The sequence below is a fragment of the Ochotona curzoniae genome, unplaced genomic scaffold (genome assembly GCF_017591425.1).
Source record: "Ochotona curzoniae isolate NIBS_2020 unplaced genomic scaffold, NIBS_Ocur_1.0 scaffold_4701, whole genome shotgun sequence".
Lineage (NCBI taxonomy): Eukaryota > Metazoa > Chordata > Mammalia > Lagomorpha > Ochotonidae > Ochotona > Ochotona curzoniae.
The window spans coordinates 33909016-34197373 of NW_024467122.1; the positions used below are offsets into that span (position 1 = coordinate 33909016).

The following is a 288358-nucleotide window of genomic DNA, read 5'->3' on the forward strand; positions in this document are numbered from 1 at the left end:
CACTTGCACTCTGCTATCTCAGACACACTCACCTCCGACGTTGGGAGTGTTATCCTCACGCCTCAAGTCAGCAGCTACTTTCCCTGGCTCTGCTAAAGAAACCTGGCCCTCAGGTTTCCTTAGCTGATAAGAGGGATTAAAAAAAAATGATACTTTTTTTAGAGTAATAGATGGGGTTGGATTTTTATGGATAAGTGGATTTTGGACTTCATTGGTTTAAAAAGCCTACAAGAAAAAGTTAAGACATGCTTATCTTCGTAACATTCAAATAAAAATAGGGTCATAGTGTGCTGTATTTTTCTTTTTAGATTTGTTTATTTTTGTTAAAGATTTATTTATTTTTATTGGAAAGTCAGATATGCATAGAGAGAGGAGGAGAGACAGAGAGGAAGATCTTCCATCCGATGATTCACTCCCCAAGTGACCACAACGGCCGGTGCTGTGCCGATCCGGAGCCAGGAGCCAGGAACGTCTTCCGGGTCTCCCACAGAGGTACAGAATCCCAAGGCTTTGGGCCGTCCTCTACTGCTTTCCCAGGCCACAAGCAGGGAGCTGGAAAGGAAGTGGAGCTGCTGGGATTAGAACCAGCACCCATATGGGATCCTGGTGCGTTCACAGCGAGGACTTTAGCTGCTAGGCCATGCCGCCGGGCCCAGATTTGTTTATTTTTATTGGAAAGGCAGACATACAGAGAGAAGAAGACAAAGAGAGAAAGATCTTTTGTCCTCTGGTTCACTTCCCAAGTGGTTGCAATGGCTAGAACAGCTGGAGCTGATCCAAAGTCAGGGTCCAGGAGACTCTTCCGGCTCTCCTACTTGGGTGCAAGGTCCCAAGGCGTTGGGTCATCCTTGATTGCTTTCCCAGGCTACAGACAGGGAGCTGGATGGGAAGTGGACTAGCCAAGACACAAACTGGTGCTCATATGGGATCCCAGTGGATGCAAGGCAGGGACATTAGCTACCAGGTTACCGCGCCGGACCCACACTGTTTTATGTTATATATTTATACCGAGAAAAAACCCAACAGACTGATATTAAAATGTTACCAATGATCTCAAGATGGTATGTGATTATTGTTTAATCTAGTTTTTAAAAAAAATTATGAAAGTGAGTGTAAACAAATTCAAACAGGAAAGAGGGATATGAAATAAGAAGAGGGGCAGGTGTTTGGTCTAGCGATTACATCTGTATCAGAATGCCAAGCCTGAATCTTGGCTCCACTCCTGATTCCAGCTTCCTGGTCATGTTTACACTGACTTCAGTAGTTAGCACCCTGCCATACACAAGGGACACCTGAGCTATGTTCCTGGGCCTTCTGGGGAGTGAACTAGCAAATGAAAACTGTCTCCTTGTATTTTTTCCTGTTCATTGTTTCATTGTCTCTAAACTCAACAAAAATTAGTAAAACTAAATAAAATCCCAAAGTCTCTTTCCTTATTACTTTTACCAGTTTCACCTTTTTGAAGGAATTACTCAATAGCTTGTCTGTTCTTGTACTACACTTTGCCTTTTATGTTTATCTCTTCTATACATAGTATAAAGCTTTTTTTAAAAAAAAGTATTTATTATTTTTAATTGAAAAGTCAGATTTTACAGAGAAGCAGAGGCAGAGAGAAATACTTTCTGCCCCCTGGTTCACTCCCCAAGTGGCCAAAACAGCCAGAGCTGAGTCGATCAGAAACCAGGAGCCATGAGCTTCCTCCAGGTCTTCTACATGGGTACAAGGTCCCCAGGTTTTTTTTTTTTTTTAAAGATTTATTTTTATTATTTTTTTCATTGGAAAGGCGGATATACAGAGAGGAGAGACAGAGAGGAAGATCTTCCGTCCGATGATTCACTCCCCAAGTGAGCGCAACGGGCCGATGCTATGCCGATCCGAAGCCAGGAGCCTTTTCTGGGTCTCCCACGCGGGTGCAGGTTCCCAAAGCTTTGGGCTGTCCTTGACTGCTTTCCCAGGCCACAGGCAGGGAGCTGGAAGGGAAGCGGGGCTGCCGGGATTAGAACCGGCGCCCATATGGGATCCCAGGCGTGCAAGGCGAGGACCTTTAACCACTTGCGCCACCGCGCCGGGCCCGGTCCCAAGGCTTTGGGACTGCTTTCCCACGCCACAAGCAGGGAACTGGATGGGAAGTGGAGCTGCCAGGATTAGAACCAGAGCCCACATGGGATGGGAATTCGAACAGCTGAGATACAAACCAGCTAGTATATGGGATCCCAGTGTGTGCAAGGGAAGGATTTAGCCATTAGGCTATCACAAAGCCCATTATAAAATTTTAACATGAGATTATGAATGCGTTTATGATTCTGTAACTATTCTTGTTTGTCACTTGTTCTAAGTTAATCTTTTCTACACTGTCACAAATTAGATGGATGTCTCATACCGTAATTGTTCACTTTGTTGTTGATGAGGCATGTAGGCTGTTCTCAACACTTAACACATGCTAAAATGCTCCAGGAAGCTTCCTGGTATAGTTAATAAATTTTTAAACATTTAAAAAATTTATTTATTTATTTTTATTGGAAGGGCAAATTTACAGAGTGAAGCAGATAAAGAACTATCTTACAACTGCTAGTTCATTCCCGAAGTAGCTGAGCTGATCCAAAGCCAGGAGCCAGGAGCTTTTTCCAGGTCTGCCACACAGGTGCAGGGTCCCAAGGCTTTCAGCCATGCTTGACTGCATTCCCAGGCCAGAAGCAGGGAGCTGGATGAGAAGTGGAGCAGCTGGGACATGAACTGGTACATATATGAGAATCCAATGCATGTAAGATTAGGATTTAGCCATCGAGCTAAAACTCAGAAAGCAGAAGTTAACAAAGCTTCAGCAGCCAGGTTTTCTAGGTAGAATCTTGGGACAAGTACTTAATTTCTGCAGGTCTCAGATATCTCATTTGTAAAATGGAGACAAAAACATTATCCTCCTTGTCAGGATCTAGGTGGACTGAATGAGTCAGCAATTGCAAAGCATCTGAAGTAGTACCTGGTTTGTAGGAAGCATATTTTCAAATAATTAAAAAAGAAAATAAACCCACACATTTATTTACTGTCTGAAAGGTACAGAGGAAGAAAGGGGGAGGATCTTTCATCTGCTGATTTGCTCTCCAGATGCCTCCAGTGTCCAGGACCAGGCTGAAGCCAGAAGTCCTGAACTGAACTTGAGTTTCCCATGTGGGTGGCAGAGGCCCAAGCCACCACCTGCTGCCTCGCGGGGGTACACTACAAGGAAGCTGGGATTGGATGCAAAGCAGAACTTGAGCCCAGACAAGCAAGTGTCCTGAGAGGCATCTACTGTGCCAGATGTCAGTCCCCAAGTTCACTTATTAACAATCCTGGAATAAGGCTACCTCTTCATAACTTATTGCATAACAAAGTAAACATGGAAACACACTTTCTAAAACTATTCTGAGTTTCAAACAGCTCAAGTACGTGACTTTAGCTATCTCTGTTTCCACAGACGATGATGCTGTTACAAAGAGAGATTTCCAAGCAGGCTGTCTCAAAATAGTATATGTTAGAATTGTGTTTATCCTGCTGGACCCACTATATTACAGCATTCTTTTTGTTGTGGAATTTTCACTCACATACAAAAAGTGTATGTACTACTACAGGAAATATAATAAACCCATTTATATGATTCAATAGAATCAATACCTGGCCAATTTTTCCTCATCCCTTTCCTTCTCCCTCCTAATTGGAACACTTGTAGAAAACATAGAGACAACACCAGTGCAATGGTTATAACAATTAAAAATATTAGATATCCAGAGGAAGAATTCTGACAATTATATAGTAATTATGTAACTTTTCCTCCAATATGTTTCTGTAGTTATAAGAAAATATAATTTTTTATAAAAGCTTGGTCCTTAAAAGTATTCTACTGAATGAATTTGTGCAAATTGGATCCTATTTTTCCTTTAAGCTTATAAATATGTATTTTGCATCTAAGCATACTAATATAAAGAACATTTTTATTAACTGACAAAACTAATTTTCCCCCAAGAAAAAGAGAATAGGTTTTTAAAGCACTGCCAATTTGGGTCCACTACGATGGCCCTGCTTGCGGCCTGGGCAAGTAGCAGAGAACAACCCAAAGCCTTGGGACCCTTGGACCCTACATTTACATGGCAGACCTAGGAAAAACTCCTGGTTCCTGGCTTCGAATCAAATCATCTAAACTCCAGCTGCTGCAGTCACTTGGTGAGAGAACCAGTGGATGGAAGAGCTTTCTTTTTCTCTTCTCTGTACATGTGCCTTTCCAATAAAAATAAATGCATTTAAAAAAAATAAAAAATGATCTATCTCTCTGGCTGTCTCTCTCTGTAACCCTTTCAAGTAAATAAAAATAAATCTTTTTTATTTAAAGAATGTTTAGACATAACATATAGTCAATAAAATTTAGCAGTTTTAAGAACATGCTGTACCTATAAAACAGTGTCACATAATGCAATGTAATTAATTTAAAAAAAGGTGAAAAACACACACACACAAAACAACATGACTTTAAAGACTACAGTGAAAAGATAAGCTTATTGGGTGCACAATTTTTGAAATCCATAAATAAAGGGCTCTTCAAAAACTCATGGAGGGCCCGGCACAATAGCTTAGTGGTTAAAGAACTCGCCTTGAACACGCTGGGGTCCCATATGGGCGCTGGTTCTAATCCCAGCAGCCCCACTTACCATCCAGCTCCCTGCCTGTGGCTTAGGAAGGCAGTCGAAGACAGGCCAAAGTTTTGGGACCCTGCACCAATGTGGGAGACCCAGAAGAGGCTCCTGGCTCCTGGCTTCGGATTGGCTCAGTTCTGGCCATAGCAGTCATTTGGAGAGAGAAGCAGTAGATGGAAGATCTTTCTGTCTCCCCTCCTCTCTGTACCTGCCTTTCCAATAAAAATAAATAATTTTTTTTTAAACCCATGGAAATGTGTACTATGGGATAACTATCCATAGATTACATTTTTTTTTTTCTCCAAAACCTCATCCTGAGACAATCAGGCAAAGTGGTTAAGCTGCTGCTCACACTGGAGCGCAGTTTATGTCCCGGTTCCTCTGATGTCGGTCCAACCTCCTGTTAATGCTGCTAGGGTGCCAGCACATGATGGCTCAAATGTGCAGATCCTTGTCACTCAGGACACTGCGATGGAGTTCTGGACTGTACTCCTGCAGCCTGGTCCAGTACTGAGTATTGTAAACATTTGGGAATGAAACCAGTAGACAGAAGATCTCTCACATTCATTCTCTCTTTCCTTGTCACTTTGCCTTAAACAAAAGGAAACAAATTAACAAAACAAAAGCCTACCAAACCATTACAGTGCATCAAAGAAATTTAAATGCATATTTTAATCAAAGAAGCTGATCTGAAAAGCCCATATCGAGTAGGATTCCAACTGCCTGACTTTCGGAAAAGCAAATCTAGGGAGAGAGCTAGGATCAGCAGCTGGCAGGGTTTGGCAGGTAATTAGGTGGAGCACAGAGATTCTTAAGGCAGTAAATTGCTCAGTAGGACATTATACAGGTGGATATGTCATTGTGCATTCATCTGAATCTATAAAATGTACAAGAGGACCTTAAATATGGCCTTTGGTATGTCAGCGTTAATTGTAGCAATGTGCAGAGCAGAGTGATGACTTACTGGGCCATGATTGCTTGACAGAGAAATTCTCAATGTTCCATGAGTTTCAGACCTTGGTTTCAAGGGGAACTGTTAGAACCTAAACACTTCCTGGTTTCCTGTCATTTGGCCCACTGCCTCCACAGGAATCATTTCTGGCTTCAGGATTTCACTTCTTGCTTTTAATACTCTCCTACTAGGACCTCATCTTTCTTTCTTTTAAGATTTATTTATTTACTTACCTGAAAGGCAGCGAGAGGTAAAGAGAGAGAGCAAAAATAACAATGTAATCATAAATTACTTAAGAGGCACAGTAAAAGTCATAGGATCTTTTGATAAAATGTCTTCAAGGCACACTAAAACCATTTATCTTGGAGGTAGGACATTAGTGGTACAAGCAGCAATGATGCAGGGAAACGATACCTTCAACATTTGGTCCCAGTGTATGTCTCTTACACTTTTTATTTTATTTAAAAGGCATGACAGCAAGAGCGAGACAGACAGAAAGAGCTCTTATCCACTGGTTCAGTCTCCAAATACCAGCATGGCTTTAACCAAGGCCAAGCAGACGTGGGGAGCCAGGAGCCTTAATCCAGGTGTACCACACTGGTGGGGTGGCAGGGACTCGAGCACCTGCTCTCTCCCACAGTGCACAGCAGCAGGAAGCCAGAAGCACAAGTGCAAGCAGGACTTGAAGCCAGGAACTCAGACATGGGGCTTTGGGAGTCCAAGCAAGATTTTAACTGCTGTACCAACCGTGTCCCTTCTTTATTCTTACGGCCAATGTCCAGACCTTTCTTTTCCCCACTGGTTAGAACAATGCAGCACCCTCCCGGCTAACATCCTTGGCGGGATAGCTCCTTCTAGCCCATTCTGTCACTCTAACCACAAATGTTTTCTAAAACTCCAGTCTGGAGCTGGTAACTGAGCTCAGCCTAATATCTGATCCAATACACATCCAAGTCTGCACCCCATCCCCCTTCTCCTATTTCACAGCCCATTCTTTGCTGGGGGCACCGGGGCCCTTTCCTCCACTTGGAAACACAGATTCTGCTTGTACTCTTCCCTCTCCTCGGCCTCTACCCATTTCCGAGGTTCAGCAGATTGTGCCATTCCCACCTGGAAGATGTTCCTGGCAGCTCCAAGTACACTCACTGTTGTACTGGGGCTGGGACATCTACATTTTCTACCATCCTCTCTTCATTAGATTTGTTAACAGCAAACCTAGGCGGCCATTCCCCGTGACAGTAGCCCGTGTACCAATAGCTCTCCGAGGGGCAAATCTGTAACTTCTAAAATACAGGTTTTGTCCCTAATTGCTGAAAGGAACATATTTCAAATATTATCATGACTATTTAGGGGCAGGGGTTTACTTATCTCACAAACCAAGGGAATTTGGTTTAAAAACATAAAAAAAAAAAGTGTTCACCTTGCACGATCCGTTATGGGTGCCATGGGTGCGGGTTCATATCCCGGAGACCCCAGTTTCCATCCAGCTTGTGGCTTGGGAAAGCAGTGGAGGATGGTCCAAAGCTCTGGGATCCTGCACCCGCGTGGGCGACTCATAAGAGGCTCCTGGTGTCTGGCTTCAGACTGGCTCAGCTCTGGCTGTTGTGGCTACTTGTGGAATGAATCAGTGGACAGAAGATCTACCTCTCTGTCTCTCCTTCTCTGTGTATACCCGACTTTTCAAAGAATATAAATAAACCTTTTTTAAAAAAAATATATACACTTACAACACATCTTTATCTCCTGTACGTCCTGTAAGCAGGTGTATTTTTACTTTCCACGCAAGTGAAATAAGAAGTCGGAATATTTATGTATTTGTGGCCACAGGCAAGAGAGCAGAAAGTCCACCCTCGCTGGTACTGCCGACTGGGACGCCCTGGAGCCTGAATTTAGCGAGGCTGCTCGGGACAAGCTGAACAACAGTGATAATACAGTACCTATATTCCAGGCTGGTTGTGAAAGCTTTGCTCTCTGAGCCCGCGGGACCGTTCGCCTCCCAAGGACCGATGGGAGGTGCTTTTCCTCACGCGACGCACTTCCGTGCGCGAGGAGCCGCGAGCCGAGCGACGCCGGCCAGCTCGCGCGCGGGGGAAGAGGCTCGGCCGGGGACGGCCCTGGCCCCGACTCGGCGGGTCGCGCCGGGCGCTCGCCGCCGTGCAGAAACGAAGCCGAGCGTGCGCGCTCGGGCGCGCGCGGGGTGGGTAGGCCGGGGCGCGTCCAGACTCCCCGGCCGAGCCCGAAGGGTGCTCGCTAAGGTGTGAGTGCGAGAGGAGAAAAAAGAAAACAACAAACCCACATCCCTCACGCCCTAGGGAGCCCGAGCCCGGCGGCGACGCGTCCGGCGTCCCGCGCCCGGAGTTGGCGCCCCAACGCCGCGGGTCGGCCATCTCCGCAGCGCCCCAGGTGGCCGCCCGCAGGGTCGCCGGCGGGAGAGCAGTTTTCGCTCCGCCTCCGCCAGGCCCGGCTGCCCTCGCAGTCTCCCCACCCGGCTCCTCGCTCGACCCTCCCCTCGGCCCCCTCCCGAATCGCGATGGACGCGGCCTCCTCCCGCCGCCGCCGCCGGCAGCACCGCGCGGCCCTCCCTCTGAACTGCAGGGCCTGAGGAGCCGCGTGCCGGGGACGGGACCCGCGCTCGCTGGCTGGCTGGCTGCCGCCGCTCAGGGCGAACCTCTCGCTTCCCTGTCACCAGGTCCCCCGTGGAGGAAGGGGAGGGACGAGACTCGGCTTTTCCTGTGCCGCCTGCCCGGTTCGACCTGCGCGGCCTGCGGCTTCCTGGGAACTCGAGGGCCGCGGCTCGGCCTGGCTCTGCCCGCGGCCTGCTTGGAGCTGGACCGCAGCGGTTTGGGACTACAAGCTCGGGTGAGAGCCTGCGGGGAAGAGGTGGCGGGGATGCCTCCGGCCGTCGGAAAGGCCAGGCCTGGGGCCCGGGATCCGGGACGCCCGGCGGCGGGCGGGGAACGAGACCCCGGCGCCGGGTGAGGTCGGCCGGGCTGCCGGTGACTCTCTTTAGTCCCTTTGTTTCTCTCGCTGGGCCTCTCAGGCGGCGGAGCCTGGCTTGCCCGCGCTGGGGCTCATGGAGGGCTCCTGTTGCCCTTGAGAAGGGTTCGCGGCCCGGCGGGGGCCGGGGACGGCCCTCTGGCCCTCTCGGTTCCGGGCGGCGCTCTCGGGAGACCGTCCGCCCTGCCTGGCTTGGCGGCCTCCTCCGGTTCTGGAGGTTTCTGCTGCTACTCCAGTAGACTTGTGCCACCTCCTGAACAGGTGGCTAACTTAAGTGGGGTTCGGTGTGGGAGAGCCAGAGCTCAGGTTGAGTCCGTCCCAGTGGTCGCCACCGTTGGGTGTCCCGCCGCCGCTTGATTTCTACACCTGCAGCGGGGTTCCGAGGGACCCAGAACTGTCCTCTGGTCTGGGCGCGGGTGATGGGATCACTTGCCTTTTGAGGCTACCTCTTGGTTTTGTGTATATATGTGGGTTTTTTTTTTTTTTTTAAGCCTTCTGCCCCATTCCCCTCGGGTAAAGAGCGTTAGATTGACCTGTATTGTGATCTATAACCTGTTAGTCCATTGCACTTGTACTTCTGGCGTTTCTTTTTAAGTTGTAAGGACAGCTGCCAAGACTGCCAAAATTTGTAAACTAATTCTTGATTCATAAATAGAACTTCTATGTAGTTAGGATTCAGGGTAAGTACATTGAGAAGCGGGGTTTGTGGGATTGGAGGTAATTTAAAGAAGGAACTGAGTTTTGGAAGGGGTCAAAATACTGAACGTCACGTTAAGTGAGGATTGCTTTTGAGCGTAGAAGGGAAAAAGAAAAAACTTGAGTAGGTGTTCTTTTCCTTTTGGCACGGACGTTAGTGATAGGAGTGTGGGGCTGAAGCTTGTTGATATTTGACAAAGAGCTCTGGTTTCCAGTTAAGCAGCAACTTAATCAGCTTATGCTGTTGTGCAAAACTGGTTTTTTTCTCTAGTGTGATATCGAACTGTTAACCCCAGGGAGTAATTTGAAAAACTGCACTGAACACTATATGTTGCAGATGTACTTATGATTTCTTTGCTTTTAATTTCAGGGAGGACGTCATGAAAATTTGGTTCTAGCAGAAGTAAATGAAAACATTTCAAACACAAGCTCATCAGTCCTGGAAGTTTAAAGGACTTTTTTTTTTTTCTTTCCTTTTTACATTTAAGTAAAGAGGCTTTAAAAAACCATGGCAGATGTGGATCCAGACACGTTGCTGGAATGGCTACAGATGGGACAGGGAGATGAAAGGGACATGCAACTCATTGCGCTGGAACAGCTCTGCATGCTGCTATTGATGTCTGACAACGTGGATCGATGTTTTGAAACGTAAGTACATTCCTCATCATCTTCCTTTGGATTTCGCTGGATTGACATCTGTTTTCAAGCATTTGCTGACTTCAGTGGGTGTAGCAATTGCTCTCGTGAATTTTTGAACTGTGCTTTAAAAACACTTCTTTAAAGTTTTATATTTATGCTTCTCTGAGAAACTAAAATGGGCGCCCCTCATAGTGATAATTTTGTTTACACAAATACACGTTGGTTGAGGGACGGTAATTAATAGGAATGCTAATTTTAACCCATGGCTTGGTTGATTCATTTTTAAAATATGTTGTAAACTGGAGACAATACAAATACTTATTTTCCTTAAAGCTAGCTATTTTGTGCTGTGAATTTGACTTAGAGAATTAAAGAGAGATGATGATGGACTTGCTTTGAACTGCCCACTTCTTTATTGGTGTTAAATCAAACAACATTGTACTTTTGTTAAAGCAAATGATTGGCTTATAAATTTCAGTTTGGGAATTTATAAATTGGATGTTAACCACATAGCATACTTTTTAGAATAAAAGAAACCTCTTAAGTGTAATGAATTTAAATAATTTTATTTAGAACTTATATAATGGAATTTATACAAAAATGAAAGAATTAATTACTACTTAGACAGTTATAGCTGATTTTCCTCTTATATAAGGTAGACTCATCTTTGCAGATTAAATCATTCTGAGTGCTGAACACATTTAGTTTTTGCTGCTTCGTTTATATTTATTTACAGTTTTGAATTCCAGTAATAAATGATGGAAGACACTAGTGTTTTTGTATTTTAATATTATTTTAAGGTAATTAGTGTCGCTGTCCCACAGCGACGAACTTGGTGCACGGAGCCGATAATAACACGCGTGGACCCTGACTGATGGTCAAAGCCGAAGTTTATTAGGGGCATCAGACTTTATACACTGAGTGTCCCTTCTGTTTCCCTCTCTTGATTGGAATTCCTGTTGTTTTGTATATCCCGCCAGGTGTTCTCATTTACATGCTGTTTATACCAAAGGTAGCCATTTGGTTGTTGTCATGCAGATACTGTCCGGTGAACTGCAATCCTGTGCTGCTGACCTTCCAGGGTCATGATGTCCTCCTACAAATCCCCCTTCTGTGTTTTATAAAATTAAGCCTGAAACTTGTAGCTGGGGGAACATGCTCTTGGAAGAGCAGAAGAATGGGGAGAAACAATGTTATATATATTAACAGCTATAATTTCTCCAGAGCTAACATGTTTTTGAATTCAACCTAAATCAGAGTTGCACAGGAACAGTGAACATCCATCATATGTAACAGCTGAGTATAAACTTAACATCATAGTTTCTATACAGTTAGTATTAACAGTTGATGAAAGTTTTGGGGAGGATCTCAACTTACAATTTAAGCCTTGCCATTTATATAATTGAAGTGTGATTTTACAGATTTCTATGCATTTAGGATAATCAAAACAGTCTTATAGTTCTACCAAATCATAGAAAAGTGTTAGGCAGGTGAGCAGGGAAATGTCCAACAACCTAGTGAATGAGGAAGAATTTAACTCTATATCCTAACCTAGTAAAGTCCATGAAAAGCAAATAGGGAGCCTGACCAGTAAGTACAGGCTGAGCGATTATAAGTTAATGGCCTTTGTTCTGACTGTTCCAAATACTCTATATCCATGTCTCTCTGTAGCCTGATCAGTTAGGTACAAGTTGGGGATTATCAGTTAGCTGACCTTTATTAGCCTCTAGTATCTAAAACAATTTTGGGGCTCACAAGCAACCCTGATGGTCGGTGTAAGAGAGGGCTGGGAACCATGGCTGGGGCTAGGTAAGAATTAGGGAAAGCTCCTCCTCTGAGTCCAGTCGTCTCTCCTGGCTGAAGTTCCAATGTCACCAGACCCTATCACAAGGAAACTGGGCTGCTTCAATCCCGTGTGGGAAATTCAATAGGAAAGGATTGACCTCAGAGTTCTCGGCCTCCAAGGGCACTCACCTTCCTTGTAATCCCCTTGGCAGTCGGGATATGGTCCTCCTTGATGAGGCAGGCATCCACTGCTTCTGTAGTGAAAGCACATGGGAGACCTCTGGGGGTCTCTGGGACTAGGATAGAGAGCTCCTCTTACCCTCCTGCTCTGCCTTGAGATCCCTTCCTGCTCTGTACACACAACCTCCTTTAAGAGGGTGTCAGAGTCGTCCTTGGGTCCCACCACAAATTAATATGGCTTTTCTAATGTCTAAGGCACTTAAGAATTTATTATCTATGAATAATAATTTATACTTAAAGTCTTCCTCAAACATCCTAAGAAGGTGGAGAATTTCTCTGCACTCCTGACCTGTAGTGGAACAAGAGGAATATTAAACAAATTTAGTTTTCAGTTCTTAGAGGCAGTTCCACTGGGGGTTCCATCTTCTCCAGGGGCAGCGCTGCGTTGAAGGGAGTAGCTGCACTTCCAAGGTCAGATGAGCCATAGGGAAACCACAGTTTTGAGGATCTATCAGGAAATTCTGGTATTGGGAGGGGTCTGTCCTCCTTCTCCAATATTTCCTTGATGGTGATGGATCTTTCAGGATGAGGTCGTGAAGCTGTCTTACTGCAGGAGCTTCCTCCAGTGAATGGAGTCCAAGACTTGTATACATTACGAGTAGGCATCCACACAGGCTGCAGCTCAGTTCCTGGGAAAATAAGCATATCCTCTTCCCACAGTTAGCAAGGAGTCAGGACCTCTACACTTGTGAGTGGCTAGGTCCCTCCATCAAACCGAAGACATCTGCGTTGGGCCTGCAAACTGCCTCCAGTAACACAGAGCTGCTGCTCACTAGAAGGCAAAATCTGAAGAAAATTTAAGGTGAATAAGACCAAATTAGTGCACGCACGGGGTAGCATATTCCCCCCTCTGATTTTAAAACATATATTGTTGGACAAAGTAAATTAGATTTAGTAACAGTTTAAAATCATGTAGATACTTTTACAATTCTGTCAGAAAGCTCTGGGGAGTGGCTGCAGGTTGCCATAGTCCTAAGGCAACCTGCTCTTGTTGATAAACAAGCAGCAACACATGATAACAATTTTAAACAACTTTTACAAAAGACAAAATGTTAAGACACACATGTATGCGCACACAGACACACACTTTTGGAGACTTAAAATATTATTCTCAACCAAGCTTAGTAATAGTAAACGAAATGATATTAAATCAATAGTCTTGAACCAAGAAACTCAGTGAAAAACATTGATCGCCGCTATGAAATCCCTCTATCAATCTAAAAATGCAAATTTCAGTCTTCCCAGTAATATAGGCATCCTAAGAATACATAGTTAACAACCAGATACAACTTTAGAGCTAAATCATTAAAAGCATGTAAACTAAAATTTAAACCTTCACAATTCCATGGAAGCATACACCATTTTGACACAGTAAAATTTTACTCCATGTTGCATTTGGCAATAATCTTAATATAATTCAATAGTCTGGTCAACTGTCTCCACAAAATGGGAGATAGATCCGTTGGCATTCTTGAGGCCTCGTAAGAATACCAAGGGAAGCCCTAGGATTTGAAACCTTTGAATACTTAAATGCTTTTTTAAAGGTAGCTGAAAATATCTGAAAGATTTGTTGTTGAAGTTAGCATGACACATTATACATTACAATTGGTTATTGATGTGAGAACGTCACTCAAATATCTTTAAAACAAATACAAAACCTTGACACATTAAAGGCAGTGAGAGATTTGATTACTAGCCAAAAATACGAGAATAAACACTTTGTAGACGATATCACATTAATTTAACTTATAGCTTGAAATAATCTAACAGTGTGTTACAGTTCAATTCTATACCAAAATTACGATAAAATTTCACTCCTTTTTTTAAAATGTCTCCCCAAAAAACCTTCAAGATTTACAAAAGCCCAGTCTTTTCTTTGAATTCCAAGTTCCCAAAAGTTGCAATGGATATGCAGATGAAATCAGTTAGCTAAACATTTATCACAACAAAAGACCTTGAAATTGGTCAATGTTGTGAAATCTAGCAGTTAAACTGAAGGCCTGTATCCCAGTTTTCTTGTATTCCAGTGTCCTCAGCATTATAAAATATTCCAAAAGACATTCAGTTACAACCTGGGTACATTAACACAGAAACAGCAAACTTTCACCTTATAACGATATGATGCCGTCGCCTTAAAGCAAGAACATCACTTTGTTAATTTTAAACAGTAAGAACTTAATGAGACAGAGAACATAACTTAATGTAAAAACTTGTACTTAAAAATTGGCATACATGATTAAGCAATGCTGTGTAGAAAAAGTGCTATATGAATAACATGCATTCACCACAATTGATTGAAATTTCAGCCTCCAGGATTTACTTGCTGGCTATTTTAAGTTTGAAGCTTCTCTGCAGGCACAAATTGAATAGGATGTTCTTGTTTTGTAAACTCCTGAACGTTTGGGACTTGGGAATGGCTTCTCCAGGAGTCTTCTGGCCACAGGCGTTTGCCACCATGATCAACTTTAGATTTACGTTCCTTTTTGCAGTGCTGGCCTCTTTGGCACTTAGGATATATTCCTGGAGAGTGACTGTTAGAAGTATCAGTGTGGTATCTTTGAGTTGTAGGAAGCATCCGGCAATTTTTTCTCAGGTGTCCTGGCCTTGCCACAGTTAAAACATGTAGCATTCATTTGCTTTTGAATGGCAAAAGTTTCAAGTGCTGCTAGGCGGGCACAGTGTTTAAATGTGCCTATGTTGCGACAGGCTTTGAGGTAACCCAAAAGATCTTCCTTTTCTTTTACAGGATGAATAACAGCCTGGCAATCCTCGTTTGCATTCTCAAAAGCCAGTTGCTTTAATAACAATTTCCTAGTGCCTTCTCCTCTAACTTGTTTTTCTATAGAGTCTGTCAAACACCTTATAAAATCAGCATAAGATTCTCTGGCTCCTTGAAAGACTTTTGTATAACTGCCTGCAAATTCAGACCCAGTTTCAATTTTCTCCCATGCCCACAATGCTACGTCTCGTATATGAATGAACGCAGCTTGAGGTAGCAGTATCTGTTGCTCTGTAGTAACCCACTAAGTCAATTGCCCCCCTCCAGGGAGTTGGCGACCTGATGCTCCTAATGATCGCAATTTTTCCTTAGCCATATCGCTTCTCCACATTTTCCATTGTAAATATTGAAAAGGAGAAAGTCCTATTTTTGCTATTCAAAATCATAAGGAATCCAGTTTGCTCCCTGGCTCCAGCCATTTAAATATTCCCACACATACGAAGAAGTAGGTCCGTAGGACAAGCAAGCCTTTTTAAAAGCTGTGATGGCATTAACATCTGGGCTTTCATAGATAGGTTGATGGTTTTCTTGACTAAGTATGATTGGAAAAAGCAATCGGAATTCATGAGGTCTCCGGGGAACATCAGACATTTGGAAATGTCTTTGATCAGATTTAAGAGCGAGATGGCATGGGCTGGTATTTAACTGCTCCTTTATCCCTTCCTCGTTTACCTCACTAGAGAAATCCTGTGGTTTAACACTACAAATTTTCTTCTTTTTCTTAGTTCTCATTTCATTTTCAGTCACATTATGGTAACATCTTTCATTAGGAGAATCTCTCCTGAGTTTTCTTTTCCTAATTTCCACATCTGCAGCATAAGGCCTTTCTCTTTTAGCTGCATTACAGTGGCATCTAGGAGGGTCTCTCACACGTTCTTTTTCATCTTCTTCATCTGTAGTATAAACCATTTCTTTCCTAGCCACGTTAAGGTGGCGTCTCCCGTTAGGGAAATCTCTCACAGGCTGCTCTTTGCCATCCTCCTCATCTGTACTATGAGACATTTCTTTTTTAGAAATATTACGGTAGCTTTTCCTGTCAGGTGGACCTCTTAAGAGTTCCCTTTTTCTTTCTTTCTTGTCCGTATTATGAAACACTTCTTTTTTAGCTACATTTTGGGGGGTGTCTCCTCTTCTTAAAGGAGTTTCTTGCACATTCTCCTTCTAAAATTATGATAACAGCTCTAATTAAAGCTGATATAATCCAAAAACTAACTTGATTATCTTATATCCTTCCGGCTTTTTCAGCATTTTTCTGAGTAAAATTCTTAAGTCCAGTTTCTAGTGTCCATTCATCTGGAGACCAACAATTATATTCACCAATAAGCTCTAAATAAGAACACAATTGCTGCCTAGTTACCTTTGCTCCACTTTTCACTAAAAAATTCTGCATAGGAGAGATAAACAACCAGTGCTCTACACTGGTTCTGGCCCATTGTCCCACTCACCACTTCCTGTGGGGGTCTCCGCTGCACTTTCTCTTCTTTCAAGTCCCTGTTCAGGCGCCACTTGTCGCTGTCCTGCAGCGATGGACTTGGTGCACGGAGCCGATAATAACACGCGTGGACCCTGACTGATGGTCAAAGCCGAAGTTTATTAGGGGCATCAGACTTTATACACTGAGTGTCCGTTCTGTTTCCCTCTCTTGATTGGAATTCCTGTTGTTTTGTATATCCCACCAGGTGTTCTCATTTACATGCTGTTTATACCAAAGGCAGCCATTTGGTTGTTGTCATGCAGATACTGTCCAGTGAACTGCAATCCTGTGCTGCTGACCTTCCAGGGTCATAATGTCCTCCTACAAATTAGAAGAAAATTTTTGAGATTATATATAGGCCTGAGGTAGGAATAAAGGCCGTATTAGTCACTAAATTGACAAAATGTTGTAATTGCCTTTTGGGGGCTGTTTAATACTTTTAATGTTAATCCTATGCAAACAGAACTTTTTTTTGCTGTTTTTATTGGAAAGTCAGATATACAGAGGACGAGAGAGAGAGAGGAAGATCTTCATCTATTGGTTCACTGCCCAAGTTTTTTGATTAAAGTGTAATATCTACATGTGTTGTTGTTGGGTTTTTTTTAATTATTTTTTCATTGGAAAGGCGGATATACAGAGAGGAGAGACAGAGAGGAAGATCTTCCGTCCCATGATTCACTCCCCAAGTGAGTGCAACGGGCCGATACTATGCCGATCTGAAGCCAGGAGCCTCTTCTAGGTCTCCCACGCGGGTGAGGGTTCCCAAAGCTTTGGGCCGTCCTCGACTGCTTTCCCAGGCCACAGGCAGGGAGCTGGAAGGGAAGCGGGGCTGCCGGGATTAGAGCTGGCGCCCATATGGGATCCCGGGCGTGCAAGGCGAGGACCTTTAACCACTTGCGCCACCGCGCCGGTCCCTACATGTGTTGTTATTAGTAATTGCAATATATAAATGGATGAATGGTGGGATTAAATTTGTCCTTTAAAAACATTTGTTATTTTTTAAGACAGAGTTTGCAGAAAGAGGGTGAGAGAGAGAATCTGCCATCTCCTGGTCCACTCACTCTCCAAATGGCTGTGCCCATAGCCAGGAGCTCCTTCCCAGTCTCTGATATGGGTGGCAGGGGCTTAAGTACTTGGACCATTCTTCGACCACTTTCCAAAATCCTGTTGGAAGAATAGCATCCTGGACTTGAACCATTTGAAATACTGGCATTTGCAGGCAGCAGCTTCACTTGCTAAGCCAAAGTGCTGTTCCCTCCTCCCCCCAATTTGTGTTTTGAAGACATATAGTTACCTGCTCATGGGAGAAAAGATGGTGGCAGGCCTGGGGGTCAAAAAATAGGACCTTACTCGTTGAGTTGAGGCTATAATCTGGAGAAAAGAGGAAGTGGTTGTATTTTTTTTAAAGATTTATTTATTTTTATTGCAAAGTCAAATATGCAGAGAGGAGGACAGACAGAGAGGACTATCTCAGCTGGAGCTGAGCAGATCCAAAGCCAGAAGCCCGGAACCTCTTCCGGCTCTCCCATGTGGATGCAGGGTCCCAAAGCTTTGGGCCATCCCTGACTGCTTTCCCAGGCCACAAGCAGGGAGCTGGATGGGAAGTGGAGCTGTCTGGATTAGACCTGAGACCCATATGGGATCCTGGCACGTTCAAGGCGAGGACTTTAGCCGCTAGGCCACTGTGCTGGGCCCAACAGCTATAGCCTTAACATACTGGTTGCAGCACTCACTTTTACAAAATCCTTTGTGCTCTCAGTGGGTCAAAATTAAATGCCTTTATAAGATTCTTTGTGTATTCTCAAACATATACAGGACTACCAGCTTACTATGCTTAGGTCCTCATCTTTTGTTTTTTCATTGTTAAGCGAAGTAATACTGAGTGAGTGGAAGTTCATATTGGTTGGTTTTCCGCTTATGCTTACAATGCCTGTAGAATGTTATTTCTGAAGTGGTAAAGCTTGGGAGGATTCAGAAGAAGAGTATGAACTCTTTTTTTTTTCTAGCAGCAGAAACAGTCATAGTGCCAAGTATGCTTGCGGAGTGTTCAAGTTCACTGAAAATGTACATATAACCAGAATGGGTGGATTCAAAGTTTTTTGGTAGCAACAGTATTGAATTCATTTTTCCATCAACTTTTTGTTAGTGATTTTTATTTGTATATTTGAGAAGTAGCGACCAGCTCCCACCTATTGACTCATTATTCAGTGTGTGTAGTGATTGCCTCCAGGATCCCAATCCAGGTCTCCCACAAGGATGACAGAAACAAAATGGCTTGAGCTACCACTGCTGCCTGCTGGGATCTGCCTTAGCATGAAGCCGGTGTCAGGAATCCAAGGCAAAGGAAGAGTTAGTTATCGTGCAGTTTCTGTATATTGATGGCCACGGTTTATTTCCTGTTCAGCACAAAATAGAGATATGCTGAAATTAGAAAGTTCTGTCATTCTTTCTTTTTTTTTTTTATGTTATTGTATTTGTCATCCCTCCCCCCCGCACCCTGCAAATTCCCACCCTGTCATCGTTCTTGGTCTGGGACTCTAGGGGGTCCATGAGGGGTGAACTTCACGGGGGTTTGTGATTTTTACTCAAAAGTCAGCTACCTTAAAACAAAACAAAAACCAAAAAACTACTATTTTATGGAGATAAGTTTTTAACTTGGCTTTTTCTGGGATTAGACAGCATTGTACTTTACATACGACGCATATATACACAAATTGGTACGTTGTGACTGCCCTTACAACATCGGGTTCCTTAGAATCACGCACTTTCTTGTTGTCCATCTTTGTATCCTACCTGCAACACCTCTCACATTAGTGGCTAGAAAGACAGTGAACAGATCATGAATTACAATCAAGTTTATGTATTTTAATTGGAGAAAAGCAATTTTATGTATTTAAGTTTTTGCAAAGAAAGGCCATAATTTGCATCTAGTGTATTAGGAGTTATCTTTAGTAATACAGATAATTTTTATTAATACAGAGAAAATCAAGGCTAGGAACAGAGGCAAAAGTGGAATAAAAAAGGAATGATCTTTATTATCTTCAAGAAACCAAATTTATTCTTGTTTTTCAGCTAAGTGGTTAAGTACTTGGGTCATCCTTCTGCCTTCCCAGCCACATTATCAGGGAGCTAGATTAAAAGCAAAGCAGCCAGAACATGAATTTGCATCTCAATCTGTGATGCAAGTGTCTCGAGCAATGTCTTAACCACTGCACAAAATGCCCATTTCTGTTGCTGTTCTCTTGTTTTTCCTATGTTTTCTTAAAGACATAGTGACAGAGACACCTTCTGTCTATTACTTCTCAAGTGTCTACACTAGCTAGGCTAGATCATTGCAAAGACAGAAGATAGGAACTCCACTGGGTCTTCCACATGCCTGGCAGGAACCCAGGTACTTGGGCTGTTATTCTGTTGCTGTTTAGGCTTATTAGCTGGAAGGTGGGATTCAAAGTGCAGAGTAGCTGGGACTTGAGCCAGGCATTCTGTGATGGGCTGTAGACATCCTAAGCAGTGGCATGACTGGCTTAGCTGGTATGTTCTTGATCAGAGAAAAGATTCTAATGTCATTGTCGATAGTATTTGGAAACCAGAGTTATAATCAAGACTGTATAAACATTAGTATACAGAGTTTTATGTTTTCATTTCTTCTTCTAAATTCTTGAAAGACACATCTGGTAAGATGCAGAAATTTAAAACTGAACTGAAATGTCCCACTTGGTCTGCCAGGTGTCTGGGTGCTCATCTGTTGATGAAAAGATTTTTAAGGTTTTATGGCCCAAGGTATAGCTTATTTTTGTTCAGCTGCCCACACATACTTGAGAAGAATATGTATTCAGTTGGATACAATTTTCTACAAATGTCAAATTTGATTAAGCTTGGTAGTATATTAAAGCTCATGTCCTTGTTGATTTACTGATTTTCTGTGAGTTAGTGTTAATGTTTCTAAGTCTAATCGTGGTTGTTTTTTTTCTTTTCTCACAGTTTTTGCCTATGTGTTTTGAAGCTCTGCCAGTTGTGCTTGGGATTTAATCTTTCTGTTGCATTTATTCTTATATTCTTAAATAGTATCTCCTTATCCTTGATCATGAAGACTACTTTGTCCCATTAAGCAGTCACTCCAATTTTCTGTTGATTGTTGTTTATGTGATTTATCTTTTCCCAACCTTTTAGTTTTTAACCAATCTGACCTATTTCCTTTTTGTTTTTGAAAAGTTTATTTAAAAGTTGCGGGAATGACTGACATATTCAGGAACAGGGTGGTTAGGAAAGGGAAAGGTGGGGAGATGGTTCTTTTTCATCTTGTGTCTGTGGAGGCAGGTGGAGGTAGGGGTGAGAGAGCATCCCTCCCAGTTGCCTGGTTTCTCTCAAGCCTGGAGCATGTTCCAGATTTAAAAGTCCTTTCCTCTCTCATCCAGGGGTCTGTCTCAGGAGCCATAGGTCTAGCTGGTACAAGTGGCTGTGTTCCACCTTATCATCATCACTGCTTCAAGGAGTTGCTGGCGTTTTTTGTCTTTTGAAGCAGCATCCGAGGGCCTCTCCCAGGAGCAGATTAGCTCCTATGTGTGCTCCTGTTCATGATCCTCTCCCCTGCACAGAAGTCAGTATAGGAGGCAACACAATATGCACCGTGTGCTCTGATCCCAGGATCTGCCCACCCCCCATCCTGTTGTGTCTGGGAATAACTCGACATGAAACTCTGGGTCTGGGGTTCTTGGCAATGCTAGAGGCTATCACATTACTCCCACCAGGACTCTGGCCTGCCCGCTCCCAGGCCAGCATGTCAGTACTTTGTGGATGCAGCCTGCCCAGGACTCCAGTGTCAGGCCCTTGGTCTGCCCCTCCCAAACTGGTGTGGTAGCACACTGCAAGTGCAGCCTTCCTAGCCCTTGGCTTCCTAACCCTTGGTCTGTTGCCCCTAGATTAGTGTCATGGCAAGCCATGGCCTGTGAATATATTCTAAGACCTGTGGTTTACCCATGATTATTTTAGAGTGTCTACAGACTTGAGAATGTGCGATAGAAGTTGGCCTAAAGTGTACGCCATACTGCCTAAAGCAGTAGTCTGGTGTTTAAAACATTAAGATGACATTGGGTCCCATCCCCCATTCCCAGGCACTCACACGGATGGGCTGCTGGAAGCAGCTCTCTCCCTTTCCACTCCATTTTTCCCAGATGCAGGAAGAAAAAGAGATTGGAGGCGGTTGTCTCATCCATTTTTGCCCATTCCTCCACGCTCCCCACCCTAATCAGTGGTCCATATGAGCATGCATCCTTCTTAACTATGTAAACATCATGAAAAATAAAATAAATTTATTGAAAAGATTGGCTTCATGTGACATACTAAGATCTTCTAGTACTGTATTATAAATACTCTTTAAGGAGTTCTGCCAATAGCAGCTTCCAGAGAAGATGAAGAGATTGGTAAAACATGTGCTGCAGTCCTAATACATAGAAATCAAAGGCTGTGCTTACTGCCTGTTGAAGAGGTGTTTGAGGTCTTCCATGGGTTCACTGCAGTATGCAGGCTTATCTTTCATGCACACCTGGTCCCCCATGCACACATGATATCCCACCCAGCTGGGGCCCTTACAGGACAAGCCCAACAGCCATTCTGGTCTGTGTGCCTCTGGTCACCTTGGGTCTGTCTGCCTGTGAATCCCAGGCTGCAAGGCATGGCTCAGACCCCAAGACCTTTCCCAGCTAGGAGTTGTCAAGTGCTTTGCCCTGCATGACCCAGGCTCTGTCCTAGGAAGGAAAGGACGAAGGAAAAGGGAAGGGAGTCCCCCAGGAAACCTGACCTAGACTGACGTCAGACTTGACTCTGGGTGCACCAGACAGTGCAAGGTCAGATTCAGTCTGTTAGCTGCACAGCCAGTTCACATACCAGTGGATGCAGCAGCCTGGTCAGTTCTGCCCCAGCCACTTATCTCAATGCAAACCCAAAGGTGCTATGGCCCAACCTTCCCAGGATACCTCAGACCCAGTCTTCGTGCACACCAGTGAGTGCAGCAGCCTGTTTGGCACAACCTCTAATAACCCCCACCAGGCCTCCCCCCCCCCCCCAGCCCACATCCCATCTCTAGCTCTCATGTGCATCTGTGGGTGGTGCGGCTTAGCCCAGCCCACCCTGCCCCCAGACTCAACCTTTGTGTGTAGCAGCTTGGCCCTGTCTGGCCCACTCTCAGCACCAACCCTCATGTGAACTGGTGGTGACTTCCCAACTGAATCACTGGACTCAGACCCTGACCTTAGGGAAAAAGCGCAGGATGTGTTGTCCAAACTTGGAGTGCAGGTATCAGGACTGGGCCTCAGTTGCTGATGTGTATACAGTGGACAGTATGCCCAGGCTGGCACACACAAAAACTGGAACTGGGAGTGACTTGGGAGTTGTCCTGACTAGGCCGCTGGACTTGCTGGTATGTGTGAGGACCAGGTCTGTGGTGGACTGGCTGGGCTGGGCTAAAGCACCTCTTGGTTTATGTGAAATATGGGGCTGAGACAGAATTGACCAGGCTGTATCCCCTGGTATGTGCACTGGCTGGTGCAGGTAACAGACTGTACCTGACCCTACAGTGTCTGGCACACCTAAAAGTCTGTGAGCCAGAGGGTATGTGGAGAAAAGCCCTGGGAGTTGATGGCTCCCAGGCTGGCCCCAAGCTTCCAGCATCTTTAATGCATGTGCTGTATTTGACCCCTGTGTGTATATTGCAGTTGCCGATCAGTGGCACACCCTTCTGCACAGATACCCTCTTGACCTGACTCATATGCTGATACTTTATAGTACAGCGAGTCCCTCTTCCCTTTGGATGCCCTGCTCACCACCAGCGCTGGACATACGTGAATGTCTAAGGGTCGTTTTTATAGTCTACACAATGTTTTGAGAGATACCTGTGATAATTATAGGTGGAGATAATCCTAGAGAGTATGCTTAGGTTGGAGATAACATTTTGGGAGTTTTCCTGATCTTTGGAAGGGATTTGTATCCATGCTGTGTGAACTAAGAGAATGAATGAACTCAGTTGGAGATAATATACGAAGAATGGGAGAGGAATTAACAGCAGAAAACCAGTAGCAAATTTAAGAAAAAGTGTGAAATCATTGCTGACACTGAAAGAAATATAGCATTGTCGCACATTGTACTCTATTTAATGTTGGTGTGGATAGGTTTTCCTGACCATGTAAATATTTTTTCTTTTAAGCAGAAAATGAGTTTTTTATTTTTATTTGAAGGGTAGAGAGACAGACAATAAGAAATCTCTCAACTGCTTTTTCAGTCCCTAGATGCCTGCAGGAACCAGGGCTGGGCCATGAGCTGAGAACTCAGCTCAGCCTTCATGGGGAGGCAGCGAACCAAGCACTTGTGTCTTCCCCTGCTGCCTCCTAGGGTACAGGTTAGCAGGGAGCTGGATTTGGAAGTGAACCAAAGCTCAAGCACTATGATATGCAGCATCACTGCTGTGACAAGCTCTCCTTTTTGAATTTTCCTTAGAGAGGGAGAGAGACAACTCTTTTGCACTGATTTACTGCCAAATCCTTGGCAATGTCCAGAGCTAGGCTGGATCCCCAGGTTGGCACACAGTGTATGTTTCTCATGTGGGAGACTGGAACCCTTTGCAGCTGCCTCTGGAATCTGCAGTGGCAGGAACCCAGAAACAGATGCTGCATCTAGTAATCAAACTCAGTCATTCCAGTGATGGACATGGACTTTTAACTACTGGGTTAAATGTCTATCGTCATAACATGAATTTTTTTTTTTAGTTTTAAAAAAATGGATATAGCCATTACCTCACTGCTAGTTTAAAGGATTGTTGAAGACATAGTTAGGTTTTCTTTCAAACCTAAAAGCAAACATCACTGGTTTTACATGACAGGTTGCTCATTCCTAACCAGAACATTTGAAATCTGAAATATCCCCAAATTCCAAATTTTTGAGTACTGATGTGACAGGCATGGAAAATTCCAACCTGACCATCACATGATGAACTTTTCAGTGTGATTACACGCACGTAGTACAATTTTTTTTGGCCGTGGGAGGGGTGGGAATTTATAGAGAGAAGGAGAGACAAAATGAGCTTCCGTCTGCTGGTTCACTCCTCAGGTGGCCATAATGGCCTGAGCTGAGCTGGTCCAAAGCAGGAAGGAACCAGGAACTTCTTCCGGGTCTGCCACACGGGTGCAGGGTCCCAAGGCTTTTGGCCATGCTTGACTGCATTCCCAGGCCAGAAGCAGGGAGCTGGATGGGAAGTGGAGCAGCCAGGACATGAACCAGCATCCATGTAGGAACCCAGTGCCTGCAAAGGTGAGGATTTAGCCACTAGTCTATCATACTAGGTCCACATAGTGCTTTACTTAGTGTTTTTAGCAGGAAAAGACTCTCCAAGTCCTATAAAGGGTACTCAAATGGCACATTTGGCCTGAGGCATCAAAGGCAGGTTTCTGCAATGCTCCACAGAGGCAACCCAGGGCTGTGTTTTGCTTAAAAGGTTACTGTACAGACTGTCTCTGTGGCTTAGAGTGTAAAACCGTTGCTTGAGGTACTGGCATCCCATATTGGTGCTGGTTTTGACACCAGACTCCTCCACTTCCCATCCAGATGCCTGCTGATGAACTTGGGAAAGTAGCATAAAATGGTCCAAGTCCTTGGACCCTGTTCCCACGTGAGAGACCTGGAAGAAGTTCCTGGCTTCCAGGCCTTGCACAATGGCTTAGTGGCTAAATCTTCACCTTGCACACCAGATTCCCATATGGGCATCAGTTCTTTACCCAGTTGCTCTACTTTCCATTCAGTTCCCTGCTTGTGGCCTGGGAAAGCAGTAGAGGATGGCCAAAAGCCTTGGGACCCTGCACCAGTATGGGGGACCCAGAAAAAGTCCTGGCTCCTGGCTTTGAATTGGCTCAGCTCTGGCTTGTTGCAGCCACTTAGGGACTGAACCAGCAGACAGAAGATCTTTTCAGTGTCTGTAAATCTACCTTTCCGATAAAAAAATAAAACTTTAAAAGAAATTCCTGGCTCCTGTTGCAGATATTTGGGGAATGAATCAGTGAACTTAAATCCTTGTCTCCTTGTCTGTGTAATTGTGCCTTTCAAATAAAAATAAATCCTAAAAAAAAGAGAGAGAAACAGTGAAAAAAACCTCACAGCATCGTGATTAGAGATTAAAAGCTTGTCTTATTTAACAATTTACGTGGCTGTCCTGGTAATGGTGTCAGTTACCCTGAACACTTTTTTTTTCACTGTGTTAATGTTAATTTTTAACTGTTAATCTTTCTGTATGAAGAAGTGTAATAAAATGATTCCTCGTTGGCGGCATATATATAAATTCATTTTCAGAAATGCTGGTGATGCCACCAACCAATTTGTCTAGCAGTTAGCAGAGGCGATGACACTTGAGCTTCCTGGTAATTCAATGTCATAAACTTTGTTTCATGCAGAACATTATTAAGGATACAATATAGGGGGCTGGCATTGTGTCATAAATCGCTGCTTGATACAGTGGAATCCTGTTTTCAGGAATGCTCACTCTAGTCCAGGCTGTTCCTCTTCCAGACCGGTAGCTCACTGCTAGTACGCCTGTGAAGGCAGCAGAGGATGGCTCACACACTTGGTCCCTGCTACTAAATCCGAGGCCTCGGTCCTGACTTCTGTTTTCATTCAGCCAGGCCCAGCACTGACACTAGGCAGCTGTTTGGGGAATGCGCAAGAAGATGGAATATCAACCTTTCTGTCTCTGATGCTCTCTGCCTTTCAAATAAGCGCACACATACATTTTTTAAAAGATGAACATATTGTGTAATATTAACTTGAGGCTATATTTGTAAGACACATTATGGAACATAAATTTTGTGCTTAGACTCTGGTCCCATTCTCAGTACATCTCATTAAGATGTACAAAGAGTGTGCAAATATTCTATCATCTGAAACATAAATCACTTCTGTTGCTAAGAATTTGAAATCAGGGATATTCAATTTGTGTGTGAATATTCTTTTATTGTGGTCCCAGTGTTGAAAAGAATAACTCAGTGGCCAGAAAGAAAAATGTTTGTCCCCTAGCCAGAAGTACAACAGATGTTTTGCACTTTTCTGAAGTTCATGAAATAGTGTTTCATTTTGTGTAGCATAAACTCCAATATATGTACACAGTTCTTACATTTCTCATGTAATAAGATTAATAACAATTAACATTTGAGGCCAAGATCAGAATTTTCTGGGTTTTTGTTTATTTTAGACTGGTTCTTTTAGGAGATTTTTTGCATTTTGGAGAGATCATCGGATCATAATTTCCCATATTAGCTAATTGTGTGTTGTTCCAATAAATGTAGAAAGTTCATACTAATTTTTGTTTTAAAGATTTATTTATTTTGGAAGGCAGAGTTACAGGGAAAGAGATCTTGCATCCTCCCCACATATCCTCAGTCGCCATTGCTGGCCAGGCTGCAGACAGTAGGCAAAGCTTTATCTTGGGCTCCCAAGTGGGGGTGTCAGGTTAGAATGCTTGTGCCGTCTTCTGCTTTTCATAGACTGCTTAGCAGGGAGCTGGACTCAAACCGAGGTCTCTTTCTCATGATGGAATCTGGATATCTAAGTCATGTTTAATTTAATTTCTGTGTTATAATGCCATCTCTGATATTTTAGGAGTGGATCAACTATGTGAAATATTACTGATATCTCACAGTCCTGTTTTTTAAAAAAATTATTTCTTAAGCAGCATGTTGCTGACTTGAGAGACAGGTAGACCTCCCACCCACTAGTACGTTTGCTGAGTGCTTGTACTTGCTGGGGCTAAGCCAGGCTAGAGACAGGTGCTCACAGGTCAGTCCAAGTCTTCAGTTTGGGTGGCACAGGGACCCAAGTACTTGAGCCTTTCATTATCTTTTGGCTGCCAGGGTGCTCATTAGCAGGAAGATGGAATTGGAAGTGGAGGCAGGATTTGAACCTTTGGCATTCCAGTATCATATTTGGGTGTTCCATATGGTATGTTAATTGCTAATCCAAGTATCAGCTCCACATACTATTTTTGGTGAAACAGTCTTAAGCAAATTAATCTTTTAACAGGTGTCACACTATTCAGTATGATACCAAATACTGAGTTGTCTATATATATTTCATTAAATCTTCATAACCATATAAAGTACACTATTGTTTAGGTATTATATTTGCTTTATAAATGAAAAACAGGCTCAGAAAGGTCATATAGCTGCTGTTTAATGTTTTATCCTGATCTTTCAAATCAAGTGCTTGCGAAACACAAACTGAACAATGTATGTCCCTGGCCCTCATGAACTTTTATATAAATAAGGAAACAAATCGATATATTCAACAGTATGTGCCCTGTTGTTTTGAGAACAGGAAAATACTACTTAACCTAGGGAGGTTGGGGAACCTTTTAGTTTGAGCTGAGAGTTGAATAAGAGTTGTGATTTTCTTTTTTAACATGGTTTCAAGTTAATGCTACTGCTTTAAGCTGTTCCAACTTGTTATTTTCAGCAGTGGTGAAATTTGTTAAGTATCGTTCTTAGAGCAAAAATAGTGTAGAAATATTATATAATGCTTAAATTCAGTATTGTATAATTTTTCATTTGTTAGAAATGTTTAGTTAATTTAATAATGTTTTGATGTTAAGCATTTACTAGTCCTAGATGTAATATAATTTCTTTCATTACAGATGTCCTCCTCGCACTTTCTTACCAGCCCTCTGCAAAATCTTCCTTGATGAAAGTGCTCCAGACAACGTGTTAGAGGTGACGGCCCGTGCCATAACATACTACCTGGATGTGTCTGCAGAATGCACCCGACGGATTGTCGGGGTAGATGGAGCTGTAAAAGCACTTTGTAATCGTTTGGTTGTAGTTGAGCTTAACAACAGAACTAGCAGAGACTTAGCTGAACAGTGTGTAAAGGTAAGTATTGTTCATTGGCCATTTTGTACATTAGAGAATAAAAAATCTGTTTTATTAAAACAAGATGTTTTCAACATTCATAATACTTTAGTGAGTGTAGTTTAGAACAATGTTAATCACAGCTGTTGTGGAACCAAAGGAAGTCCTGTCGAGCCTCAGAAAGATTTTCTTTCTCTATTCTTTTTCTTTTTAGTACTTATTTTTATTGGAAAAATGTAGTTACAGAAAGAAAAGTAGGAACAGAGAAATCTTCCATCTGCTGGTTCATTCTCCCGAGTTTGCCACAATGACCCGAGCTGGCCAATCTGAAGTTGGGAGCCAGGTGTTTCTTCTGGGCCTCCCACATGGGTGCAGATGCCCGAGGACTTGAGCCATCCTCTGCTGGCTTCTCAGCAGCACCTGCAACAGAGTGTCCTGTAAGGGTGCTGGTTTAAAAGGCTACTCTGTCTCCAACTCAACAGCTGCCTGTCATCTAAGAGGGAGACCCAGCTGGGGCTCTGGGTACCTGGCTTCAGACTGGTCTAGGCCTGGCCACTGGGACCACTGGGGAGTGAGCCAGCAAACAGAAGGTGTTCTCTGTGTAACTGCCTTTCAAATAAATAATTTAAAAAAAAAAAAAACCACGTTGGTAAAAGGTTCACCCTTGAATCACTCTTATTGCTGCTAAAATCAGTTTTATTTCTGTACAAATAAATATAAAAAGAGGTTGTGGAAAATAGACTAAAAGGTACGATTATTATGTAGAAAAATAATTTCAAGTCAAAAAAATCAGGAATTGTTTCTTTAATGCACAACTTTCTATGAGGTGTTTTAAAGATACACTTATTTAAAAGGTGGAGTGCCAGAGAGAGAGCATTTGCTGATTCATTCTCCAGATGACTGGGCCAGATTGAAGCCACATACATTGTAGGGGCCCATGTGATTGGGGTGTCTTGTGCTGGCTGCCTTCCCAGGCACATGAACAGGAAGCTGGACCAGAAGTGGAGCAAGTGGCAACTTACCTGCTGACTCCAATGTTGGTCCTCATGACAATTTTTTTTACACTTGATCTTAACCAAAAGGCCGAGAAGTGATGTGACAATTTTTTTAAAAGATTTATTCATTTTTTTTTATTGGAAAGTCAGATATACAGAGAGGAAGGGAGACAGAGAGGAAGATCTTCTGTCCAGTGATTCACTCCCCAAGTGAGCGCATCGGCTGGAGCTGAGCCAATCCGAAGCCAGGAGCTTCTTCCAGGTCTCCCACACGGGTGCAGGGTCGTCTTTGACTGCTTTCCCAGGCCACAAGCAGGAAGCTGAATGGGAAGCGGGGCTGCCAGGATTAGAACCAGCACCCATATGGGATCCCGGGCATACAAGGTGAGGACTTTAGCCACTAAGCTATCACACCGGCCAGACAAATTTTTTTTTTTTAAGATTTATTTTTGTTGGGAGTCAGATTTACAGAGAAGAGAAGATATTCCATCTGCTGGTTCTCTCTGCAAGTGTCTGCAATGGCTGGAGCGGAGCCAATCCAAAGCCAAAAACCCTGAGCTGCTTCACATGTGGCTGCGGAGTCCCAAGACTTTGGGCCATCCCCTACTCCTTCCCAGGCACTAGCAGGGAGCTGGAAGGGAAGTTGAGCAGTTGGTATATGAACCGGAGCCCATATGGGATCCTGGCGCAGGCAAAGCAAGGCCTTTAGCCGCTAGCCTGCTTTGCCATGCCCTCATGAAATTTTTTGAGTGCTCTTGTGTAACTGTCCCTAAAACTGAAAAGGAGCAGGTCATGAATGATATCCTCTTGCCAAACTTTGTGATCCTTGTAGCAGCATTTAACAGTAGTGTTTGCTCTTTTTGAATATTTCGTTCTTAAGCTTTATTTTCTACATTCTGTCACACTTTGCTGCATTTTCTGTTCTCTTTTTTTCTTTACATAGCCTTCATTCTTAAATGGTAGTATTTCCTAAGGTTCTGTTTTTACTTTCTTAAAATTATATACATTTCTTAAAATTATGTACATTTTGCTTCTAGATCATCTCATTTATCACTTCAATTCTATTAACAAGCATATTCTCCTCATCTTTATTTCTAACCCTCATCTCTCTGTTTATTTTTATTGGAAAGGCAGATTTACTAAGAGGAAAGACAGAAAGATTTTCCATTTACTGGTTTCACTCGCCAAGTGGCCACAATGGCCGGATCTGATCCAGAACCAAGTCAGGAGCTTCTTCAAAGTCTCCCATATGGATGCAGAGTTCCAAGGACTTGGGCCTTTGTCTAAAGCTTTCCCAGGTCAAAAGCAGGGAGATGGATGTGAAGTGGAGCAGCCAGAAGATGAACTGGCACACATTTGGGATGCTGGCACTTGGAGGTGGAGGATTAGCCAGTTGAGTTATTGCTCTGACCGCCATCTCTCTCTTGAGTTCTAACCTCCATAATCAGGCGCCTGCTGGGTATTTAACAGGATACATGAACGTTTTACCAATCTTAACTGATAATTGTCTTCAGCTCTTACCTAGACACCTAACACAGAAACTTATGCCTTATCCTTTATTTTTCTTTCTTCTGTTACACTCATGTAATTGATAATCAAATCCTTTTCTAGTTTCTTTTTTTCTTTTTAAAGATTTATTTTTATTGGAAAGTCAGATATACAGAGAGGAGGAGAGACAGTGAGAAAGATCTTCCATCTGATAATTCAGTCCCCAAGTGAGCGCAACGGCCGATGCTATGCCGATCCGAAGCCAGGATCCAGGAACTTCTTCCGAGTCTCTTACACGGGTGCAGGGTCCCAAGGCTTTGGGCCGTCCTCGACTGCTTTCCCAGGCCACAAGCAGAGAGGTGGATGGGAAGTGGAGCTGCCGGGATTAGAACCGGCGCCCATATGGGATCCTGGTGTGTTCAAAGTGAGGACTTCAGCCGCTAGGCCACCCCGCTGGGGCCCCTTTTCTAATTTCTTTAAAAAAATTTTTAGAAGAGATTTATTCATTTGAGGCAGGCATTGTGGCAGAATGAATTAAGCCAACACTTAGGATGCCTGACTTCCCAATTGAAGTGTTCGAGTCGCAGCTGCTGTGCTTTGGATCCAGCTTTCTGCAATTTGGAAAGGCACCAGAAGGTGGTTCAGGTGCTTCCTGGCTTTGACATGGTCCTGACCTAACAGTTGTGGCTATCTGGGGAGATTTCAGGCAGATGGAAGATACTCTTCCTCTCCTCTTCTCTATGTCCTTCTGCCATCCCATTAAATCTTTTAAAAATTATAATAGGGAAAGACCGAGGTCTTCCATTGCTGTTTCACTCCCAAATGCCCACAGCAGCTGAGGCTAAGCCAGGGTAAAATAAGAAGCTCAAAACTTGTTCCCGTTCTCCCATGTGCATGGCAAGACCCCAAGTACCTGGGCTGTCATGTGCTGCTTCCCAGAGCTTGAAGGTGGAGCTGAGCGCCAGCCGCTGGGAGAGGGAAGCAGGCGCCCTGTGTGTAGTTACTGTTTGCTCCTCTGGAGAGTTCACTTCCTTCACTTATCAGGCTTGATGTTTTTTCTTTTTTCTGCAAATGCTTCATTGTACCCTATTAGTTGGTTAATTAGAAACTAGAATTTTCATTACACTATTTCCCTTGAACATCTTCTACACAGGGTGGTATGAATTGCTGATATGTCTGTAAGATTGATGATTACATTTAACTTTCTAGCTGTACTTGAGCACTGTAGATATCTACATAAGTGTAAAAATTTTGCTTTTAAAATTTTGATATTTACAAACTTAAAGTGAGGATTATGGATAGTAGTAATAGGAAGCATGTATTCAACATTTTCCCTGGTGTCTAGGAACTTAGAAGATTTTGCCGAATTATTTCTAGCTTCTTAGATTGCTTTGTAGATTTCTTCATTGAAATCTGCCTGTCCAGTGTGGTAATGATTGAGCACTGCGAACTAAATGGCATGTGTTATAGGTATAAGATATATTCTAAATTTCAGCTCTGGGCCCGGCGTGGTGGCCTAGCCACTGAAGTCCTCGCCTTGAACGCACCGGGATCTCATATGGGTGCTGGTTCTAATCCCAGCAGTTCCACTTCCCTTCCAGCTCCCTGCTTGTGGCCTGGGAAAGCAGTCGAGGACGGTCCAAAGCCTTGGTACCCTGCACCTACATGGGAGACCTGGAGGAGATTCCTGGCTCCTGGCTTCAGACTGGTGCAGCACCGGCCGTAGGAGTCACATGGGGAGTGAATCATTGGACAGAAGATCTTCCTCTGTCTCTTCTCCTCTCTGTGTATATGACTTTGCAATAAAAATAAATAGATCTTTAAAAAATAAATAAATTTCAGCTATGAAGAAAGATAATTTGTAAAAAAATCTAAACTATAATTGTATTTTTTATTGATTGTATGTTGAAATGATGCTTTCATTATATTGGGTTAAATATTAAAATTCACTATACCTTTTTTTAAAGTAGCAGAATTGCAGTGTGCATTATAGTTTTTGTGATTCCATAAAGCTGATATGAGGCTTGTATATGTTTGTTAATTTTGTTTTCCTCTTACAGGTTTTAGAACTGATTTGTACTCGCGAGTCCGGAGCAGTCTTCGAGGCTGGTGGCTTGAACTGTGTGCTCACCTTCATTCGTGATAGTGGTCACCTGGTTCATAAGGACACCTTGCACTCTGCCATGGCTGTGGTCTCAAGACTCTGTGGCAAGATGGAACCTCAAGATTCTTCTTTAGAAATTTGTGTTGAATCTCTATCTAGTTTATTGAAACATGAAGATCATCAGGTACATACATTTCTGTTGTGTATGCTAAATTTCCTGATTTCACTGACACCCAGTAATTTGATTTTTTCACTTAGAGTTACTCCACCTCATCCCTTGCACTCATTAGGATCTCTATTTAGTCATCTCTTTTATGGGGGGCAGGGGTGTCAAAATGTTTGTTCTTTTTTAATTATTTAAGTAATAAGTTTCTCTTAGATTTTAAGTGTCATAGAAATATGATGATTTTACAGCTGCTTTGCTTCCCATGTGATTTTGTTGACCCCATAATTTTGTTGGCTTATTGACTTGAAATTAAATGGATTACATTAAAGTGACGCAGTGTGAACTTACCTATAAATCTCTGTGGAATAAATAGCTTAGAAAGTAAAACTGGGCTTTACTAACTTTTTAACTGTTCATATATTATTTTCAGGTGCTATTCTTAGATTATCTTGGCAAAGTTGTACCTAGTAATAGTTAATATTTCCAAATTTTCATTGCCCACTTAGGTTGATATTATGTATTTTTAAAAATTTATTTATTTATTTTTATTTGGAAGACAGATTTTACAGAGAGGAAAGACAGAAAGATCCTCCATGTACTGATTCACTCTCCAGGGGGCAACAACCGCCAGAGCTGAGCCTATTTAAAGCTGGGAGTCAGGAGCCTCTTCTGGGTCTCCTATGTGGGTGCAGGGTTCCAAGCATTTGCCCATTTTCTCCTGCCTTGCAACACCATAAACAGAGTTGAATAAGAAGTGGAGCAGCCAGGACACAAACTGGCGCCCATGTGGGATGGTGGTGCTGCTGCATGGAGGGGATTCGCCTGTTGAACCACCACACCAGCCCTGCATGATACTCTGTTATTTAAGCTGACACCAGGAGGTCTAGGTTCCATTATCTCCATTTGAAAATATTGTTTAAGCATTTTTATTTTAATAAAGAAATAGAGCTCTTCTATCTGCTGATTGGCCCAGCTAAAACCAAGAGCATGATACTTGGTAGTGCTCCTCATGTGGGTGACATGGGCCTACTACTTGAGCCATCACCTTCTGTCTCCCAGATTGTGCATTATCTGGAAACTGGAATCAGCAGTAAAGTGAGGACTAAAACCAAGGCACCTGCACATAGATCTGGATGTCCATTTGTTGTATTGACTATGTCAGTCAGACATGCAATCCTGTTGTCCCTGTCTCACAGAGGAAGGATCCAAGGAGTAGTATACTTGCATAATCTTATAGTTAGCAGCTGTGGAGCCATGATCAAATTAATTGTGACGTGGTAACAACTGCCTTTCTTGTGATGTCAGTGTTGAGGTCGTTAGTACTAGGTCTTTGGGATGAATCTTAACTCTGTGTATGTTCCTTTTGCATTTAGGTTTCAGATGGAGCTCTGCGGTGCTTTGCATCACTGGCTGACCGGTTTACTCGTCGTGGTGTTGACCCAGCTCCATTGGCCAAGCATGGATTAACAGAGGAGCTGTTATCTCGGATGGCTGCTGCTGGTGGCACCGTATCAGGGCCATCGTCAGCATGCAAGCCTGGCCGAAGCAGCGCAGGAGCGCCTTCCGCAACTGCAGATTCCAAACTCAGTAACCAGGTGTCGACCATTGTCAGTCTGCTCTCTACACTCTGCAGAGGCTCTCCGGTGGTCACACACGTAAGAATGGTTTTGAATATTTGCTTTTTTATTTTTCAGAAAAAAAGTGTTTTTTTGTAATGTAAATCTTTTACATTTTTTTCCCTTCTTCATTTTTAGAATCTCCTGAGGTCAGAGCTTCCAGATTCAATTGAAAGTGCATTGCAAGGAGATGAAAGATGTGTGTTGGACACCATGCGTTTGGTTGATCTTCTCTTGGTGCTATTATTTGAAGGACGTAAGGCTTTGCCAAAGTCTAGTGCTGGATCTACAGGCAGAATTCCAGGACTTCGGAGATTGGATAGTTCTGGCGAACGCTCACATCGGCAGCTTATAGACTGTATTCGAAGTAAAGATACCGATGCACTTATAGATGCAATTGACACGGGAGGTCAGCAAAACTTTTTAATTTTAAAACTGTGAGATAAAGAATTATAGGCAATTTCTTATTTTTGTTTTTTAATAGTATTCTTTACAGTCATGCCAAATAATAGATTAGCCAATCTCTTCAGTGTCCTCCCCCTTCCCAAGTGTAATTTTATGTCAGCCTGTTGCATAGAAAAACCTGAATAAATGCCTATTGAATGAGAAAAACTTCTATGAAGGTTGACATTTACCTGTTTTATAACGTGAGGGACATCCTGCCAGTTCTAAGGTGAACTTACAGATTGAAATGGTAATTATTTTCTTAAGATTAATATAAACTGAAATATAATTTTTAAAGTCATTTAAAATTTTTCTCTTTACATTTATGTGAGAAATAGAAAGAGATGGAGACAGAGATTATACTCTGGTTCCCTCCCTGAATGCCTGTAACTGCCAGGGTACTGACTAGGCACAACTCCAGGGTCTCTCACCCAGATCCATGAGCCGTCATCTCCTGTCCCCCAGCATTCACATTAGCCACTGGGTCTCTAGCCAGTTGTTCTAGCATGGGGTATAGGTGTCCTGAGCAGTGACTTAACCACTCACTAAAGTGCTCTCAAATATATACAATAGTTTGAGGGTTTTTTGTTGTTGTTGTTTTTTGCTTTGTTTTGTTTTTATTTCTTTTTATTCGGAAGTCAGATCTATAGAGAGACAGAGAGAAAGATCTTCTGTCCACTGGCTTACTCCTCAAGTGGCTGTATCTGAAGCCAAGAGCCAGGAGCTTCTTCCGGATCTCCCACATGGGTGCAGGATCCCAAGGCCTTGGGCGTTTCTCTCCTGCTTTCCCAGGCCACAAGCAGGGAGCTGGAAGGGAAGTGGAGCAGCCAGAATAAAAATCAGCGTCCATGTGGGATCCCGATACATGCAAGGCGAGGACTTTAGGCACTAGACTACTATGCCAGGCCCTATACAGTAGTTTTTTTAGATCGCTGCATCAAGCAATATTCAAATAGGAATTAGTGGAAGATGTTTTTGGATCATTTGATCTTCTTTTGATTAGAGGTCTCATTTTTAAAATTTTGTTTTTTAATATTTTCTTTACTAGAGAGAGAGAAAGGGTGGAAGAAGAGATTTTTATCTGCTGGTTCATGCCCTAAATGCCTGCAATAGCCAGAGCTGGCCTAGGCTGAAGCCAGGAGACAGGAACATGGGTGGGGCATAAGCACCTGATTCAGCATCATCATCTTATTTATTTGACAATCAGAGCTGCAGAGTAGAAATACCTTCCATCCACTGGTTCATTCCCCAAGTGGCTGCGGTGACCAAGGAGCTTCATTGTGTCACCTATAATGGCAGGAATCCAAACACTTGGGCCATTCTTCTCTGGTTCCTGTTTTGTTAACAGCTGGATCAGAAGTGGAGCAGCTGGAAAGAAGCCAGTATTGCAGGCATCACAGGTGGCGGCTTTGCCTGTTACACTAGACTGGCCCCTCTGTTCATCCTGTTATGATTCCCAGAGTTCACTGACAAGAAGCTAGATCAGAAGTAGGGTAGCTGGAACAAGAACTGGCACTGTGCTATGGAATTCAGGCAGCTGAAGTAGCAATGTAAACAGTTGTACTAACATATTTACTCCAAGCTCTGTTTTAAAAGAATTAAGAGATTTCACTTAGTTTTCACATCCGCCATTACCCACTGCTCATCTCTCAGGCACATTAAGATGGCCTGCTGCCATCTTAAGTGGCAATTGGCCTTCTGTGCCATGATATCAGGCCCATTTCTTATTTCCATTTCATCCTAAAAACCTTGTGAATCCTTAGTGAGTTAAAAGTGTTTTAGAGTACTTCACCAACTGTATATTTAAAGAATTTTTTTAAAGACTTATCTTTATTTGAAAGAGTTGCGGAAATGGGGGACAGAGAATGAGGTCTCCATCCAATAATTCTCTCCCCACATGGCCACAGCGGACAGAGCCGGGAGCCGGGAGCTTCCTCCAGGTCTCCACATGGGTGCATGGTTCCAAGCATTTGAGCCGTTTTCTGCTGCTTTCCCAGGCCATAAGCAGGGAGCTGGATTAGAAGTGGAGCAACTAAGATACAAATCTGTGCCTATATGTGATACCAGCTCCACAGCTGGAGCCTTAGCCTAGTTTGCCATGGCACTGGTCCTGAAAGACTCTTGATTCTGTGTAGTGGATTGTTAATTTTAATCTCCAAATGGTTCGAAGCTTAGCAGTGTTCATTATTATTTTATTGGCTTTTAATATGAGTTGGTTTGTTTCTCATTTATACTTTCAGCCTTTGAAGTAAATTTTATGGATGATGTGGGTCAGACTTTGCTAAACTGGGCCTCTGCTTTTGGAACTCAGGAAATGGTAAGCTAATAAAAAAAAGTTAATATTTTATATCAAAGGTAGACAATGAAGCAACTTTATGATTCTTTATCATTTTACAGGTAGAATTTCTTTGTGAGAGAGGTGCTGATGTAAATAGGGGTCAAAGGTCATCATCATTACATTATGCTGCATGTTTTGGAAGACCTCAAGTAGCAAAGGTAAAATACAGGTTTTAAAATTATGAATTTGCAGCATGTACGTGCTTAAAAGTTATGATATAAAAGCATTCTGGTAAGTCATGGCTCCATTCCATCTCCATCTACTCCATTCCTTTTTCTAAAATATGTAAATGCCTTTGAAGTACATATTTATTTGAAAGGCAGATAGAGACCAAACAAGATTGTCTGTCTGCTAGCTCATTCTCCAGATGTTTTCAGCAGCCAGGACTCAGCCATGCCAAATTCAGGAGCTCTGGAGTTCTTTCTGGCTCTGCTATGTGGCTGGCAGGGATCTAAGTACTTGGGGTATCAACTGTTCCTCCTAAGGTGCCCAATTGTAGGAACTGATGTTTGGGGTCTAAAGTCTAAACAGATGGGGTTGTCTTTTTTTTTTTTTTTTAAGATTTATTTTTTGGAAAAGGCAAAGTTACAAAGAAAGAGAAACAGAGAGAAATGGCTTTCATCCTTTTGTTCACTGTCCAAATTGCTGCAGTAAGTGAGGCTAGGCCAGGCAGACGCCAGGAACTTTTTCTGGACCTCCCACGTGGGTGGCAGGAGCCCAAGGACTTGCTGCCTGCCATCTTCCTCTGGTTTCCCAGGCTCATTAACAAGGAGCCGGATTGGAAGTGTCACAGCTGGAACTCAAGCCCTTGCCCATATGGAATGCCAACACTGCTGGCAGTGGCTTAATGTGCTACAACTTAGGGAGGAGCAGGCAAGGCTCTTTAGTTTTTTGTTTTGTTATCTTTTCAACCTTTTCTAAATATAGATCCAAATAAAGCACTTAGAATAGGGCCCGGTGCAGTAGCCTAGCAACTAACTTCCTCACCAAGATCCCATATGGGTGTCGGGTCTAATCCCAGTGACCTCACTTTCCATCTAGCTCCCTGCTTGTGGCCTGGGAAAGCAGTTGAGGATGACCCAAAGCTTTGGGACCCTGTACCCGCTCTGGGCTCTTGGCTTCAGATCAGTTTGGCTCCGGATGTTGTGGTCACTTGGGGAGTGAATAATCGGATGGAAGATCTTCTCTGTCTCTTCTTTCTGTATATCTCACTTTCCAATAACAATAACAATAATAATAATAATAAAGCACATAGATGGGCATTATTTCCTCCTTATGCAGTGTGCACTGATTCCATCTTAATTTTTTTTTTACAAGTTATTTGAAAACCTCCCTTACAATATAGAGAACTTTTTTTTTACAAGTTTATTCAGCTAGTCCCCTGCTAAGAAATTTCTAATTTCTTAGAAATGAATGATTGTGTATGCAGGTAGTCTCCATAAAGTCTGTAGAAAGCTCATCATGAAGCTGTTGTTGGATTTCACATTTTTTGTACCAAAATGAGCTTATCTTTGAATTCCATTTCTTCATGAACTTTTGGAAGTAGCTTTGTATTTCTGTTACTTCTGTTCATTAAAAGAACAAATAATTCTCTTAGCAAACAGAGGCATCTGGGGAGTCCTTTGGACGCAGCTTGTAACTTTGTAACAGAGAAAGATGGAAGCTTTGATTCCATTAGCTTGGATTGATTAGGTTTAGAGAACCTGATGCTTCTGAGGTGATTAATACTGAATAAACAAAGCAGGTTTTAGAAGTTCTAATTTAGGTATTCCTAAAGTCATCTAGCTAAAAAAAGCTTTAATCAAGTTAACTATGATTACATCCATGTGAGGTTATGAAAGGTTTAGGACAATGTATGAACAGATGAAAGACATTTATTGATGACACTTTGATCAGAGAACCATAAAGTTAACATTATATATTAAAGGTTGATTGCCAGGTAACAACTTGATGCCTCTGCTTTTCTTTTTTTTATTATTGGTTGTATCTGTACTGCTGCTTAGAATATGTGAGAGTTTATTTATGAACTTGTTATTTTTTTAATAAGATGTGTTTATTGGTTTATTTGAGGCCATAGTTAAAGATAGAGGCAGGGAGACATTAAGAGAGTTTCACTCCCCAGATCGCCGCATAGGAGAGAATGCCAGTCTGAAGCCAAGAGCCTCATCCAGGTCTCTCACATGGGCTCTGGGCCCCAAGCACCTGGACCATGTTCTGATGATTTCCCAGGCACAATAGCAAAGAGTGTTTGAAGCGGAACAGCTGGGACTTGCACCAGTTTAATATGATATACTACAGCATCAGCCCCTGATGCCACTATTAAAGAAATTGGGAGGAAGAATTTGATGACGTGGGTGACAGATTAGTATGGTAACATAATTTAATTTGGGGGGGGGCGATAAATTTAATCTAATTTGTGTAGCTGTGAATAGGCTGGTTTTAGAGTGATAAGTGCAAAGACAGCCCTGTATTGGTATCTGTATGATTTAATTACTCTGGGAAATAATTAGATTTCAGAGCTGCCTTTCAATGAAATAAGGTGTTGTTAGTCCCCATTAAGTGCTTTTCTTCTCTAGACTTTGCTGCGGCATGGTGCAAACCCAGATCTGAGAGATGAAGATGGGAAAACTCCTTTAGATAAAGCTCGAGAAAGGGGCCATAGTGAAGTAGTAGCTATTCTTCAGTCTCCAGGTGAGTGATAAATTCTTTCTTTTTAAGCTGTCTAGTATTTTCAGTTTCACTTCCATGGAAGTAGCTTTTTATACACGTACTGCCTTTACATTAATGTAAGTTAGCTATTTCTAAGATGTTTGATAGCCTTCTCTTAATAAAACCTTAACTTTCTCTTCGGTGTGCTTTGTGACTGCATGATTAAGAAAGGAACAAAATCTGAAGTTTAAAGGATGTGGGAATAGCAGGTAAAGGTAATTGAGCATGTTTAGATGCAGCATTCTAACAAAAGGGCCCCTGTGAAATAATTTTTGGTGTCACAGAATTTCAGAAGTTATCTTTGTCATTCAGCTCACCGAAAGTGCTGGTGACGTTAAGTGTTCTGACAGACACTGTTGATAGATATGATACCATAATTTCAGTGTGTTCGTGATGTAATGGTTTGAAGATGGGTTTATCTTATTATTTACTTGAAAAAAAGCATTTCCAAATAGGTATCTCTTAATATATGTCTGCAGGTGATTGGATGTGCCCAGTTAATAAAGGAGATGATAAGAAAAAAAAAGATACAAATAAAGATGAAGAAGAATGTAATGAGCCCAAAGGAGATCCAGAAATGGCGCCCATGTATTTGAAGAGGTTATTGCCAGTGTTCGCACAGACATTTCAACAAACTATGCTGCCTTCAATAAGGTGATCATTCACACCATTTGTATCTGTTAGTTAACTGATACCAAGTGTATGGTGTTATTTTTTTTCTACAGGAATTTGAGGTTCCTGGGTTTTTTTTTGTAAAGATTTGCATTTATGTATTTAAGAGAGAAAGGAGAGATAGATAGCCAGAGAAAGTTCCCCAGAAAGTTCCCATCTACTGTTTCATTCCCTGACCGCCTGAGAAGACAGCGCCTGGGTGGGGCCCAAAGCTGGACCACGGAGGTACCGTTTTTGGTAGGTGGAAAGAATCAAATTACTGGAGCTGTGTCCTTGCTGCAAACTACAGCCCTTCCCCAGAGTCTGCATTGGCAGGAAACGAGCCAGGAACTGCAGCCAAGTACTCCATTGAGGGATGCAGGCAACATCTGAGGTTTATTTTAGCATTGAAAAAATTACAGTAGGAGTAAAAATTAGATTGGAAATAGGAATTGGGCCTTTTTCCCTCCCTGGTGATCTGGTTTTTAAGGGGTTTGGAATACCAGGAGTACTAATTTCTTAACATGTTTCTTTGATATCTCTAAATATTATGGATATTTAGAAAAAGTTTGTGAAGTGTAGCCAACACTTTCTGACCTTTGTGGAGGCCTGCTAACAGGGGCCATGTGACATGTCCACTTGAAATAAATGAGTGCAGCCTCTTGGCTTAGTGTGCCCTCACAGGTCAGCAAGTTACAGTGCAGAGTGCTAAGCCGTAGATTAGACACAGAGTCGGAGTTCTCTGGGATGATAGGTGAGTTAACGCTAGTTGGACTTGGCAAATCTCAGATGCTTGCAGTGGCAGGGTTTTCAGAGTGGTTTAACTGTACCTAGGAGTTTCCTAGTCTGAACATGCGTTGTGCATGTGTGTGGAGATAAATGTCAGTCAGCCGATCCTGGTGTGTCTCCTTGTGGAGTATCCAGAGTGTATCACTTCTGTCTTTGCCCGTAGTAAGGCCCAAGCTGATTGACTATAGTTTGATTATATCAGTAACTTCTTTACTATTTGTGCTATTTTTCTCCCTTGCAACTCTACAGTTTGTGCTGCATATTGGGTTGAATTTTATGTAGGTGTAATACATACATATTATTCTCATTTGAGAGGCAGAGAAAACTTTCGTCTGATGGCTCATTGCTGACATACCCAAAGTGCTGCCTCCAAGGGTTTGTACTAAGTTGAAGCTGGGGCTAGGAACCATAGATGAGAATCGAACCCAGGTACTCCAAAGTGGGACATGAGTATCTTAACTGCTGGGCTGAAAACCTGCCCCTGCAGTATATGTCTTAAATGGCAATCATCATCACTATTCAGTTTGAGCCCTCTGTTACATCTAATTAGTCTAAATTGAAATTCTTTAACCTTCAGGTTTCCAAGGTTTCTGTAATTCCCACCCAGCTCTCTGACCTTATTTAGCACCATTTAACCGCCAGCACTTAAACTGTGCTCGTGCTTCTGTTTTTGAAACATTCCCAAGTATGTCTAAGGCTATTGCCTTTGTTTTCCATCTGCCTGCTATTTTCTGTCAAATGTTCTGAATGGGTGATTGTTTCATGAACTCTGTTGAAATGTTATACACTGAAGTTTGTGTCCAAAGTTTATATTTACCCCTAGGGCCGCGTTACCATCAGTCATATTTTGCTGTCTTCACAGACTTTATTTTATTGGTTGGTTTATAGTTTTATTTTCTTTCCTCTGTGATAAATGCCTTGAGATCCTGCCTTGTGTACTGTTGTTAATGCTGTAAAGACAAGAAGGTATAGAGTAGAACTGGATGCTTGAGGTGCTTAGTAGATACATTTTTTTTCCCTTGGCAAGTACTTTGATTAATGGAGAACATTGGGAAGCTCAGTGAGTAGTGTTTAGAAGATGGCAGGAGTTTTTTGTGAGATGAAGAGTGGACTTGACGCCATGGGATAAGATTTCTAAAGACCTAAGGCTGATGCTGTGCTGCAGTGGTGCTGGCGTTCCATGAGCACTTGTTCGAGATCTGGCTGGTCTGCTTCTGACTCAGCTTCTGAAATTATGTAACACTCATGCCAATTAAGTGTAAAATAGAGTAGTAAATTTATAGAAATGATCAGTTTTGCTGCTATTAATATACTAAGAAAGATTACGTTAAAATGAGCTTTAGGACCCAGTGTGATAACCTATTGGCTAAATTCTTTGCCTTGCACGTGGCGAGATCCTATGTAGGCATTGATTCTAATCCCCGTAACCCTGTTCCCATCCAGCTCCCTGCTTGTGGCCTGGGAAAGCTGTCGAGGACCAACCAAAGCTTTGGGACCCTGCACCCATGTGGGAGACCCGGAAGAGACTACAGGCTCCTGGCTTCATATTGGCTCATCTCGAGCAGTTGCAGCCAGTTGGAGAGTGAACCATTAGACAGATCTTCCTCTTTGTATATCTGACTTTACAGTAAAAATAAATCTTTTTTAAAAATTAAGCTTTAGTCATATTACTAATACTGCTTTTCAAGCATTTCGAGACTATTGCATGTACCTGGGCAAAAACTTTGAAACATGTGTCATTGTGACTTTGGGTTGTTATCGGGTGGCCCTTCCCCATCCTTTGGTACTGGGATGGTTGGACCTGTCCTGCTACCTTCCTCAACCCTCCAGAAATAGGAAAAAGAAATAGACAGCTTGGAAACAGCGATCACACCCGCTTCTCCCTAACCCCAGATCCTCCCCATCCTGGTTGACTATGTAAACAATTATCTAAAATTTAAAAAAAAAAAGATTTATTTTTATTGAAAAAGCAGATAAACAGAGAGAAGGAGACACAGAGAGAAAGATCCTCCTTCTGCTGGTTCAGTCCCCAAGAAGCCACAATGGCCAGAGCTGAGCCAGTCCAAAGCCAGGAGCCAAGTGCCTCCTCCAGGTCTCCCACACAGTGCAGGGTTCAAGGCTTTGGGCTGTCCTCGACTGTTTTCTCAGGCCACAGGCAGGAAGCTGGGTGGGAAGTGGAGCAGCTGGAACATGAACTGGCACCCATATGGAATCCCAGCAGCGTGCATAGTGAGGACTTTGGCCATTAGACTACTGCACTGGGCCCTATTGCTTCAATTGTTACGTGTTTTTAAAAAATTAAGTGTACTTTTTTGGCAGTTTGTACAACAATATTGGATGCTTTAGTTTTTATTGCTCTATGGTTGGATTTTATTATTATTTTTTAATCTCAACCTAACCTAAAATTTTGCTTTTTATTCTTTAAGGAAAGCAAGTCTTGCTCTAATTCGAAAAATGATTCATTTTTGTTCTGAAGCACTATTAAAAGAAGTCTGTGATTCTGATGTTGGTCATAATCTGCCTACAATACTAGTGGAAATCACTGCAGCTGTCCTAGATCAGGAGGTTTGTATCTTTTTTGAAACTCTTGTGACTTCATTTCCCTGTAGTAATCAGTATACTAGAAAGCTTTTTTTCTAATTTCAGTGTAAATAGTTTTATGTAGATTATTGTTATTTGGCTACTCTAGACAAATAAACCTATATTTATTGTATTTCTTTTATTTCCCTGCTACCATACATTTTATTTTTCTTTCCAGGATGATGATGATGGCCATTTGCTGGCTTTGCAGATCATAAGGGATTTGGTAGATAAAGGTGGCGATATTTTTTTGGATCAGCTAGCGAGGCTTGGCGTGATTAGCAAAGTGTCAACTTTGGCAGGTCCTTCCTCTGATGATGAGAATGAAGAGGAGTCAAAGCCAGAGAAAGTAAGTGGTTTTAACTATAGTAGTAACAGGAATAGGATTTACTTTGAAAAATCTAATTTCAAATTATAATATTTTTGAAAAATAATGGTATTATGAAGTAGTTTTTTATTGGTCAGTTTTTAAATATACAAAAAAATTGTGTATATGGTTGAGGAATATCACACAATCATCTATTCCTAATTTTCCTAATTCAGTAGACAATATTTACCTCATTTGCTGTATTTTCTTTTTATTTATTTATTTATTTTTAAGATTATTTTTATTGGAAAGGCAGATTTACAGAGTGAAGGAGAGACAAAAAAGATCTTCCATCTGCTGGTTCACTCCCCAAGTAGCCGCAATGACCGGAGCTGAGCCAATCCGAAGCTAGGAGCCAGGACCTTCCTTCAGGTCCCCCACGCAGGTGCAGGGTCCCAAGGCTTTGGGCAGTCCTTGACTGCTTTCCCAGGCCACAAGCAGGGAGCTGGATGGGAATTTGATCAGCCAGGGTACGAATCAACACCCATATGGAATCCCAGCATGTTCAGGCAAGGTCTTTAGCCACTAGGATGCTGCACCTTGGCCACTTGATTATTTTTGTAGATTCTCATGTTTATGTGTATTATCACTGAAGGTGTACTGGACAGAGTGCCTCTTTTTTACACTGAAGTACTTCATAAAAACACTAGGACATATTTCTAGATAATAGTACAATCATCAAGTTAGAAAATTTAGTTTTTTTCTGACAGTTTTTTTTTACTTGGAAGGCAGGTTAAAGAGAGAATCTTCCACTGGTTAACTCCCAAATGGTCACAGTAGCTGGAGCTGAGCTGATCCAAAGCCAGGAGCCTGAAGCTTCTGATTTCCGACATGGGTGCAGGGTCCCCAGGCCCTGGATCATCCTCGACTGCTTTTCCAGGCCACAAGCAGGAAGCTGAATGGGAAGTAAGACAGGCAGGACACAAATTGGCGCCCATATGGCATGCCAACTTTGCAGGTGGAAGAATAGCTTGCCTAGGCCACTGCACCAGCTTCGCAAATTCAGTGTTTTTATAAGACGACTATCTACCCCAATACCGTATTTGAATTTTGTTTTGTCCTTAATGTTCTTCCTACCAGTTTTTGTAACACTCGATTATGCCCACCGTTGTAGTGAATTTACTAGGGTTCTATTTTATTACTAATTATATATAGAACCCATTGGTCTTCATCACTAATACGTTTAATTTCATTTGGTATATGAATTTCTTAGCATTTTCTGACAGTACTGATAAGATTTAATTATGTGAGGGCCCGGCAGCGTGGCCTAGCTGCTAAAGTCCTTGCCTTGAACGCACTGGGATCCCATATGGATGCCGGTTCTAATCCCGGCAGCTCCACTTCCCATCCACCTCCCTGCTTGTGGCCTGGGGAAGCAGTCAAGGACAGCCCAAAGATTGGGAGCCTGCACCAGTGTGGGATACCCAGAAGAAGTTCCTGGATCCTGGCTTCGGATCGGCATAGCATCGGCCGTTGCGCTCACTTGGGAAGTGAATCATCGGACGGAAGATCTTCCTCTCTGTCTCTCCTCTCTGTATGTCTGACTTTCCAATAAATAAATAAATTTTAAAAAAAAATGATTTAATTATGTGTGACTAGCTTGTTAAGATAGTTAACTCCAAATCACTGAATATCATCTTCAAGATGGTTAAAAATGTATATTTCATTTCTGATCATATTTTTTAAAATACTTGGGAATATTCCAAGTAGAAATGTTTCCCATGTCTTGTTGAATACATCTCTGTGTTTAGGAAGATGAACCCCAGGAAGATGCTAAAGAATTGCAGCAAGGGAAACCATATCACTGGCGAGACTGGTCTGTCATTAGGGGAAGGGACTGCTTATATATCTGGAGTGATGCGGCCGCCTTGGAGTTATCTAACGGCAGTAACGGATGGTTCCGATTTATCCTGGATGGAAAGCTTGCCACTATGTATTCAAGTGGTAGTCCAGAAGGTGGATCTGACAGTTCAGGTAATAATCTGCTTTAAATAAGATATATTACTTGTATCTACAAGTTTTTCCCTGCTCATATTTTTGTTAGTTTTGTTATGGAAACATGTGTGAGATAAAGAATAGCATTATTATCATATTTTTTTAAGGAAAAATTGAAATGCTTTATTTGGAAGACAGACAGGAGAGTGTTGTTTGATGACCATGTGGCCAGTTTCTTTAGTAACAGTAAGAAAAACTTACTATTCTGTGAAAAAAACTTGTAAATGCTTCATTATAAGAGACCAAGAACAGTATTATAATTACATTTCTATTAAAGAAAAAAAAGTTTAGTGCTTTATTTGAAATGCAGGCAGCGGGGGAGAGATGGAATGTTGCTATCTGCTGATACACTTCTCACATGCCTACAGTGGCTGGACCTGGGCTGGATGCTGACTGCTGTGAGCTCAGTCCAGGTGTGAGTGGCAGAGAAAGAACTCTGCAGGGTGGCTCACATTTACCAACAGGTATTTTAGCTACCAAACCAAGCACAGCAGCACTGTTCGCTCTCTCTCCGCAGTGTCAGATAAAGCTATTTTGCCTATAGGATTACTTCTATGCCTGCACTTAAGCAAATCAAATCAGTGATGGGATTCCAAAGAACAAAATGTTACTAATTTTTATCTGTAAAATTGATACTCCAGTTCAGTAGTTTGTTTTCTTTTAAAACATAGAATGAGATTTTAAAAGCAAGCATTTTGTCTTTATAGAAAGCAGAAGTGAATTTCTAGAGAAGTTACAAAGAGCCCGAGGTCAAGTTAAGCCATCTACTTCAAGTCAACCTATACTCTCAGCACCAGGACCCACTAAACTCACTGTAGGAAATTGGTCATTGACATGTTTGAAAGAAGGAGAAATTGCTATTCATAACTCAGATGGTCAACAGGCTACAATATTGAAAGAAGATTTGCCTGGTTTTGTATTTGAATCTAATAGAGGAACCAAACATTCATTTACTGCAGAAACATCACTGGGTAAGTAGAGATACCTTTGTTTAGTAGATGAGAATGAATAAGTTTGTTAAATTGCAAGAAAGTGTGTACCATAAAATCCTTTTTTTGTTTATCAAGGTTCAGAATTTGTGACTGGCTGGACTGGCAAAAGAGGCAGAAAATTGAAATCTAAGTTAGAAAAAACAAAACAAAAGGTATATTTTTTAATCTTTTGTATAGACTTTGTGAAATCTTATGATAGGTAATGAGTACTGAAAAAATTAAGATGTATGCCTAAGCCATTCTAATAATTATGTACTTGTGGCTTTCCTATTATATCTCTTTTCAGTATTTTCCAGTGTTGACTTACATATAATCTTTACATATATATTATATACTAACATAAAAACAAGCATAATCGACAGTTAAATTATTTGACATAGTAATGGAAAATAACTCATTTAAGTTATTATGGATAATAATTTTAGTGACACAGTGAGATTGATAGTAATTATTATATTTCATAATCCAGAACTAATATTCTGTGATACAACAGTTTACCTGCACAGCCTTAGAATGTTTTGGTGCTGGTTTAATGCTCACCAGATGACCACTGCTTCAGAAAGATTTGGGAGCAGAGGTGTTACTGATTCCAGTTTCACAAGCGTGATACCTAGGATGAGCATTTAACACGGCAGTCTTAGGGTGAGCGTTTCACTGAGCGGTTGGTTAAGTTGCTGTTTGGTGGACTTGCCGGGGGTGCCTGGGTTCAGGTGGTGACTGCTCTGACTGCTGCTCCCTGCTAGTTCCGTACGCTTGGAGACACTGGTGGACAAGGATTGAGTTGCAGGCTGCTGTCCTTGAATTGGCTCAGCCCTGGTTGTTTGGGGGAATTTGGGGACTGAAATGACAGATAGAAGGCCCATGTCCACTTTTCAAGTAAAAGGAAAATATATAAATTTGGGGGGAAATTGTTTATTTTCATCTGCTTGAAAGGCAAAGCAACAGAGAGACAGATGAGAGAAGTGAGAGATCTTCCATTCACTCCTGTGCTCCCTGAGCTAAGGCCAGGGTGCAGTCCTGATCTGTGTAGGTATTAGGGGCTCACGTATTTGAGAGTCATTTGCTGCTTTCTGGTTTCATTAACAGAGTGTGGAATCAAAAGTAGAATAGCTTATAATTAAACCAGCACTATCCTAAACACAGCTTAACTGCTGTGTTGTAATGTCTGCGTCTATAAGTAATTTATTTTAAAAATAATTTGGGGCCTGGCCCGGTAACCTAGTGGCTAAAGTCCTTGCCTTGCATATACTGGGATCCTATATGGTTGCCTGTTCTAATCCCGGTGGCCTGGGAAAACAGTCGAGGACAACCCAAAGTCTTGGGACCCTGCACCTGCCTGGGAGACCTGGATGAAGCTCCATGCTCCTGGCTTTGGATCGGCTCAACTCTGGACATTGTGGCTGCTTGAAGAGTGAATAATCAGACAGATCTTCCTCTCTTTCTCTCTTCCTCTCTGTATATCTGACATTCCTATAAAAGTAAATTAATTAGAATAATAATTTGAATGCTGATACTGTAACATAGCAAGTAAAGCTGCTGCCTGTGATACCAGCGTCCCATGTGGGTGCTGGTTCATATCCTGGATGTTCTGCTTGCAATCCAGTTTCCTGCTGCTGGCCTGGGAAAAACAGCAGGAGGTGGCTTAGGGGGGAACTTGTTTTGAATACTCAGTCTCTGTCTTCAGTCTGTCTCAGCCTTAGCTATTGCTGGTATTTGGATAGAGAACCAGTGGGTGGGAATTTTAACTGTTTTGACCTCAGTTCCTTATTGATACTGTTTATAAAAGGGATTCAAAGTTGCTCATTGATTAGAACTTTTAATTCTCAAAGGCAGATCAAAATAGAATGAAAACATGTTATTTAATAGTTCTGTGCTGGATTAGTTTGTGATTGAAATGTATTCAGGAGCTGGTATGCTGTGCGCCGTTTAGGCTGTCTCTTGCAGCACTAGTATCACATTTCAGAGTTCCAGTTAGAGTCTTAGCTGCTCTAGTTCAGATCAAGCTGCCTGCCAATAGGCCATGGCTGACAGTGGGTGATGGCTCAAGTGCTTGTGTCCATGTTGTCTTGTCAGAAAGCCAGGTGGAATTCCTGGCACAGCCCAGGTTGTTGCAGCAGCAGTTGGAAGTCATACTTCTGTCTCTTCCTCTGTCTCTCTGCATTTCAAATCTTAAGTTTGCATTGTTTAATCATGTTTTTGCAAATAGCATCATATGTAAATATAATCATACCCAAACCTAGAACATTCATGGATTGTTCTGTCCAGAAAATATTTTAAATGAGGTAATCGCTGCCCTGTTGACATAGTCATTTATTCTCATGGTGAAACTTTACATTGAGAGAATTTTATAGTGTGTTTACATAATTTGAATGGAAAGAATCTATAAAAGTATTAAGAAGGTATGTCACTTTAAAGTATAGACCAGCACCATGACATGGCAGTTTCGTCCAGATTGCTCATTTGGGTAGCAGAATCTGAACACTTGGGCCATCAAATGCTGCTTTTCTCAGGTCGTTAGAAGGGTCCTGGATTGGAAATGACGGGGTTGGGTCTTAAACCAGTGCCTGTACGGAATGCTGGTATCCCAGGCAATACCTTTCTAAACCACTGCAACACAAAGTGATCCCCAGGATGTTAATTTATTTATAATTTACTCATTTTCTTTATTTGAAAGAGTTAGAGACCTTCCATCCACTTGTTACTCTCCAGATAGCCAAAGTGGCCAGAGCTGGCACAGTCTGGAGCCAGGGGATTTTCCTGGGTCTCTCACATGGATGTGGTAGCCCAAGCACTTAAGCTATCTTGCAAGGGACTTTTTTTTTTTTTTTGTATCTTAGGAGGTTTATTCCAGCGGGAAAGGAATGGGGTGGAGGTGGTGGAGAGAAAAGGGGGAAGGGGAAGGAGGGAAGGAGGCTGGAAGGAGAGGAGAGGAGAGAATACAGGAGAGGAGAGAAGAAAGAGAGAGCGAGAGCTCCAGGGTCTGCAAGGTATGGGGGGCGTGGTTTGGGGGCAGGCCCCAGGCGATTGGTGCCTAGCGGGGAACTTTATCAGAAGTGGAGCAACCAGTATTCAAACTGATATCCATATGGGATGTAGCCACGCCACAATACCAATATTTATTCTTAAAACAGACTATCTGTGTAAAAGGAAAAGTTTAGTAAAATTATTAATTGCAGTGAAAATTCACATTTACTCTGTTCATTTTGTTAGGTACGAACTATGGCTCGAGATTTGTATGATGACCACTTTAAAGCTGTGGAAAGCATGCCTCGAGGAGTAGTGGTAACACTCAGGAACATAGCCACGCAGTTAGAGTCCTCTTGGGAGCTTCATACAAACAGACAAGTATGTCAGCCTCTTGATTAAGATTGCCAGTAAATTTTTAATTAGTTTGTTTCTGCTCTATTCTTTATATACTGGGAATTAAGTAGTGAATCAGCAGATTTTGACCCCAAGCCAAATAATGACCAGCCAGCCTTTTTGGTATAGCTTTATTAGTTAAGATTGATTTTATATGTTGAAAATTGAGAAGTCAAAAGAATATCATGAAACATGAGGTGGTTTTTTTTTTTGCAAATATTTAAATTGAATTTTAGTGTTCATAAATAGAATTTTCTTCCATGTAGCCATGTTAACTTTCATATTTTCTGTGACACTTTGATGCTACAGTAGTAGGGTTGGACAATTATGGCAGGCTACCTTGCTGAACAAACCCTGAAATCTTCCTGGTAAGCCCTTTATTGAAAATTTTGATAACCTCTGCTAGAGGTAATTTGCTTCAGTTAGCTAAATTTAATCTTTTGAAATATCTAATTTATTTTCATGAGAACTGATTTTATAATAAACTGTTTAAAGAATTTTATGGTTTTTTGATTGTCTTTTTAAAACATTTTTTTCTTTTAGTGTATTGAGGGTGAGAACACTTGGAGAGACTTAATGAAGACAGCCTTAGAAAACCTAATTGTACTGTTGAAGGATGAAAACACAATTTCACCTTATGAAATGTGCAGTAGTGGCTTGGTGCAAGCACTTCTTACTGTTTTAAACAATGTAAGTTTTTCCAATGACTAAATGCATAATTTTGAAAATTACTGTGGCTGTCCTTTTGGTAAAGCAATTGTTAGTTTGCTAGTTTTTAAGTATTTCTTTGCAAGACAATGTCATGACTTTGAATGTTCTGTCAGTTGAATCAGTAGGTGAATCTGTTTAATTTCATGTGTATGTTGGTAATACTGCTAGTCATACAGTAAAAAAATTTCAATTATTAAATGATTAGCAATCATTCAGATTGCTTCAATAATTTTATAATACCATATTAATAAATTTGTAGTAACATATTACTATTCTAGTCACCATGAAGTCATAATACATTTTAGCAAGAACCATAAACATTTTCTAAGTTTTTGGTTTTTGATTATTTTTTTTTTTTTTTTAGAGCATGGATTTGGATATGAAGCAAGATTGTAGCCAGCTAGTAGAAAGAATAAATGTTTTCAAAACAGCCTTTAGTGAAAATGAAGACGATGAAAGGTAAAAAAAAAAGTTAATTTAATCTAATATTGATGATGTTTGCAGAATTGGTCTAACTTCGTTTTTTTAAAGGAAAAAAAAACTTTGCATTCTTAACTTGTTAATATAGAAAGATGGATTTCATTAATTTCATGCATATAGTTCCAGGAATATATTTCTTTTTTTTCAATAAGATTTATTTCATTTTTATTGGAAAGGCAGATATACAGAGAGGAGGAGAGGCAGAGAGGAAGATCTTCCATCTGATGATTCACTCCCTAAGTGAGAGCAGCAGCCAGGCTATGCTAATCCGAAGCCAGGATCCAGGAGCTTCCTCCAGGTCTCCCATGTGGGTGCAGGGTCCCAAGGGTTTGGAGGTCCTCAACTGCTTTCCCAGGCCACAAGCAGGGAGTTGGATGGGAAGTGGAGCTGCTGGGATTAGAACCGGTACCCATATGAGATCCCAGGGCATTCAAGGCGAGGACTGCTAGGCCATGGCGCCATGCCCCTAGGAATATATTTCACCATCACTCATTCCTCCTTTGCCTCCTTCCTTTTTTTTTTTTTTTGCTTTAATCATCCTTGATGACACACTTTCTTCTTTTCCTTGTTAATTTTTGGCTTTTTGTTTTTGCTAAGCAAAAATACTGTGGTTTAGTGGGACTAGGGACAACAGCTATAAACAAATAACTGAATAGAAAAATGACCATTGAATAGAAAAATGACCATTTCACCCATATACAGTAAGTTATGAAATAATTACAGATAATTAAACTTGTATAACATTTATAACTGTTGTTTTGGTATAGTATAAAATGAAGTTTTACAAGCTATATTTGTAACGATTATAACGATACTGGTAACAAATATTTATTTATTTATTTTTACAGATTTATTTATTTATTTTGGAAAGTCAGATATACATGGAGGAGAGACAGAGAGGAAGGTCCTCTGTGCGATGATTCACTCCCCATGTGACCGCAACAGCCGGTTCTATGTCGATCCAAAGCCAGGAGCCAGGAACCTCCTCCAGGTCTCCCACACGGGTGCAGGGTCCCAAGGCTTTGGGCTGTCCTTGACTGCTTTCCCAGGCCACAAACAGGGAGCTAGATGGGAAGTGGGGCCGCCGGGATTAGAATTGGCACCCATATGGAATCCTGGCGCAATCAGGGCTAAGACTTTAGCCACTAGGCCATGCTGCCGGCCCATAAATACTTCTTTTTTAAACGTTGGCGCCCACATTTGAGGGAGAACATGTAGTATTTTTCTTTCGGGGTCGCCTTATTCTCAGTATGATGTCTTCCAGTTGAAAACTCCATTTTGCTGCAAATGGTAGCATTTTGGTCTCTTAGTAATATCACATTGTGTACATATACTGCTTTTTCTTTACCTTTTCATTTGATGATGGATTAGTTGATTCAAAACTGTGATTGTTGTGAGCAGTGCTTCAATAAAGGTATCTCTTTGATTCATCATGTTCAAGTCTTTGGGGCATATACCCGGTAGTGGAATTGCTAGATCATACCTGAAATCAATTTCTAGTTTTTAAAGATACCTCCCCAGTTTTCTATGGTGGCTGTGCCAATTTACATTCCTATTAACAGTATGTAAGTGTTCCACTTTATCCACACCCCTCCAGTGTTTTTGTTACTCTCTGTGGTTTGAAATTTAGCCATTCTGATAGTCATGAGATGGTTTTGATTTGCATCTCTCTGATGGCTAGTGATGCTGAATGCTTTTCATATATCTGTTGGTCATTTGTATTTCTTTTGGAACTTTCTGTTGAAGTCCTTGGTCCATTTCTCAACTAAAGGATTGTTTTGTTAAGGTTAAGATGCTGTTACATTTGGACTATTTCTCTTTGGTCAGATAGGTGTTTTACAAATATTTTTCCCATTCTGATATCTTTTCACGCTGATATTTTGTTTACTATACAAAGAGGGATGGAAAGATAAAATGAGAGAGCTCTTCATCCAGTGCTTCACTTCCCAAATGACAACAGTTCATACTACACCAGTCTGAAGCCAGAAGCTTCTTCCAGATGGGTGCAGGGGTCCATGCGCGTAGGCCATCCTCTGTCACTTTCCCAGGCCATCAGCAGGGAGCTGGTTCATAAGTGCGGTACTTGGGATTTAAACTGACACCCATGTGTAGTGCCAGTGCTGCAGGCAGAGGCTTAGTTCAGTAAGTCACAGCACTGGTTCTAGTCTCAGGTCTAAAATTAGGTTGTTGACTCATCTTGCGTTGATTTTTGTACATAGTAAGAGATATGGATCTAATTTCATTCCTCTGCATGCATGTATTCAGTTTTGCCCCCACCATTTGTTGAAGAGATCATCCTTACTTTACTATATGTTCTGAGTACTTTTGGTAAAAATCAGTTGGCTGTGTTTATGTGGATTAATTTCTGAGCTCACTGTTCTGTTCCACTGACATGTGCATGAGTTAAGCCAATACAAAATTGGTTTTCTTTTCTTTTTTTTTTAAACTGTCACTTTTCAAATAATTATATCTTCAAATGGAGGATATCTTTCTCTCCTTCTAACTCTTGATTTTCAGATAAATAAATTTAAAAATATATTCTGAGTGTATAATGGATGATATGTAGAGATAGAATTGTGTGTCCTTGTTAAAATTTATAAAAAGAAACACCTTGTAGGTCAGTGAATTAAATTGCTGCTTGGAACATGGTGTCCTGTGTTGGGGCCCCTGGGATCACATCTTGGCTCATCTGCTTCTGATCTAGTCTCCTGCTGTGGAGCCCGGGAAGGCAATGGATGATGACTCAAGTGCTAGTCCCTGACACCCAGGGATGACAGTTCCTGACTCTGGGCTTCGGCTGGCCAGACTTTCACAACTATTTGGGTAGTGAACTAGGAAATAGAAGAGCTCTCTCTCTATCTGTGCCTTTCAAAAAGATTTTATTTTTTTATGAATGTTTTTAAAACCAAATCTTGTCTTCAGAAGTAGGGCTTTGCATGAGGTTGGTTACTACTATTTTTACCTGATTTATTGCATTTGTAGAAAAGCCCCTAATAATTATTTTTTTCACAGTCGGCCAGCAGTTGCATTAATTCGAAAGTTAATAGCTGTACTAGAATCTATCGAACGTCTACCTCTCCATTTGTATGATGCACCAGGATCTACGTATAACCTCCAGGTAACCATGTAAAATGTAGTAGCTTGTGTTGTTGAATGAGTCTATGAACAGTGTTACATATTTTTAAATTTTTAATAGTGAATTAAAATAAGAGTGATTCTGTTTAAAAATGTTAGCTAAAATGTCATTTGAGCAAATCACTGTGAAATAAATCACATTTACTCAATAAGTCATATTTGGTCGATTATAAATACAAAGAGATATTTTATCCGTGTGAGGGAAAAAAGGGCAATTGATTCTTTATGTTTTGGAATGATGAGTCCTCTGTCAGTCTGTTTGGGCTGCTGTTACAAAATACCTTAAACTAGGTAATGTTTAAACAGTAGAAATTTTTTTCTCACAGTTCTGACTGCTTGGTAGTCCTTGCTCAGAAAACCAGCTAATCTGGCATTTGATGAGGGCTTTTTAGTGGTGACCTCACAGGGAGAAAGGAGCAAGGCAGCTTCACCAGGCCTCTTCTGTAAGGGTCAGTCCTTTCCTTACGGCTCGTCCCTTGTGGCCTGATCACCCCCCAGCACCTCTGCACCAGGGAGGCAGCATGGACACTACAGCAAGTTCCTTTCTTGTCTCTGCTAAGTCAACATTTGGGGGGTGAGGGAAGTAAAAGTGTTTTAGCAATGATGGTTTTTCATGTATTTCTGTATGACATGGGTTGGAGACAGATCTTCTAAAATCTTTGCTGTTATCTCTTAGTCATGTGGTTTTATAATGTGTTTCTCCCTCCTTTTATTCAGTCTGTGTGTATATTCTGTTTCAATTATTCTTTTGTTAAAAGCTAGGCTGTAGTTGCGAACAAGCAAAACAAATTTTTTACTGTTAATATCCCAGCTCGCATCTTCTGTGGATAGCGTTAGAAGGTCCTGCTTTGAATCTTGCCTTTATCCATTCTTCCCTGCATTCCGGGAAACAGAAAACTTGGTTGTGAATATACCGTTCTAAGAGACTAAAGCTGAAATCAGTGTTCACTCAAACAAAACTTGTCATACTCCTAAGAGTCATGTTGTGGAAGCCAGTGAACTTCCAAACTAGAGTGCTTTATCAGAAAGTTACATACAAGTTGTTCCCACCTGAAGTGATATATATATATATATATATACATATACATATTAAAAGTTGGAAGGCTACTTTGTATTTTATTTCACATAGAATGATAGAGCAATGAAATAAGTCTCAAACTGGAAATTCACCTGCTTATTCAGTGCTAGGACACCAACATTTTTTATTACACACTTTTCACTTCAGGAGACTGCAACATCCAGAGAGAGGAAAACCAGGAAAATATCCTCTGGTAATTTTGTAGTTCACTATGTTCCCAAAATACACATGTAAGAAATAGTTAAGATTGGTATAGAAATAAAGCAGTCTGAAATTAGTAGTCCTATACTTTTTATTTACTCAGATATATTGGATTAAGGGATATCTTTTAAAAGTTTTTTTACCTTAGCATAATAATGTATTCTAGCTTTAAAGAAATAAGCTAATCAGCTTTTCAAAACAGTTACCTGTAAAAAATTATGAGTTAGAGCCACAGATTTGATGGTTCTGTTAAAAATATTTCAGAATAATTGTTAAAACTGTCCATTTCAGCTTGTTTAGACATTCTAGGAAATGAAATACTGTTTTTTCTTAATCACCAGTATTATTTATTCAATGGATTTTAAAAAATATTTACTAAAAAAAAACGTTTTCATTGATCCTTCCATTATAATTATGCTTTATAAAAATTCAGTCATTGTGGTTTTGTAATGTGTCACTTTTATAATTCTGAGAAAACAGTATTTTCTAAAGCATTTTGATTGTTTCTGTGTAGATACTGACAAGAAGATTACGATTTCGGTTGGAACGTGCACCTGGTGAAACTGCATTGATAGATCGGACTGGCAGAATGTTAAAGATGGAACCCTTAGCTACAGTAGAATCTCTGGAACAGTATCTCTTGAAGATGGTGAGCCTCTGGCACAGGCATGATGTGGATTAGCCTGTGTGAGAAGTGTGTTCCAGAGTTAAGCAGTGGAATTTCATCCACTAGTTTCGTTTCCAGGAGTCTTTTAAGAAAATACTTGAGTTTCAGGTGTTTGGCATAGTGGTTAAAGCAGTGGCTGTCGTGTTCATGGCCTGCAGTGGATAGCCCGTATTTGATGCTCAATTCTGGCTCCTGACTTTGGCCTCAGCACTACCAGCCATCCTGGGCATTGGGGAATGAACCAACCAATGCAATCTCAGTTTCTGTGTGTTCCCTTCACCCCCACCACTACTTCTTGAATAAAAGTTTTTCAGTAAACTTTAAAAAAACATGTCATCTTACCATACCATAAATGCTTCCTACATAAAGAATGTTTATAAAAGTTCTTTGCAATATTAAAACAGGGAACAAAACGTTAAAGACAGCCAACAAAAGAATGTTAAGTAGATAAATCTTAAAATCTGTTAAAATTGTCTTTATATAAAATCATTTTCATTAACTTGAATATTATATAACTGTTGGTAGTAATGGAAAAATCAAGACTTATTTACTGATATAGTGAACTGAAGAAATACATTATTTGTAGTGCTTATTTAGATTTCGTGTATTTTATACTTTAAAAAATATAGTTTATTTAAATGACAGATATAGAGATCTTATATGTGCGTGTTTATTCCCCAGATTCCTGCAGTAGCCAGGACTGGGACTTGGCCAGAGCCTGAAACTAGGAATTCAAACTGGGTCCCCCACATGGGTAGCAGAGACCCAAATCCTTGAAACATTAGTGTCTTTTGCCTCTCAAAATACACATTAGTAGTAAACTGAAATTGGGAACTGAACAGGGATCTGAACCGAGGCAGTGTGATACGGGCTGCAGATACCCAGGCGACATCTTAATCACAACACCAAATGGCTGGTCGCAAATGTTTTTTAATGTACATTTGTTACAATGAGAAGAAAATACGTCATCTGGAAAATGTGGGTAATTTAAAAATAGCATTATTAAGGTACATGTTTCCCCTTTTTTGGTTTAGGTGGCAAAACAGTGGTACGATTTTGACCGATCTTCATTTGTATTTGTTCGAAAATTAAGAGAGGGCCAAAATTTTGTATTTCGACACCAGCATGATTTTGATGAGAATGGAATCATTTATTGGATTGGGACAAATGCAAAGTAAGTGATTCTGTTTATGCTAGAGTGACACTATTTACCTGGAGAAAAAAAATAATAGGTGGTAGAATAAAGCTATTAATTACTTGTTGAAAATGCTAAAGATTTAGTAATTTCATCTTATGGATTAAATTTAAGATACCCAAATTCCTGCTTATAACAAAAAAAAAGCCTCAACCTACTAATTGTATAATTTTATTTGATTTAATGTGATTTTATAATTTTGAGAAGTTGTGGACAAATGTAATTATATTCACATTGTTATTTGTTAATTTTTCTTTGTTTTCATGTAGAACTGCATATGAGTGGGTAAATCCAGCTGCTTATGGACTTGTAGTAGTAACATCATCAGAAGGAAGAAATCTACCATATGGTCGCTTAGAAGACATATTAAGTCGTGATAATTCAGCTTTAAATTGTCATAGCAATGATGACAAGAATGCCTGGTTCGCCATAGATCTGGGTCTCTGGGTGGTACCATCAGCTTATACGCTTCGTCATGCTCGTGGTTATGGAAGGTCTGCACTAAGAAATTGGGTTTTCCAGGTATCCAAAGATGGACAGAACTGGACTTCTTTGTATACCCATGTTGATGACTGCAGTCTCAATGAACCTGGGTTAGTTGAGGAGTCTTTGCAAATTGGAAAACTCAGTAAAATGTTTTTAGGACTGTGTACTCTGGAGCTCTCTTTGTAGAATATTCAAACAAGTTTTTCTTTCCTAAAAACATCACCTGTTACATACTTTAGGTATTACAGCTATGACTTCATACCCAAACATTGTCAGAAGTTTTAGATTAAATATCAGTAATAGAAATAACATATATTTTAAGTTTATTATGTATTTGTATGTGTATATAACATATACTAAAGGAAACAAAATATGGAATTAGCTTTTTATAAACCATATAACATCATACAAGTAAATGTTTAGCAATACCGTGTCTATTGCTGATTGTAGAATTATGTTTGTTTTTATACGTTCTTAAATTTTAATTGTTGATCACATTAATTTTTAAGGACAGGAGACCAGTTGTGTTTCTGAAAAACATAGTTCCACTAAGTTTTAACATTGTATTATGACGTATTTCAAGCGTGGAATCTGAATTAGTTAAGTTTTGATTTGCTTTTGATTTATAATGAGAAGAGCTTCTTAACATTAGGATTAGTTCATAATGTATCCATGCTTTAACCTTGAAATTTTAGTGCATCATTTAATGAAAACTCAAGAAGTAAACTTTTCATCTTAAAAATACATTTCTTACACTGTTAGCTTTATTTTATCTTTGAATTATGTCAACCAGAAATCATTTAACTTATGTGTCAAGTTAATAACATACGTTAAATTTCACTTCTGACCTGTTATCTTTTTCTTATTCATTGATTTCTTTATTCTTTAGTGAACTGTTTCTTGAATTTGAAAAGTTGATGTTTTTCTAAAGTTCTCTTTAGTGTAAACATTCTCACCACCTTAAGTATCTGTTTTAAAAGACTACATAATTCTCTAACATGTGTGTAGGTCAACTGCAACCTGGCCTCTTGATCCACCAAAGGATGAGAAGCAAGGGTGGCGGCATGTCAGAATTAAGCAGATGGGGAAGAACGCTAGTGGACAAACACACTACCTCTCACTGTCTGGATTTGAACTTTATGGCACTGTAAATGGTGTATGTGAAGATCAGCTAGGTAAGGAGATGCTGTGAAGTTTTTTTAACTTACTAAAACAATTATATTTATAAAAAGTGATTTGGTTTACATTCTTCCAATTTATCCCCTATAGGGAAAGCAGCTAAAGAAGCAGAAGCTAATCTTAGAAGACAGAGACGTCTAGTACGCTCCCAAGTTCTAAAATACATGGTTCCAGGAGCTCGTGTTATTAGAGGCCTAGATTGGAAATGGCGAGATCAAGATGGTAGCCCACAGGGAGAGGGCACCGTCACAGGCGAGCTGCACAATGGTGAGTAGGGCTCAGCACTTGTTTGGAAATCTAGTATTATAAAGTGGTAACTCTTCTCTTTTTATCTTAGGATAATTTGTAAGTTACATAAATGTATCAGCAGTATAAATACTTGTAGCACATTAAAAATGAAAAAACATTTAAATTGGATTTTCACCAAAAATTTATTGCTGATAATTTGAATGGACTTTATCAAGCTAGTATAATTGAATAACTTCGTAACCTTCCTCCACTTTTTTGCCCCCTTTTCTAATTTATTCTAATGCTTTTTGTGGTCCTTAATTTCTCATACTTTTGGTTAGTCTAAAAGAAATGAAACAATATTTTTCTGCTAAGTTACGTAGAAAGGAAAGTGTTAGCATTTTCCTTATGACTTTTCAATCAAACATAAAACAAGAAACACAGCCTCTTTATTTTTTACCAGATTATAATTATTTCCTAGTGTTTCTTTGTCTTCAAGGTTTTGCGGGAAGTTGGGGTGGGGTGGATTGTACTTAAGCCTTCATGCTTTATAAGGGTTGTTGCATAAATCAAATTTATTTTTAACCTTTGATGTAGATTTTAAATACTTATCCATACAATAAATTTCTATTCCCAAAGCAACTCAAGTAGATTTTGCTTGAAAACTACAAGACTACTTTATTAACAGATAATTTCCCTAAGAAGCAGTGGGAAATCAGTTTTGGCTTGCATTAAATAACTAATGCATTTGTATTTTTACTTAGAACAGGTATTTTAACAGCTGTAAAAAAATGACATTGCTTAGGAAAATAAGTACCATTAAATCTCTTAACATTTAATAATTTATATGATACAGACATTTGTTTAAATGAACTTTTTTTCTTGGTTTTAAATTCTATTTTTCAAATAACCACATTATCAAATGCATTTCTGTAGCCCTAAAACGTAATGCAAATAAATCATTGTAATCAAATTAAGTTTACAGGGAGCCAAAATTCTTACATACCAGTGACAGTTGAGATGACAATGCTGCCATTTAACAAGTTTTAATTACCTGTTATTCTATGTCCTATAACTTGTTTTGATCTTGTTGAGGTATGTGGTTTGATAAGAGAAAGCTAGTTATGGACACGTGAAAGCAGCTGGGTTTCCTCTGGATGGGATCAAATAAAGCAACTCAGAAGAAAATGGAAATCTTGCTTTCAGGAAATAACATTTAAGGAAGTTCTATTTTTCTGCTGATTATCAGATGTGGAGATTAAATTTTGGCTTAAAGCCTTTCTTTCTGAGAGGGTTTTTAGCTTTTAAATACTATGTGATAACAAGTGTTAGGATCCCATATGTTTGTAGGTAACAAATTTACAATAAATTTTGGTAAGTGCTCTGAAATAAACTATTATTATATTCCCAGACCAGCTAATGGAATACAAAATTTATTTTTATTTGAGATATGTTTTTGAAACTTTTCTTTTCTCACAGTTTTCTGTGTAGCAGAAGAGATAGTTAAATGTTGGTTCTTCAAAGGTTATTTCATCATACATAGTAAGTTGAAGCAATTGAAATCTCATCTAAGCTACTTACATAGATTTGGGGCAGTCAGTTTTTCTTTCAAAGCATTGATATGCAGTTAATCCCTACAGGTAATTCACTATTACTTATATCCTCTACACTTCATCAAAAAGTGAATGATTTGGTGGAGGGATGGGCAGCAGGGTGTGTGGGTAGGTATATATGCTGTATCTTATCCCATATGCATAGGGGTAAAGTATTATAAAGTTTAATAAAGCTTCTTATACTTTTTTTTAATGTGATTTTTGGTGTGTTTTCCTGTAGAGTAGTTAGCTTAAAGCATTAAAATAAGACTGCTAGGTTTCTGTTAATTTTCTTTCTGATAGGCAAGTTTTTGTAAGTTAAATTACCTTTTATAGGAAGATTAAGCATCATCTTCCAAATATAAGTAAATATAGACTGAATATTGTGCACATTAGTTCTTCATGTATTATTAGCTTTTGCAGATAGGGTCTAGTGAGATAATTCATTGTGTTTTTTAAATTTTATTTTTAGAATTTTTTGTGCTTATTCAACTTTATGCAATGCAATCATAAGAGAACAAAGTAACTACTGAACTTTGAGAACACAACCGAAATGCTAACTTAGTGTTTTATTGGAGCTGGCGATCTAAAATTTTTGTTGTAATAAATGTATATTTTGTCTGTCATTTATGGAGTTTAGCTTAAACTTAGAAATTAATGGTAAGCCAGAACTTTTTTCTAGAAAGAAAATATGACGATATAATCATACTCGGTAATTTTAATGTTTTGCTTATTCCATTTATTTGCTGATGTTTCAATATTTTACCAATTGTATCAGTCTTTAAATTTCAAGTTTTTCCATTTAAAAGTATATGTAAACCCAACCCAGACATTGTTTTTAAATAAAACTAGATTGAATAGAAATATAGTGAGTGAAGGGAAGACTTTCAGTTATTTCCCATGAACTTTATGTACAGTGCTTGTTTTTTTTTCCTTAACATAATCTTACTGTGAGGCTTTCAGCTAGCTAGCCTAATTTTGTATAGTCTAGTAATGTTTCAGTTGATTGGTGTTCAGAACTTAACATTTAACTTGGCAGAACTTAAGTGACTAAAGAAATTCAGAGAAGTACAGCTCTGATGAAAAGCTGATCCCATATTGTGGAGCTACTGTCTGACCGCTCCTCTCTGCTTTCTGCTGGGTCTCACAAACTCCTGTCCCTTTCCAGGCTGGATTGATGTCACCTGGGATGCTGGTGGCTCAAACTCTTACCGTATGGGCGCAGAAGGAAAATTTGACCTCAAGCTTGCACCAGGGTACGACCCTGATACAGTGGCATCACCCAAACCTGTTTCATCCACTGTTTCAGGCACAACGCAGTCATGGAGCAGCTTGGTGAAAAACAACTGTCCAGACAAGACCTCTGCTGCTGCAGGCTCCTCAAGTAGAAAAGGAAGCAGCAGTTCTGTGTGTAGCGTGGCCAGTAGCAGCGACATCAGCTTGGGTTCGACCAAAACGGAACGGAGATCAGAAATTGTATTGGAACACAGTATAGTTTCAGGAGCTGATGTCCATGAACCAATTGTTGTTCTTTCATCTGCTGAAAACGTCCCTCAAACAGAAGTAGGGTCATCTTCCAGTGCAAGCACCAGCACCTTAACAGCGGAAACGGGAAGTGAAAATGCTGAAAGGAAGTTAGGCCCTGATAGTTCTGTTCGTACTCCTGGGGAATCTAGTGCAATATCCATGGGAATTGTTAGTGTTAGCTCTCCTGATGTTAGTTCAGTATCTGAATTAACTAATAAAGAAGCAGCTTCACAGCGACCCCTTAGCTCTTCTGCAAGTAACAGACTGTCAGTGAGTTCCTTGTTGGCTGCTGGGGCCCCTATGAGCTCTAGTGCAAGTGTACCTAACCTGTCCTCAAGAGAAACATCTAGCTTGGAGAGTTTTGTAAGGAGAGTGGCAAACATAGCACGGACTAATGCCACGAACAACATGAATCTAAGCCGAAGCAGCAGTGATAACAACACTAATACTTTGGGGAGGAATGTGATGAGCACAGCAAGTAAGTGAGCTTTTCCTTATGGAACCCAATGTTTGTTTCCACTTTTAGGAATGCAAAGTAGGGTCTCTTGTTCAGAACATTCTGACTGCAGTATATTTAACTAGATCATTAAACATGTTAAATACAACTACATCAAATCTAGCATTTCAGAATACAGATCAACTGTGGTAGTCTCATTCTGAAAGGACAAAATAACATTTTTTGGTTTTCCACTCTTCTGTAATAAATGGTTAAAGTTGCATGAAGAAATACAAGATTTATTAATATTCTACAGTCCATTAAACCAAAGCATCACACTGGTCTAGGTTTTACTTAGGCCCTAATTTTATTTCATTTTCTGAAAGTTATTTAATTCTAATTTAAGCTACTTATAAATCAAGGTAATTTTCTTGAAAAATACATTGGGAATAATTTCATTACTTGAGATTATAAAAAGCTAGACTTAATATTTTATAAAAAGTAATTGCTCTAAAAATAAGACTTTTTAGTTGGATTTCAGTTGGGTTCCCAAAGTTGTTCAATTCAACATTTCCAATGTTAGTGCTTATATGACCTCTTTAAAAACAGTTAAAATTTGCTCTTTCTGAGGTTCCTTTAGTGCTGCCGTTTGGACTGATTTGCTTTGTTTCTTTCCTTAGCTTCTCCTCTTATGGGTGCTCAAAGTTTTCCTAATTTGACCACACCTGGTACTACATCAACAGTGACTATGTCCACATCCAGTGTCACCAGCAGCAGCAATGTAGCCACAGCAACAACTGTTTTATCAGTGGGTCAGTCGTTAAGTAATACCTTAACCACCAGCCTTACGTCAACCTCCAGTGAGAGTGACACTGGTCAGGAAGCAGAGTATTCCTTATATGGTAAGTTGCAGTTGAGAATTAAATATGTGTAGAATTTTTTATAGTGAGATTTGTATTATGTTTTCTCTTGGGGTATTTTAAAATTTGGGCTTAAAAAGTTTAAAAATCCCTTTTACAAATATATCTTCAAATAAGATGAAAAAACTGTGTAATGTGAGAGGTTATTAAAATTACGTTTATATAGAGCCGGCATTGTGGCACAGTCTGTTAGGCTGCTATCTGCAGCACTGGCATCCCAAATGGGGGCTGGTCTGTTTCCTGGCTGCTCCACTCCAATCTAACTCACTACTGAGGCATCTGGGAGAAGCAGAAGATGACCCAGTCCTTGGGCCCCTGTTCCCACGTGGGAGACCTGATTGACATTCCTGGCTTTCTGGCTTTGGCTTGACCCAGCCCTAGCCATGTGGTCATTTGAGGGTAGAGGGTCTTGAGCTTAATGTCATTCCCTTTCTCTACTCCCCTCCTTTCTTCCCCAACTCCTCCCTTCCTGTCTTTATGATTCTGCCTTTCAAATTGATAAGTAAATATTTTCTTTAAAAAAATTATAAAGCAATAATCTAGAAATTTATTTACATCCTTCTTTATGTCTTTTATTGGTAGTGAAATTTTAATGGTAAACCATATTACAGAAAAGGTAGAAGAGAATTAAAACCAATTAGTCATGCCTTCCCAAATATCATTTGGTATGTGAAAATTAAAAATAAGATGAGAAAACTGACTCAAGTTAACACATCAGAGAAAGAATTTTTGTATATAAAGTTAGATTTTGTTCCTTAAAGGAGAAAAAAGTAGAATTGATTTAGTGGTTTTTTGGTTTTTTGTTTTGTTTTCTTTGATCACAATGAAAGTTACCGTCTAATTTCAAGGTTCCAAGGTTTTTTTTACCTGTTAGGAGTAATGCGTTTTATCAGATTTAAGCTGCCAAATTATAAGGCATAACTCTTTTTTGTCACTGAGTAAAAAATGTTGCCAAGTATCGATTCTAAGATTTTAGAATGTGAAAGTATTGGGGCCAGCATTGTTGTATACCTAGTTTTATCTCTGCCTGCACCACTGACAATCCATGTAAGAACCAATTTGCATCCCAGCTGTTCCACTTGCAGCCGCTTACAGGTCCTTGTTGATATCTCTGGGAAAGCAGTGGAAGATGGGCCAAGTACATAGGCCCTTCCCTCCCGTGGGGATAGGTGAAACTCTTGGAGGAGCTCCTGGCTCTGCAGCCATCTTGGGAGTGGACCAGTGCATGGAAAGTCTCTCCCTGACACACACACACTCACTGTTTCTTTCTGTTTCCCTCCATGTAGATGAAAAGTCTCTCTCTCTCTCTCTTAATCTCCTCCTTTCTGTTTCCCTCCATCTCTGTCTCTTCCTTTCTCATGTTTTAAAGATTTATTTATTTTTTTGGAAAGGCGGATATTATGCAAAGAGGAAGATAGAGCAAGATGTTCTGTCCGATGGTTTACTCCCCAAGGGACCACAACGGCTGGAGTTAAGCCAATCCGAAGCCAGGAGCTCTTCCGGGTCTCCCTCGTGGGTGCAGGGTCCCGAGGCTTTGGGCTGTCCTCGACTGCTTTTACAGGCCACAATCAGGGTGCCGGATGGGAAGCAGGGCCGCTGGAATTAGAACCGACACATATATGGCATCTCAGCATGTGGAAGGCGAAGACTTTAACCACAACACTATCGTGCTGGACCCAAAATGAATAAGTCTTTCAAAAAAAATATTTGGCTCAGACGTCTGTAGTCTGGATTTGCAGGAATATAGAGAATATCCAGCGTTTTTACATTGTGTACTGATACTGTGTTAGAAAGGTTTTCCCGCCGTCTATGAACATTAAAAGTAATTTTTAAATATCCATCTGCTTATTTTCAATTCATTTGAATGAATAGATTGTCAGCATTTTCACTTGTGAGAAGTACAATATGACCTAATCTTCATTGGAATAACAGAGAGAGAGTCTAAGGATGAAAGAGAAGGGATTTCAGCTCACTGAGCTAGTACGTACTGGGCAATATGGATCATGTGAAAGGTGCTACTACACACTTTATTCCGTATATAGGTATTATTTTGAAGTAGTCATTATTAAACAGTCTGCCTGGTCTAAATCCAGATCTTACTGAATTTCTGTTTTCCTTCATAAAATCTTTTTTTCAGCTTACAGTTGTATTTTTATGTTTGCCTATAAAACGCTCGACTTCCTTATAGGTTCTGTGGGGTTTCAGACCATTACCATTTATATCTGATGCCTGATAGTTCTTGGAACATAGTGTGTGCTCAGTAGATGTTGGTAAAATGAATAACTTCAAAATATTTTATTTCTGCCGTATTGTTGCTTCCTGTGATATATTCAGAGAATGAAGATTGATTTGTAGTTTTTAACATAGCCTGCAGTAATTGACCTTTTGTATGGGATGTTGTGGATTCAGGCTTGTTTACAGCCATCCATTATGCTAAAGTATTTTCTGCCATGCTATGACTGTTACCCATTTTGACTTACTCTGTGTGCTGCTACAAAGGTACCATCACTGATTGTGATCTTTTCAGATTGTGCCTTTTCAATATTACTTTATGTTGTAAATCCTCAAACACAGAGTTACTTGGCTTTGTTAGTTGTATGACAGTAGATGGTTGATTATGTTTTCTAGATTTCCTTGACAGCTGCCGTGCCAGTACCCTACTAGCTGAGCTCGATGATGATGAAGACTTGCCAGAGCCGGATGAGGAAGATGATGAGAATGAAGATGACAATCAGGAAGACCAGGAATACGAGGAGGTTATGGTAGAGAGAGGGCCCAGTTCTCTTCTTTAAGATAAGATGTTAGGAATTGAAAGGGGTGGGAGGGTTGCTGGTGCCATGGCGTGGCAGACTAAGCTTCCTTCCATGGCACCAACATCCCATATGGGTGTCAGTTCAAGTCCCAGTGGCTCCACTTCTGATCTAGCTCCCTGCTAATAGCCTGGAAAGTCAATAAAGGATGGCCCAATGCTTGGAATGTTTGGGTCTCTGTACCCATATGTGGCACCCAAAGGAAATTCCTGGTTCCTGCCTTTGGACTGAGCATTTGAGAATGAACAAGTGGATGAAGAAACCTACTCTCTGTCCTTCTGACTCTGCATTTTAAATTAAAAATAAACAAATTTTAAAAAAGAGAAATGAAGGGAGGGCCAGCGTTTTGGTAAAATCTCAGCCTGCTATGTGGGTGGCTTCTAGAAAGCCAATTACTTGAACAGTCTTTGCCTTCCAAGGACCAAATTAACAGGAAGCTAGAATCAAAAGGGAGCCAAGAGTGCAATAGTGTCTTAATTACTAACCCAAATATTCACCCTTACTAATCTTCCCTTTTTTTTGGACTACCCTCAGTAAGCTGCACATCTTAGTAACCATTAACATCAGCTTATGAAGCATGTGCTATAATTTTTTTAATGGATGTGGTCAATTTTTTAAAATTTTTTTAATATACAGAGAGGAGGAGAGATAGAGTGGAAGATTTTCTGTCTAATGGTTTACTCCCCAGGTGACCACATCCAAAGCCAGGAGCTCCTAGCCTCCTCTGGGTCTCCCACACGGGTGCAGGGTCCCAAGGCTTTGGGCCATCGTCGATTACTTTTCCAGGCCTCAAGAAGTGAGCTGGATGGGAAGCAGGGCTGCCAGGATTAGAATGGGCATCCAAATGGGATCCCAGTGTGTTCAAGGCGAGGACTCCAGTAGCTAGGCCATCGCACCAGATCTCACCAATAAAATCTTTTATGCTTGTTTGTTTCTTGATACAATTTAGTTGGCCGTGGGCTCTCCCCACCACTACTAATCTTAAAGAATATAATCTTAATGATTGTTCAGTGAAAGGAGTTTTTAGTACTGGTTAGTAAGAAGTAGTTGTATATTTTGTTGTAAGTCCTTACACAGAGTAATAAGAGAAAAAGAAAAATAATTGACCTTATTATCAGAGTTAAAATTGAAAAATGGGGACCCAAACCTAAGCATTGTGATCCAGAGCTTTCAGTGTTTAACCACTATGGTTGTGTTTAAGTTGTGCCTGAAAATATCTGTTAGTATAACTTTCTATGTATTCTAAATTTTTTTTATAGATTGTTAAAAATAATGTATAACTGATAAATTTATCAGTTCATTAATGATAAGTTGAATTTTAATGGGTGAAGAAACCCAAAATCTCCCTTACTACTGGTTGCTTATAAAATTTATTAACATGCTTCTTTTGCAAGAAGCAAGTGAAAGAAGTGATGAATTTAAAATACTCAGTTTGTGTAGCTTATGAAGATAATTTGTTTTACTATTTATTTGAAAGAGATACAGGGAAAGAAAGAGAGGCAGAGAGGCAGGTTTTACATCTGATGGTTTACTCTGCAGACGTCCACAACAACCTGGGCTAGGCCAGAAACCAGGAGCTCCACTCAGATACCTATATAGATGTCAGGGACCCAGGTCCTAGGGCCATCTTGCACTGCTTTATCAGGCATATTAGCAGGAATGAATCGGGAATAGAGTAGCTGGAGCTTAAACAGGCACCCACGTGGGATACTGGCACTACATGTAGCAGCTTACCCCACTGTGCCAATTGCTGGGCCCCAAGATAAAAACTTTTTAAAGATTAACTTTTGTTAACACGAATCTGTGAATGTTTAGGGCACGAATGTTTAGATTCACGAATCTGTGAATGAATATCAGTATGTATGAATCAAATAATTAGATGCATAACTTTTGACTGGTTTTTTTTTTTTGAAATTTCAGATTCTGAGACGTCCATCCTTACAACGTCGAGCTGGCTCGCGCTCTGACGTCACGCACCATGCTGTCGCCTCGCAGTTACCACAGGTCCCTGCTGGAGCTGGGAGCCGGCCTATTGGGGAGCAGGTCATAGATCTTCTAAGTTCATTTTCTTTGTGGTATATCTTTGTTCTTGTCCTAGGAAAACATGAAGCAAAACATCAAAATGCCTACAAGGTTGTATGTGTAGTGAGAAGAGTGGAGGAGAGGGAATACAGAGTTACAGATAGACACTTCGCTGTGTCGGGTTCTCTGTCCTAACGAGAATCCTTGATTCTAATGGTATAATGTGAGGAAACTCTTTTGCCTTTGGGTAATAATAAGCATATACTTATTTACATCATGGTTGCTCCACTTCTGATCCAGCTCCCTCTAATAGCCTGAGAAAAGCAGCAAAATGTGGTCCAACTGCTTGGGTCCCTATCACCCAGAGAGAGACTCAGAAAAAGTTCTTGCTCCTGTCTTTGGATTGGCCCAGCCCATGCTGTTGTAGCAGTCTAGGATGTAAGCCAGCAGGTGGAAGATTCTCTGTCTTCATTTGTGTCTATAAGATATTTTAAAAATAAGTAAATAAATCTTTACGAATTATTTATTTGAGGGGCCTAGCACAGTAGCCTAATGGCTAAATCTTCGCCTTGCACTTCTGGGCTCCCATATTGGCACCAGTTCACATCCCAGCTGCTCCATTTTCCATCCTACTCCCTGCATATGGCCTGGGAGAGCAATAAAGGAAGGCCCAAAGCCTTGGTATGCTGTACCCATGTGGGAGACCCGGAAGAAGCTCCTGGCTCCTAGTTTTGGATTGGCTCAGCTTTGGCTGTAGCAGCCACTTGGAAAGTGAACCAGTGGATGGAAATGTTTAAATCTCTTCTTTCTGTAAATCTGCCTTTCCAATAAAAAATATATATATATTTTTTAATTATTTATTTGAAAAGCAGAGTTACAAGGAGAGGGAAAGAGGGATTGATCTTCGAACTGGTAGTTCAATCCCCATTGACTGCGGCATTTAGGGCTGGGCCAGACCAAATCCAGAAGCTTAGAACTCCATCTGGGCCTCCCACATGGGTCGCCATCTTGCTCTTCTTTCCCAGACACATTACCAGGGACTTGGGTTGGAAGTGGAGCATTTAGACGTTGAATATATGACAGCTTAGTTGGCTATGCTGCAAGTCTGGCCCCAGTATCACTTTTGTAGTAATGAGATTATCATTATTTTCGTAGGAAGAAGAAGAATATGAGACTAAAGGAGGACGCCGGAGAACATGGGATGATGATTATGTGCTGAAGCGCCAATTTTCTGCTTTGGTTCCTGCTTTCGATCCTAGACCTGGTCGTACTAATGTCCAACAGACAACTGATCTAGAAATTCCACCTCCAGGTATAGTGTATTTTAATTTTATGATTTAATTTTAATACATACCAAATAATGCTAGTATTTACAATCTGAAAAGTAAAATTCCTGGGGCCGATGTTGTGACACAGCAAGTTAAAGCTCCTCCCTTCAACATCGGTATACCTTATGAGCACTGATTCAAGTCCCAGCTAATCTTTCTCATCCAGCTCTCTGCTACTGTACCTGAAGACCAGCAAAAGATTGCACAAGTGCTTGAGCTCCACTGCCACTTATCAGGGAGACCTGGAAGAAGCTCCTAGCCCAACCTTGGCTTTTGAGCCATTTGGGTAGTGACCCAGTAAATGAAAGTTCTCTTTATCTTTCCATCTTATGTAACTGCCTCTCAAACAAGTAAATAAATGTTAAAGAAAAAAGGAAAAGTCCTATTTGTGTTGCTGATGTATCTGGCCTATCAGTAAAATACCTAGGACAACTTTTCTTTCTTTTTTTTTATTGTTGATAACATTGTATTATGTGATACAGTTTTATAGGCACTGGGATTCCCCCCACCCCTCCCACAACCCTCCCCCCATGGTAGATTCCTCCACCTTGCTGCATAACCACAGTTCAAGTTCAGTTGAGATTCCTTCATTGCAAGCATATACCCAGCATAGAGTCCAGCATCTTATTGTAGGACAACCTTTCAACCACAAGTTCACAAAAATATTTTCTGTGGAGCAAATATTGAATCATTTAAAAAGCACGATTTTAAAGCCATGCCCTATTTAAATGTTGGAAACAGTTATACCTGTTTTGTACTAAAACAAAATTACTAAGGATTTGTTGTCACTTTTTTTAAAGATATGGTTATTTTTATTGGAAAGGCAGATCAGATTTATGGAGAGAAGGAGGTGCAGAGAAATATCTTCTGTCTGCTGGTTCACTCCCAAAATTGTCGCAGCAGCCAAAGCTGAGTCAATCAACAACTGGGAGCCAGGAGCTTCATCTGGGTCTTCAAAGTCGGTGCAGGGTCCCAAGGCTTTGGACCATCCTCTGCTACTTTCCCAGACCAGAAGCAGAGAGCTGGATGGAAAGAGCTTACACACGAACCAGCACCCATATGGGATCCCAGCACTTGAGGCATCATACCGGGCCCTGTTGCTGTCCACTTTGAAAGTTGACCAGTGGTTTTAGTTGTGGCCTCTGGAGTCATTTGACTGAGTGGCAATTTTATCTATTAAAAGTCAGATCAGATATGGTAGGCATCCTAATGATTTACCAAACATTGTCCGGATCCAAATCTCTGGAACTTGTGATGGAAAAAAACAGTTTTCAGATACAATTAAAGATCTTGACATGAAAAGATTATCCTGGATTATCTAAACAGGCTTAGTATAATTGCAGCAATCTCTATAAGGCGGTAGAGGAAAAATGATGAGAGGGATTCTGGAGTCAAGGAATGTGAGCAGCTTTTAAAAGTGAGCAAAGATAAGAAAACTGTCTTTTTCTTAGGGCTTCCAGAAGGAATGGGACCCTGAAAATCCATGTTAGACTTTTAACCTGTAGAATTATACAGATGTGTTATATTGTGATATTACACCTTTCGTTTTATGATAATATTTTACAACAGTAATAGGAAAACAAATACATTAGACAAATGAGTTATCTCTATTCAACAAAGCTGTCTTTTAACTTAAAAGGATTAAGTAAAATATATAAAGTGCCCAATACGTGCCTCAGTAAATCTCAGCTATTATAATCATATTATCATTAAAGAAGACTTAAATTGTGTGATACATTTTTTTGATGTATGCGTATATATTTTAAGATGTCTTTATTTAAGACAGTTACAGTGAGAAAGATGCCAAGAGGAAGAAAATGATCTTTCCTCTGCTGGTTCTCTCCCCAAATGACTACAACTACCAGGGCCAGGTCACTGCTGCAGCTAGTTTCCTGGAACTCCATGCAGTTCTCCTGTGTGGTGACAGGCCCAGACATTGGACCTTGTTACTTACATCTCTGTTTTTAAAGATTTATTTATTTGAAAGACAGGCTTACAGAGGGACTGGAAAAGAGAAGAATCTTCCACACACTGTTCACTTCCCACATAGCCAGATGGCTGAACAAAGCCAGGGCCTCAAATTCCATCTGCGTCTCCTACATGCCTACAGGACCCCAAGGACTTAGGCCATCCACACTCAGATTGTATGTCACATCCAGTGTGGCTTAACGCACTTTTCCATCATGCCAGTCCCCCTCTGGGGAGGATGGATATGTCCTGAATCAGCATGATGCAAGGTCTTTTCAGAAAGGAAAACCTAAGGAGTACAAATACGTACAAACTTTCTGTAATGTTCTTTGCCAATAATGTATTCATATCTTCTAATGTTTTAACTAGTAATAATTTATAATAAAGAAATGCTAGCTCTACACTTCATTTTGTAGGGTAAGATGAGTGCAAAACGTTTGTGTTGTCAGAAAATAATATCTTCAATTGTGATAGGAAGAATGGATTCATGAGCTAATAATAAAGAACTATCAGATGCATTATAAAACATTACAAACCTAATTATTTTGGTGTGCATGTGTTAAACTTACAACTCACTTATCCAGTGTAAATAGTTAACAGTTATTGGCCCAGGGTGGTTTCCCATGTATTTCCAAATAAAAGTAAGAGATCCGTACGTACACGTGTTACATGCCTTCTCTTGTGACAGCTTGTCTTTAAGCATGATTGTTCCATTTCTAAACAATGGGTTTGTTAATATAGTACATTGAGTGATGCTACCACTTCTTAGGTGTACACATCACATGTACACCTAACTGGTTCTGACCCAATTTCCTGGAAATGCACCTGAGAAGGCAGCATAAAAGGGTCCAAATAAATTTCCCTTCCCATTTAGCTCCTGATTCCTTTCTTTAGTCTGACCCAGACCTGGCTGTTTTCAGCCAGTTGAGGAATAAAACAGTAGGTGGGAGATCTCTGCCTTTCTCTCTTTCTCTTTGCCTTTCAAACAAATAAACATTGAAATAGTAAAGTTGTTAAATTGGTGACTAAGTTTGGTTCACGTATGGCAAAAGGGTTTGAATTTCACGTCTCCTAGTGCAGTTTTCTTCTGAACTGCTTTTTGCAGTATAATTGTTTTTTATATGTCTTCTAAATTTTCAGGAACACCTCATTCAGAGCTCTTGGAAGAAGTTGAATGTACTCCATCACCTCGATTAGCTCTCACTTTGAAAGTAACCGGTCTTGGAACAACTCGTGAAGTTGAGCTGCCACTCACCAATTTTAGATCAACCATCTTTTACTATGTACAAAAATTGCTTCAGTTGTCCTGTAATGGCAATGTGAAATCAGATAAGCTTAGGCGTATTTGGGAGCCAACATACACGTAAGAGATTTTAACTTAATGTTTTAAAGATTTATTTTTATTATTTTTTCATTGGAAAGGCGGATATACAGAGAGGAGAGACAGAGAGGAAGATCTTCCGTCCGATGATTCACTCCCCAAGTGAGCGCAACGGGCCGATGCTATGCCGATCCGAAGCCAGGAGCCTCTTGCGGGTCTCCCACGCGGGTGCAGGTTCCCAAAGCTTTGGGCCGTCCTCGACTGCTTTCCCAGGCCACAGGCAGGGAGCTGGAAGGGAAGCGGGGCTGCCGGGATTAGAACCGGCGCCCATATGGGATCCCGGGCGTGCAAGGCGAGGACCTTTAACCACTTGCGCCACCGCGCCGGGCCCAACTTAATGTTTTAGTAGGTACTGTCATGATATATGAACAAATAAGCATTATATTTCTATTTTAAATTATAGTAAAACTAAAAAGATTTTATTGTTCTGCTACCAATAGAAAAAAAGTACATTCTGACTTCTGTTGTAGAATAATTAAGTTTTGCGGCTGGAAGGACCTATAGAAACAATGTAGACTAAGCTCTTGCATTGTGCTATAGTGGATAAAGCCTCCGCCTACAGTGCCGGCACCCCATGTGGGTACTGCTTCATGTCCTGGCTGCTTCACCTCTGATCCAGCTCCTTGCTAATGGCCTGTGAAAAGCAGCAAAGAATGGCCAGGGTGTTTGGGCCCCTGCTCACTGTGCGGGAGACCATGTGTGAAATTCCTAGTTCCTGGCTTGGCCCTGAACTAGGTGTTGTGGCCAGCTGGTTAGTAAACCAATGTATGGAACGCCCCCTGCCTCTAATGTTAACTTTCAAAGTAAGCCTTTAAAAAAGAATCTGTATATGCTAGATGTTTATAAAGTAGTTGTTGAAAAGAGTATCATTTGAAATAAATTTTTTATTCTTTATTATAGACTTTATTATTTAAGCTTTTCTCTTTGTTCATTTATGCATTCATCAAATAATTATTAATGACTTTAGGGAAAATTTACCTTTTTGTAGCTTACTTGACTACTCAGTACCATGAATGAAAGTAGTTGTGAGGAATCAATTCATTAATAGATGTTGTGATTTCAATGCTCTCTAGACTGTAGTGTTTAATAAGTATTATCTGCCAGTTATTATATGGTAATAATAATAATAGATTTTTACCCTTACTACAACTTCACCTGTGATACCATGTTCTCCTTACATGTTAGTAATCCAATGGAAGTTCTTTTGAGAACAAACAAGGTGATGACAATATTTTCTCTCATTTTTTTTTGAAGTTTAAGAAGTTATCTACTTTATATGGTTTTTGTTACTTTCCCATGTTTATCAAATTGATATTTTTTTTCCTCAAAAATTCTCCTTGAATTCAGGACTTAATCACATTTTTTTAAAAGTATTAAACCTTTATGGAAATAACTGCAAATAACTTGATGTAAGAATTAACTTGAATAATGTATGTTCATGTTTAGAATCATGTACAGAGAGATGAAGGATTCTGACAAAGAAAAGGAAAATGGAAAAATGGTAAGTTAGCTGTAGAAAATAGGTCTTATTCTTGGCTACTTGGTAAAAATGAAATAAAACTAACATTGTTCAGTGTTAGTCATTTTGAGGGAAAAATGACTAACATGAAGTTGTTAAAATTAAGTGCATGATCTTAAAGCTGCCTCATACAATGCATGTGAAATATAGACATTATAACTGGGAAAGGCCAACATTTGGTTTTCCCTATTATAGGGTTGCTGGTCTATAGAGCATGTGGAACAGTACCTTGGCACTGATGAATTACCAAAGAATGACTTGATAACCTACTTGCAGAAGAATGCAGACGCCACTTTCCTACGCCACTGGAAATTAACTGGCACTAATAAAAGTATTAGGAAAAACAGAAATTGTTCTCAGCTCATAGCTGCATATAAGGTATATATTGGCATCAAAATACAGTTTTGATTGGGAATGGCTTATGCTTTGTTTTGCAGCTTTGTAAGAGATTTACTGGGACATAATTAAACAAACAAACAAAAAACTAGGTTGAATTAACACTGTTAATATGCCAGGCTAAAATTTTCAAGTACAACTTGCAAAATTGGACTTCAGAAATAGAGTTTTAATTATGGCTTCTATAAGTTTTATTTTGTCTGGGGATTTTAATGGTCTAGAGCACAATGATTGTTGTCTTGTTTAATACTGGGCTTTCAGATACTCCAAAGATGGCAATTCTTTGAAAAAGTTCAGCATTCCAAAAAAGCAATGGTAGTACTTTTCAAAGTAACAATAATATGGTGCTTTTCTTAAAAATGTGACTAATGACCAGTTATGCTCATTGTTTGTGCAGGATTTTTGTGAGCATGGAACAAAGTCTGGCTCAAACCAGGGGGCCATTTCTGCTCTTCAAAGTAGTGATATTCTTAATTTGACAAAGGAACAACCTCAGGCCAAAGCAGGCAATGGACAGAACTCTTGTGGAGTTGAAGATGTACTTCAACTTCTGCGTATTCTGTACATAGTTGCAAGTGACCCTTATTCAAGAATATCTCAAGAAGGTTCGTAAAAAGCCTTGTTTCATTTGTCGCTTTTGTTTTTGTTTTCCTATAAATCAGCTTGTATTTTTATTCTTTTTATAGATGGTGATGAGGAGCCTCAGTTTACTTTCCCACCAGATGAATTCACCAGCAAGAAAATCACAACAAAAATCTTACAGCAGATTGAGGTAACAAAATCACATGTGTGACCTCTTTATTTGGTAACTGTCGGACTTCTCACTCACAGTGCTGCCCTTCCAGCCCTGCCTGCCTCTCACCATCTCTCCTTTCTTTATAACTTGGGTGATTCAGGCCTTGCAATCATTTGCATTTGTTTTAATTACTGTGAAGAATTGACTTCTTTTGTGTAATTTTTTACAGTTGCCTTTTTGTGCTTGAGACTTTGTCATTTGTTAATTTGCAGGAACCATTAGCATTGGCAAGTGGAGCTCTGCCAGACTGGTGTGAACAGTTAACAAGCAAATGTCCTTTTCTTATTCCATTTGAAACTAGACAACTTTATTTCACATGTACAGCATTTGGTGCCTCAAGGTAAGATGTATATCTTTTAATGTTTTATAGTAACTAGTAATTTTTTTTATAATTGTCCAGTACAATTATACTGGATGTATAAATACACTGCCAAAGCTTTTCAAGAGAATATGTTGTGTTCTGAAATGTGATGCCTTTTCAAAATTTACTGTTTTCTGTTGGACTGCTGTAGATAGAATGGGGTGTTTTCATCAGGTGACATCTACTATCTAGTTCTTTGGTAGCTTACATAAATGATTAATTGTTGAAATTCCCAGCAATGCCAGGCTGAATGCTTGCAAATTCTTTGGTGGTTGAATGTATCTTATCTCTAATTAATCATTTTTCTCTTCCTGTCATTTAGCTTACTGCATATTTTATTTAATTTTGTTTTCTTTGTGTTTTTCCGCTAGACAAAAGTTTCAGGAGCATAAGATTTTCTGACTATTTTGTCCACTGCTCTAGCTAACATGTCTGAAACAGTATACAGTGTGTCATAATTAACACTATGGGGGGAAGAGCGGATAGGGAGGGGTTGGGGGAATCCCAGAGCCTGTGAAACTGTGTCACATAATTCGGTGTAATTAATAATAAAAAAGAAAAAGTAATAATCACTATGTATTTTGTGTAATGATTGTGTACCCACAGTGCTTTTTCAAAGTAGGTGGTAAAATGGCTATTTTTGTCCTTGATAAATTAGAGCTTCACCTCTATTTAATTGGGAAAAGAAAGAAAAATATGGAGTATTTTCTCACTTTGTACAAGGTAGATTATAATAAAATTTATTTATTTTTAATGAAAGGAAAAATAATTTATATAAACAAGCAAAAAAAGATCATCACGGTATGTGGTACAGCTAGTACTCAGTGTATCTGTGTTCTGTGTTAGAGTACTTTGTTTGCATTTCCAGCTCTGGCCAGAAACCTCCTCCAGGTCTCCCATGCAGGTGCAACGCCCCAAGGCTATAGGCCATCTTCGACTGCTTTCCCAGGCCACAAGCAGGGAGCTGGATGGGAAGCAGGGCTGCCGGGATTAGAACCGGTGCCCATATGGGATCCTGGTGCATTCAAAGTGAGGACTTTAGCCACTACGCTATCACACCGGGCCCACATTCAGTTGTTGATATGTGCTTCAGCTACCTGAGATGTTTTTCTGTTTCAGAGCGATAGTATGGTTACAAAACCGACGTGAAGCCACTGTGGAACGAACTAGAACCACAAGCAGTGTAAGGCGAGATGATCCTGGAGAGTTCAGAGTTGGTCGCCTCAAGCATGAAAGAGTAAAAGTCCCACGTGGTGAATCGTTGATGGAATGGGCTGAGAATGTCATGCAGATCCATGCAGATCGGAAATCTGTTCTTGAGGTAACTTAATATAAAATGTGTTTGAGGGAGCACAAATGACACTGAGGCCATCAGCCAATGTATCTTCTGCGTAAAACTGAGTTAAATGAGAAGAGGCATTTCTCTCTTCTCTATGCAAAGACTGTCCTTTGACAAGACATGTTTCATAAGAGGCTGTCAGCCTGTCTCACATGTCCAGTCCTTTCTAAGCAATGAAGAGGTTTTGCACTGCTGTTCAAAGTCTGTTGGATACTGCTATCCACTTCAGAGAGAAAGATCTGTCTTCGAATTGCTGGTTTACTCCCCAGATACAGCAGCCAAGGCTGAGGAAGGCCAAAGCCAGGATCCCAGAATGCATCTGTGACTCCTAGAAATGCCATGATCCTAGGTATCTGAGCCGTTATCCACTGTCCCTCAGGCACATTATTAGGCAGCTAGATTGGAAACAGATTAGTTTATTTCAGAAGGATTTATTTACTTTGAAAGAGTTACAGAAAGAGATATTCCATTCTTTAATTCACTCCCCAAGAGTGGCCACAATGGCCAGAGCTTAGCCATTCCAAAACCAGAAGCCAAGAACTTGTTTTTTTCCCTTTGGTACAAGGGCCCAAGGACTTGGGACACCTTTTGCTGCTTTCTCAGGACATTGGCTGGGAGCTAGAATAGCAGGACTTAACCCATGTCCATCCCAATAGGTGCATTTTTATTATTGGTTTGCATAAACAGTGTTTATATTATTGATCTATACTAAGAGATGTCAAACAAATAGCATTATGGAACTCAGTGTATTTACTGTAGGCGTAGGCCTATGGACATCGTTGATTATGTTCCGTATACACAGTGTTCCTTCTGGGGGAAACAACAGAAATACTTCTTCCAAAACTGATAATTTCCAGCTGTTTTTTGTCTTTGGAGTCACAAATAGATCAAAGTGAGCATGGTACATCTCTAGAAAATTTCGAAGGCTGTGGCTTTCCCTTTATATGCAAACTGCCTTATCTTCTCCTGTCTCATAACTTTGGTAATCCAGTTTCCTTTATATTTTTTAAAGATACTTCAGGGGCTGGCATCAAAGTACAGTAAGTAAAGCAGCCTCTTACCATGCTCATATCACAAACGGGCCCCAGTTTGTGTCCCATCCATTCCGTTTAACTTCTAGTGCCCTGCTAATGGCCTAGGAAAATTTAGCAGAACACAGTCCGAGAGCTTGGACTTCTATCACCCAAATAGGAGATCTGAAAGAAGCTCTTAGTTCCTGACTTTGGACTGGCTTCACCACTGCCATTGTGGCCAGTTTGGGAGCAAACTTGTAGAAGAAAGATAGCCCTCTCTCTTTTCTCTGTGTCTTCCTCTCTATATCTTTGCCTTTTCAAATAAATAAATCTTGAAAAACGTGCACACACTTCATATCATTTTTAGAACAGGTAGAGTTGTGAGAAAACCCTTTAATGTGATTGCACGTAATCAGAAATATGTGGAAAAGTTTAGGCTTTATTGTCATAAACAAGAAGATCTGCATATGATTTTTTTCTCAAGCAAATAAATCATTTTTATTCCTTTCAAGTAAAAAGGAGATACGTTGTGTGGTTGTGAAAAGTAAGGAATATATGAATAATGCTCAACAACACAGTGCTTGAGTTTGTACTACAATGTACTCTTCCATTTAGAAAAGCTAGATTAAAACTTCTTTTTGCTTGTATTATAAGCCTACTAAGAAAGTGTATTACTGGATCAGATAGGACATTTTTCAAGAGTTGGATCACTTTTCCTCATAATTGATTTGTTTATATTTTAGGTTGAGTTTTTAGGGGAGGAAGGAACTGGCTTGGGTCCCACTTTAGAGTTTTATGCTCTGGTGGCAGCAGAATTTCAGAGGACTGACCTGGGAGCTTGGCTATGTGATGATAACTTCCCAGATGATGAATCTCGTCATGTAAGATTTTTCATTTTGTGACTTGACTTGTGACTGTGCTTGTGGAACATGTTAATAATGACTGACACTTTCAGAACATAGTCCATGTTTTCAATAATCTTGATATTATTAAAATATTTCTTAAGGATAAATAAACACTGGTAATAAAACACATACATACTTTTAGATAAATTCAGGATGATATTAAACGTTTGGATTTTCTTTTTCTTAAATGACAGTGATTGGCTTCATTGCTATACCATTTATTTAATTTTCATTTGTGTTTTCCAAATCTAAAACCCCAGGTCGATCTTGGAGGTGGATTGAAGCCTCCTGGATATTATGTACAGAGGTCCTGTGGACTCTTCACCGCACCGTTTCCTCAAGACAGCGATGAGCTTGAAAGGATCACAAAACTATTCCATTTCCTTGGAATTTTCTTGGCCAAATGCATTCAAGACAATAGACTTGTTGACTTACCTATTTCTAAGCCTTTCTTCAAACTTATGTGTATGGGAGACATTAAAAGTAATATGAGTAAGCTGATTTATGAGTCACGAGGTGATAGAGACTTACACTGTACTGAAAGTCAGTCTGAAGCCTCTACAGAAGAAGGTCATGATTCACTCTCAGTAGGAAGCTTTGAAGAGGATTCAAAGTCAGAATTTATTCTGGATCCCCCTAAACCAAAACCTCCAGCTTGGTTTAATGGAATTTTAACTTGGGAAGACTTTGAACTTGTAAACCCACATCGAGCCAGATTTTTAAAAGAAATTAAAGACCTTGCTATAAAGAGGCGCCAAATTTTAAGCAACAAAGGTCTTTCTGAAGATGAGAAGAACACGAAATTACAGGAACTAGTACTCAAGAATCCGTCAGGTTCTGGGCCTCCACTTAGCATAGAGGACTTAGGGTAAGTTTCATATGTGTGTTCTTCAGCCTAATGAATGAACAAGTTCTAAAGCTTTTGTTTCTTTGTCCTCACCAATTTGTACTATATAATATTATCACTCAACCTTTGGTTTATTATAAAGAAAACACTCATATTGTCAGACCGTAATTTCTTACTCATCAGACCTCTGGAAGATTACTTGTTTTATCATATAATATGGTAAGTTTACATGCCTTATTTAATAAGCCCCAAACCAATCATATTTTAAATAATTTATCAGCTAATATATAAAGCCTGCTTGGCAAAGCTCAGAGTTTGGTTGGTGTGTAAACCTTATCCATAATGGCTATATCAGCTAATATTTATGCTGAAGATTATTTGATAAAAAGGGTTTATTAGGGCCAGGCACAGTAGCCTAGTGGCTAAAGTCCTCACCTTGCACGTGCCAGGATCCCATACAGGCACCACTTCATGTCCCGGTGGCCCCGCTTCCCATCCAGCTCCCTGCTTGTGGCCTGGGAAAGCAGTCAAGGACAGCCTAAAGCCTTGGGATTCTGCACCCATATGGGAGATGTGGAAGAAGCTCCTAGCTCCTGGCTTTAGGTTGGCTCAGCTCCAGCCATTGTGGCCATTTGGGAAATAATCAGTGGATGGAAGATCTGTCTTGTCTCTCCTCCTCTCTGTACATCTGCCTTTCCAATAAAAATAAAAATCTTTTTTAAAAAAAAGTAGGGTTTTTTGTATTCATGTAATTATCATTCCTCTAATACATTTCCCTGTTTTGGAGCTGACTGCAAGGCTTTTTTTCTTTTCTTTCTTAAAGATTTATTAGAAAAGCGGAACACAAGACATCGAGCAGTCTTGATCATTTATCCCCTAATTTTCCGTTTCTGCACTGATTTACTCCCCAAATGACCAACACAGCTGGGGCTGGACCAGGCCAAAGCCACAAGCCAGGAACTCCGACCTGGTCTCCCACGATTGGCAGAGGCCGAAGCACTGGGGACGTTATCGGCTAGCTGCCTTCCCAGACAGGCACATCAGCAGGAAGCTCCCGCTGAAAGTGGAATACCTAGGGTTTGAACTGACACTTCCTTGTGGTATGGTTGAGTCACAAGTGGCAGCTTAGGGTGCTACACTGCCATGTCAATTCCCCTTTTTTGTGTTTGCTAATAATATTAGGAAGTTGTAGTTCATAAACGGTTATACAGTTATGTGCTGCTTAATTAATGCTTTATGTTGGACATATACAAGAGTGATTTCATAAGATAATAAAAGAGCTAAGATACTCCTTTTGTTACTCTATTTAGATATACAAATATTTACCATTGTGTTATCTGTATAGCAGTTTTTATTGCCCTGCAGGTTTGTAGTCTAGGTATCAGTGTGTTGTACCAGCTAGCCTAGGTATGTAGCACACTGTGGCATCTAGATTTGGCCCTAATGCATTTCTCAGAATTTTTTTTTTGCTGTAAAGATTTGTTTTTATTTGAAAGGCAGATTTGCAGAGAGGAGAGACAAGAGAGAAAGATCTTCCATCTGCTGGTTCACTCCCCATGTGGCTCCAATGGTTGGAGCTGAGCCAGTCTGGAGGTCTGGAGGTTTTCCAGGTCTCCCACACGGGTCAGGGTCCCAAGGCTTTGGGCCGTCCTCACTGCCTTCTCAGGCCATAGGCAGGGAGCTGGATGGGAAGTGGAGCAGCTGGGACACAAACTAGCATACATACGGCATCCTGGCATATGCAAGATGAGGATTTAGCCTTTAGGCTACCACACCAGGCCCTTGTTTATGTTTCAAGAAAGGTAGTGCATGGCTAAGTTCTCGCCTTGTGTGTGCCAGGATCCCATAAAAGTACGGAAGGTCTTTCTCTCTCCTTGTCTCTGAAAATCTGCCTTTCTGATAAAAACAAATAAATCTTTAAAAAAAAAAATAAAAAGACAGTGTGAAAGAGAGGTAGCTATCTGCTAGTTTACTTCCCAAATAGCCACAATGGCCAGAACAAAACCAGAAGCCAGTAATGCCCTCCTGGTCTCCCATTTGCGAGGCAGGGCCTAGTTACTGACAGCCATTTCCCCTTTCTGAGTACATCACTGGGGAGCTGGATTAGCAGTAAAGCAGGCAGTGCTCATGCTGTCACTCTTGCTACTGGATGCCTCATTGTTCCGCGTGGCTGCTTGCAACACTGACACCCCCCCCCCCATAGTCATGTTAAATATGTTAAATAGCATACGTCTACTATAGTCAAGGACTGGCTTTTTTTAATAGACTTTGGGGGGGGGGTGTATGGATTGAATAACTACTCAAGCAATAGTTTGTTCCTGATGGAAGTCTTAGATCACTGCCATAATTCATGCCATAAATCTTCAACTTGTTAATTTTGTGCCATAAAGATAAAATAAAATAAGGAGAGATGGTGGTTCCTTGAAATTTCTACAAAACTAGGCAGGTTTGATTATGTTTGACCTAGTAATATTGTGTATAGGTTTTGTATTTAAAAAGCTCTCATATGGACCCAGTGCCATAGCCTAGTGGCTAAATCCTCACTTGGGTCCTTTGGGATCCCATATGGACACTGGTTTGTATCCCAGCTGCTCTACTTCCCATCCAGCTCTGTGCATGTGGCCTAGGAAAGTGGTAGAGGATGGCCCAATGTCTTGGGACCCTGCACTTGCGTGGGAGACTTGGAATAAGCTCCTGGTTCCTGGCTTCAGATCAGCACAGCTCCAGCTAAGCTGGGGAGTGAACCAGCAGATAGAAGATGTTTCTCTCTGTATCTCCTTCTGTCTGTATATCTGCTTTTCCAATAAATAAATAAGTCTTTAACCAAAGAAAAAAAGAAAGAAAAGCTCTCATGTACATCTAATCTGCTATTTTGAGTTTGATGAAACAGGGAGGGCATTAGTGGTTCCAGTCACATTGTTGTAAAAATTAAACACTAGCAGTCATTCAGTGTTAGTTAACCTATGAACTTTTGTCTTCTCAGTTTAAATTTCCAGTTTTGCCCTTCTTCAAGAATATATGGCTTTACAGCTGTAGATCTCAAGCCAAGTGGTGAAGATGAGGTAGGTAAAGGTTTTGCTTTTAATACAGTTTGAAATCCTGAAACATCCTTTCTTAGCAAGCTCAGTTACACTGAGTATTACTGTGCTGGTCCTAGATAGTGATATTTATGCTGCCAAATTTTCCTTTGCAGATGATTACAATGGATAATGCAGAAGAATATGTGGATTTGATGTTTGATTTTTGCATGCATACGGGTATTCAAAAACAGATGGAAGCCTTTAGAGGTAATATTTAACGTATGCCTCTCCTTTCCCTTTGAAACAGTTGAAATTAAGGACAAGCAAAGTTGGAGATCTCTAGGATTTACCCAATATTTTTCTGTCCTCCAGCTAGTTAGGTCCTGTGGAATATTCCAAAGGGTAAAACATTCTCAGGCTAGACTGTCCCCTCAGCTTGTTCCTCTGGAGTAATGAGGATCTGTTACTTTTGGCCCTGATGCCTTTATTTTTCAGTAGATGTTAGGTTGTGTATATTTGTGTTATGCAGTTAAGGGTGAATTACTTCATGAAGGAAGCTAACTTCTTCAGGTGAAGATGGGACCACATAAAGCACAGTAGACAAATCACTTTTGAGAAAATGAAAACGCAGCTTTGGCCACCCATCAGAGTAACTGAATATCCTCTTTTCACACTTGTGATATAAAACAGAAATTGTGATATGAAACATAAATCCCAACAGTTTTTATTTCAAGCTGTTTAACCTTATACTTATTTATCCAAACATTTGTAAAGTGTTTTTAAAAAAATGTTCTATTTAGTACCTAATAAGTATTATGATTTGATAACTGGCATTTTTTAAATTATAACTGAAAAACTGAATTGTATGTTTTGCTGTGTGTATGATGTAGATGGGTTTAATAAAGTTTTTCCAATGGAGAAATTAAGTTCCTTCAGCCATGAAGAAGTCCAGATGATTCTTTGTGGAAACCAGTCACCCTCCTGGGCAGCAGAGGATATCATCAATTATACTGAACCGAAGCTGGGCTATACACGTGACAGGTATGTTTTCATATTTTCTGTGATAAGCAAAGTTGTTTATATTCCCAAACAAACACCAGATTCACTTAAGCAATTTTAACTCTTGATGAATTACTTACAAAGTAAATGAAAAACCAGTGGAGTCTCAACATTATCAGATGCACATTTATCAATCAGATTGAACATACACACAAAGACAGTTGGGTTGTTGTTGGTGTTAAGGTTCCTTTACTCATTTGCCTGTTAATTGTTCATTGTTTTTAAATTAGGTAGGTAGTAAATCCTCAAGCTTTATTATATTGTGCTTATATTAAAACAAGCTTTTTATTGAACCATAACAAGAGGCAGAACATATTTTTGTACTTTCTTCATTATTAGTATTATTTTATGATACAATTTCACAGGCTTTGGGATATCCTTTGCCCCCTCTGGAAGTCCCCTCCCCGTACCGTTTTCTCCTATTATATTATAATAGTGTAGTTCTTCATAAATAATCATAAGTCTATCATTACGGGCATGGACAATGGTAGAGTCCAGCATCCTGTTGTTAAGATATATGTAACAGTCTTATTGGGAGTCCATCTTTGATCTGGAAGTAGAGAGGTGTACTGCATTGTATCCTCACATCTGGATATAATGGTCTCCATTACACAGTTACTATACATCCCCTTAAATGAAAAGCCACAAAACAAAACAACAGGAAGAAAAATAAAAATTTACAGTGCCATGAAGTTAAATAACATGCTATTGAATAACTAATATGTCGTTGAAGAAATGAAAAAAGAATTAAGAACTTTATTGAACATGCTACTGTATGATCTCCGAGTCAATGAAAAATTTAATATGAGAAAAATTGTTTTGAAGAAATGAAAATAAAAACAGAAACATCAGAATCCATGAGATATACTTTCCACTGATCTTTCTTGGTGAGATGTATCTCCTGTAGGCAACAGATAGATGGGTTTTGTTTTTTGATCCAGTCTACTAACTAGGACATTTGATTGATACGTTTAAGCCATTTACACTCAAGGTTAATATGAATAAGTGGTAACTTGGTTCTGTGATTTTAGCAATGGATTGTTCATTATTTGATTTTAATCTTCTGTTATTTTCCTGGGATGTTCTTCACATTTGCCTTTGTTTGGTGGATACTATTCCTTTTCTCTGTCAAGAGAACATCTTTAAGTATCCTTTGTAGGGCAGGTTTGCAAGAGGCATATTCTTTGAGCTTTTCTTTACTAAGGAAGAATTTTACTTCATTTTCAAAGATAAAGGAAAATTTTGCTGGGTATGTTATTCTGGGCTGACAAGTTTTTGCTTTTATGATCTGGGATATATCATTCCATTCTGTTTTGGCCTGTGGAGTCTTCTATGTATGTTCAGCTGCGAGCCTGATTGCCATTCCTCTATATGTCAGTTGATTTTTCTTCACGTACACGTTTAGGTATCTTTTCCTTATGTTCAGTTGAAGAGAGCTTGATTATCATGTGTCGTAGTGAAGATCGTTTTTGGTCATCTTTGTTGAGAGTGCTCCTCCTGTATTCTGTCTCCCAATTCTCCAGAGTAGGGAATTTTCCCTTTATTTCATTGAATACAGCTTTAAACACAGCTTCTCTTTCTGAGTCTTCTGGAACTGCCATAACTCTCATATTTAGCTTTTTATTAGTGTCCGTTTATTCTTGAATGCTTTTCTTAGTTTGATTCAGTTCCTCTTACGGCTTCTTGATTGTTTCCCCATTGTGACAGGAAATATCTTCCAATTCTGAGATTCTTTCTTCTGCTTCATTCATTTTATTATTGATACTTTCCAATGAATTTTTAATTTGTGATATGCACAAATTAAATATGGAGAGCTCATAGAATTTTCCACAAAATGAAAATACCCTCTATATTTGGTATTCAGAATAAAGAACAACTTAAGAAATCCCATTCCCTTCCTATTGTTCTCTGGCAATTGAATCACCATCCATTAAACACTTTTGCTTGGTTTTTAATGTTAATAAGTAAATTCATGTGGTCTGTATTCTTCATGGGCTAATTTCTTTATCTTAATATTTGATTACTATACATGCATTTGTGGCAGGTAGCACTGGTTCTTTTCAGTAACAGGTAGTATTTTATCATACATTTGTATTATAAGGCAATTAGTCATACTGGAAAGAAAATGGGTTATTTAATGGCTTCCTTTAGTAACTTTGGATTTATTTGGAGCATTCAAGCATAGCAAAGCTTTTCTGATTTGCTTTGTTACATAATATATGATCCCAAAACTTCTGTCACTGTTTGAGTACTTGCCATTTTTAAGTGCATAACATTTTTGAGGGGCTATCTTTCAGAGATTCTTCTCTCTTTAAAGATTTATTTGTGGGTCTGGCATGGTTAATCCTCACTCCTGCAAGCCCCAGGATCCCATATGAATACCGGTTCATGTCCTGACTGCTTCACTTGTGATCTAACTTATGTCCTGGGAAATCAGTGGAGGATGGCCAAAAACTTTGGATCCCTGCTCCCACATGTGAGAACCAGAAGAGGCTCCTGGTTCCTGACTGCAGATGGGCTCAGCTCCAGCCATTACGACCACTTGAGGAATAAGCCAGTGGAAGGAGGATCTTTCTGTCTCTACTTCTTTCTATAAATCTTTGAAATAAAATGGAATAACTCTTTAAAAATTTATTTGAAAGCTGGGGTTTCATTCATTCACTCTCCAAATAGCTGCAGAGGCCGGGGCTTAGCCAAGCCAGGCCAAGAACCTAGGTGTTCATCCAGGTGTCCACATGGATGACAGAGGCTCATGTAATTGGGCAGTCCTCTGCAGCCTTCCCAGGCACATTATCAGGGAGCTGGATCAGAGCTTCAGCAGTCAGTTCTCAAACCAGAGGTCATATGGGATACCTCTGTCACAGGCAGTGACCCAGGATACTGCACCACAACTGGCCTTGAGAAATATTTTAAGGTAACTTACATTAGCCAATAGGCTTTTCTGAAGATGTTTTCAAAGGGGAGATAGTACTGGCTTACAAATCAGTGTTAGTGTTTTTAAATCTGTTGTCAGATCAACACAAAAACATCCTGTTGTTCTTCCAGCCCTGGTTTCCTCCGGTTTGTGAGAGTTTTGTGTGGCATGTCTTCAGATGAGAGGAAAGCATTCCTGCAGTTTACCACTGGTTGTTCAACTCTGCCTCCTGGTGGGCTAGCTAACCTGCACCCCAGGCTCACAGTTGTACGCAAGGTAAAATTCTCTAGCTAATTGGAGATTTGAATGGAATGTAGTTATTTGATGACTGATGGAAATAAACTCGGTCCTCTGTTATTTTTACCTTCTTTCTGTAGGTTGATGCTACTGATGCAAGCTACCCATCAGTAAATACATGTGTGCATTATCTTAAGTTGCCTGAATATTCTTCTGAGGAGATCATGAGAGAACGTTTACTAGCTGCTACAATGGAAAAAGGCTTTCATCTCAATTGAGCTTTGAAGTGCAATGGGAGACATCCAAAACTTTTAAAATGATAGTGAAGCCTCTTGTGTATGTGTGCAGAGAAGTATATGATCCTCTACGCTAATGATACTTGCCTTTTTTTCCACCATTAAGGCTTTAAGGTCATGTGGAATAAGTTTGTTAGCTGCTAATGACAAAACAAATTTTTTAACTACCCAGCCAGCAAGCATCTAGCACAGAACACTGTGTTGCTTTACAAGGGCTTATGTGACTGGAATGAGGTGGTCCCACTTGACTGTTCCAAAGAGCAGCTCCTCAGATCTTCAGTGTTCACTGGTAAATTTCTAACAGTGTCTTTCTGTACAGTTTGTCATTTCATACTCCATACACTACAGTTGACATCACTGATCCCTGTTTTGCTGGCTTTTAAGCTACTTGGTCAGAAATTCTGCTTCCTTAAAACCAAGAGTTAATGAGCATCTCAAGCTTTTTCTTTTCCTTTAAATGATGCCTGCACTATCAGAGTATTCTAGTGTTCTCTCTTTGTTTGGCATATAATCATGCACAACATTTTTATGTCTATGAGGTGGGAATATATTTTTATTTCCTAAATGCCATACTATAAAGATCAAATTCTTAAGTGTGTTTGTGCAGCTCAAAAATAAAAGTATATTAGGCGGGGGGGAGGGGACACTGGTTTAGGTGCAAGGCACACTTAAAAGCAGGTTTTACTTTGGGTTGTATTTTCTTTGTATATTATAAACATTTATTTAACTTGTTGCAGTTTGAAGTAAGAAAAAAAAATTTCCAAAATGTATGCTCAACAATAATCATTAAAATGTTTGCAGCGTACAAAACTGTGTCATGTGAATATTTGACTGCAGTCATCAGACATGAGCTTAACCAGATAATTTTCATTTTGAATCATTCAGATTTCATTTTCTGAAATCACTACATGAAGAAGTATATTTTTCTATGGTAAATAAATATAACTGAAATGGAAAGTCTCACACTTGACTGTGATCCAGCTGTTGTGTTCAGTCTCAAAAGTATTCCTCATTAGAAGTGACTAGTTATTTGTAATCTTTTTAAAATAACAGATCTGCTATTTATTTATCATTGTTTTCTCTGCAGGAATAATCCAAGAATGAGTTTTAGTCTAAGATCCAAGGTTGAGTTTTAAATGCCATATTAATGTGTAAAGGAACTACCATGATACTACTGTGTTGAATTTATTCAGTATTTACCCATTCCATATTAGAAGAGGTATCTCCCATTATGATTGATGACATGAAGGCAGTCATTTCAATTCATGGAGGAATGTTTGCAGGTCCCCTTTGGATATCAGAATCCATGGATGACCAAGTCCTGTGTGCAAAATGGCTTCTGGTCTATATGTACATCTTTCAGATACTTACAATGAAGAAAAAAAAAATCAAGCTGTATTGAGGCAACAGTGACAAGGAAAAAGGTCTCTACATTTTGAGTATGAGGGCCATTTTTTTTACTTCAAATAGTTGTTATCGACAGTTCTTTGATATAGAGGGCTAATTGCCTTGTTTGTAATGGCTACATGAAAGTGGTTGTGATTATGAAATCAGAGGCAGCATTTAAATATTTCACCTTATTGTCACTTTCTCAGTTCTCTGAGAATAAAGGCATTTATAGCACTATTTAAATTCATGACTCATGTTTCAATCCAAAAAAGTAGTGGTGGTTCTGATAAAGTCAAAATGTACAACTGCAAGTGAATACTAGTGTTAGAATTAAAATGCAGTTGAAGTCACACATTTGTGTCACTGCAGGTTAAGATGCTGCTTGTATTACCTGCATCCATGTTGCACTGTGAGTCCCAGCTGCTCTGCTTTTCCTCCAGCTCCCTCCAAGGTACCTGGGAAAGCAGTAGAGGAAAGTCCAAATGCTTGGGCCCCTGGCAGACTGGGATGAGTTCATGGTTCCTGGATTTAACCTGACCCAATCCTGGCCATGTGGCATTTGGGGAGTGATCCAATGGATGGAAGATTCTCTCTCTTTTCTTTCTGTGTGTTTCTCTCTCCATCTCTTTCTTTCCTTGCCCCTCCCTGCTTCTTTCAAATAAACTTTTTAAAATTCAGTTTATGTGTTTAGTGTTATCATTATTTAAGCCTCTGAAATCTGACAGGAGTCAGATTTTAAATAATAAACTTTCTCGAAGTATTTTGACATGAAATTATGAAATTTACATTTCAGCATCTGTGAATAAAGTTCTGGTAGAGTGCAGCCATGCTAATTCATTTACATACTATTTAGGATCTGGTACTTCACAGAAAAAGCTCACTAAACTCTGAGTCAAGAACAAGGGAAGGCTGACCAACCATAAGGAAACATTATCCTAAGAGAAAAGAATGGTGAGATTTTGAGTGAGGTGATGACAACAGCTCGTAAGTACAAATAGTCACATGGCAGTTAACTACATAAGTCAAGTGTCAGGGGTCTCCACATACACTTGTTTATTTTTTCCTGTGATACCTAATATTTTTTAAACTTCTCTCAAGGTACGAAAATCTGTGCCAAGATGTAATTCAACTACTATTTTGGTGTGACCCCAAAATTAATTTTGTTCACTCCCTTGCTACTTCTGGTGTACCAGTTTTAACATTACCTGAATATGTTACTGATTAAGTGCTGTCAACTAGGACAGTGTTTCCCAACCAGTGCGTCTCTGAAATGAAAGACCTCCAAAGTAGCTGGATCTAGACGGGGCGTTCCCCAGACCTTGATTGCTTAGCACAGAAGTGAGCTTGCACACAAACTGGACTCAATGTCTTCCAACGTGTGAAATATCAGCTGAGGCTGGCTTTTGTAGTCCACTGTTGACCAGAAACATGAAGGTGGCTCTACTCCCAACACAAATTTAAAAAGCAGCATAGCGTTTCAGCATAAGCCCCTAGGCTGTCCATTTACATTCTCTTTTGAAGGAGAGTGTTGTAGATGGAAGAACTCTTGGGGTACTCCACAGATGGCAGATGTCTGAATGTACCCAAACTTGTATTTCCCTTTCCTTCTTTGAAGCTGTCCTCTGACCCCCAGACACATAATATGTGCTTTTGTGCCCGAGGTTGCATATCCTCTAGTTAGCAGCAGAAGCACACTAAAAGCTTTTGGGAGAAATGGGGCACCACTCTTTGGTAATGACATGGTACATGTCAGGAAGGAGCTAAAGGAGGAAGGGAAGGGCTCATTTTAGGCCAACCTGAACAAAGATCATTCCTAAATTTTGGACTAAATTTCATCAACAAATATTTACTAATGCCTTTAACATGTTGCCAAAAGGGCAGTTTTAAGAGAGCTTAATGTTTATTGTTTGTCAGTGACATCCTCACTAATCCCTTGGTAGCATTAGAATTGCCAAGTGCCCTTAAAAATGGGTATTAAAAAAAATGGGTATCAAAGGTTTTTAGAATTGTCAGGTTTAACTCTGGAGCATTCACTAGGTACATATTAGTGTTTGGGAAAAATTTTACTAAGACTTTTTAAAGGAAAATCATTGAAAAATAACTCAAATTCCTTGTGTGTTTCAATCACTCTTTAAAATTTTTATTGGTTGGTCTACAACTGCCACACTTTCTTGCTACCTGCTTGCTATTCCTGAATATATTTGACAAAAGGTAGCAGGGACCAAATAGGATTCCTTAGATACTCAATAAAATGTAAAGAAGTAGGGAAAAATAAAGTGTCTTGCTTGAGAGAAATTTTGTTAACATTTTAAAATACCATTTTGTTTTTAATTTAGGAACTATGGAAAACTCGTATTTTATAGTGTCTTTGGAAGAATACCCATTTTGCAATGTGATGTGGAAGATTGTTTTGGGCCATAGATCTTGAGGTGTGGTTCATGGCTTCTTTAAACCCAGCAGAGCCTCCTGTTCAGCTTTCTGATAGCTTGTCAATAATCAGTAGAGGGGTAAGAATTCTTGCACGATTAGTTTCCACAATGCAGCCATTTAACACCATCTCATCCAGAATCATGTGTACTTTATCCAAATTAAACATTATCTAGGGTCATATTAAGGAAAATTAGTTTTCAGTTAGAAAAATGTTATACAGTAAATAACTTTGCTTTAGCATGGAATTTTCTGTTTAAATAATCAGGTCTTCTGTATAGAAGTCCTGAAGTTAAAAATTAGCATCGATATTGGAAATTATTTCCTTCATATATACATACGACTTTAGCTTCAACTGATAAGCAGGCACAGAAATAAAACAGGTACATTTTTCAGAAAAGGGGAAGGGTTCTTCTAAGAGCTAGAGAACAAAGTGATGTTTAGCAAGAGAATGACCTTACTGCAAGAATAATACTGTCTGAGACTGAGCATTTGACCTAGTGGTTCACACGCCCGTGTTCCCCATCCGAGTGCCTGAGTTTAACGGCTGGCTCCAGCTGTCGACTCCAGCCACCTCGTACTACAGGCCTTGGCAGGCAGCAGTGCAGTCTTTGTGACTGAATCCCTGCCCACTCACACAGGTGGCCCAGGTTAAGTTCATGACTGGCTTCAGTCCTAGGGTGGGGCTGTTAGGAGCATGTGGGGAGCAAAGTAACAGATGGGAAGCTCACACGCTCTGCGCCTTGTTCTCTTTCCCCATCCCCAGCAGCCTCTCAACACACTAAAAACACTGAGAAATGAAGGAAGAAAAGCAAGGTATGCTGAGTCAATACTTCAGTAAATAAAAACTTTAAAAGAGTGCTTCTTAGAAGTGGATAGTTATAAAAAATCATTTGCAAGTTAGGGAATGCCATTCAAGCTCACTGTTATTCTCACTTAAAAAATCTGCAGAGGTACTGGGAAGGGGGCAGAAAAAACTTGTTGGGTCATGATGGCTAGCAAACCAGAGAGCAAAAATTCTTGCCTCAGCGGTTTGTTCATTTTACCACCTAATTTGAGAAAGGACAAGGGGGACTGGAATGAAATGCCAAAGCTAGATTTTTATAAAGTTTATGTTTTAATATCCAGAGAGCCCACCTCAGTGTAAAGAACATGCATCCTGGTCTGTTTGAGAGTATTTTCAGAAGCGAAGACGTCATGCCAACAGCTGTTTAGAGAGAGTGGGACTCTGCTCCTGGGGAAGCTCCAGTTGGGACCATCTCCAGCATTCATTTCTACAGCTGTTCAAAATTAGTGGCTTCATAATAATGGTTACCATCTTTTTTTTTTTCTTCTGCCCAACAATTCCAGGTGTTTAAGGTCTATTTTATTTGCCTAGTGCATCTGTAGATACAGGGACAACCTATGAGTGAATTCTTAATTCTGTTGTGCTCTGCATTAACATTAAGCTCCATGTAAATGGCCTGCTACAAAAGAAACTTTTTGCAGGGGCCGATGGGAACTGTCCTCAAGTGACCCAGAAACAAGAAAACTTCAATCTGACGTACCTATTAATAATGCCTCTCAATTATACAGATGATTGCTTTGTCCCATGGCCAAACTGGATTTAGGCCCTTGACTCAAACCTGTTTCTCAGACCCAGAAGCTGGAGGACCTAGAAGCTGAGACTAGGTGGGAAGCCAGCCAAGTGAACAGGCAGAATGAAGAAGCACAGGTGAGTCAGTGAAAATAGTTTGCAAAACTCCTCTTGCGGTATTCACCATGGCCGTGAAAGCCTTACTGCCTTTAAAGATGTCGACTTCTCAGGGCCAGCATGCTGGTACCACTGACTAATCCTACATCTGCAAGTGTGGGCATCCCATATAGATGCTGCTTCGCGTCCTAGCTGCTCCACTTCCCATGCAACTCCCCACTTATGGCCTGGGAAAGCAGCAGAGGGTGGCCCAAATGAAGCCTTGGAAACTTGCATTTGCATGGGAGACCTGGAAGAAGCTCCTGGCTGCTGGCTTTAGATTGGCTCAGTTCTGGCTGTTGTGGCCATTTGGGGAGTAAACTAACAGATGGAAGAGCTTTATGTTTCTCCTCTCCTGTGTAAGTCTGCCTTTCCAATAAAAATAAATCTTTAAAAGAAAGAAAAGGGGCCTGGTGCGGTAGCTTAGTGGCTAAAGTCCTCGCCTTGAATGTCCCGGGATCCCATATGGGCGTCGGTTCTAATCCCAGCAGCTCTGCTATTCATCCAGCTCTCTGCTTGTGGCCTGGGAAAGCAGTCGAGGAAAGCCCAAAGTTTTGGGAACCTGCACCCACGTGGGAGACCTGGAGGAAGTTCCTTGCTCCTGGCTTCGGATAGGTGTAGCATTGGCCATTTGCAGTCACTTGGGGAGTGAATCCTCAGACGGAGGATCTTCCTCTCTGTCTCTCCTCCTCTCTGTACATCTGACTTTCCAATAAAAATAAATAAATAAATCTTTAAAAGAAGAAAATGAAAGAAAAAAAAATGTTGACTTCTCCAAGAAATTGAAATTGAAGAAATTCAAGAAATTGAATTGTAGTCTGTGAATCGGTTCAGGAGATCAAAGTGCAATGAGGACTGCTCTATCTCTGACAAGCAGACAATCTGCGATTCAGATTAAATTCTTTGAGCAGCTGCATGATCTGTTTTGAAATTCAGATTAGAATTTCCTGCTGAATCATATCAACCACAGACATCCCCACGCTGCAAGGGCGAGTTCCTCCAGCAAGTCTGAGTGCCCCAGCACCCTGGCAACACGAGTGGCCAGTGAGGTCACTCTGCCGTGGGGCATGTGACTCCCTGCATCTGTGTGTCTGGATCAAACCCTGGTAATCACGCAGCCCCGTGGCGCTATTTGGGGAAACCACAGGACAAAGCCAGCATGAGGCAAAGGCCTAAAAGAAGATTTCCATGAAAAGAATTTTAGGACTCCTTCAAAATAAGAATATAGCTGTTCACATCTTGATTTAGTTTATAGGGAATTTGGCTATGCTGATGAAACCAAGAGTAACGGCATCTGGGCCATGTGCCAGGTGAATAGGGACCAAAAACAAACCCCGGTGAGCCAAGCCCAGGCCAGAAAAACAGACTTCCATCCTGATGTTTGGAACAGGAGGAGACAAAGTCCCATGATGTGGGTCTGCTAATGTGAGCTCAGAAATGACTACTGTATGGGGCTCACCTTCAGTCCACACTAAACTTGACTGACTTGGAAGGTTCTGCAGTGCAAGTTGTGTGCCCTCCTAACTCTCAAGGTAGCCTGCTAGCTGCCACGAACTGCAAACAACTTCCAAAGCACAGAGGCCTACTCTTCAATCCTGGAAACCCACAAGCCTTTCTGAATGTTTGCATCATGTGCAGTGGAGCAGAACATCATAAAGCCTCTGTAAGGGTAGTGCCCCTTGAAATCATGTTTTAAAAACATTTTTTAAAGTGACTGAAATGTTTATGAGTTGTATATTGAAAATGGCAACTCATTTTGCAGCACAGTATTTTAGCACCACTCTGGTGGACTACTTAAAATCAGGAAAATCTAAAATCTTTTTTTTTTTTAAGATTCATTTATTTTTATTGGAAAGTTGGACAAACAGGAGGGGAGACATAGAGGAAGATCTTCCATCCAATGATTCATTCCCCAGGTGGCTGCAATAGCCAAAGCTGAGCTAGTCTGAAGCCAGGAGCCAGAAGTTTCTTCTGGGTCTCCCACACAGGTGCATGGTCCTAAGGCTTTGGGCCATTCTTGACTGCTTTCCCAGGCCACAGGCAGAGAGCAGGATGGGAAACGGGGGCTGCCTAGATTAGAACCAGCAGCCACATGGGATCCTGGCACATGCAAGGTGAGGACTTTAACTGCTAGGTTACCACATTGGGCCCAAACCTGAAACCTTTTCTTTTTCCAATATTTACTGATTTTTATTGTAAAGGCAGTCATACAGAGAAAAGGACAGACAGAGAGGAAGATCTTCCATCCACTGATTCACTCCCCAAGTGCTCACAATGGCTGGAGCTGAGCCGATTCAAAGCCAGGAGCCAGGAGCCTCTTGTGGGTCTCCAGCATGGGTGCAGGTTCCTAAGGTTTTGTGCCATTCTTAACTGCTTTTCCAGGCCACAAGCAGGGAACTAGATGAGAAGCGGGACGTTCAGGATTAGAGCCAGCACTCATATGGGATCCCGGTGTGTTCAAGGCGAGAACTTTAGCCACTAGCCTGCTGGATCCCCAAACTTGAAATCTTAAGAAGCAATTTCAGAGCATGTCCCGCCTGGAAGGGAAAACTTAACTGCAGACTGTGGTCAAACCCCTTGGATTCTCACCTTGATATTCCCTTTAAAAAAATTTTTTTTTTAAAGATTACTTAAGTAAGCAAAGTTGTTTAAGTACGGTGGGGGAAATCTCTTATTTTGTGTTATCCTATTATAATTTGCACTTAATTTGATGTCCCATGATATTAAGGCAGTCGCCAGGGGCCAATGTGTATCTTACTTCCCCCCCCTCAGAAAACTGCATGCCTCTGCATGTTCCTGGAGCATCCCACTGCAGGAGTCAGGAGTCTCTGCTCATATGTAGGCTTAGTATGGTATTTCCTTCATGAGGCACCTGCAAAGGCATGTAGCTTTATGGGTTTTAGGCATTTGTTTGTTTTTTAGGTTTTTTTGCTGTTGTTTTGTTTTGTTTTTAGGTTCCCCTTAAAGGAAAAGTCATATTCTGAGAATAGGACACTCAGACATAAATTTTGTTAAATAAATTTCTGTAGGCTTTATCCAATTAAATATGAAAATCAGGACTGTGTCAAATGAGCCTACATTTCTCTCATGGTTTTCCTTTGCTGCTTTTCATAAGTGGATGTGACTATTCCTGATTGAAAACAGAATAAAGGGCCCGGCATGATGGCTTAATCAGTTAATCTTCCCCTTGCAAGTGCCAAAATCCGATTTGGGCACCATATGGGTGTCCTGGCTGCTCCTCTTCCCTTCCAGCTTCCTGTTTGTGGCCCAGAAAAGCAGTGGAGGATGAATCAAAGCCTTGGGACCCTGCTCCTGCGTGGGAGACCCAGGAGAAGCTTGTGGCTTCAGATCGGCTCAGCTCTGACCATTGTGGCCATTTGGGGAGTGAATCAGCTGATGCAACACTGACATCCCTTTCCCAGGGTAGAGTAAGAGACAGACAGCTGTCTCCTGGGCACCGTTCATATCACAGCACTGGCCAGAGCTTCCTGCTGCTGGAGGAGGCCCAGATCCCCGCCTTCCAGTGCCTGCCCCTCCTCAAAGATGGCTGACTGCACACATTCCCTCAAGTCAAGAGCCCCCTTGCAAAAGTTGAGCTTTCAATTTCAGTAGCTTTCACAGGAAAAAAGAAATGACATTTCCAGGTATGGACTCCATCCCTGGAGGTGGACACTCTGAATGTGGATCTGTCCAGAGCGTAAACAGCATGGCTGCTGGGGCTCCTGTACCCAGCTTCTTCGGGTTAAGGTCATCACTTGATCCCAAGAAAAAAAAAACTTTTCATGGTATTTGAAGTCTTAAATAATTCTACTGGTGCATCTGACGCAGCAGATTCTGCCCAAGGGACTGAGGCCTTGTGAGACCTTGAGCCACAGTTCAGCCTGCTGGGGGCAGGCATGGCCTGTGAAAGCTGTACCAGGGCTTGCTCATGGCATAAGACTGATTCAGGTCAGTGGTGGGCTTGGTCCCCAAGACAAGGCCTGTCCCGCCTGATGCTACAGCTGCACCCAAGGATTTCTACTTACTGGAAGGGCTTCAACAAGCCGGGACATCTGGCCTGATTTCTTGTGCTTAGGTCATTTCTGTTTTAAATCCCATCTGTCTCACTCTGTGATGTTCCCCTTAATGGAAGTAGAACAAGCCAGGACAAGAAATAAAAGGTGCACTTCTCAGGGTCAAATTGCCAGGGTTCTGCAAACACCCCTTCTCATCTTTGGAAGGTCTCGGGGAGAGGGGGTCTGACAAGCTTCTACCCAGAAAGACTGAAAGACTCTGGTTTCATGAGGTTTTGACTTTTCTCCCAAGTATTCCCACAGCAAGTCATCAATCAGGTCTGTTCCATGTGGGGAACAAGGAAGGCTTTCTTAAGAATGAGCACACCCAGGCCTGGCGCAGTAGCCTAGTGGCTAAAGTCCATGCCTTGCATGTGCCAGGATCCCATATGGGTACCAGTTCTAATCCCAGAAGCCCCACTTCCCATCCAGCTCCCTGCTTGTGGCCTGGAAAGCAGTCGAAGACAGCCCAACCAGAAGAAGCTCCTGGCTCCTGGCTTCGGATCGGCTCAGCTTTGGCTGTTGCAGTCAGTTGGGGAGTGCATCATTGGACAGAAGGTCTTCCTCTCTGTCTGTGCTTCTCTCTGTATATCTGACTCCCCCTCCCCGAAATATGAGAAATATGAGCACACCCGAGGACATTTCATACCAAGTGGAGGACTAGCTCCGGGGGGTGATTGTAATTACAGCAGGTACTCTTTTGTACCCTCTCAAGGCCCAGGAAGCTTTCCTGACAAAGCCGACTAACAGCAATGCCAACGATTCCAATGGATTCCTGACTCCATTCTACCAGGACAGTGATGCAGAATGTGTGCCCCACCCAGAGAGCGTGGGCTGCCACAAGGCCCCTTTGTCTTTCTGCACGGAAGGAGTCTGCTGAGGCCCTGAGAACTGTTCATGAAGCAGAGGTGAGTCACAGGTTTTACTTCTGATTTTTTTTTTTTAGACAGCTGAGGGTGGTAACCTGCTAAGAATGTCAAGAGAAGTGCCCAGTGCCCTGGCTGGAGATCTGCTCCATTTTTAGTCCAGTGCAGGAGCAAGAGAAGTTATCCTTGGAGCAAAGACATAGATTCAGGATCTGGAGTGGTTTCATTCCTTTCTTTACATGCTGTAAAATTGTGCCTGAGGACAGGAAGTCAGAAGGGAAGGAAAGCAGAAATGAAACCAGGTAAGAAGACAAGAATAATTATAAATTCTGGGTCTGGGGATGACAAGAGCACCCAAGAATACTGGAGTTTATTTCAAATAGCTGTGTCCTACAAGAGAGGCACACACACAAGTTCACCTGTCTCTATTTCAAAAAGAATCATAATTAGAGACACAGGGAGAGGGACAGAGACACATTGTCATGGGACTCATGTTGAACTGCATCAGGCAGGCCTGGGCGAGGGCGAAGCAATGAGCTGTTAAATCGCCCACAAGGCTGGCAGGGACGCCAGTCCTAGAGCTCTTACCTTCTGCCTCTCACAGTGGGCAAGTGGCTGGAGCCAGCACCTGAACTTGGGCTGCAGATCTCTAAACTGCTAGGCCAAACCCCTGTCCCTCTACTTGGGATAAACAGCTAATCAATCTGACACATCAATAGCACTAGTCCAAGGGAGAACACAAATACTGTGATTCACTTTACCTGGACTTCTGGACTTAAAAGACTTGGTTCCTGCTATGGATAGAAGTTCACCCACTTAAATATTAAGATACAGGGGGTATTAGGGCTCTTCCGATCTAACCATATCACTGTGAGATGAAGGGTTTATATGCCTGGTTACATTCACATAGGAGTCAGCCAAAAGTGGTTGGGGGGATCCTACACAGTAACCTAGCAGCTAAAGTCCTCACCTTGCACATGTCGGGATCCCATGTGGGCACTGGTTCTAATCCCAGTGGCTCCACTTCTCAAAGCAGTCGAGGGTGGCCCAAAACCTTGGGACCGTGCACCCATGTGGGGGACCTTGAAAATAGAGGCTCCGGTCTCCTGGCAGCGCAGCTCGCCATTGAGGCCACTTGGGGAGTGAAACAATGGACAAAAGATATTCCTTCCTCTCTGTCTTCTCTCTGTATATCTGACTTTCCGATAAAAAAAAAAAATGGTTGTGGATCTGTGTACCTTGGGCAAAGTGTGTGTCAGTCTTTGCCATCCTCCTGACTTCTTAAAATCAAAGGCCTTTTTCTTTTTTAAAAAAACTTTCCTGCACAAGTCATAGGAGGTTTATTTTCAAGTGTTTTCAGGGCTTAGTTAAAATAGAATGTGACAAGCTGAATAAAAATACAGCTTCACATAAAGCCCAGGCTCAGTGCGGGCTTCTAGGGTCACAGGGGCCACTGGCTGACGTCACTCACCACTAGAGGGCACTCAGATTTTCAGTTTAAAGAGGCTTCTGATAGTCTGCAAATCCACATTGCCTACTGACAGTAACTAGTAAATGGCCACTTCCCACACCGGGCCCAAAGTGAAGCATTCTTAACTATTACTATGACATTGTCTTGTCAGGAAATAGAGAAGGATCTTAATGAGAACTGACTGTACTTAAACAGAGAGAGAAGGGGCTTTACCAAATACCTATGCCTTTGCTTATCTGGTAGTGTTGATGATGAGTATTGTAGACTCTGTCGTCCTACCCCCCAGCATGACACTTACCCGAGGAGGCCTGGGGTGTGCTTTGCCAAATACTGTGAGGAACAGCACTGAAAAAGGATACATCTAATTCACTCTGGAAAAGACAAACAGAATGCGGGTGAGAAGCAGATGCTAGGTCAGGGTGCTCTTAGCAGAGCTACCTGCTACTCTGGCCTCCAAGGCTAGAAGCTATGGGGACAGGCTGCCACCGTGCTGGCAGCAGCCTGAAAGCTGGAAGGCCGAGTCTGGGACTCTGACAGGCCAGCCCAGTCCATCTAGCTCAACCTTCACAAATGGCAGAGAACTGGACATGTGTGTCAGAAACTGTATAGTGCTCCAAACCCTTGAAATTCACTTATTTCATTCTCAGAAATTCAGACTAAGAAAATAATGAAGCAATGGCCCAAAAATGTGTGAGAGGTTTGCTCAAGTGATGCTCTTTATAATAGCAAATTGCTGAAAATAACCTTAGCATCCATTGAGAGGACATTTGTTAAGTAAATTATAGCCTATAGCCTATGTACAAATGAAGCCATGCACAAGGAAGTGCTAACATATTACTGAATCAATCACCAAGTTCTAAGGGATGGCATAAGGCACATTCCATATCCAAGTGTCTGCATTTGAGTCCAGGATTCCTAGTCCCAGCCCTACACCTGCCTGTAGCAGTGACAACCCCAAAATCACAGCCCCCACCTCCTGCAGAGCTGCCTCCCTGGATGCCACTGGGCTGGCTTCATGTTCTCAAGACATGATGCAAGGATGCTTCTCTGGCCAGACAGCATGAGGCTGAGCTCCAAATTTAAGATCTGGAAACTCTGGGATTTAAAATACCTCTGTAAAGAATGCTTAAAATTCACAACTCCAAAAATAAGTCTTAGATGGCAAGGCACGTTCTCTAGGAGTGGGGCAGATTCTAATTTCTTTCCCATGCCACTCTTCCTTCTTCCTCCTCTTGCTATGGTTTGTTCCTAAACCAAGGCATCTTTTAGTATACAGGCCAAGTCCTACATAATCACCTGGCTTAAACTCAACTCTAATCTTCACTTCTGTGGTTTGTGTGGTCACTGACTTGCTCCCTAAAATATAGTTGCAACTCAGCAATGTACTGTTTATTCTTAGTCTCTGAATACAATGATAATAATTGTTTAGAATGATGGTGCTCATACCCACATTTTATTCTCCCAGATTTAAAACATGGTTATTTGGGGGGGGAACTATACTCTTCTTATGATGTGTGTTGCCTTATCATGGCCAGCTCTGAGCACAAACCCTGAACTGTAACCAGTCTCTCTAAACAAAACCATGGTCACCACAGGACAAGCAACGAGTTACAATCACGCTGTCCAGGGTGGGAGTCACCAGCCACATATGGTGGTTGACACTTTCATTACACTTAACCAAAACTCAATTTCAATTCCTTAGTTATGCTAACCACATTTGAGTTGCTCAAGAGCCACCTGTGGTTCGTGCCAACCACACAGGATAGCACAGGTACAGGACGCTCTTGTCACTTCAGGAAGTTTGATGGACAGTGCTGGCGATCAACAGAGAACTATGGTTTAACATTGGTCTCAATACCCTCTCCCCTAAGGCTGCTCTCCAGAATGGCCTCACCTCTGACCTCTTCCGGCTTTGGAGAGCAGTGACTCCTTGCTGACTAACGTGCAGTGTCACATCACAGGCTCACCCCTTGTCTTCCCCACTCCAACTGACAGGATGCTTCCTCATCAGGCGCTGAGGTGGTAGATTTACACAAGCATCAAAATCACCCAGAAGGCGTGCGGATGCCTGCATTCCTGGGCCTCAAACCAGAGTTTCTGCTTCAGTGGTCTAGGATAGAGCCCAAAGGTTGTATTTCTAGTGCCGCAGGAGCACTGTGAGCCAGAAGGAAAGGTCAAGAAAATATGGCATCCTTGGAATTTCCCTATTACATGTGAAAACTATTTAAGGCACATGTTCTTAACATAGACCCAAGGGGCCTTCCTTTCTGGAAAACTGGGTGGTGTGTTTCAGGAATTAATTAGACTTACCACTCGGCTGAAATATTCATTTAAGACTTCCACAAAATTATGGATGAATTCATAAATAGCCATCTCGTTCTGAAACAAAGGAGGAGGGGTGCAGTGAACGGCCGGCCTGGTGTAAATCAGACTCAGAGCTGCCTGGCTATCCCAGGTGATGGACTACGTGAGCACATGTTTAAACCTCAGAGTTTTCAGTCCTGACTATCACCAAGTGGCATAAGCACATTTTCAGGGGTAACATATCCTTTTTCCATCTGGGAAAACCATTTCAAATGCCTGGTTCACAGATTTAAAAAACAAAACAAAACAAAGGACAACCAACAGATAGGGCAGATGTGTTAAGACAGCCACATCCCACATCTAGGGGCTCAGGTTTCATTCCTGGCTCCCATTCCCAATTCCAGCCCCTGCCACTGCAAATCTTACGGGCAGCAGTGGTCTCTAAGTAACATGGTTCCCACATGACAGACACAGATGAAGTTCCCGGTTCCCAGAGCCAGCTCCAACTCAGCCCCTGCCATTGCCGTCTGCTGGGGAGTGAGCCTGCCTGTCTCTCACATAAGTAAGTAAATAACTTGGGGGCAAAAAAGGGAAAATAATTAGGGAGACAGGCAGGAAGACAATGTCAATTTAAGGAAGAATAAAAATCAGACTATACTGCCAGTTTCTTGGATTTGCCACCAGTTGTTCTATTATCTTACCTCAGTGTCATTAACTCCAACCACAATGAAGAGAGCAGCATACTGCCGATAAATCAGCTTAAAATCCTTGTATTCAATAAAAGAGCACTAGACAAAACAAAATTAGATATTAATTCTGAGGTGGACAGAAATTTCTACAAGAGGGCATGTACATGTTCTAAGTTGATCTGAATATCTGCCAACTGGCTCCCTCCCAGAAACACAACCCTTTGAAAAGCTATGCAGTCTCCGTTGGCCTCCTCACGACATCGGGAGCCACTTGAAAGCATTTCTGGAGGGAGATGGAGGAGAAGTCTTAGGAAGGAGTCTGAGTGCTCCCGAGGCTTCCGGCTGGCACTCCTCATTCCATTGCATGACTCCGTGTGGAAGTGGCAGACCCAGCTAATGAATCAGTGCATTTGAAACCATCTCCATTGTGAAATGCTAACATTGCCTTTTATTCCCAACTATATTTTGGGGGAAAGCAATCAGATATTCTCAGTTTGATATTATCTAATAGTCACCAAGAAGACAAATACATATGAAATATATTTAAAAAAATAAATATATATCAGTTGCTTTTTCCTAGACACATGAAAAGGATCCGTGTAGATTCTTACATAAATTATTATTATTATTTTTAAAAAGATTTATTTTATTTATTGGAAAGTCAGATATACAGCGAGGAGGAGAGGCAGAGAGGAAGATCTTCTGTCTGATGATTCACTCCCCAAGTGAGTGCAACGGCCGATGCTATGCCAATCCGAAGCCAGGATCCAGGAACTTCTTCCGGGTCTCCCACATGGCTGCAGGGTCCCAAGGCTTTGGGCCGTCCTCAACTGCTTTCCCGGGCCACAAGCAGGGAGCTAGATGGGAAGTGGAGCTGCCGGGATTAGAACTGGTGCCCAAATGGGATCCCGGCATGTTCAAGGCAAGGACTTTAGCTGCTAGGCCACGCCGCCGGGCCCTTATATAAATTATTTAAGATACCCTATGTGTGACAGATGCTAGATAAAATGTGTTTCTGTAAACATTTCTTTGTATGAACTAATAACTACCATATCAGCACGGAATGTCTGAAACAACTGCCTTCTCACTCAGTTCGCGTAAAGCCGCTGTATAAAGGCTCAGGAGGCAGAAAGAGCAGCGTTACCCTCCATTCGGACTTCTGAGTGTGCTTTGCCAAATGCATCCAAGCATGAGCTGGAGCTTGTGCACCAGGGTGTGCTGCTCTTAGGTGCCTCAGAAGGAAGCTGTAAGTTTTGACTATGAAATCCTTCCATTGGAAAGCTATCTGCTTGATGGTTATAAAATGGAGAGCTCTGAGATTTTTACTTAGAAACCAGATCAAGTGAAAGAGTACAAGACCATTTTCCAGCTTTTGGCTTACTACAGACTCAGTGTGAATCCTTTCTTTCTTTCTTCCTTTTTTTTTTTTAATAAAAGATTTATTTATTTATTTGAAAGGCAGAGTTACAGACATACATATATAGAGAGATTTTTCATCTGCTGGTTCACTCCTCAAAAAGTCACAAAGGCCAGAACTGGGCCAGGCTGAAGCCAGGAACCATGAACTCCATCCCAGTCTCCCATGTGGATGGCAGGAACCCAAGCAGTTGGACCATCTTGTGCAGCTTTCCTAGGCGTGTTGGTAGGGAGCTGGATGAGAAGCACAACAGTGCAGCTCCTTAGCCAGTGTGACTTCTGCTCAGCTGGATGTTTTCAAGGAAATGCAAGTTACTTGAGGAACTGAGGAGGAACTTTTTTCAAAGGCATTGCAGGAGTTTCTCACATTAAAAAGTATCAAAGCACCTCTGTGGACCCGATATAAACTCTGCTGATCTTATCCTAGGGTACCTGGTCAATCCCAAAGCCCAGCAAGTTCCCTTTAAATTCTAAAATAGCTTAGAAGGATTCAAAATACAGAGAAGTCTATTCGTTCCACAGCCTGTATCTCAAAGGCACACTATGAGCAGAAACTGTGCAGCGGCTGCATTCTGCAGGAAGAGTCGGTCGGGAACGCTGCTGGAAGTGTGCTCTCCTGGATTCGGCGTGTGTGGCTGCCACCCCACAGCTTTCACGCTTTCTGTTTCTGTCTGATGGCAACACAAACTGTGTGCCAGGACAGGCCAAAGCAGTGACTGAAGGAGGAACTTAAGAGATGTTCCAACGGGAAAGTCACTGTAGGAGCCAAGAGGGACACCTTGCGGGCCCGTCACTTCTGAGTGCTGCTCAACCTGATTTGCGGTTCCCACACGCAGCCTTTCCCTACATGCAGCGAAGTGAACAAAGCGGAGGGGAAGTTCAGTGAATTTTCTGACGTCACCTCTTTTGTTGAGAAACTGCCATGGTCTTGAAGGTTAGGACCTGGATTCAAACAATTCTCTCTGAAAATACAGAACCATTTTAAACAATTCTCATGAAAATATACTCTGCTTTATGACTTTCTATTTATGATTAGTTTAATGATTTCATACCCTCCATTTTGGCAGGATGGATGGATTTGTAATTTCACATGAATTTTTAATTCCTACTTCCCTAGCTACATAGATAATTCATAAGTAAAAATCAAGCTTTTTAAATGTTTTTTATCATTTCTTTAATTGAGCTGAACATAATGGCTCAATGGTTAAATCCTCACCTAGTAGGTGCCAGGCTTTCATAAAGATGCTTGTTTGTGTCCTAGATGCTCCGCTTCCCACCCAGCTCTCTACTGCTTTTCCCTAGTGAGAAAGCAGTAAAAAATGGCCCAAAGCCTTGGGACCCTACACCCACATGTGGGAGACCCAGAAGAAGCTCCTGGCTCCTGGCTTTGAATGGGCTCAGTTCCGGCCATTGTGGCCACTTGGAGAATGAATCAATGGATAGAGGATCTTCCTCTCTCTCTCTCTCTGTATATCTGACTTTCCAATAAAAATTTTAAAAAAAAGTTTTCACCTCACTAGTTGACCTCCCATTTTTTGGCTTACAGAAAGCTATCTGCTGCAGAGGTCTAGATTCACATGGATGGAAAACAAAACAAAACAAAACAAAACAAAACAAAAAAAGACAAAAAAGATGAAGAAGATAGCTTGGACAACAGGATTAAATTTAGCTGCTGCCCCCCGTGGTGTGGAGACAAAACTGCTAAGCTAACTAGGAACCTGGGACCCTTGCTGGTATTCAGAGAGCTTTGTTCCCAATGGCCTTCATGTCATTCCTTTCTTTTTGTAATTGTTGAGGGAAAAGACTAAAAAGGAAATGATGGCCCTGGAGATTCAGTAATGGCAGATCTGCCAGTGCTGAGTAGAGAGCAGACTGAGGAGCCGCTGCAAACGTACCTGGTCGCTGGACCGTGACAGACAGCTTTTTATGACTTCAGTTTCCAGAAGTGTGCGTTTATGAATCTCCACATGTTCATAGTACTTGGAAAGCCGAGTCTGTCCTTGTTTATTAACCATGAGGAAAAACTTGATCATTTTTGTTTCCTGACCAGTATTTTTCCAAAAATTGTTCAAGTTATATGGCAGGAGGATGGCTGTAATATGTAACCTGGACAACAGAGAACAATAAAAAGGCAAGATCAAATCTCTCAGAAAAATCACAATGAATCTGCTCCACAAAGGAACCAGAAGCAAATAAACTATCACTTCAAAACATGGATCTTCACTCCTGGGAAACAATTGAGATTTTGGTCCATAAGAATCAAACATAAATTTGCATTAGTTACCCTCCCAGACAACGTCGAGCATCTGCAGTGCTAGCACCCACATCCGTTTGGCCGGGTACCACCACAATGTCCAGCACCAGAAGCATGTGGGGATGAAGCCATGACTTCTGATCAGATTTGCACACTTTGCACAAAGGTGCTGCGTAGGTCTAGTGGTCCACTTTGCATGACCACACCTAAACTATTTTGGAGAAGCCAACTTAGAAAGCAAAGACTAAGACTTGGACCCTGCGCGATGGCGCAGTGGTTAAGATCCTCGCCTTGCACACCCGGGATCCCATATGGGCACCGGTTCTAATCCCAGCAGCCCCCACTTCCCATCCAGCTCCCTGTTTGTGGCCTGGGAAAGCAGTCGAGGACTGCCCTCAGCTTTGGGACCCTGCACTCATGTGGGAGACCCGGAAGAGGCTCCTGGCTTCAGATTGGCTCAGCTCCAGCCATTGCAGCCGCCTGGGGAGTGAGCCATCGGACGGAAGATCTTCCTCTCTATCTCTCCTCTCTGCATATCCGCCTTTCCAATAAAAACAAAAACAAAAAAAAAAAAAAAAAAAGAAAAAGAAAGCAAAGGCTCACTTTTGGCTCTCACTCTTGAAGATTTGCTACCCACATCATGTGGCCCAAGGGGTTCCGTGTCTGATGATGGGGACAGACGGTGAGCCCTGAGGCAGAGAGAGACAGGAAGTGTGCCGAATCTCAGGAAGCAGAGAGAGCATGTCTGCAGCCAGACCTGCCTCCAGCTTAGGCCTCTAACCTTTACTCCAAGGGCCTTCCCCCAGGCCCACTTCTGTATACCTTAGTGGGAGAGAATTTCCATCCTTAATCCATTAATGAGTAACGTGGCTCCATTAAACACTAACACAAGACTTTGAGGATTAAGGATTTCACACATAGGTTTTTTGGGGGGTACATAATGCTATTATCTAAAGTACAACAACACAAAAAAATAAGTCAGAGCATGGAGTTGAGTCTTAACTGGCAAAGGTGTACTTCCATGTTGCACAGAAGGGGGACAAGGGCATCCCAGGAAAGCATCATTCAACAAGGCTTTGAAGAAGGATCTGGAACAAGAGACTTGGGGGCCAAAGAAAACTAGATTGTAAAAGCTAAGATTCTGGAAAGCTCAGTGTAGTTACAGTAAGAATGGTCATAGAACCCAATTATTATTATTATCTTAAGGAACTGTATTACTCTAGCCATCACCACCACCTCACAAGGTCTGGGGGTCAGGTGTCACAGCCACATATTGAACCCTGGTATTGCAGTGCGGGATGTGGGAATCCTGTCTGGCACTGTAACAAGCCAAGTGCCTGTCTCAATTCTCTTGATTCTCTGAGGCAGGTTCTTGTGTTATCATTATTTTTTAAAATTATTTATTTCTATTGCAAAGTCAGATATATAGAGAGAGGAGGATAGACAGAGAGAAATATCTTCCATCCAATGATCCCAAGTGACCACAACAGCCAGTGCTGCGCTGATCTGAAGCCAGGAGCCAGGAGCCAGGAGCTCTTCCGGGTCTTCCACATGGCTGCAGGATTCCAAGTCTTTGTGCTGTCCTCAACTGCTTTCCCAGGCCACAAGCAGGGAGCTGGATAGGAGGTAGAGCTGCTGGGATTCAAACCGGCACCCATATGGGATCCCCGCACGCGAGGACTTTAGCCGCTAGGCCACAGCGCTTGGCCTAGTTATCATTATTTTGAGGTCAGGCAAAATGAAGCTTAGGTATGTTAATAAAACACCAAAAATTACTGCATTATTTTGTGTGAGAAGTAAGCTGCAGCAGAGAGGCCAAGGGTAAACAGGGACCCACAACAGCCCTGGACTCATCTTTGTTCAGTGGCTCACCATTGTGGCTTAATGTTTTAAATATTCATTTTGATTTACTTGAAGGACTGAGAGGGAGAGAAAGAGTTTCTATTTCCCTGTCCACTGGTCAGAGTGAAGTTGGGGGGTGTCAAACTCCATCTGGGTTTCCTACACGGGCAGCCGGGGCTTCCGGACTCTAGCCGTCATCTGCTGCCTTCCAGGATGTACATTAGAAGGAAGCTTGGTCAGAGGTGGAGTAGAGCAGCCAGGAATCAAACAAGGTACTTCAATATTGCATACAGGCATCTAAGCAGTGGCTTAACCCCGTGCCACAACACACCCCATGTGGTTTAATTTCTAAATCAATTGTATTGAATCTTGTGCTTGTTCCTCTCACGCTCAATACAGATTTTGAAATAATCCATGCCAAGGAGCACAGCACTGACCAATGGCCATTCCTTCTTTCAGTTTGTATCATTCAATACATAAAAGCTGTAATAATAGCCCCTGTCAGCATTTCACATGATCACAATGCATTTGTCAAAACTACAAAATTCATATTAGTACTTGAGTCCTTGTCATCCACATGGAAGACCCAGACTAAATGACAGGATCCTGGTTTATGTTTGGCTCAGCCCTGGCTGTGAGGAGTATTTGGGCATTTCCCCTCTCTGGTGGCCTCTCTCCATCTCTTTCAAATACAGAGTAAAATAAAAAAAAGTAGATAATAGAGTTTGGCATGATAACCTAATGGCTAAAGTCCTTGCCTTGCATGTGCCAGGATCCCATGTGGGTGCCAGTTCATGTCCCAGCAGACTCGCTTCCCGTTCAGCTCCCTGCTTGTGGCCTGGGAAAGGAGTGGAGGACGGCCCAAAGCCTTGGGACCCTACACCCACAAGGGAGACCCAGAAGAAGCTCAGCACTGGCTGTTGTGGCTTCTTGAGGAGCAAATCAATGGATGCAAGATCTTTCTCTCTGTTTCTTTTCCTCTGTATATCTCACTTTCTAATAAAAATAAATCTTTTTTTTAAAAGTAGATAATAATCAGAATTCCAGGATCTTCCTAGTCATTTCATCACCACCAGTCATGTATGAGGCATACTATCCTGGTATTTAGTATAAATGAATATAATGGTGTAGGATGAATGCGGGATACAGATCCATCTGAATTCTTCGTTAAAAATCTGATTTTAATGTTAGAAAGCACATCAAAAAGTTAGTGGAAAACATGAAACTAAAAGACACATTCATTTTGATGTTCTAAATTTGGAGCCACATGCACAGTCATTTCATAATCCACATTTCCCACAGCATTTTGGAAGACTTTCTGTACACCTGCTGTTGGGTCACAAATATTAACTGTCCCTTGCAGCAGCTGTGGCTACAGGATTTTTTTCCCAATCTGCTGCCTGGGAGAGTAGAAAAGTGGGGAGATGGCAGCAGGGCTCCCGGTCACCCGAGGTACATGCTTGTAGCTACGCTAGCTCTAGCTGGTTGGAATGTGTGGGCATGAAGGGTCAGTTTGTAAACAACTTGGACTGTCAACACACCCAGCAGTGGCTGAATTATGTAGTTGGCTCCATTGCCCACTCTTTGAACATAAAGTGTTAGCTACCTGTTCAGATAGGGCATCTTTCTGAAGTGTGTGTGTGTGTGTGTGTGTGTGTGTGTGTGTGTGTGTGTGTGTTGGGTGGTGGCACTCTCCTGTATTCCTGGGGTCAAGGGCTAAGAAAGTATGCTAGAGAAACAGGGCAGACAGCAGGGCAAGGTGGCCCCTTGGTGAATGGAGTGGTTCCAAGACTAAGTGAACTCCATACTCTGCTGAGGCAGGAGAGGCTTGAGCTGATTGTGGGAGTAAGCACCTGAGTCAGGCTGCAAGGCACCAGGTGCTTTTTCTTCGGGATTTTGCCTCCTTGAGGGGACTTGTGGCCTCCAAGTTCCAGACTTGAGTAACACAGTCTTTGCCAGGGATCCGTTGCATGAGTCAAAGCTGCCGGATGCTTCTGAACCTGAGGTGGAAGAGGGAGATGAGGTCCACATGGAGTGGGCCCATCCAGGTCTATAGGAAGGGTTCACCTGATCTGTCAGCTACCCTATCCCTTTCTTACTGCCAGTATGCAGAACGTGACAGGACGGTGCTTGGAGTAGGTTTTCAACAATGATTTTTGCCCTCCCCGCTCACTTTTTCTTTCCTAAAACTCTATCAGACAGATGCTTTCTGCACCCTAAACACTGAGTTACCCACAGCCAGGCCCCATGAATTCACTCACAGTGAGGAACGGGATGTTATCTAGACCAGTTTGGCCAGGGCTACGACAGCTGTGCCACGGGGGAGGCCTTGGTCGCTCCCTTCCTTTTCCAGGAAGATAAGCTCACTGCTGTGGGAGCAATTGCAACACACTTTGTGGGGTTTACTCATTGGGTATTAAGTGCTGCCTTTATTCCACAGGCAAATTATTGCCAGTAAATTCTGAAAGGTGACCAGGAAGTGAAGATCACCATCCTCCCTTTCAGCGAAGTTAATTTAAAACCATCTTATGATAGCTAGAAATTATAATCCTATACCCTGGATTTCAATTGCCAAGTAAAAGAAAAAGATTTTTTTCTCTCAGAGATACCCAGGTCAAACTCCTTTGCCTTGAAACACTCTGGCAGCAGTAAGTGGTAAAAGGAGACGTAAAAAGATCCTGTTGAGAGATGACATCAAGGGATCAAACTGGTTTCCACCTTACCACGCGGCATTCCTTCCCACTGACTTCAAGAGTAAGGATGACAAACAAGAACAGGGCCAGCCCGGTAGGACACTGGGATACCAGCTATGAAAAGAATAGCTGAAGGCATCTAAAGACTCCAGAGACATCTAGAGACATCTTTCTGCATGCTCCTCACTAATTACACCTTTACAGCTGCAGGATTACATGGAGGTAGTCAAGTGGAAAAGCACAATCCTGTGTGCTCTCTACTAGAAAACGTGCCCACCGTGGTCACCGAAAACTCAGGGAGCAGGGACTGAGGCAAGACCATCAGAAGGACTAGGCTTACACAAGCACTGGGAATGAGCCAGAGAGTGGGTATTCTAACTTCCTGTGTTTATAAATTGTTTGCATTCAACAACACATGAGCCTGGAGGAGAGGTTTGCATGGCCAGGAAGTTCACAGACATGCACCTAGGAGTTTGTGTGAGTGTCCCTGAAGGACAGCAAGGCAGGAAACTTCACTGGGAGGTACTGGGAGGCTCTAGTAAGGAATCTAGAAAATTCCAAGGGGGGGATCAAAGGTTAAGGGTTAATTAAAGTGAGAATTGAATGAGAGTTTTCTTGCTTTAAAAGCCAAGAGTGGCTAAACCCCAACAACCCTCACCCACTCTAATTGTAGATTGCACCAGTAGGAATAATCAGCCCAGCTTGGTTTTTCCCTGATCTGGTCCACATGAGGCACACAGATGTTGTAGCCCTGCCTAGTCTGGTCTACCCCCATCCCAGCTCATGCTCTCCAGTGGGAGTAGCTGTCCAGCAAGGGAACCACTCCTTATTCCCTTGCTGGTTCTGCTCCCACTGGTTTATGTGAGGGCCGAATATGTGCTGGGCAGAATGAGGCTAGTCTGCAACACCCATTGGTTCCAATGGAAGACAGGGATGGAAACAGAACCAACCCAGTAACTGCAACAACCAGCTGATCAGGGTGATGGACTGTGCCGGGTCCTGTGCTTGCTAGTACATACAAGAATCTGGTCTGGGAACAACTCGGACAAAGTTTCTTTGGGGATCCCCCCAATCGAGCTTCCAGACTCAGAACCCTAACCATCAAAAGACAGAGAACAAAACAAGTCAATCAACCATCTCAGCTATATGTTGGCAATGAAAATACAGGGCAAACGGAGACTCTATGATGGACTATGTCAATCAATGGATTCTTCAAAGACCTCATCGTGCTTGGAGTGGTGAGAGTGGCAGCAATTCAGAACTGTTGAACTATCAAAACCATTTGAGCAAGACCCTTGGAGCAAGCCCCACATCCGGGACCTGGGGTGGGTGGGAGACTGGGTGGGGCTTTTCCCTTAAAATCCCCTTTTACATCAGACATATTAAGGAAACAATACGGAACTAATTGTCTTGCCCATCTTCCGGTAGTGCTTGAACCTTTTTACCCTAATTATGTCAAGATTGTAAAAAAAAAAAAAAAGCCAAGAGTGAGGTGCAGTTGGTGGAGTCACAGCAGCGTGAACATCTCTGTGTCCCAGGACTCTGCTGGAAAGCAATTTAACACCCAGACAAAGCAGAGGACGACAGTATGCATCGGATTAGGCAGGTTGCACCTTCCTGATGGTCTGTTTCTGGAAGTGAGAACTGAGGGTCTTTGCAAACCGTACAACCCACAGAAGGCAAAGAGGTTGCAAGTTAGCTGCCAGCACTAAGGGCCCCAGGTACCTGAAAGGCCCAAGGGGCTGCTCCCAGGTTCCTCACAATGGGATGCCATCAACGAGGGCCAGCATCAGCGGGGCATGAGGATGCAGGAAGTGGCCACACACACCTTGCATGTCCCAGCCCTGATGCAGACTCCCTTTGTGTTGCACAATGGAAAACTGAACCCCAGAGACATACAGCTCTGAATTTCCGCCTCCTGACTTAAGACAGTACTGTTTTCAAGCTGGTTTTGTTGTGTTGTTTGTTTCAGATTTATTTATTTTTTAAAGTGAAAGGTAGAGTTACAAAGAGAAACGGAGAGAAAGAGAAATCAATTTTCTCTGTCTTTTGGTTCACTCCCCGAAATAGCCATGATGACAGCCAACAGCCAGATGCTTCATTTGTCTTTCATGAGCCCTTGGTCCACCTACTCTGTCTTATCAGGTGCAGTATTAGCAGGGAGTTAGATTGGAAGGGGAACAGCCAAGATTTGAATTGTTGCCCACAAAAAATGCTAGCATGGTAGGCAGTAGCTTAACACACTGAGTCACAGCACCAGGCCCTCAAACTGTTTTTAGAATTTTTTAAAAAAGATGTATTTTATTTTCATTGTAAAGTCAGATATACAGAGAGGAAGAGAGAAAGACAGGAAGATTTTCCATCCAATGATTCGCTCCCCAAGTGATCACAATGATCAGAGCTGCACCAATCCGAGCTAGGATCCTGGAGCTTCATCCGGATATCCCATGCAGGTGCAGAGTCCCAAGGCTTTGGGCCATCCTTGACTGCTTTCCCAGGCCACAAGCAAGGAGCTGGATGTGAATCGGGGCTGCTGGAATTAGAACTGGTGCCCATATGAGATCCCGGTGTATTCAAGGTAAGGACATTAGCTACTAAGTCACACCGCTGGGCCCTGTTTTTAGAATTTATTTTTATATATTTAAGAGGCACAACAATGGAGAGTCAAAGACACACACAGATTTTTCATCTACTGGCCCACTCTCCAAGTGCTGGCAATAGCCAGGACTGGGCCAGGATGTAACGGAGCCAGAAGTTCCCCGTGAGTCTCCCGCACAGGTGGAAGAGCTCAGGCACGTTAGCCACCTTCTGCCGCTTCCCAGGTTACATGGGCAGGAAGCCAACTGCAGCAGAGGAGCTGGCACCGGCGCTTCAGCATGGGATGTGGCCTGACATGCAGCGGCTTTGACTCTGTCCTAGCAGCTGCCCTCCACTGCCTTTGAGTTACCACATTGCCTTTTTGCCTCTTACGGTACATTTGTGTCCTTAGATGCTCATTGAAGCTTAATAAAAATCAGCTTCAGGTAGCTTTGGCAATAATTTAGTCAATGTTTTCTTTTTTTAAAAAAAGATTTATTTATTTTTTATTGGAAAGGCAGATGTACAGAGAGGAGGAGAGACAGAGAGAAAGATCTTCCATCCGATGATTCACTCCCCAAGTGAGCGCAAGACCCAATGCTACACCGAGCCAGGAGCCAGGAACCTCTTTCCGGATCTCCCACGCGGGTTCAGGGTTCCAATGCTTTGGTCCGTCCTCAACTGCTTTCCCAGGCCACAAGCAGGGAGCTGGGGAGTTGGGTGGGAAGCAGGGCTGCCGGGATTAGAACTGGCGCCCATATGGGATCCTGGCGTTCAAGGCGAAGACCTTAATTGCTACACTATCACGCCGCTCCCCTAGCCAATATTTTCTAATGCCACTGCATCATCAATCTGCAAAAGCCCAAGCAAACCACTACATGAAAAAGAACACTGTATAGCTTCTAGAACTGAGAGCTGTATTTGATGATGGCCAACATACTTCCTAGTACTAAATCCTTTCTGTACACCTGCAGAATCATAATATTGTAACACACACCTATTCCAGCCAGAAAACACGTAGTTCCCATATAATACAATAGTCAGGACCAGGAATCAGATCTTGGATCTTTGGGTCTCTCACTCATAGCCCCATGACCCTAGGCAAAATACTCAATCTTTTTGAGCTCATTCATCTGTGTAGTGGAAATAACACTAGTAATGACCTACTAGGTTTTGAAAGATTGAGTTAGTATAGAAACATCTTTAAAATGGTGTACTTGGGGCCTGGTGCAGTCGCCTACTGGCTAAAGTATTAGCCTTGCACGCCTGGGATCCCATATGGATGCTGGTTCTAATCCCTCCTGCTCCACTTCCCTTCCAGCTCCCTGTTTGTGGCCTGGGAAAGCAGTTGAGCACGGCCCAAAGCCTTGGAGCTCTGCACCAGGGCGGGAGACCGGGAAGAAGCTCCTGGCTCCCGGCTTTAGATCAGTTGAGCTCTGGCTGTTGTGGCTACTTGGGGAGTGAACCAGTGGATGGAAGATTTTCTCTGTCTCTCCTTCACTTTATAAATCTGACTTTCCAATAAAACAATAAATACAATCTTTTAAAAAAATGTGTGCTTGGTAGTTTACACATAGTGAAGGTTAGCCAACGTCAGCACGGTAATTGCTCACCTTTTGCTTAGTCAAACCTTGCCTGCTTATTCCAAACCCCTCTTCTCAACTCCTAAACCCTGAGAATCCTGTCCCTAATCTACATAACCACTATGATTATATGCTAGCAGAACAGTATGCAAAACTTCAGTATGATTTTTACATTGTGATCCAGGATACAAGAGCGGATGTACCCGAAAAGGCAGTTCATAAAACATTAGTCACCCATACTATGGGTGTTGTTCTATGACTGGGTGTTCTATTTTACCTCATAAAAATGCAGTCATAAAGGATTTGTGTTACACAGACATATGAATTTGTCCAGATGTGGTAAATGTAATCAGCGATCCATGCTTTTATTACGTGTACATTTTATGCCAAAATCAAGTCAATAGGCCAGCATTGTCGTTCAGCAGGTTAAGTCATAGCCTGTGACAGCAGCATCCTATATCAATGTCAGTTTGAACCCCGGCTGCAACAATTCTAATTGAGCTTCCTACTAATGTCCAGTGGATGACAGCCCAAGTACTTGGGCCTTTGTCATTCATGGAGGAGACCAGGATGGATATCCTTCCCCAGTTGGCTTCAGCCTGGCTGAGACCTGGTTGTTGCAGCCAACTGGGGAAGGACCCAGCAGATGGAGAAAGCATCCCTGTCCATCTCTTCTTCTCTTTCCCCTGTTGCTCTGCTTTTGAAATCAACACATTTTACAATAAGACAGTACACTATAACAAGTGGCCTGTCTAATGATGTATACGTTGAGGTATTTAGGGGGAGGTGTATCAATTATCTGTGGATAATTTATGTTGAAGTGCACGAAATGACCAACATAAATGGATGCATTCAGAGACAGATGGGTGTGCTACGCGGGAAAGTGCCCCTCAGAGTTCACGTGTTGGGAAGTCAATCCCCAGCGCCACCAGGTCGAGCTGACAGCTTTAGGGGATGAGTAGGTCACGAGGCTTCTCGCTTTGCAAGCGTTCTCTTGCCTCTGCCTTGTGTCATGGATGCTCACTGCATGCGCACACCGCGTGTGGGACCCTCCACGCCTTCCTTCCCAATCTCCAAGGCCTCGAGAATGAAGTCTCTGTTCTTTGTAAATCACCCAGGTCTAAAGCGTTCTTTTAAAGTAGCATGAAGCAGATTAAGGCAGATGGTTAGACACACAATAACACAAGGGCAGTAAAATGTCCCCAGCCTCTCCATGAGAGAAATATGGGCACTCACTGGGAGTGTCTCCCAGATTTATATAAGAAAATCAGTGTGCAAAAATGTAGGGTGGGGTGAAGGAATGTAAGTTGTGGACTACTTTTTGCAATATACTTTTTTAAGAGTTACAGAATTACAGAAAATTTACTAAGATAGGAGAAAGAGTTTTCATCAATCCTACACCCATTTCTCCTGTTGCTGTTCCCACTATCATTCCCCTGCTGTTATCTTGTACTAGTCATGCACATGTGGTGCAATTTCTAAATAAATATTGGTTGCACTGTTATTAATCACGTAAAAAAGTTATTTATTTATTTATTTGAAAGGCAGAGTAAACAGGGAGAGAGAATGAGATTGTTCATCTCCTAGTTCATGCTCCAAACACCCACCATAGCCAGAGCTGAGCCGGAGCCGGGAGCCAGGAGCCAGATTCTCCACCTCTGTCGCCCACATGGATGGCAGGGATCCAATCACTGGAGCAACCATCGCCTGCTGCCTCCCACGGTGCACAGTACCAGGAAGCTGGATTGAAAATATAGCCAAGGGGGCCCAGTGCGGTAGCCTAGTGGAATGTCCTCATCTTATAAGCATCAGGATCCCATATGGGCGCCAGTTCTAATCCCAGCAGCCCCACTTCCCATCCAGCTCCCTGCTTGTGGCCTGGGAAAGTAGTTGAGGAAGGCCCAAAGCTTGGAACCCTGCACCGGCATGGGAGACCTGAAAGAGACTCCACGCTCCTGGATTTGGATTGGCACAGCTTTGGCCATTGCGGTCACTTGGGGAGTGAATCATCGGATGGAAGACCTTCTCTCTGTCTCTCCTCCTCTCTGTATATCTGACTTTTTATTTATTTAAAAATAAATCTTTAAAAATAAATTACCATTAAAAAAAGAAAAAGAAGAAAGTATAGTCAATGGGCTAACAACATGGCAAAGGAGGTTAGGCCTCCACCTGCAGCACTGGCATCTGGGTACTGGTCATGTCCTGGCTATTCCGCTTTTCTATTTTTCTTAAAGACTTATTTTATTTTTATTTTATTCCTGGCATGGATCACACCAGCCATGGCTTCACTTGTGCAGTGAGCCAAGAGAAGTAAGATTCTCTTTCTCTTCCTCTTCCGCCAGGAACTTCCTCCAGGTCTCCCACACGGGTGCAGGGCCCTAAGTCCTTGGGCCATCCTTGACTGTGTTTCCAGGCCACTTGCAGGGAGCTGGATGGGAAGCGGGGCGGACAGGATTAGAACCAGTACCCAAATGGGATCCCAGCTTGTACAAGGTAAGAACTTGAGCTGCTATGCCACCGTACCAGGCCCCATGCTGACATTCTTTATAAGCACTGGTTTGCGTCCCAACTACTCCATTTTCAATCCATCTTCCTGCCACTGTGCCTGGGAAAGCTGTAGAAAATGGTCCACATCCTTGGGAGACTTAAATGTAGCTCCTGGATTTGGTCTGTCCTGTCCTGGTCATTGCAATTATTTGGGGAATGAATCAGCATATAGCCTATCTCTATGTTTCTCCTCCTCCGTCTCTCACTCTGCCTCCCAAATACATCCATACATACATCTTATGGGGCCCAGTATAATGGCTCAATAGCTAAATCCTTGAATACACTAGGATCCTATATGGTGCTAATTTGTGTCCCAGCTGCTCCACTTCCCAACCAGCTCCCTGCTTGTGGCCTGGGAAAGCAGTAGAGGATGGTCCAAGGCCTTGGGTCTCTGCACCACAAGGGAGACCTAAAAGAAAAACCTGGCTTCTGCTTTGGATTGGCTCAGCTCAACTCTGGCCATTGCGGCCACTTGGGGAATAAAACAGCAGATGGAAGATCTTTGTCTCTACTTCTCTGCATGAATCTGATCTTCCTGTCCAATAAATATAAGTAAATCTTTAAAAAAAATCTTATGAGGATATATATTTATTTGAAAGGTGAATGGCAGACAGAGAATAAACGATGCCAAGCTGCTGACTTACTCCCTACATGCCTACAACAGCGGGGTTGGACCAGGCCAAAGCCAGGAGCCAGAGCCTCAGTTCAGGTCTCCAGTGTTGGTGGCAAGAATGTAACTAGTGAAGCTATGACCATTGCCTCCCAGGGCCTGTGCAGCTGGAGTCAGGAGCTGGAGGCGCAAGCTGAGCCCACATACTTCACTATGTGGTGCCAGCATCCAAAGCAGCACCTTCACTGCTAAATCAGATGTCTGTCCTGGAGAAAGATTTTTAATTACAGAACTAAAGGACTGAGATCCAAAAGCTTGAAAAGTACTCTACTTCCCCAGCCAGTGCTGAGTGAGCAATAAACATTTGTTGAATGACTGACTGAATGAGAGCCTTCTTAGCCACCATTTCTCCTTAAACAATACTTAAGGATTCAAATAAAGCACATATATAAAGTATCCTGGTGCTCTAATTCCTGCCCTCCATCCCCTTCATCTTCCTAAAGACAAAACCAACATCTGTAAATGTAGCCTATATTCCTTTAGACCCTCTCTATACATGCAAACCTGCGTGCGTGTGTAGCAGCTCTGTTTTTCAAACGGAGATGTGACATGTGGCATGTCTCTTCGGGAACCTTTAAACTGTTCCACTCACCAAGGTCTGGGTGCATCCTTAAAAAGCTAACTAAGGAGACGTATTTTAGAATTCACCACAGGCCCTCCCATCTAATCAGGCTAGCTCGGGCTTTCCTGAGTTTTTTATTCTCTTAGTTTTTGATCCAGTGTCTTGGTACCGATTTTCTTCTCTAACTTTGGTTCTTCAAGACGCGGCTTGGATATCTTCTACCAGTTCTGGCTTGGGCACTCTCCCACCGCTTGACCTGTGGTATTTGCCCTCTGGCTGTAATTGCTGGGGCCCCTGGAACCCAGCCCTTGCACTGCCAACTGGCAGGAATACCCACCCCAGGAGCAGAGGCAAAGATTAAACAAGGTAAAGAACATAATTCTTGTAAAACAGTGAGCATACTGATTTGGCTTTTTTCCTGCATGTATGTGCCTTAAATGAGAAAAGCAATGGTAATAAGGTTATAAGGAAACAGATAGGTGATTTTTCTTATAGATATGTGATTTTAAATATTTATTCTTTTATTGGAAAGGCATAGTTGCATACAGTAGGAGAGACAGAAAGATCTTCCATCCATGTGTTCACTCCCTAAGAGGCCTAAAGGCCAGAGCTGAGCTAATCTGAAGCCAGGAGCCAGGAGCTTCTTCTGTGTCACCCTTCTGGTACAGGCCCCAAGGCTTTGAGCCATCCTCTACTGCTTTCCCAGACCACAAGTAGGGAGGTGGGAAGAGAAGTGGAGCAGCTGGGACATGAACCAGCGCCCACAGAGGATCCTGGAGCTTGCAAGGTGAAGATTTAGCCATTGGACCATTGTATTGGGCCCAGGTATATGAGTTTTGTGTGTGTGTCTTAAATTGTTGCAGATTTTCTGAAGTATACTCAACATATGAAAGATGGAATGGATACCAAGTGGTAAGGTGGGGTTAGAGTTGCTGTGGGGTGCCCCCTACAAGGCAGGGCCTAGTGCAGCTAGAGGAAGAGGGGGGACTCCGACTGGTGGGGTGGGGCTGTCCAAGTTCCTGCCTAGGATGCCAGACATGGAAATTCAGGATTTAATGCTTGTCCTGCTGATTTTCAGACTTGCTTTGGCCCAATTCCTCCTTTTTGCTTTTCTGTTTCTCTTTCAGAATGAAAATTTATATAACCTATGCTTAAGCCTGTATTGCAGAAGCATAAAATGTGTGTGTGTGTTTGTGTGTATGTGTGTGTGTGTGCATACATGTGATTTAATTGATTTTATCTATTCCAAAGATCAGAGAGACACACAGAGGGAGATCTTCTATCTTTTCATGAATTCCTCAAATGTGTGTAACATCCAGGGATGAACCAGGTCTAATTTAGCCACCTGGAACTCAACCTGGGTCTCCTGATGAGTAGCAGGGACCCAAGCACTTAAGCTTTTATTTGCTACCCCCAGGACTGTGCTAGCAGGAAGCTGGATCTGAAGCAGAGCAGCTACAACTCCACAGGCACTCAGATACTGGGTGTTGGTGTTGCAAGCAGAGCTTAATTTGCTGTGTCATAACACTTGTTCCAAACTTAGTTGTCTTACAAAAAAAAAAAAAAAAGATTTGTTTGAAAGAGTTATGGAGAGGGAGAGAGAGGGAGAGAGAGAGAGAGAGAAAGAGAAAAAGAGAGAGAGAAAAGGGTCTTCTATTTGCTGGTTCACTTTTCAAATGGCCTTAATAACTGGAGCTGGGCCAGGTCTAAGCCAGAAGCCAGGAGCTTCTTCTAGGTGTCAGACATGGAGCTTGAGGCCAAAGCATTTGGACTGCCTTCTGCTGTTTTCCCAGGAGCATTAGTAGGCAGTTGGATTGGAAGCAGAGGAGACAAGACTTAAATGGGCACCCATATGGGATGCTGCCATTACAAGTGGCAGTTTAACCTGTTATACCTCAATGCATATTTTAGTTTTGATTGTTCAGGTCCACTCCTGGAAGAGGTGGCCTTCAGCCAGTAATGAGTCTTTGGACTTCTGAATTAGTGTTGGACTGAGTTATAACTTTGTGTTGTGACTTTTGGGAATGGAATGAATATATTGGCATTGTGAAACAAACATGAATGTTTTGGGACCGGGAGTGGAATGTAATGGTTTTGAAAACATCTGATCTCAAGTCTTATGTTAATGGATTAAGGATGGAATTTAATTGAATAATGGTGTCTAAAAAATTTTTATAGCAACATTATAACAGTGAAACAAGAAACAAAGTCACACACTGAAAACAGTGACTTGTTCAGTATGAAATGTACACAAACTTGATGTCTTTTAATGACTAAAATGTATATGCAGACTCCACAGAAGAATGGGAATATATAAAATATTAAGTCACCAAACTGAACAGAAAATTCTATATTCATATAAATTACACTTAAGTGAAAGTAACATCTCAAAAGATAAAGACCGGGCCCGGCGGCATGGACTGACTAGTGGCTAAAGTTCTCGTCTTGAACGCGCCAGGATCCCATATGGGTGCCGGTTCTAATCCCGGCAGCTCCACTTCCCATCCAGCTCCCTGCTTGTGGCCTGGGAAAGCAGTGGAGGACAGCCCAAAGCCTTGGGACCCTACATTCATGTGGGAGATCTGGAAAGAAGTTCCTGGTACCCAGTTTTGGATCAACGCAGCACTGGCCGTTATAGTCACTTGGGGAATGAATCATTGGATGGAAGATCTTCCTCTCTGTCTCTCCTCCTCTCTGTATATCTGACTTTGTAATAAAAATAGATAAAATCTTTAAAAAAAAAAAAAAGATAAGGTCCAAAACCAGAGTAGACAAATGATTCTTGCAAACAACTTGTTGAGTGAAAGAAAGCAGTCACAAAGAACAGTACACTCTAATTCCATTTATGTAAAATACCCAGAAGGGACAAAACTAAAGAGATAGAAAGTAGATCCATGATGGTCAGGGGATGAAGGCCGAGTCATGTGGATGTAATGAGTCACGGTGACTGTTGCACAAGTATCCTAGGAGCTACTGAATTACCCACTTTAAGTGGATGAATTGCATAGTATGCAAATTTTATCTTAGTAAAGGCTGTTGAAAAAAAAAGAATGAAAAAAAAAAAAGAGAGGAGGAAAGAGAGAAACGGAAAGACAAGCAGTCTGAAAGACTTCACAGTGGCCCAAGCTGGAGTATTTTAAGCAACATAGTATGATTACAGTTCAAAGTATAAAGTAAACACACATGAGTACATACTGATATAAATGCATGAATGAACAGATAAGCAAATGGGACATAAGCATCCCAAATATTCATACTGAATAATATGCTAAGGTGAGTCAGTGCCCCAAATTGTGGTGAGACAAAAATAATTTAAAACACTTCTACTGTGCTTAGCAGGGGCCATGTGTTGTTTTGAGCACTTTTACTCATATCCACTGAATCCTTCGAATAGCTCTGTGAGCTGGAGACTTTTTATCTCCACTTTCCAGATGTGAAAACTTAGTTACTTGCCAAAGGTAGCCACAGGGAAAGGCCCAGTTGCAGTTGCTCTGGCTTCAGAATCTTATTTTCGCCAATGCTCATCACCGCCTTGATGTGCCTGCAGGTCAGTGACAGCTCTGAACAGCACGGCTGCACAGACAAGGTCCCTGCCCACTCATTGGTGTGAGTCTAGCTTTGGCCAGCAGTGCTCTGTACTAAACCTTGCACTGGCTAATAGGTACGTTTTGACAGTCTGTACTTTGACCCTGGAGCCTGTCACCAAAGGTACAATTCTAACAAATGACTCACTTTTAGTTTTTCTCCACATGGAGCCTAAAAATGGACAGGACGTAACTAATTCAGATAACCTAAAAATCTAGGACAGGAGAGCTATCTACACACATCGTGAGTTTCACATGTGTGATTCGATCTAATGCTCCCCAAATCCTTAAGTCTGGTCTGCTCTTCTATGGAACATAGCTTAACTACCTTTCTCCTTCCAATAAATAAAACATACCAAGCTAATGGTTCTGGGGCAAGTTTCTAGGCCCAGATGTGTTCGGATCAGATGTCATAGGAGGCACAAGGAGCCTCTCAGGTGGCCTGCCTGCCTGCCTTTTGCCCAGAAGCACTTTGTGCTATTTCGAATTTAACAATGAAGAGCCATAACATGTTACAGCTCCTGCTACAAAAGTAAATAGGGGATTAGAGCTGTCAGACAAGAGTGGGCCCAACTATTGCCCAGAGGATATTCCTGCCTGTATCTCTCAACTGTCGAATAGTAAAAATGCCACAATTAGTCTAATAGCTGTCAAGTGAAAAATTTCAATCAGAGGGCTATGACATAAAACATCAGATTAAAGAGCAGGCAATTTAAAGCTTAAAAACTCAGGAGTAAGCAGAAGCAAAGTAGTAATGACACACCACTTCCATGTAGAACAGCTCTGCAAAGCAGAGAGGGGGCGGGCTTCTTGGCTCAGAGGTTAAGTTGGGACATCCGTATACCAGGTTTGAGCCCCAGCTGCTCCACTTCCCATCCAGCTTCCTGCTCATGCACACCTTGGGGAGCAGCAGATGATCATCCTAGTATTTGGGTCCCTGCCAACCATGTGAAAGACGAGGATGGAGTTCTTCCTTCCTGACCCTGGCCTGGTCCAGCCCTAGTTACTGTGTGAGAATTTAGGGAATGAACCAGAGGACAGAAGCTGTCTCTATTTTTCAACTAAAATGAAAATTAATAAAATACATAAGGCAGTGAGAGCAAAAAAAGAGTGTGAACTAAATTCCTACAGGTAATATCTTTTAAAAAAAGGTTTATTTATTATTTTTATCAAAAAAGCAGATTTTACAGAGAGAAGGAGAGGCAGAAAGATTTTCCATCTGCTGGCTCACTCCCCAAGTAGTTGCAACAGCCAGAGCTGAGCCAATCTGAAACCAGAAGCTGGGAGCTTCTTCTGGGTCTCCCACATGGGTGCAGGGTACCAAGGCTTTGGGCCATCCTCGATTGCTTTCCCAGGCCACAAGCAGGGAGATGAATGGGAAGTGGATCTGCCAGGATACAAACTGGCATCCATATGGGATCCTGGTGCATGCAAGGCGAGGACTTAAGTCACTAGGCTACCACACCAGGCTCTACAGGTAACAGGTATACCAAAAACCAGGTGCAAAAACAACCTCTGGCGCTCTAGATCACTAATGGGTGGAGCCAAACAAAGGTAGCAACAAGAAGGACGGTAGGAGGTGCCTGTGCAGGTGCGCGTGGCTGGGCAGGTGCTAAGAGAGGTGGAGGGAAGAAAAGTGAAGCCTGGATCAAAAGCATGCATGAGCCCAGAAATCAGCTAGTCATCATCCAAATGTTAGGGCTCTAGTGGAAGAGTGTGAGTCTAAAAACCACAGTGAAGCTGGGAGGAAGCCAGGCGGGACCCTTTTGACAGTAAGTGCAAGGCAAGGTCCCATGCAGGACCTGACAGCTCTCAGAAACACCCAGGGACAGTTCCTTTTTGGAAAGAAGGAGAGGCCCTGAGCTGGGGGAGCAGGGCACAGTACGCATGTTATTAAATCTGAAAATAGCTAGATAGGGTTGATGCCAGATATCACATGCCACCAGGTAGGATGGAACAGGAATTGTACCCCCAATGGAGAAGTATTTTTGCTAAAAATAATGAAGATTTGAATCATATGTAGCTTCTAGGCACAACTCCTAGTTTACAGAAGATATGAAGGAGAAAGGAAGATGCTAAGTGATACCATAGGAATTTCATGAGTCAAATGTGGGAAAACACAAAGGGGAAATAAGCTGGTCTGTTCAACAAACAAATGACATGACCATGGGAAGGGAAGCGAAGGAAAAGGAACTGAAGACATGACAACCAAATGAAATATGTGGATTTTGGTTGGGTCATGATTTGATGTCTCACTAATTATCTTAAAAAAAAAATGTTTTGGAGATAACTGGGAAACAGAGAATATGAGATTGGGGTTATATTGTATTAAGGGATTAAAATTAATTATGTAGGGTTTTTTTTTTAATCTTTCTGAGGTACTTACAGTGAAACAATGCGATACCTAGGACTTGCTTTAAAACATTATTCACCAGAACCAGTGTATGGTAGATCTCATTTCTTTGTCTCTTTTTGTAATTCAACGTTCCAAATAAGTCAATTACTCTTTAAAGAAATAAATATTACCAGAACAGATGAAACAAGAACAAAATCTGGAAAATTTGTTGATAATGACACTGTCAACTTTTTTCCTATGTTTGCATCACAATTTAAAATGGTGAAAAATTTAAAAAGTTAAATATAAAGATCTATACACAGGGGCCAGTGTTGTGGCATGGCTGGTGAAACCGCTATTTGCGACACTAGTGTCCCATATGGGTGTCAGTTTGTGTCCTGGCTATTTCACTTGTGATTCAGTTCCCTGATGGGCCTGGGAAAGGCATCAGAAGATTAGTGTTTGGGCCCCTGCCACTCATGTAGGAGACTCAAAAGAAGCTATTGGCCATCTGGGGAGTGAACCAGCAGATGAAGTTGACTCTCCTTCAAATAAATCTTCAAAGAAGGTCTACACACACAATTTAAAATACTGCTATACTAAAACTCATAAAAACACAGAAAGCTGAGAGCAAGAGGAGTTATAAGTTAAATGCCTATAACGAACGTTTCAGTTTTTTTGGGGGGGTGGTGGTGAGAGGATGATTGTTATATATTTTAGATATGCCTAAAGAAAGACAAAGCTAAAGGTTACTATCATGTAAGAATATGTTATAAAATTATGTTTTTGCCAATTTTAAACCCTCTCCAAGGAGCATGCTGTCGCGCATGGGATTCCCAGCCCAGGTGTCTGGGCCTGGTATCAGTCTTTTGAACATTCTTCCCTGCTGCTCCAACGGCAGACGAACCACATTTTCATGCTTGTTCAATTATTTCCTTGGAAAGTTTTGGCAATTTCCCTTCAGTCACATTTTCCAGTCATTTGGCTCTCATGTTTACAGACCTGGTTGTTAATTCTCAGCCAAAGTCCAGGAGGGACTTGGCTCTAGGTGATTTGTGTGTCTGTGTTTCAATTTTGAAGACTCTGTGAGTAGGATATTATACAATACTGTCACAGCCTACTTTTTTTCTGACTCAGATTCCCCAAGAGACAATACTAGAATGAACTTGGACTAGAATTTTTATAGCATGCTGATTTTCCTCAAAGATTTGCTGCCTCTTTTCCTATAATTCATGAAGGAGCCTTTTCCTAACCATATAGTCTCACAACAGTTCAAGTGTCCTGCATATGTTTTTACAACTGTCTTAGCCCTAGGTAATTAGTGTAATGAGCAGTGAATATCTGATCCTATGTGGCAGGTTAAACCATGGGACAGGTCAAAGCTGCCTCTTTTTCTGTTCCAGTTTGCTACCTTGTTTTTTTTTTTGTTTTGTTTTGTTTTTATTAAATACTTTAGCTCTTCTCCAAGACCTTTCTCTGGATTTCACCACCTGTTTGTTCTCCGTGTTGATAAATGTAAATATGTCATTTTCCTGAGTGACTGAATTGTCTTGAAACCACATAAGAATATCTGCAAGCATGCAAATGACTTGGGAGCCTGAGACAACAATATTGAGCCCACTGTTGGAACAGTTTGGAGCAGAATTGTTAAAGGAGACCTTATTTCTTATTTCCAAATTCTCTCTCTCACACACACACACACACACACACACACACACACGCACACTCACACACAGCCACTTCCTATTCGAAGGACTTGCTGAAGTGACCAAGAAATTGTTTCAGATTTCTCCTCATGTACAAAGGTAAGAATATTTGTTATGGAGATGACACGGTGGTACAGCTGGTTAAAGGTGCTGCCTGCAATGTTGGCATCTCAAATGGCTGCTCCACTTTTGATCCAGTTCCCAATAATGCACTTGGGAAAGGAGCAAATGTGCCAAATCCTTGGGCCCCTGCGTTAGCGTTTTCGGGATGGAGTTCTTGGCTCCTGGTTTCAGTTTCGGTGTGGCCCAAATGGGCTCTTGTGACCATTTGGAGAAGGAGCCAGGGGACGGTAGATCTGTTTATCTTTCCTTCTGATGCATGCTCTCTCTCTCTGCCTTTGTCTAACTCTGTCTTTCAAATAAAATGAACAAAATGGAAAAAAAAAAACTTGCCATGGATATTGCAAAAAAAAAAAAAAAACTAAACTAATAGTGGTAAACTGGTTTGATCTCTTCAGTAGCTGGATACCAGGTAAATGACCAGCAAATTATGAACTTGTTGCTCTAGTGGGTAATTATAGGGAGCAACACAGTTCTCCAAGGCACAGACAAAATTCTTTGTACATCAGATTGTGAAATAACTGGTTAAGAAAAAAAAAAAAGACTATCTACTCTGACTCCTTTAAAATCCTGGAATAAGCATGTGTCAAAAATTAGCTAAAGAGAAAGAAAAATACCCTAAAAATCTCAATTGATCAGAGATATGAACATGCATTCTTAGGCACCATCTGCTGTGGACTGAAACTGGGAGACTATGAGAATGGAGAAGGAATGAAGAGGAGTGAGGAAATGACAGAACAAACAGGTTTCAAAGAGGAGACTGCAGAGAGGAAATGACTCAGCTACGGATTAGAGAGGGAATTCCAGTTAGGTGAGCTGGAGGTGATAATGTGGCGGGGGAAGAGTTTATTACCGACAGAGGCCAAGACTTCAGAAGCTCACTACAGAGCATCATCAGGAGTCACTGACACAAAAGACAACACCAGTAAAATACAGAGCATTTTCTCAACAGGAGAAAAATCTTGGTACTCTTTACTTTTCATTCTTAGGGAAATTCACCATTCAATTGTACGAGACAGTTGGTTTCAGGAAGCAAACACTACTAAAAATGAGTGAAAGGAAAACATTCACAAGACTTCAGCTAAAATTTACTCATCAGTTGTCGGGGATCCACCTTGCCCCACACACTGGAAGTAGGGGCATGGGTCCTTACCTCCAGGAGATTATGGTCTTGCAGAAAATGACCCTGCTCTGGGAAGAACTTGGCCAAAAATAGGAGGTTAAAAAAATTTTTTTTTAAAGATTTATTCATTACTTGCAAGGCAGAGTGACACACAGAGAGACACAGAGCCGGAGAGAGGAGGATAATGTCCATCTACTAGTTGTTCCCCAAGTGGCTACAACAGCTGGGGCTACTTCAGGACCAAACCAGGCAGCCTAAAAACCCATCCAGGTCTCCATGCTGGTGGCAGGGGCCCATGTACTTGGGCCATCCTCTGCTACTTTCCCAGGAACATTAGTAGGGAGCTGGAACAGAAGTGCAGAAGCCAGGCTCCAACCAGCACTTCAATATGAGATGTCAAGAGTCCCAGGTAGCAGCATGCCAGTCCCATAGATTACATGATCACATTATTGACATTTATGCAACCACTCCTAGGGGTAGGTGTTTTGCGTACTATTACTTGGGACACCTGTATCTAGTGTTTCAATTCAAGTCCTAGCCCCACTCTTGATTCTTGCTTCCGCTTAAATCCACATACTGGAGGCATCAGGTGATGGATCAAATCATTCCCTCCCTGTGGTCCAGACACCTAGATTGTGTTCTGGTCTTCTGCCTCCCCCGACCCAGTCCTGGCTCTTGCAGGAATTAGGGGGATGAACCTGTGGATGGAAGCTCTTTCTCTGTCTGGCAAAAGTATATTTAAAATTCCCATATTACATGGGAATTCTTGAAAAAGGGAATACATTCCAAGTTTTAAAATGAAACATTTTAACACAGGTATAGACAAGAGATGGAGGAAGTCAGGATGGTATCAATGCTTTACTTGAAAGTAGAGGAGGGATAGAGTGTTTGACATGGCAGTTGGGACTCTGCTTGGGATGCATGCATCCCATACTAGAAAGCCTACTTAAAAGTCCTGGCTCGACTTTCAAGTCCAGCTTCCTGCCAAAGTGCACCCTGGGAGACATCACAGGATGGCTGGAGTCCATAGGTTGCTGCCATGGGACACATGGACTGAATTCTGGTCCTGGTCCAGCATTAGCTATTTTGAGCATTTGGAGGGTGAGTCAATAAATAGAAGACCGTTTTCTGCCTTTTAAATAAAAATGAGGGCCTACCATGATGGCCCAGTGGTTAAATCCTTGCCTTGCATGAACTGCAATCCCATTTGGGCACTAGTTTGTGTCTTAGCTGCTCCATTTCCCATTCAGCTCCCTGCTTGTGATTTGAGAAGTAGTAGAGGATGGTGTGAGGCCTTGGGACCCTGCAGCCGCACGGGAGACCTGGAGGAAGCTCCTGGTTCCTGATTTTGGATGGGTCAGCTCCAGCCATTTTGGCTACTTGGGGAATGAATCAACAGAAGAGAGATCTTTGTCTCTCCTTCTCTTGGTAAATCTGCCTTTCTAATAAAAATAAGTAATTTTTTTTAAAAGTTTGCTTATATTTATTTATTTATTGGAAACTCAGATATACAGAGAGGAAGACATTCTGTCCGTTGATTCACTCACTCCCCAAGTGGCTGCAATGGCCAGAGCTCAGCCGATCCGAAGCCAGGAGCCTCTTCTGGGTCTTCCACCCTGGTGCAGGTTCCAAGGCTTTGGACCATCCTCAACTGCTTTCCCAGGCCACAGGCAGAGAGCTGGAAGGGAAGTGGGGCTGCTGGGATTAAAACCAGTGCCCATATGGGATCCTGGTGCATGCAAGGTAAGGACTTGAGCTGCTATGCCACCCCAGGCCCACAAAAACTTACTGAGCATTCATGATGTGCAGATTCTTTCATGTCTGAGGGTTAATGAGGTCAATGATCAATATATGTAAACAATTTAAATGCACTATAATAAGCTGGTTGTTATCTGACTTATGATGGCTAGACAAGATTTTTCTACGTTATGAAAGTGAAGGTGATAAGTTGCCACTAGACATTTTACTCTGAAATGTGGCATTTGGACCTTTTCCAGGCAAGTAGTGAATATGACAGGATACTGACTGGTGATACAGTACATGTGGCTCCTAGCCTGCCATGCCATCATACCGTATTTAGCTGCCAGGAGGTGCTGGCCAGCACGTCAGGGCAGTGTGGGGGCCAGCACGTCAGGGCAGCACACAAGCAGTGTGGCAGTACTCCTGAATGTTTTATGTAACATGAGCCACCTCCTCCCCGAGGGATGAGAGGTTGTCTCTAGTCCTATAAAATGCAAACTGTACCTTAATGATGCAATCAGTTCTTAATACTGGTATAAGATCTCACTTTCTGAGCATACATAATATACAGCAGTACCAGTACGATATTCAACCTAACCTACTTTCCATTAAAATATTGAAATGGGACCAGGGTTGTGGCCTAACTGCTTAAGCTGCCTCCTGCAATGCTGGCATCTAATATGGGTGCTATTTCAAGTCCCTGTTGTTCCATTTCCCATTCAGCTCCCTGCTAATGTACTTTGGAAAACAGCAGAGGAAGGTCCAGATCCTCGGCCCCACCCTGTACAAGGGAGAGCCAGATGAAGCTGCTGGCTCCTGGCTTCAGCCTGGCCCAGCACTTGCCCTTGCAGTCATTCGGGGAGTGAACCAGTAGATGGGAGAGCTCTTTCTCTCCCTCTCTCCACTCCTCTTTCTCTGTAGCTCTACTTTTCAAATAAACTATCTGGACGGGGGAGGGGGTGGGAGGGAGGTTTAAAAACTATAGTAACAAAACAGGAAATGATAAAAATAAGATGTACTACTTTATGCCTTTGAAATAGCATCCCAAGTGTTACATCCCATAGTGAAACCTTGTTAGATTTTGTAGAAGAAAAAATTTAGATATGGAACCAATTGTGCATACAATTTTCTTGCAAGGCTATAGTTAATCTTTCCTTATTGTGTGGTTAAAATATTTTTGCCCTATTTTCAACAAATGGACATTAGTTACATTGACATTTGGAAAGCCACTAGCTCAGGAGGACATATCCTGGGAAACTAAGTACATAAAAATACCACGCCTGTACTTATACACACTTTTTATGTGTATATCATATTGACATTTAACACCCAGAAAAACATCTGTTGTCGCCCACCTAGGATTTTAAGTTATAATCACGATGCTTTTATCTTCTAGTTCAATGAAAATAGTCTATTATTAATGACAACTCTTGCGGGCTCGCTCAGTTCTGTAACGCAATCTCCTTCAGAGTTCTCTTTCTCCATCTAGCCACCATGGTGAAAATCTAAAGGATCTCACTGCTTCCTCCGAAAGGGGATGCGGAACCCCGTTTTTCTTGATCTGCTGCCAACTCCTAAAACTCGCCCGGTCCCAGAATGGCAAAGAGCAGAGGCAAAGCGGAATAGCTCGCTCAGCAGTGGGACCACGTAGGGCAGTCAGCACGTCCGGAGAGCTCTGGGGCACCGGCCCAAAGAGAACGACCCTCAAACCCCGGGAACTCACAGGGTACCAGGAAAGCAGAGACAGAGAGCAAACGACAAGCCGAGAAAAAGGCCCGACCCTTTGGGATCGCAGAAAACACGCAAAGAATGCAACAGAAACGCCAGGAATTCAGGATGGGCAACCACTGGCCAGAGCGACCAAAACCAGTTCCATCCGAAGGCAGGCACTCGGTGGTGAGACCCTCGGGCTGGGCAGCGGCGCCCGGGGCACTGCCCGCGCGAAGGGAACTGACGACCGGGTGGTCTGGAGCCAGGTGGCTCCCACAAGGCGGAGTCTTTGGGCCAGGGCCGGCGGTCAGTGGCGTCCAGCGGACACTCGGCGCGGGGCTGAGGGCGGGGCTGAGGGCGGGCCCGGGGGAGGGGCCCGCCCTGCGCCGGCGCAGGGCGAGGCCGCGCTCCCTTTGGCCGTGGAGCCAGCGGCGGCGGCGGCGTTCTGTACCCGGCATGCCGCGCGGGAGCGGCGGCGATCCTACGTCGCTCCCTTTCCCAGCCCTGCCTCCTTTCCGCCTCCCCCCCCCACCCGGCTCCCGTCGCCGTCTCCCCCGCCCTTCCCCTAAAGTGAGTGAGTGAGACCGGCAGATGGAGGAGGGACTGTAATGGCGGCGGCCGGCTGCTCCTCACTCTGACCCACGGGCAGGCGGACCGCGACGACCCCTTCCCCGCCCCTCTCCCGGCCGGCCTCCGCCCCGCCGCCAGCGCGGGGCCAGTCTCTCCGGCCTTTCCCCCGCAGCAGCCGGCGTCTCTGCCTGCGCCCCGGCCGGGGCCCCCCCCACACACAATGGACGAGCTTGCCGGAGGCGGCGGCGGTGGAGGCCCGGGGATGGCGGCCCCTCCTCGGCAGCAGCAGCAGGGACCAGGGGGGAACGGAGCCGCGGGCGCCGGGGGTCCCATAACGGCCTCCGAGGGCGCGGGTCCCACGGCAGGCCCCGAGCTGTCCCGGCCGCAGCAGTACACTATCCCGGGAATATTGCACTACATCCAACACGAGTGGGCTCGGTTCGAGATGGAGCGAGCGCACTGGGAAGTGGAGCGGGCCGAACTGCAGGTACTGGGCTGGGATCGGTGTGCGGGACGCTGGCTGCAGCGGCCGGCCTCGGGGGTGGGGCCCGGGCTCCCCTCCTCCGCCGGAGCCTGAGACTCGAGAGGTGAAGGAGGAACCTACCTGTGTGAGGCTCGGGGGTGCTGGTCCCGACGCCGGCTCTTCTGGGGCCCCCTTCCCCTGGCCCGCACGAGCCCGTTCCCCAGCCCTCACTTAGCGGCGCGGTGCGGGCTTCCTCGGGGCAGCCATTTTGGCTGTTAGTATGGCGTCTGCGGGGGCTGCTCCGGAGAGGCCGGCCTGCCCGGGCCTCCGGGGCTGGGGACCCAGCTTCTCTGTTTTGGGGAGTCCGGCATGAGGCTGCTGGACGGTGGGCTCGCGTTTGTCTGTGCCTCTTGAGGTGGGGAGCCCGAGGAGTGGGACGGGGTGAACATCTTCACACTTTTTTTTCCCCTCCCCCTGAACTCCCCTCATTTGACTTGTCCGGCCCCTTCCCACGACTTGGTGGGCACTTGCCCCCTGACATGCACGCGTGTTTCTTGGACTGCTACCAAGCACGATGGTTTGCGGCTGACCTGGGAAGTTTGCAGCTTCCACCGTCAACTCCTAAGTACTTTCCTACCTGGGATGCTGCTTGCCGTCTCAGTTGGATGCCATGGAGTTCCTCCTTAGTGACTCATCAACGCTTGCAACACCGGCTTGTACCTCTCACTGTCCCCGTTCCCCAGATCTCCCCGCGCAGCCCCATCATGACCCGTAGAAAACCCAGCCAGACCATCTGCTGTATTTAGGAGACGACTGAAGATTTCATAATTGTGCTTGAAGTCAAACGTGCCTCTCTCGCCTTACAAAGTGGTGCTGGGGACCACTTCATACGCGGGCCCGACCCGTTCCTGTTGAAGTGACCCTGCGTGTCCTAGCCTTTGGAAGGTGTTGGGACACTCAGGGTTCATGTCTTGCATCTCAACATTGTTGCAGTTTTCTGAGAGAATTGTTTAACTTTTTTGGACAGTTGTGTTCAAGTTGCGTTCTAGGGCAATTTGAGGCCTTGAAGAGAAAGTGCCCACAGCTGAGTGCTCTTGCACCTGTTCTGGAGACTGTTCATATATTTAGGATGTCAGCCGTCACTTGTCCTATATGCCCGCGGTGTTAATGTATAGTTAGGAAAAATGTATCGAAGGAAGGTTGGGTTACATAAAAAGTTATGTCCTTGAACAAATACAAATCTCTTAAGTTTGATTTTGTGGTGGTGAGCTTTTGATTCCACCAAATGGGTTAAGTTATACTTTCTAAGAAAGTAACAATATCAGAATATTTTGATACTTTATCAAGTCTCAAAAAAATTGCTACTTTACAGATGTTAGTATTTTAGGGTTTTGCTTTGCTAGACTATTGGGTATTAAAAAAATATACCTTGAAGGGCCTAGCACAATAACCTAGTAGCTAAAGATCTCTTGCTTTGCATGCACTGTGAGCCCATATGGGCGCTGGTTCATATCCTGGCTGCTTCACTTCCCTTCCAGCTCCCTGCTTGTGGCCTGGGAAAGTAGTGGAGGGCGGTCCAAAGCCTTGGGACCCAGCACCGGGGCAGGAGGCTCAGAAGAAGCTCCTGGCTCCTGGCTTTGAATTGACTCAGCTCTAGCTGTTGCAGCTACTTGGGGAGTGAACCAGCAGATGGAAAATCTTTTGTCTTTTCTCCTCTGTACATCTGACTTTGCGACAAAATAAGACACTTGAAAAAAATGCACCTTGTGAAAGCCTGAGGTCAGGATTGTCTGTGGTTTCCTGTAGCTGGAGTGCAGTGTGTCTGCAGTACTGAGATTCATAGAATTCTGCTCGTGTATCTAGTCCACTGTGCTGCAAATGTAATTTTGTGTGTGAGTAGAGTGGTGTTGCTAAAAGCATTTTTCTGGAAAAATGGCATGGAGGTATGGGCTCAGTTAATAATATGTCATTGGTAGATGATGATTTTTGACCTTTGTACACAAGTTTGGACTTTAACACTTTTGAAGTTAACAATTGCCTGTCACTCAGAAGCTTTCTTAATGTTATGTAGCTGAGAGAATGTTTTGCCTGTGTTTAATGAAACTGATATTAATGAAACCTATATTAATTATCTCTCCTAGCTCTGGTTTTCTAGTTCTCTTTTAATAGCAGTACGAAAGTCCTCTAAGAATGTTTTTGTTTTCTGGCTTTGAGTAGATCAGCTATGATACAGTAGTTCTAACAGCTGTTCCGGTTGTTCTTGTTTGCTTGTTTTGAGTTTTTCTGGCCTTTTTAAATTTTTCTCAGGGATTTTCATTGTTTGGTGTTCATTCTTTTGGAAGAAAACATTGATGATTGTCTTTGTGTAGGGTGTGTGTATGTGCTGTGTATTGCTTCAAATCTTGGCGTAATACTGGTTCACTGTTTTTGTCTTAAGTATTGAATTTCTTTCAGTGTCTTCAGTCTTTAGTAAGGTTGTTTGTAAAACTGTTCAAACAGATGAATACAGAATTTATGGGAGGGTTTCAGTGAGCTGTCGGGATTAGAACTGACACCCATATGGGATCCTGGGTGTGCAAGGTGAGGACTTTCGGTGCTAGGCCACTGCACCTGGCCTGCAAGAACTTTTTGAAACATCGTTGTATACTTTTTTTGCTGTAAAATTTTATAGTAGAATCATATTTTTCCTAGCTTGTAAAATGGGACTTGCAGCATGATTCTGTTCCGGTATAAAGCATGTGGGGAATGCTTTCAGACTTTTATGTCCGTGATGCTTATTTACGTTGGATTCAAGAAAACCATTGATCGCTGGAGTATAGGACAGTGGTTGCTAAACAGGAGTGCTAATCAGAAGCACCTGAAGAACCTTTGAAAACATGCCTTCCTCTGCCTTTTCCTTCACGATTGATTGGTCTAGGAATTGAAGCATTGACTATTTGTGGAATTTTAACACTTGCTGTTACATGAAAATTATAGTGCAAAATGATCGGCACTACAAACTTAAGGATTTTGTTCCTATTTACAAATGAGAAGACAAACTTTGGTGGCCGAAATAACTTTCCTGAAGACTTCCAGCTATAAAATGTAGCAGCTGAGATTCAAACCCAGACTTGAAAGCCCATCACCTTTTTACCCAGTGTTGTAACTCACTGTCGTTTTAGCATTTTTGTAAAGAAATGTATAGAATCTGACATGTGATTATTTGCCTAGCATAATGTGGCTCACACTGCTTGAATAAATTTCAGCAGTTTCATTTATCCCTATGATGTGCCAGACCTGCTTTGTATAAGTTGCAAAGTATGTCTTTATGTTTTCTCCTGTAATTGGCATGTAGCAGATATACTTCGAAGGTATATAAAGTGCCCATTTTGTCAGCTCTCAAATATGATAGCTGATAAATGGAAATTGTAGTAAAGGAGTGTATTTGCTAAATTTACTGATTCTAGAGCTCATACAAGCATTTTAATTAGATTTTTATTCTCACATTCTGGTATACAAACTGATTATGACATGTAAAGATACTTAGAAAAGTATTTGGCTTGGATAAGGCTTTACTGCTTTGCTTTAAAAAAATTTTTTTTAGGGCCCGGCGGCGTGGCCTGGTGGCTAAAGTCCTCGCCTTGAACCCGCTGGGATCCCATATGGGCACTGGTTCTAATCCCGGCACCTCCACTTCCCATCCAGCTCCCTGCTTGTGGCCTGGGAAAGCAGTTGAGGATGGCCCAAAGCTTTGGGACCCTGCACCCGTGTGGGAGATCCGGAAGAAGTTCCTGGATCCTGGATTCAGACCGGCATAGCATCGGCTGTTGCGCTCACTTGGGGAGTGAATCCCCAAGTGGATATAGATGGAATTATTAAGAGGAAAAATGTGATTTTTTTACCTGACAGCATGTTCTCTTGTTTAACTTGTCACACGGTGATTGTAGGAGTTTGTGTGCTGCAGTACGTGACAGCCTCAGTGCATGAACACACTGTGATCAGATCAGGATAATTGAAGTATCCATCACAGGCATTTTTCGTGTCGTATTGAAGCTTTATAATTCTCTGCAGTTGTTACTTAAAAATACTGAATTATCAACTACAATCTGATGGGCTGTGGAATATTGAAAAATTATTCTCTTTCTGGCTGCACCTCTGCATGCATTAACCATCCCTCTCCATTCCCTGCTCCTCTGTACCTTTCTCAGGTTCTGGTAACCACTGTTCTATTCTTTGTTTTCATGACCTGAACTTTTAAAGCTTCCTCGTAGGGGAGAGCATGTGGTATTTGTTTTTCTGTGTCTTTCACCTTACATGATAGCCAGCATTTCCATTCATGTGGCTGCAAATGATAGCAATTCTTTTTCAAGACTGAGTAATATTCCATTGTGTGTTTTCTTCATTCATATATTGATGGGCACCTAAGTTGAATGCAGATCTTGGCTATTGTGAATAGCACTGTAATAAGCAGGCTGATGCAGCTACTTCTTTAGTTTATGGGAATGCTGGATCATGTGGCTTTTTAAAAAGATAATCTATATTGTTTTCCATAATGGTATTTAATCTGGGGTTTTAATCTTTCATACATTTTTACTGCTCTGTTGTTTCCTCTTTCCAGGCACAGTGTTTTGTTTTTTTTTTAAGATTTATTTATTTTTTTATTGGAAAGGCAGATATACATAGACGAGGAGAGACAGAGAGGAAAATTGTCGGTCTGTTGATTCACTCCCCATGTGGCCGCAATGGCTGGAGCTGAGCCTATCTGAAGCCAGGAGCTTGGATCTTCTTCCAGGTCTCCTATGCGGGTGCAGGACTGCTTTTCCAGGCCACAAGCAGGGAACTGAATCAGAAATGGGGCCGCTGGGATTATAACCAGTGCCCTAGCTGGATCACGGTGCATGCAAAGTGAGGGTTTTGCCACTAGGCTATCACGCTGGGCCTGGAACAGTGATTATTTATTATTATTTTTTTAAAGATTTATTTTTATTACAAAATTAGATATACAGAGAGGAGGAGAGATAGAGAGGAAGATCTTCTGTCCTGTGAGCGCAGTGGCCTGTGCTGTGCTGTTCAGGAGCCAGGAACTTCCTCCAGGTTTCGCACATGGGAGCAGGGTCCCAAGGTTTTAGTCTGTGGGACAGTGATTATTAATTGAGAAAACTTTTTTGATATAATTGAGTCTATAACCTTAGTTCAGTCTCTCGCTTCTCTCCCTCCCTCCACTGTGTTTATTGGAGGGAGGGCAGGCGGAGATAGGAGGGGATGAGAGGTATTTTCCATCTCCTTGTTCTCTCCCCAGATTACTGATACAGTCAGGTGTGGGCCAGGCTGAAGTTGAGAGGCAGAAACTCCATTTGGGTCTGTGATGCATTAGCAGGGAGCTGGCTTGGAAGCAGAGCGCCAGGAGCTCAGTCCGGACAGTTGCACTGTGAGCTGCTGCAGCACAAACTGTGGCCTTAGTATTCTGTGCCACAGGGCTGGTCCTGATTTTTTTTTTTAAGGATCTATGTATTTATTTGAAAGTGACAGAGAGAGGTCTTTGCTGATTCATTCTCCACATGTCTGCAACAGCTGGGACTGGGGTCAATACAAGCCAAGAGTTTAGAACTTCATCCGGGTCTGCTACATTCTATAATGATCCATTACTTTTAATTTCAATAAAACCCCTAGAGGCCCTCATTTATATTGGAAGTATGAGGAATACCTAACATATAAAGAACATGCCATCTGAGAACAGTGGCACTAGCAGGAATACTAAAACTTTCTTTCAAGTTGTGTTGAAATTGTGTAAGGTGGACCATAGTGATTGCAAAGGACTATGAATACTGATAAATAACATCACTAGCCTGAAATAGATTCTAATTCAGTGGTTCTTAATTTGTAGCCTTGCATGTACAATGATAACTATGAAGCTTCTTCTATTTAAAAAAAAGAGAGAGAAAAATTTTGCCTGAAATGTCCACTGACCAATGAAATGACTCAGGTTTAACTTGTGTTTTTGTTGCTCTGCTAACACTATCTCAATTTAGTGTGTTCCTCTGCTCTGAATTCTTCTACTTCCTTCCATCCACAGCCCCCTCTTACTATTACCTTGTTTTTTTTTTTTGTTTGTTTGTTTTTTTAATTTAAAAGACAGTCTCCTCATGCCCACAGTGGACCCCTGCAGAAACTCAGTGCAGGTCTCCATTGTGTGGTAGAAATCCAGTGCCAAACCATCATCACAGACTTTGATGAGCTCCATTTACAGGAAGCTGGAGTCGATGGAAGCTGGGAATTGGATGCAGGTGCTTTAGCTGGCATCCTAGCTGTTGGACCTGGCTTGGACCTGGCTTGGATCTGGCTTGGACCTGGCTCATCCTTGATTGTTGCCCATTTGGGTTTGAACTAACAGACAGAAGATCTCTGTCTCTGTGTTTCTTCTCTCTCTGTAACTTTCAAATAAAAAAAAATTACCCTCTCCCCCCCGAAAAAAAATCTTGAGTCAGTGCTGTGGTGTAGTGGGTTAGACCCTTGCCAGTAGTACCAGTGTCCCAATATGTGTGCTGATTTCAGTTCAGTTGTTCCACTTGTGTTCCTGCTCCCTACTAACACACCTGGGGAAACAAGTGAGGAGTGCTGGACTGCTTGGGTTCTGACCCATGTAGGAGCCTGGAAGAAGCTTCTGACTCGTAGCTTCACCCTGTCCCAGCCCTGGCCACTGTGGTCATTTGGGGAGTGAACCAGTGAATGGAAGACTTCCCCAAACCCTTTCTCCTCCATCTTTCTCAATCTGTAACTCTGCTTTTTAAGAGGAAAAAAGAATCTTGCTGAGAAGTTGAGATACTCCAATTCGCCTTTTGAAGATAGACATTACTGTGGTTTGGTGTATTTACTGGGTTGTACAGTCATCACTTTTCATCTTCCCAAAAAGAAATCCCATATGTATTAGCAGTTCCAACTCTCCGCGTCTTTGGTTATTTTATATACCACCCCACCCCTGGTAACAGTGGCTGCAAGCATTCATGTGCAGGTTTAAGTTTGCAAGTGAATCTCTGGGTCGTATTTTAAGAGCATTTTCAGTTGCACAGGAAGCTATAGTTGCCAGCAGTAGCAGTGAATGAGGGATCTTGATGGTCCACATGTAGTTCTTGGATTTGTTACAACTTTTTGTTTGTTTTTACGATCTTTAACTTTTATTTATTTTTATTGCAAAGTCATATATATATAGAGAGAGGAAGAGAGACAGAGAGGAAGATCTTCTGTCTGATAATTCACTCCCTAAGTGACCTCAACGACCAGTGCTGCGCTGATCCGAAGCCAGGAGCCAGGAGCTCTTCCGGGTCTCCCACACGGGTGCAGGGTCGCAAGACTTTGGGACATTCTCGACTGCTTTCCCAGGCCACCAGCAGGGAGCTGGATGGGAAGTGGAGGTGCCAGGGTTAGAACTGGCGTCCATATGGGATCCCAGCATGTTCAAGGTGAGGACTTTAATCGACAGGCACGCCACGGGGCCCAAGATCTTAACTTTTTAAATAGATGCACAGTAGTAGATTATTGTTTGTTTTTTGTTTGCTGTTATTTTTAAACTTCTTTTGGGAGGCAGAGAGAGAGAGCTGTCGGAGGTTCCATCATACTGCACTCTTCCCCTTCTAATTCGTCTATTGTGGCAGGAGCCAGGAAATCAGTCCAGGCCTCGGTCATGGAGGGCAGGACCCAGTTACTTGAGCCGTCACGGGTTTACAGCCCTCCTCTCCCTGCACACACACACATTATCAGGAAGCCAGTATCGAGTCAGTCTGACAATCAGATCCAGGTACTCCGGTGGGGAGTGCAGGTATCTGAACTGCTGAACACTCATCTCTGTTAACTTCCATCTCCCTAATGAAACATATATTGAACATCTTCTCACATTCTTACTTAATTTCTTTTGGTGAAATATGATTTTAGATTTTTAAAAATTTACTTCTTTTAAAGATTTTTTTATTGGAAAGTAAGATTTACAGAGAGGAGAGGCAGAGAGAAATACCTTCCGTCTACTGCTACACCCTCAGGTGGCTGCAGCGGCCAGAACTGAGCTGTTCATAAGCCAGGAGCCCAGATCCTCTTCCGGATCTCCCACATGGGTGCAGGGTCCCAAGGCGTTGGATTGTCCTTGACTGCTTTCCCAGGCCACAAGCAGGGAGCTGGAAGAAAATGGAGCAGTCAGGATACTAACTGGTGCCCATAAGGGATCCTGGTGCATGCAAGGTGAGGACTTTACTCACTAGGGTACTGTGCCAGGCCCCAGATTTTTTGTTTATTTTACATTGTATCCTATCTGCTTCCTTCTGATGTTTACTTTTATTATTTATTTTATTATATTTTGGCAATCTTTACATAGTTAATTAGGGTAAGAAGGTTCAAGGGCTACAGGAAAGTGGGTAAGACTATTGTTTTTTTCCATATTGTTTCCTTCGTGTTTAAAGGAGAGTATTGAAGGGAGAAGGCCCATCCAATTTCTCACCCTCTCCAGGTCCCGGGTGTAGGGTATGCTCCGAGGTTCTTGCTCAAGTGGTTTTGATAGTTCAACAGTTATGAATCGCTGCCAATCTTGCCACTCCAAGCACTATGAGGTCTTTGAAGAATCCACTGATTTATATAATCCATCATAGAGTCTCTGTTTGCCCCGTATTTCGCTGCTAAGATATAACTGAGATGGTTGGTTGACCTGTTCTGTCTTCTGCCTTTTCTTGGTTAGGGTTCTGAGTCCGGCATTTCAATTGGGGAGATCTCCAAAGAAATTACTTTTATTTTGTATGTTGGAAATTATTTCAATACAGTTAGTTGTTCAATATATGACTTTTAGCACAAATGTGCTAGCTTTAAAAACTTCTTTAATAACTTAATATAAATTAATGAGAGGGCCCAGCGCAATAGCGTGATGGTTAAGGTCCTTGCCTTGCACATACCGGGATCCCATATGGGCGCCGGTTCTAATCCCGGCACCTCCACTTCCCATCCAGCTCCCTGCTGGTGGCCTGGGAAAGCAGTCGAGGACGGCCCAAAGCCTTGGGACCCTGCACCTCTATGGGAGACCTGGAAAGAAGTTCCTGGCTCCTGGCTTCGAGTTGGCTCAGCTCCAGCCATTGCGGCCACTTGGGGAGTGAACCATCAGACGGAACATCTTCCTCTCTGTCTGTCCTCCTCTCTGTACATCTGCCTTTCAAATAAAAATAAATAAATCTTAAGAAAAAAAAAAAGAAATGAGTAATTGTGATCTCACTTAGTCTTTGGTTTTTTCAATGGAGGAAGCAAAGGCAATGATTAAATATACTTAAGGGGTATCTGTGACAGTTCTGCTTCGCAGAGAATGAACTGTTGGGGCTTTCAAAGCTAGTCATTTATTAAAATTACCTGGGATATTTAATAAATGCTCATTTCCATATTCCTTACCTCATCATTTCAATTCCAGCAGCCAAAGATGAAATACTTTTTTTGTTTTTTTAAGATTTATTTCTTATTTGAAAGGCAGATTTCAAAGAGAAGAGACAGAGATGTTCCATCCACTGGTTCACTCTCCCAAAGTTTCACAACAGCTGGAGCTCAGCTGAACCGAAGCCAGGGACCAGGAGCCTCTTCTGAGGCTCCCATGTAGGTGCAGGGTCGCAAGGCTTTGAGCCATTCTCTACTGCTTTCCCAGGCCACAAGCAGGGAGCTTGATGGCAAGTGGAGCTGGGACTAGGCCTGGCATCTGTATGAGATGCTGGCAATGCAGAACATTAGCTGGAAAAACCATCGTGGGCTGTATAATGTATATGTTAAAAGTAGGGGGAAGAATAATGTACCCAGGATTGAGACCTTGTGTCATTTGATAATGGAATGAATCCAAACTTGCTATTTTGTTTATTTATTTTTTTTAAGATTTATCTATCTGTTTGAAAGACAAGAGTTATGCTCGTTAACTCCCCAAATGGCCACAGCAGTGGAAACTCAACAGGTCTGGTGCTGGGAGCTTCTTCTGGATTTCTGTTTGGGTGTAACTTCCCAAGGTTTTGAAGCTTGCTTTCCCGGGCTACCAGCAGGGAGCTGAATGGGAAGCGGAGCAGCTGGGACACAAACAGGCACCCACGTGGGATCCTGGCACCTGTGAGAGGAGATTAGCTAATTGAACCATGATGCTGGCTCCAGAGCAGTGCTTTTTAGCAGAGGATGACTTTGCTTCTGTGTGACATTTTTGCTTACTTATTTTGCAACTAGGGAGAGGTGATCTCGCATTCACTGTTCACTGCTGGGATGCCTGTGGCCACCAGTATCGCTGTGAGACTGAAGTCAGCAGCAAGGAGCGTCATCTGGGTCTCCTTTGTGTATGGCAGGGGCCCAGATGCTTAGCCATCTTCAGGAAAGCTTGATTTAGTATTTTTGTTTCTTTGAAACAAATAGTTTGTGTGTGTGTGAAGGCATGTATTTGAAAGGCCAACTTGCAGGAAAGTAGAGGCAGAGAGAAATGTCTTTGATCTGCTGGTTCACTTTCCAAATGACTAATGGCCAAGGCTGGGCTAAGCCAAGGTCAGGTGCCAGGAGCCTCATCTGGGAAACAGGTATTTGGATGGCCATTTTCTGCTGTTTGCCCAGGTGGCGTTAGTAGGGTGGTTAGATTGGAAGTGGAGGAAGCTGAGACTTGAACTGGTACCACATACCAGCTGTTGCAGCCATTTGTGGAGTATCTGTAATGGAAGATCTCTCTGTGTGTTTCTCCTTTACATTTGTAAATCTGCCTTTTGACTGGAAATAAATAAATCTCAGCAAAATATAAATAAATCTGTAAGAAAAACTAGTCATTTTATTCTGAATCTAATAATGTGCTGTCCTTTTGAGGATTCCTTTTCTGTTGGGTATTTTTTTCATTTTTTTTTCTTTATTTTTGACATTTTTTACATAGTCAATTAGGGCAAAAAGGTTCAAGGGCTATAGGAAAGTGGGTAAGACTAATATTTCTACATTGTTTTTGTCATGTATCTGGGGTTAGGGGAGATAAAGGGAGAAGCCCCACCCAGTCTGTTGGCTATTTATTTATTTATTTATTCCTTTGTCTTGCTGAAATACATTATCCAGAGGGGTTTTTTTTTTTTTTTTTTTGAGAAAAGTTGCAGAGAAGGTAAATCGCTTTCTTAAACGTCTTTATTTTTTTCTCACTCTGGTAATTTGGGAATGAATTTCTATTACTGTTTTGAGATCAGTTCTCTTGTCTTTGAATTTTCAGTTGCTTTTGAAAAGTTTAATGTAGTACTGAATTTGGACAAATTATATACTTTTAAAATTTCATTTTATTTGAAAGACATAGGCAAGATAGGCAGAGATCGTCCATCTGTTGATTAGTTCTCCAAATGCCTGCAGCTAGCTAGGGCTGGGCCAGGCTCAAGTCAGGAGCCTGTGCTTAACCCAATCTCCAACATTGGTGGGGACTGAGATACTTGAATCATTGTTGGCCACTTCCCAGGGAGTGTGTTAGCAGGAAACTAAATCTCAAGTGGAGGAATTCATACTCAACCTAGGTATTCTAGTATGAAATGTGGGTATCCTAAACAGTATCTTAACCACTGTGCTAAATGCTTATCCTTATTTATTTATTTGAAAGGCAGACAAATTAAGGGTTCTCATTGCTGACTCATTTCCCAAATGCCTGCTCTGGTTAGGCCAGTGTAGAAGCTGAGAACTCAGCCCAGGTCTGCCTTGTGGGTGGTGGGAACTTTCATTACTTGAGAGCCTTTCCCAGTTTCCATTAGTAGGAAGCTAGAACTGAAGCTGGAGCATGGAATAGTAACCCTTTGTGGGATATGAGCATCTTAAATGCTGGGCCAAATATGTGCCCACTGCGTCCCTTTTTTTTTTTTCTGTTGTGTTTGTTTTCTTAGTGGTTGCCCTCGGGGTATAATTAACATAAATTTAAAACTTTTTCATTTATTTGGAAGGCTGATTTGTTGAAGAGGGAAAGAGATCCATGTCTTTAGAGCCAGAATTGAGTTGGGTAGGAGTCAGGAGCCTGGCAGGGACTCAGATCATCTTTTGCTGCCTCCCAGGGTGTGCCTTTGTAGGAAGCTGAACCAGAAGTTGAGTAAGCAGAATTTCAATCAGACATTCTAGCTACCGAATGCAGGCAACTCAAGTGGAGGCTTCACCTGCTAATGCCCATCCTCACAGACTATTAATTATCAATATGACACTTTAAATTAGGAGGAATGCAAGTTCACAATATGTTTGCACTGTCTTCTGTAGTTACCTATGAATTTATTCCAGTTTTCATTTGGTTTTGAGTTACTATTCATATATATATATTTAGCTTTATTTATTTTAATTTAAAGAGTTAGAGAGGAGAGATAATATAGAGAGGTCTTCCATCACTGGTTCACTCCCCAAATGGCCACAAGTCTGGAATTGGGTCAATCTGACTCCAGGAGCTGGCTCTTCTCACATAGTACAAGAGCCAAAGGACTTGGACCCTCCCCTGCTGTCTTTCCAGGGAGCTGCATCAGCAGTGGAGCCACTGGGATTCGAACCAGCACCAGTATGGAATGCTGATGCTGTGGGGACAGGCTTAGGTATGGCACTGGATGCTATTCATATTTCTTAACTGTAGCCTAAAAGGCTTCTTTTAGTCGTTTCTTTTAGGGCAAGACTGTTAGCAGCAAGTGTTTTCAGTTTTTGCCTTTCTATACCTTAGGTTTTCCTTCATTTTTGAAAGATATACAATTGAATATAATCAGTGTTTGTTTTGACACTTGGAACATGTCATTCTGCCTCCACCATGTTTCTGCTGAGCAATTGTCATGGAAGGATACTTTGTATGTAATGATGTATTAGTGTTTTCAAGTAAACTTCTGTATTGAGTTTCTCACTTCAGATACAATACTGCCCAACTCTAGAATTTCTTGCCTCTTTATTTTCTCTACTTAATAAAGTATCGTTCTCGTTCTTGCCTTTAGTCATCTCAACCTATTTAAAATAATTGATTAAAAAATAAAATAATTGACTTAAAGACTTTGTCTTATACGCTCAGTATCTGGTCTTTCTTAGAGACAAGTTATATAAAGTTCTTTTCCCACCTGTTTATAGGCCATACTTATTTCTAGTAATGTTGTTAATAAATGTGTATATTAAATTAAGAAATGTGAAAACTCTGAAATGAGATTTTTCCCCGGGATTGTTTATTTTCTAAACTAATTCTGTACAGTCTGTATTTTTTCTTGTGTGTGACTGCTGAAATCTCTGCACAGTTTAATGGTTAACCAAGTGAGTGGTGAAGAAGCTAGTGAATGAACCTAGATTGACCCTGATGAATGGAATGCAGGTCTTGATGTTTTTGCCGAGGGGCTCCATGTGTGTTCAGAATTCAGCCAGGCCCTTTTTTCTCTGCTGTAGCTTCCTGCTGTGCAAGGTTGCAAGGCTGGACAGAAGGGAAGGTCGTCTTGTGTCTTGGTATCTGCCCAGTGCTACATGTTATTGTGGTTTTCTAGCTTTCTAGGAGTGTGTCAAGCTTTTCCAAGCTCTGTGGTGTTGCCTTTATAACTTCCCAACTTTACCTTTTAAACTTTTTGGTGAACTTTTTTTTCCCCCCAAGTATAGTCTAATAGCTCATCAACGCAACAGGATCCCATATGAGCGCTGGTTCTAATCCCATATGGGCTCCACTTCCCATCCAGCTCCCTGCTTGTGTGTGGCCTGGGAAAGCAGTCGAGGACGGCTCAAAGCCTTGGGACCCTGCACCTGTTTGGGAGACCTGGATGAAGCTCTTGGCTTCAGATTGGCGTGGCTCTGGCCATTGCGGTCACTTTGGGGAGTGAATCATTGAACGGAAGATACTCCTCTCTGTCTCTGCTCCTCTCTCTATATATTTGGCTTTGCAATAAAAAATAAATCTTAAAAAAAAAAAATGTTGGTCAGAACCCTCAGGTCGAGCTCCAGATTGGGGCCTCTGGATGACTTCAGATGGCCGTTCCCCATCCCCGGGTGCTGAGACAACTGGGAGGCTGGTTGTGGCTTCTTCCCTTAGCTCACCCTTTCCCTGATACAGGAAGAAGAAAAAGAAAATTTGGAAGAAACTGCCGACTGCTCGGCTGCAGCCTGACCAAGCCATGGCTGTTGGGGCCACATGGGGAGTGAACCAGCAGACAAAAACATCTGTCTGTCTCCTTTCCCTTTAAGTCTTTCAAATAAATAAGATTATCATTCTTTAAAAAAAATGTGAGCCCAGCCCGATAGTCTAGTGGCTAAATTAAAAATAAAATAAATCTTTAAAAAAAAGATGCTTGGGAGAATTACATGCATACACACACGCTACACTAGTGATTGAAGATATTTTCAGGGTAACCAGCTCATGTACACATTGCATTTATTTCGGGTCCCATGACTCCCTTTTCCTGTGCTATCCTTAATCTTGGCACGGTAGTCCTGTCCAGATTGGAAGTTGACCTTTCCTGGTGCTGTGTGATTCTTGTGGTCAGTTTGTGATTCTAGTCCTCCTAGTCCTTAGCCTATTGTGATGCTTGCTGCTGGGGATGAATGTCCTTTGAGCCACCAAAGAACCCTCTAGATTTCCAATTCCATTTTTATACCCTATTAACTCATTTTCACAGGTTGTTAATTTTTCTTTTATTTCACTTTTTGAAATGTTTGTTTTTTATTAGAAAGGCAGACATACAGAGAGAAGGACAGGCAGAGAATAAGTTCCTCCATCCTCAGGTTCATGAGGCCACAACGGCCAGAGCTGAGCTCATCCGAAGCCAAGAGCCAGGAACTTCTGGGTCTCTCACGTGGGTGCAGGGTCCCAAGGCTTTGAACCATCCTCTGCTGCTTTCTCAGGCCACAGGCAGGGAGCTGGATGGGAAGTGGGACAACTGGGATATGAACTAATGTGCATATGGGATCCTGGCAGATGCAAGGCAAGGATTTAGGTACAAGGCTATTGCACTGGGCTCATTTTGCTGTATTTTCTTTTTCATTTCTTTTTTTTAAAGATTTATTTATTTTATTGGAAAGGCAGATGTACAGAGAGGAGGAGTGACAGAGAAGAAAATTTTCTGTCTGATGATTCACTCCCCAAGTGACTGCAATGGCTGGTGCTGCGCCAATCCGAAGCCAGGAACCAGAACTTCTTTCCAGGTCTCCCACGTGGGTGCAGGGTCCCAAGGCTTTGAGCCGTCCTCGACTGCTTTCCCAGGCCACCAGCAAGGAGCTGGATGGGAAGTGGAGGTGCTGGGATTAGAACCAGCGCCCATATGGGATCCCTGTGTGTGCAAGGCGGGGACCTTAACCATCACACTATCGCGCCAGGCCCCATTTTGTTGTATATTCTTAGAGTCAAATATTTTAGGACTCTGAGCTGAAAATTAAGGTCTTTATTTTTCAAATGCCATTCTTAAATTGTGCCTTCTAGTATAAAGGTTAGCAAATGGGGCTTTTGGGCCAAAATCAGTCCAGGGTTAGCCTGTTTTTGTTGTGGCCCATTTTTTTAACATTCATAAAATGAAAAAAAAAAAAAAAACCCCAAACGAGGACTTATGAGATAATAGAGTGCCAAATGAGATACTACTATGTGACCTTCTGTAGAAAGAATTGGTCATCAGGTTCCATATTCCCTTGCCAGGAAAATTAGCCAGTTTATCAGAAAAGTAAAGTTTGACAGCCTTTTTGTGGTAGGACCTTTTTTTGTTCTCTGAGTGAAGCAGGTTTTGTTACCTGGATGCTGGATAGAGGTTGGCATTGTGGTGTAGTTAAAGCCACTGCCTTCGTCTTTCTGTAACTTTCAAATAAAATAAGTTAATAAATAAATAAATAGTTAAAGGTAACTTTTTGCTCCTCAAGCTATTCTTGTCACCAATTGTCAAGTTAGGTCCTCTGCGGGTACTTCGCTCTTGCAGTGGTGGCATGCAGGAAGTGTTTTGGGGAGTGCTCTTAGAGAGAATTTGGGCTGCAGTGTAATAACGTCCCCAATGCTCAGGTGACCTGCTTGGGAACTCTAGCTGGGCTAGCCCTGTGAGTCATCCTCAGTTGGGACGGGAGCCTACTACCTAATCCTGTTTTGGTGAGTTGTTGGCTTAGGGCCATTCAGGCAGGCAGCTGGAGTTAGCAGAGGCAATTCCTGAAGGCTGACAGCTGAGCACTGACAACTGCTCAATAAGCCGGCATTCCTGAAGGAGCGTATACAGCATATACCACCGCACAGGCTGCGTGTCGCCTTATGTCAGTTCTAATATGGTTTCATTCTTTTCTTTTTTTTTTTTTTTGCTTAACATAGCAATTATCCTCTTTAAAGAATTTGTATTTTCATGTTAAATATCTGCAAAATGTAGTTCTATCAAGTTCTGTATGTTTTTACAGATAATGTGGATTGGTCTTGATAAGACATTTGTAAAAAACCTGAGCTGTTTTGATGTGTGTGAAACTGAGTTAACCATTCTCATAAGAGAAATATGATATACTCCTGAAATCTTTATCATGGGGATTGAAATTTATAGCTGAAACAATTCAAAGTGACATGATTTAATCTTGTATTTGAGGAGACTGAAAATGAGATGAGGGGTTTTAAAACTAGTTAGTGACATGTAAGGATTAAAAAATACCGAGTTTTATACTCAGACTTACTTTCTTATGTTAATGTTTCATTCCTTAATTAGCTTCTTAAGATGATTTCTACAACGAGAATAGAATGTTAGACTTCTAGAGCTGGAAAGAACCTTTTTTAAGATTGCTTTTAGGGCTCTGCGTAATAGTGTAGTGGTTAAAGTCCTCGCCTTGATCACGCCCGGGATCCCATATCGTCGCCAGTTCTAATCCTGGCAGCCCCGCTTCCCATCCAGCTCCCTGCTTGTGGCCTGGGAAAGCACTCAAGGACAGCCCAAAGCTTTGGAACCCTGCACCCACATGGGAGACCTGGAAGAAGCTCCTGACTCCTGGCTTCTGATTGGCTCATTTCCAGCTGTTGTGGTCACTTGGGGAGTGAATCATCAGAAGATCTTCCTCTCTAACTCTCCTCCTCTCTATATCTGACTTTGCAATAAAAAACAAATCTTTGAAAAAAGAAATGTTTGCTTTTAGAGTTGACCTGTTGCTCTTGGGAATAGTGTTAATACATGGATGCTAGCCCAACCATAACAAGTCAGTTTCTGGAGTTGTATCATTTTAAATGTGAATGGTTGGTTTTTAACCTTCCTGAAAGATAATTCCAGTGTTAGATCACTTCTTAACGGTTCTCAGCTAATGGAAAGTCTTTATTATGTGGTTCCCACCTGATAGTACAAATGGATTCCAACTGAGATCTGAAGATACTGTATAATTATAAAATTTTAATACTTGTATTTCTGTACTCTATTAGTGTGAATTGACTTTAGGGACAGAATTTGTGTTTATGTTTTGCTTGATAGGGACTAATAGGGAAAGAGGAGAGATAGTCTTAATGAATACTTGCTTTGAATTAAGTGAAGACTAATTTTTTTTTTTTTTAAGAAAGCGAGCTCTCTGATCTGCTGGTTCACTCCTAAAACGGTAGTAGCTGGGTCATGCTAATGGTATGACCTGGGATTAAAGGTCTCAGGGAACCAACACCTTGAACCATCATGGCTGTGTCCCAGTATCTGCTTTCACAGACAGTGAAGTCAGGATTCAGGAGGCAGCCAGTGCCTGTCATAGAACCCAAATACTCCACGGGATGCATGTGGTTTAACCAGCATCTTTTTTTTTTTTTTTTAATATTTATTTATTTTATTGGAAAGGCAGATATACAGAGAGGAGGAGAGACAGAGAAGAAAATTTTCTGTCTGATGATTCACTCCCCAAGTGGCCCGTGCTGCGGCAATCTGAAGCCAGGAGCCAGAACTTCTTTCCGGATCTCCCACGCAGGTGCAGAAGATATTGGAGATTGTAGAAACACTTCTGCTCTACAAAGGGCCTGTATTCAAGTTTGAGAATCTCTTTCAAGAATTGTGAATTAAACTGAGTTAAAGATTTGAAGCTGGGGTTTGGGCTTGTGGCGTAATGGTTAAATCTACCACCTGCAGCCCCTGAATCCCATATGGGGATTGTACTTTGGCCTGCTCTGTCTGTTGTGGCCACCTGGGATGTGAACCAATGGATGGAAGATGTCTCTTTCTAACTCTTCAAATAAATAAATAAAATCAAAAGAGAAAAAAAGGAGTTGATATTCGGTCACCTAAAGGTACCCACTACTTAATGTGTATGAAAATTACAAAGGATGTACTAGACATTTTATGAATATGTATCGATATTGAAGGAGGAAAGGAGAAGCTTTTTGTAGAATAACACTGTTTTAGATTCATTTTTAAGATGTTTATTATTTCTTTGAAGGGTAGAGTATTGCACGCTCCCCACATGTGTGCAATAGCTGATACTTAGCCGTGTTGAGGCCAGGATCCTCTTAAGGTCCCCATGTGCGGGGAAGGAACTCAGTATTTGAACCGTTGTCTAATGTCTCCCAGGACATTAGCAAGATGCTAGTTGGGGGCAGAGGAACTGGAACTTGACGCAGCTGCTCTGGTGGGAGATGCTAGCTTTCCAAGCCGTGGCCTAACTTGCTGCCCTACTGAGCCTGCCTTACAATAACATTTTAAATTATAGTAACAGGAAGATTCCTCTGAATAAAGTATCTGATGCCATAGACTGCGTGAGGTTTTGTTCATCCCTTTTTTTCAAAGATATTCTCTTTCTTAGGGTGTAAGTCTTGATGTGTATAACTATTAAAAAATTGTATAGTGAATTTTAAATGATTTAAACATCTTAATTTGATTAGTTTATAAGTTTGAAATGCTTCAAATTACTGTTTAGTGGATGCAGTGTAGGTGTAGGTGTTTATCTACTGATACCATCTACTTTCATAAGTCCAGTGGGTATTATTCGTGGGTTTTGGGTCAGGTACTGGCTTACCCATTAATGGAGAATATAGGTGTGTATAACAATTTTATTGAGTCCTCGCTCTTGAAAAAAGTGTTTCACTAATTCCCCCCCCCCCCAATTTTATGTACTTATTTGAATGTCAGAGTTACTGAGAGAGAAATAGAGGAAGAAAGATATTCTATCAACTGAGTTGTAGGAGGGACTAGGTGAAGGTTTTTGTCAAGCTTTGTAAGAATACTGGCTTTTATTTTGCCAGGGCCTCTTCCCACCCCGATTCACGCCAGCCCACACACCTACTGACAAGTGAAGTAGCCTTGCCCCTCCTGGCCCACACCCAACCCTGACCCACATATTCACCAGTAGGAACTACAGCCCACCAAGGGAGTTCCCCAAGTTCCCCCACCAGGCCCACTCCCAGACCCAGATCTTATGCTTGCTAGCAGGTGCTAGACCCTTACATGACATAGTCTTGACCTTTGTGTGTGTTGGTGGATGTTGCGGCTTGGCCCATATCACACCCAGTTTGTGGGTGTGCCAGCAGGTGCTGCAGTCTGGACTAGCCTGTTCCAACTCTAGCACTGGATATTGGGGTGGGAGGTTCCATGGTCATACCTAGTCATAGCTAGGTCATACCTTGTTCAGCTTGTCAGCAGCCCCCAGCTCTTGAGTAAATGAGTGGGTATTGCAGTCCTAAAGGGATGAGCCCACAGTATCTGCCCCTAGACCCAGTTCTCTTGCATGCTGGTTAGTGTCTGTCATGGTCCAATGTAACATGACCTACCTCCCTGTCCCAACTTCACTGGCAAGTGCTGAGGTTTAGTCCTGCCAGGCAGGCTCCCCAGCCCTAACTTGTGTGTATACCATTGGGCAGTGGTGTATGTTAACTAGCCCGCTTCAGGTCTCCCATCTGTCTGACCTGGGAAGGTCCTCTGGTTTCCCTCCTCCATACCCTTTGGTCTAAGCCCCGTTACTTACGTCCAGGTGCATCGGCCTGTTAGTAAGTCCCTGAGAAGTCCTTCCTCACTTGTAATGTACTCCCTTGTGGTGCCTCACCCCACACATCCCCATATTCTGTCTCCTGAGCAATCCACAGTCCCGATGCCTTATTCCCCTTTGGATTCCCCATGCTATTTGTGTTTTAGAAGCACACATTTACCATATATCTGTCTTGTAGAGTTTTATGTATGTTTCAAATCCAAAACTAAAGAAGAGAAAACTTATACCTTCATTTTTATGCTAGAAAGATTATAATTTGTTTCCTTAGATTCCCCAAGGAATGATTGGAATTGAACATTACAAAGAGAATAAATGTGGCTAATTGAGGAGAGAACTTAAGGGAAAAGTTAGTCTTAACAGAGCAGATTATTTTTTTGAGACAGGTCTTAAAAAAAACAGGATTTAAGTAAGAAAGCATGGTTATGTGAGCCAAGATATTTGTTTGTGTCTTATGGTAAAGCTATAAACACAGTTTAGTCCAAACATGCATCATCATGCTTGTTTATGTGAGAATCTGAAGGAAAGGCTTTCATTTGTAGTATGTTTTCCACTTAGGTGTGGATGGAACTATTCATATAAAAAGTGATAAAGGCATGCGTTGCAGTCCAGTGGATTAAAGTGGTGTTTGGGATCTGGGATTGATGACTGACACAGTTTCTTACTAACTTTTGTGCTGTTGCACATCCTAGGAGGCAGCGGGCAAGTAGTGCTTGAGTGCCTGCAAACCATGCCGAGGATCCAGAAGTGCTTCCTGGCTCCTGCCTTTCACCTGGCTCAGCTTCAGCTCTTCCAGGCATTTGGGCTTGAGTTATATAAAGCTTTTGAAGCTGTTAAGATGCTGTAAGGCAGATTGATAAAAGTAAATATATTCTTGGACTTTTTTGTATACTTAGTTCTCATCTGATCAAATAATTGAAAATTAGTAGGGCAACATGTTAAGCTAGTCTCAGTCCATAATGTCAAATTGTGGAAACAGTTCACTCTGATTAAAAATGTTATACCTGGGCCCGGCGCGATGGCGTGGTGCTTAAGGTCCTCGCCTTGCATGCCCGGAATCCCATATGGGCTCCACTTCCTATTCAGCTCCCTGCCTGTGGCCCGGGAAGGCAGTCGAGGACGGCCCAAAGCTTTGGGACCCTGCACCCGCGTGGGAGACCTGGAAGAGGCTCCTGGCTTCAGATCGGCATAGCTTCGGCCCGTTGCGCTCACTTGGGGAGTGAATCATGAGACGGAATATCTTCCTCTCTGTATATCTGCCTTTCCAATAAAAATAATAAAAATAAATCTTTAAAAAAAATGTTATACGTATGAGTGGCTTTAATGAAGTAGTAGTAAGTATGGTGAAAGATTTCAAGATATTTACAATTTACCCTCTCAGAAAGAGTAGTGAGTGATTTACTAACAGCCAAGTTTTAATTCTTACCTGGATTTTTTAATATCATGGAAATTGTTTCCAGGTCTCTTCTTGGAAATTAAAAAATTTAGGCAAAATATGTAATGATTGAGTTTAGCACTTTAGTAATGAATCTTAGTAAAATTATCTTAAGACTCCCAAATTGAGAATTCTTTCAGTCCTAGCCTGTGTTAAGGCATAAAGTTGAAGCTGCTGCCTGCAACTCTGGCAAATCCTACATGGGTGCTGGTTTCTGTCCTGGCTGCTTGCTCACTGTGGATCCAGTTTCCTGCTAATGGACTGAAGAAGCAGAAGATGGACCTCGCGCTTGGGCCCTGCCATGGTCGGAATTCCTGGCTTCTGCCTTGAGCGCATCCCAGTGCTGGCTTTCGCCACCATCTGGGTCATGACCAGAAGCTGACCAGATCTATCGATCTGGCTCTATCCCTCTCTGATTTCCAAATCCATAAATCTTGAAAAAAGATTCTTTTACCTTATTCATGTTCAGTTTCTTAAATATCTAAATTTTCCCCAAATTTCCATCACTGTTATAGTGAATAACCTTACAGAATATTAGTGTGCCAGGAATCACAAACATTTGTTTGACCAAAATGGAATGCTACACATGTAAAGATTTATGGGTTATTTTAAAATAGTGTTATTTATCATAGTTGAAGTAATTCTAACTTTGAGATTGTGTAAGAGATTATGCCAGTGTAGTCATTTGTATTTTACAGTTGAGAAATTCTAGAATTCTGCAGTAAGGATTTAATTTACATGAATTCAGCAACAATAATTTATTGAGCTTTTATGTATGCCAGGAATTGTTCTTGCCAATAGCAATATATCTGTAAACAAGACCACAACATTAATACTTTTATGGAACTTAAATTCTGGTGACATTTGTGTAATCTAATGACAAAATAGCAGTTGATTTAACTTAATATTTCTTTTTTCTCCTGATGTTTATCTAGTTGATTGGTGTGGGAAGGATCGAGGTATAGGAGAAAGTGGGTGAGACCACTGTTACCTAATTTTCTTTTTCTTCTTCCTGTATTAGAGGAAGGGGGAGGTAAGGGAAGAAGCCACACCCAGCCTCCCAGTTGTCTCAGCACCTGGGGATGGGTAATGGCCATCCAGTGTCATCTCTGAGTCCCCAGGCTGGAGCATGTCCTGAAGTCTGATTAAGTGGTTTTAATACTTATCAAATGCTGTTGATCTTGCCAATCCATTGATGAGGAAATCCTTCCAAGATCCATTGGGTGAAACAGTCCACCTTAGAGCCTCCATTCACCCAGATATTTGCTGCTAACGCTTGCCTGGAATAGTTGACCAATTTGTTCTACCCTCCATCCTCTGCTATGGTATCAGATGTCCTCTGCAGGCCCTAGTGGGCTGCCATATCCTCCTTGTGCATCTGGGCATGTCATCCACTGCTCTGTCTAAGCCACTGAGGAGGCCAATTTCCGATGCATGCACTCTGCACTCAGTCCACATATCCTGGAATTCTGAGTCCAGCCGTTCAGTTGGGAGAAATCCCCAAAGAGACCTCCTTTGAGGTGATCTCAGACCTCACCCTTCTGTGTGCTTGTGAGTATGGGGTCTGACTCCAACATCAGCCTGTGTGCACCCTGGTAGCTGCAATTACTGGGTCAGTTCTGAATCTAGCCCCATCTCTTACACAAACCAACGGATGTTGTGGTCCAGATTAACCTTGCCTACCACACACTCGGCCCTCACGTACACCAGGATGTTCAGCCTATTTGGTGCGATTCCCCAGTAACCCCCTGCTTCCAGCCAGGCCTGCCTTCAGCCCTGCTTTTTTTTTTTTTTTTTTATGTGAAATTAGGCCATCATAAATCGTTGTTGTTACTAATTTAAATACTTTTGTCATGAATGTTAGAGGCAAGATAAGAAACAGAAGAGAATTTCTTAATTCTGAGTCAACTTCAGGCTTAGCTTGATCATGCTGAATCATGTTGGAAGTTTTGCACTGGTGACCTCTAGTGGTCATCCAGTTATAAAAATCATCTGCTGTGAAATATCAAATTCTCAAATGATTCTCTTGTGATAATTATAGACTGATTACTGAATGAACAGTAAATAAGGTACCAGGGGTGACATTTGACTTTGTGGTTAGAACTTAGACATCTCACATTGTAGTGCGTGCCCATGTGCTTGTGGTGCTAGCTTCCTGCTGCTACAGATCCTGGCAAGCAGCAACAATGGTTTCCCTGGTTGGTTTCCTGCCATGCACCTGGGAGAACGGCTTGCTTGTGGCTCCTGGCCGTTGCCTCTTGGGAGCATTTGAGAACTGAGCATGTGGATGCACAGGCATCTCAAGGAGTTGGGCTGTCTGTTCCTTTCCCCAGCTACATTAGCACAATGCTGAATAAGAATCAGAAGTGCAACAGTTGCTGTGATTTGAACTGGTTTCCATATGAGAAGCCTTCTACACATTTGAAGTCTTCTACACATTTTTTAAATGAGTCGCCTGTCCTATTTGTGTCTTGAATTTCCAGAGTTTAATGTGCAAATGTCTTCTCCAAGTCTGTTCTACTGTTTTAATAGTGTGCACTGATACACAAAAGTGATTTTTGTTTATGATGTCAGCTAATGATCTAAGTTTATTTTAACATGGATACCAAATTTTCCCAGTACCATTTGTTGATGACACTGGCCTATACTCATTCGGTTTTGACACCTTGTAGACAGTCATTTTACAGTGTACACAACGGCTTATTTTGAAGTCTGCATTTCTATACATTTAAGTGAACACCCTGGAAATTTATTATCAGTGATCCTTTGCCAGATGGTGAACTTGTTGTTTTGTTTGGTTCCTATTATAACCACCAAATATAACAGTCACCCTTTCATAATATTATACTTAATGATACACTAGGTCACAGATCAGTTTTACTGCTAGTGTTTTTTCTGTTACCTGCCCACCTTTTCCTTAATATTTTTGGCTAAGCCATGGGATGTATGTGTATGTGTGGGTATAATATATATTTCTTTATTTGAAAGGCAGAATTAAGACAGGGAAAGGGATTTTCCATTTGCTTACTCACTCCCCAAGTGGCTACAGTACCTGGGCCTGGGCCATCCTGTTGTAGAAGTTTCATTTAGGTCTTTCACGTGGATGGCAGTGACCCAAACTCTGGGTCTTTTGCACTATTTCTATGGCATCAGCAGAGGCCTGGACCCAAAGCGGAGCAGTTAGGACACTAATCCTTATGGGTTAGGCCTTATCAGTTGCCAGAATCACATACAGCAGCTTTACCCTGTATTTATTTAGAAACTTAGTGTTGTAAGTACTATATAGCTTTTTCTAGCTTCTTGATTTTTTTTTTTTCACTTTTCAACATTGGGGCTTTCCATTTAACCTTTCATTAAGTGTTTGTTTTGTTAAATTTTTATCTGGAATTTTTGAATTTTATGGTACAATTTTGTAGAGACTGGGATTTCACCCCACCCCCAAAACCCCACCTCCCTGATAGCTTCTTGATTTTTATGGAGGAGTAGATTATTCCATCCTAATATTTTTAGGATAACAGTAGTTTTTGATGAGAGTGAGCATTTGTTAGATAGCGTTTTTTAAAAAATTAATTTGCTTACATTTGCTGTGTATTTCTATTATATGTCTCAACAGGGTACTGTCTATTATGAAAATTAACACATTCTAAGATAATATGTTAAATATCCATGTTATCCGAGATTTGAAAAATAGAATAGAAATGTTCAGTGATAATGTTGCTTACTAAATACTTCATCTACTGAGCAAATATGCCTCTGGGTCATCTGAACAAGAGCATTTTACTGTGGTGAGAGAGGTTTCCGTTGTGGATGTGTGTATAATTGTAGATTGTGGGCCTGGTAAGGAGTGGGAAAGGTCAGAAAAAAGTCTAAGAAATGCTTTGTGAAGGCAGAGGCAAGCATGGCAACTGGGAAGAATAAAATTCTCAAAATGAGACCAGATCATGATGAAGTCATGAGTTATTGGTGAAATTACGTGTTTTTTTCAAGAAGTTAATGAATTTGAAATGGGATGATAGAATAAATATTTGTAAAATTTCACATACTTCAGGAAAAGTACTTTGATGTAATTTTTGCTTTTTGAAATATCATGATTTAGTTTTTTGAAACAATCCAGTCTGAATATAGTGTTATTTATCACTTGACTTGTGTTACATAAAGTTGTACTTTTATGTGTAAAATTTTTTGAAGGTTATATAAAGGTTAAATATTAATATGTACCCCAGGGATATTAAGTAAATAGATAATTTATAGTTACCTTCATTTTAAGTGACTGTGTTATCAGAGAAAATTGGGTAATCCGCCTCTGTGCATTTTAAGTATGAATGTCATAAATAAAAATACGGAAGATTGCATTTATTGTTTTCCTTTTCTTCCATTTCTTATGTATTGTTATGGTGAAATGAGAATAAATGCATCTTTTTAAAATTTTTAGGCCCGGATAGCATTTTTACAAGGAGAAAGAAAAGGTCAAGAGAATTTGAAGAAGGATTTAGTACGAAGAATAAAGATGTTAGAATATGCATTAAAACAAGAAAGGTATGTGTGTTTCATTTTCTTATTTGGATAACATAGTGGAAAATGATATCCTCATTTATATCTCCATAAAATATATTTGATTATATGGGATTAGAGAAATATTAAGATAGCTAAATTGAAACATAATTTTTGTCAGACTCTAAATTCTGCAATTTTATTTCTTTTTAAAGCATTATTTAGTTACTGTTTGAAAGGCACATTTATAGAGAAGAGGAAGAAAGAGAGATCAGTTGATCGATCTTGCATCTGCTGGCTCACTCCCTGAATGGCTGCAGTGGCCAGAGCTGAGCCAGTCAAGCCAGGAACCTCTCTGTGTCCTTCATGTGGGCGCAGGGTTCCAAGGACCTGATCCATCTTCCACTTCTTTCCCAGTTTGCAAGCAGGCACTAAGATCAGAAGTGGAGCACCAGCATAGAACCAGGGCTCCTATGGGATGTCAGTGCCTGTTGAGCCACCGTGCTGACCCTTGGAATTTTATAGGAAAAAATGTATTCTTCACTTGTTACTCATGTAATTTTATTTCTTTTGTAGAAGACTGTTTTTCAGTATTCTTTGCAAATAAAATTTAAACACATTATGGTATTGTAGTAATATATGGTAGTCACTTAAACATAGAAATTTAAAAATTATTCCTTTACCAGTTTATTATTAAATTTTCAGGGCAAAATATCACAAATTAAAATATGGCACAGAACTCAACCAAGGTGACTTGAAAATGCCAACTTTTGAATCAGGTAAACTTGATTTTTTTGATCTTTTTTTTCTTAAAGCTCATTTTTTTGTGTAATACATGTTCTTTTTGGTTCCATTTCAGATTGATAGCAATGATTAGTTGAGTAACTATGGTAAATCAATCAGAATTTGGGGGATATACTAAATGAATAAAAGTTAAATGATTTTAGGTGTATCTCAGTGTTAAAAGGTACTTGTTGTTTTTCCTGCACTTTGAAGCCTATATAAAACTGTGTAGGCATTTTATATTTCTGAGTTGAAAGGTAATAGTAACTGCTTTACCAAACACAAGCATTTTTGTGCCATCTAATTTTAATTTTTTTTTTTGAAAGGGGAGGTACAAGTTCTCCCATCCACTGGGTCATTCTTTAAATGCCTGCAGTGGTCAGTGCTTGGCAGACCGTCGCCAGGAATGAGGAGTTTGGTCTAGTTTTCCCCTGTACCTGAGCCGTACATTGCTGGAATGTAGGGAGAATCTAGGCGCTGCAGGTCAGGATGTAGGAACCCAGCTGGTGGCTTAACTGCTGTTCAGATACCTGCTGCGAGCTTTTAATTTTTTATGATTAAAATGTTCTTTTTAATTGTATACATTCTAATTAACTCATTTTAGTCTTAAAGATACTGAAAATTTGTATTTGTAAACTACAGATGCAGCCAAATGAGGAAAGGAAAATATCTTCAATTGGCTTTGTTCTTTACTAAATGGTAAATAATGAGTAATTGTACAGTAAACATTAAGACTGGATATAGGAAAGGTCTTGCCACTAGCTTAATGTTCATTTTAGGACTCCATGTGATTACAATTTAAGGAACCTAAGTAAGGAAAATTTCAATTTATATTCCTAATTCTTGGCAATTTTTTATTTCTCAATGTACTTTTAGAATCAGTTATATATATAATTTTTTAAAAAGATTTATTTATTCTTATTACAAAGTCAGATATACAGAGAGGAGAGACAGAGAGGAAGGTGTTCCGTCCAATGACTGACTCCCCAAGTGAGCACAATGGCTGGTGCTACGCCAATCCAAAGCTGGGAACCAGGAACCTCTTCCGGGTCTCCCACATGGGTGCAGGGCCCCAAAGCATTGGGCTGTCCTCGACTGCTTTCCCAGGCCACAAGCAGGGAGCTGGATGGGAAGTGGAGCTGCCGGGATTAGAACCAGTGCCCATATGGGATCCCGGTGTGTTCAAGGCAAGCACTTTAGCCACTAGGCCACGCCGCTGGGCCCTGTATATATATATTTTGATAATGCAGCTAAAGCTTATGTTTTTGGCCACTGAAGACAGGAAAATGTTCTGTTCTTTGAGTGTGTAGTTTTTCCTCTCTTACTATAGTGTTTCAATCCCGGTAAAGTCTGTCATATTTGATAGGGAGCACAAAACTCATGTATAAAATTTTCAAATCAGATATGTTAGTGTAGTTTAAAAAATTATTGGTTTTTAGTTTAGTAAATTCATACTGTTCAGTTGATTTGCTTTTGGTCTTTTTCAGTTTTTTTTTTTTTTTTAATTTTTAATACAACAGAACACTTATTTTCTTTTACTTGTCACATGTATCAAATCAAGAGACCCAAATAGGAGTGAGTTTTCTTTGGTCCTTTTCAGTGATGGCAAAGGCTTATTCTGGTGCCAGGGAGTGATTTTATGATCCCTTTCTTGGGAAAGCTACAATAAATGGAAAAGATGGATGGTATATATTTTGAGTCATGTTTACTACTGTAGTATCATTGCAGTTAGAGGAAGTACCCTGGCTTTGGCAGAAAAACTTCATGTATTCAGAGGTTTTCTTAGGTTGATTGTTTTTGTTTTTAAAATTTATTTTTACTTGAATGGGAGAGTTATAGAGAGAAGTAAGGAGGAAAGACAAAGTGATCCTCCCAGTGGCCACAGCGGCTGGAGCTGAGCCTTTGAGAAGCCAGAAGCCAGGAGCTTCTTTAAAGTTTCCCAGATGGACACAGGGGCCCACAGACTTGAGCCATCCTTTACTGCTTTGCTAGGCTGTAAGCAGAGAGCTGGATCAGAAATTCCTTGTCTTTCTAGTGCAACAAGAATATTCAGAAAGTAAATGTTTACTTTCTAGAACTAGTGGTCTGTCCCTGAGCTAGTTCAGAGAATTAATTGGCTAGCTGGTCTCATTGCGTATTTGTATAAAGCAACACTATTTGCAAGTAAATCTTTCCTGCCTACAATGGAAGTTTTGGGCAGACAGGTTTGTTTTTGTTGTTAGGTAGTAAAACTTCCTCAAGTTGATAAATCAATCCTTGGATGTGCAGAAGACACAATAGCAACAAAGTGAAATATTTTTCCTTCTGTTGAAAAGCTTTTCAGGATATTTAATGGAAAACAAAGCGAACATGGACGAAAACATACCATACAAAAAAATTCTAAATTTTACTGTATATCAGATATTGTATGGAGAGAAGTATTAAATGAGCAGTATTGCCTTTTGTTATCTCCAAACAATTTAATGTTAAAAAAATGAGAAAAAAAACTGATTTGACAATACAAGATACCAAGTGTTTATACTTTTTCTTTTTAACAAAATATTTTTGTCAGGATATTTCAAAAACTTTGTGGAAAATGGAGTTAAAAGATAAATACTTTTGGTGCAGAAGCTTTGTGAAATCCATACATAGAAGGGATCTTCAGAAAGTTCTTGGAAAATGCGTATTATATAAATGCATAATATGAAGAACTAGACACTCGAGTAAATTTATGTTTCAATTAGTTTAGAACCTTATTTTCTCTACATTTTTAAGACAGTCCAGTAGAAAAATGAGTAGAAGACCTGAGAAGGCATTCCATGAAAGACTATCCAGATGGTCAGTTAACATGGAATGATGTTCAGTTTTATTGGTTGTGGAGGAAATACAAGTTAAATCAAGAATGGAATCCAAGTAGATACTTAATGGTATCAAATGTTCATAAGGATGTGGAGCAATAGAAAGATTGAAAATTGATAAACCTTCTCTGAAAGTAATTTGGTAGCATTGCTAAAGCAGACATAGCATTCATATCAAGTGTCTAAGTAAAGCCATACCTCAAAATATATGCATGCTTTCACAGTAAGGCTTTTACAAGAATGCTTGTAGACTCATTATTTATAGTGGGAAAAAATCAAGAAACTTCTGGAACATCCTTTAGCCATTAGAATGGTTAAATGTACTTTGATGGCGTAACATTACAGAATGCTATTTAGTAGTGAAAATGGGTGAATTACAGTTAAACTTGACAACTTAGGTGAATCACAGAAAATTAAATATTACTAGAAACTATCAAATGCAAAATTTATTATAGTTTACAAATCAGGAAAGCATTGATACCATCTTGGAGTGGCTAGTTACTGGAATAGAGCACAAGCAAAACTTTTGGGTAATGTTTTATATCTTCATCTAGGTACTGGTTGAATGAATGTTTTCACAAATTGATTAAGCTGTGGACTTAATGTGAGTGTGGTTCAAGAATATTCTTAGCAACATCATTTAATAGCTTAAAAAGGAAGCTAACTCCATCATTAGAATAAATAGTTACATACTTTCCATTGGATATTATACACTCATTTTTACATAATGTGTGTTGCTATTGATAGAATGTTTAAGGTAATAGCTTACTGGGGTCGGCATGATGCCTCAGTTGGCTAATCCTGCCCTTGCAAACCTGAGATTGCATATGGACACTGGTTTGAGTACTGGCTACTCCACTTTCCATCCAGCTTCCTGCTTGTGGCCTGGGAAAGCAGTGGAGGATGGTCTAACACCTTGGGCCCCTGCACCCACATGGGAGACCCAGAAGAGGCTCTTGACTCCTGCCTTTGGATCGGCTCAGCTCTGGCCATTGCTGCCACTTGGAGAGTGAATTTTTATTAGGTTTGTTTATTCTATTTGAAAGGTAGAGAAGAGGGTCTCAGAAATCATTTTTTTTTTAAAGATTTGTTTTTATTGGAAAGACAGCTCACGTTTATGTGGAGAAGTAGAATGTGATTCTTCTCTCCCCAATCCCCCTGCACCCCAAATGATTGCAGCAGTCGCAGCTGAGACAGGCCAAAGTTAGGTGCCGGTAGCTTCTCTAACTCCCACGTGTGTGGTGGGGGTCCTTACACTTGGGGTGACTATCTGCTGGTTTTCCCAGGTTATTAGCAGGGAAATGAATTGGAAGGTGCAGCAGCCAGGGTGCAAAGAGCTATCCAAATGGGATACTGACACCTCAGGTGGTGTCTTAACTTACTGCCCCACTACACTGGCACCCGCAGTTTTATTTTTATATTCTTTTTTTCTCCTCATGATTATGTATATTTGTTATTAAACATAAAATGTTGTAAGAAATTACAAAGTGAAAAATGAACAAAACTAGTTAGACTGCATTGTCATAATTGTTTCTTTAGAGAAATAATAAAATATGGATTTATAAAAGTAATGTTTGCAGGGGATATTTGAAATTCGACCAGTTATTAACTAACTCTGAGGAGTCTAGAAGTCTAACAACTGTGATTAATTCTGTGTAGGGTTTAATCTGCTACACTCCAGGATTTTTCAATGTGTTTATTTTGTTCTGCTGATTGTTATTTAAGAAGCAGAGAGAAAGGGAAATCTCCCATATGCTGGTTCATCCCTCTTGGCCTGCAATGGCCCTGGGCAAAGCCAGTAGCTGGAAATTGAATCCAGATGTCTGGATAGGTGGTAGGGACCTGACCACTTGAGCCATCACTGCTGTCTTGTAGGGTTTACACCAGCAGGAAGCTCGAATCAGGAGCTGGAGCTTGGGAGTAGAACCCAAGCAGGCTTATGTGGGATGCAGGCTTACATGGGATACAGGCATCCTTTTTTTTTTTTTTTTTAAGATTTATTTGCTTCCTGGGAAGGCAAGAGATAGAGAGGGGGAACACAAAGAGTGGTGTGCGTCTGCTGGTGCATTCTCCAAATGGCTGGGAAGGTCAGGCTGGTCTGCAGCTAGGAGCTTCCTTCAGGTCTTCCACATGGGTCTCCCTCAAGGAGGTGGGTCATCTTCCACTGTTCCCTGAGGCACTTTAGCTGAGAGATGGATTGAAAGTGGAGTGGCTGGAACAGGAACTGGCAGGATGCCATCACTGAAGGCAGTGGCTTTACCTACTACAGCATGGCGCTGTGCTAGGATGTGGGGATCTTAAGCCCTGAGTTACTTTTGCCTGTCTTTATTTTAATATTGGGAATTTACGAAAAATTATTTCTGTAGTATGCCAAGAAATAATTTAAAAGTTTTCTTTAAGGACCCTTGCTGAGAGCTTCACTCAACCTGTAATCATAGTTTTTAAAATTTGTTATGTGCCTGTACTTTCTGCCAGTAAAATAAGTGTAAACTACTTTCTGGTTTAGCTTTCAGTTCTGGAAATTAAATTAGCTAGTCCAATGTGAAGTCCATTGGCACAAAATCAAGATTAATTTAATAAAAGGATATGCCTACCTGATACCTTAGTTTTGATATTGACTATTTGATGTAATGCTGGTTTTTTAATTTCAGAGACATTTAAATTAGAATTGTGAGTGCTAAAAATTTAATTGTAGTAATATTTTATCTTACTGTTGGGGTCATTGACTTTTGAATTCCTGAAAATAAAAAGTGCATTTGGGCTCTTCCAATTTTAAATGGAGCAGGAAGTATGTTAAGTAATTTATTGGGGCAAGCATTTAAAATCAGTGACCCACAATAAATACTAAATGTCAATTCGTTGTTTTTCCTGTCCTTTATGAAGTATTTAGCCATGTCATTTGTATTAACATGCAAATTTATTCCTAAGAAAATTTCACAATATTTTCTAGAGCTGAAATAATGAACTTTTTTTTAAAAAAACATTTTTTAGAAGAAACCAAAGACACAGAGGCTCCCACAGCTCCTCAGAATAGCCAGTTAACGTGGAAGCAAGGCAGACAGCTGTTAAGACAGTAAGTAATGGTTCATCTTTTAGCTTTGCTTAAGGATTTAGGCATGCTTATGTTAAGACAACAAGTAAAACATTTAATTGTCATGGGACAATTTGTGTATTTTTCATAATACTGCTTTTTTTCTTTATAGAAATTTGGTTCTGTTTGAAGCTTATTTTCCGGGTTTCAGAAAAATCTTGCTTGCTTATTTATGGGATAGACTATCTTAAAGACTAGATGATTTTCAAAACCAGAACAAAAACAGCATAGACTTTATTCCTTGGAGTTTGCGGTTTCTCTGCAAAATTTGCGAAGTGGTTTATTTTTTTGTGTAAGAGTATAACTGGTTTAGGAATGATTTAACTGATTATCTGAAACTTTCTAGAAAGGCTTGCTTAGTCCTCCTTTAGCTGAATTTTTGAGGGACCTTTTCAGTTGAATTCTTCACTGTTTTGGGATTACTTTCAGTGCATATTTTAATTGTCTTATTTTTTCCTTTCCTTATAGTTTGGAAACTTTAAACATTGCGTGATACTCTGTGATTTATAATCATTCCACTACTCAATCTGGAAATCTTTACTTTTGCTTCAGCAACCTTGTAAAGTGTCACCAGACCTTCAGTTTTATTTTATCAACAAAATTAATGTACCTCTGTGATATTATGTCATCATGCATTTTCTTCTCTTTCCAGCTCGCTCTGTTTTTACCTTGATTTTAGATTCCTGACTACTTGATTTTTATCTTTATCCCTTTCCCTGTGGTTGCTTTTGTTTTTCTGTTTCCCTTGCTTGGCTTAGTACCCGGGATTTTCCCCCTTTTGCTTCTGACCTTTAGGGACTTCTGAACATTCTGTCTTTCACCGCTGTCCCACCCCACCATTCAGCAAAACCCTTGGCTCACTCTTATTTTCTGCTTGCATATCTAGTTAGCTTTTCATATGGTCTTATTAAAGTTGCATAATTTCTTATACAAATGTTGTAGAGATCCTTTCTCTGTAACCTCTTTCCCGTTGTCCTCAGTAGGTATTCTAAACTGTAGCACATCTAAACCCATTCTCCTGTGCTCTTATTATAGCGTTTCAGCCTCTGCTGCATTGAACCTATGAAGGTCCTTAGAAGAGAACTTGATTAATGTTTTGCTTTCCTTTCCGTAGATTTATTTTTAAATCTGTTAATATATTTAGCATCTCACTTGATGTGTCTTTCTTATATTCTGTTTAAAAAGACATTAAACCAGACTCTTACTGTGACTAGAAGGTGAACTAAATAGTAAATTATTGACTGGAAGGAGGAAAGAGTAGAATTTACAGTCAATGTGAAAAATGAAAAGTGAGGAGCTCAAGAGCGAGGGCAACTTGGTTGACCTCACAGAGACTGGAAACACGCAGGATATGTTTTTTTTTTGTTTTTTTTACTGATTCTCTTCTCTGCGTCAATGTTACTGTTATTCTTTTCTATTGAAAGTTACTGTTTTGTATGTGGCAGAGATAAAATAGGAATCCCCCTATTTTATCTTGAACAACATTTAAGAATTAAAATTGGCCTCACTTTATCAAAATGATTTCTGTGGATTACTCATTTTTACCTGGTTTATATAAAATCTTGATAGTTCATTCCAGACTATGTAGGGTGCCATAGCAATCATTCTCCAGAAAAGAGAATTCCTTTACAAAACCCACAACTATTTTAATTATTCTAAAGGCACAGTTAGAGAACGAGAGATTCCCTGAATGTTCTCAGTGGGCAGAGCTGGGCCAGACCAAAGCCAGGAGCCTCAGTTCTCTTCCTAGTCTCTCATGTGGGACCAGGGACTTGGTCTGTCTGCCACTGTTTTCCCAGGCACATTAACTGGGAGCTAGATTGGAAGTGGCCCATCAAGACTTGAATGGGTGTCCAAGTGGAATGCTGGCATTGCAGGCGATGCCGCTTTTCACTGTACCACAACACTAACCCCAGATTGCATTTTTTAGAAGAAGAATAGGTAGAGCTATAGAGAAAGGAGTTAAACAATATTTTGTCATTCTCGTATAATGCCTTGATTTGTATACTTTTTTCATCATTTTCCTCCGACTTCAGAGCCTGACTCATTAAGGATAATGTATCAGTACATACAGTCTTCCTCCTTTTTATTTCTTAGATATCTAGTCTGTTTGCATTTTGATGGTCTCGTGAAGCTGCTGTCACAAATAGTAGACCTTGTTTTGTTCAAATTTTATATCTGAAATATTTGACATTAACTTCCTTTTTGAAACTATTTTTCTTCCTCTATAACTTTCTTGCTGTTGTTTCCTCTGATTTCTTAAATATCTTCATTTTCCTTGCAGCTTCTCTTGTTCTAGCTTTTTAAATGCCTGTATCTCTGGGCTTCCACTTCTTAGGCCAGGCCTCTGCAACTTCACTTATATCTATGATTTCAAACATTTCCAGAGTAACTACTCAAATCTGTCTACCCAGTTCAGTCTCTTCTGGGCTTTGACCTGTCTGTTTCCTTATAAACGTTGTCACTTGATGCTTTTCTGTGAACTGTCTGATAGATATTCTGTAAAACTTGATTCTGGCTCTTCAGTTCTCCATTTTAGTGAATGGAGCCATCAGTCAGCTCTACAAGCCAGAAGCCTGAAAATTGTTTGGAATTCTTACAACTTCATTTTTTTGTTCACTAAGCACATACATTATGGATCTTGTTTATTTTCTCATTTTGTTTTTTAATCTGCTAGTGTTCTAACCAGTCTTGTGGTCTTTAGCTTGTGCCTGAAATTTTATTGTCTGCTAGCAGTATTTAAGGTTTTTTCAAGTATCATTTTTCATACTTGGTCATAAAAGCCATTCACAACTTTGTGTATTGGTATCTCACCCTTTTCTTCTTTCCATTCTCATCCTTGATGCCAGAGTAAGTACTTTGGTTTAAATATAGAGAAAGCTTGAAAGCCAGAGGACTAGATGAATACAGTGAAATATTAGATCCTTGAAAGAATTAATGTGTCCATCAACCTTAGGATGGGAACTGTGGATTTAAACTTTTGTTACTCTTCTGACATCCAGTTCTGATTCTCTGTCACTCATTGTCAATTAAGAGATACATGTACATATTTCTCTCATCAATTCCCATAGGCTTTTTAAAGCAATAGAACTTTGTAGATTTTGGTATAATTGGACCTGTATCAGTGTTAGCAATGCTATCTGCTGTCTTAACTTTTGATTTTTAATTGACATCATTCTATTAGGATTGAAACTAGTGTGTAGAGAAGAAGATAATGAGACAAAGGAAGAAAATATAGTTTGTGAGATTGAATTTTCCTGAAAATCCTTTATAGAATTTTGAGTTGAACAAGTGCTAACAGGATATGAATGTTAATATTTAAAATTTTCTCTTATAGGTATCTTCAGGAAGTAGGATATACAGATACAATATTAGATGTACGGTCTCAGCGGGTAAGGTCATTACTTGGACTTTCTAATTCAGAACCAAATGGATCAGTAGAAACAAAGAATTTAGAACAAATCCTGAATGGAGGTGAATCTCCTAAACACAAAGGACAAGAAATCAAAAGGTAGGATTTATATCTGAAGGTTAATGCAGTGTATGTAACAGGTGGCTTCAATCTCTTTAGCTTATTGCAATGTGTAGCACTTATTTTTTGTGATTTTTAAAAAAAGATTTACTTATTTTTATTACAAAGTCAGATATACAGAGAGGAAGAGAGACAGAGAGGAAGATCTTCCATCTGATGATTCTCTCCCCAATGACTGCAACGGCCAGTGCTGCGCCGATCCGAAGCCAGGAGCCTCTTCTAGGTCACCCACACAGTGCAGGGTCCCAAGGCTTTGGACTATCCTTGACTGCTTTCCCAGGTCACAGGCAGGGAGCTGGATGGGAAGTGGGGCTGCCGGGACTACAACTGGTGCCCATATGGGATCCCAGGGCATTCAAGGCGACGATTTTAGCCACTAGGCCACCTTGCCGGGCCCCACAATTAGTTTTTTTTTTTTTTAAGAAGATTTATGTATTATTTATTTTTGTTGGAAAGTCAGACACACAGAGAAAATGTTCCTATGTCCAATGGTTCTCTCCACAAGCAGCTGCAACAGCCGGAGCTGAGCCTGTTCCGAAGTCAGGAGACAGCAATTCTTTCTGGGTCTCCCACACAGGTATAGAGTGCTGAAGCCCACGGCCGTACTTGATCTCCCTCTCAGGCTACAAGCAAGGAGCTGTACGGGAAACGAGGCTGCCGGGACACGAACTGTTGCCTGTATGGAATCCCAGCACGTCCAAGGCTAGGACCCCAACCACCAGGCTAGCTCTCCGGACCCTGCAATTAGTTTTCAACATAAATTTGAAGGATTTGGGAATAAAGCGTTCAGAATACAGCACCTATTTTCTTGATATATCTGCTTAATTTCTGCGTGACTTAACCCCAGCAATGTTGGTTTTTTGAACCAGAACGTGGAAGATCTTTCTCTTTATATCTGTGTCCATCTTTCTGGAGCTTTTATTTCCAAATATCAAGGTCTTTTTTTTTTTTTTTTTTTTTAAAGAAAAATCAGATATGTGGCAGTAGTGGCACTGTGGTGTAGATGCTTAGGCCCCCTCTCTGAGTCACTGGCATCTTACTTGGACACTGTACCTACAAGTGACACTTCCAGTACTGTGCTGTCCTTGGACTGGAATGAAGAAATAAGCTTAAATTGCCAAGAGAACTGTAAATGACTTCTCGGGTGCTAGTTGGCCGTCTCGACTAAATGCTGGGATACACTGTCAGAGGAGATTCTTTGTTGTTAATGATTTACTATTCAGAATGAATCCTGAGGGAAAATTGCTCACTTCTGTTTCAGAGCATACCTTTTGTGTGTGTGTGTGTGTGTGTGTGTGTGTGTGGATAAGATTATTTATTTCCACATTTTTTCCCTCTATGTCTATGTGGGGTAAAGGGGGGAGATAAAAAGAGAAGCCCCAGCTAGTCTCCCACCCATCCCAGGTTCAGAGCATACCCTTTTAAATGTCTTTAGACTTGTCTTCTATAATTCATTATAACCCCAAACTACCTGGAAGTTGCTCCCTGACAAGCTATTACACATCTCTGGTAAATCCTGCTTAATGTAAAGGATATGCAGAGTTCTCATACCTCATCATGATGTTATCTAAGCAGCCAGCTCATGTGACCTGATTTAAACTTCCAGAAACCCCACTTCCCACCAAACTGAAAGATTCAAAGACAAAGGACATTTATCAGCCAAGAGTGTGACACTGTCTTCGCATCTAGTGTGTAGTCGTGTCTGTGCTCTGGGATGGATACTGTCTGATGTCTGTCTGTCATTGATGGCACTGCAGAACTAGTCAGTTCTCATCTATAACCATTACTTTGCTAGTGCTGGTTTGTGCTGAGAGAACATGCTAGTTTACTGCACCTGTCCTGTAAAAGACTTGATTCTTTCAAATTTTAGGGGTAAATTAGGTGGTTAATTTAAAGAACTTTCAATGTTGCCTTTACATCAGATTAAAATATAACTTCTTTCAGAAGGGTAATAGATGCACTGATTCATAGTAAAAATCTTGGTTTTAGCTTAAAAAAAAGAAAAAGAAAATATGTGGCAGTACTGGCAGTGTGTAGCTGCTTAAGTCTCCTCTCTGAGTCACTGGCATCCTATTTGGACACTGGTTCAAATCTCAGCTGCACCACTTCTGCTTGAGTTCCCTCTCATGGTCTGGGAAAACAGAGCATGGGCCAGATGTCTTGGCCCTGCACCCATGTGAGAGACCTGGAAGAAGCTCCTGGCTCTTGGCTTAGCCCAGGTTGTTTGGGGATTGAACCAGCAGATAGGAGATTGATTCTCTCTTGCTTTGACTCTACCTTTCAAATAGAAAATAAATAAATAAATCTTTAAAAATTGTATGTAATAGATATAGTTTCTAGTAATCTTAGAAGCCATCGGTAAAATCTCTGAAAGTGAATTAAGATTGAAAAGAGAATAATTAGTTGCCAGTTCAAGAAGATCAACATTTTTCTAGGAGTTTCAGAACAGAAGAAGAGATAAAATGATATTTAAATATTTTTAAAGTAGTAATAATATAAGAACTTTTCAGAATACATTTCCAAAGATGATTCCAGGTTGAAAAGATTCTCAAATAATGTATATAAATAATGGGAAAAGATTTTATAGGTAGGCCATGATCATAGGCACTAAACTTACAGTGCTCAGGAAAGCAGCACGAGTTTTACCAAGCGTTTGGGCTCTGCACCCTCGTGGATGTAGTGGATGGAGTTCTAGACTCCTGGCTTTGGTCTGTATCAGCCCTGGCTGTTTCAGCCATTTGGGAAGTGAACCAGCACATCAAAGAACTCTTCTGTTTCTCTCTGTTTTCTCTCCCTCTTCGCCTCTCTTCCTCCCTGTCACTCTTTCAAATAAACAAAATTTTAAAAATAAAAACATTTAAATCTGGGAGACATAGAGGAAGAATCCACTAACTCATTCTGTTGCCTGCAACAGCTATGGATTAGACCAGGCCACAGCCAGGAGCCTGAAATTCAACGTGGATCTCTCATGTGGTTGGCATGGACATAGGTTCTTGAGCCATCACTGCCTGCTTTGTGGGGTTAGCAGGAATGTGAAATGAGAAGCAGAGTCATGCCTCAAACTCAGGCATTCTCAGAGAGTGCAGATAGGGCTCCCGAGCAGCATCTGCATCCCTCGGCTCAGTGCATGTCCCCATCTTTATATTCTCTAACAGTGTCTCTCGTTCATAATTTTAGTGAAATGTAGTGCAGCAGTTCTTCAGTGGATTGTACTTTACTTAACTTTTAAGGCTGTGCTGTGTGTGTGTATTGCTGTGATTAAGTGTGCTTTTTAAAGATTTATTTATTTTGAAAGAGTTATAGAAGGAGGAAGAGACAGACTTTCTATTCCCTGGTTCACTCCCCAGATTGCTGCAAGGATCAGTGCTGAGCCAAGCCAAAGATGGGAGCCAGGAGCTTCATTGGGATCTCCTGTGTGGGTGTCAAGAGCCCAAATACTTGGAGCGCATATATATGTTTTATTTGAAAACCAGATTTTTAGAGATATACTTGTAACATATGCTTTTTATTTGAAAAGCAGATTTTAGAGAAATAAGATAGATACTCCATCTGCTGGTTTATTCCCTATGAGGCTGCAACAGCTGGAACTGAGCTGATCCAAAACTGAGAGCAAGGAGCTTCTGGGTGTCCCTATGTGGGTGCAGGGTGCCAAGGACTTGGGCCTTTCTCCTCTTCTTTCCCAGGCCATAATCAGAGAGTTGCATCGGAAGTGGAGTTGCCAGGACATGAACTGGGACCCATATAGGATACGGGCATTGCAAGTGACAGCTTCACCTGCGTCACCACAATGCCAACTCCTGAATGCTCTTTATAATAAAAGGTTTACTCACTTATTTGAAAGTCAGAGTTACAGAGTGAGAGAGTTACGGAGTGAGACAGAAAGAGAGGGAGAGAGATGATCTCTTACCCTGCTGATTCTTTCCCTAGTGGGCAGTGCAATGGCATTCCAGAGCTGGGAGCCAAGAGCTTCATTGCAGTCTCCCATTTGGTGGCAGAGACCCAAACACTTGGATCATTTTGTGCTGCTTTTGCCAGGCCATTAACAGGGAGCGGATCAGAAATGGAGCTGAAAAACACAAACCAGCACCTGTATAGGCTCCTGGCATTGAAATAACATCAACCTCTATGCAAGTCACAGCAATACTCATTTGTCCGAGGTCAAAACAAAAATATCGTTAGAAATAAAAATACTGTTTTTATCAGTTTTTATTGATGTACCAAATATTAAGTTACGTACAAATTTCAAGCTGGGTGTTGTGGTAGGCTTCATTATTTTTACTAATTTGCATTTGTGTAAATTGTGCCTTTTCCGCATTCAGTCTTTACGTTTTTCCTTTATACAGTGTGCTGGTTTAGCTGGTACAGTAGACTCATTAAAATCCTGTGTCATGTTAAAATGTTATTAGAGGGTCTGGCGTGATGTCACAGTGGTTAAGGTCCTGGCCTTGCAAATCCGGGATCCCATATGGGCGCCAGTTCTTATCCTGGCATCCCCACTTCCCATCCAGCTCCCTGCCTGTGGCCTGGGAAAGCAGTTGAGGATGGCCCAAAGCTTTGGGACCCTGCACCCGCGTGGAAGACCCAGAAGAGGCTCCTGGCTTCGGATCGGCGTGGCATCGACCGTTGCGCTCACTTGGGGAGTGAATCATGGGACACAAGATCTTCCTCTCTGTCTCTCCTCTCTGTATATCTGCTTTTCCAATAAATAAAAAAAATCTTTTAAAAAATGTTATTAGAAAATAGTTTTTATTATTTTTGTTTTCTTAATATTTACTAAGAAAGAAAACCAGTTGGGAAAGAGGAGGAAAATTCCTGAATTTTTGATAGTTTTTCTTTGTATTATCATCTCTTCTTGAGTTGTTAGTATGCATGCTTAACATCATCATTTATCATTTGCAGGTTAGAAACTTGTGATGGAAGTTTTAAGTGCCTTGTCCAAATTCAAGTAACCAGACAGTGGCAGAACAGAGACTTGATTCTGATAGTCTGTGTAGTTTAATATTGTCCTGTTTCATTGCTGCCTTTGTTGTTCAACCACGATACTAAAATGTTTTGGGGGACGTAGAGGAACTCAAATTAATTTCAAAAAGTGATTTGATGGAGATGGCATTATGGCATAGCTGGTTAAGCCATCGCATGTAATATTAGCATTCCATTTGGGTGCCTGTTGTAGTGTCAGCTGCTTCATTTCTGATCTACTGTCCTGCTGTTGTACTTGAGAAAGTTGAGGAATATGGTCCAAATCCTGCGGTTTCTGCCCCCATGTAGGAGATCCAGTTGGAGTTCCTGGCTCCTAGCTTCAGCCTGGCCTCAGCCTTTTGGAGCCATCTAAGGAATGAATCAAAGGATGGAAGATCTGTCTGTTCCTCTCTCTGTATAACTCTTAAGATAAATAAAATCTTTAAAAAAATAATTTAGGGCCCGGGGGCGTGGCCTAGTGGCTAAAGTCCTCGCCCTGAATGTGCCGGGATCCCATTTGGGTGCCGGTTCTAATCCCAGCAACTCCACTTCCCATCCAGCTCCCTGCTTGTGGCCTGGGAAAGCAGTTGAGGACGGCTCAAAGCCTTGGGACCCTGAACCTGCATGGGAGACCTGGAAGAGGTTCCTGGTTCCTGGCTTCAGATCAGCTCAGCTCTGGCTGTTGCGGTCACTTGGGGAGTGAATCATTGGACCGAAAATCTTCCTCTCTGTCTCTCCTCCTCTCTGTATAGCTATCTGACTTTGTAATAAAAATAAATAAATCTTTAAAAAAATGATTTAGGGAACAGGTAAAATAGGTTATAATTATTAGTTATTTAAGGAATTGTATGTAATTTTTAACAGATTAAGACCTTTTTTAAGATGAGAAAACTGACAAAGGATTTTAAATCTGGATAGCAATACTTTCATGTTACTGTCTTTGTTCTGAAACATTTGAGCCAAATTGTAAGAGGCTGTAGTTAAACAAAATGCTGATTTGGAAGTCACATTTGCGATGGCTTTGTTTTGAGAAATAATAGCATGTTTGAATGTGTTAACATCAAGTATTTTATTTCATAGCAGTGATTTCCTGAGATACGTTTGTCAGTATCCTTTGGAGAACTCACTCAGCAGGGAGAATCATTTCTATTCTAATTATAGAACATAAAAACTCTGAAAACATTCTTTTTTATGATGCATTATTAAAATGCCATTTGAATCTCTGCGAAGCTTTTAAGATCTTGTTATAAGATAAGATACCAGAAAAAAGGGTCCAGCAGGTAGCCTTGTGGCTAAAGTCCTTGCGTTGCATATGGGCACCGGTTCGTATCCTGGTTGCTCTACTTCCCTTTCTGCTTGTGACCCGGGAAAGCAGTAGAGGACAGCCCAAAGCCTTGGGATCCTGCACACACACGGAGACCCGGAGGAAACTCTTAGCTCCTTTGAATTGGCTCAGCTTCTTCTGTTGTGGGACTTGGGGAGTGGTCCAGCAGATGAAAGATCTTTTGCTTTGTTTCTCCTTCTCTGTGTAAATCTGAATTTCCAGTAGTGATAGATAGAGAGATAGTTAGGTAGGTAGGAAGATAGATAGATAAATAAAATTCAACTTTCATAATTAAAGAACCAGAAAAAATTAGAACCTGTAATTGGAATAGATATATTCATCTTTTTCCCTTCCTACAGGCCCTCTGGCGATGTTCTTGAGACGTTTAATTTCTTAGAAAATGCTGATGACAGTGATGAAGAAGAGGAAAATGACATGATTGAAGGCATCCCAGAAGGAAAGGACAAACATCGGATGAATAAACACAAAGTAGGAGGTTCATTTGATGTTCTTTTCAGCTGTGTACTCATGTATGTGATATTTTTTAAGTTACATCAGGAGTGAATGATCATTTTTATTTTAGCATGTCACTTGAAAGTCTTTAAGATTTGTGTATTTGAAAGGCAGAGTAGGGAGAAAGAGGTGAAGATAGAGAAATCTTCCATCTGTTGATTTACTCACCAAGTGGCCACAGTGCCAACGGCTGGGTGAAAGCAGAGCTAGGTGCTTCATTCAGGTCTCTGTGGGTCCAAGGATTTGGATCATCCTCCACTAATTTCTTAGGCCACAAGCAGGGAGCTGGATGGAAAGCCAAGCTGCTGTTGCCCAAATACTTAATGTTGTCACTTCTGGTAGTGGCTGTACCTATCAGTGCCAACCCCATCACCTTAAAGATTTATACTGTTAGTTCTTAGTGGAATTATATGCTGATTCAATGAATGAACAAGAAAAAGTCTATTTTTCTTACACTAGTCCAGTGGTTTTGAACTTTTTTTTAAAGCGACATTGTTTCCACTCTTTTAACATTTAAGAATCCCCACTGAAATCTTGTCTCTTCATGTACTGTACAAAGGCAATAAATTAGTTGAAGCTGCAGTGTGAATATTCCACCTTGGTTCAGTTCTATTCTCTGGATTGCAAATATGTATTCTCATTCTTTGATAAGGACAGGTTTTTCTATCTTATTTTTCTTTTTTTTTAAAGATTTATTTTTATTATTTTTTTATTGGAAAGGCGGATATTACAGAGAGGAGAAACAGAGAGGAAGATCTTCCGTCCGATGATTCACTCCCCAAGTGAGCGCAACGGGCCGATACTATGCCGATCCAAAGCCAGGAGCCTCTTCCGGGTCTCCCACGTGGGTGCAGGGTCCCAAAGCTTTGGGCCGTCCTCGACTGCTTTCCCAGGCCACAGGCAGGGAGCTGGAAGGGAAGCAGGGCTGCCGGGATTAGAACCGGCGCCCATATGGGATCCCGGGCGTGCAAGGCGAGGACCTTTAACCACTTGCGCCACCGTGCCGGGCCCTATCTTATTTTTCAAGATAAATTATAGTAGCAAAAGTAGTCAGTCATGTATTTGTGAAATTATCAGTGGTATTCAGTATTTTAGGTATGGAGAAAGCAGATGACTAAAGTTAGTTGTACTTTTAAGATTTTAAAGAAATACAAGGGAATAAATGTTGTTCCACCAAAGCTCCCAGTCTGCCCAAGCAGTTACCTCCCTCTGTACCCCTTCCATGTAATCTACTCTGTTGGCTGAGCAGATGTTTTGGTCCTTTCCTATTTTTCTTTTGTGAGGAATAAAGCACTGTTAGACTAGCACAGCTCTGATCTCACAGGAAGTGCTATGCCAAGTCCCTATGATTGATGCACTAAGTATATAATTCTCAGTGCATAATATCCACCCAGGAACATGCATCAGAATGCAAGTAAGTATGTAATTCCTTGATTGGGAGTAACTGTAAATCTTCTATAATAAAGGTAATAAACTGATTTTTGGAATATACTCTTCATTTTTTTTAGTCCCATTATTAGTTGGGTAACAATTTACAAATGATATTGGGATAGTATTATTGGCCCAGTTATCTGAGGTATAATTAGGGTTTATGAATTACATGAAAAAAATTCTAAAATTTTGGATCCTGATAGCATAAAATGAATGCATAAATGAAATTATGTGGAAGTGATAATAGCTCCTTTAAATTTTAAGATAAAAATAATTCTTGATTTATGTTTTATTGACAGATAGGTAATGAAGGTTTAGCTGCTGACTTAACTGATGATCCTGATACTGAGGAAGCGTTGAAAGAATTTGATTTTTTAGTCACTGCTGAAGACGGAGAAGGAGCTGGAGAAGCACGGAGCTCGGGGGATGGCACCGAGTGGGGTAAGGTGATGAATGGCGGGAGCATAGAAACTTGTCCTTAAAGGTTGATTATGTATTATATATGGAATGTGTGTACCTGAGTGTATGATGGCAAGGGGAAGTGATACTGAGTAGTTAAGGTTCTTTTTCACAAATTTATTTGGATTTGGCATATTATATAGCTTTTTATGAGTTTTGTTTTTTTGAAGTTTATCCTGAGTTGAAATATTTACTTGATTTAGAAAATCAATTTCTTTTCTTTTAGATCTTTTTTTTAAAGTAAGTATTCAATTTCAAACATCCCCATTCTTTGGTAAGCTACATTTTTAACAAAACTAAGTCTCATTATGTCTATATTGTGTTAATCTTATTACTAGGAAGAAATAAAGCTACTCTTCCTCAATGGTTTTCGATTGAATAAAATTTATTGATGATATTAAATTCGTTGCATACATTGTTCAGTGTGCAATGTTAAGATCTAAACTTTAAAAGTTAATGTGACAGCAATGATTAGTCATTACTAAAAGAGAGAAGACAGTTCTTGCTGGACAGGGTTAAGAACCCCAGAAGAAGGCAAAATAGAAGTCTTTAGAAATATTTTAATAGCTAACATCCAGTATATTTTTGCCATTCACTCTATTTGTTCGGTCATTGCTTAATAACAACATGTGGACAAATGAGTGGAACTCAAAGTTTATATATAGAACTTTTTAATACACCAAACTTTCATTTTATTTCTAGCAAGAGGAGTTACCAGTAGAGCTTTAAAATCATTTTATGGTGACTGAAACCCGTGTTCTAGCATGTAAAGCACAAAATTTAAAATAACCTGTCATGCTTCTGTATAATAGAACTAGTGGTTAGCATTTGTGTAAATATGTGTGTGTTTAAGATTTGATTGTATGCTGATTTGGGTAGTCCATACTTCTCAGCATATGGTCGTTCATTTAATACATAGTTCTCTAAAAGTATTTCTTTGAAAGGCTAGGCACACTAATGTCCCCGGTCACTAGTGCTCGTAGGAGCAGGGTTGAGGGTGCTGGTGCTTAGCAGGAGCTGGAAACTCAGTCCAAGTCTCCAGCTACCTGAACCGGCACTGCAGCCTCCCAGGGTCTGTGCGCAGGAGGCCGGGGCTAGGACCATCCTGGGGGATGAACTCCGGCACTCCGAGGTAGGATGGCTTCACAGCCAAGCCAAAGGTCTGCCTCTAGAGCCTAATATTTTAAATTAAATAACATTCTGTCAAATTATGCTATGAATTTATTTAACCAGTTTTGTTGATGTACGGTTAGATCATTTTCATTTTAAAGAATGAAATCTTCAAAAATAATTGGCTGGGGCACGGCACCATGGCCTAGCAGCTAAAGTCCTCACCTTAAACATTCCTGGATCCCATATGGGTACCAGTTCTAGTCCCGGCAGCTCCACTTACCATCCTTGCTTATGGCCTGGGAAAACAGTAAAGGATGGCCCAGTGGGCGCCCTGGGACCCTGCACCCGCGTGGGTGACCTGGAGGAATTTCCTGGCTCCTGGCTCCAGATTGGTGCAGCACTGGCCATTGCGCTCACTTGAGGAGTGAATCATCGGATGGAAGATGTTCCTCTCTGTCTCTCCTCCTCTCTGTGTATCTGCCTTTCCAATAAAAATAAATCTTAGAAAAAATTTAATTTACTGAACATTAACAATATAGATTTGTTTTCTCAGCTTCAGTTTATTAGAAATTTTTAGTCAGGATAAAAAAAATCATGAATTTTATTTGTGTGAAATGATATTATTTCTTTCATAAACCTGTACTCTGTTACACACAACAGATAGACTTTTGACCATAGTTCAGTTTTAAGGTTGGACTTAGTGTTTGAGAGTGACCAGTATTTCCTGTTGTAAACAGAAATAACTCACAAAGGCTTCTTGTTTTCAGATGAAAATGAAACCAAATGTTAGCTCTATAGCTCTTCAAGCTGGTGAGAAAAAGAACACTTTTAAGAATAAAATGGTTCAAGTGATTTCTTTGTTTAAGAAATGAAAACTGTAGATCCATGCCTAATTCTTAAGTTTGTCATTTCTACCCTGTAGGTGTCATCCTATTTTTTTTAATAGAATAGATAATGAAATACTTCATTGTATAAATTTAGTTAATATCCTGAAATTTGAATATATTTATAAATGGGGTGATGATTGATTTCACATTTAAATTATTGGGTAAAGGTGGATTTTTAAAAAATAAGCTGTTTTTAGATTTATTTTAATTTTTATTGCTAAGTCAGATACACAGAGAGGAGGATCTTCCGTCTGCTGATTCACTCCCAAGTGACCGCAATGGCCAGTGGTTTTGCCAATCTGAAGCCAGGAGCCAGGAGCCTCCTCCATACCTCCTACACGAGCGCAGGGTCCCAAGGCCCTGTGCCATCCTTGACAGCTTTCCCAGGCCACAGGCAGCGAGCTGGATAGGAAGTGGGGCCACCGGGATTAGAACCAGTGCCCATATGGGATCCCGGCACATTCAAGGCAAGGACTTTAACTGCTAGGCCATTGAGCCAGGCCCTAAACTCCCTTTTTTGCAACAGTCCTCCAGTACTTTGTCGTGTTAGTTAATCTTTCTATTTTCTAAGCTAGTATTCTCAGTTATTTCTGTGTTTAGTCTCTCAGTGTTGCAAAAGCACTGCTTTTCAGGAAATTGTTTAATACCTTTAGTCTGTTTTCTACATTAGATAATTGGAGTTTATAGCAAAAAATACCGATTGATAGTTCTGGTTTTGCTTCTTTCTCATGAAGACTAGTAAATATTTATCTTTAACTCCCTTTGGGACTCACATTTTGAAATTTATAGAACCAGTAGTAACAATGTTTACATTTAGATATAGTGCGTAAAGTGTTGAACATTGAAATTTGTTACAAATTTATGCTAGAGTCTGCCGATGTATATAATTCTGCTTGGGTAGTCAGAATCAGAATCAGCTTCATAGATTTTGTAGTTTCCCGCTGTTGGGAGTCAGCTTTTTTGTGCATGTTCATTTTCTTTTATACAAGAAAAAGTTTCCTTAATTGATTCAACCTTCATTTCTTGATATTTTTTTCCCCCTAGATTTTTTAAAAACAGGATAATATGTAGAAGATTATGCTGCCTCTTCCTTTTTGCTCTTATTTATTTCTTATAAGCAATACCCAACTGTTACCAGGCAAGTTACAGGATGTTGTCTGTGCACATATGCATTCACCAACCTGTTTTATTTGCACTGCCTCAGTTTACCTGGTTTTCTAGATTTGAGGTTATCTTGCAAATAATGCTTTTTTTTCTTTATGTTTATCTTTTTTTTATCCCCTTTTCACTCCACTGTCTTTTGCTATTTTGATTACTATTCACAGCTTTACTCTCTACAGAGGTCTTTTAGAAATTGTTTGGCTGTCTTCAAAATTTTCTGTCTAATCTGTTTAAAGTTTATATCACCTAAGGATTTTTTTCTTTGGGGAATGGTTCCTCTATGAAGTTTTAAATGGCTTTCCTTCATAATGTGTTGATTCATTTTGCTTTTAGTAGTTTAAAATAAGACTTATTCATTTGATTAAAATGAGTGCAAATAAGTAAATCCTTAGATCATATTTTTCATGATGTGTTTGATAAATTAATAAAAGGATTCATGATGAGGAACCAATTTTAGGAAACTTGTGAAAGGTGAATTTTTTCTTTAAATCAATGTTTCAACTGTTTAGGAACATTATTATGCTTTTCCAGACTTAACAAATAATTGCACATGTACATTTTAGTTTTGTGTAACAAACTACTTTCAAGTAATTTGAATCAGCAGTTTAACTTAAAACTTTGGATATCAGTGTTCACATACTGATCAGCTTGTGATCATAGATACTTCCATCAGGAAAGAAATTGTGGTGGGGAAGACTTGAGATACATTATAGTAAATATTGAATTTCTGTATGCCATTTAAATAGGATTGTATTTACATTTATTACATTCAGTAATTTAGAAAGCTTCTAAAAATATCTGTTTTGACATTTGAAATTGAGAAATGTATAGGCTTGTGTACCAGAATGTACTGAATTAGTAGAAGTTGAACATGTATATTTCTAGTGCTAACCCACCATTCATTCATCTTAAATGATTAGTGTGGGCTGTGTGATTTCATGTAATTTTTATTTAGTAGGCTACTTAATTTTATATGTGTACTAGCATTAAACTTCCTAGTAATATGGCTGGTTTAAAAACTAAACAAAAGAAGGAAGAACCCTTAATGCCTAGAATAATTTTAAAAGGCTTTTTAAAATTAAAGATATACTTACTTTTATTGGAAAGTCAGTTATACAGAATGGAACAACTTCCATCAGTGATTAACTTCCGAAGTGGCAGAAATGGGTAGGGCTGAGCTGAGCTGAAACCAGGATCCAGGAGCTTCTTCCAGGTCTCCCATGTGGGTACAGGGTCCCAAGGCTTTGGGCCATCCTCCACTGCTTTCCCAGGCCTCAAGCAGGGAGCTGGATGCGAAGCTGGGCTGCTGGGACTAGAACTGGCTCCCATATGGGATCCCAGTGCTTGCAAGGCGAGGACTTTAGCTGCTAAGCTACTGTACTGGACCCAAAAGGATTTTTTTTAACTCCATTTCTCTTAATAGTATATTTTTAGTTTATTAGGAGTGGATTTTTTTCCAGGCACAAGTATTTATCACTTTTTAAAAATTTAGAGTTATTTATTTAAACTACTCGAAAGTCCTCTGTAGCATATGTCTAGTAGTGAATGATTATACTTCTCTGTGCTTGTCACTGCTTTATCTTATCTCAAAAGGTCAACTCAAAAAAAATTCTTAAGTGGAATTTGAGTTTTGTTTTTGTTACTTGTTTTTACTAATCTTATTTATAGACCAATGGAAGAAGATAATGAAATGTTGAAATATTTGGGTTGGGGCAGAAATTGGATTCTAAGAATGCTTTGTATTAATTATTTGTTATATTATTTGGAACTCTATATGTATATGTATTATATTCGACTAGAATGCCGATCAGTTAGTACAGTTATCCTGTGCATGCAAGATGTGACAGAAGGTGCATGAATATTTTCATTAATGAAACAGCACTGACCTTTCTAGCTTGCACTTCATGAGTAGCTCGCATGTATTTCATTCATTTGCTTTTATGATGCTGGCTGAATAATTTTTATTAACATTTTTATAAAGATGCAGTGATCTATTTTTATACTAGATTTCTAATGTCAGTCCACGATAAGAAAAATAACCTTGAAATTTGTGATTCATCAAAGTGGAACACTATTTAACTTTCATTGTATTAAATGTTTCGAAACTTGTAACATGGGCATTAGAATTTGAGTTGTGAATACCAAAACTGAGACTGCACCTTTAAAGTATTTTTAGTAAATGCTGTTAAAATATTTTTATTGTGATTGTGTAAAGCTATAAGTTTACTACCAACAGCTTGCCTTGCCAACTGCTGATCATTTTTCTTTTAATAATATGCTGCATGTAGATAAAGATGACCTCTCCCCAACTGCTGAGGTTTGGGATGTAGACCAGGGACTAATAAGTAAACTGAAGGAACAGTACAAGAAGGAACGAAAGGGGAAGAAAGGGGTGAAGAGTAAGTGCAGATTCTGACTCTTACAATTTTTGTGTTCTGATAATGAGAAAATAATTCCTCAATTTTGTGTTAATTTTAAACTTTGTTATATATTTGAAACGTATTTGCATGATTTATGATGTTATTGATGAAATAGAAAATTAATTTAAATATGTTGGCCAAAGTAAAGGAAATAATTATGAGGGGCTTTTTTAAGCATAAAATGTTTAACAAATTATAAGGATTATGCTATTGAAATTAACAGTAACAGAAATTTGTATTGGATTCTCTATTTTTGGTAGATTAATAAAACTATAGTTAATATACAGGTTGTATTTCTTAGTTTAAGAATTTTTCAATGTATTGAATTTGAAAGTCTTATCCATAGTTTCTTCTTTCTGTTCTTAATTCAGCAGCAAACAGTCGCAGCAGCCCCTTCTCTCCCAAATAATCTGTGTAGTATTTTTCCTAGTTTACTCAGAGGGAAGAGGGCCAGGGAGGAGGGTAGTGGTGGCAGTAGAGTTTGTGCGGTCAATAGCCGGCTGTCTTCTGGGTGCCTGGTGTGTTTCTCGCTGTTATATCCTGAGCAGTGTACTACAAAAATATAAATATAGCTATTGCACTTTTTGCAAAGAATTGTTTCTTTCCATTTTGTGAATCAAATTGCGTAACACCCAGATGGAAGACATCCGGTAGACCTGTGAGTGTGAAATGGAGAGAGTTGAAACTTGTTTTCTATGAACTACCCTGCTGTAAAGTGACCACTAGCTCTTGTTAGTCTTTTTTTTTTTTTATTATAGTGTGTGAGATAGGTAAAAGCTGTTTACACATTCTTTCATATTCCTTTGATGAATGTATTAGTTTTCAAAATGGCAGGCATAATGGAAAACAATGTGAGTTGCTTTCAGTAAAACATTTTTTGAGTGGTTAGTTTTATTATGGAAGGTAAATGGAGTTTTGGGTATTTGACCTGTTTACAGTTTTCTTTTGTAAATTTGTGCTAGCCATGTTATTGCACATGAGTAAAAGAACAAATTACTCTTAGCACACTGTAGAGTGAACTGCTTATTATATTAAAAACATTTAGTGCTGGAATGGAGCTGTGTTCAGTTTTAACACCACTTAAAATGCATGCATGTTGAGTATAAAAGCACTTTGGCATGACTGACCACTTCAGTAGGAAGAAAATGACATTAGAATTTTAGAGTTTAGACTTTTTAGACTTTTTCTTTCTAGGAAAGGTAGCAATTCACTGTAGTATTGGATTATTTACTTTATGTGTGGGATGTAAACTGAGTTAACCTTTTGAAATTTTCTTTAGAAAATATTAGCCAATGGAGCTTTTAATTTTAAATGTAAATATCTTTGCTCTGGTAGAAGATGACTAGGCCTTTTTAAAAAAAAAAAAAAGATTTCTTTTTATTTGAAAGGCAAATTTACAAAGAGAAGGAGGAACAGAAAGGAGAAGCAAATTTCTTCTGTCTGCTGATTCACTCCCCAAGTGGCCATAGTGGCTGCAATTGCGCCGTTATGAAGGCAGGTGCCAGAACTTTTTTGAGTCTTCCATGCAGGTGCAGGGTCCCAAGGCTTTGGACCACTCTCGGCTGCTTTCCAGTGCACAAGCAGGGAGCTGGATGGGAAGCGGAACTGCCGGGATAAGAGCTAGTACCCTTACCGGATTCTGGCACATGTAAGTTTAGCCAGTAGGCTAATGTGCCAGGCCTGATGACTATACTTTTGAGTTTGAAAGACAAATAATTAGTGAAGCTAGATTGTGAGTATAAGTGGAGTGCATATTTTCTGCTTTTACATTTCCATAAAAAGTGAAATTTTGTTTGATCCTGCTTTCGCATTGGTTTGCTGCTCATTCCCTTTCTTTCATATACTTGTGTAACCATTTTAGCACAATTTAAGTGAACAACAGAAATGGTAAGTAATGTAGTATAATGAAATGTTATTTTTCGGTCCTCATGTAAATAGTCAAAATACAGAAATTAACAAAGGGTCCAAAGCCATAGCCTAGTGGCTAAAGTCCTTATCCTGCATGTGCCAAGATTACAGTTTGTGTCCCAGCTGCTCTGCTGCCCATCCAGCTCCCTGCTTATGGCCTGGGTAAGCATTAAACAACTGCCCAAGGCCTTGCAACTTGTTCCCGTCTGAGAGGATGTCCCTGGCTCCTGGCTTTAGATCAGCTCAGTTCCGGCCATTGTGGCCACTGGAGGAGTTGATCAGTGGACAAATCTTTCTGTCTCTCCTTCTTTGTTTATTTGCCTTTCCAATAAAAATATATATATATTTTTTAAAGTTAAAAGGTGACTGTTGTTTAATGATTCTTTTTAAAGTTTCAGACCAACCCTTGAAAGAGTGTAAATGCACACTTATTGGCACAGCTCCCAATTTCTATGGATTTTCTTAGAGGATAACATTGTTCAGTTTACCATATGGAATCAACAGATGGAATCTAATCTTAAATCTCTTTTTGAGGTCCCCAAAATGTGCCATGAATACCAACGCTTAATTTTGTAAAGACTTCATGGAAGATTCAACTCGTAAATGCAAAGCTTCTAATGTTAAGTTCCCAGTGATCCAGTGATCTCAGTTCTCATTTCCTCATTGCCTTCATGCTTTCTTTTCTTCACCTATGGAAGAAAGTGGCTTAAAATTTAGTAACTGTTTCTGGCCCAGATTGGTAACCTAGCGATTAAAGTTCTCACCTTGCTTGTTCCGGCATCCGATAGGGACGCTGGTTCTAATCCCAGCCACCTTGCTTCCCATCACAGCTCCCTGCTTGTGATCTGGGAGGGCAGTAGAGGCTTAGGACCCTGCACCCATGTGGGAGATCTGGAAGAAGCTCTGGATCCTGGCTTCGGATTGGCGCAGCTCCGGCCACTGCGGCGACTTGGGAAGTGAATCAGATCTTCCTCTGTCTGTTCTCCTCTCTGTATATATGATTTTCCAATAAAAATAAATCTTTAAAAAAAATAGCTATCTATTAGAAATGGTGTTATGGCTCAATTGGCTAATCCTCCACCTGCAAGCCATGGTTTCCCATATATGTGCTGATTCATATCCTGGCTGCTCTATTTCCTGCCCAGCTCTCTGCTTTGGTCTGGGAAAGCAGTAGAGGGTAGTTCACATCCTTGGAATCCTGCACCCTTGTGAGAATCCCGGAAGAAGCTCCTGGCTCCTGTCTTTGGATCAGCTCAGCTCTAGGTGTTGTAGGCATTTGGAGAGTGAACCAGCAGACTGAAGCGCTTTTCTCTGCCTATTCTCTATAAATCTGCCTTTCCCAAAAGAAAATTTTTAATGAAAAAATTATTTTGCTTGAATGGGATAAACTGTGTCAGAATTCTTCAGGCTTATGATCCTAATTTTCAGAAATCTCTTTGTAAGGAGATTTTATATATACTTTATACCTTTCTCTAGTATAGGGACTTCAAGAAGTTACTTCATGGAAAACAAAATGAAACCAAAAGCTTGTTTTTTTTCATTTCTAGAAAGTTTGAAAACCTATGCATGATTGTTTTCATTTCCATGAACTTAAAGAAATTTAAGATTTTGTAATTATTTATTTGAACAGTTAAGTTAGAGAACCTTCCATCCACTGATTCACTCGCAAATGCCCGCAGTGGCTAGGGCAGATCAAGACCAAGAGCCAGCCTCGCCCAGTCTCCTGTGTGGTTGCAGGGACTTAAGGACTAGAGCCGTCTTCTACTGCTTTGCCAGGTGCAGGAGCGAGGAGCTGAATTGAAAATGGAATAATGGGCCTGGTACAATGGCTCAATTAGCTGATCCTGCCCTTGCAAGCTCTGGGATCCCATATGGGCACCAGTCCTGGCTGTTTTACTTCCCTTCCAGTTCCATCCTTATTGCCTGGGAAACCAGCAGAGGACAGCCCAAAACTTTGGGACCCTGCACTCAGATGGAAGACCCAGAAGAAGCTCCTGACTTCAGATCAGCTCAGCTCTGGCCTTTGCAGCCATTTGGAGTGAACCAACAGATGGATGGTCTTTGTGTCTGTCTCTCCTTCTTTCTGTAAATCTGCATTTTCAGTAAAATAAATAAATCTATAAAACAAAAACAAAAAACAAAACGAAAAAGGAAGAAGGAAAGTGGTGTGTCCAGGACTAAAGCTGATGCCTTTATAGGATGCCAGCATGTGGCGTCTTAGTCTGGTGTACCACAACACTGGTTCCCTTCCCATGAGCTTTGAGAAGATCTCTCACAATAGCCATGTAGCCCCTTCCATGTTATCAGACTGCTGAAATTTTGTCTCACATAGGCAATAATGTAATGATGAAAATCAAGAAATTAACATTGGTGCAATATTGTTATTAAGTGGAAATCCAGTGTTTTCCTACTATAATAATTTTTAGATTTCGGTGTTTTAGAGGGTAGAGACTGAAGGAAAATTTTACATTAATCTTTTATTAGAATCTTGGTGTATGAGATTTTTTCTAGCTTTTTATGGTCTGTTTTTGCTGTATCTTTTATTTCTGTAAAAACATGCAAATTGATAATGATTAAAAGTCACACAATATAAAGCATTTGAATTCAGTGTGAAGCCCTTGACATCTGGAACCTTTATTTAGAATGTGAGAGATGAGCTTAAAAATCTTTTACATTTTAAAATTTTTCTTTTGAATTGATTTTTTTTACTTTTTTTTTCTCTCTTTTTTTTTTAATATTTACTATTTTATTGGAAAGGCAGATCGATTAATACAGAGGAGAGACAGAAAGATTTTTCCCTCTGCCTAAGTGGCTACCATGGCCAGAGCTGAGCCAATCTGAAGCCAAGAGCCAGGAGCTTCTTCTAGGTCTCCCAGGCAGGTGCAGGGTCACAAGGCCTTGGGCCGTCCTTGGCTGCTTTCCCAGGCCATAAGCAGGGAGTTGGAGGGAAAGTGGGACAGCCAGGGCATGATCCGGCTCCCCTATGGGATCCCAGCACTTGCAGTGCGAGGATTTAGCCACTGGCCATTGTGCTGGGTCCTGATTTTACTTTTCAGTATGGGAAGGTTTAGCCTAAATGGGAATGTAAGTCTGTGTAATCTGTTTTCCTTTAATAGGTACCCATGTTCACAGTCTGTGACTACCTCTGTGCTCTATTACACCAGCTGAAATGTTGGCTTCTGAAGAGCATACGATTGTTTTATTTCCTTTCTTCAAAAGGTGTATAGGTTTTCCACATTTAAAAAATTCATACTTTGTGTAAAATCAGATCTGAAGTTTACTTTTGTGCAAAAAAAAATCCTTGAAGCCCAACTATGCTTAAAAAAAATACATGTTGCACGAACTTTTTTAAAATAAAATTTATTTAAAATGTGAGAAATTGCAGATGCACATGAGCTGGAATTGGAAAGATTGGAGGGAGAAAAATGTTCCTATCTTTAATCCTGTGTCTTCAGGAAGAAATAATATTCTTCCCCATTGCCAGTCTGGGAAGAGGATTGTGGTTACATGATACCACCTCCCAGACCCCAGTGAGGATACATCCTGGGAAGGGGTTATTTGACAGGCAGAAAGTATTACGTAGGGCAGGAAGGGCGACCCAAAGTTAGCTACCTGCCTCTCTCATTCATCTCCTACCCCTCCCCATTCAGTAATTTCTGACCTTTTAAGAGTTGCTGAAGGAATCAGATTCAGTACATCTTCTGCAGCTATTTCCTGCTGGTTAGGGGCATAGGTCTTGCATATCCTGGGGTCAGTAATCACTCCCTATCTCATGTAATGCGTCCATCTCACGAACCAGAGAATTTCTAGTGAGTATCAATGGCTATTTCCCAGACCCGTGTCACCATTGTTACTCTGAGAAGTTGTTGACCTCTAAAACAGATAGGCTTATCAATCAGCATGAGCAAAACTGGAAAGAAACCAATTGTAGGTGGAGTGCTCTTTAAGAGGAGATTCTATTGTATTAATTCTCAAATGCTGTGGGATGATATGTTGCCCCTGTGCAGATTATGAAACTGTCTAGCTTGAATGTAAAGACTTTGAATGACCCTTTCAGTGAACATACCACTGCTAGAGTTGAAGTGACAGATTCCATTGATAACTGCACAAGATTTTCCTTATGTCTAGATAGATAGATGGCCAGCTTGTTGGTTTTCTGTGGCTAGTTGAGACAGAGTGACCACTGCAGTACTTATTGTAGAGGTTGTCCTTGAAGTATAGGCCAGGTTAGCTAAAGCAACAGTCAACATTTTTAAAGTTAGGTTCATACAACATACTGATATCTTCTAATGTAATATTAGAAGAACTCACTAAGTGCTTCTCCTACCTGTAGCAGTTTACAGAGAGGATCAAGAAAAGAGGTAGGAAGAAAACTGCATCAGCCGTGTTATGGAGAAAGCAAAGTCTTTCCGTAATTTGTGGCCATTTGAAGTGGTATTTGAGGCCTTAGGCTGGATCACAGGAATGTGCAGACTTAGAGTTAGTCCACACCTGAGAATGTTCCTCTCTCATCCTTTGCAGAGGCATCGGCCAAGGGCAAGTGGCCTGACATGCAGTATGTGTAACAAGGCCAGCACACAAGATGCATGGTTCTCATGCATCTGAGGCCAACAAGGCCTTGATCAGGGCTGTTTGTCAGAGTCAAAGAGCATCAGTGGGGCCCTCTGGCCAGCTTTCCACTTGACACAGGTCCCCATCCCTCCATGAACTGTCTGAAGAACCTTATAGATTATAATTTTTTTTTGCATTTTCCCTTCATTTCTTGTATAAGAATATTGCCATTTATCTGCTATCGAATTATAAAATTTTGGAAAAGGAAGTATTTTAACTTTCAGTATTTTTTTAATATATGTCAGGGAACTTTCCTGAATGATTTGCTAGTTTTCACTTTCTCTGTTTCATTTCACATTAGCACATGCCATTGCTATTCCATACTCAAGATAACAAATTATTACCAGGAAATACAGTGTGAGAGTAGAACTTTAAGGTCCAGTGCAGTGGCCTAGCAGCTAAAGTCCTTATCTTGAATGTACTAGATCCCACATGGATGCAGATTCTAATCCTGACTGCCCCGCTTCCCATCCAGCTCCCTGCTTGAGGTCTGGGAAAGCAGTGAAGGACGGCCCAAAGCCTTGGGACCCTGCATGCATGTGGGAGACCCAGAAGAAACAGTCTCCTGGCTCCCAGGTTCAGATCAGCTCCAGCTGTGGTGGTTACTTGGGGGAATGAATCATTGGACGCGAGATCTTTCTCTCTGTCTCCCCTCCTCTCTGTATATCTGACTTAGCAATAAAAATAAGTAAATCTTTTTAAAAAAGAGTATAACTTAAATCCACATATCCTAAATTATGCATTTTATTTTTTAGAAAGATTTGATTTTGAGTCAGATTTACAAAAAGCGAGAGGGAGAGACAGAGGGATCTTCATGTGCTGATTCACTCCCCAGCTAGCCACATTGGCCAGAGCTGGGCCTGTCAGAAACTAGGCACTCAGCTAGGGGCCTCTTCCAGATTTTCTGCCAGGGAGCTGGGCCCAGGGCCTTGGGTCATCCTCTGCTGCTTTGACAGGTCATACCCAGGGAACTCAGTCGGAAGTGGAGCAGTTAGGACTAGAACTAGCATCCCTATGGGATGCCAGTGCTACAGGGGAAGATTAATGTGCTGAGTAACTGTGCCTACTAAAACAAATTTTTTGTAGCAATAGCTTTGATTAGGCTTCTGACAATATTTTCGCACACTATGAAACTTGTGATAAGAAAAGACAGGTTGTGGGCCTGGCGTAGTAGCCTAGTGGCTAAAGTCCTTGGCTTGCATGCGCTGGGATCCCATATGGATGCCAGTTCCTGGTACCCTTTCCCATCCAGCTCCCTGCCTGTGGCCTGGGAAAGCAGTGGAGGACGGCCCAAAGCCTTGGGACCGTGCACCCACATGGGAGACGTAGAAGAAAGAGTCTCTAGGCTCCTGGCTTTGGATTGGTGCGACTGCAGCCATTGCGGCTGCTTGGGGAATGGATCCACAGACAGGAGGTCTTCTCTTCTCTCCTCCTCTCTGTATATCTGACTGCAATAGAAATAAAATAAATATTTTTAAAAGTATAGATTGTGTTTAGAAAATACAGGTTGATAATTTTTTTTAAAGATTTATTTTTATTATTATTATTTTTTTTGATTGGAAAGGCGGATATACACAGAGGAGAGACAGAGAGGAAGATCTTCCGTCTGATGATTCACTCCCCAAGTGAGCGCAACGGGCCGATACTATGCCGATCCAAAGCCAGGAGCCTCTTGTGGGTCTCCCACGCGGGTGCAGGTTCCCAAAGCTTTGGTCCGTCCTCGACTGCTTTCCCAGGCCACAGGCAGGGAGCTGGAAGGGAAGCGGGGCTGCCGGGATTAGAACCGGCGCCCATATGGGATCCCGGGCGTGCAAGGCGAGGACCTTTAACCACTTGCGCCACCGCGCCAGGCCCAGGTTGATAATTTTTAATCCACAAATTTGTTCGAAATGCTAAAAAGTTTGGATTGCAGTGTATTTCATGGTTGTTGCATTTTCAGATTGGGGGTACTTAGTCATATTTTTGCAGTTGTTCTCAGGCCAGTATGCTGGTGCAGCAAGCTGTTTACCTGCTGCTAGCGCTGGGATCCCATATGGATGCCAGTTTGTGTTCCAGCTGCTCCACTCCCCATCCTGCTGCCTGTTTATGGCCTGGGATAGCGGTAGAGAATGACTCATGTCCTTGGGCCTCTGCACCCATGTGGGAGACCAGGAGGAGGCTCCTGTCTCCTGACTTCAGATCGGCTCAGCTTTGGCTGTTGTAGCTGTTTGGAGGGAGAGTCAGTGGATAGAAGCTCTCTCTCTCTCTTTCCCCCTCCCTCCTTCCTTTCTGTAACTGCCTTTCAAATAAAAATAAGTGCTTCAAAACAACCTTTAGATAGTACATGTGGCAAAAAAACTGTTTACTCAGTTGTCACATTGCTTAAATTTTGCAGCTAGTATTAACAGCCATGCTGAGGAGATAGCTAAGTGCCAGGCATCGTGCTTAAAAGCTTTATAGGTATGTTAGTTCTAAAATATGTTTCTGTTGCTTTTTAAAAATCCTTTAAGAAGGCAACATTGTTATTAAATTTGGCAGCAAATGTATTCAACTTAATAATGAATTTTCCAGAATTTGCCTAAGCTAAAGCATATAATAAATCAAAGTACTACTTTATCATTTGCTCTAAAATTGATTTTAAATGAAGACATGCTTATGTACTTGAATTCATTTGGAGACTGAGCATGAATTTCAAAGGATGTTGCTGTATTTAGGATATATCTTAAAATTTGCCCTATGAATTAATTGACTGAAATTGATGTTTCTGATACTGTAACGATTTGTTTGATGCCTCAGTTATAGAATATTTAAATGCATATGTCTTTTTTTCCCTAAGATTTCTCTGATAAACGTTTTCAGTATAACTGAAGTTAAGTAATTCCATATTTTTTCCTCATCTTAATATACCATTTCTTCTTTCTTACTCATTTACCTTTAAAAAGATTGCTTGTTTGAAAGGTAAAGTTGCAGAGAGGGGCTGCAGGGAGAGAGACAGGGTCTTCCATCTACTGGCTCACTCCTCAAATGGCCACGGTGGCTGTACCTGACCCGTTTGAAGCCAGGGTCCACGAGCTTCCTCCAAATCTCCCCTGTTCGTGGAAGTGCCTGGTCACTTGTACCATTGTTTGCTGCCTTTCCAGGCACATCAGTAGGGAGCACGGTCCTAAGTGTTCTGGCTGCCACCCTTATGGTCTAACGTGCTAACGTATGCCACAGCATCGGCACGTCTTACTCACCTTCAGTTGTAAGAAAGGCTGAGGAAAGATGAAACTCCGTAAATAATGAGACAATGCCAAAGGAATAAAATGTTTAAAAACTTTTTTTGTATCTCATTTCCACTATTAAACTGTTTTCCTATTTTGCTTTAGGGACTGTTAAACATACTTTTCTACTCTATTCTCCCGTATTTTCTATTTGGTGCATTTAGTAATTTAACTTGCTTAAATTTTGATCTTTGGTACCATGTAATTCACAACTAAAGTTTTTATAGTATTACACATTTAATTTGCATATTTTGTGCTTTAAGCTATATTATCAAGATCATAGGCCTTTTGAATTGTTTAAAATTGATTGGTTTTAATTTATTTATGTAAGATGAATAAATCTCATATATAGAGATTTAAGAGCATAATGATACTTCCAGCCACCCGCCCCCCCCCCTTCCGTGCTCATGCTTCCAGGCCCTTTTCTTACTTTTCCTTTTAACTTTTAAAAGCTATTTCTTTCAAAGGAAGAGTTACAGAAAGGGAAAGAGATCTTCATCCACTGCTTTACTTCCCATAGGGCCACGACGGCTGGGGCTGGGCTTGTCCAAAGCCAGGAGCCAGGAGCTTGTGTGGGAGGGTGCCGTGTGAGAGCCATCCTTTGCTGCTTTCCCAAGAGCATTAGCAGGGGGTTAGGTTAGAGGTGGCGAAGCCAGCACTCATACCAGTGCCCATCCACAAGTGGTTACAGTGCCGCAGGCAGCGGCTTGGCTCACTTTAAATTTTGCTCCTTTAAATATTTACCATGATGTAGCAATGAGTGTATTTTATAAACACAAGCTTAAACCACTGTTCCTCAGTATAGACAAGGGTATAACCAAAGCTCAAGTTTCACAGTGTCAAGTTAGCTCATATTCATTATAGTTTTGTACTGTTTATAATAGCTACCACAAGTTAGAGGAAATACATAGTGTTTTGTCTTTTGGGAATTAGCTTTTTTGCTGAGCATAATGGTTTCTGTTTTTATCCATTTTGTTGCAAAGGACAGGATTTTATTCTTTCTGTGGTTGAGTAGTATTTTGTTGTGTGTATGCACTTACTGTAATTTGTTAATCCAGTCATCAGTTGATAGACATCTGTTAATACAGTCATCAGTTCATGAACATCTGGGTTGATTCTGTATCTTAGCCATTGTGGATTGAGCTGTAGTAAACATGTGAGTGCAGTTAAGTGGTTCATATGCTGGTTTATTTCATTTGGGTAAATTCCCAGGAGTGGAATGGATCAGTCCAATGGTAGATCTATTTTTGAATTTCTAAGAATTCTCTATAATGTTTTTTCATAATGGTTGTAAAAGTTTGCATTCCCACCAGCAGTATGTTAGGGTGCTTTTTTCTGCATATTCTTGTCAGCATTTATTGCTTTTTGATTTTTCAATGATAGCCATTTTGTCTGGGGTTAGGTAGGACCTCATTTTGATTTTTATTTGTTCTTCCCTGATGGCTAGTGATCCTGAATAAGCCATTCAAGACACACCAATTGAGGAATTTCTGTGTACTCTGCATGTGTGTAAGAAAGCCAGTGATTAATTTACAAGGATGGGCTGAGGGTGAAGGATAGAGATTTGATTAATTTAAGATTCATTACTCACTGAAGGATGACTTACTAGAATTTATTTAGAGATTTGAGTTTGATCTAAGAAGGTAGCATTGAGTTCATGATCTGTTACGTTAGTTGACTTCTTCCAACTGTGCACTTGTGAGCCCTGTGTCATACTTTATGTTATGAGAAACAGATGCACGTTTTCTAGGAGAGATACTTAAACATTGCAGACAGATTACTGTGGGTTGTTAAAGACTTAAAGCATACCATGTTGCCCCTGGTGTAATGAATTATTGGGCTGTGTTCTAGAGGGGAAAAGAAGAGTTTGGTACTTGAGCTACAGTTTTCTTTGGTCACAGATTAGTTATAGAACTGTGATGAAGGACCCTGTTAGACTAAACCAGTTTGCAGGTCCTAAGATTGCCATAAAGGAAGACACTAACATGATAACAGTACAGTTTGCTTGATAAAATGTCTCAGAGGACATAATAAAAATGGTAAGATTTCCATCATTAAGTGAGAAACTTTATTTTTTTTGAATTACTGGTGAAATGTGTGTGCCTATATAAGCATATGCTAAATTGTATTAACATTAATAAAGTGAATTTATGGAAAGACACTATTTCCCCCTTCAGGGGATGAAAGGGCTAATAAATCCAAGATCTGTAATTTTTGTATGCCTTAGAAATAACAAAAACAACAGGTGTCTCTCTGCGTGTGTCTGTGTGGGTGAGAGAGGCAGACAGGCAACATTGAATAAGCAGAATAGCTTGTCATCTCCAAGTGAATACTTGAGTGTCTCGTGAGTTCTTCAAAAACCTCATGGAAAATGTGTATTATGAGGATCTCAAATTTTTGCCATCAAAATAAACTTTTCCATGAACTTTAAACATGTATTAAGAGGAAGGGTATAGAAATAACATGATCAGTGACAAATAAATATAATAACTTTTGTTAATAGTAGTTAAGATAAAGCTCAGTATTATCTAGCTACCTCCCGCCACATGCTGGTAAATTGGTCAGTGGCTGTTCGGAAGTAGTTCTGAAAAAGACCATGCAGTAATGCAGAATAAAGTGTTCTAGGTTTTGTTTTGTTTTGTTTTAGATTAAGATTTATGTTAGTAAATCATTGTATAGTTTGTGAATGAAATCATAACACTTGGTTCTGTCTTATCTGGCAACAAATTAGGATCTCAGAGAAAATACTTTTGTTCTTGATTGCTGCTAGTGTTGCCCATAGCTGTAGGTATTGACTGGAGTGCTACAAATTGTTCCAATAAATATCATCATTAAAACATTAAATACTACTTAGAATCTCTGCACTAATCAGAGCTTTAATTTAGGACCTAGTTGAGACAAAGTATATAGCTTGTCTTAGTAGGATAAACTAATAAAAATAACAGGTATTTTAAATACAAAAAAACTTTACTTTTGTTTTACAGTATATGAATTGTGTCTGAATTTTCAGGTTTAGTGGTGACTGTCAGATTTCATTATTCTTACTGTGTTTTCTGTAGCATAGGAAAATGTGATCATTTTTTGTAGAAGTGTTTCAAAATTGATCAACTTGAGGTTTCACATGTTTCCCTTTTAATAATGCTTATAAGTTTTAACTGTGTTTTTATATATTGTGTAGTTTTGGAAATAATGGTCTGAGCATTTCTTGCTGACATCCTAATGTGACATTGTGCTTTCAGAGCATATGCTTGGAGTGGCAATGAGAGTTATTATACAGTGTCACTGTTACGGCAAAATGTTTGCATCGTAGTATAGTTTTTCAAGTTATGGCAGAGTTTAATTAGTAACTTGACTTTAGTGAGAAACATAATGTAGATTTGTTTAGAACTGCTAATATTAACATGAAGCCTGTAATCACACACAGAGAAAAAGCTTTTGCCTTAGTTTTAGATTGAACTGAAATTTGAGCAAATAATTTAGATAGCATAGAGCTTTAAAAATAAATGATATTTTAAGGATCATATGGATTTACCTTTTAGGATACTGACATTATTGATAGTCTCTAGACCATTACTGCTACTCGGAGAATTCATTTCAGTATACTAACTCACTGTGTATTGAACTCCTGGGAAACCATTTATGTATAAAGGCCTATATTGTTGCCAGGGACAAGAATACTTAAGCACATCTTTGGAAAGCAGGCTGACTTAACAACAACCTGTTACTTAAAAAATAAATAAATAAATATATATATATATAGTATATATATATAGTATATATATATAGTATATATATAGTGTGTGTATATATATATATAGTATGTAAGTTAATTTGAAGCCAAATAGAGGGATTTGTTTTCCATGAGTAGTTGAAATCTGATGTTTCACACCCTTACTTAGTAAATTTTTACCCTATTATTTAATATGTAAATTGTAGTAATTTTGAGGTAATAAGAGTTTTAAATAGATAAAGCTTTTATACCTCACCTCCCACCTCTGAATAATATATGATAGTGCACATTTGATTTGTGGAAGATAACTACAATATAGTTCCAGCACATTTCTGTATTGATACCCAGTATTAGAAATTTTGGAGTGAAAGTGGGAAAATATAAATTAATTATATTATTAAATATTATAACTGTTAAGTGCTTAAATTTTCCCCACAATATTGTATTGTATTGTATGATTTTTCAGCATTTAAGAAGCGGTTTTGTTCTTTATAGCTGAACCAATAACGTTTCCATCTGGAGGAGGCAAGTCATTTATTATGGGTTCTGATGATGTTTTGTTAAGTGTACTGGGCCTTGGAGACCTTGCAGACTTGACGGTAACAAATGATGCAGACTATAGTTATGATGTAAGTGCAGTTTTATTTTTAATTTTTTAATGATTTAATAGGCTCCTTATTTTATGGAATCACTAATAAAAAATGTCAAGGTGCATGGAAAGGACAAGTTTTGTTGATTTGAAGTGACGTGTAATTTTTATAAGTATTTTCTTTGTTTTTTCATTTTTCTTCTGTACTTTCGTGGATTAGCTAGTAGTTTGGAATGATTACCTTAAAATAGTGATTGTAAATACATCCTGAGTAGTCAATACTCAGGTATCGTTTCAAATTAAGCCATGTTTTGATGTTGACAAGAAACCAATAGTCAGAGAACTTATTTGCTTTCAGGATCCTTCTTAAAAAGCAAGTTTTATTTTTGAATTTTATTTTCTTAAGGAAGGTGTTAAAGTTAGCTTGCATCATTTTCTGAATATCTTGTTGGATAAGGAAAGAAAGAAATCAGTGGGGAAGACAGTGTTAGAAATAAAACTAATGTTGGATTAATGTTATTTTCTAGATATTGAGCAGTCAATTGAAAGTTAATTATACTTGCTTAAACTTTATGTGAATGAGCTGGAATTTTTTTGTATTGTTTTTCTTTTTACTACATTTCATTCTTATGTTAGCATGATTTTTACGGACATCAGCCTTAGTTGGCCATATTATCCTTTTTAATATTTTTAAAGCATATAAGTGAAGTAGTAAATTTTCACTATTTTAACATTGATTTTATTACAGATGGAGAAATGAAGGTAAAAAGATTAATCTATGAGTATCAAAAATTATGAAAATTTTCCTGAAGGGCCTTAGTTCATACTTATAGCAAGTATTTTGTTTTTGCTGCCTTTTAAAATTTCACTTGCTGATAATTTTCCTAATTATCAATTGTACTTTTTAATATTGTACCTTTGGATATTTGATACTAATTTTCATTTTGTATTGTATGAAATGTTGCAGCAGTGGTAGTCATGATCTGATCTAAGGTAGTGTAGGAGCTTTGTGTTTAGATTGATAATTAGCCTGAGATAGGTTATAAAACTTTTCATTTGGTCTTGGAATTTGAAAGGCTGTTAATGCTTCTGAGTTCTTATTGAAATGTAAATTTTTTTTAACATTTTTGATGTATGTTACATTTCCACTGGACATTTTTCCAGAGAATTTTAAGTATATGTTTTTAAACACATCAAAAATTCCACTTGCCTACCAATTTACAGCTTTTATCATTAAATATTACACTGTTTCTTTTCAGTTGCCTGCCAGTAAAGATGCCTTTCGAAAGACGTGGAACCCCAAGTATACACTGCGTAGCCATTTTGATGGAGTGCGGGCATTAGCTTTTCATCCTGTTGAACCTGTGCTTGTCACTGCCTCTGAGGATCATACTTTGAAACTTTGGAACTTGCAGAAAACAGTTCCAGCCAAAAAGCAAGTGTTTTAGTGTTACCCTGTTTTTTCTCCTTCTAATTTTGCTAATACGTTGTTACTATTTGCTGTCTTTTATATGCACAATAACCAGTGATTTATAGTTACTTAATTGTCTTTTCTCCCCCACCTTTTCCTCTGTCTTCTAGGAGTGCCTCTTTAGATGTAGAACCCATCTACACATTCAGGGCTCACATGTAAGTTTTATTGAACTCTAGTACTTAATTCACAAACATAGTTACTGTTAACTCTGAGGTATCAATCCTCACACGTTATAAATTTTTAGTGTTTTATATTATAAAAGACATTGTTTGAATATCTTGTTTGATTAATAATTGCATTGTGTTTATATGAATATAATAGTGTTGATATGTGCATGTTTTATTTGAAACGGTTTGTGGATGCCATATAAATTTATAGAGGTTAGGAAAATGGACATTTGAGTTTTTTCTTAGAATTTGTGATGTTCTCCCTCTTTTCCATAACAGTGGCCCTGTTCTATCATTAGCTATAAGTTCCAATGGAGAACAGTGCTTTAGTGGAGGTGTTGATGCAACCATCCAGTGGTGGAATATGCCTAGTCCTAATGTGGATCCATATGATACATATGGTAAGTAAAAGGTCACGGTGTGTTTTTTTCATCAGTACTCACTACAGAAAAGAAAAAAAAAGTGCAATCTTAGTAAAAAATTTAAAAATTAACAAATAGCTTGCGTGGTTTAACAATAGTGAGATTTGACAGAAACAAAGGGTATAAATCAGCTGTGACTAAAAAATAGCAGTTTTGAAAGTCCTTCCCTACAAAAATACCTGCATATGTCAACTGTGTTAATTGTTCATAATCATAAAGAGTTAAAATTTTTATTGTTCTGATTTTAATGTATGTGCTGCCGAAGCGAGCACAAGAATTAAAATGTTTATGAACTCTGTTCTTTTTGTTTCACGTGCATGTGGTGCTCCCGTTTGTCAGGCCTGGGGTAAGCACTGTTCCAAGGGATAAGACTTAGTTTAATGAAAAGGAAAGACAGTAAGCAGATAAAGAGGAGATGAAGGTTTATGGCATATGGTACAGAGAATACTGTGAGACTAACAGGTAGACCCGTTTTTAGATGAATATTCAGAAAAAAAGTTTGAATGGTAGCTTCTGGAACTGGCATTTAACCAAATGGTTAAGATGCCAGTTAAGACACTATATACTCCCTGGAGTGCCTAACTTTTGGCTGTTGGCTGCAGCTCCTGACCTAGATTCCTGATAAACATACTGTAGGAGGGGGTTTTGATATTTTTTTTATTTATTTTTTTTATTAATTTTCTTGCTGACTCGGGTCACACAATGACAGTTTGTTTCAAAGAGGATTTTTATTTTCTTTTTCATTTCATCAGTGACAAATTAATCATTCATTATTTAACTTAATGTTGTCAGCTTTCTGTTTTTTTCCTTCCTGTTGTTGATTTTGTTTTATGGCTTTTCATTTAAAGGGATACATACTACTAACTGTGTAATAGAGACTAGCATATTGAGATGTGAAGATACAATGCAGTTTAAATCTCTACTTCCAAATCAAAGATGGCCTCCCAGTGAAACTGTTAAATACATCTTGACAGTAGGAGGCTGGACTCTTTGCTGTTGTCCATGCCTGCAATGTCAGGAGACACTTAAATAGCAGAATTATGGACTTAGGACTGTTTATCAAGGACTTTACTATCGTAATTATATAGTGGAATCAGTTGGAGGAGGGATTTAAGGAGGGGGAAGGGAAAATATCAGAGTCTATGGAACTGTATCATCAAATAATAAATCAATAGATAAATAAATAAAACTCTAGGAGGCAGCAGTGATTGTGTAAGTAGTTGGGTTCCTACCACTCATTGAAGATACCCGAATTGAGTACCTGACTCTGGATTTGGCTTAGAATCAGCCCTAGTCATCACACTGTTTACAGAGTGAGCCGATGATGAGAGCCTTTGCTTGATGTCTGATGTCTGCCTTTCAAATAAATATATGAATGATTTAGAGAATAATTAAAATAGTAGCAAGCAAAATCTCATAGATAAAAGAGAATTTTTAATCAGTAAACTTAAATCAGATTTAACCAAAATTAAACCAGAAAGTGACCTGAAAAAAATGCAAGGCTTAACTGGATCTTTGTGATTCTTGTGAGGAAAAGTAAGGGACAAGAATGGAAACAGGAATTACCAACTTACAGGCTGCTTCTACCACAGTCCAGTGAACCAGGTGACATCACTGGGAGTACGGTAACGGTGCTAGAGCAGTTAAAAGTGATTTAAGATATAGTGGGCAAATAATGTAGAATATACAAGTTTTGTTGTTAAATTATACTGAGCAGGTAAAGGAATCTATGAATGATTCTTGCTTAACAACATTCTTATAAATCACACACCATAAAATTCAGAGTGCATAGCTCAGTAGTTCTTACTGTGTTCACAGGGCTGTACAAACGTCACCACTATCTAATTTTAGAACATTTCTATCACCAGTGCCTGGTTTCTGACATGAGCAACTGAGTGTGTGATAGTGTTTGTGGAAATGGAGAGAGATTAGTGTGTTGACATTAAGTCCATGAGTTCTTATTTTAGATATATTAAGCAGTGGCAGTATTAAATAGATAATATACAGAACTGAAGCTCAAAGAAAACTGGTTAGGAGGTAAAAATATATCTTCTGTAAAGATCCTATGTGTAACTATGTAAATGAATAATACAGAGTTTGCTATCAGATAAGAAAACTGTGACATTAGTAGGATTGCTAGAGTGTGAGAGCCAACAAAGGAAACCAAGGTGTGGCCTTAACAAGTAGGGCCAAATCCTGGAGAGTGTCACTGTGAGGCATACACAAAGAACATGCCATTTGGAGGAAGGAAGAAGCAGTATGTGTTTTTGAGTGTTACTGGGAGGTCCAATAATATGATGATTGAAAGTTTTCTTATAAATAATCAATAGGCTACTCTGATCTTGGCTGGACAAGGTTTGGATGCTGGGGTAGACAAGAGGGACCTCCTCATATCTTCTAAATCAGATGATTTGATTGCAAAGCAATATTTAAGGCTAACACATTCTTATATAATCAAAGAAAAACTTTATTTTAGATATCGCTACTAGTGATTTTAACAAGGGTTACTTTGCAGTAATGCTACAGAAACTAAATTATGGTTATTTTAAGCATACATTGGAGATGAAAATAAAAAGCAAATTTACTTAACATGTTTTCCTGCCATTTAACAGGAAGCTATTAGGGTAATGCTCATGAAGATTCCTAATTTGGGTTGAAAGATTCTCAAGCTCCATGTCCCTTTTTCCCCCATGGTGGTGATTCCAAGGAGGAAATTTTGTTAAATTAGATAAAAGCAAATAAGTTGATGTCTTCAGTGCACTTGGTGGAGTTCGGCTTTGTTAGAAGGCTCTGGAAGGCTGTCTAGAAGCAAGCAGAGTAGATGACAGGTTAAGTGAGAGGAAGATAGAAGAAAGTGCCTTGTCTTTTCTCAGTGAATTGTGATGCATGTCTTTTGTGAGGAAATAAAGTTGGGAATGGAGGATTGTGGAGATAAATACTGATGGAAGCCAGGAGTTTATCAGAAAAGCAGAATTGTCAGGCGGATGGTGGTCAGTGATGTTCAGATAGTGTTCATATGTCTGTCTTTTGATGAATGGACAAATTTGATAATGTCTAAACAGTGAGTTAATATTTGATAACAAAAGATTGAGTACAGATAGCATGCTACAAAATAGATGATCCTTGAAAACATGATAAATGGAAGACGCCATCACAACAGAGGGGAAGAGATAATAATGAGCTATAAATCCACTACTTAGAGGGAGCCTCGATGTATATTTGGTTTCATCTTAGGGTTTAAATTATGTGATAAGTTATCTTTATATACCCAAACATTTCCTTGTTACTTCTTATAACAATTTTTGTTGTTTCTTTGTGGTTTCTTCCCAGAGCCAAATGTCCTAGCTGGCACGTTAGTTGCACATTCAGATGCCGTCTGGGGTCTTGCTTATAGTGGCATAAAAAATCAGTTACTGTCTTGCTCAGCAGATGGCACTGTTAGATTATGGAATCCACACGAAAAAATGCCTTGTATTTGCACTTATAATGGAGACAAGGGTAAGCAAATTTTGCATCTATGAGAAAAAAGAAAAGTTGATTCGTTTTTAAGTTTGGAAAATAAATTGAAAAATTATTTATTTTTTATTTTTACTATTCCTAGCTATTTATTATTTGAAGTGCTTTTTTTTTTAAGATTTATTTTATTTTTTATCGAAAAGTCAGATATACAGAGAGAAGGAGAAACAGAGAGGAAGATCCTCTTCCCAGTGATTCACTCCCGAAGCAGTCATAACAGCCAGAACTGGGCCATTCTGAAGTCAGGAACCAGGAACCTCCCCTGGGTCTCCCACATGGGTGCAGGGTCCCAAGGCTTTAGACTGTCCTTGTCTGCCTTCCCAGGGCACAAGCAGGGAGCTGGGTGGGAAGTGGAGCTGCTGGGACACAAACTAGTGCCCATATGGGATCCTGGTGCTTAAAAGGTGAGGACTTGAGCGGCTAGGCTATCCCACTAGGCGTTTGAAGTGCTTTTTACTAATAATTTACTGCTTTTACGTTTTTTTAGGTTATGTTCCTTTTAAAAAATAAAGCTGTCTCTAGCAGGTTGAAAAAAATACATCTACACATAGGAACTATAGGAAATAAAATCCTAAAGGTCTCGCAGTCCAAGCATGCCTATAACACATGTGTACCATGGCACTGGGTGTGCTGCCTGGGACTCTAGGCATAATCATGAAAACAGATATATTAGTGACTCCTAATTTCTCACTTTAAAAATTTAGAGATTTGTTTTTTCATCATTCAGATAATGTATAGCTTCAGATTTCTTCTAATTCTGTGTTGATCTAACTAGTTGAATTCTGTGTGCTTAAAGAGAAAAATTGTTCCTTAGTCCTGTAACATACTAGTGCATCAGTGAATTCCAGAATCCTTTCATTTTCATGGATCCAACAATTTGACTTGTCAGGGTATAGAACGAGTCCTGACACGTGAGCATTTTCTGAAGATAATGATGTGAGAATGCTCATGTGTGATTTTTTTAATCTTTTTTTAAAAAGATTTATTTATTTTTATTGGAAAGGCGGATATACAGAGAGGAGGAAAGACAGAGAGGAAGATCTTCTATCTGATGGTTCACTCCTCAAGTGACCGCAATGACCACAGCTGAGCCAATCTGTAACCAGGAGCCAGGAGCTCTTCCAGGTCTCCCATGCAGGTTCAGGGTCCCAAGGCTTTGGGCCGTCCTCGACTGCTTTCCCAGGCCACAAGCAGGGAGCTGGATGGGAAGTAGGGGTGCCAGGATTAGAACTGGTACTCATATGATATCCCAGTGCATGCAAGGCGAGGACCTTAACCACTACACTATCGTGCTGGGCCCTTATGTGTGATTTTACAGTGAAAGATACGAAGGACAAGTGGGCCAAACATCTTGCCTAGGATTTTTTTTTCCCTTGGAAGAAAATGCATAGGAGAACAAACAGTTGCAGATTTGTATTGCCCTTACGTTGAGCTCAGTAGTTAGTATTTTTCCTAAAATGTTAGTGTTACAAATAAAAACTTCACATATAATCAAAGATTAGTTGCTTTTTACCTTATCATCTGCTATAGTTGCTTTCTTTTTCATTATTAACATTCGAGGACATTTTACCAACTAGAAAATCAGACAATTCTAAATTATTATTTGGTCTCCTTTCAGAGCATGGAATCCCTACTTCAGTTGACTTTATCGGCTGTGATCCAGCGCATATGGTGACCTCTTTCAACACTGGTAGTGCGGTAATTTATGACTTGGAAACATCACAGTCACTGGTGATGCTGTCATCACAGGTAGAATCTGGTAAGTCTTTGTGAGTTTCTCTTTTTGCTAATTTTCGTATGTTTACTGCATCTTGGCAGAAAATAAATAGATTCATTGCATTACATTACTTAGGCTATTTCTGCTGTTTTTCCAAATTATGTTTAGATTTATTTTATTTTATTTTATTGGAAAGTCAAATATATAGAGAGAAGGAGAGACAGAGAGGATTCCATCCGATGATTTGCACCCCAAGTGCCATAATGGCTAGAGCTGCTCCAATCTGAAACCAGGAGCCAAGAACCTCTTCTGGGTCTCACACATGGGTGCAGGGTCCCAAGGCTTTGGGCCATCCTCTACTGCTCTCCAGGCCACAAGCAGGGAGCTGGCTGGGAAGTGGGGCTGCCAGAATTAGAACTGGCACTTTTATGTGATCCTGGGTGTGCAAGGCAAGGAGTTTGGTAGGTATGTGGAGGAAAGGATGTGAGCACAACAATGTGGAAGATGAATCCAAAGAAATGATGTAAAAATTGTTCTAGAGGCAGATGTGAAAATGGGAAAAAGTAATGTAGTCAATTTGTACTCAACATCCACCTTTAATAGTATAGGTCATTATAGGCATGGTATGTGATACGTGTTTTAGTTTTCCTTATATAAGGATGCAGAGCCAGCGCTGTGGCATAGTAGGCGAAGCCTTTACCTATTTTCTGGCATCCCATAGGACTACTGGTTTATGTCACAGCTGCTCCACTTCCCATCCAGCTCCCTGCTTGTGGCCTGGGAAAGCAGTTGAGGACGGCCCAAAATCTTGGGACCCTGAACAGCCACTTGGGAGACCCCGAAGAAGCTCCTGGCTTCAGATTGGCTCCGCTCCAGGGAACTGTTTACAGCTGTTCGGGGTGTGAACCAATGATGTAGAAAATCTCTGCCTCCCCTGCCTCCCTTGTTATGTCTGTAACTCAGCCTTTCAAATAAAACAACAGAAAAAATTTTTAAAAATAAATGATTAAAGATTCAGTAGGATCTATGCATTGAGATTTGTTGGTGGGTGCCAGTGGGCTCCTTCTCCATCTCTTGTTTTCTTTGTTTTTTGCTGTTGTTAATGCAGTTCCCTTGTTTACTAAGTTTCCCAGTTTCTAGAATTTGCTAGGTATAGCTTTGTAGGAACTTTTTTTTTATTTTTAAGATTTCTTTCTTTTCATTTGAAAGGCAGATTTAAAGAGAGAAAGAGGATTGACAGAAAAATCTTCTGTCCTCTGATTCACTCCTCACATCACTGCAGAGCCAGGAGCTTCTTCCAGGTCTTCCACACAGGCTCTGGGCGCAAGAACTCAAGCCAGCCTTTACTTCTTTCCCAGGTCATAAGTAGGGAGCTGAATCAGAAGTGGAGCAGCTGGGATACAAAATGATGCCCATATGGGATGCCAGAGCTTGCAGGCAGAGGTTTAGCCTGTGAGCCATCATACAGACACCTTTGAAGTATCAACAGGATTCTTGGTCCATTGGTCATCAAAACAGAAACTTACTCAAATTCAGGCTTAAAGCTTTTCTCCCTTCTTAAGGTTTTTTTTTTTTAAAGATTTATTTTTATTATTTTTTAATTGGAAAGGCGGATATACAGAGAGGAGAGACAGAGAGGAAGATCTTCCGTCTGATGATTCACTCCCCAAGTGAGCGCAACGGGCCGATACTATGCCGATCCAAAGCCAGGAGCCTCTTGTGGGTCTCCCACGCGGGTGCAGGGTCCCAAAGCTTTGGGCCGTCCTCGACTGCTTTCCCGGGCCACAGGCAGGGAGCTGGAAGGGAAGCGGGGCTGCCGGGATTAGAACCAGCGCCCATATGGGATCTCGGGCGTGCAAGGCGAGGACGTTTAACCACTTGCGCCACCGCGCCGGGCCCACCGTTCTTAAGGTTTTAAGTATTTTGTTTAAGATTGCTTCCATAGGTAGTTGGTGAACTCTTATGAGGTGAATGTTGTCTGGCATTTCTTTTTAGTGACATTTCCATTCTCGATCATTGTCTAAATGTATTAGTTAATTAATTGTTCAAAGTCATTTTTCAGTAAATTTCTTCATTTAATAGCTAGAATACCTTTGTAACAAGGAAAAACTCATCAATAATTTGAGAATACCATACAGTTAGTGATTTTAAAAGAAAGATATAATTTAGATGATTGACTTTTTTTCTTTTTACAAGTGTTCAAAGTAATGTCTTTCACTGGCATCTTCTCTAGTTGAATAGTGAGTTTTCTAGATGTTGTTTTAATATTTCACGGTGTATTTCAATTCATTATAGACACTGTTTAAACACAGAATCTTGTCTTAGGTATATTATCAACTTCAGTCAGGTGGATGCTTGTCCTTTTGACATGACCCTGAAAGTTGTTAATAGCTTTCTTGCTTTCTGAAATGACTAAATGATCTAAATTTATACTATGATCTGAAATGAAGATTTTTTTTTTGTTTTTTTGATACAGCTTTCTTAGTGGGAAATAGCAGTTCGTTTCTACCATCTGGGTGCTGGATTATTGAGTTGATCTTTATAATTGTCATGGTTTTTGAATTTGTTGTTTTTTTTTTAATCATTTTTAACGGACAGAACAGAGGAATGGGCATTTTTTACGTGAAGTACTTCCAGTTGGAGTTCACATTTATCTTGGTTCCTGTCATCATTATTAACATAATGGTGTTTCATCGACTTGTACAACAGTACACACTGTCAGTTTTCTCAGCAATGTCAGAACTACTGATAGCCCAGATACAAAGTAGTGTCAGTAGGCTAGTTTTTGCTAACAACATGCAATCTTATTGCTGCAGTTTAAAGTCACTTGGAGCGTTTGGTTTTTTTTTTTTTTTTTTTTTTTTTTTTTTTTTTTTTTTGTGATTATGCCACAGAATAGATATACAATTAAGGTCATCTTGTGTAATTTTACTCTTGATTATTTTAGTAAACATTTTTGAAAAATTATTTTATATTTACAAAGTTCCAGAGTCAGCTCTCAGACCCAAATTATGGTCACTGTGTCTTTCTGGATGCTTCCTCAATCTTATTCTCTTTTTCTCAACTTAGCATTAGTGCCCACAAGCACACACGCACTCTTACCCGTATATTACATGTTTTAGTGTGAAGTTCTTTTGTACAAGCAAATATAATTTCAAGATATAATTTCTCGTTTAATTAAAACTTGAGAGCTTTCCAAGTAAGGAAGAAAAAAAGCTGATCTATGTGGTGAGTGTTGTGTCTACGAAGTTAAGCCACTCCTCAGAGTATGCCTTTATCCCATGTGCAACCCTCAGGACTCCATGCTTTGGTCCAGGTTTTTGCTGATGCACAGGGGAGGCAGCAGAGGATGGGCCAAGTGCTTCTCTTCTTGCCCCCCACATTGAGAGGACTGAATAGCCCAGTTCTGGCTGTTTCTGTGGGTGGAAAGCTTCTCTATTTCTCTGTTACTCCATCTTTTATGTAAATAAGTGAATAAACAGATTGAAACAACGGAGACTCGTCCTTGATGACCATTCATTTCACACTCTTTTTTTTTTAATATTATTGTGGATAACATTGAGTTAATTTTTGCTCATGTCTAAATAGCACTTATGAATTTTTTCTTCCTTAATGTAAATGCTTATGATTTGTTTATAGGCTGTCAGTTTTTATAAGACAGAAATAATCACTATCCTAACAAGGTGATTATCCATCTTCTAGTTGAAGGTTTGAGTTTTAATCCTGTTTTCTTCCTTTGTTCTTCAGGTTTACAATCTACTAATCACATTAATAGGGTAGTAAGCCATCCCACACTTCCTGTAACAATAACTGCTCATGAAGACAGACACATCAAATTTTTTGACAATAAAACGGGTAAGCACGTTTACTTTTTTTCATTTTAATAGTATTGTAAATGCGGGTGATTCTAAAAATTTATTAAAGACATTTAATCTAAAGGATTTTACATATGAAGTTATGACATTGAAATTGCCAAGTAGAAACATTTTAACTTGTTGCTTTACTTAAAACAGTGCACTTATGATATATATTGAGTTTTGTTTTTAACTATACATATGTTGCAGTTTGTTGATTTCTTCTTGTCAGTTAAATATAAATTTTTTAATTTGAGATTTTTCACTGATACTCTATTGTAAAATACAGCAGAAGTAGTCTTTCTGGTGTTTGGCATTTCAGATATGTTCTTAAAACTATTCTCAGTGGATCAGATGTTATAGTAAATGTTGTTTGTTATCTTCCCTGCATTTCTTTAATAAAATTAGTAAGAAAACTTACTAATTTTAGTAATTTTATTGAAGTCAAATCAAATTCTTATTTAAGAGAGAGAGAGTGTGTGTTAAGGGCCTTGTTCCCCCCGTCAGTAGCCTCAATATGCCTGCTTACTTTCAGGAAAGGTATGATAGAGAGATTTGAGAAGAAATTAAAACTGAGTGTTCAAACGTTCTAAATAAGAAGTTAAAATACATTTAGCATTATTTCATGCTACAAATTATCAGCCAGTGACAGTAGGTTTCTTTGGGAAGGTTATACAGGACGCGACGGTTTCAGTCTTTAGTGTCACGTAACATCCTTTTGAACAGGTAACGCTTTCATGGCAGAGCCCTTGTAGTAAGTTATTAGAGCAAATTGGGAACAGATTGGAGATTCACAGTCTACATATTGCAGAGGAAATAAGGTTCACATTCATGTGGATGTTCTCAATTTAACACCTTATCAGATTAATTCTTTGAGCCTCTTTTTATGAAGCCTGAGTATCTTCTTGTGCTGTAGGAGCCTACAGGTAATTTCCTTAGTGTTGCTTTTCTGTAAGAATCTATCATTTATTTGAGAAATTAAGAACTGCAGACAAACACACAGACCTATTTAGTTTATTCCCCAAATGCCCACAGTAGCCAGGTCTGTGCTAGGATGAAGCCAGGAGTAGGGAACGGTCTCTGATATGGATGATGGAGACTGTACACGGTAGTAGGAAGCTGGAATTAGGTGTGAAATCAGAACTCTTCCTCCAGTATGGGATACAGTTGTCTGTGCTACATACATTGTCTTCACTTCTAGACTTAATGCTTTTTTTTTTAAGGTTGATTTTGTTTTTATTGGAAAGTTAGATAAAAAGAGAGAAGAGACAGAGAGGAAGATTCAGTGATTCACTCCCCAAGTGGTCACAACAGCTGGAGCTGAGCTGATCTGAAGCCAGGAACCAGGAATTTCTTCCAGGTCTCCTATGTAGTTGCCTGGTTCCAAGGTTTTGGGTCATCCTCAGCTGCTTTCCCAGGCCACAAGCGGGGAACTGGATGGGAAGTAGGGATGCCAGCATTAGGACCAGTGCCCATATGGGATCCCAGTGCATGCAAGGCGAGGACTTTAGCCACGAGCCTACCACGCCAGACCTTAGACTCAATTCTCTGTGCTTCCTAAACGATTTCTTAATTTTATTAATGAAAATGTACAATTGTAAGGGGAGAGTCGGGATTTTAGAAGCTATACTAGAAGCAAAAAAGCAGGTCTTTATCTCTGCCCCCTTCCTCTCCTATTAATTTCCTGCTCTTCCTCTACGTTTCTGCCTTCCATTCCTTCTCTCTAACACATTGAGTTACATTAAGCTATAGATTATTTTCAAGAGAGGTGTCCTCCCCCCAAAATCCTTATTTGAAAATTGGGATTCTTTGGGGCCCGGCGCCTTGACATGGTGGTTAAAGTCTCACCTTGAACACGCTGGGATCCCATATGGGCGCCGGTTCTAATCCCGGCAGCTCCACTTCCCATCCAGCTCCCTGCTTGTGGCCTGGGAAAGCAATTGAAGACAGCCCAAAGCCTTGGAACCCCGCACCCGTGTGGGAGACCCAGAGGAAGTTCCTGGCTCCTGGCTATGGATCTGCTCAGCTCTGGCTGTTGCGGCCACTTGGAGAGTGAATCATCGGACGGAAGATCTTGTTTGTCTCTCCCTCCTCTCTGTATATCTCTGACTTTAAATAAATTGGAAAAAAAAAAAAAAAGGTAGCTTGAACAAAGATTTGCAAAATTTGGGTTAATCAAGTCACATTTTGTGCTGTTTGGTAGCTTTTGACTTGAAATGATTTAAAAACTTTAATTTCTTTTTCTATTTCTTCCAGAGAGACCTTCAGGGCCTATTAACTTTCAAATTTTGGTAGGGGCACAGATTTGAGTTATCTATATAGTACTTGAACTTAGATGATGAATGATTCTAGAGAAAGATATCATGATTTTAGAATCTAAGCAAGTTGTAGGAAGAAGGTCCTGAGTTTTGGTGTCATTTTTTGAGCAAAATCTGTTGAATATGTGGCATATTCTTGATATGGAAAATATGGAATATGCTGTTGAAGCTTGGAGGACCAAACAGGATGCCCTGTGCCCTCGTGACACTACAGATGAGTGCTGTATTGTTTACTCTGTGTTAGATAAGTGTCTGTGGCTTGCATATAGCAACCCATTTTCTTTTCTAATAGTTATGTTTATAGTACTATTCTTGTTTGTCTCATCAGCGGAAAGGACTTAAGGAAATTTCATGATTTTTGCAGTGTTTCACAATAAATAAAAGTTTCAGGGTGGGAAGTGGGCATTGTGGCTCAATGGGAAAAACCATTTTTTGAGACACCCACATTATATATGGGATTGCCTGAGAAAAGTCTCTCTTCCACTGTGCTCCAACGTCCTGCTAATATGCACCCTGGGAGACAGCAGATGGTGGCTCAAGTAGTTGGTTCTCTGCCACCCACTTGGGAGAGCAGGAAGAGGTTCATGGCTCCTGCCTGGTGCGAGTATGACTGTTGAGCATTTGCGCAGTAACTCACAGATGGAAGGCATTTTGATCGTGTGTCACATACACATGCTGTGTGTGTGTGGCCCTACCCCCTCTCTTACTCATATTTGCTTTTCAAATAAATAAAAATTGTTTAAAGTTGCCAGATTAGCATTCACACTCAGGAGGTTTGCTTCCATGGTTTACATGCATCTTTATTACCTCTCCATTTCATAAAGATCCACAATATCGATTAGCCAGTATCCCACTTAGTGTCCAGTATTGCCTCATATGTCTGTATAAATGGGCTGCTTGAAGGGATTATACAGTTTTAAGGGGTCACTCACAATTTTTTTGAAGAAATTTATTTTTTATGATGTTGGCATAGTTGAGAAGGGTGCATTGCCATGTAGACCACTGATCAGGGTGGGAAGGATCGAGGAATAGAGGAAAGTGGATGCGACAGTTATTTCGAATTTCTTTTTTCTTTCTGTATATGGTGGGAGGGGAGGTAGCAGGGGAGAGGGTCACTCCCAAGCAAGCCCAGCTGCATCAGTACCTCAGGGATGGGAGATGACAACTTGATATCATCCTAAGGTGGAGTACGTCCCAAATGATTTCAGTCATTCACATTGTGTAGTGACTTTGTGACTGAGGATAAAGGTAGACTCTGGGTTCACCTAAGATAGCAATGCAAGAATGAGTTTGGGTACAGGCAGGGTGTGCTAGAGTTCAACTTGGAAAATTATCACTGTTGAAGGAAAGTATAGAGTGTTGGATAGAAGACATGCTTGGTGTTAGAGGTATTAAAATTAGGACACACTGGATCATTCTCAGGAGAGAAATCAAAGTAGGTCAGTGAATTAAAGCTCGCGTCAGAAGTGGTGCTTGGCTCAGCTGTGGATGCCTGCATTGAGTCCTGCCTCTTTGCTTCCTGCTGATGCACACCAGGGAGGCAGCAGGAGACATTTATTATGAGTCCCTATCAATCACAAAGGGATACCCAGACTGAGTTTAGACCCTTCCTCCTCAGTTCACCCCAGCTGTTTTAGACATTTAAGGAGTAGTTAGCAGGTGGGAGTACCTTGTTTATATGTCCCATATGTTTCTAATATAAAATATTAAGCAAACAAAGTTACCATCATGTATTATCCTTTGTCATAATTAACCATTTCAGGGTAAACTGAAGGACACTTGATTCAACTTCTAATATTTGAGATTACTGTCCTGAAGATCTATCATTTCATACTCTGAGTTCTTTTATGGGAGTACTGAATGAAATGGACTTCAGAACTAATAGATGGGATTATGTTTTGCTTAGTGAAGTATAGGCTGTTTTTTTTTTTTTTTAAGATTTATTTTCATTACAAAGATACACAGAGAGGAGGAGAGACAGAGGAAGATCTTCCATCTGATGACTCATTCCCCAAGTGGCCGCAGTGGCCAGAGCTGAGCCAATCCAGGAGCCAGGAACTTCCCCCAAGTCCTCCACACGGGTGCAGGGTCCCAAGGCTTTGGGCCGTCCTTGACTGTTTTCCCAGGCCACAAGCAGGGAGCTGGATGGGAAGTGGAGCTGCAGGGATTAGAACTGGCGCCCGTATGGGATCCCAGCGCATTCAGGGTGAGGACTTTCGCCGCTAGGCCATGGTGCCAGGCCTGAAGTATAGGTTTTACTACAGCAAAAACAGTATTGGTGTAGCAATTGTTTAATGTTAGTATGCTGTATTGTAGCTTCTGATTTCTAAAGTTAGTATCTCTTCTCTGTTGTATTAGGTAAAATGATCCATTCTATGGTAGCTCATTTGGATGCTGTTACAAGTCTAGCAGTAGACCCTAATGGAATCTATCTGATGTCTGGAAGTAAGTCTGAACTTCTTGTACTACCGACCCATAAGCTTTGTAAAAGAACTATTAGTAACGAACTCTTCTTTTACAGGTCATGACTGTTCTATTAGATTATGGAATTTAGACAGCAAGACTTGTGTGCAAGAAATAACAGCTCATAGGAAGAAATTGGATGAATCAATTTATGATGTTGCTTTCCATCCCTCAAAAGCATATATTGCCAGTGCAGGAGCTGATGCCCTTGCCAAAGTATTTGTGTGAATCAGTGAAAACTGACATCATAGCAAAAGATTTGCTTGGACAGAAAAAGGCTCTGCATCACTGCCATCGGAAAAGGTTACTGATTCGACACTACATGCAATCCGCCTGCTGACGGCTATCTGGGGCAGGTATAAGTTGGTGGAAATCACATTTTACTGTCTGGCTTGTTAATTTAACTCTAATTACTATATTTCATGGGACAAAAGGAAAAAAGGACTCCAGTATTTGTAACCTGTACTGGATATAAACTGAGCATATGTTTTTGTTGTGTGTGTGTGTGTGTGTGTGTGTGTGTGTGTGTGTGTGAGTGTGTGTGTGTGTGTGTGTTGGTTTTGTTTTGTTTTCAAAGATGTCTTTAAACCAATGTGGAGTCTGATCTTACAAAAAGACTTTCTTTTGGATTGTGTGCTGCCTTAGGGTTAGGAATGTGGTGCTCTTGTTGGGGGAAGTGAGCTCTAAGAGTAGCTGTTTCTCATCTCTTAGTGATCCTCTGTTTATCAGTTGAATGCCACAGATTCCCTTTTAAACTTATTTTGCTTTAAAAAAGAAAAAAAGGAAAAAGAAAATTTAACTTAAAATATTTTAGCATTAGTTGCACAAAATGTTTGGATAAAATTCTAGTTTTTATAAGTCTTTTTATATATTTAGCCTGTCACTACAGTGCTCAAGATTGTATCGACGTTTTCTGCATTCTACACCCTCAGAGAACTCGCTGACCCACTGCCCTGTAACCACTTACTTTCCTCCTTTTGCCTGATACAGCTCAGCTAAGTCCTTCCATAAAGATGCTAAATTACCTTCAACATTATATAAATGTCTTCATAAACCAAGGACTATTGAGTGTATTAATATGAAGCAGTGGAGTTTAATACTCCAAAGGAACTCTTTAAAAGAAAAAAACTAATCTTGGCATCCTATCACTATGTGATATTTTGTACATCTTACTGTATTTACAAGTTTATTTATCAAGGATTATCCATCTTGCTAATGACCTATTATTTATTTCACTTTTTGTTGGTCTTTATATCCTTTTATTAATGTGCTAAAGGAACCTGTATATCTATTTTGGAACTCTTTGAATAGTCTAAAATAGACTAAAAATGGAGTATTTTATAGCTTAAGTTACAAACCAAGGTGATTCTCCCCAAGATATGTATCTTGGTTCACCATGATTCCAGACAAAATGATCTTGTTTAAAAATATTTGGAGTAAAATTTTATTTGCATTACAAATAGGGTACAAAAAATAGTTGAATCAGGATACAGAAATCTGTTTAGACTAGTTTTTCCCTGTTTTATTTTTTTAGATGTGCTTAATTTTATGGTGTGACTAAAGATTTTGTTTGTGTAATGCATGATTAAGACAATAAAGTATTTTTTCTAGTCTTCCAAAAAACTTTTCTGATCAGTTTGCAAGTTTTGATGAGTTTTGTAAGGTTTCTGTTTTACAGCGTATGAATCATCCAGTTTTTAAGATTGTACCACATAGCAAACATACAGCTGTTGAAAATGATGTACATAAAATGCATATAATAAATATTAAATTGTGTACCTGTATGTTACTGTTGGCTACATCATTTTGTGTTGAATAATAAAGTGCAATACTTTACTCTCCATAATTAAACTAGGAAATGGAGATGATCTCTTAGTGAGTCCTTCATTTTTATACTTATTTTTGTACGGTTTATTGCATATTTATATTCTAGTAATATTATAACAATAATAATACTAAAATGCCTTTCTATTTTTACTCCATTTTGGGGAATTTTTAAAGTATTCTATTAAAATAAACTAGATAATTCAAAGTAAAACATCTCTCCTCCCTCCTCCCGCCTGCCCACCAAAGATGTAGAGATGCAGTTTGAAGTACTCTTCTTCGACATATTGTTACTTTACTAAATCTGGACTTTAATTAATAGTAGTGGTCAGCCGCTGTAACCACAACTTTCCATAGAAAACTTCAGCAGAGAATAAACTGCATCATTTATTAGAGTTGTCATAACTAACCAGTTATTTTGTTGAAACCTTTTACTGCAATAGGTAGCGTCACCTTTTTTCTTTAAAGGGAATCCCACATGGACTCAAAGCACCATAAAAATTATGTGCAAAATTCTGTTTGAATACCTGTTGCTGCTTTAGAAGAAGTTACTCTGTACAGTGAGAAATTTTGTCATCTAACATAGAAATCCAAGTAACAATCAGTCATTGCTAAGGAAACAGTAAAGCTTCTCAGAACATTTTTTTGTTATTTTTACAAGTTTTTTCTGAACTGAACACTCAAATAAGGAACAAAGTAAAGGGACACTTTCCTCATTATCTTTTTTTAAACTTGAAAACATTTTAAAAACTTTTCCAAAGCTGGTATTGTTGCTGGCGGCTATTCCAACCCATTGCATTATTGTTTAGTGAAATGTGATTATCACTGCAATGCATAAAGTTTCACTTCTCTTGGAATGTATTAAAACTGAAATGGATAAAAATAGTATATATGTTTATTTTTTGCTTACCCACTTTGGTTGTATTTTTCTCTACAAAATTAAACATTTGGAAAAGACTAAAGGGATGCAAAAAATGTCTTATTTTCATACTATTTGTATGCTTCAACTTGTTATTTATGGTAAATTATGTAGATTAATTTGATTATTAAATATACTTTATACATAAGGCTTAAGGATATTTTTATCTACAAATGTTAGTTACTTATTCTCAATATGTAATTATATTCTTCTTTCATGTTTTACTCCTGTTACTTTTCTCTATTTCAAACTGAATAATCCACTGAAGACCAGTAGCTTGTTTAATGCATGAAAAATCATAAGTCAGTGTATAATCTTTGTCTAGCACTTAAGATAACTGTTTTCCATCTTGGAGTACTTGGGTTTGCTTCCTGGCTCCAACTTCCTGCTGGTGTCCATCCCGGGAGGCAGCGATGATAACTAACTGGGTTCCTATGGCCCATGTGGAGGACCTGGATTTTGTTCTGACTCCTGTTTTCAGCCTTGGCTATTTGTGGGATCTCACATTTCCCCCTCCCCCCAAGGAAATGTAAAATCTATAAGCAAGCTATTGTATTTGAAATTCGGGTATGCCTGCTAAAACTATATATTTTTAATTTTAAAGGCAGATTTTACAGAGACAGAGGGAGGTTTTCTGTCACCTAGTCACTCCCCAGTTGGCTGCAATGGCCAGAGCTGAGCCTCTCGGAAGCCAGGAGCTGCTCTTTGGTCTGCTAACGTGGATGCTGTGGCACAAGGACTTGAACCTCATTTCACTGCCTTCCCGGGTAGCTGGGCCGCAAACCAAACAGCCAGCACAAGAACCAGCAGCACCCATGTGGGATGCCAGCACCACAGGCAGTGGCTTAGCTCTTAAAACTTGATTGTCTTAAAAAAAGACAATTCCCCCTTTAGTTGTTAACTCATACTGATTATTTACTCATAAAAATTACTTGGAGTAGCTTGAACTTGATTTCCTTTCCTCAAGCCAATGAAAGTATTGATTTTCCTGGTTACCTTAGACACCTAAAAACTATGCTTTGGGGCTGGTGTGATGGCTCAACTGGTACCTTCACATGCCAGCATCTCGTATGGGCGCCAGTTCATATCCTGGCTGTTCCACTTCCTATCTAAATCCCTGCTTGTGGCCCGGGAAGTTAGTGGAGGATGGCCCCAATGCCTTGGGACCCAGCTCCTTTGGGGAAATCCGGAAGAAGCTCCTGGCTCCAGATCAACTCAGCTCTGGCTGCAGTCATTTGGGGAGTGAACCAACAGATCTTTTGTTTGTCTCTCCTCTCTGTGAATCTGCCTTTCCAGTTAAAATAAATAAATCTTGGGGGGGGGGGTAGGGAGGAACTCTATCCTTTATAAAATTATAAATTAAAAGGCCTAATTTCAGAAAGCTGGGTTTTCATTAAAGGTTAGTTTCTTATTAAGGGATGGTACAACTAGCTGAAAATTTGTGTTCTGTTACTGTCAGGGAGATCAGATTCCAATGAAACCTTGTTAGATGAAAAAACATTTACATTTTTTATGAAGAGGAGAAAAGGGAGGTTATTTCATCAGTTCCATCAAAATTATTGCTGTCAAAGGCAATACTAGTTTTGCCCTTTTTTAAGCCAGCTCTGGACATTTTCAGGTAACATGAGTAACATGTTTGAAGAGAGGGTATGGTACGCAGATGAGACTGGGGTGGCAGGAGACACAGCCTCTCTAAGGCAGGCAGGCAAGATGGACTGAGGAAGACTTGGCGAGCCAGTCACCCACGGCTTGTCGGGAGTTTCAGAGTTGTTTCGTCAGTGTTTATAATCTGAACAGTGGACATTCATTTACTGAAAAAAATTATGCTTAGTTTTGTGTAGGGTTAAAAAGATTCAGATTAGTGTTTCCATGAATTAAAACATACTAAAAGTTTTTCTGTATCCTGGGAATTCTAGCAATTGTAAATAAAGCATCTTAGAATTAATAGTTACTAGCAGTTTTATTGCTTGAAAATTCCAATTACAATTTTTCCCCTGTAGGTCTATTATTTAAAATGTATCTTTTAAAGGTATACGCATCGAGTAAAGCCGTTAACAATTGTTTTCCTGTTTGGATGACTTTTAAGTACAAGCCACATATATCTATATACATACGAAAGTAAGGATATAAACGGAAAGATGATTAGCAATCCTGCTCTCTCATGTGGTGTTTTTGATCATGAGTTATGAAAACAGACCACAACAGCTGGGATTGGCAGCTTGACACATATTCCTTTTCATAGCACAGCATCCACACTTACCAAGCTTCAGTATGTGAAGTAACAGTATCTACTGTTAGTTTTGAGAAAATATCCACTTGGGCCAACATTTAAACTATGTTAAAGAGCTGTTAAAATGTTCTGATTTTTCTTAAGGAGTCAATATAGAATGATTAACGGCAGGAAATTTGCTTTTGGTCTAAGTACCAGGTTTCTTTTATTGAGCTATGGGATTTGCATATTTATACATTTAATAGGCATCTGAGTACTGGTTAGGACCTTAATCCACAATATTTCCTCTCCTGAGTCTGTCATGATTATGAAGCCACAGCAGAGCCTTTCTAACAGTTATAATTAGAAAGCAGTAGCTTTAAATGAATGCTTATGTGCTTAAAATAGCTGTTGACTTCTTCAATAGTTTTGTATCTGACCCTAGTATGCTACAGTATTTCAGTATTACGTGAATACAATTTATACATTAGGTCCTCTTGCACTTTTTCTTTCAGTTGTCAAAATGTTACTATTATTGCTGGGATTCTAAGAAATCTCTACAAATGCCTCTAATGACATCAGAAACAATCGGTTCTAGTCCTGTGAACTCTCTTGTGAAGAAGGCGTGTGATTCCTTTGGTTTGGAGGCCATGTCTTTCAGGTCATCCAGAGGAGCCCAAGCCACTCCTACTGAAAAGATGGTGATTCCTGCAATGGAAATATTTTTCAATGAATTAAAACCAGTTCCAGCTTACATCAAAAGGATGTGTATATATATTATTTCTGTATTAGCACAGAGTCACAAAGAAAACTGCTCAGTAATATCTTAAGAATTAAATCCTCTGTACTGCATTTTAGGTTTTTACAGTCCTGGTATCCAAAGTAGCTCAGCTGTTTGGTCAAAACCAGCAACTCTACCATCACAGAAACATAGAAATTATATGTTCACTGTCAGAAAGTATTTGAGTTCAGTATAATCTATGAGAGAATGCACCTAGCAAGGTAGTAATTTTGAACCCGACACAGTACTCTGACAAAGATGTTGCAGCAAACCTACATGATGAAAATGTCCCCATTTGAGATAAGCAGGAAATCTTCCTGCCTATCACTGCAATTAAACACTGTGGTACAGCAACCAGTTACAGAAGGATACACTGTCTCAGGAATGTGGGCTAGGCCCCATATGGATCATAATCTAAACACTTCCCATTTTAATCACCCAACAATCTGAAGTGGTCTGTTTCCAACGCAAAAATCTGATGCTCATGCATTGTAACTGGATTGTCTCAAGTTAGAAGAAGTCTTTCAGTACAACTGCATTTTGCCCAGGGTGGTATTATCACTAGCTGGATTCACTGCAATCCCAATCTTCAAACTGCTGGAGGAAATTCCTTTTAACTTTCTGTTTCTGAAACAGCTACTTCTCCACTACCACAGATACATTCCCCTTTGGGAAATGTGCAGTGACTCAAGTTGTGAATTTAAGTGATGTAAATCTACTTGAAACAGTTCCTATTCACCTCCACACTTGCCCCCGACACAAAAATGTATTTTCCTTCCTAAATACCCCCCCTCCGCCTCATTTTTCAAGTCTTCTGATTCACCTAGTTCAGCTCACGCCAACATTGTAACAATCAGTTACGACCTTGCCCTAAACACCCACCCTGCTTTTTGGCTTTGCTAACTTTTTGCTACCACTAAGGGATAATTTCCAAGAAACTTACTGTGGTCCCAACCTCCTGAAGTTGAATCACAGAAAATATTTGTCACTTTGGCCTGAATACAATCCTGGTGACTGTGTATCAGTTTTAAGGCTATGACAGTAAGCAGATCTTCACTGATGCATACAAAACACTCCAGAAAAAAACAGCTTAAATTACTATATGAATTCTCTTTCCTACTTAATGAAAACAGTATTTCTTTAATAATTATAAAAATAATGTATAAATATACTGGCAGAAGCCATAGTAGGCAGAAAAGGAAATACGTTCCTGGGAATTGCAGGGGGAGGAAAGTACACAGGACAGAGAAGGGCAGGGCTGTTGGTTCCTTCCTCCCGAGCCACCGGCTGCATCAGAAAGGGCCCCTCTGCTGTCTGTGGGCCCTTGTTTTCAGCAACACCTCATGCTGACATCTTCAGCAACAAAGCCTCGGACAAGTGAGATTAAAGTTCTTATTGTAGGTTTTGTCTTACTAGAAAACATGCCAGACTGAAAACTTCCCTCAAGTAAAGGGTTACCTGGGAGGCTGTGGTACCCTGCGATGGTTTGCAGCTATATTCCAACTTTGAGCTGAACCCGAGCACATGTAATGCACTTTGTCAGCAAGCCTGCAACAAGCCAATGCTGGGCAGCACCGCCTTCAGCCACAATGCCTGCGTTTAAGTCTTGACTCTGCTATTTATATTTACACTGTGTTGTCTTGCTTTATTTTCTGTAGGAGGAGATCAGTAGGGCTGTTCTGCCAATGTAACAATAACCGACCACCGCACTGCAAGTGTTTGTTCAGTAAAATGGAAGCTTTCATTTATGCTTTAAATTTACTGAACCTTCCTAGTTCCCTTGTCATACCAAAGACGAGAACCTTACCTGCATCATGTGCAGCAGCAGCAGGGCCTCTGACGTCGTCATAGGACTGCCCATCTGTGACAATGACCAAGAAGTTCTTGTTGGGGCTGTCCCTCACGGGCCCAAACACATTTCTGACAGTAAAGGAAATGGCATCACCGGTAGCCGTGCCACCGCTCATGTAGCGGATGTTTCTGATAACAGCTAGCACATTTTCTTTGGTGCTGTAGTCAGTGAAACTGAATTCTGTGCGCTGGTCGTAAGTGAACTGGACTGCAGCTATTTTGGCACCAATGTCCGAGATTTCAAAAGTCTTGGCTATGTTGGAGACAAACTCAAGCATGAGGCGGAAATTGCTTTCCCCGACGCTGCTGGAGCCATCAATGAGAAAAGCAATGTTCACGGAGTTATAGCAGGTCTTGCTGCACATCATCTGCTCGTGAGTGCAGAGCTTCTGCACCAGAGGCTTTACGTATTTGGTGGTGCCGAACCAGTTGGGCATGTGGTAAGAGAAGAAGCCATTGTTCCGACAGACAGCCTAATGGGGGAGACACAGAAGATTCCCAGAGGGCTCAAACGTCCTGTTGTGAAAAGTGTTAACAGTCTCAAACATCCAGAGCTAACAGGTATGGGCCAGCCAGCACGACTGGGAGGTCGGAAACCGAATGTCTGGCACCACACCAATGACAACCCCCACCACATTACCTTATCGACAAATGCGACATCCTGAACCATCCCCAGTTCTTCAGGGGTAGGTCTGGCCACAGAAACTATAAATACGTTGACACCAAACTCTCTGGCCACAATGCCTGCTTCTTCAATGTCATCAGAAGGCCAGCCGTCAATGAAGACCACCACCACTTTGGGGATTCCTTTCCTCACTCCAGTCTCTGGCGTGAAGAATTTCTGAGCAGTATGTTTCAGTGCTTTTCCTAGGTTTGAAGAAGGCAAATGTGTTCATCACTGCTCCAGTCACATTTCTCACTCCCCATAGCAACACGATGCCAGTTAAGTGGAACTGCCTGCACTGATGGTGACCCACATAACTTCCCCTTCCACCTCCCGGGAGCCTCACACCTCCCTACCTCCCATCAGTCACCGAGAAAGTCACTGAGCTGACTCCAGTATGTGTGCTCTTTGCAGCACGCTGACGACTGCTCAGAGTCCAAGTCTGAGAGGGTCAGGGGTGTTCTTTAATGCTTATGACCACATCTGCATTCATTAGGCAATTCATGCTCTCTGCGCTGCTGTTAAACTTCTCTAAAGTGTCATCTACCTATCTTAACAAGGATTATACAATCTGTCAACCCTTTGGTCTACTTTCCATTACACACTAAGTATCTCGGATGATCAAATGCAGGTATAGCCAAGATGTCTGCAGTTACTTGCTTATATAAGACTCTTATATAAGCCCAGCGATTAAGACTCACTGGGGTGGTGCACATCGTGTACTGGGAACCTAGGTGTGGCTTCTGGCTCAGCTTCCGATCCCAGCTTCCTGCTAACAGGCACCATGGGAGGCTGCAAGTTATGGCTCTGCCACCAACATAGGAGACCTGGATTAAGTTCCCAGCCCCTGGCTTTAGCTTGGCCAGTCCCAGCTGTTCTAGATACTTTAGAGGTAACCAGCAGGTGGGAGAATGTACTCGTATTTGCTTGTTTCTCCACCCCCGAGGAAATACATTAAAAAAAAAAAGTTATATAAAAGTAGTGTAATACTGCCTTACATGTTAATCATGGATAACCATCTCCAACATGACATGCGAAGTGTCAAAGTCTACTTACCTGTATTGGAATTACCGCCTCTGAAACCTACTTCCTTTATGGCAAACAAAACATCTTTGGCTGTTGTAAAGTTTTTCAAGTAAAATTCTATTTTAGGATGCTCACTAAGGAAAACAAACAGAATGTTACCCATGGTATATCGGAAAGGCGAACATGCTGCAGTGATTTTTAAATTTTTTAAGATTTTTAAAATTTTTTTATCGGAAAGCAGATATACAGAGAGGAGGAGAGACAGAGGAAGATCTTCCATTTGATGATTCACTCCCCAAATGACTGCACCTGCCAGAGCTGCACCGATCTGAGGCCAGGAGCCCAAAGTCCCTTATGGGTCTCCCACATGGATACAGGATTCCAAGGGTTTGGGCCATCCTTTACTGCTTTCCCAGGCCACAAGCAGGAGGTGGATGAGAAGTGGGACTGCCAGGACACAAATTGGCGCCCATATGGATCCTGGTGCATGCAAGGTGAGGACTTTAGTTGTTAGGCTACCACGCTGGGCCCTGCAGTGCTTTTTTTTTTTTAATGCTTGAACTTTTTTATGTTTAAAATTTTGGTCCAGTGGGTTAAGTTGCTGCCAGAGATATCCACATCCCATTTTGAATGCCTGGTTCAGGTCCTTGCTACTCTACTTCCCATTCAGCTTTTTGGTCATGTGAATCCTGGGAGGCAGCAGGTGGTGGCTCACGTATTTAAATCTACTCCACCGACACAGGAGATGAAGACGGAGTTCCTGGCTCCTGGCTCAGGTCTGACCCAGCCCCAGCTAATGTAGGCATTTAGGGAGTAAAGTGACTGAAGGGAGGTTACTCATCGTTCTTTCAAATAAATAGAAATAAGTAAAAACAAACATGTAAATAACATAGCGGTATCGTGATGTTTCAATACATGTATATATACTTTGAAAAGTCAAGTTTTCAATATCCAGCTTTGTTTCTTAATTCCTTGGCATATAGTCAATCAAAGCATTGTATTCTTTCCGATTTTAGTATTATGTGCTGCTGAAGTAAGCGCAAGGCATTGCATTCTTGTGCACTTGTTTCTTGGGGCTATTTTAGAAACATAACAATTGTTAAAATGTGGATTTAGTATATTGTGACTAATGCATTAAATGCATAGATCATGTATAATCCCATAACTTTATTAGATTATTTTTATTCCAGTAATAACTAAGAAACTGGGGCCCAGGTGATTGAGACCATGATGAAAAAGCAGTAGGATAATAAGAAACAATCATTCAAAGGATAGTTATGAAACATCCTTTTGGGTGAATAATTATGATTAGAAAATGGTCACAATACTAAGAGATAAAAAAAAAATAGGACAAAAGACATTTTTATAGCCTAGGCTTTTGGAAAGGACATACATAGTCAAATATTAAAATACTCAAACAACTGGAATGAAGGGATTGGCACTATGACATTATAGGCTAAGCTTCCACCTACGGAACCAGCATCCCATGTAGCTGATTCATGTCCCAGCTGCTGCCTTTTTTTTTTTAAGATTTATTTATTTTATTGGAAAGGCAGATGTATAGAGAAGGGGAGATGAAGAAAGATCTTCCGTCTGCTGGTTCACTTCCCAAGTGGCCACAATGGTTGGAGCTGAGCCAATCCAAAACCAGGAGCCAGGAGCTTCTTCAAGGTCTCCTATACAGGTGCTGGGTCCCAAGACTGGGCTGGGCTCTACTGCTTTCCACAAGAGGGAGCTGGATGGGAAGTGGAGCAGCCAGGACACAAATCCATACCTATATAGGATCCTGGTATATATAAGACAAGGATTTAGCCACTAGGCAATTGTGCCAGGCCTGCTCCTCCACTTTGATCCAGCTCCCTGCTTCTGGCCTGGGAAACAGCAGAGGATGGCCCAAGTCCTTGAGCCCTGCCCCCATGTGAGAGATCCAGAAAAACTCCTGGCTTCAGAGGCGTGGCTCCACCCTTGTGTCCATTTGCGTGAGTCAGCAGATGGAAGATGGATCTCTCTCTGTAAGTCTGTTCCAAAAATGAAAAAATTTGAAGTAAAAGATTTTACAGTGATTAGCTATAGGATGTATGTTTGGAAAATTTGCTTTCTTTGTATTTTTCAAGATTTCCATAACAAGCATATCGCAATTTGAAAAGCCGTCAGCGAATATTTTTTTTGTTAATTTTTTTTTTACATATATTTAAAAGCTCTGGGCCGTCCTCAACTGCTTTCCCAGGCCACAGGCAGGGAGCTGGATGGGAAGTGGAGCTGCTGGGATTAGAACCGGAGCCCATATGGGATCCCGGGTGTGCAAGACGAGAACCTTAACCACTACGCTATCGTGCCAGGCCCTTTTTTCCAGCAAATATTTTTAAATGAATAGAATTTGGAAAGAATTAAAAATCATGACAGAAGGGGAAGGACAGATATATCACTGCATCATTCTCTTTCTGTGAAGGGAACTTGGTAACCTAACGGAGTATCCGTGCTGAGATGACAGTGTCAACCATGGAATCCCTCCATCTACTTCCAGTCCTCCTTAGAGCTAGCAGAGAATTCTCTGAATCTTGTCACTCCAGAAGGAAAACCGTCTGGGCCCACTCATGCGGACTTCAACCCTGAATGCGTATCATAGGGATCCAGCTTACCAAAACTCAATATGGTTATGTTGTACTGAAACAAATGTACCTACTAAAAGGATGGTTAATTTACCATTCAAGGCATCACTCGAGTCTTCCCCCATTTCAACAAGGTGGGTACCTGGCTTGAACAAGGCCCACGTGTGGTCCTTCGGTCCCAATTCCCAACATCAGAGCCACTTTCCCAACAAAGTTCTTCTGCAGGTTAAATCGGCGCTGCCCAATATTAAAGCTTCCATCGATCAGGAATGCAATGTCAGCTTTGCAGTCTGGACACACAGAGGAGCCTTTTGTTAGGACTCGAGAGGAGAGAGGGGGCAGTGCCACCTTCTTGAATGGGTGTTTGGGTCCTTACCTTTATTACCCGTTTTCTTCTCTGGAGTTTTCTTTAGTCGTTTCCCTGAAACAATGGCAACACTTGGTGTGAGTCAAAGAGACAGTTTCCTTAGAGGGCAGCCCATGTCAGGAAAAGCTCTTGACAAGCAGTGTTATTTTTTAGGACTTGCGGAAGAAAAATTCATATTCTCATGGTTTTCTGGATGAGGGGAGCGTTGCTCCAATAATGAATCTTCTGAGGACTCTAATCAGTCCATATACTTGATATTTGCCTTTAATCCAGGGTTAACCCAGATCCACCACTGAGGCAAGTTCAGAAACTCAGTTATGCCTTAATGTTCTCCACTAATTTGGTTTTAGCACTTGCCAAGGGTTAGAACAGAGGACCCCTACCTGTCTCTTGCAAAGCCCCACGCAAGCTCCTTTTATTCGTGTTACAGTGAAGTAATGAAGGGAATGTAAGAAAGCAAATGGCATCAAAGAAGTCGCTAGACATGAGTTATGAAACAGGAGAAAGTGGATTTCAGGGGAGTGGCAGAGTTTATAATTAAAAATATTAAAAAGGCAATATAATGAAATAGGTGTGTATAATACACCAATAAACACATCTGCTTTCTTTCTCTTTAATATTGATACTCAAAAGGAAGGCTACGGGTAACGCATTTATCACTTCCTGTGCCAAGCAGCTGAGGAAGGTTCCCTATGTCATACCTGTTGCTGGGCGTGCTGTGGACACTGCTCGGCCCGTGGCTTCCTGGGCATTACTTTTGCCTTCTGTTAAAATAAATAGAAGCATATCTTTCCCTTTTCTACACCATCGAAATATTGTGAGTTTAATTCGGGATTCTACATGTTGATAAACCTAATACAGTAATGGTAACTACAGAGGCAAATATCAGATGGTTTGTTTTCAGTGAACCAAAAGGAATCCTTATCTTTCTATTTTTGACTAGTTTTTCAGTTTCGTGTCACTGGGTAAGTGTTCAGGAGTCCTGACGGCACACAGTTCAGGTTTCTGTTGCAATTATCTGCCTGCACAGCTGTTTGTCCCCCATTCACCCAAATTGGCCTGGATGAGTACTCGATCCCTCGGATCTCCCAATTCTAAACGGCAGCTGACCTCTTCTTGATCACAGGTTTTGCCATCAAAGAGGCTGGACTAAGGAAAGCAGACAACATTCTTGGAGGGAGGGAGGACAGTGTTTCTACGAACATGAGAACAATGTGATTGCACCTACTTGTCACTGTGAAGGAAGCAGACCATCGGGAAAGTGTCTGAGAGCGGACGCCATTGGCATCTGTGGAGGAGTAGTTTTCTCGGCCGGGAAGGCTATAGACTCGTACGGGTCCCCCTGCAGGGCTGATCACTCCCCTGCAACACAACGGTCACAGCTGCGGTGCCACGCACACTGTCAGGGCATCCCGCAGGCGAGGGGGACAGGACCGCGGCGTTCTGTCAGGAAGGCAGCTAAGGGACAGCTAAGCTTCTGCAGGGACAGGACCTGCCTGGGCAAGCGGCTCTGTGATGCTGCACTTCTCACTGTTGCTGAGAATACACAGGCAGCATCTATTCCAGGCAGCTCAGGGACCAGGGGTTTTTACACAATGTCTTGTGATGGTCTTCTGCTAAAATATATGCTAGTGACATTTGCCTTTGATGGCATGGGACTGGCTGACCACCGAGACCTGGGGTGAGGTATCTGGCAATCTCCGGGTTCACCTTCCTCGTCTGTAAAACTGTACCCATGTTGTAGAATGGCAGCAGAAGTTTAAAAAAAATGGCTGGCACATAGTAAAAAAAAAATCAGGGCCCGGCGCGGTGGCGCAGTGGTTAAGGTCCTCGCCTTGCACGCCAGGGATCCCATATGGGTGCCGGTTCTATCCCAGCAGCCCCACTTCCCTTCCAGCTCCCTGCCTGTGACCCGGGAAAGCAGTCAAGGATGGGCCAAAGCTTTGGGACCCTGCACCCGCGTGGGAGACCCAGAAGAGGCTCCTGGCTTCGGATCGGCATAGCATCGGCCGTTGTGCTCACTTGGGGAGTGAATCATTGGACAGAAGATCTTCCTCTCTGTCTCTCCTCTATGTATATCCGCCTTTCCAATACAAAAATAATAAAAATAAATCTTAAAAAAAAATCAGAGAAAAATGGCATTCACAGGAGGAAAAGCAGCTGGACTGTCAGAAGTCTTCCCTGGTGTATTTACTGTTTCAAGAATATCCAGGAAAACTTTTAAAATGAATCCCTCTTGTAAGGCCAGAGCTGGCAAGGGAAGGAGCAACGAGGAGGAAGGGGTTCCAAATGGCTGTGGTGGAAGGGGGGACCACAGTGTACGCCCTTCTCCCTGGGGCAGCCTTGGCCTCACCTGTGGATAGCTGCCCCACAGATGCTCGACACAGAAGCATAAACTATGTTCCCAAACACAGAGAATTCCTCCAGGGGGCAGCCCGCAGGACACAGCACGTCCACTTTCTCCTTCCTGATGTCCAAGCCCCGTGTAGAGCACGAGATTGCCACGGGAGCTGCAGAGAAAGCGGGGACGAGGGACAGAACACGCCATCTTCCCGCATCAGAAGAAACAGAGCCGGGTCGCCCTCCCCTGAATTCCACACCTCCACCAAGAGTAAGGGTTTCTGCGCTGTTCCATGCCATTCCAGGGCTGCACCAGCCAACGGATGGTTTTCCAATTGAAACTGGTCCCACAACCACTTTCAACGCCTTAATGGGAGAATTTTCCCAGGCCTGCCTTACTTCATCAGTTTGGAAATAAGTGCTTATAAGTCAATCAAGTCCAGGAAAAAAAAAAAGTAACAGCCGGTAGATATTTTACTGTCTCATCCCAGAAAGATACAAATCTCCACTATGACACTGAGCACACAGCCGTGCGTGGCGAGGATGGCAGCTCTGGCCTGAGCCTCGGGAGTCCATGTTCACCCACACATGCCCTTATCTGGCCACTCCACCCTTCTCTTCCAAGGACCATTATCCCAGTGAGGCTGTAAACACAGAACCCGAACACTTGTGAACGTAGGCAACCCGGTAAAACAACCCTGGTGTAGATCACAGAGATAGATGCTCCAATTCAGTCCCTCCGTTTTACAGATGAGGAAATGAAAGCCGTGGAGTAAACTTGGCAGAGAAACATTGTGCGACTCCCCAGTGGCAGGAATCTGGGGAAGGCAGGGCCCTCCAGAGAGGAGCATTTTCATCTTCCTTAAACCTGATCATCTCTGTGCCAAATGTGCCCCCAAACGCACATCCAGCAGCGCAAGCATTTTGAGAAAGCACAGATAGTTTTTTCCAAGTCTCCAGTCAGCCTGCCCAGTAAAGAATCAAACTAGGACAAAGATAAGCTGTTGGCCACGGGCAGAACGAGCTGGGGGCCAGCACAGCAGGTCCCTCTGTCACAGTCCTGTGGCTATTAAACTGAACAAAGGCCATTAAGTTCCACTTCCCAAACACAGGAAACTCTGGCCACCCAGACCTTGTCCAGACAGATGCTTCCAACAAACTCCTCACTTTGCTCCAAGACGGGGGGGACGCTGTCTGGCCACACTGCCCCCTGATATGTGACAAGCTGGACCCTGCCTGGGCAGGTCCCTGGTGGGAGGGGGTGGTGGAGGGAGAGGGTGCCACGTACTGTGTCTGGTCTTTGGCTCTGAAACCCTCTGTCAGCTGGGAAATGTACAATCCTGATTCCCACACTGGCCTCACACCTGCTACCCATGTGCCTCCACTGGTGGCAGAGGTGGCCCCTCCAGGTACACCACCTGCTTCTCCCTGCACAGCGTGAGAAGTGCACTCAGCCGCAGCACTTACCCCTGTCCCACAACCCAGGAAAACGATGGCTTTAACACAAGAATTTGCGTCTTACCTTACAGAAAACACACCGAACCACACACCCGCAAGCGGACACGTGGAACAAACTCGTTTTGAGACTTTCCCACAGGGCCAACTGGCACGGAGACGGCGGCTTTTAAATCAGGGGTTACATCTGGGAACACAGCTAGCGTGCCCACCAAGGTGAGCCGAACGCGCGAACCTCGCCCCTTCCCGGGAGACCAATAGCTCCAGTTCCGTTCTGCAAAGCTTCTCCTCGACCCCTGGGCGCAGCGGCACCGGATGGTGCGTGCACACGGGGTAAGCGCGCTTCGAGTCTCGCCAGTGTCGCCCGAGTCCCAGCCGGGAATGCCCGGTGTGCGAAGCGGGGAAGCCACAATGCTCCCCGCTCCGCAGCCTCCAGCTCTGGGACCCCCGGCCAGGGTTCAGGGGGCCTGATGGCAACTGCCCCGACCCCAGGAACCGCGCGACTCACCGGTTCCCTCGCTGTCCGCGGGCTTCGGCAGCGGCAGCAGCACACACACACCTGCCAAGAGAGGGAGAGCGAGCGCTGGCGGCAGCTCCACCGGGCTGTGCGCGAGGGGAAGGGGCGCCTAGGACGTCTACCCACCGAGGCAGAGAGCCGGGAGCCAGGCTGCAGACATGGTGGGAGAGCAGCGGTGCGGACCTGGGAGAGAGCGAGAAGGTGCGGGAGGCTGGGATTGCGGGGAGCCGAGGCCCCGCAATGCCCACCGCAGGCGCCTGCCTGCCCGCCCCTCCTCCGAGGTCCCGCAGCCCTCACAAGCCCACGGGCGGCCGAGGGGAGGGAAGGACGAGAAGCTGCAGCCGCGGCTTTGGGGCTGATACCCCTTGAGATGTTGGAAAGCTGCGTCCCGGCTGCAAACCTGGGACCGCACAGAGAGAGAGAGAGAGAGACAGAGAGACAGAGAGAGAGAGAGAGAGAGAGAGAGAGAGAGAGAGAGACAGACGGCGCGCCCGTCCCAAGGCGGACAGACAACCCCGGAGCGAGTGACCAAGGGCCACCAGGCACGAACAGGCAGGCTCCGGGGTGTTGCGCGCCCGTGCCCGCGGCCGGAGCTCCACACCTGCGTGGGATGCGCACGGCTGCGCCCGAGTGCCGCCAGCGCTGCTCCCGGGGCCGCTATAAAGGCCGGGCGGCGCGCATGAGCACTGCGCGGGGGGCGCGGGGGGCGCGGGGAGCCGGGGGCCCCGGGCCTGGCGGCGCCGGCCGCCCCTCCCCCGCGCACTGCCCACCCGGGGGAGGCCGGCGCGCAGGCGCCACCCCCGCGGCGCGCCCCGGCCACCTGCGCGGGGAGGCACGGCGGGCTCGGGCAGCGCCCGGCGTCGGAGCGAGCGAGCGTGGGAGGCCCGGGGAGAGGAGCGGCTAGGCGCCCGCGCGTGGGGCGTGGCGGCCCCCTCGAGCGGTCCCGCGGCGTCCCAGGGAGGGGAGAGCCGCGGTTACCTGTCCGTGCGCCGGTGCCGTGTGAGTTGGAGGCCCTGGCGTGGGTTGCGATGACACCGAAGCTCACGTCCTGGGCTATGGCAACGGGACGGGAGGACAACTCAAGGGGGCAATGTGACGGACCAGCAGGCTACTGCGGGACCACCTCAGGGCCCTGAAAACTCCGAGGTTAGTCCTGGGGCTGTACCACCTTCCCCTGACTTTGTTGAATCATAACCTCTGTGCCATAAAGCCTACCCATTTTCAGTATACAGTTCAGCAATTTCTCAGTACATTTACGGAGGCGTTGAACCATCACCACAGTCCGATTTTAGAGCCTTTCCCAGCCCCAGTGCGAAGTTACCAGCTCATCCACTACGGCTTGTCTCTCTGGCCGTGGTTTCCACGGGCAGCTCCTGCGAGTGGATGGGGCCGCGTTTACCGCGTGTGTTGTGGGGCACAGTCCTGTTGTAGTGTGTTAGAGCACTGGTCTGCTTTTGATGGCTGAGTAGTATTCCGACTGCGTGGCGATAACTTTTAAATCTGTTCATTTGCGAGACAGAGAAACACACAGCTTGCGTCCAGTGGCTCACTCCCTAGGCTGGAAACTGGGAACCTGATGGAGGTCTCTCCCGCGGGAGTGGCAGGAGCCATTAGCACTGCCTCTTGGGTCCCTGTCAGCTGGAAGCTGGAGTTGGAGGTGGCCGGGGTCCTGGGCATCCTCACCCTCAGGCCACATGCCTGCCCTGCTCTCTGGTTCCGTCTTGAGGAACAAGCTGACCAGCATCACCTGCGAGCCAGAGCGTGCGGACCTCGTGACCGTCTCTCCCCCATTGGAATCACGGGGCTTGCTGGGAGCAGTGGGGCTTGTTGATTCACTTGCCGGCACAAACCCTCCACAGTGTCTTAAGGAGACACTGGAGGCGCTGGAAGCATATTTTTGCAACAGTTTAAAGGATTTGATCTTTTCATGATAGTTAACCCTTTTCTTAGAAATCTACTAATTGAACCACTGCCCTGAACGTGTTCCGTGAGAGCAAGCTCAATCCAGGAGGCGATTAACACTGTCTTCTCCTAACCCTGATGGAAGACTCCTTAACAGTGTCTTCCATCAGGGTTAGAAAACCTCCTGCAACTGGGTGCAGGGGCCTGATGCCCTTCAAGTAGCAAGAGTTCCCGTTCTGGAAGCAAGTCACCCCTCCGCTGCCCAGCAGGCAGGTACCCAGCGGGCCAGCAGGGCTGGGCCAACCCTCCCCTCTGATACGACTTCACCCAGTGCTTTGGCGTGGTAGACCCGAGTCTGTGACCATTTAAAAAGAAAGGAAATACCTCATTGAGTTCCATAGTTGTTTACCCCAAGATTCATTTTAATTATTTTGTTTTGAAGCATTTGAGGGAAGTTAGTCATGATTTGACTTTTATTTTTGGAGAGGCTGACCGAGGACGGTTGGAGGAGTGAGGGTGAGATTTTTTCATTCCTAGTTTATACCTGCCCTCACCATAAATACATAACGGGAAGAATATTATTCCTGAAGGGAAGAGGCAATCGATCCAGCTGTTTTGGAACTATCTGGAGAAGCAAGCCAAATCTGGGTACATGTGACTTCACAAAATGAATTGTTGGGGCCAGTGTGTGGCACAGTGAGTTAAGCTGCTGCCATAAGGCTGCCATCCTATTTCGGGATGCTGATTCTAGACCTGACTGCTCTGCATGGGATCCAGCTCCCTGCTAATGCACCCGACAAAACAGCAGAGGACAGTGCAAGTGCTTGGGTCCCTGCACCCATGAGGGATACCTGTTGGAGTTCCTGGTTCCTGCCTTCAGCCCGTTGCAGCCATTTAGAGGGGTGAACCAATGCATGGAACATTCTCTCCCTCCCTCCCTTTCAAATAGTAATGCATACTTTTTTTTTTGATAGCGAGTTGTTAAAATAATGATTTTGCATATAGTTGGATGACACTTCAGGGTATTGTATTGCTCACACACCTGATTAGTTTGTCTTAATTGAGTGTTTCCGCAGCTGTAGGCAACTGCCTAGATTGCATTGTACCTAGGCAGGTGTTAACACTGCTGGGAGAAAAGCAGCCACTAGCTGGTGGGCTTTCTTGGCCTGGTTAATGTGTTTACCAGTCTGCCAGCATATTTGCTTACTTTTTTCCTTCTTTTTTAAAGCTATGAGGGGAAGGCAGGGAGTGCAGAGCAGCCCCCAGGGTGTGGGGGAGCTGCAGATTGCCTTGGGAAGGGGGTCTGGGGAGGCATTGGAGTGGGCATGGTATGTTTGACAGGGAGGGAATGACTTCTGGAGGGCTTCCACGGACTGGACCACTGCACTTGAAGGTAGGAGAGGGAGATGAGACGGAGAGATTTAGAGGTTGGGGAACGAGAGGGCATGTGTGGGTCAGGCCAAGGCACTACACACATGTGAGCCCTGCTGCTTGCTGGCACACACAAAAGCTGGAGTGTGGGGGCATGTTTGGCTGGGTTAGGCCATAGTACCCACCTGTGGGTGTTAGAGCAAGGGATGGACCAGATCACGTTGGGCTGTAGCTCTCACCAAAACATAAGAGAATCCGATTTGGGGGAAGATACTGTAGGGATTTGTGGGCTCACCTGTGTGGGAGTTGGCATGAAGAGCTAGGGTTGGTGATGGCCCAAGTAGGGTTGGACCACAGAACTTAACCTGGCTGGAACTGGGTCTGTGGATACACTAAGGCGGACTTTGTCAACCAGTAGACCTTGGAAAGATTTTTTCAACCCTGGAACAATGAAATTGACAAGTTCTTGGAAACATCAAAACCTTATAACACCTTGGAACATTCTTCCCCATATTGGGGTCTCTAAGGCGTCATCAAATACCTGTCTCCCATCCCCAGGGTGCTAATGCAGTTTGACAGCAACAAGAGGCCCCTGCCCCTCTTCCCCTTTTCCCCTGTGGACACAAGAAAGAGAGAAAACAAAAACGGAAACATTTGTCCACTTAGCTTCCTCCATACCCTGACCCTCCCCACCCTAATCAGAGGCCCACATAGGAGTGCATCCCTCTCAAGTATTTACACAATGTTAAAAATAAAATAAGACATTTTGAAAATGAGTATTTGATAGTCAATATTTAAAGCAGCTGCCTCTGTGCAGGACAGTGTTGCCAGGGCTGTGAGCTGGACTTACCTAGAGAGCCTTTGAACGTGCTGATGCTTGGGCCACCCCCGAGAGGAAGAGTGGGGCTGCAGTGGGGCCGGGGATGCATGTGCGTAGCCCGGGATATGTTCTTCCTAGAATAGTGTTGGGGGTCAGGCCAACTGATCTCATTTCCGTCCTTGCGCAGATCCCACCTCCAGCGCGTTTGCTGATGAGACACAGAAGCGTGCTGATTGACGAAGAGAAATCCCCAGCAGAGGGCCGGGCGGGTGAGTCTCCTGCCCGTTCTCCTCAGCGGAGTGTGCTGCCTCCTCACAGTGCTAACTCAGCAGTGTGCAGGGAGTCGAGGGTTTGGCACGGGGTGTGTTTGTGTGCTGTGGGCCTGGGGCACATGTTGCAGCTCAGATCTCTGGAAGAGCCCCCCACCCACCCCAGCACCCCAACCGAAGGCTGTCCGACCCTCACTGGCATGGATAAGCTTGCCATGTACTGGCTCCCTGTCCTCTGTCGGTCCCTAATATCAACTCGGTGCACTCCTAACCTTTCCCTGATGTTTTGTCGTTGGTCTTACACGCTTTTGAAAGAAGTCAATCCTATATCAATTCTTACAGCCTTTCATCTCCCCCTTTAAAATGTTCCTTGGCCAGTGCTCTACGAGGAAACTTGATTTTTATAATGACTTCAGAATGAATTTGTTCACCCTTGGGAAGTATCCTGTGATGGATTCCAGAGCAGAGGCAGCTGGGGAACTCTGTCACTGGTGTTATGGAACACACGTTGATGTTGACCTAGCGTCCCTGAGTTTTTTCCATTGTTCACATCTTACACTAAGCAAATATATGCATCTAATGTTGTAGTTTTGTTGATGGCTGGCAGCATAGTACATGTCCACTGGGTCAGGCATTGCCCCGTGGCTGCTGGGCCTCACTTTCCTCTCTGCTGAAGTGAAATGGATTGGAGTTAGACCCAGTCATTGGAAGCAACTCTCCTCTGGCCGCCATCTGTGGCTGGGCAAAGGCCACGGGGGCATAGCTGGGCTCCAGGAGCTGTGCTGCTGCTGCTGTGTCCCAGGTTTGGAAGGTTAGGAGACACTGCCTAGCCGCTGGAGCGTGGCTTTCCCAGAACCCATCCAGCCATCCTTTCTGATGCCAAGTCTTTGTTCACCTCTCCTTGTTGGACTATGGCTTGGATCATGTTTGCCCTTTAGTTAAGTTACATCCAAGTTCCCACATTATATTTAGGCATCAGGTCTCCCAGAGCTGTCTTGGCTGTGACACTTTCTCAGATTTCACAACTTTGATGAATTGGACAGTCTTGAGGAATACTAGTTTGTTGTTCTGTGGAATGTTCTTGAATTGGAATTTGGTATTTATTAGTCTGGGGTTACTATGTTTTGGGAGAAAGACCACAGAGGTGGGGGGAATTTCATCGTGCCATATTGAGGCTATGCTCACCGCTGTCGTGTTGACCCTGGACACTTGGCCGACACAGTGGTTATGGGGCTTCTCCTCTGGGCAGCTGCCCGTCTGCTCTGCCTTTTCATGCTGTGCCATGCAAGGAAGTCTTGACCTTAGGGAATAGGCTGTTACATTCACCCACCTTGGAGGAAGAGTGTCTACATAAATTATTGCATGGGAGTTTGCCTCTTCTTCCTTTTTGATTATGGACTTTTTTTTTTCAAGAAGCTTTTAGCTTCTTGAAGGCAAAGAGTTTCCTGTTGGTTCACTGGATCCCCAGGAACTTGCACAAAGCTTTGCATTTGGAACATATGCTCAGCTACTGATGTAGACAGTGGACTGCTGGCTTCCGTTCCCGGGTGTTCTCTGCTGGTGGTGCATCCTTCTTTTTGCTACAAGGCTTGGGCTGCAGAGTTGTACATTTGGCCATTGGCACAGGTGCAGCAGAAATCCTAGTGGTTGTCTTGACAATCTGCCGTGCTCTGTGTACATTCCAATTGCATCTCTGTAACATAGCTGTAATAGGATGTCGTCCTGATCTTAGAAATGAAATATCAATCCCAGATGGATGAAGGGACTTGTTCCAAGGCGCAGAGCTGCAAAAGAGAGCCCAGGTTCCAGCCTAGGTCGTCACTGTCCTGTGGCCTGCACTACCAGGTAACACTGTGTTTTCCCTCAAAGTGGCCAAAGTCACATAGGAAAGTTTGAATACATTCCAAAAGGGAGTGGATATAGTAAGCACTGTAAGAGCACAGACAAATGTGTGCATCAGAATTCCATATGGGCGCCCATTTGTGTCCTGGATGCTCCACTTCCCTTCCAGCTCCCTGCTTGTGGCCTGGGAAAACAGTACAGAATAGCCCAAAGCCTCGGGGCCCTGCACCTGTGTAAGAGACCCTGAAGAAGCTCCTGGATCCTGCGCTCACTTGGGGAGTGAATCATCGGACGGAAGATCTTCCTCTCTGTCTCTCCTCCTCTTTGTCTATGTTCTTTTAAAAAAATTATTTATCTTTATTGGAAAGTCAGATATACAAATCAAAGAAATCTCTGAGGAGCTTGGTGAACCTGATACATCCTTAGGAGAAATATGCAGACCATAATAAGATATTGAGGAATATTCTCATACAGTCTGAACAACAACAAAAGCCAGAAAGTTCTGCTCCTATGCTTAAGCATTCAGGTCAAACAGTAATTTCTGGAATGTCTTCATCTGGAGCAGAAGCTGGTGTGATTCGTGACCTTGTGAGGGGAGTGGGCTTCGTGCTGAGCCCTATCCCTTGGGTCTTGTAAGATGTGACTGACTGGCAGTGTGGTGCTCAGCTGGTAGTGAGAGGGGTGAGTGTATGACACCGTTCATCCATTGGGCTTCCTCACACTGAGCCAAGAGGCTTGCAGATGTGCTTTTGGGGCATTATGTATTGATGAAGGCACTAAAATGTGATGCTCACATAATAGCTTCTATTGAAGAGTATAATCTGAGTATAAAGTGTTTGCAAAGGACAGTTGTTGGGTGTGAGAAGCACCTGTTTACAATAAGGTGCATGGGTACAGTTGAAATGTTTGAAAAGAATTAATTTTGTCTCTTTTCTAGGTTTAATATTCTGTTGTGATACTCTCATCAAAATAATTATTGAGATTATAATAATTTGTCAAATCTAGCCTTCAATAAAATATACTGTAATTTTAAATGAGAAAAAATGTTTCGGGGAAAGTATGCTAGTTATGAAATGCATTCATATTTCAGACATGTTAAAAATGTGGATGAGATGAATAACTTTTCTGAAAGTCAAGGGCATTTTTTGTTCCTAATTCTATGCTTGATTTTTGTCAAAAGGCCAAGAAGTGATTATATTCCTAATTCTAAAAGGATACTTAATACTTAAATATATAGGTATGTAGTAGTTCATATTTTTCATAATTCCTTTTTAAAAGATTTGTTTATTTTATTGGAAAGGCAGATATACAGAGAGGAGGAGAGACAGAGAGGAAGATCTTCTATCTGACTGTTCACTCCCCAAGCAGCCATAAGGGCTGGAGCTGTGCCAGTCTGAAGCCTAGAGCTCTTCCGGGTTTCCCACGCCGGTGCAGGGTCCCAAGGCTTTGGGCCGTCGTTGACTGCTTTCCCAGGCCTCAAGCAGGGAGCTGGATGGGAAGTGGAGCCGCGTGATTTGATCTGGTGCCCATATGGGATCCCAGTGCATTTAAGGCGAGGACTTTAACCACTGCACTGGGCCCATAATTCTTGAAAAGATGGGCAAACCATGAAAAGGGGAAAAAGAAATACAAAAAACATAGAAGATTATTTAAATTTAGTGTTGAATTTCCTGGAAGGCAAGGTAAAGGAAAAAAAATCCATTTTATAATATATTGTGTGATTGAAAGGATTTATTCCCCATAAGAGACTTCTTCTGGAACTGGATTATAAGAAGGAGAGCTTATTGGGAACGTACAAAAAGAGCCCATGACAACTTACAAGATGCTGTATTTAAGGACATTTTAAAACAAGACAGAAAAGTTTTCACTTGGCCATATCTGCAGCCCTTGAAAGCAGGAAAGCTTGAGTGAAAATTGGGCCAGTGTCTTTGCACATTTTGAAGTAAAGTGAGATGTACTTGAAATGCTTAGCATTTCACACTAAAGAACAGCTTTAATACTAAAGCTGTGCCAAGTCGGAGTTCCATACTAATGAGACTCTGAACTTCCTGTTACTCTGAAAAACTACATTACTTGAAACTTAACTGATACTGAAAGTCAGTTTCATGGGTAGAAGAAAAGTGAAGGTTATAGCTGTTTTATTGATGGAGTTATTAAATATCAACCATTTTTAATTCAAATTAGGCATTAAACCGAAAAGTTGCATTTGGGGACTTTTAGATTTAAAAAAAAAAAACCAAAGAAAGAAGAATTTGTTGTGGGCATTCGCACACATGCAATAGGTAGACAAAATGAGATAGCAAATTTCTTTTTATTCACTGCTCAACTTGAAATAATGATTATTCATGGTCATGAATTTCAGACATAGTGGTCTTTAATTGATAAAGATCTTTCTGTAAAATAAAGACTCTTCTCTTATAAAAACAATTACTGCTTTCTTAATGTCATAACCGTTCAGGGCTTACATTGTCCCAGCTCTGAGAAAAATTTTAAAAGTGTTTTCTGAATCAAGACTGACACAAGGTCTACATAAAATTTACGTTTCTTATATTTCTTGATAGGTACAGATTTCTCTCCATCTCTGAGAAATGTATATATTTTTGTAATTCCATTAGCGGTGTATATTTTGATAGTTGTGGCTCACTTTATTTAACAGGTTTCTTTGTACCTTGTAATTTAAAAAAAAAAAGATTTATCAATTTGAAAAACAGAATTAGAGAGATCTTTCATCTGCTGGTTCATTCCCTTTATGGCCACACAGTGCTGGAGCTGGACTTATTCAAATTCAGGAGCCAGAAACTTCTCCTGGGTTCCCCCACAAGAATATGGGTGAGCCAAGGACCTGGGCCATCGCCTGCTGCTGTCCCAGGCATATGAGTAGGGAACTGGATCAGAAGTGGAGCAGCTGGGACTCGAACTGGTGACCAAATGGGATACCAGCACTGTAGATGACAGCTTTACTTACCTACATGCCACGGCACTGTCTCCTGTACCCTGTATTTCTTGTAAATGTAGGAGTTAATTACAGAGCCTTGGTCAGATTCAGATCGTTTTTGAAAAATCGTAGTGAAAAGCAGGAATGTTATTCCTGATGGTCTTACTCTCCTTGTAAGTGTGCAGGTTAGTGCTGTTAAGATTCAGATGCTTCCGTGTGTGGACAGCTTACTCATGGGTGACAGTTTGTACAGTGAAAACGTGGGGGGTGCAAAGTGTTTTGTATGTTATCAGTCAATATTAATCATTGTCTTGGTTTTTAATTTATTCAAGTTATAAAATAGTAACGGCCTTCATTTTAGCATTTCTTTTTCATCTAATAGTAGAATACTTTTAGAAAGGGAAGCTCTTCATTTGGGTACTGTGGGATAAAGATTTGCACAGGAAAGGCAGGATAAATGCTTTATTTTTAACCTTCATTTACCAGTTCAGAGTAACTGGTTCGCGGACTCTGGAGGGCTGTGGTTCAGTGGGTATGAGCTCGGTTTGGAAAATGAAGAAGATCCAGAGATGGATGATAGTGATGGTTATATACCAGAGAAATGTCCTTGGTGACATTGGGTTATCAAGTTAAAAATAGTTAAAGCACCGAATTTGGGGCAAGCAGTGTTGGTATATTTGTTTAAGCCTGCCACTTGTTATGCCAGAATCCCATATCAGAACATCGTTTGGAGTTCCAGCTGCTCCACTTCCAATCTGACCCCTTGTTAGTGTGGCTGAGAAGGCAGCAGATGCCAAGAGCCTAGACATGGTACTGGGCTCCTGACATTGGCCTGATACAGCCCTGGCTGGTGTAGACATTAGGAGAGTAAACCAGCAGATAAAAGGTTCTTGCTTTCCTCTCCTCCTCCCCCACTTCCCTCTCCCTCACTGTCACTCAGCTTTTCTAATAAATGAATCGATTTTAACATAAAAACTAATGAATTACATGTTAAATATATTTTACCTCCCTCCCAACATACACAGAGCTAGATTCTCTGACATTTTCCAGTAGTGAGTGTGTTGCAGCTTATTTGATGTGTTCCAGTCTGATGTAGTCCTCAGTCATGTTCCAGTTGGTCCAGTTTTGTCCCACAAGACATTTTCTGATTGGTTCCGGACTCCTTGTGACAGCTCCAGCTGTCTTTGATGGCTTTCTGACTCTCACGTATGACAAAATGTCCCAGGCTCATCAGGGACGTAGATGTCCTCTCTGAGGTCAGTTGGCTAGTTCTTCAGAGCACTGGGTTGCCTTGTGGCATTTAAAGATTTTAATCCCAGTGCCAGGGCCGCTCGTTGATGCTGGTTGATTGTTATTCTTTGGCATTTGGGCGGACAGATCTAGGCATCATTCTTTTGCCCCAAATGCTTCATCGGTTTGTTTGTGTGCTTCCTGCTCCAAGATTTGAGGATCTTTACTTATATCCAGTGATTTTACGGTTTTCCTGTTTTCCAAATAAGCTCACAATCTCAGTTCTCAGTGACATTACTCGAATCAGTAATCCAGCATTTTTCGTTCTTTGAAAATGGACTCTGAATGACAGTACTTCAAATACTCAAATTAAGATTCTTTCTGATCGATACAATCAATGTTTGAGATATTATGAAAGTCAGTGAAATTTGGACAAGTTCCAAATGGGCAAATAAAACCTTGTAAGACTGGAGTGACAGAGTGAAGTTATATGTCTGTGTGTCAGGTGAAACTTAAGGAGACATAGTAGGACTAATTAAGGACATGTGTAGGAGCCAGCACCTTATGAGAGGCACACATTATTGTGAAGAGATAGGGTGTGGGAGTACTGGGTGTGGGGGCCGTGAAGTCAGCCTTTCTGAACAGGAGTTCCAGAAAGTGACTTGGGGGGATTATTTTTCTCAGTTGTCGTAAGAATGGAAATGGCAAGCACGAGTCTAAATGCAAAGGACAGAAATGAGTTCACTACCTAGAGTGGATGGCCAGGGCAGTAGAGCTGGGTTACTGCTGCTTTAGATTAGTCTGGTAAATTGAATCTCTTGGCAGATGATGTTTGAAATGAAAAGGGCATCTGCTAGCTTAGCTGGTTTTTACAAAGACTAAAGAAAGTCCTGATCAATTTCTGTGTGTCCTCTGAGGTCACACACTTTCCTTCCACACAGGAATTTGCTTTGGATAGTGGCATAATTGAGACAATCGTTTCTTTATTTTTTTTTCTTCAAGAATTATCTGTTTTTATTGGAAAGTCAGATATACATAGAGGAGGAGAGACAGAGAGGAAGGTCTTCCATCCAGTGATTCACTCCCTAAGTGACTGCAACAGCCGGTGCTGCCAGGAGCCAGAAGCCAGGAACCTCCTCTAGGTCTCCCACACGAGGGCAGGGTCCCAAGGCTTTGGGCCATCCTTTACTGCTTTCTCAGCCTGTGGCAGGGAGCTGGATGGGAAGTGGAGCCGCCGGGATTAGAACCGGTGCCCATATGGGATCCTGGCCTGTTCAGGGTAAGGACTTGAGCCACTAGGCCACGTCACCGGGTCCGAGACAATCATTTCTATACCAGTGATGTCTGTTTGGTGGAACCCATTTGTAATTGAGTTTAAGTCATTCAGTTGTGCTGTGGGCCTCACACATTATTATAGCTTTTTGATTTTTGCTCTTTATTTTACTTTATTTAATTTTAATGATTTTTATTGGAAAGGCAGATTTTAGAGTGAGAAGGATACAGAGAGCTGAGCTGAAACCAGGAGCCTGGAGCTTCTTTCAGGTCTCCCACGGGAGTACAGGGTCCCAAGGCTTTGGACCATCCTCTACTGCTTTCCCAGGCCACAATCAGAGAGCTGGATGGGAAGTGGAGCTGCTGGGATATGAACCTACGCCTGTATGGGATCCTAGGCATGCAACGTGAGGATTTAGGCACAAGGCTACCACACTTCTTCCACTTGGGTCCAGGGGCACAATACTTGGGCCATCCTCTGCTGCTTTCCCAGGCATATTAATAGGGAGCTGAAACAGAAGTAGAGCAGCCAGAACTGCAACCAGCATCCATATGGGATGCTGGTGTCACAGGCAATGGCTTTACCCAGCATGCTATAGTGCTAACCCTAGGAATTAGTTTTGCTTGCTCAAAGAAGCAATTATGGTTTGGCCATAGTGGTCTGGGTTGGAACCAGGCCAAAGCCAGGAGCCTAGAACTCTGTCTGAATCTCCCACATGGGTGGAGGCGGTCCAGGCCCCTGTGGCATCTTCCTCTGCTGTCCCAAGTGCATTAGCAAGCTGCTGGAGAGCCGGGGCTTGAGGCAGTGACCATATGGGATGCAGGTGACAGCTTGCCCCTGCCGTAATGCTGATCCCAGAATCAACATTTCTTCGTGGATATATATTATTTCGTTAAAACAACAGTGACACACTTGGGCCAGTGCATCCACTGGGCACGTTTTGTGCTGCTAGGGTAGACTCTTGCTGTATGCATCTGCCCCTTCCCTATCAACTGCCCAAGCTGTACACGCAGGTGCACAACACAGTCCCAGCGCCTAGTTCTAGGATGGCCTAAGCTGAGGATTCCTGCTCCTTGTGAGAAGTTACAACCTGATTCCCGAGGTAAAGGCCAATGCATGGAGTTTGGGTGGCTGTGGGCAGCCGTAATGTAATCACGACGGGCTCAGGGTTGAAGCTGAGCCTGAGGCACCATGGAGTGAGGGCAGAGCGGGGAGAACCAGGAAGTGTGTGGCGTGTGTCGTCGTTGGGCAATGGCTGATCTGATGCAGAGGTTACTGCAGACGTTTTGGTTGCAGAACCAGTGCATTCCTCTCATGGAAGCGTTTGGCTTCTGTTCCTGCTGTTTTCAAGCATAAAATACTCTGATAGGTAAAGAGTTTTTGAATTCATTTGCTTCTCCCTGATTTGGGGGTCGCTCATTTCCAAATCAGATGTTTGCTTTGCACCCTCAGATGGCAGCCCAGCACCAGCTACTTCCCACAGGATCGACCCCTGACCCTCACAGCAACTGTATGAGATTACTGCTCTGCTTACCTGCTCCGTTTTTAATGAGGAGTCTCACGTGGTGTCTGTGAAGACATTAAGCATGTAAGGATGGTGAGGTCTGAAACTGAGCCTGTTGCAAATACCGCATTGCATGTGGTTTTCACTGAAAGAATATTGAGGTTCCAAATTCAGCTTTGTGGGCAGCTGACAGTGATGATTCACATTGGTGGAATATTTTTTCTTTTTCTCCAGCGCCTTAAAACCTGTGTTGTCACCATAGTGACGTAGGTCAACAAAACCTTCTGATGGATATGAGGCCAGACGCAGGCGCTGTGTGTGGAATAGGTCGAATTATTGAAAGGATACAGAGGGGAAAAAGCAGTATCAAGCTACATGGCAGGGAGTCGGCCATGTTCTCCAGTACCCAAAGCAGAGGGCAGGCTTCTGAGTCCCCCCAGCATCTGTGGATGGGATTCCCTCTGAGAGAGGATGACATTGGAATTTGTGAAGTTTCAAAGATCATTGTGCGGACTCTCCCCTACTGCCTCTGGAATGGTTGGGTGCTCATGACCAGGTCTTTGCTGGGACCTGTGTCAACAGTGGTGCTTGGCAGTGCGATGAGCGATCCTGCAGGGCACACAGTAGCCATGCATGTTCTCTCAGCATCTCCTTTGTCTTCAGGCTGGCACAGTCTGTTTCGTGACCTTGGAGCTACAGCATCAGAGCAAGGGTCCGTTGTCTGGGTGCCTCTGACGTTGGCGTGCCTCTGTGCCAGCTGTGGGTCTGAGTGTTGGCGACAGTGGTGCAGACCGGGACGTTCGGATTGCTAGAGGAGTGAAAAGGATGTGTCCTCCTGCTAGCAGAGGTGTGAGCAGGACTGAAAGAATGACAGTATTTTTTTTATTTGTAGTTTATCCTTTTAAAAATGTTTGCTTTTAAAAAGAGATTTGTTTATTTTTAATTGCAAAGTCAGATATACAGAGAGGAGCAGACACAGAGAGGAAGATCTTCTGTCCGATGATTCACTCCCCAAGTGAGCGCAACGGCCAATGCTATGCCAATCTGAAGCCAGGAGCCAGGAGCTTCTTCTGGGTCTCCCACATGGGTACAGGGTTCCAAAGCTTTGGTCCGTCCTCCACTGCTTTCCCAGGCCACAAGCAGGGTGCTGGAAGGGAAGCGGGGCTGCTGGGATTAGAACCGGTACCCAAATGGGGTCCTGGCACTCAAGGCGAGGACCTTAACCATTATGCTATTGTGCCGGGCCCTAAAAAATGTTTTTTAATCTACTTTACTTGAAAGGCAGAATTAGAGGGAAGGAGGGAGGAAAGGGCAGGGGGAAGGGAGACAGAGAGGGAGAAAGAGAGAACCTACTGGCTGCTGGTTTGCTCCTCGGATACTGCAATGGCTAGATCTGGGCAGGTGCAAAGCCAGGAGCCAGAAGCTTCTCTCAAGTGGGTGCAGGCTTTCTCAGACCATTAGGAGCTGAGTTGGAAGTGGAGTAGCTAGGACTCCAGTCGGTGCCTAGATGGGATACCAGTATTGCAGTCACTCTTTGATGCTGACCCCCTGGCTTATTCTTTGTTGAATTAGAATGCATTCATTTACTAAAATTGCCTAAACCAGTTTTGCTGTAAGTGAAACTGGATTTAAGTCAGGAACTCCATTGGAAAGCCAGCTGTGTGCCTTTAAATGTAACACCTGAAAGAACTGAATCGTGTTTGTAGTTTTTGATGTTGAAGAGTTGAGAATGAGTCTAGGTGCGCAATTAACTGGACTGTCTCTCGGTGACCCAGAACGGACCTGCTCTGATGACGGTGACACTAATACCAACTCTGCAGGCCGGAGACCTCCCGGGCCAGAAGGCTTCCCATCACCTCTTTTTGCTTAGTGAGTTGCTGAAAAAGCAGCTGAGAGTCTCCTTCTCATTGCTAATATTGGGCCTATCAGAAGGCCTGAAGGAAATCTCTGCCACCATATATTCTAATTGCTGTTGGCTAACTTATCTGGGTCATCTTACATAATGGACATTGTTAGATTGTTCCTGCATCTCACTTTTTCATTCACTCAGAAACCACGCAACATCTCTTCTCCGGGTGGTACGCTGTGTTAGGTCACTGCCCAGTGGCTGTGGGCTCTGTACCCCCGGAGCTTGTAGTTTCAGGGGGCGAAGATGGCATCCAAGAGTAAACGCGATTCAAAGTGTGATTAGAAAACACAGTAGGATGCAAGGGAAACAAATTCAGTGCTACAAACACATCCCCGAGGGGTTGGATTTTGGGAATGAGGCACCACTTTCTGAAGATGAGAAGGAGAAAGGGCCAGCTAGGTAGAGTGAGAGTAAGATTTTTCTAAGACAAAGAAAAAACCGGCCGGTTGTTCTGATGAAGAAAAGAACTCGTGCCATGGGGTCAGTGAAGCTGGAGTGGGTGAGTGAGGAGGAAGATAAAGGGTGCTGGGAGCAGGTGCAGGCCCACTCATCTTGTGGGAGTGTTAGAATTGTGATTTGAATCTTGGCTTCCATCCTGACTCATCATCTGGGATACATTTAATTTCTCTGTGAGCCCATTTCCATTTCACCAAGATAAGGGTAAAACGTCTTGGGAGACCCAGAAGAGGTGCCTGGCTTCCATTTCACCAAGATGAGGATGGCAGATTGTGTTTGAATGTGTGGTTCGTGGTGGGGTGGGTTTTGTTGTCTCCACCCACTGCTTTCTCTTCCTGCATCATTACCCTGAGCTGTTGATGAGTCTGCTCAAAAGCTTGTTTAGCTCTGGGTTTGTTTGCCTTCTTCCCTTGAGTAAAAGCTGCTACCAATAAGCGGCAAAATTCTCTGAGAAATTTCAGTGACATCACTGACATGTTACTTACTGATGGTCAAGTGTAGATGGAGTTAGGATCAGGTGATTGGTCTCAGGTCTGACCTTCAGAGATGCTCAAGTTCGTGTTTGGGAAGTGACTTGTTTACGAAGTAGCTGTGCTTTTTCTTAAGCTTGGAAAAGACTTTCTGTTTTAGTGCATAAAATGAAAGCTGACTATGTGACTTAGCAAAACAAAAATATTTATTCAGAAAATATTTCATTCTAGTTATCTGTCATGATGAAAAAGCAGCCTTTTGTTTTAGTGTAAGCAACGCAATGTGGCATGTTTTCATTTCTCAGTTCTGTTGGTTGAGAGTGGTTATCTGAAAACACTTGGCACCTACTTCCAAATATAGCAAATGCCCTGGATGTTCAACAGGAAGATTCCTACAGATGATGGCTTAAAGGCTTGGGTACTTGCCACCCACGTAGGAGACCTGGATTGAGTTACTGGCTTCTGTCTTTGGTCCATCCCAGCCTACACTGTCACAGGCACTTGGGGAGTGAACTAGCAGCTAAAGAACTCTTTGTCCATCTCTGTCTCTCTCCCTTTAAGATAAAATTTGAAAGAAAAAATAAATGAGGTGTCACAGAATGTCCCTGTTTTCCAAGTCAATGAGCCAGATCAAGGAGCGGTTCTGTTTCCTTTCTTCCCCAGCCTTGATCACATTGTAACTGAATTTGCCAAAGTGGGAGCAGCATGAATGTCTTTCATAGGCGACTGACAGGGCACCTGTGCTCCACACCATCTTAGTGGCCATCCCTGTGCCCCTTGGCATGAGGTTCCCAACAATCTCACTGCAGCATCTGGGGAGTTAAACTAAACCCCATTCATAAAATGGTGCCAAGTGGAGAGCATTTGCCCAACAAACCTAAATGGGCAGAACTGGAAGAGCTCTGTTCCAGCCGGGCCTGGGCTCCAATGGACTTGGATAGTCCAGGGATAGTCTCTTTTTTTTATGATAAGTTAATTTTATTTTTGATGATGCTTACCTAGTTGAGAAGGATGTGTACCCATGTGGCCCACTGATTATGGTCGGGAGGAGCAAGGCCTGGGGGAAGGTGGGTGAGATAATTGCTTCCAATGTTTTTTTTTTTTTCTTTTTGTGTTTGGGGGAAGGGGTAGAGAAGGGGAGAGGGCCGCTACCAGCAGCCCAGCTGCATCAATACCTGGGATGAGGGACAGCCACCTGATGTCATTCCAGGGTCCCCGATGTGGAGCATGTTCTTAACCATGTTAAGTGGTTTTGGTAGTTTTGAGATGTTGTTGATTTTGTTGCTCCAAGGTTGAGGAAATCCTTCCAAGGTTCATTAACTGACAAAGACACCCTAAGGTCTCCACTAGCCTGGATACTTGCTGGTAAAGCTTGGCCAAGAGAGCTGTCCAGTTGTTTTGCCATCCAAGGTACTTGATGTCTTCAGTGATCTGTCATGTCCCTCGGGTGCATCAGGGCATGTCGTCCACTGCACTGTCTTTAACAACAGAGGAGGCCCAGTTCTGACGCATGCACTCCACAGTCAGACGACAGAGGTTGTTGTTTTCATCGTGGTTGGATTTTGTATCCAGCAGTCCATTTGGGGAATCCCCAAAGACCTCGCCAGAGGTGACTCAAGAATCCTGTGTGTGCCAGCCAGTGCGGGGTCTGGCCTAATCCATCACCCACATCAGACTACACCCACTGGTGGTTGCAGTCATCCGATCAGTTCTGTCCCCAGCCTCATCTCTTATACAACCCTGCCCACCACACGTGCAGTCCGCATGCACACCAGCAGGAGCTGCAGCCTAGTTGAAGCAACTCCTAATGGCCTCTACCTGGCATGCCCCCAGCTCTGGTTCCTGTGTATGCCAACCCTGACTCATGCTCATCAGCAGGACAATAGCCCACCAGGGGAGTTCCCCAAGTTTCCCCAGTCTGGTCCAGCTCAAATTGCTCTCCCCATTATGGTTCTCAAGCTTATCAGTGGGAATCACAGCCCAGCTGGAGTGTCCCCTTAGCTCCCCAACCATGCCTGCTCCAGCCATAGATATGGCATATGCCAGTGGTTGCTCCTACCTAGCCTGGCATAACCCATCACCAATTTTAGTCTTTGCCATCAGATGCTGCAGGCTAACCTGGCCTGCCCCCAGTACCAACTCTAACTGGTGTGTACTGCAGCCTAGACCTGCCCAGCCTGTCCCATCCCTGACTTTCATGCAAACTGGTAGGTGTGATAGCCTAGGCCCAGCATAGTCCACTCCCTATCTTGGCCCCTGTACATGCCAGTGTGCTATGGTTTGGCCTTGCCCAGTCCACCCCTCCAGAGCCAACCCACACCCTGCTGAAATGGGGAGCAACCTTTGCCCGGCCTGACCAATACCCAGCCCTGATTCACGTGCTCATCAGCAGAACAGTAGCCCACCAGGGGAGTTCCCCATGATCCTCCACCAGGCCTGCTCCCAAACTCAGATCTCACACATGCCAGTGGATGGTAGTCTCTAATGCTATCTTTCTCCTAGTCTTGGCCTTTTTGTGTGCTAGTAAATGTTGTGTCCCGGCTCACCACATACCCAATTCTTGGGTGCACCTGTGGGTGCTGCAGCCTGGACTAGCCAGGTCTTTTTCCAACTCCAATCCCCTTGAGTGTTGGTGAGTTCCATAGTCATGCCTAGCTTGGTCTCTCACCACCCCCAGCTCTTGAGCAAACCAGTGGATTATCGCAGTCCTGTGGGGGTGAGCCTACATGTCCCTCATAGAATCTGTTCCCAGCTCTGGTTTTCTCTTGTGCTGATCAGTGTCACAGCCCAGCCTAATGTGACTCATTCCATGTTCTGATGCTCACTAACAGATTCTGTGATCAAGCCCTGCTGGGTAGGCCACCCAGGCCTAGCTTTGCTGTGCACCAGTGGATGGTGGTCAGCGGTGGATGCTAATTAGCCTAGCTGAGATCTCCCATATGATTTGATGCAGAAAAGTCTTCCAGTTTCCTTCCTCAAAACCACTTGGTCTCAGCCCCCGTGCTTACCTGCAATTGCAGTGTCCTTGAAGGTGGAAATCTGCCAGAAGTCATTCCTCACTGCAATGTACTCCCTCAGCACTCCCCACTCGCTCACATCCCATACCTCCTTCCTCGAACAATCCACAGCCCCCAGGCCTGTGAGCCATGGTTTCCACAGCCTGGACTTCGGGCTGGGTGGCATGCTGGCCTGGAGCTGAGTCCTGCCCGCCCACCTGGGACCCAAGCATATGCCTGATTCCCTAGACCCAGTCCTCCAGCATGTGTGCCAACCTAGGACCCTGTCTACCCACCTGAGACCCAGCACATTCACAGTTCCCCGTGCCTGGTCCACCAGCTCACCACACCAGCGTGCTGACCTAGGGTTTCTTAGTCATGTGCAGAAATCCTCAGGCTTGCACTACCTGCCTGGGTATGAGCTTCTGGGTCTCCTCACAGCCACACTGGCCCCCTGCAGGCCTGCACCCACAAGCCCATGTTGGTGGAAGCCAGGTGCTTGTGCCAGCGGAAGCAGGGATATTGTTTGGTACTTGGAACCATCTCACAGGCTAGTCAGATAAGTGGTAGGTGCTGTTCATGTAACATTATTATTTTTATTTTAAAATCATCATTCTGGGTGATTTTTAAAATTCATTTTGCATACATATTCAGATAATTTAACTCCAATTACTCTATAACTCATTTTGGTATTTATGATCATGGACTGTCAGTAGGTTCTCCCCCTCTATACAACCTTCTAAACCTTTCTTTTTTTCTTTTTTAAATTTAGAGACTTTTTGTTTTGATATTGTTTACATAGTTGAGAGGGAATGCATGGCCATGTGCGTCTCTGGTTAGGGTGGGAGGGTCAGGTGTGGCTGAAGGTGGGCGGGACAAATGTTTCTTCTTTTCCCCAGGAGAGGTGGGAGAGGGGGCCACTCCTTGCTGTCAAACTACATCAAAGTCCGGGGGTGGGGGCGGTCCTCTGCTGATGCCTGTGAGACTTTGATGAGGCTGTGATATGGGGAAGAGTGTTCTGAAAGTGTTATTGGAGTGGTTTTTTTCATAGTTCTTTACCTAATAGGTTCCTAATTCTGATTGATTAAAAAAAAAAATGTAGTCATTGTACCTATTTGAAAGGCAGAGACAAAGATCTACCCATTCATTTACCCTGCAAAAGCCTGAAACAGCTGAGACCAGGAGCCAGGAATTCTGTCTGTCTCCCATGTGGGTAATAGGATCTTGAATAATAGAGCCAACACCTGCTGCCTCCCAGGGTGCACATTTGCAGGAAACTGGAATGCCGAGTGGGGTGGGACTCAACTCCAGACCCTCAGATATGGGCTGTGGGCAGCCCACGCTGTGACCTCACCAGTGTGCCAAGTGCCAGCCCCTTTCTCACTTTTTTGAGTGAATTTTGAAGTAATTCTCAAAGTCCTAAATGCAATTGTTCTTCTCTTGAAGAGTCACCAAACACCCTATTTTGTATACAGGCTCTTTTCTTATCCTTCCAGGTCAGTTTATTTATTTATGTTCACTTATTGGTTGTGTGGTTCCATAAAGGAGTCTTTCTTCGCCCAGAAAATGGTGCTGTTTTCCTTTCTAACCACTGAATTGTAATTTTCACTCTTCTGTTATTCCGGCCCGAAAAACTTCTGGGTGGCTTTGGGTGGGCCTGGTGTTGTCTGATGGAAAACTACCAGAGATTTGAAATGTGGGACACTGGGCCCCCTCCCCTGCCCTTGTCTCTGCAGATCGGGAGGCCCTTTTGCTGGGGGGTGACCTTTCATCTCCCTCTGGGATGGGCAAGTCAACCGACTACATACGTTGCAGGTGTGCCTGGGGGTCATCCCCATGAAGGTGCTATGGGCGGTGAAGGCGGGGCTGCCGTTGGCTTTGTGGTGGTGCTTGCTCCTCCTGACTGGCCAGTGGGAGCTTGATGTTGTTGCGGTGACCTTCAGAGCCCACGGGCACACAGAGCTTCCCGCGTGGAGTGGGATGCCTGCCACCACCAAGATGACACAGGGGAATAAGCCAAGCGACCTTCTTTTCATGCCCCAGTCCAAGTTGAAACCTCTCAGAAGCACACTCTTTAAATATTTTTCATCTGAGTTTATTTTCTTTAGACCTTTAGTTGTCATGGAGAAGTGGAAAGTCGGGTAGGGAGAACAAAGATAGGAGAGAGGAGGCACGTTCAAGGAAAGACCAGGAAAAGGAGCGCTGGAGGTGACGGTTGAGAGCCACACATGAAACCCCAGAAAACCACTGCGACTCTAGCCAAATCCAGGTGGAGGCAATGCACTGGAGCGACCCAGCCCACGAGTGACCCGGATGTGAACATCAAACACATGCGCACTGCCTTCTTCTGGACATGGCAAAAAGAATGAGGTAAAAAAAAAGAATAACTCTGAATTCAAGAGCCAGAATGGAGGCCACAGATGAAAATCCTTGAGGAATAGGAATTGTATGAATTTTTGAGAAACACAAATGGTAATGGTTTCATCAATGGTAAAACTAGCTCCGAGTTTTAAAATGAAGTACCATTTATTAAAATTTAATTTTTGAGAAAAATATAAAACCTATCTCTAAAAATAAAATCCCATAAGCTGTCATTGGAGAGCTCCCCAACTTTTCTGGGAATTTTTTTTGACAAGCTCTTGTTTGCCTCACTGCAGAAATGTGTCGTTTTGGGCTGACTCATCGGTGCATTGATGAAACCTGACAGTGCTGTTTTTGCACAGCCTGAGGCATTTGGGCCAAGGTGATGAATGTGACATTGCAAAGGTGGAGTAATTTGACAGCCTGAGTGTGGGTGGTGAAGCAGGGTTCTCTGGAGGTGGGAGAGGGTTACAGGATAAAGTGAAGCAGGGGTGGGGGGCTGGGGCATCCGGCTGAGTTTCACTGCTTTGTCATCTTGCCTGACATCAGAGTTCATAGATGTCCAAGGCTGTTGAATCCAGTCCTTCTTTCATCTTTGGAATTGGTCTGGAAAGGGACTTTATTTATTGGCGGCCAAGTCTAGCGTTCTAAAGTTGGGGCCACATTGTGTTGTAATGGTGGAGTTTTTACTCGACTAATGTGCATCAAACATTCTGATAGCTGGTAATATCAGTGATCCTGGAGGATGCCATTTCTTGTGTGTGTTTTTTAATATTTATTTTTATTTGAAAGGCAGACTTATAGAGAGAAAGGGAGACAGAAAAAAAGATCTTTCATCCACTGGTTCACTCCCCAAGTGGTCGGGAGCCAGGAACTCCTTCCAGGTCTCCTACGTGGGTGCAGGGTCCCAAAGCTTTGGGCCATCCTCAACTGCTTTCCCAGGCCACAAGCAGGGACTGGATGGGAAGTGAAGCAGCCAGGACATGAACTGGCATCCATATGGTATCCTGGCATTTGCAAGGCAAGGATTTAGCCACTGAGCCATTGCGCCCACTTCCTGATTTTTTTCGTTTACTGGTGTTTGTTTCCTGTTTGTTGTTGTTGTTGCTTGTTTGTTTCTAATTTTTCCTGAGAAAATATCAAAGGACTAGATATTGCACTGTTGGGGTCAGAGAAGGTGAGGAGACCACTGCCGAGGGACAGAAGGAGGCGGCTTGCACAGGGCTGGCTTCTGGCAGCCCAATGTTGTGATGCGCAGGAAGCCCACAGCTGAGAATGCAGGCAGTGGACCTTGCATTTGCAAAAGCACAGTTCCTAACTGTAGTGATGTCTTTCCAAATGTGTGCCATATTTACGGACTAAAAAGTACTTTGCAAGTAGAGTGACGTTCAGCTCAAAGCAGATGAGTGTGTTTTTCATGTGGTGTGGTGTAGGGTGGAGCACGAGAATGCCAAATTCAACCATAAAATATCCAAGTCTGGTGTCTGCTGGAACTTTGGTAATCACTTCTCTCTGCCTCTGCCCAGAGCTGCACCCACTCTCTGGCTTGGACTGGAGAACTCAGTGATTCCATATGTTGCCAGCATTCAAGTCTCAGACAAGAAGACAATCTGAACTTCTTTGTTTTGAGTCACGTGACTGGTTTTCGCCACCTGCTTCTATGTTCCTGGAATTTTTAGGTCCGCTGTTTGCGAGATTGTTGAATACCCTCCTGTTGCTTTTTAATATGAACAGCTGCCTTTTTTTAAAAAAAGATTTTATTTCTATTGGAAAGGCACAGAGTCACAGAGAGGAGAGCTGAACTCTTCCAAAGCCAGGAGCCAGGACTTCTAGATCTCCCATGTGGCCCAAGGAATTGTGCCATCCTTTGCTGACTTCCCAGGCATGTTAATAGGGAGCTAGATCAAAAGTGGAGCAGCCAGAACACAAACTGATGCCCATATGGGATGCTGGTGCCACAGGCAGAAGCCTAGTACCATGGTGCAGGTACTAGAGCATTGTCTTTTTAGAGTACCTTTGAGCAGTGCTTCTCCAGCTTTAGTGCACAACAGAATTACCAGGGGGTCTTGCTGAACACAGATGCTGGGCCTTACCCTGTAATCTGCGATGCCACGTGCAGTGAGACGGGGCCCTGTAATTTGCATGTCTAATGAACAAGTCCTCCTATGAAGCTTCTTCTCTGATGTGGGACCTACTCTCTGAGAAACACTGCTTCTGTTGTTTCTTAGGTATTAGTTGTAATTTTCTGATTAGACCCCTTTAGCAGCCCCTGCTTCGTCCTTCACATGTACCTGCCATCAATACAGAGTTCTGAGAAGTATAGTTGTCTGCGTGAGAGGAACACTTATCAGGGCCTGTGCAGCCACAGCCCAGCCGCACTCCACTGGACAGGGTTTAGTTGGCCGCCTGCCGGGAGTTTGTGTGCTGGGAAGAGCTGTGGTTGCCAGGGTGATGAACGTTGGAGTGGAAGGTCTCATCAGACGCAGAAGCTTGTGGCTTGCATCCTGCAGGCTGGATCTCAAAGTGTCAGCCATTGTTGAATTTGGTGAGATAAGACCTCATAGTTGAACCATATTTTGTTTGATTCTCATCATCCAGGTACTGTACTAAGAAACTCTGTGGTGCCTCGTATACTAGGGAGTAGTTATTTTTAAGTAACAGGTGGTTGGAGTGGTTATTTTTGCTTCCGGTAACTTCATGGCAAAGAAATATTTTTCAAGAATGTTTGCCCCCTTACCTGGGCTGAGGGGGAGTGAGTGGGTCAGATGTTCTGGCTCTCAGCAGCTGGATGGAAGGTGAGAAAGTGCACATGGCATTTTTAGTGTAGACCTCGTATGGGAGAGGAAACATTCCTTGATTATCTGACAGCTCCTGAGCTGGCCGGCAAGTGGCAGCACCTCTCTGGACTCTTATTTTTGTGTAGCAATTGTGACATTTAGCTCTTATTTAGCTGTTCGTTTAACTGTCTGTCCCTGTGGAAAGCACATGGCAGGGGCAGATGCTTCCTCTCATCCTCTTCTGCACCCAGCGCCAAATTTTTTCTGTGTTGCTAGATAAATATTTGATCAATGAATGAATGAATGAATGAATGAACGAACCTGTCTCATAGACCAAATTGTGCCAGGATTATCAATTCACCAATCTATATGCTTCTTTTCTTTTTTTTTTTTTAAAAAGATTCATATTATTTGAAAGGAAGAGTTACATACAGAGAAGACAGAGGGACCTCTTCCATTCACGGATTCGCTCCCTAAATGACTGCAATGGCCAGAGCTAAATTGTCCTGAAACCAGGATCCATGAGCTTCTTCTAGGTCTCCCACATGGGTGCAGGGTCCCAAGGCTTTGGGTCATCCTCTACTGCTTTTCCAGACCATAAGCAAGGAGCTGGATGGGAAGTGGAGCACCCAGGGCATGAATAGCTCTCACATGGGCTGCAGACTGGCTCTGTAGGAGAAGGCTTAGCCTACTATGCCACAGTGTTGGCCTCCAATATGCTTCCTTTTTTTTGGTCTAAATTTTATAGATCTAAGGTATTAGTTTCCATCAGCTGCAGGTGGAAGTAACAGGGATATTCTAAGGCAATTGTCTGAGCTGACAAGGCTCTGGCAGAGAATGGGGAGAGTCAGAGCAGCATGTTTTTAGCTTTTGACCTCTTAATAATTATTGTCAAGAGGGTGAAATCACTGATTACCAATAACTGTCCTTTACCTTATATAGTTTCATGTTTTAAATAATAAATTCATTTTATTTTTGATGATATTTACATAGTTGAGAGGGATGCACGTGCCTATGGACCACCACTTAGGGTGGGGAGGGTACAGGAATGGGGGAAAGTAGATGGGACAATTGTCTCCAATCTCATTTTTTTCTCCTGGAATCTGGGGAAAGTGGAGAGAAAAGGGGAGAGGGTTGCTTCCAGCAACCCAACTGCATCCATACCCAGGAATGGGGGATGGCCTCTTGGTGTTATCCCAGGGTCTCCAGTGTGGAGCATATTCTGAGGCCACTGCTTGAGTGGTTTTGATGGTTCTGAGGTGCTATGGATTTCTTTGCTCTATGGTTGAGGAAATCCTTCCAAGGTCCGTTAGCTGACATGGTCCACCTTAAAGTCTCAGTTCACCCAGACACATATTCAGGAGGGCTGTCCAATTTGTTCTGCCCTCCATGGTACTAGATGTCCTCTGCAGGCTGCAATGAACTGCTTGTCTTGCTGTCTACTGCACAGTCCTCAGCAGCCGAGGAGACTTAGTTCTGACACATGTACTCCATGGTTAGATCACAGATCTTGTGGTTTTCAACGTGGTTGGAGTTCTGAGTCCAGTGGTTCAGTTGGAGCGGTCCGTAAAGAAACCTCACCAGAGGTAACTTCAGTCTGACTCCTGTGTGTGCTGGCTGATGTGGGATCTGACTCAGTCTGTCACCCACATCAGCCTACACACACACTAATGATTGTAGTCACCTGGTCAGTTCTGTCTCCAGCCTCATCTCATATGCAAATCAATGGATGCTGTGGCTCAGCCCATCCCTGCTCAACACACATTCTGCCTTTATGTATACCAGCAGGACCTGCAGCTTAGTTAGAGTGACCCCCAATAACCTCTGCCAGGCCTGCCCCAGCTCTGGTTCCTTTGCATGCCAGTATGTGCACCAGACTGGCCCAGTCTCCCGCTTCCCATTCAGTTTTTGTACACATCAATAGGCTTTAGAGCCTAGCTTAACTCAACTGATGCCATTGTCCAGCCCACACTCCCGCCTGTCTACCCAGTCCTGCCCCCAGCCCTGGTTCTCATGCTCACCAGTGGGAGTTGCAGCCCATCAGAAGGATTCCTGCAGTTTCCCTACTGGGCCCACTCCCAACCCTGGATCTTTCTCTTTCAAGATGGTTCTATGGTCTAGTCTGACAGGACTTGCCCATAGCCCCCACACTTGCCAGCTGATGCTGCAGCAAAGCCCAACCAGCCCACACTTACCAGACACAGCTCTTGTGTGGTTCAGTGGGTACAGAGACCTAGCACAGCCTGTGCTACATCTACGCTGGCTCTTGTGAGCACCAGCAGTTCTGGCAACCTATCCTACCCTATATAGTTCCTGGAGTTAAGGCTCTTACTTTTTAAAAATTTTATTTTTATTGGAAATTCAGATTTACAGAGAGGAGGAGAGACAGAGAGGAAGGTCTTCCATTTGTTGATTCACTCCCCAAGTAGCCGCAACAGCTGGAGCTGTACCGATCTGAAGCCAGGAGCTTGGAGCCTCTTCCAGGTTTCACACATGGGTGCAGGGACCCAAGGCTTTGGGTCATCTTCAACTGCTTTCCCAGGCCACAAGCAGGGAGCTGGAAGGGAAGTGGAGCAGCCGAGATACAGATCTCGTATGGGATCCTGGTATATGCAAGGCAAGGACTTTATCCATTAGGCTATTGTGACACGCCCTAGACTTTCAAAAATAAGGGATTTTTTTTTTTTAAATTTGAGAGACAGATGTGGCTGCACATGTACACACACACATAGGGAAGGAGAGAGAGACAGCAGTAGTCCCGTCTGCTAGTTCACTGTCCAGATGCCTGCAATGGGCTGGGCAACGCCAAAGCCAGGAGCTGGAACTTAACCCAGATCCAAAACAGAATCAAATGACCAATAAGAACTAAAAACAGAGGGCAGGACACGCTAGCACTGCCAGGTGCCTTCTGCTTTGAAGTGGTGTGCACGGGATACTTTCTGCAACCTTCTGCTTCTTAAATAGTCAGGGACACAGGGTGCTCTTTACCGTAACTTGCTTAAAACTTGCGTATGTGTTACATGCATCTTTTTGAACGGAATTGTGTAGCAATGGTAACACATGTGCACACCCTGAACTTTTGGAGCCTCCATGTGTGTTTGTATTTTCATGTCCTAATGTATGTGTATATTTATTTGTATGCAATAGGAACATTGAAAACAAACTTGCAATGGTCAAAGTAAAGTTAGTAGTAAAGGTGATAGAACAAAAGTGCATTGATACTGAAACTTGGAAATAAGAGTGTAAACCCCGGACGTGGTGGCAGGGAGGGCGCTTCAGCCGGATAAGCCACCATCTGGACTCAACGGTGGAAGTACGGCTAGCAAGTGCTCAGCTACCTGTTCACAAGCCAGATGCAGAAGCAGTACCGCAGGAGACGGGTGGAAGAAACTGAAATCTAACATTTCTTGCTCGGTGATTCTTCCTTTTGGTCAGGGACCTCAGGGCGTTGGCATCTCTTGGAGGACTTTTCCAAAACACATGCATCTCTTCAGAGGCTTTTCCTTTTCTGTGACTCTCACCCCTCATTCAGACTGATCTGGACCGGAGCATGGATGGTTGGTGGGCTAGAGCATCAGTGTGCAAGGACCTCTTCCTGTTGCAGACCTGAGCGTGCTGCGCGTTGACTGCAAGGGAAGGTGTGTCATGCTTGCCTCTGTTCTGCTGACCTGACTGCTTTAGGCTTGTTCAGGTTTCATTTTTTTTTTTAGATGTATTTATTTAGTTAGTTTTATTAAAAGGTAGATTTACATAGATGAGAGACAGAGCGAAGGATCTTTGATTTGCTGATTCACTCTCCAAATGGCTGCAGTGGCCAGAGCTGAGTTGATCTGAAGCCAGGAGCTTCTTCCAGGTCTCCCAAGCTTTGGGCCGACCTCCGCTGCTCTCCCGGGCCTTGTTCAGGTTTCCTTTGACAGGAGGGGAACGGCCAGCCTGGAGTGGAAGGTAAAGGGTACGTGGACGTTTCTTCGCTTCTTATCACTCACCACTACTTGGGAGCGGCTCATCTCTTCACAGCGTTGGTTTGTTGACTATGAAATGGGGAGAAAACTCATCTCCCCGCAGGGATTTTGTGGGTTGAACAGGACTGCGTGATGCCCTTTGTACCGGACATGGTACATAGGAAACTCTCAGTAATGAACTACAATTGGTGACAAATGTACTGTCACAACCCTTCTTCATGACATGCTGGCATGTGTATACATCTGTACAAGGGAAATCTTTGCTTAAGGGACTTTGGTTGTTTGACACATTCATCTGTCGTTAGCTTCTGTGGTGGGGACAGAGGTGTCCGTTAGTGAACTACTTGATCTAATTAATGAATGTACTTGAACGAATCTGTTAGACTCCTGCACTGCCATCAAACTGAGAAATGGTGAGGGAGAGACACTTGGACTCGGAGTGGAAGTCCGAACTGGCACACACACAGTTCTTCGGCTTGGCCTGGGCCCATGGTTAGCACTGAGTTGCTGAGTCCGGTAGTGCGTGACTGGGGATCAGATAGTTAACTCGGCTTCTTTCTCTTGGTGCTCCCTCTAGCAAACCCTCTGTTTTTTTTGTTACCCTGAGCAGTCATAGGGGTGGCAGCTTAATTATGACTTCTTTTTCAAGATTTGGTAAGAACTGCAGAAAAGGAAGGAAAGCTTACTGAGTTCAAACGTCCATCATAATTTTCTTTTCTTGCAAATATTTTAGTTTGTGGCCATGAAATTAATTTAATACAGAGCCTAACACAGACAAGAGCCAGGGTGAGCCTGGCTCAGCCAGGATATGAGACAGAGGCTCTGTCTCTTCTCGAAGAGCAATTAGACCCCAAAGAACTGGGATTCTCATTTTGTCCTTTACTCCGAGCCAATACATCTCCTTCCACATTCTAACTTTGTGAATATTTGGGAATCTTAAAATTATGCTGTAATATTGTTGAGTTGTTAGTATTATTAAAGTCATTGTAACAGAGTTAAAGTGCTTTAGTCTCTAGGTTTGGGAGGTTTTTAATATGCCAACTAATAACCTCTTATGTCCCTTTACTTCAGCAGAAGTTATCACAAGGGCATAGGACCCATAAGAAAGACACATTAGAACAATTAATTGTATAAAAAATGAGTTTCTTTTAAAGCTTTTGTTCAAAAGTGTACCTTAAGATCTTACTTTAGGTCCCAGTGTGGTAGCCTAGTGCTTAATGTCCTCGTCTTGCATCCACTGAAGTCCCATATGGATGCTGATTCGTGTCCCGGCTGCTCCACTTCCCAACCAGCTCTGTACTTGTGGTCTGGGAAAGCAGTCAAGAATGGCCCATGTCCTTGGGATCCTGCATCCATGCGGGAGACCCAGAGAAGGCTCCTGGCTTTGGATTAGCTCAGCTCTGGCTGTTGCAGCGACTTGGAGAGTGAATCAGTGGATGAAATATTTTTCTATTTTTTTCTTCTCTTTGTAAATATGCCTTTCCAATAGAAAAAATCTAAAAATATTTTTTTAAAAATCTTGCTTTTAGGGTAGTGTTGTGATATAGCAGGTAAAGCTGCTGCTGTATAGCATCTATATAGTGGGATCCTGTATGTGCAGCAGATTGAGTTGGCTACTTCTAATCCAGCTTCCTGCTAATGCGCCTTAGAAGGTAGCAGAGAATGGTCCCAGTCCCTGGGCCCCTGCACACGTATGGGTGACCCAGATGTAGCTCCTGGATTCAGCCTAACCCAGCTGTTGTAGCCATTTGGGGAGTGAACAAGCAGATGAAAGATTCTCTTTTTTCTGCTTCTCTTTCTGCTCTCTTTTTCTGTAACTCTGCCTTTAAAATAGAGTAAAAAATATTTTAAATAGATTTATTCATTTTATTGGAAAGGCAGATATACAGAGAAGAGGAAAGACAGAGAAGGATCTTCCATCTGTTGGTTCTACTCCTAAAGTTGCTACAATGGTCAAAGCTGAGCTGCTCTGAAGCCAGGAGTCAGGAGCTTCTTCCGGATCTCCCACATGAGTGCAGGGTCCCAAGGCTTTGGGCTGTCCTCAACTGCTTTCCCAGGCTACAAGCTGGGAGCTGGATGGGAAGTGGAGCTACCAGGAAATGAACCGGCACCCATATGGGATCCCAGGACGTGCAAAGCGAGGACTTTAGCTGCTAGGCCACCGTGCTGGACCAAAACCAAATCTTTTAAAAAGGTAATCATGCAGCCACTGAAGTGTAAACTGGTCATAATGTGTAAGAAAAAGCTCTTGTCAATTTCAAGTTGAATATAAGCAATTCTGGGACACTTGATGTATTTTCTAGCTCTTGACAATTCAACCTTGCTCCTCAGTGAGGTTAAGAAAATCTCAGGAATTCATAAATAGTAACAATATTTTATTTCCATGATATCCAGCAATCACTCTGGCTCTTTAGTTGTCAAAGTTCAGGAAATGTGTTCTCCACTGCTGTGAAGCTGAGATGATCTAAGGTTGTTTTAATTGTGAAGGCATTGATAATTGCTTCAGACACAACTTAAGGGATTACTGTCAAAGTGAGTCATCACAGCAGACACTCTCCTGCTTTGCTAGGAGAAGACAGATGGGTGCTGGTGTTCAGAGCACGGATGACAGTGTACATTCACACACGCCCTGATCCGGAACTTTACCTCCCAGGTGTTCATACTGAAACCGTGTAGGGATGTTCAATGCAGCATCCATTCATTTAGCAAATGTTGTGTAGCCTGGCTGGTATGTTCCTCTGTTCCAGTGAAGAACAAGGCAAGAAAAGTCTTAGGGAGCTTATACTGAGCAAACAAGAAAACACAAGGCAATAGAAGCAACAACTATATTAACAATCAGGTGAGGGGAGAGGTGGCAAGTGCCTGGAGGGGGGCCAGGTACCTTATTTATGTCCAGAAAGGGACACTCTGGGGAAGCACCTGTTATTTCATAAGAAGATAGAGGAGTCAGATACTTCTTTCTTGAAGATGTGCTTGCATATTTGAAAGCGATGAGAGAGACTATATATCCTTTAGCTTCATGGATCTTTCCAAGAGAAATGAAATCATATCATAAAATATAATAATAATTCTTCTCATTTGAAAGGGAGAACAGAGAGAAAGGATGAGTGAACTCTTTCACTTGCTGGTGCACTCCCCTTTACAGTCAGAGCTGTGCTTAGCTGAAGCCAGAAGCCAGGACCTCCGCTGGGTCTCTCATGTGAGTGGCGGAGATTCAGGTGTCTGGGTCACCATCACTGCCTCCCCACGTGCGTTAGTAGGAAACTAGGATGGAAGCTCAGTGTGCTGGATTAGAACCAGCTCTCTGCTGTGGGAAAGGGGCATCCCAATAGGGGTTTAACTCACTGCACCACAATACCTGCTCTAAGTGATCAACTCTGTGAAGATCAGGTTCCTCGCATAGCGAGCTAGAGGAAGCTGCTGCCATGAAGACACTGATGTGGAGCTTGTTTCGTGGAAGTGGGGTGTAGGATTGTGGTGGTGGTGGTAGTGTGTATGTGTGTGTGTGTGTAAGTGGGAGTGCAGCTTAACAGAGAAGGCAACAAAATCATGGTAAGGATTTTGTGTTTAATTTACAATATGACAGGAAACCACTGGAGGGGCCTGGGAGAAGGCATGGAGAAAGAATATGCTCTAATATATGCAGTTACAGAATTATCGGAAAACATTGCAAAGCCTTAAGGACAGTACCCAGACAAACGCTCATACTCTCTGCCTTTTTCCAAATTAACCATGCTTTAACCTTTGTCCACAGTAGCATCCGTGTCCCTGCCTTGCCACCCTCCTGTGCATCTACCTTAATGTGTCAGTGTATGTTTTCTTAAATGCAGAAATATTCTTAGCTGAAGGACAGCTGGGCCCCCTCTCTGTGATGGTGTTAACCTTGCTCGCCTGATGAACACAGTGGCTGAAGTTTTTCTAGATAAAGCTTTTCTTGACTTATTTCTTATGTCATGTTAGTCTAGATATTTTAAAATGTGAACTGGCATACATTTATACATATAATATATATATAGTACAATGCCAATTTGAAATGTGGCATCCTGGCTCTGCTTCTGATGCCAATGTTCTGGTCACAGGCACCCTGGAGCCAGTCCCTGCGCGGGGCTCTGGGTCCCCAGCTCTGGCCTGGTTCAGCCCTGACTGTTTTTGGCCCGTGTGGGGGCGAACCAGTGAATGAAAGATCTCTGTCTTTCTGTGCTTCAAATAAATAATTATGTTTTAAGAAACAATATATGAAATCATTAGAATCACCCAGTTTGTGTGTTTTAGTTCATTCATGCAGAATGTCGGAAGTACGCCACCCAAGTAATGCAGGTATTTTGATCTCGCTGCATCATCTGCTGGTCCTGTATTCCCACTCTACCCGAGAAGGAAGGAAACACCAGAGCAAAATCAGTTCTGGATTGCCCCATCTTTTCACTTCCTTCTGAGTCATGATTTCAGCTTCAGCAGTTGGCTAACTGGGGATAGATTGACTTGGTTCTCATTTTTAGAATGTTGTTTCCTTCTATCTGAAGTATTCTGGTTCAGACGGAATGTGTTGTATTTCAGGGCTGACAGTGCCTTTTATAGCTGGGACATAACACGCTCACCTGGCACTTGCTTGGACTTTTGCTGATGGCCGTGCCTTGTGGGGCTCCTGGGATTCTGTGCTTAGGGGATATGGGGTATGGAGTGGTGCATGCAGTCATGCACGTTGTGCGTAATAGCCCTGACACACACTCCATGATCCCTGAGGAGTTTACTGCAGAAATGTAAGTGCAAAGACAAATTTGTGAGAAGACTCAAGGCAGCAACAATGGAGCATGAAAACAAAGCAGTCCTGAGCAGTAGCCAGCAGACCATTCCTTCAGGTTGACCAGTTGTCTCTGTGCTGTGAGTCAGAGCCCAGGCTGCTTTCACTTATCTGGGTGTGTTCTGACTCTCCATCGCTGTAGACTCATGGATGCCCATCTTTGCAGTGGCTCATAATCCGTTAATGTTGTGATTTTGATAATCAGATTGTCTTAGTTCTGCCCGATAGTGACCTTGTCAAACTCATCCCTGTGCTCTTTCAAAATGCACCACCAAACCCTCTTTTAAGCATATCCTAGCATCTGATAGAAAAAAATATATATTTCAGACTCATTGTGTACCTATTGTCCCCCAATAAATAATAAAAGAAAGAAAGAAAGCTTTTTCTTCCACCTAAAGAACCCAAAATTCTTTCAGTAAGGAATGATGCTTAGAAACTGTGGTCTGAGTGCTAGGTTTGCCCGTCTACTTGAGTTGGTCTTTTCCTGCTTTCCCAGGAGCACCAGCAAGGAGCTTGGTCAGAAGTGGAGCAGCTGGGATTTGAGCCGTTGTTCAAATGGGATGCTGGCCATCAGAGGGTGGGTTCACGTGCAGTGCCACAACACAAACTGCCTACATTTCTAGTTTTATTTCATTGTGACGAGACAGTTTTGTTTATGCTATTTCTGCTTTCTGGAACTTAGTAATATTTTCCTCATGACCTAAAGTGTGGTTAATTTTTCCGAATGTTCCGGTGTGCTTGGGAAGAAGTTGTATGTTTTACTACCTGAGTGCTTATTTGAAACACACCCACATGGCTGACCCTATGAGTTATGTTGTTCAGGTGATTCATAGCCTTACTTGGTTTTCATGCACTTGACTTGTGTGTGTATCAAAAATGGCACATTCAAGTATCCTAGCTTATGTCTGGTTCTCACTGTCACCTGTGGTTTCTACCTCATTCACAGTTGTTTCACCGTCTTTGTGAGTTATGGCATTTAACTATGTAAAATGTCATCAATTGTTTACTGGTTTTTAAAAATTATTTTATTTGAAACACAGTGTTACTGAGAGGAGAGGGGAAGAGAGAAGGAGAGAGAGAGAGAGAGAAACAGAGGGAGAGAGATCTTCCATCTGTTGGTTCACTCCCCAAATGACTGCAATGGTCAGATAGATATCCCATGGTGGAAGGCGGGGGGAAGGGGCAAGAGCCCGTGACCTGAGCCCTTGCCACCGCCTGCTGGATTCTGCATTAGCAGGAAGCTAGAACTAGGAGCTGCACTCAGGCACTCTGAGGCTGTCTTGAGCAGGCTAGCTGTTTACTCCAACTCTTAAGTTTTTACTAGGTGGTATGACTCTCAGCTAACTTACATAACAACACTCAATGACCTTATTTTTTCTGCTTCCTTCTGTAGTCCTGGTTGCATTCTGTTTTTTCTTTTTTTCTAGAACACTCAGTGTTGACACAATGTTCTTCCAAACTATATTAGTTCATTTTTTATTGATGTAACAAAATACCGGAGGCAACCTATTTTAGAAAAAAGGGTTGATGTAGCCCTTGGAGGTTCAAGGGCTTGCTGCTGGCGCCCGCTGAGCTCTGCCAGGGACTGCCTGGCTGTGTCACATCAGGGTAGATGGCAGTGTTGGGAATGAGCGATGACATTTTGATACTAGAAGCCAGGCTCTAGGGTTTGATAACCATAGTGTCATAGGAAATACACATGCTAGGGCACAATCTCCATTGGCCTAAAGACCTCCCACTAGGCTCTACTGTCTAAAGGCAGTTCTCAACATCCTGGTACCTGAGCCTCTAGCACTTGTACCTTTGGGGTACTCTGAGACCACATCCAAACCATGGCACAATCCTTTATCTCTCATTTTTGCTTTGTTCTTTCCTTTTTTAAAATTAAAGGTAGAGTTATAGAAAGTGAGAAAGATTTTCCATTTTGCTGATCCACTCCCCAAGTAGCTATAATAGCCAGGAGTGTGCCAGGCCAAAGTCAAGATTCAGGAGCTTCATCCATGTCTCAGGTGCCCAGGTTCTTGGGCCATCTTTGGCCTTCCCAGGTACATTACTGAGGAGCTGGGTCTGAAGTAGAGCAGCTGGGACTTGAACTGATGCCCATGTGGAATGTCACTGTCCCAGGCGGCAGATTTACCTATCACGCCACAATGTCAGCCCCGTTCTTAGCTCTGTAACTGCTTACCATGTACTTTTTCAGTCCTTTTTTTTTTTTTTTTGCTTGGGTAAAGCATATGCTGCAAGCCAGGGGATAGTTAATTTTGCTTATAAAAGGAGAAAGAGGGCCCAGCGTGGTGGCCTAGCAGCTAAAGTCCTCATCTTGAATGCGCCGGGATCCCATGTGGGCGCCAGTTCTAATCCTGGGGGCTCCACTTCCCATCCAGCTCCCTGCTTGTGGCCTGGGAAAGCAGTCGAGGATGGCCCAAAGCCTTGGGACCCTACACCCACGTGGGAGACCTGGAAGGGGTTCCTGGCTCCTGGTTTCGGATCAGCGCAGCACTAGCCATTGCGCTCACTTGGGGAGTGAATCATCAGACGGAAGATCTTCCTCTCTGTCTCTCCTCCTCACTGTATATCTCTGACTTTGCAATAAAGATAAATAAATCTTTCCCAAAAAAATGAAACTATAAAAATAAAAAAGGAGAAAGAGTAAACATTTTAGGGTTTGGGTTAGATATGCTTTGCTGCTTTTCTTCCTTCTCCTTATCTTAAAATCCTTTTAAAATTCTTAGCTTTGGGTCATGAAAAATAGATTGCAGGTTGGATTTGGCCTGTAGTCATTTCTAGTGTGGTAATTCTTGTGTTAGTAGACATTTTATATATATTTTGTTCCCTGAATTCTTATATATTCAGAAAACTGTGTTTGTACAGGTTTGATGCATGAATTATGACATTCTTGGTTTATCATTTTCCTCCTTGAGTTTTCTGAAAGTACTTCCCTTTCGCTTCCCATGTTGCTCTTGTAAAGCCTTATGCCATTCCAGCGTTTCTATGCATCTTAGTATTTTTATTATTACTTTTGTAAGGAGAGAGGGAGAGTTTGAAAACTCTGGACTTCTTAAGCCTGTGTATTAGAGGGGATCATTTTAGGTTAATATTCTCAGATAAATGATGGCTTTTTAAACATCTTTTATTTCCAGAATGTTTTCTTGAGTTGTAATATTAAATTAGTTTATTTCACTGTTCTCTTTAACAGTAAATCCATTCCAATTATATATTTTTAACTATTATACAGTCTATACCTTTCGTTCCAATCACATTATGCTTTCTGCAATACTATTTTCATCTTCTTTTAAAAATATTTTTTATTACACAGAAATAGACAAGAGAGGGATGGAGAGAGCCTCCGTCTGTAGATTCACTCTCCCAGTGGCTGCAGTGGCCAGAGCTGGGCGAGGCTGGAGTCTGGAGCTTGGATGGCAGGTGTAGGCTCCCTGAGCCAGCCCTGCTGCCTCCCAGAGATGAGCGAGGCTGGAGTCTGGAGCTTGGATGGCAGGTGTAGGCTCCCTGTGCCAGCCCTGCTGCCTCCCAGGATGTTAGCAACAAGTTGGACTCAAGAGTGGGGCTGAGACTTGGGCCCAAGTACTTTGCTGTGGATGAAGATGTTTCAGCATGTGAAATGTGCACCCCGACATGTCTTTTCTTTTTAAAGATTTATTTATTTTTATTGATTAAGCAGATCAGATTTATGGAGAAGAGAGACAGAAAAAAAGATCTTCTGTCCATTGGTTCACTCTCCAAGTGGCCAAGCCTATCTGAAGCCAGGAGCCAGAAAGCCTCTTCTGGGTCTCCCATGCAGGTGCAGGATTCCAAGGCTTTGGGCCATCCTTGACTGCTTTCCCAGGCCACAAGCAGGGAGCTGGATGGGAAGTGGGGCTGCTGGGACATGAACCAGCACTCATATGGGACCCTGGTGCCTGCAAGGCAAAGATTAGCCACAGAGCCATTGCACTGGGCCCATCCCAGTGTCTTCATCTTTCATTTTCTTTCTTTTTTTTTTTTAATTATTAGAGTTCCACATAAATATATTCTCCATTGGGTATTTTATGGTTACTTATTTTTTTCTCTAATTTTATTTTAAACCATTCTTCTTTCATTACATTTGATCTAATGTACAGAAATTTCTGGGTCTGTTTCTTTTATTTGTCTTAGAGCTTTGATTTTAAGCTCTTCAATGTCTCAAAATGTTTACATGACTTCATTTAAATCAGTTTAAATGTATTATATAATGTAGCTTGCATTTTAGGGAAATTTCCAATAATTTAAGCATCTTGGTTCATAAGCTCTAATTTTTTCCCTTACAGTAAGTTTGTAGGAAATTTGCATATTTTTTGTCTATTCCTGGAGAGAATTTCTGATTCATATGATTCATCATCCCTCATGTTAGCCAAATACTGTTAAAAACAACAACAACAACAACACCAGTAGGTAGTGAGGCCAGTGCGGTGGTGTTTGGAAAAAGGTTTGGCATATATTGACTTCTCTTTTATTTCCTTATTTCCCTTCACTGTTACTCCCAAGAGGTGCCACCCTGTGTCCATCTATTTCTTTTATCCAGAAGTGGAATTTTCTTTTCTGCCTTTTCAAGCAATTTTGAGTTGTGTTTCATCCCTGGAGTGGCAGGTTTAAGGACCAATTCAGCCTCTGAACTCGCTGGGCAGACTTGGGAATGTTGCCAGTTCTAGCAGCATCTGTGTCTACCACCTGAAGCAAATGCATGACAGTCTCTGTATCCTATCCTGAACAGGAAAATGACCGGGGGAAGCAGTCAGAGAACTTTGCAACACCATCAGCTTACCAGGAAGCGTATCCAGGAAGGAAGCATCACCAGGTGTCAAGAATAGGGCTGGCATCTGGTTTCTTACCACTTGGCATTTTCCTTCAGTTTAGCCAACATGGAGGCAGTTTGGTTTACATGAGAATCTAGTCTGGGGGGATTCTAGTCCAGGAGTGTAGCCCCAACTTATGGGTCATGGATGACCCAGGACAATCACTGGGGTGGTAAAGGGAGCGGCTTCCCATGGTGTCATCTTTGCTGTCACCAGCACCATTGCTATAGAACATTCTGAGTTCTCGACCCTGAGGCCACATTGTCTCTCAAAAAGAGTGTCACCCAAGGCTCTTGAAGCTCTGTGCTGTATTTCAGTAGACAAATAGCTGTGACATTGACTGGGCTTGAGAATGTCAGTCAGCCAGCACTTGGGTGGTATCCATTTCATCGATTTGGAAGGCTTGTTAGACACGGAGGCTCATCAGTTAGATGACTTGATACTAGGGTACAACCTGGAGTGGTAAGCACTAGGATCCATTGAAATTGAATCTAACATGTCTCCCTGAACATATGCTGGAGTTTTTTGTTTTATTTTGTTTTATTTATGATTTTTATTTGAAAAGCAGATTTTACAGAGAGGGGGAGGCACAGAACATCTTCCATCTGCTAGTCCACTCCTCAAATGGTCTCAACAGCCTGAGCTGAGCCAGTGCAAAGCTAGGAACCAGGAGCTTCTGCCAGGTCTCCCATGTGGGTGTATAGTCCCAAGGAATTGAGCCATCATTCACTGCTTTCTCAGGCCACAGAGCAAAGAGCTAGATGGGAGGTGGAGCAGTTGGGTTGCAAATCAGCATCCACATGTGATGTTGGTGCTACAGGGCAGAGGATTAGCCTGTGTGCTGCTGTACTAGTGTGCATTCTGCAGTTTAGTCTTTATTTGTGAAGTGTTGAAAGGGTGAGAACATGAATCCTGTGTGATGACTCGATAACTCCTCACCTTACAAGTGCCAGAATTGCGTATTGGTACTGGTTCGTGTCCCAGCTGTTCCACTTCCCATCCAGCTCCCTGCTTTTAGCCTGGGAAGGCAGTGGAGCATGGCTTAAGACCTTGGGACCCTATGCCCACCTGGGAGACCCAGAAGAAGTCCTGGCTTCTGGCTTTGGGTCAGCTTAGCTCCAGCTGCTACAGCCATTTGGGGCATGAACCAGCAGATGGAAGATCTTTCTGTCTCTCCATCTCGCTGTAAATGTGATCTTCCTTTCCAATAAGATATATATATAGTTGTTGTTGTTGTTGTTGTTAAAGGGTGGAACCCAATACAATTTGGAGGTTGGAGCCTTAAGGGGAAGGGATTCGGTTTTAGATAAAGTCATTAGGATGGAGCCTGCAGCACTGGGTCCTCCAGCCTTTATAAGAAGAGTGACCAGGCAGTTACGGGGGCCTGCATGCTCTTGACTCTTGCCATGAGATGCCCTGTGCCACTTCTGAGACTATGTCAGCAAGAAGGCCATCACCAGGTGGCTCCTCCAGATCCATGAACCAAAATCAACCTGGTTTCTTTCTAAAGTGACCTGCCCCAGGTGTGTCATTATTATATGGGAAACGGCCCTATCATTCAGGTATGCTTGGGTGACTTTCCATCCTCTGAACCAGAACACGTTAGCACGTGGCTCCCACATGTTGGCTCAGTTCCAACCAGAAACGGGCATAACTGCTGCTGTGCTGGGTCATAGGCAGCTTTCCTAATGCAGATGTGACTGGTCTAGTGTTTCCCTCAGACCTGTTGTGGCTGTGGGTCGATAAGTGGACTCCAGCGTGCTGACACCTTCTGTTAATTGTTTCAAATCTAGCATGTGTACCAGCGGGGTGTTTGTGGAGATACCCAGCTTCAGGTTTGCCAGCCCCAGCAGCGATACCAACCAGAGGGCACAGGGAGCTGAGATGAGCCTGTGCACATGTTTTCAGTGAGTTCTCTGTGTTCTGGGATATCGGTGGTAATTGCGTCACTCCTGCTATCCTCAGATGACTGTCAGTGGTGACCCCATGCTTCTGCTCAGCCTTCAGCGTATCTCAGGTCCAGAGGTACTTGAAGGAACTCTGCTGCTTAACATTAGCCTTCTCAAATTCAGTGGTTTTCAGTTGGTCCCACCCCATTTTTAGCACAATGCTAGAATGGCCAGCACTGTAGCATAGTGAGTTAAGCTGCTGCCTGCAGTACTAGCATCTCCTAAGGAGGCCAGTTCAAGTCCTGGCTTTTCTACTCCTGATCCAGCTCCTGGGAAAACAGCAGAGGATGACCTAGCTTGGGTTACTGTACCCACATGGGAAACTCAGAAGAAGCTCCTGGCTTCTGGTCTGGCCCAATCCTGGTTGTTGGTACCATTTGGAGAATAAGCTGGGAAATGAAAGATATTTCTCTCTCTGTTTCTGTCTCTTCCTTTCTCTATAGCTCTTTCAAAATAAATAAATAAATATTTAAAAGACCCTTCCTCTCAGCCACATTTAAATTTTACATGTGTTCTCTGACTTTGCCCGTTAGCTTAGTTATTTTTATCCAGCTCTGATGGAAATGTCTGGTTGGTTTATATTCTGTCTAGTGTTATGAATTGCAAACAGCGAGAGGGTAGGGGTTTGACTCTATTTGGTTTTTCTGGTGTAGCCCCAGCATTGTGAATACTATTTGGCATAAGGTTGGTCTTCATATAAGTATTTGAATGAACAAATGAATAGGTTCCAAATGTGTTTCTTTAAAATACGTTTAAAGTCATCAAACCTATTGAAAAGTTATGGCATGGATGAAGAGGTTGTTTGTTTTTTTTTTTTTTTCTTTTTCTTTTTCTCCACAGCAGTTCTCTCAGCTCTTTTGAAACTAGTGTTTATCAGTCTTTAAAAACTGACATCTTGGGCAGGGGGAATGTACTGTTACATTTCTTGGAAGTAATTAAGAAAATTACTGTTTGTGTCCTGTCAGTCTGGGGGGAACATCACAACCAGTGTCCTATTTTTAAGCTGTGGCCCCTGATCTTTTTAATGAGGTTTGGAAATGACCCAATAGAAGGAGGAGGACAAACTGAGTGTGGTTGGGAAGTACCTAAAGGGAGGTTATTAGAATGAACTTAATGTAAGAATGTAACAAACTTAATGGTAAGAATAAAATACTTTGCAATTCGTTGTGGCTAAGATGTAAAAATAGACCATCCTAGCATGATATAGAAACTTATAGACAAAATATAGTTACAAACGAATTTGTATGGTAAACCCAATACAAGCAGGATTTGTTAAGAAAAGTATTTAACATTAGAAAGTATTTAACATTAAAAGACACAATGAGAAAGCATTAAGGAAGTGTTGGGATGAGAGTAGAACATTAGAGAGCAGGCTTAATGTGTTGGACAGAAGTTACAAAATCCTCACAAAACTACACTTAGTCGGTGCTGTTTGAACCACAAAAAGAGAGATGGGAGAGGAAGAGGAAAGTAATGAAAGGGAGGAGAAAGAAAAAAAATGATGAGTTTATACCTTTTATAAAGCCAAAGTTATAACATAAAATGCAGACGCTGGAATTTGTCTCTTGAAAAGTAGATCTGCAGTGCCGTGTCATGGCTGTACACAGCTGTCAGCAGCAAATGAGAGTCAACTAGGAGCTGCCTACGTCCCCTCGGCCCTCCTGGTCCAAAGCGAGGAGTCAGGAGTTTCTTCTGGGACTCCCACGCAGGTGCAGGGTCCCAGGGCTTTGGGCCGTCCTCCGCTGCTTTCCCAGGCCACAAGCAGGGAGCTGGATGGAAGTGCAGCAGCCAGGACACAAACCGATGCCATGTGGGACCCTGGAGCATGCAAGGTGAGGATTTAGTCACTGAGCTATTGCCCCAGGCCTTGAAGAGCTCTTTCTTTTGTCTCTCTCTTTCTGTCACTCTGCCTTTTAAATAAATTAAATCATTTTAAAAGAAACATGATTTTTAAAAAGCCAAGAGAACAATTAGTTTTTGCATTGTGCTACTTAAGGCAAAATGAGTAGCCTCTAAGATTATGGGGGGATTTTTTTCTCTCCGTAAGAGAAGCATTTATTGGTATTATGAAAAAAGATTGATAGAGAAATAAACTACCAAGGAAACGTATATTTCCTTGGTCAGTGTTTTTTTTTAATTTTTTTTTTAATTTTTTTAAATTATATTTTTGACAGTCTTTACATAGGTTGGTCAGTGTTTGTCTGTTTGTTCAAAGATGTTTGCCAACATGTCCTCAAGTCTTAACAATTTTAGTAAGTCTCATTTTTGCTCCTCAGAAGCACTTGCCTTTTACCTAGTGATACAGACTCAACTAATAACAAATATTCAGCATGGCAGGTGTTTTTTTTTAAGATGTATTTGTTTTATTTAAAAGACTGATTCACAGAAAGAGAAGGAGAGAGATCTTCCATTTGTTGGTTCATTCTCCAAGTGGCCACAATGGCCTGAGCTGAGCTGATCCAGGGCCAGGAGTTAGGAACTTCCTCCAGATCTCCCCCATGGGTGCAGGGTTCCCAGGAGTTGGACGTGCTGCTTTCCCAGACCATAAGCAGGGAGCTGGATCCGAAGTGGAGCAGCTGGGACTGGAACCAGGGCTCAGTGGGCTGCCTGTACTACAGCTGGAGGCTGAACATGCTGTGGCACCACGCTGACGCCGGTCTAATTGGGGAATGTATAGAAGGGAAGGGCATTGTGATCTGCTTGGAGGTTTTACATTTTTTTTTAAATAGGCGTTTGAGTGCCTGGGATGACTCTAGTGAGTCACTTCGCAGGGTCTTCCCCAGCTCAGTGCTCCAGAGATCCTCTGCTGAAGCTGAGCACTTTCTGTGGCCAGTGCTACACAGACAGCCCCAACAAGGAGTCCAGCAGTCCGGGTGCCTCTGGGCTTGGGCTTGGGAAATTGGTTTACAGCGGGGTTTGCATTTGTTTGTCCAATGAGGGTCTTAGGAGGTGTAGGCTGACACCTGCATGTCTGTGCTGATGCACTCCCTGGAGGGGCTGTCTCCAGGGACCTGTGTCACAGAGATGGGCCCTAGGGTGTTAGCCGTGGACCCTGGTTAGGTGCACAGGACATGTGTGTATTTGTTGGGTGACAGTACTGTGTGCCCCGTACTATGACAGCAAATGGTCTTATTTGAAGCCAGAATATAAACAATTTGAGGACTCTTAAAATTGTAAATGGTGTTACCTGTGTCCTCTCCTTTTTATTGGTATAAATCAGAATTTTCCTAGGTAGAGTCCGTTAGTCCCCAGATGCTCTTAAGGAAAGAGGGAAATTGTGTGATGCCAAAGGTCCGGGAAGTGAAGGATGTGATAAGCCGCATTTCTTCTCCAGCAGTGTCTCTAACGTTGCTGTTTGATAGGTCAATTTTCCTAACTTAAAAATGTTCTAATATGTAGCATATATTAAGAATTGGGGCTCTGTAATCACCTGGAGGTATCAGGATGTGGCAGGAACTGGATGAGTATTTTGAGAAGACTTTAATTTGCTAGTCAGAGGTGTGGGCAAAATTGAGCACCATCGCAAGCGACACAGCTGTCTTGAAGAGAGGGAGGGTAAAGGGGGGGGAGGGTCAAAGGGGTGAAGTGTCCTCTCGGCAGAAGGCAGAGCCTTCTGGCAAGTGGCAGCTGCTTCCAGAACATGGTGACAAGTTGGTTTTGATTGCTGCTGTTTTTCTCTCCTCTCTCTTTCTTTCTTTTTTAAGATTTATTTTATTTATTTGAAGGGCAGAGTTACAAAGACAGAGAGATCTTCCATCTGCTGGTCCACTCCTCAAATGGCTGCAATGGCCAGGACTGGGCATGGCCAGGGCCAGGAGCTTCCTCTGGGCCTCCCGTTGCTGGTGGCAGGGGCTCTCGCCCTTGGGCTGTCCTCTGTTACCCTTCCCGGCCCCCTAGCAGGGAGCTGGATCAGAAGCAAAGCAGTCAGGACGTCACTGGTGCTTGTATGGGATCCTGGTGTCTAGGCGGTGGCTTTACCTGCCACGCCACAATGCCGGTGCCCTCCTGGCCCCTTGGCAAGTGCAGTGGGAGGCTCAATCTGTGTAGTCTCCAAAGCACAGAGCAAGCTGGAGAGCCGACCCGGAGGGGCAGGTGCAGGTCCAGCATGTGATTGAGAATCGAATATGCTGGCGAAGCGAACCAGCTTGGCACGCTTATAGCTTTTAGACCATCACTGGAAAAGAGTATATGAGCTACCTGTGTGTAACTTGTATCCCAACTAAGTGGTTTTTCACTTTTTTTTCTTTTACTCCTACTTTGGGAAACAGGGATTGACAAAAGACTCATCTTCTACAGTGAATATTTCTGAATTTTATAAATAGTAGAAACATATTTCTCCCAGTTCTGGCATGGGAAAAGGAACCTGCTTAGCTGGGGTGTGAAGACAGCTCGTTTCCTAGCCCAGAGCTCTTGACTACTTCATTTGCCTTTGTTGTTGTTTGAAAAGCAAAGAGACAGACATTTTCTGTTCACTGGTTCACTTTCCAAGATGGTGTAGCAGCCAGTGCTGAGTCAGACTGAGGCCAAGAGCAGGGTACTCCATCTGGGTCTCTCATTTGGGTCACAGCGGCCGTCTTTGGCACTTTACCAGGAAGCAAACGGCAGAGGAGCAGCTGGGATTTGAACCTGCACTCAGATGTGTGCTGCTAATGTTGCACAGAGCGGCTTCATGCACTGTGCCACAGTGAGAGCTCCTCCCCATGGTGTGCGATGCATGTACCCACTGTGGAGTGGCTATGTTTGGCTGTTCAACATGTGCATTGCCTGGCTCTTACAGTAAAAGCACTCTACTCTCAGCCCTTTTCTTATGTACATGGATTATTCTTAATGATCATCAACGTGCTCAATAGACCTTGCTCTCTCTCTCTCTAAACGGTAATTTTGTGTCCTTTGACCAATATCTCTCCTCTCCCTCAACACCTTCCAGTCCCCTTATTGTGGAAGAAAATTGGGGTGCCATTGCATCTCACTAGTGGGAAGTAATAAGAGGTTTTCCAGTTGCCATTTATATGACCTCATTTCAGCCTAGACTGTTATTACTGCTTAGAATTGTCCCATGTTCAAAAACCACAGCAAAGCCAAAGCAAGAGACCTGGTATTTGGATGATGATAGCAGAGTCCTCTGACGGCCTGAGAAGCCACTCTTCCCCGCCTCCACTGTGATGGCACTGGGGTCGGCTACCTGGTGAAGCAAACGATGTGTCCCAGCTTGCAGTGGGGCTTTTTGGAAAGCAGAAACTCTTCCTTTTACATTTTTCTTCTGGCTAAATGTGAACACAAACATGATGATCAGAAGGCCACAGAATGAAAGGAACTTGGGATCCTGAAATAAGGAATGGAGAAAAGCTGCTGGCCGAGTCAAACACCTGTTCTCAACTAGTATAGAAACAGGAAATAAACTCTTATTGTGTCCATGCCACAGCATGTTTCTGTTTATTTGCTTCACTTGTTTACTTAGGGTACCCAAATGAGTATATGTCACTTTAAACCTTAATCTCAAACATTTACTTTTTATATATTTCAATCTCCTTTGTGCTAATAGGGTAAGCACGTATTTTTATACCTAGAGATTATTAATACATAACTTCCATAGATTAGTCACAGAGGTTCATTAACTTGTTAAAAATATTTCTTGATCATTAGGAAAATTGGTTGTAAACAATTTGTGGAATCATTCTTTTGGGGAAGACTATTATCCATTGATTCCTTCCATAGATATTCACTTAGAGCTTGGCTGTGTACTTCAGGGACAGAAGTCACGGAGAACACTGGAGAGCAAGAAAAATTTAATATGTAAGTTGGTATGATGTTTCATCATCATGAGAATAGCATCCTATGAGAGAGAGAGAGAAACAGAAAAAGAATGAGACATGTTCTACCCACTGGTTCATTCCCCATAACATCCAGGTTGAAGCCAGGAGCTTTGAACTCTGTCCATGGACCCCAGTGCTTGAATCATCAGCTTCCCGGGATGTTGATCAGCAGGCAGCTGAAGTGGAAGTGGAAGAGTGGGATACCATAATGTCGGTTTCATATCCACTTAACCTCTGAGCCCAATGCCTGCCCCTCGGAGAAAGTCTGGGAGCACCTCTAGAAAGATTTCAAGACAATTTTTCATTACAGATATTCTGGCCCGACTTTTACAACTTGAATCTAGAAATGTTTCAAAAAAGACTTACTTAGAAGAGTTACAGAAAGACACACACACACACACACACACACACACACACAGAGAGAGAGAGACAGAGAGAGAGAGAGAGAGATCTTCCATCTGCTGAAGGTGGTCAAAATAGTAGAACTGGGCTGGTCTGAAACTGGGAGCCAAGAGCTTGTTCTGGCTTTCCTACATGGTGCAGGGGCCATGGACTTGAATCAGGCCCTCTGATGTCAAAATTCTAACTAGGTCTTACCTGTTCCACAGAAGCTTACCCTAATAATAAATGTTTATGTAAATTTTCTTCTATTTCATTGGCTGTGGGGAATTCTGTAAGTGCTAGAAGTTCTGTCTAGTCAGCTGTGGTATCCATGAAGGCTAAAATCACAGTTAGTTGAAACAACATGTACTTTAGACATTCAAGTTCTAAAGTGTGATACTTACTTTGCTTTATTTATAATAGCAAAACTGAAAATGACCTTGTAAAAATTTCAAAATATATGTGGAAAAGAGAATAGGCCAAGTTATTTATTCTGTCAAGTAACTTATATACTATATCAAATATGTGTATATGAAGCAAAGGATATTTACTGCAGCACATTTACAATCGCAGAAGAATGGAAATATCCTATGTGAACATCGGTATGGAACTGAGAAAATACATATTCCTGCTATGGGAACTCATGCAGCTATGAACAATAAAGTTTCCATGTGCTGATATGTAATGAATTCACAGGGAAAAGAGCAAGATGGAGGGCAGAGTGTGTAGGGCGTGAGAGCTAACTGCTCTGAGGCGTGCTGCTCTGCATACAAACCCACAGGCGCTGTGCAAGGCCTGGTGCACCTCCAGACACAGAACCCATCATGTTTGCCTCTGGGAGAGGTGAGACGTTACTCACTTTTAATTTTTATGATCTCTTCTATATTATGTTTATGTGTGTTCTTATTTAAAATTTCATCAACTTTTTTGAGAGCTAAAAACGGAGAAAGACCCCATCTGCTGGTTTACTCTTCAAATGAACAACGGCTGAAGTCAAGAAACCCCAATCGAGGTCTCCCACACAGGAGGCAGGAACCCCGCTGGGCCGTGAACGCTGTGAGTGGTCTGTATCCAGGGGAAGCTGGGGCCGGGAGTGGATCGGAGTGCTGGACCCACACTCTAGTGTGGGATGTGGACATCTTTGTGAGCATCTGAGTTGCCGGAATCAAACCCAGTCTCTTGTTTTTTAAACTTTAAAAACAAGGAAAGGAACTGCTTCATTCAGTTAGCTGTCATCAGAGAGAGAGAGCCTGGAAGCCCTCCACACAAAGCTTGATTTGTCCAGATGCAGGCTTGGAAACACTGACAGAGAAGATGGGCACACCTATGATGTGATCCAGGAAGGACAGGACCTCTCTAATTCTGACTGGTTTTGGTCCCAAATGAGCCAGTTGAAAAAGAAGAAAATGCATGCAGACTGGATCTTCTCTCAAGAAATCTCTGACACACTCAGACTCTGAAAGGATACGAATGAAAGATGAAGAGAAGACCTGAGGTCAAGAACATGAGTTGGAGAATGATGCAGAACCACACCCAGGGTGTCGGGCAGAGGTGTGACGACCCTCGTGAACGTCTTACGGACAGTGACTCACTCCCGTTGGTGGAGCACATCCTATGGACCGAGCTTTGTAGGGGTCATCTCCTTGGGCCCTTTTGACAGTTCCATGAAGTAGATTCAGTTATTGCCTAATGGGAAGGAAATATGAAGAGGCCAAATAATTAGTCTAGGATAATGTCACCGGAAGGAAAAGGGCTGGTGTTACTTTTCATTAGTATGTTATTCTTCCTATAGTTGCCAACAATTATCCCAACAGATGGAATTGATGGTCCTACTCTAGCAAAGGAAAATTTTAATGAGGTTAAAGGAAAAGTTCTTCCTTAATTTTTTTTTTTGTTTATTAGAAAAAGTAAGATATTGACATTGAATTTAGGGAGAGTAACACACAGTTGCTCTTGGGGATCTTGGGCTGAACTCCATCTATGTAGAGATAAGGTATGGGAAAGATGGTGGATTTGCTGGCTGTTGCAACTAGCTAGACCACATGTGGTCTTTCCGTAGCACCCGGTGTGGAGCAGACATTCAGCCTAGCATTTAAGGTACTCGTTCTCATACCCGGGATCCTGCATCCGAGTACCTGGGATATGACTCCTGCTTCCTGCTAATGCAAGCCCTGGGACTCAGTGGGCGCATTGCAGGCAGTTGGCTTCCTCCACCTGAAGGGAGACCTGGGTTGAGTTTCCAGCTCCATTATTTAGCCCTTTGGCTGTCAGGATCATTTGAGGAGTTGGACAAGCTCCCTGTGTTATTTGTCTCGGCTCTCTTTCTTCCCTCCTAGAAGGACATAACCTAAAAGTCTGGAACTTTTATAAATGAAAAGGTAAGGTATCAGTAACATTAAAGAAAAATCGGATAGTTCTCTAACTACTCACATTTTTTCATGTGATTGCCAAATAATGTTTGTACGAGTATTTGCATTTTATTGCAATTGTAATACATATGTTACTTTGCATTTTCCTTTCCCACATGCCACCCATCATCATCTTAATGATTATTTTTGGAGACTGAATAATTTTGTGATTTACTATACAAAATTATTTGGATATTTAGCCTATTTGCGTTTTTTTTCTTCCATTATAGGAAAATATCTTTTTAACTGATTGAGAGTCTAACTTTTCTGTACAAGATGGATTCCAGTTTTCCAAAACTCGGTGCAGGCTGTTTTTATAATTTTTTGGAGCCATTGGGATAAAAAGGGAATGGCAGAACGTGTCTACTGTGCTGCTGCTTAACTGCCCGGCGGTTTTTCTGCCAGTGATTTGTACTGTGTTTCAGCAAAGAAACCTGAGGTCAATGGCCAACATCCCGGGGGTTGCTTTAATAGACAGAGTCCAAACCATGGCCGTAGTTCAGTGAAAGCAGCGGTGTGGGCTTCTGTAGGTTAGAGTCACAGCAGCAGTAAAGGGGGCCATGAGGAGGCAGTGAAGAAGAGCTAAGGTGTCTTTAACATTCGTCAATTCCAATCAGTAAATCACAGCAACCGAAATCATTTTACTGTTTGAGCCAATTCAAGCTGACCATGATTTTGCCAGAAGCCTCAGCCTGTCTTTCCTTTCTGGTAACCTTGATGCCTTCTTTCTGAGTCAGTTGAGTGGTCACCATCTTTGTGACGCATCACAAGCCGGTTGTGTTTGCTCTTCTTGCTCTTCTCCCAACGTGCCTAGCGCTGAGCCCTGGTCTGTTTTTTGGGGATATGCTATGAGCTCCTCGGAGCCACGTCTTTGTCTTGTTCATCATTCTGGCATCTGATCATTTTTTTTCAAGTGTAATCACTGCTTATGGGATGCGTTACAGAGTGAACAATTAGGATGTCTTCTCCATTTGTACTTTTCCCAATAACTTAAATATCCAGAAATGTGCCTGTGTTTAGTTTACAGCATGCACATATGCACGTACACCCCCCGCCCCCCGCACCACAAACGAGAGCTGGCCAGAGACTGCTCTATATGATTCATCCTGTCCTACTGAAGGGTGGGCAGCAAGAGGACAGCTGAGAGTGGGCATGGGAGAGCTCACATCAGCACCTAAGATCCAGCACCACAGGAAAGCGCCCCTGTTTAGGCATCTTATTTTATATATACGGGATCCTCTTTATTTTCTAAAGTAGTGATTCACTTCTCACAGTCTCCATATCACTATCAAAGCTGAGACATATGTTTATTCATCATACCCCTCACAGAGCCAAAGTGTTCGAAATGGCTTATGGAGCTATAAGGGGAAGGACGTGAGTGTGTGGGGTGACAGGAAGGAGGTCCCGTCATCTAGAGGCGTCCTTAGCTTTATTGCCAGCTTTCTGGCTTTTTCTTGCTTTAACTCCTTTATTCACTTTTCATTTAAATTGCTAAGTCTGCCGTTATATCTAGACATCTATTTTCATACTGAGGAACACACTTGCCCCAGTTCTGCCCATGCAGCTTCATTTCAGAATCAGGTTTCCTTTTCTCAGGTTGGCAGCCTTAGTCACTGTCTCTTCCTTCCCAAACGCACATTCAAAGTTCTGCTCTCCTCCTGGCCTAACAAACTTACAGTCCTTGTCACTTTAGCTTTTTCGTTTCTCTGCTCTTAAAAGGAGTACTGCTGATTGTCTGAAAGCCTTGCACGGCCAAGCTGCCAGCTGGAACTGGCAGTGTCAAGGCCTCTGGTTAGAGACTTAGATGTTTTGCAGTGTGTCTGTCAGGATACAAGGAAACTACCACTCGCTTGGGAGAGGACAGTCCTCTAAGGTGCACTGTTGTGCCACCTGTCTTTACAAGTTCCTAATGGTACGCCAGAGGCTTCCCAAATAGGCCAGTGTGAAATTCTCTCCTAACACAATAGGATCTTTACAGGCAGTCTGGCTTTCGGGCAGCAGTGAATGTTGTAGTTCCGCTTTAAGCATGGGAGATGTGCTTCACAATGCCAGCAGGTGCTGAAACCACAGAGTACCAAAACCTTGATGTGCAGTGTTTTTCACATTATACACATAACTGTGATGAAGTTGAATTTATGAATGAGACCCAGGACACAATTAACAATAGCTAATAGTAAAAATAGAGCAGTTAATAAAATCACCAGCATCACTACTCTTGCACCCTGGAGTCATTACTAAGTAGAACAGAGGTTACTGGAACAAAGGTTACTGGCAATAGAGACAGCTACTAAGTCACTAACTGCCATACACAGCATTGATATGCTAGACAAAGGGATGATGCTTGTTTCGACTTAGGTGGACTGAGATGGCACATCATTTCATTCCTTTTAAAAAATGGATATGAGAGGTAGAAGTAGGGAGCACTCCGTCTGCTGTCTGCAACAGTCAGACTTGTGCCAGGCAGAAACTGAGAGCTAGGCCCTCAATCCAGGGGTGTCCTGAGGGCAGCGTGCAAACAGCACTTCTGACTCTGAGTACACATTAGCAGGAAGCTGGAATGGCTAATGCGGCCAGGACTTGGGGCTAAGCACTCTGGTGTGGGATGGAGCTGTCCCCACTAGCTTCTTAAGCACCGTATCAAATGCCTGCCTTTGGCAGCACAGGATTTTATCATACTTCATAGGATAGTGCACAATCGAGGTTGGCACCATGGTTTGTAGAGTAAGCCTCCTGTAGCACTAGCACCTTCCATGGAAACCAGTTCATATACCAGTTGTTCACTTCCCACGCATCTTCCTGCTTGTGGCATGAGAAAGCAGCAAAGGATGACTCAAGGCTTGGGGCCTCTGCATCCATGTGGGAGACCCTGGGGAAGCTCCTGGTTCCTGGATTCAGATCTGGCTATTGTGGGTTTTTGGGGAGTGAACCAGTGAGTTGAAGATCTCTGTTTTTGTAACTCTGCCGTTCAAATAAAAATAAAATCGACCTTAAAAAAGAAGAATGATGCACAATTTAAAAACTCATGGATTATTTCTGGAATTCTCCGTTTAATATATTCAGATCAAGTTGCTATGGGTAACTGAAACCTCAGAAAGCAGAATAGTGAATAAAGAAATATGACTGGACTTTCTAAATTGCAACTGAAGAGATGTAATGTCAGTTTTTCTCGAAAGTGCAGAATGATTCATTGAAAGGACAGATTTGGGGTTGGATCTGTGGTATAGTGGTGAAGTTGCCGCTCGGGACATGCACATTCCGTTTCCAAGTGCCTGCTTCAAGTGCTGTCCACTTTGCTTCCTGTCCAGTTTCGTTGGAAGTATCTGATGGTGACTGAAGCACCCAGGCCCTGCTGCCATCTGGGAGACTGGGATGGAGCTCCAGGCTCCTGACCTTGGCCTGACCCAACCCTGGCTGTTGCCAGCGTTTAAAGGGAAGAACCAACAGGTGGAAGATCTCTCTCTCTCTCTCTGTTTCCTTCTGTCCATCTGCCTTTCAAATAAAATAAAAACAGAGATTTTTTTTTTAAAAAGAAAGAACCCACGATTTTTTTTTTGAACACAGAAGGAAACTGTGTGAAGTCCAAAAATTTATCACATCAGATCAATTTGCTTATTTTTTGGATAGGATTAGTAAAGTGTATTTAAGAGGAGTGTCATATATTTTTGTTATTTTTCAAGATGTTGACTGATGTAACATGCTTTGAAATAATTTGGAGAGAAAGAGGGTAGATACTAATAAACTAATGACTCAAGATTGCTGAGCAAATGCATGAAAAATACTGGTTAATGGATCAAGTATAGTTTGAGGGGAGTTCTTTAATAACAGTTTATGGAACGCAACATCTGTTCCAGTCAGCATTCATCTGAAATGCATCCCAGATGTTGGCTGCCTTGTGATGCTTATGGGCCATCATGCTTGCTTGGTAGTACAATACCTCTTGAGCCGGAGTGTCTGTGCAGGGGAGTGGTTACAGATGGGGCACATACACTCCATGGATGCTCTTCAGCCTCGACAAAAGTGAATCCTGTCGCTTCTGGCAAAACCAATGAGCCTGAACTACGTTATGGGAAGTGAAGTAAGTCAAGCTCCAGACTGGATTCAGCATCACCTCACTTTATGTGGAAACAGAGTAGGAAGGTGATTACCAGAACCTGGGAGAGATACTTGTCCAAGGACAGAATGGTTCAGTGAGACAGGAGGGGCAAGTTCAAGAGAGCTTTGATGCACTGTGGGGACAACATTAAACGCCAACATGTTATGTAATTGAAAATTGCTAAGCGAGACTTGCCATAATCAGAAAGGATGTGAGATGGTACGCCTAGTAATTAGCTTGGTCTAGCCACTCTGTGATACACGCATAGGAACATGTTCTGTAACTTCAGAGGGTTAGCCAAGGAAGAGGAGCTTGCAAAAATCAACAAAACTGTGTCCGAGATGTCAAAGAACTTTAGCCTGGGTGCACGGGAAGGTGACAACTAGAAGTACCTGGAAATGTTTCCTGTGGAACTAATTGATGAGGGCGTGGGACTGGAATGCATGGCTGAAGAAGAGGTGAGAACAAAGGCACCTGAAGAAGAAAACTCTTTAGGGAGACACCCAGTGATTGTTGACGTTGCTGATCTCAACAGGCTCTGGAAAAAGGTTAAACACGTAGACTCTTGGTGCCCACATGGTGGCTCCACCAGCTAATCCTCCACCTGCTAGTGCTGGGATTCCACGTAGATGCTGGTTCAAATCTCGGCTACAGTACTTCTTCCAGCTCTCTGCTTATGGTCTGGGGAAAGAGCAGAGAACGGCCCACGTCCTTGGGACTCCACACCCACGTGAGAGACCAGGAAGAAGCTCCTGACTTCAAGCTTCAGATCTGCTCAGCTCCAGCTACTGTGGCCATTTAGGGAGGGAACCAACAGATGGAAGATCTTTCTATCTGACTCTCCTTTTCTCTGTAAGTCTGCCTTCCAAATAAAGTAAGTCTTTATAAATTTTTTTTTAAAATATCATGAAGTTTAAAAAATTATAGTATGCCGTTTTACCTTTATTGAAGAAATAAAATTTAAAAATGAACAATGTAGTTGAAGTGCATAGTGTGCATGCTCTGTGCCGTGGTGGATAGGCATGTCCTTGACCTTCACGTTCACACCCACACTGACTCGCCCAGTGGGACCTCAGTGCTGTAATCTCTCTTTGTGGTTCAGTCTCTTGTTTGAATATAGGCTGAAACTGACTGTTACCGTTGCCTGCAGCAGCTGGGCAGTAACACCACACAGGTTTACAGCAACAGGAAGGACCCCACAGCCTTGGCATGGGGGTGGACATCTACAGATGCACCACAGTGGTGCTGGTGCGACAAAGAAACCACAGGATGCCACCTTCCTTGGAAGGCTTTCCTGTCATTCCCTGAGGCATGGCTTTTTTTTTTTTTTTTAATCAAGTCAGCTGTAGCCTCCCCTAAATATGTACAGTGTTTCCTTGTTATTTTTTTTTAAACCCACTCTTGGGTTTATAAGAAATAGCCTACTACCAGCATCCTATATGGATATTGATTTATATCCTGGCTGCTCCACTTCCCACTCAGCTCCCTGCTTGTGGCCTGGGAAAGCAGGAGAGGATGGGCTGACGCCTTAGGACTCTGCACCTGCGTGAAAGATCTGGAAGAGGCTCTTGGCTCCTGGTGTCAGCTCAGCTCAGCTCTGGCCATTGCAGGCACTTGGGGAGTGAATCCACAGATGGAAGGTCTTTCTCTCTGTATCTCCTCTCTGTAAATATGCCTTTTCAATAGAAATAAATCAATCTTTTTTTATAAATTCATTTTTTTAGAAATTTGGAAAAATTTTAGAAATTTTTTGTAGAAATTCTTTGTTCTGAGTTACAATTAGCTTGTAGGTAGGTTTTATGTGTTAAAAATGCCTTCTGTCGGGCTAGCATTGTGGCCTTGCAGGTTCAACCACTTCCTATGAGTCCAGCATCCCATATGGGCACCAGTTCAGATCGTGGCTGCTCCACTTTTAATCTAGCTCCCTGCTAATGTGCCTGGGAAGGCCAAAAAAAAAAAAAAAAATGGCCCAAGTCCTTTGGTTCCTGACTCCTGGTTTAGCATGACCCAGCCCAACCTCGGCCGTTACAGCCGTTTGGGTAGTCAACCAGCACTTGCGATCTCTCTCTGTCTTATAAATAAAATAAATCTCAGAAAAATTCCTTCTAAGATTTTGTGCCTTTAACTTATTATGTTGTTTGAACGAATGTCCTTACTTTTAGTATACTCAGGTTCATCAATTCCTTCCCTTTTGATTGTTCAGTGTGCATCTCATTTAAGGCATTTTTTATTCTGAGTCACAGGATATTCTTTACTTGCTCTGGAAAGTTCTGCAGTTTTGGGTTTCATGTTGAAGTCATTGCTCCGTAATCCCAGGCTTTGTTGAGGGTCGTTATCTATTCCTGTTGCAGCCTTGTGTGCTGGGGATCCTTTCGTCACTGTGTGCGGGGTGCTTGTGCCCTAAGTCAGTTGATGTGGATTCTGGGGTCTCTCTAAGCTTGCTGTTGTGTTAGATATTTGTGTCTCACCCTGGTCTCTGAGCGCACCACATTGTAGCAGATCTTGTTCTATACAGTTAGGTCCCCCAGCCGAGTTCTGGCAGCCCTGGGTCTCCTCGACTGTTCCTTCATCTGAGTTTTAGAATCAGCTTTTCAGGTTCCATAAAAATAACACCCAAACAAACAAGCCTCTGTTCATATTTTGTTTGGAATTGCAGGCTCTGCTAAATTTGCACCATCATCAACCTTCATGCCTTCATTTCCTTCTAACCCAACTTGGAACTCCGTGTAATCGCTTCCTTGCAAACACGCTTGCAGCTCCCTCGCCCCCTCTCTCTCTTTGTACTTGTGCCACATAGTTGCTTACTCTGTGCCTGTACACAATCAGCTAAAATTGCTGGAAAAACCAAATAACTGTATTGGATGGTTTCATTTAAAACTTATAACCATCAGTTCCAGAGCTGGCTAACTGTTCTATTACCCTGATTTTTCAAAATTACCCCATCCTTGCGCTCTTGTTTCTCAGTCCTTCTACTCATTTCCCTCCCTTCCTGACTGACAGCTGGCGCTCTGGCTTCACACTTCATTGGGGAACTCAGAGCCATGAGAGAAACCCTTTTCTTATCCTGGAAATTCGCCTACCCCATCACTGCCTGGGCTTTCTGCTCTCCCTGCTGTCCCCCAAGATGAGCTCGCTGTTCCTGTGAGAGGCGGGCTCCTTCTTTTGTGTTCTGGAACTCATCTCCTCTCATTTTTTTTTCAGGATGTCTCCCCTTGCATTCTGTCTGTTCTACACTGTCTATTTTTCACTTTCCACTGACTAATTTCCGTCAGCGTAAAATCAGGCTATGTTATCAAGCCAACCAACCAGCAGAAGCTTGCAGGCTGCTTTCTTTCAGCTCCTGTGCCAGGAGAGGCAGTCCAGGGGGTGGCGATGGGCCTCAGCTGTGTTGCTAGATGCGTTGGGTTCCCGGAGAGAGATCACCACTACATGATGGTCTTGCACACACTCTCCATTCTGGATAATAGCCACTAGTTACACTTATGGTTACATTTAAATGAACAAAAAGTTTAAAAATTAAAATTTTATTCTGTGTTTGGATTAGGCATGTTTCAGGTATGCCTGGCGACTACTGTAGTCAGTGGCACAGATACTGAGTCTTTCCATGCCTGCAGAAAGTTCAATTGAACACTACAGATCTGGGACAGACCTGGATCATTGTCTATCACATCTCATGTCATAGTGCTCACTGCTTTGGGGCAAGTTGACTTCTCTAATCACTGCTTATCTTTTCTTTCTTCCCATTTTAATTTATTTATCTTCAATAGTTTTAAATTCTTGAGGGATACAGCATCACTCGGATTCTGTGTCCACTGGCCTTCGCAGGCAGGTTGCTTTGGAACTTGGCACGCACCATGCCACTCTTTCTGTGAGCATGCGTTCTCTCTCCCCGATGACTCTGGTTTTGTTAGGTTTACTGCCAGGAGTCGCTGTGCTGTTCTTTGCTTTGTACATGTAGGCACACCTGTTGCCCAAGTAGAATTTAGTTTCATCCCGGCATAAACGCCTTTCATTTTTAGCAGCGCCATGTGCTCCCTTTGGTTCCTGAGACCTCGATTGTACTCAGCAAAAATGGCCTTGCACCACAGCCTTCCTGACACTAGAAGTCCTTCTAGAAGTCCTGTTCCCAGCAGGTATCCACAGGCTCCAAGATGGCGGAAAGAGGGCGTATCTTTTCTTATCAAAATTGAAGTTATGTGGCAGCAAGTTATACTCACCATTTGATTCCCACTCCCAGAACAGTGCAAAAGGCCATTGGGATCAACAAATATGTGTTTAGTGGTGGCCAACCAGACGTTAGAAAGCTTGGATCTGGGAGGAGAAGCAGTTACCTAGTAGTCACTTCTTGCTTTTCCCTGTTGCTGCACAGTAGCTGTGCTACACTGACTGTGAGGGACACGGTGGCTACTGTTTGTGATGTTGATGGGCTTTAGGAAGAAGGAAAAAGCAGCTGTGTGGAGAGACTGGGCAACAGGGCCTGGTCTTTACATGCTGCAGTAGCTGTGGGATATTATGAATCAGGCTACATCCAGATTTGAATATTGGAAAGTTTAACAATTAGGGAACACATGTGAAACACTGCTGAACGTTGCAGACTTTGTGTGTGGGTTCCGTTGCTTTGAAGTGGGCTGCTTCACATGCTCGAGAATGCTCATGGCAATATTGCTTATGATAGCAAACAAGTGGGGGAAACTTCAGTGGTGTCCAAAATGAGAATAAGTGAAGGCATTTGAAGAATTATACAACGGAGCACAGTGGAACAGTAAAATGAGCAGATGGTACCTCAAATTTGTCCATGTGAATAGATATTAAAAACTCAGCAGTGAGTTGAAAAGAAAAATTACTAGACAAATAAACATGGTACAAGCATCGATAGGAAATTTAAAAGCACAAAGAGTAACATTTATGACTACATATGTAAATAATTAAAGTTTTTTTTTTTTAACATTTATTGGAAAGGCCAGCATCAGAGAGAGGAAGACATTACCACACACATACACACATCCCATCTGCTGGTTAACTCCCGAATTGCCACAGCAGCCAGTCTGCCGCAGACTGGGCTAAGTCTGCTCTGTGGGTGACTGGGAGCCAGGCATCTGGTCCACCTTCTGTTGCTTTCTCTAAGTGTATTAGCAGGGAACTGAATTGGAAACAGCAGGAACACAGTGCCCATCACAAGTAACTAAAGTACTTTTTAAAAAGATTTATTTATTTTTATTGGAATGTCAGGTGTACAGAAAGAAGCAGAGACAGAGAGGAATATCTTCCATCCACTGGTTCACTCCACAAGCAGCTGCAAGTGTTGCTGAGCTGATCTGAAGCCAGGAGCCTCTTTGAGGTCTCCCATGCGGGTGCAGGATCCCAAGGCTTTGGGCTGTGCTTGAGTGCTTTTCCAGGCCACAAGCAGGGAGCTGGATGGGAAGCAAGGCCATCGGGCTTAGAACCAGCACCCATATGAGATCCCAATGCGTGCAAGGTGAGGACTTCAGCCGCTAGGCCCCGCAAGTAATTAAATTTTAAACAGACTGATAGTAAGGACCCATCTATCTCTAGTTCAAGGGACAAGGAAGGAGATCAGGAAATAGATTTGAGTAATATTTACTTGGAATCTTCTAGTAGCTTCATAGTTTCAGGTCCTATATTGAGGTTGTTGGCCCATGTAACGTTAGTTTGTAGAGTGAGGGTCCGGAGCCCGCCTGCTCTTCTGCCTGTGGCTGTCCAGTGGAGAGGCTCTTCTTTCTCCACTGATGGCTTGGGTACTTTCCTCAAACATCCGTTGTCCATAGAAACTTCAATTCATTTCTGACATTCGAGTCCGTTAGCGTTAGCGTAGATCTGCTTAAGGTTGTTACAACTCTGAAGTTATACAACCCAAAAGATCACAGCATGTGACGTACTACACACAGAGCTGGAGCCCACGAGGCTGGAAACTCCAGATAGGCAGCACGCAGGGGATGGGGAGGGGGCTGAGGGGGAGGGTGGGGGGCACGACCACTGCCTGATG

The 288358-nt window shown here is 42.0% G+C and overlaps 4 protein-coding genes and 1 pseudogene across 14 annotated transcripts; 2 read left to right on the top strand and 3 right to left on the bottom strand.

Annotated features, from left to right (window-relative positions):
• Window positions 1-8060: 8060 nt before the first annotated feature.
• HECTD1 (HECT domain E3 ubiquitin protein ligase 1) lies at window positions 8061-91917 on the top strand. 7 transcript variants are annotated; one of them, XR_005882663.1, is made up of 44 exons: window positions 8122-8472; window positions 9677-9954; window positions 27886-28120; window positions 32643-32870; window positions 34226-34507; window positions 34607-34877; window positions 37153-37229; window positions 37310-37408; window positions 39827-39941; window positions 40439-40613; window positions 43826-43964; window positions 44158-44328; window positions 46098-46320; window positions 47049-47312; window positions 47409-47485; window positions 50544-50678; window positions 51237-51383; window positions 51769-51863; window positions 54897-55002; window positions 56813-56947; window positions 58000-58139; window positions 58430-58753; window positions 59655-59821; window positions 59916-60092; window positions 62814-63650; window positions 64289-64510; window positions 67157-67290; window positions 69259-69381; window positions 70516-70672; window positions 73797-74019; window positions 75484-75538; window positions 75752-75934; window positions 76350-76557; window positions 76639-76724; window positions 76961-77088; window positions 78229-78430; window positions 80205-80342; window positions 80627-81234; window positions 84197-84275; window positions 84407-84500; window positions 85124-85274; window positions 88338-88482; window positions 88584-88779; window positions 90982-91917. XR_005882663.1 is itself a non-coding variant. In XM_040970237.1 (43 exons), the coding sequence occupies exons 2-43, from the start codon at window positions 9815-9817 to the stop codon at window positions 88719-88721; spliced, it is 7833 nt and encodes a 2610-aa protein (XP_040826171.1). In that variant the 5' UTR covers window positions 8061-8871; window positions 9795-9814; the 3' UTR covers window positions 88722-89544. The 7 variants fall into 7 exon arrangements, 6 of the variants coding, with proteins under 6 accessions (XP_040826171.1, XP_040826170.1, XP_040826172.1 ...); XM_040970237.1 differs by lacking the exon at window positions 90982-91917 and having other exon boundaries at window positions 8061-8871; window positions 9795-9954; window positions 88584-89544; XM_040970236.1 differs by lacking the exon at window positions 90982-91917 and having other exon boundaries at window positions 88584-89544.
• Window positions 91918-92242: 325 nt separating this feature from the next.
• Window positions 92243-133947, bottom strand: AP4S1 (adaptor related protein complex 4 subunit sigma 1). Of its 2 annotated transcripts, none has more exons than XM_040970249.1 (6): window positions 133802-133947; window positions 106981-107191; window positions 103682-103768; window positions 102987-103055; window positions 101036-101047; window positions 92243-92727 (listed from the first exon to the last, which is right to left on the bottom strand). In XM_040970249.1, exons 2-6 carry the CDS (start codon window positions 107116-107118, stop codon window positions 92599-92601), a joined length of 435 nt encoding a protein of 144 aa, XP_040826183.1. In that variant the 5' UTR covers window positions 107119-107191; window positions 133802-133947; the 3' UTR covers window positions 92243-92598. The 2 variants fall into 2 exon arrangements, with proteins under 2 accessions (XP_040826183.1, XP_040826184.1); XM_040970250.1 differs by lacking the exon at window positions 133802-133947 and adding an exon at window positions 133306-133566.
• Window positions 132727-216001, top strand: STRN3 (striatin 3). 3 transcript variants are annotated; one of them, XM_040970243.1, is made up of 17 exons: window positions 132735-133188; window positions 158865-158968; window positions 159629-159702; window positions 165535-165616; window positions 168972-169145; window positions 175809-175938; window positions 177693-177834; window positions 183302-183412; window positions 197420-197553; window positions 198773-198948; window positions 199095-199142; window positions 199434-199555; window positions 202907-203074; window positions 204711-204851; window positions 208557-208664; window positions 213340-213426; window positions 213503-216001. In XM_040970243.1, the coding sequence occupies exons 1-17, from the start codon at window positions 132922-132924 to the stop codon at window positions 213670-213672; spliced, it is 2238 nt and encodes a 745-aa protein (XP_040826177.1). In that variant the 5' UTR covers window positions 132735-132921; the 3' UTR covers window positions 213673-216001. The 3 variants fall into 3 exon arrangements, with proteins under 3 accessions (XP_040826178.1, XP_040826177.1, XP_040826179.1); XM_040970245.1 differs by lacking the exon at window positions 132735-133188 and adding an exon at window positions 155500-155571; XM_040970244.1 differs by lacking the exon at window positions 183302-183412 and having other exon boundaries at window positions 132727-133188.
• Window positions 216002-218592: 2591 nt separating this feature from the next.
• Window positions 218593-230634, bottom strand: COCH (cochlin). Of its 2 annotated transcripts, XM_040970246.1 has the most exons (12): window positions 230606-230634; window positions 230133-230189; window positions 229998-230048; window positions 228048-228204; window positions 226923-227056; window positions 226396-226458; window positions 225704-225748; window positions 225470-225617; window positions 222749-222852; window positions 221669-221895; window positions 220985-221501; window positions 218593-219104 (listed from the first exon to the last, which is right to left on the bottom strand). In XM_040970246.1, exons 2-12 carry the CDS (start codon window positions 230164-230166, stop codon window positions 218929-218931), a joined length of 1656 nt encoding a protein of 551 aa, XP_040826180.1. In that variant the 5' UTR covers window positions 230167-230189; window positions 230606-230634; the 3' UTR covers window positions 218593-218928. The 2 variants fall into 2 exon arrangements, with proteins under 2 accessions (XP_040826180.1, XP_040826181.1); XM_040970247.1 differs by lacking the exons at window positions 229998-230048; window positions 230606-230634 and having other exon boundaries at window positions 218929-219104; window positions 228048-228242; window positions 230129-230166.
• A 55468-nt stretch (window positions 230635-286102) lies between these two features.
• LOC121148317 lies at window positions 286103-286574 on the bottom strand (annotated as a pseudogene).
• Window positions 286575-288358: the final 1784 nt, after the last annotated feature.

Coding starts and splice junctions, on each gene's coding strand:
- HECTD1 (XM_040970237.1), top strand. CDS start 9,815: ATGGCAGATGTGGATCCAGACACGTTGCTGGAATGGCTACAGATGGGA. Junction 40,614..43,825: donor ACTATGCTGCCTTCAATAAG/GTGATCATTCAC, acceptor TTATTCTTTAAG/GAAAGCAAGTCTTGCTCTAA. Junction 76,558..76,638: donor TTCAAGAATATCTCAAGAAG/GTTCGTAAAAAG, acceptor TTCTTTTTATAG/ATGGTGATGAGGAGCCTCAG.
- COCH (XM_040970246.1), bottom strand. CDS start 230,166: ATGTCTGCAGCCTGGCTCCCGGCTCTCTGCCTCG. Junction 225,749..226,395: donor CACAGCACGCCCAGCAACAG/GTATGACATAGG, acceptor CCATTGTTTCAG/GGAAACGACTAAAGAAAACT. Junction 221,502..221,668: donor ATGTCGCATTTGTCGATAAG/GTAATGTGGTGG, acceptor CTCCCCCATTAG/GCTGTCTGTCGGAACAATGG.
- AP4S1 (XM_040970249.1), bottom strand. CDS start 107,118: ATGATCAAGTTTTTCCTCATGGTTAATAAACAAGGACAGACTCGGCTT. Junction 103,769..106,980: donor TGTCACGGTCCAGCGACCAG/GTACGTTTGCAG, acceptor TGTTTTGTCTAG/TGCTCTTTTATTGAATACAA. Junction 103,056..103,681: donor TTGGAGTTAATGACACTGAG/GTAAGATAATAG, acceptor CCTTTGTTTCAG/AACGAGATGGCTATTTATGA.
- STRN3 (XM_040970243.1), top strand. CDS start 132,922: ATGGACGAGCTTGCCGGAGGCGGCGGCGGTGGAGGCCCGGGGATGGCG. Junction 183,413..197,419: donor GGGGAAGAAAGGGGTGAAGA/GTAAGTGCAGAT, acceptor TGTTCTTTATAG/CTGAACCAATAACGTTTCCA. Junction 213,427..213,502: donor AATCTATCTGATGTCTGGAA/GTAAGTCTGAAC, acceptor CTTCTTTTACAG/GTCATGACTGTTCTATTAGA.